At 43.5% G+C, this 272,500-nt stretch overlaps 1 protein-coding gene across 1 annotated transcript; it reads left to right on the top strand.

Annotated features, from left to right (window-relative positions):
* The first annotated feature begins 111,889 nt into the window (after nt 1–111,889).
* LOC113875335 (aurora kinase-like) lies at nt 111,890–235,957 on the top strand. The gene is given in 9 exon segments (XM_027513662.1): nt 111,890–111,968; nt 113,991–114,034; nt 114,672–114,716; nt 117,017–117,115; nt 117,283–117,445; nt 121,714–121,810; nt 234,604–235,225; nt 235,227–235,575; nt 235,578–235,957. Coding segments are annotated over 9 exon segments (1,878 nt in total).
* The last annotated feature ends 36,543 nt before the right edge of the window (nt 235,958–272,500 follow it).

The following is a 272,500-nucleotide window of genomic DNA, read 5'->3' as shown; positions in this document are numbered from 1 at the left end:
TTCAAATAAAGACCATTTTTTTTTCCTAAAAACTCTATGATGGTCAATAATGTGTGGCCCAGCGAAGCATAATTAGGCAAGATCTGAAGGTAGCCCTTAGGTCTCCAGTTTGGGGTTCCTGGGGCGGTAACATGAAGGAGGTGATGGGTGGGTGGTATCATTGGAGAAGGACAATCAGGATGGTCAAGAACTCTGGAATGAGAAACTCATGGTGTCTTTGTTCTTTCGTCTCATGACTGCCTGGGAATAACATGGGATAGATTTCAGTGGGCCCCCAATAGCACCTCAGAGACCTTTAAAAGGTCAAGAGCTTCCTTAAGAACTTAACTTACTACCTGAGAGTAACTTGGGTGCTACGAAAAATCAAGATTAATGTTCATTGGAAATTAAATCCTGCCTTTTTACCCTTAGGAAAATTCTAAATGTTAGCAGAAGCATGGATCAGCTGAGAAAGCTACAGGTTTTCTGTTCCAAAAATGCTTTTGTTGCTAATTAAAATTAGTCTAATTTTGAAATGATCACACCGTTAAAGAGTATTTCAACTGATATTGATTTGATGATACCTACAAACATCTTAGAATAAAGAGGCTGGTGTTTCAGTATTATAAGGTGCTCTGATTAAACATAGATCTATGAAACTGATGACACGAGCTCCTGATACTTTTTCATTCATTTTTTTTTCTCCCAGCATGAAATAATTATGAATACCTCACTCTATGCAATTCACGTTTATTTTATTTTTTTATGGGGATGGAGGATGGCTGGATAAAGTGCTAGTTCTTTGCTTGTCTATGATATTGCTCTGGCAATATCTTAATTAAGTTTAGAGTCAAGATGAAATATGTGTCCAAAGTATGTTTCTAATCCTTTCAAACTTGAAGTTTTGATGTGTGAGCCTGGGCCAAGTCTTTAGAATGGTGTCTATTACGTCAATAAATCTTCTGAGACGTGTCAGCCAGAACGTTGACACCTTTGGTGGGAAGGAGGGCTGGCTTTCAGAGAGGCTGGAGGCTGGGGGTGGGGAACGATTTCAGAGAGTTTTCTCTTTATTCCCTAGAGCAGGCCCCTTGCCACACTGTCTACTCTTCATAAATATACTGTTCATTCATGGCCACTTCCTTCTATTTGTTTGGCAAGTCAACCCTACACCCTCAGTCAATCCAAACTCTAACCACCTGCAAATATCTACACTGATAGCTATCCCCTGCAGAATTCAAGTAAACATAGATCTTTCTCTTCTTTACCATTTGCGGAAGTTACAATGATGCCAACCGTCTTGAAAGTCATGCAAATTCCCTCAGCAGATTTTACCTTAGTCCATGTATTCAACAAATATTTATAGAGCCCATTCTCTGTGAGAGGTACGATTTGTGTTAAAAAGACATGCTAATCTTTCCCAGAAACAGCTTCACAAACATACCTGTAAATAACATTTTACCAGGTATGTGGGCATCCCTTAGCCCAGTTAAGTCGATGTGCAGAATTAACCATCAAGGCTACTTGAGACTGAGGGCTAGGGCAAGTCCCTCTGAGAAGTTCATTTCCAGGATGCCCATCGAGGCCTGGTATCTGTGGGGCCCACTGTGCCACTTCCACCCCTGGCCTCCAGCCCAGTGGCTGCTGTTCACCAAAGGCTGCCCTTTTGGGGAAGGCCCATCCAAACTAAATAATATGGAGCCAAATGGCCTTGAACCCATCACTGCAGCCTCGATTTTGGGGTATTCTCTCCCCTATTCTCTCTGTCATAGCAGAATTCTAAAATCTGGACTTAATTGTTACAAGACGTGGGACACAGAACGGATGAATTAGGGGAGAATAAGGACTCTGGCAGAGTCGGACATGACCAAGTGACTGAACAACAATAACAACAAGGACAATAAGTATCAACAATTTCTGTATGTTGAGGTCTCTCAGAACCTTTAAAATATGTTATCTCACTGAATCCTCCTAATAACTCTTTAGGGCAAATATTTAATCCCTCATTTTAGAGAAGGAAACTGAGGTTCAGAAGGGCTGAGTGACTTCTCTAAGGAGTCAGAGTTAACAGAGCCAAGACTTAGATTCCAGTCTGCACAGCTCCAACCCCATGTGTGCCTACTGCACCCTGCTTTGTGCACACAGCCCCAACCACAGAATGTTGGGGGTTTCTTTGCTATCATCCTCATGGCCATGCTGGGTCAGCCCTTGTTATGCTTTGCTTCTCCAGGAAGACTTTGAGGATGACCAGTGTCAGGGCTGGAGTCTGAGGTCTATAACTCCTGGCGTATTTCTGGGGGAGCCTGGCAGGAAGGCAGCAGCACCACCAGAAAGTGCTGGTCACAGCCGGTCATCTGGGTGCACAGAAAACACACCTCAGGGAAGGATCGGAGCTGGCTGTCCTGTGGTGGTCCCTCCTCAGCAGCCGGGCTTGAGCATCCTCCAGTGGGTCTCCATAGTGATGATAACAACTATGAAGATTACCTCTCATTGGTCATTTTTTGGTGGACCTATAAGGCTCAGAATTTCCTGTGTAACATCTTAGCTAATTTCCCCTACCACCTGCTGCTCCATGGTTAAGTCTGTTGTAATACATTTGTTTTCCAAGGAGGGGCACATTGATATGGATAAAAGCTCCCTCAAGAATCAACAGTCTTTCAGATGATCCAGAGGGCTGGGTCTTGGCCTGGCAGTGGAGAGCTTTCTAGAATTATTTTAAGCATCTTCTCTGTAATAGCTTGGGAAGTGTTCAACAAAGCTTGTTCCCTTTCCATTCATCTGAGCCTGGCTTCTGTCAGTTGCTGTGCTTTTCAAAATTGCTGTCAATCTCCCACTTCTTGAATCAGTTAATTATCCAGTTGACTGTTGGTTTGAACAGATGAAAACCCAAATTGTGTTAGATCTCACCCATTTCTCTGCAAGTCATTTCTGTCAACATGCACCACAGCCCTGCAGCCTTGCCCAATGCAGGAGGGGTGGGACAGGGAAGAGGAAGCTGGGGGCTCTCCCGAAGAGGAGGAAGGCCTGTGCCTTCTCTTGGGGATAGAATAGGGAGTAGCAGCTCTGCCCTCAGCTCTGTTACTCACACAGTCCTGTAACAGCAGGGGCAGGGCACAACTTTAGAAAGAATGACATAGCCCAAGGTCACAGCTTAAACCAATTAGAATTAAATGGGACTGTGATGGCAGACAAGACTAGAACTTGATCCTCCATTGGGAAGTGAAATGAGACACCCAGAGGTGCAAGTTCCAAGGCACTGTTAAAAGACCAAGGTGTGGGCGGTGGCCCAGATCCTGGATATCTCTTCCCCTTCCCCAAAAATGGTTGGAATAATCTTCCTACTCATTAGCATATGAAATTACCCAGCCTATAAAAACTAACCACCCAAATTTCAGGGCCACACTTGTCCTCTAGGATGGCCCACATTCTGTCTGAGGAGTGTGCTTCTCTCTGTATCTGGAATAAATCCACTTCTTACCTATCACTTTGTCTCTCACTGATTTCTTTCTGCGATGAGACATCAAGAACTCTAGCTTCATTAGATCCTGAAACCAGGTACGGTGGGTGTTGTCTAGGTTCAAGTCCCAGTCATGTGGATTCAAGTCCCAGCATGTGGGTTCAAGTCCCAATCTGAGGTAAGCAGTTTCAGTCCTAGGATGCAGCAAGGGGCTGCTGGAGGCACAAAGGAGAACAGAGCCATGCTGTGCAGACAGGGGCTCTGGCTGCAAAAAGCTGGGGGACCCAGCATGTGGCCTAAGTCCTCTTGGAGGAGGTCACCATTAGCCTCACCATAGAGCCACCGAGCAGACAAGTCACAAACTGGAGAGCAATTATGCCAAAGAAGTTCTCACACTGTTATGAATGTTCTAGAGCCCACAAAAGATATCCCAACCTGGGGATTGGGCAAAGGGACTGAGAAGCCCCAGGAAATTGGACTTTGAAGGGCAGTGGATTTGATTACAGGACTTCCAGAGGACTGAGGAAATAGACTCTTGAAGGGCACAAACAAAGCCTCGTGCTCACCAGGACCCAGGAGAAAGGAGCAGTGACCCCACAGGAGACTGAGCCAGTCTTGCCTGTGAGTGTCCAGGAGTATCCAATGGAGGCATGGGTTGACAGTGGCCTGCCGCAGGGTCAGGGGCACTGAATGCAACAGTTCTGGGAGCCACAGCATGCTGCCATAAGTCCTTTTGAAGGAAGTCGCCATTGCCATTACCCCTACCATAGTTTGGCCTCAAGCCAAACTACAACCAGGGAACACAGCCCCACACATCAACAGGAAATTGGATTAAAGATGCATGGCCCCGCCCATCAGATCAAGACCCAGTTTAGATTCCCCCACAGCCACTCCCTCTCATCAGAAAGCTTCCACAAGCCTCTTATCCTTATCCATCAGAGGGTAGAGAGAAAGAAAACCACAATCATAGAAAACTAACCAAACTGATCACATGGATCACAGAATTGTCTAACTCAATGAAACTATGAGCCATGCCATGTAGGGCCACCCAAGATGGATGCATCATGGCAGAGTATTCTGACAAAACGTGGTCCACTGGAGAAGGGAATGGCAAACCACTTCCAGATTCTTTTCTTGAGAACCTCATGAACAGTATGAAAAGGCAAAAAGATATGATACTGAAAGATGAACTCCCTAGGTCAGTAGATGCCCAATATGCTACTGGAGAAGAATGAAGAAATAAGTCCAGAAAGAATGAAGAGACAGAGCCAAAGCAAAAACAACACTCAGTTGTGGTTGGACTGGTGAAGGAAGTAAAGTCCAATGCTATAAAGAACAATACTGCCTAAGAACCTGGAATGTTAGCTGTATGAATCAAGGTAGATTGGAAGTGGTCAAGCAGGAGATGGCAAGAGTGAAAATCAACATTTTAGGAATCAGTGAACTAAAATGGACTGGAATGGGTGAATTTAATTCAGATGACCATTATATCTACTACTGTGGGCAAGAATTCCCTAGAAGAAATGGAGTAGCCCTCATAGTCAACAAAAGAGTCTGAAATGCAGTACTTGGGTGCAGTCTCAACAGAATGATCTCTCTTTGTTTCCAAGAAAACCATTCAGTATCACATTAATCCAGATCTATGCCCCAACCAGCTATGCTGAAGAAGCTGAACGGTTCTATGATGACCTACAAGACCTTCTAAAACTAACAACAACAACAAAAAAAGATGTCCTTTTCATCATAGGTGACTTGAATGCAAAAGTAGAAGTTGAGAGATACCTAGAGTAATAGGCAAGTTTGGCCTTGGAGAAAAAAATGAAGCAAGGCAAAGACTAACAGAGTTTTGCCAAGAGAATACACTGGTCATAGCAAACACCTTCTTCCAACAGCACAAGAGATCACTCTACACATGGACATCACCAGATGGTCAGTACTGAAACCAGATTGATTATATTCTTTGCAGCCAAAGATGGAGAAGCTCTATACAGTCAGCAAAAACAAGACCAGGAGCTGACTGTGGCTCAGATCATGAACTCCTTATTGCCAATTCAGACTTAAATTGCAGAAAGTAGGGAAAACCACTAGACCATTCAGGTATGACCTAAATCAAATCCCTTATGATTGTATAGTGGAAGTGACAGATTCAAGGGATTAAGTCTGATAGACAGAGTGCCTGAAGAACTACGGATGGAGGTTGTGGCATTGTACAGAAGGTGGTGATCAAAACCATTCCCAAGAAAAAGAAATGCAAAAAGACAAAATGGCTGTCTGGGGAGGCCTTACAAATAGCTGAGAAAAAAAGAAGCAGAAGGCAAAGGAGAAAAGGAAAGATACATCCATTTGAATGCAGGGTTCCAAAGAATAGAATTTGGACAGAAAAGAAAGCCTTCCTAAGTGATCCCTGCAAAGAAATAGAGGAAAATAATAGAATGGGAAGGACTAGAGATCTTTTCAAGAAAATTAGAGATACCAAGAGAACAAACGTATCATGAAAAGATGGGCACAATAAAGGACAGAAACAGTATGGACCTAACAGTGGCAGAAAATATTAAGAGGGGGTGGCCAGAATACACAGAAGACCTATACAAAAAGTTCTTAATGACCCAGGTAATAACGATGGTGTGATCACTCATCTAGAGCCAGACATCCTGGAGTATGAAGTCAAGTGGGCCTTAGGAAGCATCACTACAAACAAAGCTAGAGGATGTGATGAAATTCCAGTTAAGCTACTTCAAATCTTCAAAGATGATGCTGTGAAAGTGCTGCATTCAATATGGCAGCATATTTGGAAAACTCAGCAGTGGCCACAGGACTGGAAAACATCAGTTTTCATTCTGATCCCAAAGAAAGGCAATGCCAAAGAATGCTCAAACTACTGCACAATTGCACTCATCTCACACACTATCAAAGTAATGCTCAAAATTCTCCAAGCGAGACTTCAATAGTACATGAACTGAGAAATTCCAGAAGTTAAAGATGGATATAGAAAAGGCAGAGGAACCAGAGATCAAATTGTCGATATCCATTGGATCATAGAAAAAGAAAGACAATTACAGAAAAACATCTACTTCTGTTTCATTGACTATGCCAAAGTCTTTGACTGTGTGGATCATAACCAACTGTGGAAAATTCTTCAAGAGGTGGGAATACCAGACCACCTTACCTGCCTCCTGAAAAATCTGTATACAGGTCAAGAAGCAACAATTAGAGCCAGACATGGAACAATAGAATGGTTCAAAATTTGGAAAGCATTATGTCAAGGCTATATATTGTCACCATGCTTATTTAACTTATATGCAGAGGACATCATGCAAAATGCTAGCCTGGATGAAGCACAAGCTGGAATCAAGATTGCTGGGAGAAATGTCAATAATCTCAGACATGCAGATGATGCCACCCTTATGGCAGAAAGTGAAGAAGAACTAAAAAGCCTCTTGATGAAAATGAAAGAGAAGAGTGAAAAGTTGGCTAAAACTAAACATTCTAAAAATGAAGATCATGGCATCCGGTCCCATCACTTCCTGGCAAATACATGGGGAAACAATGAAAACAGTGACAGACTTTATTTTCTTGGGCTCCCAAATCACTGCAGATGGTGACTTATAGCCATGAAATTAAAAGATGCTTCCTCCTTGGAAAAAAAGCTGTGACCAACCTAGACAGCATATTAAAAAGCAGAGACATTTCTTTGCTGACAAAGTTCTGTCTAGTCAATTTCCAGTGGTCATGTATGGATGTGAGAGTTGGACTATAAAGAAAGCTAAACACCGAAGAATTGATGCTTTTGAACTGTGGTGTTGGAGAAGACTCTTAAGAGTCCCCTGGACTGCAAGGAGATCCAACCAGTCAATCCTAAAGGAAATCAGTGCTGAATAATCCTTGGAAGGACTAATGCTGAAGCTGAACTCCAAGACTTTGGCCACCTGATGCGAAGAACTGACTCATTGGAAAAGACCTTAATGCTGGGAAAGATTGAAGGCAGGAGGAGAAAGGGACAACAGAGGATGAGCTGGCTGGAATGTGTCACCAACTCGATGGACATGAGTTTGAGCAGGCTCTGAGAATTGGTGATGGACAGAGAAGCCTTGTGTGCTGCAGTCCATGGGGTCACAAAGAGTCGGACACGACTGAGCAACTGAACTGAACTGAACTGAATCTATATGGAAAAACAATCTGAAAAAGGATGAATATATATGCATATATATATATATATACACACACACACACGTATGTATGTATGTATGTGTGTATAACTGAATCATTTTGCTGTATGCCTGAAGCTAACATGACAGTGTAAATCAACTATACTCCAGTGTTAAATGAAAATTGAAAGAAAACAAAAAATACAAAGAAAGGAAATTGCGACACATACTACAACATGAATGAGCCTTGAAGACATGATGCTAACTGAAATAAATTAGTTACAAAGGGAGAAATCTGTATGATTCCATTTTTTTTTTCTTTTTTTTTTTTCTAATTTTATTTTATTTTTAAACTTTACATAATTGTATGATTCCATTTACCTGAAGAACTTGATTGACAGAGCTAGGAAGAATGGTGTTTTCCTGGGGCTGGGGGGAGGGGAAATGGGAGATGTTTAGTAGGTTTCAGTTTCAGTTTGAAATGATGATAAAGTTCCGGAGATGGCTGGTGGTGGAGGTTGCACAAAAATGTATATGTACGTAATGCCACTGAAGTGGCCTTAAACTTTTCATTATGTAAAGTTTTTCAAAATAGACAAAAAAAAAGAAAAATAGAAAGTGGGGCAGGCTGCTTGATTCCTGTCACCAGAGACATTCACGCAGAGGCTACCTAACTCTGGACCTGGGGTCCTGGAGTGGGACGCAGACATCAGATAAGGCTTGATCCACTGGAGAGTCAAGGTGACATAGAGGAAAGGGTACTTTCAGGTTAGATACACATAGATCAAGATCCCAACTCTGTACCTAATTAGCTGTGTGCCTCATACAAGTTGCCTAAACTCTCTAAACCTGCCTTTCCTTATCTGTAAAATGGATGTTCCGAAGACTACAGTGTAAGGGAATTGTGACGACTGAATGAGATAATGTTCCCAAAACCAAATCCCCTGAGGAGCCTAGTAGAAAGCAGGTCAGAACAACAGATACAGACTGATCATGGGGAGATAAAGAATTCACAGATGACTCTGAAACATGAAGACACTCAAATTCACTCATAACAAGGTACATGCAAGTGAGGGCTACACTGAGACACCAGTTTTCATCTATCCAGTTGGAAAATCCAACAGCTGGAGAACACATGCTGCTGGAGAGGTTCTGGGGAGGCAGCCATCAGTATCACTGGTTCAGGGCAAAATAATGCCCCATTGTGGAGGCAATTGAGCAATATTTCTCAAAATGAAAAATAAACATTCCTAGTAATCCAGCGATCTCACTACTGGGAATTTATCCACAGATATACCTGCACATGTACAAAATGGTATATTTACAAGGAAAACTTGTAATAACAAAAAGCTTAAAATAGTAAGAGACTGTTCTAAATAAATTCTGTGGTATCCACACAAGTGGAACAGTATACAGCTTGGAAAGGGAATGAAGAGGCTGAGCTAATATTACTAAATGACAAAAAGCAAAGTTAAATAACACACACAGAAAGCTGCTTTTATTGTAGTTGCTTCTTTTTGCTCAGAGTACTGTGAGTATAAACAAGAAACTAATAAAAATAATTTCTTGTAGGTGAAGGGGCTGAGATGGGCGTGAGTCTTCCCGGATATATCTTTCTACATAAATTTTAATTTTAGATCATGTTGATGCATTAATTGTCTAAAACGTAATTTCAAAAATAAAACAATGAAAACTAAACTTAAAGACCTATGAAATTATGCTGGAGACATAAAAGAAGCTTTAATGAATGAATTGATATATTATGTTCCTAAAGGGAAAGCCTCTGAAGATGTCAATTCTTCCTAAATTAATTAGTTAATTCAATTCATTTGTACTCAACATATAGAATCTGACAATGTTATTCTAATATTCATACAGAAAAAATGTTCTAGAATTGGCAAAAGAATTTTGGAAAAAAATAACAAGGCTTCTATATTATCAAGAAATACCATTAAAAAAGTAACCAAAGCACATTTTAAATACAACCACTATAGTGTTACATAAGAGAACACAAATGTATCAGTGAAAAAAGATACTGAGACTGGAAACTAACACATGTGTATGTGAAAACTTAGAATACTATAAAAAGGAAACTAGACCCATTTTTCATTAATAAAACTAAATGCAAGTGGGTTAGAAATTTACACATTTAAAAGCAAAACTCTACAAGTATAAAAATAAAATGTAGAATTTTTTTATAGGCTTGTGTAAGGAAGGCTTTCCAAAGCAAGAGAGGAAACCCAGGAACATCAACAAAAAGAATAATCAGATTTTACCATGTAGAAATTAAAAAATCACCACAAATGCAGCTGTTTATATTTTCCAGTCAGTTACCAAGAATAAACAGAAATTGAAAATGAAAAAAATTATTTGCAATAGCATTAAGTTTCCACATCTCGAGAATAAACCCAAACAGGCTTCACACAGGAAAATATAAAATATTGCTAATAATACAAAGGATTTAAATAAGTCGATCGATATACTGTGTTCAAAGGTTCAAAGATCTATATACTATGCTCAAATAGCTCAATATTTTAGCTATGTCAATTCTCTCTAAATGATCTATACGTGTAAGCAACCCAACAAAAGTACCAGGATTTTTTTTTTAAAGAAATCGACAAGTTGATTGAAATTTTACTGAAAACATAAAGGGTGAAGAATAATCAAGAAACTCCTTAAAAGAAGGTGGGAGGACTGGTTCTATTTGTTAATCAGGATTATTATAAAGCTATAGCAATTAGGACTGTGGTGTTGGTTCAAGGCTGGGCAAGTGGGGCCAATGCAATGGAAGACAGGCCAGAGAGAAAGTCAGGTATATCTGGACACTTGACTGAAGAAAAAAGACATGATGCAGTGTGGGAATGTTGTGCTTTTCAAGAAATACTCCTGGGTCAACTGGATATCAATATGGGGGGAAATATGTAACTTGACTCCCTCCCTACCTCACATCAGTCATACAAAACTCAATTCCAGGCAGATTGTAGATCTAGACATGAAAACAATAAGCTTCTAAGGAAAATATTGGAGAAATTCTTATAGCCTAGGGTAGATAAGACTTCTTCAATAAGATATCCAAAGTCCTACCATAAAAAGACTGATAAATTGAACTACATCAAAAGCTTTTGTTCTTTAAATGACATTATGCTGCTGCTAAGTATCGCTTCAGTCGTGTCTGACTCTGTGCGAGCCCATAGATGGCAGCCCACCAGGCTCCACCGTCCCTGGGATTCTCCCGGCAAAAACACTGGAGTGGGTTGCCATTTCCTTCTCCAATGCATAAAAGTGAAAAGTGAAAGTGAAGTCGCTCAGTTGCGTTCGACTCTTCACGACCCCATGGACTACAGCCTACCAGGCTCCTCTGCCCATGGGATTATCCAGGCAAGAGTACTGGAGTGGGGTGCCATTGCCTTCTCCAAAATGACATCATAAAGAGTCTAAAAGATAAATAACAGAGTGGGAGAATATATTTGTAACACAAATAGCCAATAAAGAACTTGTTGCCAGAATATATAAAGAAGTTCTACAAATCAGTAAAAAATGACACACACCCGTGCCAATGATCAGTTTATTGCCTCTTGATTCCAAATTCACTTTCTTCTCCCCTACCTTGTAATCCTGGAGCTGGGCTCTGCAAACTGCATTTCTGCTTTGCCAGCGGGCTCTGTGTCAGGCTCTTCCTGTAAGGGTCTTGGAAGAATACTGCAAGGATGAAGGAGAGACTAGGGTGTTTTACCTTTTCCTATATTTGCCCCCATCGGTGATGAACTCAATGGAGAGGACTATGATTTCACTGCATTCCCAGGCTCTCTTGGTTCTAAAGTGGTCCCAGCAAACTTCATGTGGCACGTTTCAGCAGCAGCCACATCATCTCAGGATCTGAATAGAACTGCCATGTAAACCAGAAACTCCACTCCTGGATAGAAAAAAGCAAAAACACCAATTTTAAAAGATACATGTACAATGTTCATAGCAGTATTATTTACTATTGCCAAGGTATGGAAGCAACCCAAGTGTCCATCAACAGATGAATGGATAAAAAATATGTGGACACAAAAAAGAGTTGGACACAACCGAATGACTGGGCACGTGTGCACACACCCACATTTTATACAATGGAATATTGGTTGTTGCTGGTTAGTCACTATATTGTGTCTGACTCTGTTGCCGACCTCAGCCTGTCAGGTTTCTCTGCCCCAGGCAAGAATACTGGAGTGGGTTGCCATTTCCTTCTCCAGGGGATCTTCTCTTCCCAACCCAGGGATCAAACCTGTGTCTCCTGCTTCGCAGACAGATTCTTTATCAGGGAATCACCTGGAAAGCCCAATGGAATACTGATCAGCCATAAAAAGTGAAATTCTACCACTTTTCAATAACATGAATGAATTTGGAAAATATTATGCTTAGTGAAATAAGTTAGACAGAAAAGGACAAATAATATATGATAATCACTTAAGTGGAACCGAAAAAAGAAAAGAAAGAAACAGGCTCAGAGATATAGGAAAAAACTAGTGGTTACCACTGGGGAGACGGAACGGGAGAAGGGCAATAATGAGGAAGAGAAAGTGAAAGTGAAGTCGCTCAGTCGTGTCCGACTCTTTGCAACCCCTTGGGCTGTAGCCTACCAGGTCCTCTGTCCATGGAATTTTCCAGGCAAGAGTACTGGAGTGGGTTGCCATTTCCTTCTCCAGGGGATCTTCCCAACCCAGGGATCGAACCTGAGTCTCCCGCATTGCAGGCAGATGCTTTACCATCTGAGCCACCAGGGAAGCCCTAAAATAAGTAAGCTACCAGGAAATATCATATAGCATAAGGAATATTTGTTGTTGTTCATTTGCTCAGTAGTGTCTGACTCTTTGCAACCCCGTGGACTGCAGCAAGCCAGGCTTCCCTGTCCTTCACCATCTCCTGGAGCTTGCTCAAACTCATGTCCATTGAGTCAGTGATACCATCCAACCATCTCATCCTCTGTCATCTCCTTCTCCTCCTGCCTTCAGTCTTTCCCAGCATCAGGGTCTTTTCCAATGAGTTGGTTCTTAGCATCAGGTGGCCAAAGTATTGGAGCTTCAGATTCAGTATCAGCCCTTCTAATGAATATTGAAGATTGATTTCCTTTAGGACTGACTGGTTGGATCTCCTTGAAGTCCAGGGGACCCTCAACAGTCTTCTCCAACACTATAGTTCAAAAGCATCAATTATTCAGGATTCAGCCTTCTTTATGGTCCAAGGTCCAAGGAATATAGCCAATATTTTATAACTATTAATGGAGTATAACCTTTAAAAATTGTGCATCATTATCTTATATACCAACAACATATAATATCGTACATCAACTCTAAATATTAATAGAAAAATAGTAGAGTGGGTGAACACAATATGGCATAGTTCTTAAATGCAATGCTATACAACAACAAAAGTCTACATTTGTATGCAAAATGTGGACGAATTTCACAAGCATGGTACTGACCAACAGCAACAAGGAGTCAGACACGAAAAAACAGAGGGTGTGTAATTCCTTCATAGAAATGTTATAAAGGCAAAATTCATCTTTTGATAGTTACTGTTGCTTTGAGTGGAGGAACCAGATGGTGATGGAGAGGGTGAAAGAAGGGCTTCTTGGATGTGTAAATGTTCTATTTCTTGGCCTAGGTGGTGGTTGCATAGATGTGTTTACTTTATAATAATTGATTGAGCCCAACACTTCTACTTATGTACTTTTTTGCATGTGTATTATTTTCCAATTAAAAAGTAAATAAGAAGAGAAAAAGAAAAGTGACAGGTTGAGATAAAATACTATATTTATATCAGCAAAAGTTTAATACCCAAAATATATAAAAGGCTTCTAAATAGAAAAGACAAACCATCTAAAAGAAAAATGAGTGGAGTGTAATAAATAATTCACATACTACATACAATCGGCCAATGTACACTGGCAGAATCCCTCAGTTTTACTAGAAACGTGGGATATATGTCCTCAAATACCAATGACCATCCATTTGAATGGCAAAAGACTGATAAAATGCTGGTGGGGATGTGGATAAATAGACACTTTATTATCAGAGTGAAAGTGAAAATTTTACTAACGTTGGCCCAACATTTCCATTTTAGAAATTCTAAAGTAAGGACCACACATTCAAAAGATGTAAGTGTAAGAGTGTTCACTGTTTATATTATGAAAGAAAGCATTGTTTATAATATGAAAGAAAATAGAAAATTAAATGTTCATTAGTTGAAAAAAATCAAATATAGCTATACAATGGAAGACTATGTGGCTGGTAAAAATAATAATGGGACTTCATTTGGCTTGATATGACAAAATCTGCTGTAAAGCTAACTCAGAAAAGCCACTCTCAGATCAGTGCACTGAGAATTATGACATTAATGTAAAAGAATTAAAGACATAAGGTATGTTTGTAAAGGATACCTTTCTATAGGTTTATGTACTACTTCAGTATGTTATCACAATTTCTTAATGATCCAAGTAAAGCATTATTAAAAAATGACCATATGAATTGAATGGTGATGGTTTAGTCATTAACTTGTGTCCAAGTCTTGTGACCGCATGGACTGTAGTCTGCCAGGCTCCTCTGTCCATGGCAAGAATTCTGGAGAGGGTTGCCATTTCTTTCTCCAGGGATCTTCCCGACCCAGGAATCAACTCCAGTTCTCCTGCATTGCAGGCAGATTCTTTGCCGACTGAGCTATGAGGGAAGGCACCATAAGGAAGGTAGCAGGACTCCTCTTGGTGGCAGTTCTGTTTTTTCCTGATACCCAAGGCAGACTCCATGCTAGAAATAACCAACCTCCGTGGGGCTTCCTTGGTGGTTCAGATGATAAAGAATCTGCCTGCAACACAGGACACCCAGGTTTGATTCCTGGATTGGGAAGATCTGTTGGGGAAGGGAATTGCAGCCCACTCCAGGATTGTTGCCTGGAGAATTCCATGGACAGAGGAGTCTGGAGGTCTACAGTCCATGGAGTCACAAATGGTCAGACCCAACTGAGCCACTAACACTTTCACTTTCACATACCCATAATCATTTGAACCAACAGGATTTGGGAGGCAGGAAGAGACCCTCGGACAGCAAGGAGATCAAACAAGTCAATCCTAAAGGAAATCAACCGTGACTATTCATTGGAAGGACTGATGCTGAGGCTGAGGTTTCAATACTTTGGCCACCTGATATGAAGAGCTGACTCACTGGAAAAGACCCTGATGCTGGGAAAGATTGAGGGCAGGAGGAGAAGGGGGCGACAGGATGAGATGGTTGGATGGCATCACTGACTCAATGGACATGAGTTTAGGCAAACTCTGGGAGGTAACGACGGAGAAGGCAATGGCACCCCACTCCACTACTGCAGTCCATGGGGTCGCAGAGTCAGACATGACTGAGCGACTGAAACAACAAAGGAGGGAGCAGGAATTCCACCTAAGGAAGACATTTCTTACCCTGAGCTGATTTATTCTCGGTCTACTTCATGGTCTGGTATGTCTACTGGTACCATCCTCCATCTGCTTAGGGATGGTGGAAGGTTTTCCTCCCTAGACAAATTCTGATGCTGTCCAGCAGAAGTATAATGTGAGCTTGTATGAAATTTTAGAAATTCCAGTAGCCACATTAACAAAGAAAAAGGTGAAATTATTTTTAATAATATGTTTATTTAACCCAAGATAGCGAAACTATTATCATCTCAACCTGTTATAAAAGTATTAGTGAGATACTTTATGTTCTGCTTTTTTGTAAAGTCTTCAAAATCTGGTGTGTGCTTTATACTTTCAGTACATCTAAATTTGAATGTTCAAGTGTTCTTGATCTGTATTTTGATTTCACAAAATTTACAGTTGTAAAAGTAGATTCAAATACCTAAGCTATTCCAAACATATTTAAACATACCTACAAATACTCAATAGCTGAATCAAGTATCAGGCATTTTGTTTGATTTTAAACAAAGCAAGTTGTCTCAGTTGCCCTAGCCATATTTCAAGTGCTCAGTGCCCACATGTGGTCAGTGGCATGGTATCAAATAGCCCGGGTCTAGGCTAGCCCCTCCCTGTGGTCCTGGAGGTGGCTCCCTGGGCCATGTGCTGGGACTGCAGCTCTTCTCTGCATCCTGAACGCGTGGCTTTCCAGACACTGGGAGAACCTGGTGAACACTGGAGAACAGCCAACCTCCAGGGTGGGCAGATGGTCTCAGGCACCTGGGTGCGTGATATTTACCCAGCAGCACTGGAACTGCTGTGAAGAGCTGATGAAGATGAGCAAGGGGCCTTGTGGGCTGTGAAAGACCTCTGCACAGGGACTGCATTCCTGGGGAATGAGCCTGACCTTGGGATGAACCCAACAGGATGACCTAAGCTGAGATTTCACAATGCGGCGGCAGCGGGGAACAGGTGGTGGTAGCAGCTGGGAGCTCTCTGTGGTTTGTGGGCTGGAGGGGACCTCAGCCTCTCTGAGTAAATTAGCTCCTCCTGAGGGCAAGTCTAGGCCCACAGGGGAAACTGAGGAAACCCTCAGCCCTGCCCTGCACCAAAGTCTCTCAGCTTTTTAGCCACGACAAGTTGCAAGGACGTGAGCATCATCACACGTCTGGTGCACTCACATCTGAGGCAGAACTGAAAGGCAGATTTTCCACATCTTGAAAAGCTCCTTTTGTCTTCCTTCCTTCCTTCCTTTCTTTCCTTCTCTCTTGGATATCCTTCTTTCTTTCTCTCTCTTTCTTGTCAATACTGAAGCTTCTGTTCAAATGCCATTCTTCAGAACCCTGCCGAAGCCTCTCTCTGAGCTCTTGCCTGGGAAGACACACACTTCCATCAATATTCTGGGTTCCCATTTTGGTGAAATTGACATTTTATGAATTACTTCGTCTCTATGATGTGCCAAATGTGTGCCACGGATGCAGCCAAACACAAAACATGGCCCTTCTCTTTTAGCAACTCACAGTTCAGTGAGTGGCCAAAGGAGCTTTCTTTTTGTTGAAAACTGTGATATCCCACCTTGGCTGCACAGCACTAATGCCTGGGACACACCTCAAAGGTTCTAATTTTAATTGGTTTCAGGTACGGACATGGCACTGGGGTTTTAAAAGCTTCCTAGATGATTCTCCGGAGAAGGCACTGGCGACCCACTCCAGTCCTCTTGGGATCTATGGGATCCCTAAGATCTGTGGGATCGCTAAGAGTCAGACACTACTGAGCCACTTCACTTTCACTTTTCACTTTCATGCATTGGAGAAAGAAATGGCAACCCACTCCAGTGTTCTTGCCTGGAGAATCCCAGGGACAGAGGAGCCTGGTGGGCTGCCGTCTATGGGGTCGCACAGAGTTGGACATGACTGAAGTGACTTAGCAGCAGCAGCAGATGATTCTCACGTGCAGTCTGGGTGAGCACCACACATTGGAGTCAATTCAGTGACCTTAAGGGCCATCAACTGCATTCAAGGAATTCTGATTGCATCCCAGGAATTCTGTGTTCAATGCAGCCAAAGTGAACCTTTAAGTATGGAGTAGGTCACAGCCTTCCCCTCTTCAAAACCCTACCATGGCTCCCCATTTCCCATTAGGTAACAACCAGAGCCCTGTATCTCAATAGACACACGAGGGCCTGTACGATGGGCTCCACATTGCCAGTCTTCCCCCTTACTACTCTCTTCTCTGACTGTACTGGATTCCTTGCTGGGCCTTGAGCATTAACCTTGGCTCTTTCCAGTGGCTGAGACAACCATCCCTCAGGAAACCACGTGGCCAACTTTCTCAGCTCCTTCACACTTGTGATGGTTAATTTTACCATTGTCAACTTGACTGGGTTAAGGGGTGCCCAGATAGCTGGTAAAGCATTACTTCTGGATGTGTCTGTGAGGGTTTCTTCAGAAGAGATTAGCATTTGAGTAAGAAGCATAAGTAAAGATCACTGTCAGCAGTATGGGTGGGTATCATCCAAGCTTTTGAGGTCCTGAATAGAGCAAAAAGGCAGAGAAAGAAGGAATTTACTCTCTCTGCTAGAGCTGCTGTATCTACCTCCTCCTGCCCTTAAACATAAGCATTCTTGGTTCCCAGGCCTTTGGACTCAGAAGTGGACTTAATAATGCCATTGGCTCTCCTGTTCTCAGTTCCTTGGGTTTGGACTGGAATCTACTACCAGCTTTTGTGGGCCGCCAGCTTGCAGTCAACAGATCGTAGCACTTCTCTACCTCCAGAATTGTGTGAACCAGTCCCTTTTAGTCAATCACTTCCTATATGTCTATATATCTCCTATGGGTTCTGTTTTCCTGGGGAACCCTGACTAATGTGCCACCAATGCTCAATATTTTCTTCTCAGTGAGGCTATTCCTGATCCCTCTGTTCTTTCACCCTGCTCTCTCTTTTTCTATGGCACAAGTCAACCTCTAACATACTATGTAATTTTCTTATCAGCAAAATCTATTAATTTTTACCTATTTCCTCTGCTAGGGATGTTTGTCTGCCTTGTTCGCTAATATATCCCTAGTGCCGAGGGTGTAAATATTTATTAAATACATAAGAATCTGCAGAGTTCTAATTAAGATAGATTTCTGAGTAAATAAAGGTCATCTTACATGTTTAATGTTCCCCACCCGAATACTGACCAAAATTATAAAAGGACTAAAGAGTGGTAAACTAGCACTTCACTGGAAAACAGGGAAGGTGTGCCCTATGAACAGGCCAGAAACTTCAAGAAGTTATTGATGAAAATAGCGCAGATCAAAAATGAAGAAAACGACTCCTCAACCTAACTGAGAGAGCAGTTAGGTATCGTGTGAATAGAGGAGATCATGGGAGAATCTACCCAAATGTCTGCATTTTAAATGGTGAGAACAGAAGTGTGGGCAGGTCAGATGATGAGATGGATGTGAGCTCCATGTCTTTGCACGATTGTAGACTGACACCCTGGGAAGAAGCTGCTCCAGGAGGTATTAATACAGGGTAAGTACAAAAGAGCAAATGTAAAAACCCCAGATATAAGAGACTCTCTGAGTAAAACACAATTCTAAAAGACACATGTACCCCAATGTTCATTGCAGCACTATTTACAATAGTCAAGACATGGAAGCAACCTAGATGTCCATCGACAGATAAACGGATAAAGAAGTTGTGGTACGTATACATTGTTGAGTATTACTCAGAAATAAGACGGAATGAATTTGAGTCAGTTCTAGTGAGGTGAATGAACCTAGAACCTGTTACGTAGAATGAAGTCAGAAAGGGAAAAACAAATATTGTGTATTAGCACATATATATGGAATCTAAGAAAGCGGTACTGCTGAGCCCATTTGCAGGACATCAGTGGAGATACAGACATAGAGAACAGACGGTGGACACAGTCGGGGAAGGAGAGGGTGGGACGAATTGAGAGTGCAGCATTGAAACATATAAATATCATATGTAAAATAGTGCAAATTTGCTGTACGATGCAGGGAGCTCAACTTGGCACTCTGTGACAATCTAGAGGGCTGGGATGGGGTGGGAAATGGGAGGGAGGCTCAAGAGGGAGGGGACATGTGTATACCTATGACTGATTCATGTTGCTGTATGGCAGAAACCAACACAACACTGTAAAGCAATTATCCGCCGTTTAAAAGTAAATATTTGTTTGTAAAGACTCTCTGTGACAGCCATGACCCTTCCCAAGGTAGTGAACTGTGGGGTCAGGAAATAGGCCACATGAAATGACATCCCATGCTGGAAGTAGACACAAATCTAAAGGGAAGCCATTACATGAAAAGCTAATCTGTGGTGGATGGTTTTAGTGGATATAAAGAGGGAACCATAGAAAATTGCAATTTCCCTGCTATGACTGTCTCCTAGCATCCTCCCTACTCTTCTCTAGCTGCATTATGACTAAGCAGGTTTGCAAACTATGTCAGCTCCTCTTCCAGTTTCAGATCTGTAAGTGTCCAGGTGGTGAGGGGGGGATCAGAGGAGAATTTGCTCACACTGTTTGGGGCATATATCTAGTTTGGGTAGACATCTTCTTGTTTTAGCTTGAATAATATGACCAAAAATGGCACCTTTGAAAAGACTCTGCATCACTTAAACAGAAGAATATGGCAATTATAACGTACTTAAAATACACTGTATTGTTTACCATGTGCTTTCAGTTAAATTCAGAAAAAAATGAACTCTGTAAAATGAGGTGAAAGATAAAATAGTGAGCCAAAATATTGAAATGTATTAGAAGTCAGTAAAAAAAAGCAAATAAAATCAAAATGCAGGCAACAATGACATTAGAAGCATTAAATTGCAGGAATGACACAAAGAAAACCAGTCATACAGAGAACAAACATAATAAGCTTTAAGAGGGCAGAATTTTCTTTTTTGATTAAGAAGATAGACGTTCTAAGGGTCAAGAAGATAATAGGGAGAAGATAAAACAAATATACAAGTATTCTTTCAAATATTCAGTAATCCATATATGCACCTTTCACAATCCCAGGAAAAAAATATTTGAGATACAGGAAGAAACAGTGAAGAAAAAAAAATGCACAAAAAGCAAAAAAATAAAAAACAAACAAAACCACTGCTATTCCTAAAGAAGAGATCAGAAAAATATAACTGAATCAATTATTAAGGATATAGTAGAATAAATCTCTTGGATGAATAGAAACATAAATCTAAAAATTCACATGGCTAAATGTTTACAAGGTTAATAAAAAGTGATTAATTCCTGTACATAACTCTGGTGAAATATTTTTATTTCAAAGGGAAAGAACAACTGGAGAAAAGGAGAGAAAATGTCAGTTATAATAGGATAAAAATTATGCTATTTTCTGACTTATGCTCTGCAGTATACACGTAAAAGAACAATGGAACTAAATTCACTCTTTGCTAACAACATGGTGGACTTAATGTTGGAAAAAAAAACACATTTGCTACGGAAGATTTAAAAATGTGTCATAGAATATTTAAAAGCCACCTAAGCAGGGTAGGGAGACAAAATCTGTGCATGTTCAAGGTGGGTGGTCAGATCAGAGGCAGCTATATATAGCCAGCAACTCTCTAAAACTAGGGAAAAAACAACCCCACAGAGAAAATGAAATACCCTTCTGTCTTTGGCTCTAGATGGAGGGAATAAAAAGAAGAAAAATTCTTCCAAGAATTTTTAATATAAATCATTGCATGAGTTTGGGACTTGAATTCACACTACCAGTGTGGCCTGAAATTCCCCAAGAAACTTTAGTTTAAAGTAGTTTCAGGTTGGCAATATTCATATGTGTCTAGCAGAGCTAAATGAAATATTCTTTGGAAGAACCACTTTAAACTTAGGTCTCAAAAATCTCCAATAGATAAAATTCCAGAAAACATGCACTTGTAATCAAAAATTACAGATCACATGAGGAAATGAGCCTCCATAGCAAGAATTAGCAGAATACAAACTACAGAATGATCAGACATGCAAAACCCATAGTTACTGCATTGATAAAATTCAGAATATTTAAAATTCTGTTTATTAGGATTAAATAAATAAAGGAGAGTTTCAAAAGTGTAAGTATGAAAGTAACAATTATAAAAAATTACTAGGAATGTCTGAAAAAAATCAGTAGAATTTCTAGGAATTAAGACCTTTACACACAGATTAAGCAGACATAGAGAATAGGGTGTGAAAATCTAACATATGCCTCTTCAGAGTTCCAGAATAAATATATTAAGAGAATTGGAGGAGAGACAATATTCAAAGATATAATGTCTGCAAATCTTTGGAAATGATAAAAAATTCTAATCATCAGATTGAGGAAGCTCAACTACTCCCAAAGAGAATGAATATGAATAAAGCTACATCTGTAAAACCCTTCAGACAAAGAGTAAAATCTTAAAAGTGACCAGAAACAAAGAAAAACACTAAGTAGAAATGATAACTACAGTGACATTTGACTTACCAGCAGCAATGCTAGAAGCCAGGAAATGGAAAAGTCTTAAAATTCTGAGAAAAATTATTGTTAAATTAGTATTTCTGAGTATGAAATTATATCTTACAAGAAGTAATATGAAATAAATATACATTATAATAAAGAATGGCTTGTAGAATTTTGAGCTTCCCTGGTGGCTCAGATGGTAAAGAATCTGCCTACAATGTAGGAGACCCCGATTCCATTCCTGGCTTGGGAAGATCCTCTGGAGAAGGGCATGGCAACCTATCCCATAATCTTGCCTGGAGAATCCCCAACGCAGAGGAGCCTGGCGGGCTACAGTCTATAGGGTCACAAGGAACTGGACACTTCTGAGTGACTAACACTTTTGCTTTTTTTTTTTTTTTGCAGGGTTTTAAAAGAATAAACTGTTTAAAAAGGAATGTCTAAAGGCCATTATTCATCATCCAGAAAAAGGTTTGAGATGTAGGACTGAATCGTGAGCAAGACAATGATATATATGTGGGTATATCTAAATAAACAATGACCATTTAAAACAATATTATTATTTATAAACTGTTCAGTACAAATTGAGTAAAAATAAAATGCTGGGGGAAATAGTAGACATTAGTGATAGGTGCTAAATATTCTAAGATGCTTGTATTATTTTGGAAGAGGATAAAGACTGGTTAACCAGAAGAGTAAGAAACAGGATAAAATCAATCATCTAAATTAAATATATGTAAGAGGATGAAAATAACAAAGAAAAGAGGAAAAAGTAAAAAAATTGATTATAGAGCTAAAGCCAATTATATCAATTTTCACAACAAATGTAAATGGACTAAACTTTCTAGGTAAAGGACAAGGATTTTTTGGTTGCATTTAAATGAAAAAAAAAAGGAGAAATATTTAAAACATTCAGACTTGGAAAGATCAGAAGTAAAAAGATGAAGAAGGATATACTAGGTAAGCATTAAGCAGTGAAAATGGAGTTGATGAAGCAATATGAACCTTAGAAAAGCTAGAAAAATCTTAATGAATATAAAATGTATAACCCCATATTGAGTTCTAAGCATCTCTGAATTTAATGCCATAGCTTTACAGTACAGAAATAAGAGTGATAATAACTAAAGGGAGAATCTAACCAATCTATCATCAAACCAGCAGATTTGAATCAGATCAGATCAGATCAGATCAGTCGCTCAGTCGTGTCCGACTCTTTGCGACCCCATGAATCGCAGCACGCCAGGCCTCCCTGTCCATCACCAAATCCCGGAGTTCACTCAGACTCACATCCATTGAGTCAGTGATGCCATCCAGCCATCTCATCCTCTGTCGTCCCCTTTTCCTCCTGCCCCCAATCCCTCCCAGCATCAGAGTCTTTCCAATGAGTCAACTCTTCGCATGAGGTGGACAAAGTACTGGAGTTTCAGCTTTAGCATCATTCCTTCCAAAGGAATCCCAGGGTTGATCTCCTTCAGAATGGACTGGTTGTATCTCCTTGCAGTCCAAGGGACTCTCAAGAGTCTTCTCCAACACCACAGTTCAAAAGCATCAGTTCTTCGGCTCTCAGCCTTCTTCACAGTCAAACTCTCACATCCATACATGACCACTGGAAAAACCATAGCCTTGACTAGACGAACCTTTGTTGGCAATGTCTCTGCTTTTGAATATGCTATCTAGGTTGGTCATAACATTTCTTCCAACGAGTAAGCGTCTTTTAATTTCATGGCTGCAGTCACCATCTGCAGTGATTTTGGAGCCCCCCAAAATAAAGTCTGACACTGTTTACACTGTTTCCCCATCTATTTCCCATGAAGTGATGGGACCAGATGCCATGATCTTCGTTTTCTGAATGTTGAGCTTTAAGCCAACTTTTTCACTCTCCACTTTCACTCTCCACTTTCACTTTCATCAAGAGGCTTTTGAGTTCCTCTTCACTTTCTGCCATAAGGGTAGTGTCATCTGCATATCTGAGGTTATTGATATTTCTCCTGGCAATCTTGATTCCAGTTTGTGTTTCTTCCAGTCCAGCATTTCTCATGATATACTCTGCATAGAAGTTAAATAAACAGGGTGACAATATACAACCTTGATGAACTCCTTTTCCTATTTGGAACCAGTCTGTTGTTCCATGTCCAGTTCTCACTGTTGCTTCCTGACCTGCATACAAATTTCTCAAGAGGCAGATCAGGTGGTCTGGTATTCCCATCTCTTTCAGAATTTTCCACAGTTTATTGTGATCCACACAGTCAAAGGCTTTGGCATAGTCAATAAAGCAGAAATAGATGTTTTTCTGGAACTCTCTTGCTTTTTTGATGATCCAGCGGATGTTGGCAATTTGATCTCTGGTTCCTCTGCCTTTTCTAAAACCAGCTTGAACATCTGGAAGTTCACGGTTCACATATTGCTGAAGTCTGGCTTGGAGAATTTTGAGCATTACTTTACTAGCGTGTGAGATGAGTGCAATTGTGCAGTAGTTTGAGCATTCTTTGGCATTGCCTTTCTTTAGGATTGGAATGAAAACTGACCTTTTCCAGTCTTGTGGCCACTGCTGAGTTTTCCAAATTTGCTGGCATATTGAGTGCAGCACTTTCACAGCATCATCTTTCAGGATTTGGAATAACTCAACTGGAATTCCATCACCTCCACTAGCTTTGTTCGTAGTGATGCTTTCTAAGGCCCACTTGACTTCACATTCCAGGATGTCTGGCTCTAGGTCAGTGATCACACCATTGTGATTATCTGGGTCATGAAGATCTTTTATGTACCATTCTTCTGTGTATTCTTGCCATCTCTTCTTAATATCTTCTGCTTCTTTTAGGTCCATACCATTTCTGTCCTTTATCGAGCTCATTTTTGCATGAAATGTTCCTTTGGTATCTCTGATTTTCTTGAAGAGATCCCTAGTCTTTCCCATTCTGTTGTTTTCCTCTATTTCTTTGCATTGATCGCTGAAGAAGGCTTTCTTATCTCTTCTTGCTATTCTTTGGAACTCTGCATTCAGATGTTTATATCTTTCCTTTTCTCCTTTGCTTTTTGCTTCTCTTCTTTTCACAGCTATTTGTAAGGCCTCTCCAGACAGCCATTTTGCTTTTTTACATTTCTTTTCCATGGGAATGGTCTTGATCCCTGTCTCCTGTACAATGTCACGAACCTCATTCCATAGTTCATCAGGCACTCTATCTATCAGATTTGAATACATTCTTTTTATTGAATAATAGGTTAGGTACAAAAATAAATCAGTGAAGATGTAGGAAATCTGAACTAAACTAACAAATCTGTATAAATATAAAATAACTCTCTTTAAAAGATAAATTTTCTTTTCAGAAATAAATGAAATATTTATAAAAGTAAAACACAATTAGTAACATGCAGAATTTTAAATAATTAGATAGTATGTTAGATATAAACATTTCACATATAGCATATGTAATAGGTATATAACTATTGAATATACTAACCATAGTTATGTATAGTTATATAATCTCATAACCTATGTAAAGGCAAGAAACTTGCATGTATAGAGAAATTTATATCATTTGCGTTACAAATGAGTTAAATATTAAAAGTAGAATAGAAATTCATACAATAAAGCCAGAGTTATACTAGAGAGGTTTAAAAGAAGCTAATAATTTTTCATTTTAAAATGGAGTCTAGAAAAAATGGTACTAAGGAACCCATTTGCAGGGCAAGAATAGAGACTCAGATGTAGAGAACGGACCCGTGGACACGGTGGAGGAAGGAGAGGGCGGGGCAAGTTGAGAGCAGTATTGGCGTATATACACTGCCATGTGTAAAGTAGGCAGCTGATGAAAAGCTGCTGTATAAAGCAGGGAATCTGACCTAGTGCTCTGTGATGAGGTGGGATGGGGGAGAGAAGCTCAAGAGGGAAGGGATATATGTATACCTGCAGCTGATTCACATCGTTATACAGCAGAAGCCAACACAGCATTGTAAAGAAACTATCCTCCAATTAAAAATAAATTTATGAAAAATAAAAGGCTAATAAAAATAGACCTATCTAGTAAGACGAATGATTAAAAAAACAGAGATAGATGGCACAAATAAAATAATGTTAGGGATGAAAAAGGAAAGAAAAACAACAGATCAAACAGAAATTAAAAGAAAAAAGTTTACTTTTTTCAACTTTATGGCAACATTTTGGAAATTTAAGTGAAATGGACAAATTTCTTAATAAATCAACCAATCTGATCAAAGAAGAAATATTAAATTTTAGTAGTCCTATACCCATTAAATAAATTGAATCAACAGTTAAAAATCCCCCATAAGGGGAACATTAGACACAGGTGATTTTAAAGGTAATTTTTACCAAATAGAGAAGCAATAAATACTACAAAAGCTTTATAAACACCTTCAAAAAACAAAAACAGAGTGCAGTTCTCAAGTTAGTTCATGTGCCAAGCACAATAAGTGTATCAAAACAAGACAAGAACAACATAGAAAAGTAAAGTTATAGGCCAATCCTACTTATGAATATGGAGTCTACCCTCTCCACCAAAAAACAATATGTAAAAAAAGAGAATGTAAAATGACCAAACTAGTTTCAAGAAGCAGAAATGAGTATAAAATTATAAAATTTATAAAAGCTATTCACCACATTAAATTAAAAGTATCCTAGAGTACTTCTCTCTGATTACTGTTTTTTCCTATTTCTAACTCAAATTTATTACTGTTTGCTTCTTACATTTTGAAGTTTGTTTTTTGTGTACATTTACTTTAGAAATGTGATACTGTCCCTTGGATTCATCTCTTTATCTTTAAGAAATGTCTTTATTTTTAGTAGTGCTTCTTGTTTCTAAGTCTAGTCTGTCTGGTGTTAGTATAGCAACATCACCTTACTTCTCATCCTTATAACACTTTTATGGTCTTACACTTAAAACCGTGAGTCTTTAAAGCAGAATATAGTTACATTTTTGTCTTTATATCCAGTGTGACTATCTTTGTTAACTGGAATATTTATTCATTTATATTTAATGTGATCACTTATTTATTTCCTTCATGTTACTACTTGTTTTCTTGTAATTCACTTGTTTCATGTTTCTTTGCCTCTCTTTTCTTGATTTCCTTTGCATTAATTAAAGACTTCTCATTATTCATTTTCTCTTCTTTATTAGCTTACTTATTTATAATTTTATTCTTCTTGTAGTTGCTCTAGAGATTACAACACCTTTCCTTGATATATTACCATTTGATGCAAACTGTTACTTTTCCATTTCCCTCATAGTGCTCAAAGTGTGGATTTCTTGCATTTTGAAATTTTTTTGTCATATATTTTAATTCTGCATGTTTAAAACCCTGCAAGATATTATTATTGTTCTATACAGTCATTATTGGTCAATGTGCAGTCATATTCATCTATATGTTTACCCTTTGATTTCGTGTTTAATTTCTTCTTACATTTCTGTGATTCCCTGCAAGATATTTTCTTTTTCTTTTTTTCAGTCCAAAGATCTTTCATTAGCATTAATTCTTGGGGTTTACAGAACTTGAATCTGTCTTTCAACAGTTTTGTAAATTCACCAGAGAAGATGAGAAATGTGTTGAGTCTATGCAGAATTCCTGTACCTCACCAGTAGGAGAAAATTTGGGGGAGAATACCAACAAAGAAATAATAATGAGAATTTTCAGATTGGTTGGGTTCAAATAAAGTTAACCATAAAATGATCAGGATTCATTTTTATCTATCATCTATCTATCTACATTATTTTGGGGGGCTCCAAAATCACTGCAGATGGTGATTGCAGCCATGAAATTAAAAGATGCTTACTCCTTGGAAGGAAAGTTATGACCAACCTAGATAGCATATTAAAATGCAGAGACGTTACTTTGTCAACAAAGGTCTGTCTAGTCAAGGCTATGGTTTTTCTAGTAGTCATGTATGGATGAGAGTTGGACTATAAAGAAAGCTGAGCAGTGAAGAATTGACACTTTTGAACTGTGGTGTTGGGGAAGACTCTTGAGAGTCCCTTGGACTGCAAGGAGATCCAACCGGTCCATCCTAAAGGAGATCAGTCCTGGGTGTTCATTAGAAGGACTGATGTTGACGCTGAAAACTCCAATACTTTGGCCATCTGATGCGAAGAGCTGACTCATTTGAAAAGACCCTGATGCTGGGAAAGATTGAGGGCAGGAGGAGAAGGGGACGACAGAGGATGAGATGGTTGGATGGCATCACTGACTCAATGGACATGAGTTTGGGTGAACTCCGGGAGTTGGTGATGGACAGGGAAGCCTGGCGTGCTGCAGTTTATGGGGTCACAAAGAGTTGGACACAACTGAGCAACTGAACTGAACTGAACTGATATATATACATATACACATATATATGGGCTTCCCTGATGTCTCAGATGAAAAAACAGCCTGGAATGCAGATCTGGGTTTGATCCCTGGGTCAGGAAGATGCCCTATAGAAAGGAATCTCTACCCACTATAGTATTCTTGCCTGGAGAATCCCATGGGCAGAGGAGCCTGATGGACTACAGTCCATTGGATTGCAAAGACACAACTGAGCAACTTTCACACACATATACCTGTGTGTGTATATATATAAATATCAAGTGAAGTCGCTCAGTCGTGTCCGACTCTTTGCGACCCCATGGACTGTAGCCTTCCAAGCTCCTCTGTCCATGGGATTTCCAGGCAAGAATACTGGAATGGGTTGCCATTTCCTTCTCCAAGGATATATATACATATATATATATATATATAACTATTTAAAACATTTTATATATTTACCAAAATAGTAAATGTGTAGTTATAATAGTGTCAAAGGGCTCTTTAGTTTCTCTTAGTTTCTACTTAGACACCGCTGACCTGGCCTATAGTAGTAGTGCTCAGTCATGTACGACTCTTTGTGACCCAGTGGACTATAGCTTGCCAGGTTCTGTCCATGGGATTATCCCAGCCAGAATACTGGAGTGGGTTGCCATTTCCTTCTCCAGATTATCTTCAGTGATGCCATTCAACCATCTCATCCTCTGCCATCACCTTGATTTCTTGTTTTATTAGTTAGATTTTTTTTGTTTTCCCATACCCACATCCCATTTTACCTTATCTTGATTAAATACCTCCTCTTGATTCTATGGATTAGCTAATCAATTTATCTACATCACAATTTGTAGTTAAATCAGTAATTAATGTTTATATTAATTAATGTTTATATTAATCAACCCTGAATATTCACTGGAAGAACTGATGCTGAAGCTCCAATTCTTTTGCCAGCTGATCTGAAGAGCTGATTCATTGGAAAAGACCCTGATGCTGAAAAAGATTGAAGGCAGGAGAAGAAGGGGATGACAGAGGATGAGATGTTGGATGGCATCACTGATTCAATGGGCATAAGTTTGAGCAAACCCTGGGAGAGTGTGAAGCACAGGGAAGCCTGGCATGCTCCAGTCCATGGGGTTGCAAAGAGTCGGACGCGACTAAGCGACTGAACAAAACAACAAATGTTTATATTAATATGACCATATTGCTTTCTGCCTAGCCATGCAGTATAGAATAATTTTTCTGTACAACTCTTTGTTTTTTCTGGGACATTGACAATTGCTTTATTTTCTAATTACTTAGTGGTCTATACATCAAGACCCATCTTTTGTTAAATGCTCCAGAAGACCTGTCAAATATATGTCAGTTTTATTGCAAGTCTTCAGGCACATTTCTGAGCACTTCACATGTTCCTACCCCAGAGAAATTTCTCCTACGATCTTTTGTGAACTTGTTCACCTGGCTTATGGTGTTACAGTGGAGAAGACTTTTAATCCCGTTTCCTATTTTTTTATATGTATATAGCCTTTTTGTTTTATTTATCTATTTTTTACTTTATTCCCTCTCTGAAATTCTTAGGATCTTCTCTTAATCCTTAGTTTTCTGAAGTTGTGTGATGATGTGCTTGGCATAGGTGTTCTTTTGTTGTCTTTTCTGCTCAGTGTTTCACAGATTCAACCAAACTAACAATTTATCATTATTTCTTTCTGATGTTCTCCCTCGAATTTTCTCCGACTGGCCAGGTACAGGAATTCCTGGATAGTCTCAACACGTTTTTCATCTTTCCTCTCCTATTGTTCTTCTTTTCATCTCTTTGTTCTACTATTTATTTTCTTCCATCTATTGTCTACTCCTCTAAGTCCTTTTTAGATTTATTATTTGTTTTTATTTTCGTATCCCTATTTGTCTTAGTCTGAGTCCTTCATGTTGAGTTTTCTCACATGTTTTGTGACTTTGGGCTCTTCATTCATATTTAAGAGCAAGGCTTTAAACTCATTGGTAGCTCCATGTGTCCTCATCAGATCTCCACTGTGGTGCAGTCAGGCTGTCAGCCTTTTCGTCTTTCTGTTGTAAAGCTCCCTAATGACAGACATTGTAAAGATTTTTATTTGTATCCACTTGGTTTCTCCAGAAAATAATCCTTTTCATATACTCTCTAGAGGTGTTATACCAGTTGCTGACACCCTGGAAAGAGGGCAAGGTAAGAGACGTGAAGTGTGACCATCCTGGACTTGGATTTACTTGTTCCTTTTGTTTTCAATTTAGGACCTTCTCTCCCAGCTACATCTGGTTTCCCCACATCTGGAGCCTCTCAATTCTAAACATAATAAAACTCCCATTTCCTGTAGAGATGGGGATGGGATATATCCTTGGCTACACATGGAAGACAAAAAGATTGGAAAAGGCATTGGGGGGTGACATCTAACTGCTCAGTACAGATGTGCAACCTTGGTGGCTGGTGCCGCTGAATCCCAAACCTTCCCGGAGTCCTGGGGGGAAATGAATTTGTTTTCGCTGCTCTCCCCTCTGTCAGCACAAAGATTTCATTTTCCTTGGCTCCTCTGTGTTATTTACCTCTGCTCTGTTTCCTATCTTTGAAACATTTAATTTCTATCTGTGAACACTGCTGATTCCTCTTCTATCTCTTTATCTTTATGGGTTATTATCATTTCAGTTATTTTGCAATTGCATCAATAGAGATTTGAAAGAATAAAGAAATAAATGCATAAGAAATTTAATGTATACCTATGATTTTTTAGATATTTATAATATGTATCTAAATCTTGTTTTAGATTTAGACACATAGACAAAATTATACACCAAATTAAGCAGAGAATACTTATTTTGAAAAAAAAAATCCTGTTCTTTCATAAGTACTTATACAAAGAAAGTCTACAAATTATAAAATGTAAAAGTACAGGTGTATATTCTATGACTAAATGCAATAATAACCAAATCATAACAACCCTACTCGATTGTCAGCAATAGAAATTATTACTAACTCCTCAACTATTATTATTATTAATTTTATTATTACTGCTAGTAAATAACTCCTGAAATAAAAAGTAAATTCAAATAAAAGTTCAAATGAAAAAGAGACACAAACTCCTTAAAAATGAATGCCAGTGAAGACACTGCATGTAAAGATGTATGAGTACTCACGTGAATCTGGATAGTCTTAAATGCAACATGGCAGAAAATAAAGAAGATTGAAAAGTAAAAGAAGCAAACCTAAAACTCAAAAGCTAGATAATAAATGAAAATTAAGCTAACATTCTATGAGCATATTTAATAAAGATAATGGGAACATTCACTAAAGCAGAAATTTTTAAAATGAATGCAACCCCAAAAGCTTGCTTAATTGGGCTAATAAAAAAATAAAACTTTTCACAAGACTAATGAAGAAGAAAGAAGGGACAAAAAATAAACATTAGAAAAAATGGATAGATGCACAGCTACTGACAATATTATGAAAATTTATGAGTAATCTATACACAGCTTTGTGCCAATAAATATAAATATTTCAATCAAATTTTTAAACATAATGTAAATGGTGAATATCATCTCAGGATGAGATGAGCCAGCATAATATACAAATAATCATAGAATAAAATGAAAGGGAGTCACATTATCTTTAAAAATGTATCAAGTTCAGGCACCTTTATGGGTAAGTTCTATCAATCTTTACTGAATAAAGATATATCTTATGAACTGTTTCAGATCATAAAAACAAAAATGTAAAGCTCTTCAACTGATTCTGTGATCCTAGCTTAACCTCACACCCAAAATCAGATGTTGTTGTTGTTCAGTCACTCAGGTGTGTCTGACTCTGCGACCCCATGGACTGCAGCATGCCAGGCTTCCTTGTCCTTTACTATCTCCTGAAGTTTGCTCAAACTCATGTCCATGTAGTCGATGATGCCATCCAACCAACTCATTCTCTGTCACCCCCTTCTCCTCCTGCTCTCAATCTTTCCCAGCATCTGGGTCTTTTCCAATGAGTCAGCTCTTTGCATCAGGTGGTTTAAGTATTGGAGATTCAGCTTCAGCACCAGTCCTTTCACTGAATAGTCAGGGTTGATTTCCTTTAAGATTGACTGATTTGATCTTCTTGCTCTCCAAGGGACTCAAGAGTCTTCTCCAGCACCACAATTTGAAAGCATCAATTCTTCGGTGCTCAGCCTTCTTTATGATCCAACTCTTACATCTATACATGGCTACTGGATAAACCATAGCATTGAATACATAGATCTTTGTTGACAAAGTGATGTCTCTGCTTTTTAATTTATATATGCATGCATGCATGTGCTGTGTTGTGCTTCATCACTCACTTGTGTCCAACTTTGCAACCCTATGGACTATAGCCTGCCAGGCTCCTCTGTCCATGGGGATTCTCCAGGCAAGAACACTGGAGTGGGTTGCCATGCCCTCCTCCAGGGGATCTTCCTGACCCATGGATTGAACACAAGTCTCGCACATTGCAGGCAGATTCTTTACCATCTGAGCCACCAGGGAACCCTGTATGCATGCATATTTCTCTTCTATTCTTCCCTCCATCATCCTATCAAAATGGGCACTGCCACGAGGGGGTGGATAGTGAGTCAGAAGGGAAGCACTCTGCAGTACAGTTGGTCTCCCGACTCTCCCGAGAGCTCACTAATAAGATGATGCCAAACATTATTGATGGGCACCAGAGAGGAGATGAAGAGGAAGATGGGCCCTCTTCTTTCCCAAAGGGGAATTCAGAGCTGAAAGAGAACAAGGGTGCCTGATGGAACACCTAGCAACTCCCAGGGTCTTGGGAGGATGACTCTTGGCATACCTCTGCAGGTTGGGTCCAAGTTACTAGGTTTTCAGCATCAACAAAGGCTTGGATGGGAGCTAGGGTGCCCTAAACTCAAGGGTCATTCAATGCTCAGGAATAAGCAGGGTTGGGGGAATTTGATGGCCTTAAGAATCAGAGGTCCTTTTTCTCTTCTAGACACAAGGGAGGCAGGATAGCCGCTCTGAATCATAAGTCAGCCAGGCCTTGGTTCAGTTCAGATCTGAGAGTAGCTTAACACAGAGGAGAAGCTCATGCCCTTGGGATGGCTTGAAGCTTCCATAACACCAGCTCTGAACCAATATAGGAGTGGAATAAGTTTCCATTTTCCGGTCCAACCTCAACTGATGCTCTCTGTGACGGTCAGTTTCCTTATCTGTATACTGTAGATGATTCTCATAGCCTGTCTGTGAAAACTGAAAAGCTAAAGTATTCAATGTCCTCAGCAGTTTTTAGCGTATCACTAAATCGTATTCATACATGGCTCAGATGTTAAAGAATCTGCCTGCAATGCAGGAGACTTGGGTTCAATCCCTGGGTCGGAAAGACTTCCTGGAGGAGGGAATGACTACCCAGTATTCTTACCTAGAGAATTTCATGGACTGAGGAACCTGGTGGCTACAGCCTGTGGGGTTACAGAATCAGACATGACTGGGCGACTAACATTTTCTTTCACTTTTAAGCTGTAGATGATTCTCGTAGCCTGTCTGGGAAAACTGAAAAGCTAAGGCATTCAATGTGCTTAGCAGTCTTTTAGCATATCACTAAATGGGAAAGACTAGAGATCTCTTCAAGAAAATTAGATATACCGAGGGAACATTTCATGCAAAAATGAGCTCGATAAAGGACAGAAATCGTATGGACCTAACAGAAGCAGAAGATATTAAGAAAAAAAAAAAGAAGGAAAAAAAAAAAGAAGATATTAAGAAGAGGGGCAAGAATACACAGAAGAACTGTACAAAAAAGATCTTCACGACCCAGATAATCACAATGGTGTGATCACTGACCTAGAGCCAGACATCCTGGAATGTGAAGTCAAGTGGGCCTTAGAAAGCATCACTACGAACAAAGCTAGTGGAGGTGATGGAATTCCAGTTGAGCTCTTTCAAATGCTGAAAGATGATGCTGTGAAAGTGCTGCACTCAATATGCCAGCAAATTTGGAAAACTCAGCAGTGGCCACAGGACTGGAAAAGGTCAGTTTTCATTCCAATCCCAAAGAAAGGCAATGCCAAAGAATGCTCAAACTACTGCACAATTGCACTCATCTCACACGCTAGTAAAGTAATGCTCAAAATTCTCCAAGCCAGACTTCAGCAATATGTGAACCGTGAACTTCCAGATGTTCAAGCTGGATTTAGAAAAGGCAGAGGAGCCAGAGATCAAATTGCCAACATCCGCTGGATCATCGAAAAAGCAAGAGAGTTCCAGAAAAACATCTATTTCTGCTTTATTGACTATGCCAAAGCCTTTGACTGTGTGGATCACAATAAACTGTGGAAAATTCTGAAAGAGATGGGAATACCAGACCACCTGATCTGCCTCTTGAGAAATTTGTATGCAGGTCAGGAAGCAACAGTGAGAACTGGACATGGAACAACAGACTGGTTCCAAATAGGAAAAGGAGTACATCGAGGCTGTATATTGTCACCCTGTTTATTTAACTTATATGCAGAGTACATCATGAGAAATCCTGGGCTGGAAGAAGCTCAAGCTGGAATCAAGATTGCCGGGAGAAATATCAATAACCTCAGATATGCAGATGACACTACCCTTATGGCAGAAAGTGAAGAGGAACTAAAACGCCTCTTGATGAAGGTGAAAGAGGAGAGTGAAAAAGTTGGCTTGAAACTCAACGTTCAGAAAACGAAGATCATTGCACCTGGTCCCATCACTTCATGGGAAATAGATGGGGAAACAGTGGAAACAGTGTCAGACTTTATTTTGGGGGGCTCCAAAATCACTGCAGATGGTGACTGCAGCCACGAAATTAAAAGATGCTTACTCCTTGGAAGGAAAGTTATGACCAACCTAGATACCATATTGAAAAGCAGAGACATTACTTTGCCAACAAAGGTCCATCTAGTCAAGTCTATGGTTTTTCCAGTGGTCATGTATGGATGTGAGAGTTGGACTGTGAAGAAAGCTGAGTGCTGAAGAATTGATGCTTTTGAACTGTGGTGTTGGAGAAGACTCTTGAGAGTCCCTTGGACTGCAAGGAGATCCAACCAGTCCATTCTGAAGGAGAACAGCCCTGGGTGTTCTTTGGAAGGAGTGATGCTAAAGCTGAAACTCCAGTATTTTGGCCACCTCATGCAAAGAGTTGACTCATTGGAAAAGACTCTGATGCTGGGAGGGATTGGGGGCAGGAGGAGGGGACGACAGAGAATGAGATGGCTGGATGGCATCGCTGACTCGATGGACGTGAGTCTGAGTGAACTCCGGGAGTTGGTGATGGACAGGGAGGCCTGGCGTGCTGTGATTCATGGGGTCGCAAAGAGTCGGACACAACTGAGTGACTGAACTGAACTGAACTGAAATTGTGTTCATGCATGTTAAGGATTATTATTATTGTTATTGTGAATAGCATTAAATCAAAGGATATACTCCAAAGCTATTAGAAACAGAGAAATAAACATAAAGAAACAACATTAGTGCTAGAGTAGAGCTGTATTTTTCTAATTTGAGACCATATTTTATTTGTTCACTTCATGTATCAATGTCACAGAAGTTTATTGATAATATTGATTTAATGTATTAAACGCTACAGAGATAATGCTTGTTTTTTTTTTGCTAGTGCCCATTAAATATTTACAATAATAATTACTTGATAGATCTTTAAGATATCTGAATAAACTCTGTGAATAGGTTAAAATGGTTGCATTCGCTGATTGCAATGCAAACAAACTATAGGTATGCAATATAATTTTAAATAAGAAATTACTTGAAATCTAATAAACATATTTCCATGTAACCCAGTAAAAGATAAACTACAGCTACAAATATAGACTTTGAAAAATAATGAGATAACCACATAGGAAAACTTATGGGCTGCAGCCAAAGCTGTACTTATTATTACAGTAATAATCTTAGATGTTTTTCTTATTAAACAGGACAAAAATAAAAACATATACTCTGACTATTAAACTTAGTATGTCAGCAGAAAACAAAAAAGCATAAGGAAAGTAGGAGGAAGGAATTAACAGAAATAACAAGCATAAATATGCAGTCAGCAGAATTGCTAAATAAATGAGATTGGGTTCTCTGAAACGACGAATAAAATATTCAAAACCAAGAAATCTAATCAAGGAAAAGTGAGACCAAAATAGGATTGAGAATAAAGACATAATCACAAATATGAAGAGGATTCATAGACTTTAAAGAAATTTCTATGAACAACTCTGCTAAATATGGAAACTGCATAAAATTCATAATGTTCAGGGGAAACACATTTAGATTGGCTTAAGAAAATCTAAAAAATACAAATAAATCAGAGACTCTAAAACAAAATAGAAAAGTTTTGTCAAAGAACTAGCTCTATAAAGATGTTAGAATCAGATCAGAGGATTTTACAGGCAGAGTTTATCAATTCTGTAACAGATAGATAATTTCACTGTAATTTAACTGTTCTAGACAATGGGGAAAAAAGAATTTTTCTCTCTCTGTTCCTCTCACTTTGTCTCTCTTTCTCTCTCTGTCTCCCTCACACACACAGACAAGCATGCTGAAAATTTTAAAACAGGATACATTTCAGAAAAGAGGAAATATGATTTTTTCAATATATATTTGCTTGTGATATGATTAGTTACCTGGAGAAAACAACAGAATCAACTGATAAGTCAACTGGAATTGATGGGAACTGAGTAAGGTAGCATAATATTACATAATAGAAAAATAATCATTATTTGACCAGAAATAACCAGTTGATAAATGCAATAGAAAATGATCCCCATTTATTATAACATCCCCAAACATAAACTGTCTTGAAATAAACCAAATAAGAAATGTATAATACCTATGCTAAGTCGCTTCAGTCGTGTCCGACTCTGTGCGACCCCACAGATGGCAGCCCACCAGGCTCCCCCATCCCTGGGATTCTCTAGGCAAGAACACTGGAGTGGGTTGCCATTTCCTTCTCCAGTGCATGAAAGAGAAAAATGAAAGTGAAGTCACTTAGTCGTGTCCGACTCTTAGCAACCCCATGGACTGCAGCCTACCAGGCTCCTCTGTCCATGGATTTTCCAGGCAAGAGTACTGGAGTGGGGTGCCATCGCCTTCTCCGGTATAATACCTATAGGATGGGGCAAAAAGTCCTATAGACCTTTACTAAAAAGCAAACCTGAATAGGTAAACTCCTGGTGGGAGAAAGTAGGTGAGTTTTAATCTCGAGGGGAGAGAGGCTGTTGCCAGAACATCAAATGATCTTGAGGAGATAAGCCTTGAAAATGTCTTTTTGAAGTTTCCAAGAAGCATTTTATAAAGACCCTTAATGAGAAATTCCCCTCACCCACAGAAGCCTGAAAACATGTAAATGAAGGGAAGTTGGGCCAGGGCCCGTCCACACAAGGAAGAAGACTTGGCCTCTGGCAGAGACTAGCTGATAGGCTCACTGGTTGAGATCAGGTAACCTCAAGAAGACTTGAGCAAGTAGGCCACCAGGCTCTTTACTTGGGGGGAGGTAACAGATGTCACTGAGATGCTGGTAAAGGCTGGAGAAGAACTGAGTTCTCTTTGTAAAGGCAACGTGTACATGCATACATTTTTCACCCATCTCAGTGTGTTGCAGACCCTCTGAGGACACTGTTATGGATCTTCTGCATCTGGAGCTTACCTTGACCTCCAGAGGCAGGGGTATACATAGATCACCATCCTAGGTCTCAGACTCCAGAGTCACCCTACAGGTCTGAGAACTTGATGCGTGTTCTCTTCCTGGGAGGGGGATGGTGTTCTGAGCATCCCTTCCACTGCCCGTAGCCTGTCCTTCAGGCTTAAAGTTAAGAGGAGGAGGATGACTTTTCCATGTGTCAAAAATCTCAGAAGACAGTCAACTGTCTTTCCAGGCTTTCCAGACTAACTGATTTGCTGCGTAATTTCTCAGTCTTCACCATAGTTTTTATGGAGCAGATTTTAGCAGTTATACCAAGATGAACTTGGGAAGTTATACCCAGTCTTCATTTTTAACAATCCCCTGCTCGATTTCACAAGCCACCCTAAATAACAATGCCAAGTAAAACCTCTGCACTTGGACTTGAAGGACAGCTTCCAGAGAAATGCCCAGTCCCCACTTGTGGCCAGATTACTAAATGTCTACAGAGAAATTCTGGCCACGCTTGTTTCCATGCAAACAGAGGTTGCACCTCACCCCCACCTTTGCCATCTGCTGGATCCTGCTTACCTCTCTTGGTAGAGTTTTCCTTCTACACTCTACATGCAAATACTCCTTGGATCCAAGGATGCTCAATTCTAATCCAACCCGAAGCTGGGGGTGGGTGTGGAAAAGGCACATTCAGATTTTTTTCTAGGTCTTGTCAGTTTACCTGTGAAGCAAGTTATTTAATTTTATATACTAGCTCAAAGTCACAGTCAGTATCTCAAGGACCTGAGGGGTTTCTCGGAGCCTTCCTAATTTTGTGCAACCAGCCCCTGGCTTCCATCTCCACAAGGTGAGCATCAAGATAAATGAGTGAATAGAGACATGACATCGGAAAGCCCTGAATAGACCCAGTGGTCAGGAGACATTAATCCTGAGGTGTGCCATCTCCTTTCTCCGAGGAGCTAACGCCGTCACCCTTCCTGACCACCGCACTTCATTTGTCTGGTTAATCTCCCAGAACTTGGGCCTTACGATTCACCCCAGAAGTGAGTTCTGCTCTGGTGGGCCTTTGCTTCTCTGAGTTTTCAGGATGGCACAGATCACTGATATCTCTTCTCCTTCCTAGACATCAGGCTTCTCTGGAACTGTATGATCCTTCATGTCATCTGGGGTCATCTCTCCCCTATGTTATTTGACCTTAAACAGCCCAGTAGCTGAGGTCAATGCCATGTACAAAGGGCCTAATTTAGTAAGCATTCTCTGACACCTACTGCATGCCGAGTTCTAAGCAACATGATGTAGGGATTACAGAGGTGATGAAAACGTGGCGTCTGCCCTTTTGAAGTTTATGCTTGGTTAAGGGAGACACTAGCTCTTTCACCTGGCAGAACATGTTCTGCAGTTGAGGTTGACACTGGGCAAGCACAGCAGACGGGGGCTTGCTGCAGCAGATGGGATGGCGGTGGGGCACTGAGCAATAGCTGGGACAGGTGATAGACTCGTATCAGGTGAGAGGAATAAGGATGCTCAAAAGTGACAGGAGCAAGGATGCTCGAAACAGCATGTTGGGGAACAGGAGTCTGATGTGAATAAAGCTTCAGATATACGAGGGAAAGAGAATACAGAAAGGTTGTTTCAGCATGTTAAGGATGGGGCTTCCTCTCTTAGAACCGGATAAAGCATCAGGACAGTAGGTGCTGCATTTGCCATCTTGCAAAAGTCTTAAAGTGTCTGATAATTGGTTGCTTATATAAATGTTGAACCCCTCAACCATCTTGAGAATATATGAAGGCTTAAGAGATAGGTGATAAGGTGAGATCTATTAGTGGATTTCTTTGGAAAGCTTGATGATGCTTGCAATATCCTCCTCTCCCAGCTTCACCAGGAGATGGGAGAGAAATCCTTCAATGGAGTCACTTAAGAAGCTTGGCATGTGGCCTACCACCTGGACACAGGTTTCTGTGTCAACCTGGGAGATTAAGAGGGCAGAGATGAGGGTTGGCTGACTTGGGCAGACTTGGGGTAACCCAGCTCCCCAGAGTCTTCAGGAGTACCTCCCTTGGGCCACACAGGGAAAATGGCAGACTGCAAGATGCAGGCTCCCCTCCCTGGAGACGGACCACCAGAAACTCAGAGAGGCTGAGACAGAGTGTGGCCAGCCAGGGGGCATGCATCATCTACTTGATGGAAAAGTTCTTCAGTGAAGAACTGGCAAAAGCAGCCCTCAAGAGCCAGCGTCACCTTGAACTCTCTGCCAGCCAGGTGAGAGCTTGCTGAGTGCTCAGCTCTCCTCCTCACTCCCCACTGCCCAGGACAGAGAAATGTGGACTTGAAAGTGAGAAGGAAGGTAAGCATGAATGTAGGTTTCTCTGAGAGCCCAATTGCAAAAGGTCTGGGGACAAGTGGGGGTTTGGGACTGGGAGAAGTCAGACTGGTGGTAAAAGTTGGAAATGGATTATCACATGGAGCTGACTTCTTCAGTTACTGAATTCAGATTGTCTTGTAAATTAAAGCTATTGCAAGTTTTTTTTTTTTTTTCTTCTGTTCTCAAGGGTGATTTCCCAAGCTTTGTGTAGGGATAAGAAAGGAATAGCCCAGGAAGCAGACATAAAGAGACAGAAGGAAGCAGAATACCAAGGCTTCTACTTGTTCCTGTGTGCTGGATACAGAACTTAGGCCTTGGCTGAAAGTGACGTGAAAGTGTTAATTGATCAGCTGTGTCTGACTCCCCGCGATCCCATGACTGTAGCCTGCCAGGCTCTTCTGTCCGTGGAATTCTTCAGGCAAGAATACTGGACTGGGTTGCCATTTCTTTCTTCAGGAAATCTTCCCAACCCACGGATTGAACCTGGGTCTCCCACATTGCAGGCAGATTTTTACTGTCTGAGCCACCTGTTTCGAATTTGAGAGGGTCTCAAATGCCAAGGGGGGCTATGCAATCTTTTCAGGAGGATCTAAATTTAATGTTTACAAAACCATGAGCACTCAGATGTGCTAAAGACACGTTTCAGCCCATTTGTGGAAAACAGAATAAACTTCTAAATCTCCTTCTGCATTTTAGTAAGAACCTTACAGTAATGGAGAAGTCATTTTTCAATGCAGTTAGGCAGTTTTCTAAATTCTAATCACTGCATAATAGTCTACTTAACCAATTCCTGTTGGATGGACATTAGGTTATTTCCAATTTTTCACCATTATAAACAATGCTATGATGAATATGCTTATGCATAAATCTTTGTGGTTACCTCTGATTACATCCTATCGTGAAAAGAACAGAAGTGGGGTTACTGAATGAATGAAAACATTTAAGGCTTTTGGTACACAATGCCAGTTCTCCCCAGATCTTGTACGAGTTTACAACCCCATGTGTCAGAAGCGGTATATTTTACCTTATCTTCACACTGCCAAACAATGGACATGAAATATCTTAAGATCTTTTCTAATATGATTAAAGATTAATGGTATGTCAAGGTCAATTTATATTCCTTTGAAATCTAGTGAGAATAAATAATATTCTATGTTGACCAAATGTATTTCCTCTTTGATAACTGTTCATGTGTTACTTGTTTTATATTTTGGGGTTCTTTGTCTTATTTTTATCAGTTCATGTGAATACGTGGCATAATAAAAAAATTAATTCTTTGTCTCGTTTGATGCAAATGTCATCTACAGTTAATTTTTTACCTTTCAGTAGTAATTTTATACTTGCATGGTTTACAGCTCATGTAGTTAAGTATATACATTTTTTCCTATATGATTCATTCTCCCAAGGCTTTATAGGTATAGAGGAAAAAATTCCTGTATTATGATTTCAGATAAAAATTATACCTACAGTATTATTAGAACTATTTAACACACACACACACACACACACAGAGCAAGGTAAAAATCGAAGTCCTGATATCAAAACCTAGAACTTTATCAGAATTTTAACAGTAGCTGGAGTTAAGAATTGGATATGTAGATTTTTTCTTTCCTGTTTTTCTATATATCTACTATTTTGTGTAATGGGAGACTTGAATATTATATGTAAACCTTATTCCATAAATTCAGATGTATAAGAAATGTCATATTACTTTCATTAAATCAAAATAAACCTGACTTGAGTTTTCATCCTGCAGGGCTGTTGGGAGATTTTATCTTAACTATTTTGTCTCCACCCCTCTGGACACACTAAAATCCTGAAGGTTCACCTAACAGCCATAAAACAAGGGCTTCTAGTCTTCAGCGGACCCTTGTTCTAAGCCCAGCAGATCCGTACCCAAGCTCTCCAATCCCTACAGAAGGACATCTTCAAATCCTGACCTGGGCACAGGGTCTTTCCCAAGACAGAGAGCGCTGGACAGAGGTTCAGGCTGTGTGCGTGTGCTGGCACACTGCTCTGTGGTGCGCATGCCTGAGGCCCTGCTTCCGTGATCCAGAACCCCAAACCACCACCCTCTTCCAACTCTCCACCATTTGTTTCCTGCCCCTAGCCCTCCCCGCCCTCCTTTCCAAACCATTTGCATCTCTCCTCTTTCCCATTCCCAAGGAGCACAGGCCTTTGGAAAACACAAGTCAGGAAGGGAGTTTGCCTTTAAAGAAAGTCCAGAATGACTCAAGAAGGAACTTAAGCACCAATGGTCAGGATCTGGATCACTTAATGCCCACTCTCTCTGCCTCTGTCCTTTCTGTAACTGATGCTGCAGCCCTGCTTCCCACCTATCTTCAGCCCTAATGTGCTCTCTTACCCCTGGGCACTCAGAAATACTGCCCCCACCCAGAATATTTTTTTTCCACTGACGTCTCGTTGCCTGACTGCCTTATACCCCCATTTAAGTCTCAGTTCAAAAGAGCCATCTCCCCTGGGAAGCTTCCCCTTCCCTTCAGACCTGGGAAAGCTTCTGCTCTATTTTCTCTCTGTACCCTGCCCTTGGCCATCCAGAAGATCCATCACAGGGTGTAAATAAGCAGACATATTCCTTTATGTCTCTCTCTAGACTGGAAGTCCCATGAGGCAGCAGTCCTGTCTGGAGTGCAAAAGGTGCTCAGTACGTGAACAAATGAATAAAGCCACTGTCCCCACCACTTCCCATCCACCAGCAAGCTCACCACTGGGTAAGGTTGGAAGTATGGAAGTTTTCCTTTGTACATCTTTATCACCCCTGAAGCTTAATGCCATGGAATGTTGCTACCCGTCCGAGCACCTGACTCTCCCTGCAGGTCTGTGGGCTGCTTGAAGGATGTGGCTATGTCTCATTTGTCCTTAACTCCCTAGTGCGCATCCCTGGACATGCCTGCTACACACACACACACACACACACACACATACACACAGTGTTCTTTTTGCTTTATTTTTAGTTATTAAATCTTTTTTTTTAAGTTCTCCATTCTTCACAGAAAAACTGAAGTTTAATTGCATTGTCAATGTGTATGTGATACAGACATAGATAAGGATAAATATGGGCTTCCCTGGTGGCTCAGCAGTCAAGAATTCACCTGCCAATGCAAGAGATGCGGTTTCAATCCCTGGGTTGGGAAGATCTTGGGAAGGAAATGCCAACCCACTTCAGTATTCTTGCCGGGGAAATCTCATGGACAGAGAAGCCTGGCGCACTTGAGCCCATGAGATCATAAACGGTCAGACGTGACTTGGCAACTAAACAGCAACAAAGCAGATAAATACAGATATAGACTAGTAAAATTCTTATTACGCTCATTTGAAGAAGCAAGTATGAACAGCTATATACCTTTAGGAAAGAGTTAGGAGTAAGGATTTGCAGTACGGATATTAAAATGCATTATAGAGCCACAGTACTTAAAACAATGTGGTCCTGACAAAAGAAATGAACAGATCAATGGATGAGAACTGATGGCCTAGAAACCTTCCCTCATGTATGCAAGCATTTAATTTATGATAGAACAAGCAACTCACCAAAAGGAAAAGATGGATTATTCAATAAGTGACTTTGGAAATTACTGGCTAATTAGGAAAAAACTTTCAAGTCATACCCATACATCTCATTCTATAACAAAACCTATTTTAGATTAATTAACTCATTGCATTTCAAAAATTAGTTGAAAATATAAGAGCAATTAAGTTGAAAGAAATTTCAAAACATAAAGTTAGTCTAAGCAATGAAAAGAGGAAAGATTGATAAAACTTTGCAAACATTACTGGCATTTTATGTGAAAATGTATTACCACCATAAACAAACAAACAAAAAAATAGACAAGGATTTTTAAAAGCACCATAGGTAAGGAATTAATTTCCTTCACGTTTTAAAAATTACTTAAAAATCAATAAAAGAGAAAAAAACTAGTTAAGTACCAGGAAACAAAATCAATTAGTGATTCTTCTGGGCTGTGGGAATCTTTACTTTTTATGCTTTTCTTTATTTTATATACCTTGAAATAAGTATGTATTACTTGTATAAGCAGATTACAGATCAACAATATTTTAAAGCACATATTTACTCCAAGAGGGTGGGGTGAAGAGAGAGATGCAAAGGACATAAGCATTTACAGAATATTAATGCAAATGGATAATAAACATATAAAATGATCACAATCAGTAATTAAAAAACAATGCAATAACAATTTTTAAATGACAGAGTTTTATAAAAGTGTATATGATTTTATGTGGTGACGGTAATGAGAAATAGTATTTTTTTGTATATGCTGGTTATCATGTGAATTAAAAAAAAAATCCCTCTGGAAGGCAATTTGTCAATATATATACAAAATATTATTATAAGAGCATATTCCTTGATCTAGTCTCACATCTAGGACTTAACCCTTAAGAGTGAATTAGGCAGGTTCACAGTGACTTCAGTACAAGACAGGATAATACAGAGTCCAGACTGGGATGTTGATGCCCTTCAATCAGTTAACAACTGCTCCTCCATCTGAAACCAGATGATTTCTTTACCTTCCATGACAACCCACCTGGATCTTGGCACCAGGAATGTCTTTATTTTTTAGCCTAAACTTGATAAGTTGTTGTTGTTTAGTTGCTAAGTCTTGTCAGACTCTCTGCGATCCCATGGGCTGTAGCCCACCAGGTTCTCTGTCCACGGTATTTCCTAGGCAAGAATACTGGAGTGGGTTGCCATATCCTTCTCCACTGGATCTTCCTGATTTAGGGATTGAACCCGCATCTCCTGCATTGGCAGGTGGATTTTTTTTAACTGCTGAGCCTTCAAGGAAGCCATACCTTGGACAAATCTCTGGGCCCAGCCACATCTCTTGAGCCTCATTGCACTTGGCCCTGGCATGTTTTGTACCAGCAGCTCCCTCTATAAATGGGTTAGTCTGTTGCCATGGGGCAGGGATTTGGGAAGCTGTCTTGTAGACCTGGAGGAAATTCTAGACTGTGATCTACACTATGTGATCTTGAGCATGTTACTCCTAAAGAAGCACGTATCTTCTATGTGCCAGGCCACGTCAAGATCTGTGCTGATGAGGAAGCCACCTGGGATGGACTTTGTACATTGATCGCTTTAACTCTAAACAGGGATACCATGGTTACTCACCTCCCCACTGCTATCTACCATGAGCTGCATCAAAAGTCGATGTCAATTCTGCTACACATCCTATGAAGTTCCGTAAACCTGTAAACTATTTTCTTTAGGGTCTCCCAAGTTACGCTGTGAGAACTGCAGATATGAGAACCACGTGGTTTTTGTTTGTTTTACTTTCACCTTTTTCCCTGGCAAACAGCAGCTAAACATCTTGGAAAGTCCTAGTGATCACAGACCCAGCTTGGCCCTACCACGGTCACACTGCTGCAAATTGGCAAAGGCTTTCCTGGAATAGCTCTGACCAGTCATAAAGACAGAAACCCAAGAACCATTCTGGGAATTTCTATTTTGATCAAACCATCCCCATTACCATATGTGGTCATGTCCTTGTTGATCACCATCACCATGTCCTTGTTCATACCTACTTTCCTCTGAATTTCAGAATACTGGGTGCAATTCTTGGGAGTCTTTCCCTAGCTTTTAAGATAGAGACTGACTTTTCATAAAGGCAGGAATGTGCAGACTCCTGACTGCCTGCACCAATGCCCTGCAGCCTCCAGCCTGACATCAGCATACCACATACTCCCACCCCAGGATTTTTGCACAGCATGCTTCTCTCACTCAACCCTCCTTGCCTCATTCCCTTTTCTTAAGTACTAGTGTTTGTTTTCTACTAATCTTATACGTGGCCTCAGAACATTTGTTCCTTAGAGAGGTCATCCTTGACCCCGAGGTTAGACAAGCTTCTCTTAACTTGGTCCCTGTAGAGTTCACACAACTTTTCTATCACAAGCTTCATATGTTCCAACTAGTATGATTTCCTGATTCTGTGCTTATGTTATGAGATGTTTGATTTTAGGCTTCTATAATGTTAATGTCTTATTCAGGAGGTAAGCTCCACGAGGCCAGGTTCCTATCGAATGAATGGATAAGAGAATAGAAAGAGGTTTGACCAGGACCAGTTCTGGAGCCTGGAAGAGCCAAGTGAGGGCCAAACTGAAATGAGGATGAAGGGCCAGGGTTTGCCCATGGGCTGGTGGAGAGTGCCTCGTATGTGATCTGGACATGTTCCCCTGAATACATGAGGATAGAACAGAGAAAACCATGTGTGCTTCTGGAAAGAGATTTTCCAGAAGAAGTAGAAAATAAAAAATTCTCAGTCCCTGTTCCCACAGCATGTGAACGGTCTCTCTCTCCATCATAAAACATTGATCTATTTTGTGCTCTTTTCTGTGCTTTGCCTTCTCTAGTGAGCACTCTGTATTCTAAATGTTAAAGTTAACCCAATGGCCTTGACTGCTCTCATCTTTAACCAGAAACATAATTGCCTCATTAACCTTTGGGGGGAGGTTTGACTTTGCCCCCCAAAGGTTGGAGGCCCAAGTTTCTGGCCGTGCCCATGGCCTTATCTCAGTTGGTTGGCCAGAATTAATGGGAGATCAGCATGATGGGGCAGAACTCTCATTGGCTGGCTGGGGGAGAAGGCATTATTGATTTCCATGGCAAAATGCTCTAGCTCCTTTGCATTTGGGGGTGTTATTTAAACATTTATGTACTTGTCCTTCTGACCAGTGAGGAAGCCCATGGGCCCAGGAAATTCAGCCTTCTGGTTTGTGAAGAGGAAGAGTGATTCCTTGTGATATTCCTTCTGGTTAAGCTCATCGTATGAAGACAGAAAATAAAGGGAAAAAATGAGGTGGGTGGCTCCATTGGCTAACACTTTGGTAAAAAGAAGTGGGAGCTATTTTTGTAGCATCCACAGCAAACAAAGCTGGACTTCTACCCCCAATTTCTGAGCAGAGGATCAGCTGGACAAATCCTCCTGAGGGAGTAAGTTGGTCTGATATTAGCAAAATATTCTGGATGATGTGAGATTCCTCAGCCCTTGGAAGGAAGTGGGACAAACCCAGCTGGAACCATGGGGTGTCTGGCTCTCTGTGGAATAATTTACAGAGATTATCTCACTTAATCCTCACACAGAGCTTTCAAGACAGACATGATGAGTCCACTGAGACTAAAAGATAAAACAATCTTCGTTGGTAAGCAAGATACCAGAGACACAAACAATCCTACTTATTCCATTCAAGGTCTGTGCTTGACTCTTGCTAAGACCACTTGATGTAGCTCTGCCATTGGCATCCTTGTGAAACTCATGGAAGCCACGGACATGCTACTGCTGAGCTTCCCCAGTTATAAAGTGGACATCAGTTCAGTTCAGTCGCTTAGTCGTGTCCTACTCTTTGAGACCCAATGGATTGCAGCATGCCAGGCTTCCCTGTCCATCACCAACTCCCAGAGCTTGCTCAAACTCATGTCCATCATGAAATCCCAATTATAAAATGGACATAAAACCCAACTATGAAGTGGACATAAAAGCATCTCCAAGAAGACGGAGTTTTCTGGAGTTTCTTCTACCATCTAGTTGGTAGTCCTTAAAAAATACCAAGTATAATTAAAAAGCATTTTTAATAGGCAAAGGTCAAATGTGGAAATTTAGATCACATTGTAAAACTTGACAAATCCTCCTGACTTCTATTCCAAGCCCTTCTTCCCAATGCTCAGGCCAAGAGAATCCCATCTTGGCTATGCTGCTGCCACACCATTGGTGAAAACAGCCAGGCATTCGTTCATTCATCCTTCAGGCATTTCCTCAGTGCTTCCTATCAAGGCGCAGGGGCGTCCATCACCGGTTCTGCCTCTTATTGATCCTTGGGTGTGGTGTACCTGTCCAAAGACATGCAAGTGGCCACATGCTGTATGGACCAGGTGCTCTGGAGCCCAGAGAAGGGCCCTGGCCTTGTTCAGCAAAACTTGCAGCCTTTCTCACAAGACTCCAGGTGTATGGGTGCATAGACTCCCTCACACCTGCTCCCTGGGTTCCAGTCTCCCCTCTGTGAGACGCTATTCCCTCACATCACTGCAGGGTTTCCCTCTGGCTCCTAGGGTGCCATGGAGAGCCGGAGGCATGCCCTTGAGGGATGGGAATATTTTAGGTTGAATAGAACTCATACTGATGGTCTGTGCAGCTGGTTCTCACTCTTGGCATGGTCCTGGTGGTCCCCATCTCCCACCGGAAGACTCATGCTTGCCACTGTCAAATATCTGATAGTTTAGCTCAAAACACTTAATATTTTAGGTTTTTCTTTTTTTTTTCCTGTTTAGAGACAGAGAGTTGCATTAATCATAGTCCTCAGCTCAGGGCACTTCATCATGGTCTTCAGGGTTAGGTCTTCTCTCATTTTTATTTTTGTTTTTCCCACAGTGTTTATATAGGAAACTTGAAAGACATTTACAGCCAACACCTGTACACCTTCCACCTAGATTCTGCCTCAGTACATTACTACAGTTTTGTTAATCTCTGTCAATCCAAACGTATCCATCATTGAATATACTTTTGGGGTGCATTTAAAAGTAAATTACAGACTTCAGTACACTTTCCTATAACTACTTCAGTATTTACTTAAATATTTGCTTTCAGTTCTTTTGCTCTTTTATTGTAAAAATCTATATACAATGAAATGCATGAGCAATAAATGGATTCATTGTGGGTAAATACATGCACCAGTATATCCCCCTTATCAAGATATAGAACATTATCGTCATTCTAGAAATATCCTTAATTCCCTTTCAATTCATCTTCTACGGCATTCCTTAAAGAAAGCCACTGTTCTGACTTTTTCCCACCATTAATTAGTTTTCCCTGCTCTGGATCTTCAAGCTTCATCTGTGATGTTTTACACGTCAATACTGTGTTCCTTTTTATTTCAGAGTAGAATTCCAGGATATGTATAGTTCATGGAATTCTCCAGGCCAGAATACTGGAGTAGGTAGCCATTCCCTTCACTAGGGGATCTTGCCAACCCAGGGATTGAACCCAGGTCTCCCGCATTGCAGGTGGATTCTGTACTAGCGGAACTACTAGGGAAGCTTATATGAATATACCCCAGTTTATTTATCCATCTTTTTAGGACACGGCCCCCTTTTAAATCAAGCTTATATGAAGAAGTCTTGGTGTAAACATATGTTTCATTTCTCCTTAATACACACCTAGGAGGGGAACTATCAGGTCACAACCTACGTGTATGCTTAGTTTTATAAGAAAATACCAGAAACTTTTTCCAGAATGTATGTACCATTTTACCTTCCTATCAAAAATTCATGAGAGTTCTGGTTGCTCCATATCCTTGCCAATATTTGGTGGTGTTAGATTTAATTTTGTGTATTCTGACAAGTAATCAGTGATATCTCATGGTAGTTTTAATATGCATTTCTCTAAAAAAGAATGATGTTAGTATTATTTCATACATTTATTGGCCATCATTTGTGAATTATCTGTTTAAAAACTTTGTCCATTTTTAACTGGATTATTTATCCTTTTATTATTGAATTGTGAGAATTCCTCACATTTATCTTTTGTGAAAAATATTATATATTTTTTTTCCAGTCTGTGTCCTCCCTTTATTAGTGGTTTATTCTGATGGGCAGATATTTATCATTTTGATGACTGTAAATCGTCATGGCTTCTTTTTTATTGGTTATTGTTCATGGTGTTCTATCAAAGAAATTTTTGCCTATTCTCAGTTCACAAAAATATTCTGTTTCCCTTTAAAAGCTTCGTAGTTTTTGTTGGAATGTGTTAAGTCTATAATTGAATTACTTTTGTGTGTGATGTGACGCAGGAATTGGGTCTCACTTTTTCCATATGAATATCCAGATACTCAAGTGCCATTTGTTGAGAGGACTTCCCTTTCCCCATCAAATTGTTTTGGCACCTGTGTCAAAAATCAAACAATCGTAGAAGTGTGAATCCATTTCTGGGTTTATCCTCTATCAAAAAAAAAATATTTTCTTTTATTCCTATTCTCCACCTCCATTTCCTTCCTCCAAAATGAGATTCCATTGCAACGTGTTCACAGCATGCGTTTCATTTGTAAACGTTCTTGTAAAATATGTATTTTTACTTTGTGCATAGGTATTTTTAATTATGCATATAATACCTAGCTCTATGTTTTAATTATATTTACGGTTTACCTTTTAAAAATAAAAAATATATATATAACATATATATTTTAATGAATTTTTATTAGAGTATAATTGCTTTACAATGCTGTGTTAGTTTCTACTGTACAGTAAAATGCCAGCTGTATATACACATATATCCTCTCCATTTGGACTTCCTTCCCTTTCGGGTCGCCATAGCACATTAAGTAGACTTCCCTGTGCTGTATATATATATATATATGATCTCATTATTTACCTGTTTTATACATAATGTCAATAGTGTATACATGTCAATTCCACTGTTCCAGTTGCTCCCACCCCTCTTTCTCCCTTCATATCATGTATTTGTTCTGTATGTCTGTGTCTCTATTTCTACTTTGCAAAAAGGATCATGTATACCATTTTCATAAATTCCACATATATATTAATACATTAATTGTTGTTCAGTCACTTAGTCATGTCAGACTCTGTGACCCCATGGACTGCAGCATGCCAGGCTTCCCTGTCCTTCATCATCTCCTGGAGCTTGCTCAAACTTGTGTCCACTGAGTTGGTGATGCCTTCCAACCATACATTAATATATGATATTTGCTTTTTTCTTTCTGACTTCCTCTGTATGACACTCTCTAGGTCCATCTATGTATCTACAAATAACTCAGTTTTGCTCCTTGTTATAGCTGAGCAATATCGTATTGTATGTATACATCACATCTTCTTTATCTCCTCCTCTATTGATGGGCATTTAGGTTGATTCCATGTCCTGGCTATTGTAAATAGTGTTGCTATGAATGATGGGGTGCATGTATCCTTTTGAATTATGATTTTCTCTGGGTATAGGCCCAGAAGGGGGATTGCTGGGTAATACAGTAGCTCTATTTTTAGTTTTCTAAGGAACCTGCATGCTGTTCTCCATAGTAGTTGTATCAGCTTACACTCCTACTAACAGTGTGCAAAGGTTCCCTTTTCTCCACATCCTTTCCGTCATTTATTGTTTGTATGTTTTTTGATATGGCCATTCTGACTGGTGTGAGGTTATACCTCATTATAGTTTTGATTTGCATATCTCTAATAATCAGTGATGTTGAGCATCTTTTCATGTGCTTGTTGGACATCTGTTACATATATATTTTTAATGAACCACTGACATTATTGTGAGTGCATCTTACCCATCCAGTTTCAGCAAAACACTCTATTTTGTGTGCTGTGGTATTTTACTTCTCTACTCTCTCAGTGATGGATATCTGCTCATCTTCTATTTTCTACCACCTAATCTGTACTTCAATGGCATTCCCATGCAGTTCCTGGAAATCTGAATGAGAATTTCTTTGTGGTCAAGAAGATTGCATTTTCTAAAAATGGCCACCACAACACATCCCATCTACCCGCTCTTCTATGATGTGATGTTGACCCCTTGGCCACCCTCTTCATTGAGAGCTGGAGTCTGTGTCTTCTTCTCTTGATCCTGGAAGTACCTTTGTAACTTCCTTGAGCACTAGCATAGACTGGAAATGAAGCCATGTAGCATCTGAGGCCAGGCTAGAAAAGTGCCATGCATGTCTTCCCTGACCATTGGCTCTTTGGAACCAGCTACCATGCTGAGCGAGAGCCAAGAAACATGGAGAGATCACATGTCAGAATTCTGCCCAGCAGTCTTGACCAGGACACTAGCTGATGGCCAGGAACAAGTGCCAGGCAAGAGAGTAGGTGTCTGATGGTTCTAGCCCCAAGCTATCAAGTATCCCTCCCATTTACTCCAGCCTTTGAGTCACCTTAGCCAGTGCCACAAAAATTAAAGATGGTTTTCTCAACCAAGACCTGCCGAAATTGAAGATTGGTGAGCAAAATGATGATTTTTTTTTAAAGCCACAAAGTCATGCAATGGCTTGTTATGCAGTAAAAAATAGCTGGAGTGTATGGACTCAGTTTATGAATCTTGATTAAATCTTACAGATCATGCCCACAGAAGGCCAGGGTCCTACTCTCCCATTGTCAGTACAAAATGTCCCTCTGTCCTCACATTCCTGCTCCTACTTGGTATTGCCTCTTACTAATGTTTGCCTAACAGTTGCCAAGTAATAGCTCATTAATTTAATTTGTATTTATCTGATTACTAATGACTTTGATCGTTCATTCATATGCTGATTATCTTTTGGTTTCCCCCTTCTATAAATTGCCTGCTCATATGCTTCATTCCTTTTTCTAGTAGGTTGTTATCTTTCTATTTGTTTTGTAGTCTTGATACAAGTCTCTTATCCATGGTAGACACTGCAAATATCTTCTTGTTTCCAGTCATCTGTCTATTAGCTTTGATAGTTATCTCCTATATTTAGCAGACAGAGGATAGTATCAACAAGAGAGATTCCATGAAGAAGGAACCCTATCTGTGCCTTAATTGCCCTAAATACCTCAAAGGAGTTCTCAATAATATTTTCACATTTTCTTGCATTTCTATATAATTTTCCAATTTAAAAAATAGGTGCATATATATGTGTTTGTTTAATCATCAAGATAACCCTGAAAGATAGTTATCATCACTCTCCTTGTCCATTTTACAACCCGATAAATGAAGAGCTAGCTATTTGAAGTGACTTGTCCAAGGTCACACAGCTCTTAAATGTCATTTCAAAAGAACAGGCTGCATTCTCCAGGGGTCCAGTGGAATAGGATGAGTGCAGAGAAAGGACTTTCGCAGAGCTGGGTGATGACCCAGTGCCTTAGGAGAGGAAGTGGCTGCTGAGTGCATCAGAGTGACTCAACCTGAGGGTCAGGTCTCTGGGGACAAGCCCTACCTCAGTGACCAGCTCCATGTCTTGTGAAAGTAACATCTCCCCTTTATGCCTTGATTTCCGCACCTTGAACTCAACAGTGATAATGAAGCTTACTTCTCAAATGAACCATGAAGATTAAAAGAGGTAATAGATGTAAACTGGAAAGTATTTTTATCCTGAAACTATATGGAATCAGTTTACTTGGAGAAAGACTTTAGGTATGTCAGAATTTCAAGCTCAGCTCAAGTCCTAAAAGGCTGTGTGACCTCAGAGAAGCCCCTTTCCCCCTCTGGGACTCGGGTTGCTCCCTAAGACCCTTCCAGCTTAAGGATCATCTTGAACTTGAGATAGAGCCAGAATTTGCCCCCAGGAAAAAGGCAGTTATGTGCCTGTATGTGTGTGTGTGTGTGTGTAAGTGTGTGTGTGTGTGTGTGTGTGTGCACGCGCGCATGCGCTGTGTGTACATGTCTGTGCACATGTACTTGTGCATGTGAGCATGGATGGATTTTTTAGTATGTATAAGTGTGAGCACGTGTTTTTGAACATGTAAATGTGTATAAATGTGAAGAGGGTATTATGTATGGAGTAAAATGCCATTTCTGAGAATCAATATACTTATCCCTTTCCCCTGAATTTCCTTGATTACACTCCCTGGACATTTACAAATCCCTCTTTCACTGTTTTGGGAGTTGGAGGAGGGTACAGAAGGCAGGTAATAAGGGCCGGTGAAATGGAAATGACCAGGGCGGAATGGAAAGGTCAGGCTACATTCTCGCATTCTTTTGTTTTCAATCTTTCAAGATCATATATAAAAAAGAGAATCTGAGGTTGGGCCTAGAGAAGGAGGAGAGAGAGCCAGAAGGACAGGAGCAAACAGAGCCCAGGGCAGAAGTGCCTAAGCTTGAAGGGGTGCACTGCGTGGTCCTTTGTACCCAGCAGTGAGCACTGCCCCTGCTCGCCAAATGCCCCTGAACATCCAGCCTCAGAAGCTACCTAGAGGGGTATTTGGGCTGTGTGTGTAGGGGTATGTGTGTGTGTGTGTGTGGCTTGGTACATGGGGCTGAGCACAGCTGTCTCTGCTGTGAGGAAAGAGTAAGGATGAGGGCTGTCGCCCTAGCCCCGGGTCTCGCCGGTCCAGGCTCTGATGGATATGAGACCATCACTCCCCTCTCCTTCAGCCCCCTGGGGCTCTGCCACTGGCCTGTTCCTGCTGCCACACAACTTCCAGAGCCACCTGGGCCTGGCAGTTTGTCACCACTAAAAGCCTCATATCCTGCCTCCCCCTGCACTATTAATCTTGGAAAAACGCATTGTCAAGACTAATGAAAAAGGGGAAGCCACCAAGGAGAAGGTGTCCACACCTCAGGCTGACAGTTGTCAGGCGATCTGCGGCGGTATCCTGCTGGGGACAGAGCTGGAGGGACAGAAGCAGTGGGGAGCGCCTGGGGCGGTGGGTGGGCAGTGGGAGCTCGGAACCTGGGCACCGATGAGCCTGCACCTGACGAGAGCAGGTGGCCCGCCGTGTGGCAGAAAGGAGGGCAGAGGACAGGAGTCGTGGGGCCTGGAAAGGACATGGAGCAGCAGGACACTCCCAAGGAGAAGGGCCTCCTGACGAGGCCTTCTCACTGTGACTGAAACATTCTGGAAAAGAAGCCTCTGACAGCTGGCACTGAGCTCCCAAGCCTGCCCGTCTCTGGTCCCTCTGAGGTCACTGGGAGGGGTTAAGATTGAAATCTGATCAGGGGCCATAGGCTGGCAGGCTTCAGGCTTAACCTAGTCCAAAGCTTTCACTTGGTGTATGGAATGTTTAAAAGTCTTTGAATCAGTTATAAAGTTTGAACCTGGGATATTCCATGTAAAGAATCAGATTTGCAATTTCTCTTGAAAAATTTAAGAAGCCTAGCCATTTGGCATAAAAAAGAATGAAATAATGCCATTTGCAGCAACATGGATGGACGTGGAGATTATCATACTAAGTGAAGAAAGTCAGGCAGAGAAAGACAAATACCATATGATACCACTTATATATGGAATCTAAGACGACAATACAAATGAACTTGTTTACAAAACAGAAACAGGCTCACAGACTTAGAAAACAAACTTACCGTTACCAAAGGGGAAAGGTGGGGGGGGGGTAAATTAGGAGTTTTGGATTGACATATACACACTGCTGCTGCTGCTGCTGCTGCTAAGTCGCTTCAGTCGTGTCCAACTCTGTACGACCCCATGGACGGCAGCCCACCGAGCTCCCCCGTCCCTGGGATTCTCCAGGCAAGAACACTGGAGTGGGTTCATATACACACTACTATATGTAAAATAGATCATCAACAAAGACCCAGTGTATAATATAAAGAAATCTACTGAATACTTGGTAATAATCTATTTGGGAAAAGAATCTGAAAAATAAGTGTGTTAGTCACTCAGTCGTGTCTGACTCTTTGAGACCCCGTGGACTATAGCCTGTCTGGCTCCTCTGTCCATGGGATTCTCCAGGCAAAAATACTGGAGTGGATTTCCATTTCCTTCTTCAGGGGATCTTTCTGACCCAGAGATCGAACCTGGGTCTCCCACTTTTGCACGCAGACTCTTTACTGCCTGACCCACCAGGGAAGAGGCAAAAAAGAATGGATGCATGTATATGTGTACCTGAACCACTTTACTATATATCTGAAACTAACACAACACTGTACATCAACTATACCCCAATATAAAATAAATTAAATTAAAGAAAGGAAATATGGCCATTTGGGATAGATTCTACCATATGGCGGCCATCAGTCACAGCTGCAAGGTCCTGACAGGTAGGCCGAGCTCCCCAGTGACCCTGGACCCAGCAGTCCTTACCACTTCCCTGGTGTCAGCCTCAGCCAGCCTTCTCTCTCTGTTCTTTTTCTGCCTTGTGCTGGTGCCTTGAGAGTAGCTGGAGTTTTGTTACTGTGAAAATCTAGTGGACTATCTTTCAACCTCGCCTTACAACTCTTCTGTCCCATTTCACCCCAGGGCTAGGACTCTCTTCAGCCAGTGATGCTATTCAGAGGCCTCCACTGAAGGTTCAAATGAGCCCAAAGATCAAAAGTTTCATCTCCTACCCCAGCATCCCCCTTGTAATTTGCCCAGGAAGGAGACCAAGGGCATGGAGCACATCCAAGAGTCAGACCGCTGATCCTTTGGCAAGTGAGTCCTGAATATCCCCCATACCCAGATGTATGCTAAGATGTGGCCCCAAGGCGAAAAGGAGAACCCAAGGCCATGAACAAGGTACACCCAAGGCTGTGAGAGAGTGATCAAGCCCAGAGAGGTACAGAGGAAACCGGGGTCAATCAGGAAGGCTTCCTGTAAGAGGAAGATGCAGTGGTTAAGAACATAGGTGTTGAGGATTTGATCTTTCATGACCTTGGGCATGTCATTTAGCCTCTCTAGAACTCAGCTTCCTGTCTGGAAATGAGGCTGATGAAGGTGCCTACACTCTGGCCCATATCTAGACCCACCTGCTACAACTCTGAACTTCTCTGTCTTTCCTCCCTTTAGAGACATGACTTGCTGGAATGAAGTCTTCCCAAGCCTTCTTAGGGCTGGTCCTCTCTGCTCTGTGTGCAGTTTTCAGCTTTAAGGATTCAATATAAGCCATATTGGAGGGGACCAAAAAATACTTTTTGTTTGGCTGAAAGTGGGGGAGCCACTGTGAAAATTACTGTGGAAGTCAAGGCTATTTCTAGGTAGAGGGGATGAAGGAATTAATCAGCAAGATGTTACTTGCAGGTTGAAAAGCAAAATATTCAGCCAAAGTAGTTTTATAATATTTCTTCTACTTCTCTATGCCTGAAAGACCATCCCCTACATTTGGGGTGGAGGTCTGTAGTGCTTGGAGACAAGAACTAGAGAAAGTTTTATTAACCTTGGGCTTCACTGTGGCTCAGATGGTAAAGCATCTGTCTGTAATGTGGGAGACCTGGGTTTGATTCCTGGGTCAGGAAGAGCCCCTGGAGAAGGGAATGGCAACCCACTCTAGTATTCTTGCCTGGAGACTTCCATGGATAGAGGAGCCTGGCAGGCTATATAGTCCATGGGGTTGCAAAGAGTCAGACACGACTGAGTAACTAACACACACTTTACTAACCTTGAACAAGCAAAACCATACCCTAGACCAGGGAAAACTGGGCAGCAGAAAATGAGCTAAGGGTCAGAGTGATCTGAACAAGAATTACTAAAGCTTCACTATAATTTTAAAAACATCTATATCATGTAAAAGTGCATCTTAGCTTCTTTGTGAGTCTCACACCCCATTGGCATCTGGGGAGAATTGTATCCTTCCTGCCCACTCCTATGCCCTCCCCATCACCCAGGAGAAGTAGCTACAATGATGAGCAGAGAGAAGGACAGCCCCTAGCCCATGGGGCCTTGGGTGGGGTTTCTGTCTTTAGAGCCTCTTTAGGTCCTCTGTATGGCTGGAAGGGTCCCATTTTCCTCATAGGAGTAAGGAGGAAAGTATCATTTAGTCCCTGGCTGGCTTCTGATATTGGATCAATCAGACAGCATCCTCTGAAAGTCTGAGCAGTCCTCAGACACAGGCACGTGTATTTTAACATCCGGAGGCAAACCCACTGGTGTCGTTTCCCCAGCTTCTCTGCGTCTGCCCTTTGCACGAGCACAGAGGAATCTTCCATTTCAGTGACCTTCTCCACCCATATTTCATGACTTGGTGACAGTCTTCTCCTTTGAGTTTTGAGCTGTGGCCACATCTCCACCCTCAGTATCCATTGTACCTCTACTGCAAGCTCTTTGCAACTTTCTGGTGAGTTGGGGGCTGGTCAGACAGAAGAGGCTGTGACAAAATCAATCACTTTTTTTCCCTATTACCTACTGAGATCCTGGCTCTGTGAGGTTTCTTCTGCTTGGTGGATTTTCCCCAAAAGCCAGGAGCATTGACACTTCATTTCCTCCTCTTAAGGAATTTTTTGCCAAAAGCCGAGTGGTCTCATTGTTTGGTGCTGTCCATGCTTGCAGTCAGGCTATCTCCTACCCATATGCACATGCCCAGAGTGCTGGGACAGGGTGGGCACAGAAAAGGAGTTCAGTGGCTGCTTGCAAAAAGGATGCAAGAGTTGCAGAGACACCCCTAGACCTGCGCTACATGTGTGTATGGAGACTGGGCCATTTGCACAGAGGTCACAGTTGGGAGAAGGTGAGAGTATGACCCGCACAGAATGCACTTTGGCACCCTTGAATCCCCCCACCAGACTCATCTGTGCTATAATTTAGCTGCTTCAGTGTTTTAGTCACTCTACCAGGGCTGTGAAACACAAGAAAGAAAAGAAGGAAGGGAGGAAAGGAGAAAGAAAAAAAGATTTCTTTCAAATTAATTAATTACTTTTTTTTTTTCTTATTGCAATAGAGTGGGAATACAATATTATGTCAGTTTCAGGTGCCAAGACTTCTTTTGAATAATATAGAGAGACCCGAGTGGTGTGTGAAATCCAAATATGTATTTTTAAAAACACAGAAAGGAAGACCATCACAGGTTTGTTGGCAAATTTGCTGTTCCATTCAAGCCCCGTCCCTGGTGTCCATCACCCTGAAGTCAGGATGCCTCACCTGGGAGCAGCCAGGGGAAATCTCTACCACGGTTATTGTGAGAGCCTTGGGATAGGCATTAGCAGAAGCCATCCTTTTGTGCCCTGTTTTCTGTAGAGGAACATGGACCCCTCTGGGTAACCCGGGGTTGTGACTCGTACGACCCAGCTCTTAAATTCTCTCACTCTTCCTTCCCTTTGTTGCCTCCCAGAGTTAAAAATCCCTCTGCACAGTTCTACCCAGGTGGGCTGTGTCCGTCTGTCGTTCTTACAGGTTTCACACTCTGTTGTCTTCAGCTGTTCGGGGGGGCCCCTTGCCGCATGAGGCGGACTCCGGAGAGCTGCGTGTGGCGAGGGTAGACAAAGGTGCGTGGTGGTTTCCTTAGTAACCTGAGCTCAGGGAGAGAGTCTAGGAGCGCAGGGCTCTCATGGGTGGGTTGGGACTGGCCTCTTTATCTGGGTTCTGGGATGGATGCTGGCCTGACCACGCCCAGGAAAATCTCACAGAGCGGTAGTTTGAGTGACGTCAACACCATCTCTGTGGAGAGACAGGAGCTCTACTCTGTGTCTGCAACTACGAGGACTGTTGGCCTCAGTCAAATCAGAGGAAAAAAACACCCTGTCAGTCTGGCCATCGACCATCATTTAAGCATCTCAAACACCTCCTCCCCTCAATGTGCACCTCACATCGGCTCCATCCAAGGACAAAGGCCCCCAGAGCCTCTTTAGAGCCTGGTGTTTAATGACTGTGGCTCTCAACCTGGAGGAGCATGCACCAACATTCCCTGGAGGGCTGACACCACACCCAGGGCTCCAGATTCAAGAGGTCAAGGGGGGTTGAGAATTTGCATTTCTAAGTAGGACCCGAGTGATGTTGACACCGATCACCTGGTGCGGGTGCCACAGTCGCCATGGTCTGAGATAACTGGTCTTGCTGAAAGTCATACATTCTGGGCCAGGCCAGACATTCCATGCTCTTCCTTCTCCGCCTGTTTTCCCCTCTCTGCAGAGTCAGGTCACCTGCACAGAGTCTTTTTGGAGGGAAGGTACTACACATGCTTTCCTTGTTCTCCATCGGCTCCTCTCTCTTCCCTGATCATACGTCTTGCTCTTTGGCTATTTGGTCCTCTGAACAAGTGTACTCATTCAGGAGATGGTGTGTACATTCCACAAGCATCTTCTGCTGACTCCTCTGTCTAAAGAGCTCTCAAGGGAGGTGATTGGAAAAGGTTTGAAAGTGTCAGTTGCTCAGTCGTGTCCTGCTCTTTGCCACCCCATGGACTGTAGCCCACCAGGCTCCTCTGTCCATGGGGATTCTCCAGGCAAGAATACTGGAATGGATTGCCATTCCCTTCTCCAGGGGATCTTCCCAACCCAGGGATTGAACCTGGGTCTTCAGCATCGCAGGCAGGTCTTTATCATCTGAGCCACAAGGGAAGCCCTGGAAAAGATTTGGATGATTCAAAATAAGGTGTCTGGGTGAATTGCCCTGGTCACTTGGACCAGGACAATGGGCTAAGGCCTAGAACAGGGACCCTGAGATGCAGGATGAGCTGCAGGAGCACACCAGGGCTGGGGGGGTGGGGGATAGGGCACAGACGCAGGAGCTAGAGCAAGAGACACAAGCAAGGGAGTTAGAGTTCAAGGTCAACTGTGAAGGGAAACTCAGCACAGTCAGTATTGCCACTCAACCATCTCTTAGGATCAGCCACTTTAAGATCTGAGGACCCTTTACAATCGCATCCCCCGTTACAGGCATACGCCCATCTCCTGAACAGTGCAGCATCAGCCACTCTGCTGAATTCTAAGTTTTTGCTTTTCATTTCTTAAAAATATTTTTTTTTTCTGTAAGTCATGTGGATAACTGAATTCTCATAGTTTCTTCCTGCATAGGATACAGTGCAACTAAATTCACCTTTGGGGAGATGATCATACAGATAATAAATTGTGCAAGCCTGGAAATTTTGAGCATGAAAGGGAGCACATTTGTAACTATGGGACAACAGGAAAATCTGATTCTGTGCCAGGTTAGCCAAGACTCCTGGTTATTCCTCTCTAGGAGCTGATGGTGACCAGAGAGATGCTGTGGTACACATTGTCCAAGTCCTCCAAGAGAATGAGGGAGAGGAAGAGGGGTGGGGTAGAGAGGCCCACCACCACTGACAGGGCCGGTCACATGATGCAAAGCAAGACCCAAGATCCCCAACCACACAGACCAGGAGAGACCAGGGCTGTAGTTCATAGACTGATAGCATGACTAAGCTGGAGAACGCTTCTGGAAAGGTGGGGTGCTCCTGGTGTTTTTGCCGTCTCTGCAAGGAACTGTTCTACGACTTTGGGAACTCTCTTCACCTCTCTGGGGTGAGTCTCCTCACCCATAAATGGGAGTGCTGGTTCTCTGATAGCTTGAGGGTGTTAGAGCATTGTGCTCATATGCTGTACTTCAATAGCACAGCACTGGTTTGATTTAGAAAGGAGTTGGCCAACTGTCCTGTGGTCAGTATGACCCACCACTTGCTTTTGTCAGTAAAGTTTTATTGAAACATGGCCATGCTCTTTACGTATTGGGTATGACTGCTTTCATGCTAGTAATGGTTAAGTTGAGTCATTGTGACACAGACCTTATGCCACATAAAGATAAAATATTTACTATCTGGCTCTTTGCACAAAAGCTTTGCCAGTTTTTGCTTTAAAAGAAAGACAGACAATGATAAATCAGACTGTAAAGAATTTAAGACTCAAGAGGATTCATGTTGAAATGGGAAGCTGACTCAGTCCTGATGACCCTCTGGCATTTCCTGATGATAAAAAAGACATTTTGGGGAAATTTTTCAAAACTTTTCTTTTGTTAACTTTTATTAGGAAAAAGAAAAGTGTCTGTGATTTTGCCCACCAGAGACTTCCACTGTCAACAAATTTCTTATTTTACAAAATTGCAATTTATTTTATAAAATTGAAATCACAAAATTTTGTATCTTGCTTTTCACATGTTATATAACATGAATGTCTTCCTTTTGATCAAAATGTCTTCTTTATTGGCAAGATTGATGCCTATATAATATTCTGTTTGGGGGTTTATCCTGATACTAACAGCTGACTCATTGGAAAACACTCTGACGCTGGGAAAGATTGAAGGCAGAGGAGAAGATGATGGCAGAAGATAAGGCATCACTGACTCAATGGACATGAACTTGGGCACACTCTGGGAGATGGCAAGGGACAGGGAAGCCTGGCACGCTGCAGTCCATGGGGTCACGAAGAGAAGGACATGACTTGGCGACTGAACAACATGGCTCACTTACTCATTCGCGTGTTGTTCAACATTAAGTCTTTTACTTTTCTACTTGTTGCTGTGTTTGTGAATGGAGAACATCACTGTGCTCAATGCAAGCTGTTTCCTTAGGAGAAATTTCTGAAAAAGACATCACTCGGTCAATGAAACAACTATCTTTTAACCCCATTGCTCAATTTATTGAAGAGGAAAAATCACAAAGTGGGCTTGAGGCTGGCTTCTGCCGTCTTGTCACTCTGGGAACCTCCAGCGAAGATCACAGCAAGCACCAGGGAAGGTGGGGGCCCTGCTTTCTGTACACCATGGTGTTTTTCCTGCATGCTGGACAGAAAATGCTCAGGCCTCCAGAACAAAATCAGAAGACCAGCCAGAAACGAACAACATGTATGGGTTCACACACCAAGGCAAACCTTTAACCCCTGTGGTGGGAGGTCAGAAACCTGGAAACCCAGGGGCCCCAACATTGACTTGGTGGCCCATCGTGGAGGCTGTGGGTCTTCCGCCTGCTTCCTGAACATCTCCCCAGAGTCAGAAGGCACACATCCTTAAGCCTAATGGGGTAAATGCTTATTACACTCTGAGCTCATTTGTAGCAGAAGGCACCTACTACAATCCCACTCCTCATGCAAAATTGCCAATTTATGGCAATATTCCTTGTTTGGAAAACAAGAGTATCCAAACACTATAATTACAACGCGCGCCAGCAGCCGAGAGTTCCTGCATTAATGCAAAGGCTCCAGATACATTCGTCAAATAGAGTTTTTTTTCTCTTTGCCTTCTTCTCTGGGTACTTTTAAGTTCAGGGACAGAGAACATGTCTTCATTAGAAACATTAACATTCACAGGCTGTAGTAAATTTTGACAGTGAAAAGGTCTCTGTAACCTTTAGTTGTGCAGAAATTTACTTCCCAAGAAAATTACATCTGGCACTGTCTTAATTAATGCTAGCTTTCTTTTCTGAAAATTGTGGGCTTGTCAGTAAAAAAGGCAGAAAAACCTGAATTTAAAAGGCTGGACACAAAAGACGCCGAGAAATAAAGCTCTGTGAGATTTCATAATATTGCTCTGTTTTTGTTCTACAGTAAGGAGATGAAAAGATCTCATTTGATTTTGCCAAATGCAGCAACATACATGTAATGTAGAATTGATTTGCATTTTCTCTCTTTTGTCTCTGAGTTTTATCATGTAAAGCGTGCTTGGGAAGGTATTCTATTTTAAAAGCAATAGGTCAAATAAAATCTATACCTACGAGGAAGAAAAATAATGTATGACTTCATTTTTTTAGCCTTTCTCTAACTGCTCATATTAATCGTAGCTAACAGGAAGAACCATAGCTGTGTTTTCTCATGTGAATTTTGGTGATCTGACATTACCTTTTCCTGGTTTGAAGTGAGTTCTAAATATGATGGAAGAGTGTGGCTTCACATTGGGATATTTCTATTTTACGTGGCTCAGACTTCTATTTTGACAGCAAGATGCTCATGCTTTCCTTGGGGCCTAGGGATTCATTTTTAGGTTCCTGTTTTCCCCCTTATTTGGCTTTGCATTTTGATGATCCAACATTTCCTTTCTACAGTTCAAGGAAGATGTCTCACACACTCAGTCCCAGGGACACATGCTTTGCATCACAGGGACATGAAAAATACTTTTAAAACTGTCTTAGTTTTGCTGCATGCGGAGGAGGTAAGTGCAGGACTGAAAGAAGGCAGAGAGCCTTAAAGAAGCTCTATCACGGTCAAGACTCTGATTTGTCATCAGAGAGAGAAGGTGACTTATCCCAAATTGCAAGCAGAGCCGGGCTCACATCCCAGCCTCTGGGGCTGTGTCCTCTCGGACAAGATTCCTGGAAAACTCTCACCTGCTCACCTGTGGGACAAAGTCTCAGGGAATAGTGATGTGATCAGTGTGCTTGATTTTGATCCATTGCCTCTAAAACAGTGGTACAGGATTACTGTGGGGACCTGAGCGGTTTTGGTGGTACTCAGCCTATGCTGTATCACAGCAAGTTGCCTGGAAAGCAAGGGGTCCCCTCTGTGGGTCCCTCAGTCCATCCAGGGTCAGGGAGGAAGGCTCCCTTTGGCTCCAGCACATCTTGAATGCCTCCATGACACGAGATAATATTCCCTTTTAACAGAGAGAGTAGGCCTCAGGCTTCGTCAAACCTTCATATTGAGCTGGAATTTAATTACATGGTTTTGTTTCCATTATACTTTTTTTTAATGGTTATTTCATATTTATGGTAAGTGCTATTAGTTTTCTATTCATGGTAATGATATAAAGCTTCCTTTAAAAATTAAATCTGTTTAAGTTAAGACAAAGAAAAAAAAAAGAATGGCTATAAATTAAATAAAAATATGACGTAAAATAGATTACCAGTGGTTCTAGGGTGTGGCCAGAAATGGTGGTAAATGAGAGTTTGAAGTTCAAGTTTGGCATAAGTTGCTTTAGGAGAGAGAGTGCAGCGGGAGAGGCTGGTTCGGAGACGTTCTGTTTGGGGCCCCAGGATTTTCCTGAGCTGTCCAGGACTCTTTCCACGAAGGTACCCATTACACATAATCTACTTGTGTTTATCAAATGATTAGTTGGCGCCTCTCCCTCCTTTAATAATTCACCATAAAGCGTGTTGGAGAGATGCCCCCCTCTCTACACTTAACAGATTCTCCTGCTGCTCCCTGACAGCCTGATAGGAGGCAATATTTTAAGATAAAAGGATTATTAAAATAGTACATGTACTGGAGTAACACTCCAATGTGTTTCTTTATCGGAGTTGCTGTCGAGTATCTTATAATTTAATAAATTATAACATATTTACAAATAACACCTCGGGTTAATGTCCTCACACATTTTTCACAACTTTGCATCATGTACTGAGCGAGTGGAAAAGTTGGAGAAAAGAGGTCTGAAAAGCAACAAGAAAAGGCCGGGAGCTCAGAGGAGCTGGATGGGAGTGAGTTTCCCCTGGGAAAGACGGCAGCTTGTCCAGGTTGCTCATGGGCGGTGGTGGGGGTGGAGGTGGGAACCTAAGGGGACCAGGAGGGTACAGGGGCCACAGAGGAACCATGGGCTTGAGGGCAGATCCATGGGGGATCCATGGGGTCATTGGGATCCATGGTGGTCAATGGGGTCCATGTGGAGCCACAGGGTCGTGGGTCTGTGGGAAGCAGTAGCAGATTGTTAGGTACTATAGGTGTGCATGGGGGCAGAGGGGGAGTCTGTGTAGGGATCTGGGGTCACGGGTAGCCATGGCTGTGGGGAAGGGGAGACTCTGCCGGGGTCCAGCTGATCACACCTGTAGCTAACCTGCTCAGGGGGTCCAGACGCCTCATGTGCCCTCCAGGCCTCCAGCACCCCCGGCTGCCAGCTCGCTGTCTGTCTCATTATGCCCTACCTGCCTGGCTGGGAACTGCTTAGAAAATTAAATACTGTCAATTTGAAAAATTAGAGATAAAACCAGAAGAGAGAAAAATCTGAAGATCTGAGACGAGCCAATTACTAATGTGAGACTTGGCTGTGAACGTTCTGGAAGAGAGGAACTTCTGGCCAGCGTATCTCAAACTTGAGTGTGCAGAGCAGGGTTCGGTGGGGCTGCAGGGTTCGGTGGGGCTGCAGGGTCCCTGAGATTCTGCACTTTCTATGTGAGAGACAACTGAGGCATGTCAGTGCTCCGAGCTTGCCCAAGGGTGCCGGCCAACCCACAGTGGGAGATGAGCTTAGTCCTGGAAGCAAAGAGCCTGAAGCTCAGGCTGTGGACCCCAGCCAGAGGGAACCAAAGCTCTGATGTCACAAAAGGTTGGAGCCCAAGGGGTGCTAGGCCAAAGGGAAAGATGCTGCAAGCTCTCACCCCCATCCCTCCCACCCCAAAGCCTTAGTTTCCCCAGTAAGCAAGAAACTTATGGGGCTAACCTGGTTTCCTATATAGACAGAACGGCTTCAATATGCTTAGACGTATCAGGCTTGGTGTGGACTGAGGGAGCTCCTGCCCCCAAATCCCTTCTCTATTTCCTGGCAAGTCCCCCTTCCTGGAATGCCACCATTAGTATGGCATTACTTTGGGGACAAAGGGGCTCACTTACAAAGTGTACCCCTGCAGAGAGAGGCCTAAGGATCTCCCTTCAGATCGTGCTGTCTCAGAGCAGGGCAGGTGGAGGGAGACTGCTGGGAGAACAGTCAGAGCACATGCCGCCCTCTCCCCCAGGCCACCCCGTGAGCCCTGCCCTGCAAACATGAAGGCCTGCTCTTCCCAGTGAGGAAACCCTGCATGCAGCCTCAACCTCAGTCCACTGTGCTTGTCCGAGAGATGCGAAGGCTTGAGGGATGCTCAGAGCTGGCACCTCTGGGAGTCGCAGGGCCTGAGAGTGTGTGTTTTCCAAGCAGTGTCCTCTGGTCCCTTTGCAGAGACTGTCATTTCTCTGTGATGATGCAAAGTGTACCATCCTTTGGTTCTCTGCAGTTTCCTCTCAGTCCAGTCTCCAGGAGCAAAGATGGTCCTGGGAGTTGCCAACACCAACATGGACTCATGGGGGTCATGACTACCCGCTGGGACCAGGCGTGCTCCCTCCTTCTGTGTATCCCCTGAAGGCTCTCTGGAACCCCTGCCTGGCAGTGCATCCAGCAGAGGGCCCCATGGATGCTCTTGGCTGCTAGGGACCCCTGGAATCTGGGACCTGGAAAGTCCCCTTTAGATCAAATGAATGAAAGGCTTTTAACTGGAGATCCGTGGACTTCCAGGCACAGGTGGATGAATTTTGAGAGGCACTGTGGGTCCACCACACTGACGTGAATTATTGTGGGCACTCGTGCGTGTCCATTTTTATAACATTCTCTAAAGGGCTTTTGATGCTCAAACAAATAACACAAAACCAAACCCCTTTACTTGCAGATTCTTAAGCTGAAGGCTGCAGAGGGAGTCTGGGTTCCTAGGGCAGGACTCCTTGGAACCTTCCTCCTCCACGCCAACCTCACCCTCAAGCCTCTTTTCAGAGGCATGCCGATTGTCTGGAAAGAAAGAAGTAAGTCTGCTTCCTCCTTGGGGCTCCCTAGTGAGACAGGAATCCCAGCCCAGGGACCAGACCTGCCACTCAAGCAAGGGCTCTCCAAATTCAGCCTGGCCTTGGGTTGCCTTCCACCCCCCCACCTCCCTGCCCCACACTGCCATCAATGTTCCATCCATCCCAGACTCGACTGCTTTCAGGGAGGCCAGTCCTGGAGGGCTCCCCGGCCCCCACATCCCACACCAGTGCGTTCAGCCTCACACACAGGGAGCACATCATTTCTGCCCTGCGCCAAGCTGCTCGGAGGGCCGGAGGGGAACAATATATTACTGCTCTCTTTGCCTAACAATTGGTAACACATGACACTTGTATTTGCCCCAAGATAATGTACAAATATGTTTTACAGGGTTTCCTAATGATAATCATGATATTTCATTCTTCTTGCCCTTCTAATAACGATAACAGTCTAGCATTATTATTTTTTTTTAACTGTTCGCAGTGAGTGTGACATTCAGTTCAGAGAATCGAATGTCAGCAAGAAATCCATATGCACTCCCTGAAGCTGGGAGAAGCCCCTTCCATTTATTTTTAGGTTGCCAGAGAATGAAGCGCTCTCACCTTATTATTATTATTTTTTTCCTCCTGAGAAAGGTGTTTGGCATTCAGCGCCTCTCTGATGTTTATGTAATCGGGCCTGAGGTTTAGTCAATCAAGACCTTTTTGTAAGCCATCCTAATCAGAGGGTGGTGGCTTGATAGAGAAAGGGCTGAGGGCATCTCTGGGTGCGGGCCGTGGTGGGGGCAGAATTCCCACCTCAGAAGAAAGGCTCCCTTAATGGCCTGAGCTCTCAGCAAAAGAATCAACTAATTAGTAGGTAAAGCAAACATTTTAAAGTTCCACATTGACAGAGATGCTAGGTAGAAATTGTCCCCTCCCCTTCCTGGGGGGAACCGCCCCCGCCCCTCGCCCATGACAGTATGTTTGTTCTGCCATATCCTCCACTTTTATGGAAGCTTATTTTCAGGGATAAACACCCAAGGAACAGTGTATACATTCTACTATTAGTAAACAGCCATTCCAGGTGTGTTAAATTCTGCTTTTTGTTCACCAGAAGCTACACATGAGAAATAAGGATTGATCAAAAACCAGGAAAGAAAAATAGAAACACACCACGGTAAAACTGAATTTTTTAAGTGGTGGAGCTGGGATTTGTCGTTGCTGTTATTTTTTGGATATTTGTTTATTTGATTGCATTGAGTCTTAGTTGGGGCATGCAGGATCTTTGATCTTCCTTGCATCATGTGAGATCTTTAGTTGCAGCTTAGGGAGAACACTTAGCCACTGCATGAGGGATTTAGTTCCCCAATCAGGGATTGAACCTGGGCCTCCTGCATTGGAAATGCAGAATCTTAGCCACTGGGCCACCAGGGAAGTCCCAATAAAATTGATTATGATAGAAGCTAAAGTTAGAAGAATACTCCTCATCTCCATCATCAAATTGCTTAGTCTTAAAGCATAATTATTCAGATTAAACTATTTTGAGATAATGACTTTTTTTTCTTTTCTTTTTTTGAAGTGGCCAAACTTTGAGTTAAGTGTTCTTTTGGTCAACAGGTGGTAAGGTTCTAGCACACACTGAAGCCCTCCATGGCCGCCCAAGTGGTGGCAGCTGCTGGCAGCTCTCCTGGTCTGCACAAAAGCCTTGGATCCGATTATTTAGGGAGCCGAGTATTTTTGTTGATGAGCAAAATGAAATCCTCTGAAAGCAAAATCAATCCCTTGCAGAGACCCCAGAGCATTGATCCTGGTGCCCATTGACAGGCTTGGGCTGTTGAGCTATTTGGAATGACCGCACAAAATGAGCAAGTTGTTACAGTTTTAGAGTTTTGGTATCTATTGGCAACCCCTGCACTCATATGATTAATCACACATTCAAAATGTGCGCGCTGTGGAAATTGACTGCAACGCAGCAGAAACAAAGTTTTCAGTTATCCTCGTATAATAAATTGAAGCTATATCCCTAAGCAGAATTGTCTTCAGGATTCCAATTTGCCTTGTTAAAAGTGTTGTTTATACAGTAGTTAGCAAAAACGCAAGTAATTACATACAGAATTCATTCTAAGCAATTCTTTATTTTCCCCCATCCTTTATTGGTTTTCCATCTTCATTACCCAATATTTTTTAGTCGATCTCAGCAGAAACTGGACGGGTGAGATGTGGCCAGGCCATGAGGCTTGGTGACTTTCCTGATTCAGAGAGAGCATCTGGTCAAGGGGACAAGGCCGGTGAGACTCACACAGCGGCTGGAGGCCTTCTGCCAGCTACAGGGCTGCGCTGACAAGGAGGAGGCAGAAGCAGCGTGCGTGTGGTATTGCATTTCATAAAACAACATTTACCTCTGGAGAAGGTTTCTACGGATTTATTTATTTATTTTTGAGCAGGAGCACAGTTTTGTATACACGGAGTGGTGTGGCTGGCCACATCTGTTTCGGTTGCTGTAACCGGTGGGACTTTATTTCATAAATATCATCTGAGCCGGGAATACAGCTTTTGGAATGCAAATTATGTTTAAGTGAGTAAACATTTCGGTGGCTGGGGGCCCGGAGCGTAGGAAGGGAGAGGGGCAGAGGGGGAGAGTTGCGGCTCATGAACTGGGTCCAGGTGGAAGGCGGGCCGGGGTTGGAAGGTTCCAGCTGGGGAGGGAAGGGGACAGGAGCAGCCCCGAGGGGAAGCCCTCCCAGAAAACCCCCAGCTTCCCAGAGGCTCCTGCTCACTCTCCCCAGAACAGAGACCTCATCCATATCTATCAGGAGAGGCCTAATTATAGAGCTCGGAGATTTTAATGGCACAGGGAAATTTAAATGCAGTGGAAAATATGAATATTCCTAAGCCAGCAGTCAAAATACAAAATGATTGGCTTCAGAATCAATGAATTATAATTTCAGAGCGCGTCCTCAAAGGTGGAGCCTGTAGTTCCCAGGAAGAGTTCTGTGCACGCGGGTGTGTTTTAATGAACTTCACTTCTGGCTTTTGCTCTGGCAGGGTCCTGTTTCCTCAGTGCTGCCGCCTCTGCCAGCACCCAGCTGCTCCAGGCAGATAGCCGGGGACAACATCGTGGGGTCCTGGCGGGTGAGCGGGCAGCCAGCACCTGGCAGGTACCCTTGGATCCTGGCTCCTCTTCTGCGGAGCCTGTGCAGCAGGGTACCAAATGCTGGAATGCTGGGGGAGTAGGTTATTTGTCTGCATCCTCCCCTCAAAAAGCTGTATCCTTTTCCTGCAACTGATTCCCACATCTTCAGTTCTTTTAACTGGAGCTTTTCCCCTAGGCATGGCCAGTGGGTCCTTTGGGGAACTCGTTCTTCCCAGCCCCAGGCACCCTGTCCACCAGGTTTCTTTTGCTCCCGAGAGCATCCCTATATCTTTACCTGTGGAGGAGGTAAGGATGTGGCCCAGCTGCTGTCCATGCAGCCCTCAAACTGGAGAGTCATCCCATAAATCCTGTTTTATTTTATGGACAAATAAATGCTGAGGTAAAATATTCCAGGACCGTAGCTTGAATACTTGCCATAGCAGCGGTGCTGTAATAACCACGGTGACATTAATTTACTGCATTGTGCCGTGGGAAGAAGGAAGAAGGAGGGAGAGGGGCATTAAAAGAGAAAAATGACTTGCCTTCGAATTTATTGGGATTGGCCTCCCTCATTTTCAGCCATCATTAGTTGATTAGGCCCTGATGACAGTGTGGACAATTGTCCTGGAAGAGTTGGCGACGAGACGCCCTAAAGGTACGCTGTTAATTGAGATGATGTTCATCCTGTAGTTACTGAACAGAGCTGCAGATGGTGAGATTGGCGGTGAGTGTGATGGCACAGAGCTGTGGATGCTCAGTGTCCGGGGAGTATAGGCCGGGGGCGGGAGGGCCTGGATCCATCCCAGCCCTTGAGACCACGCCCCTAGCATCCTGGTCACTTCCTCTCTTTTGTAAACCTTGCAGATAGACCTGTCAAGAGGGGAAAAAGTGAGCTTGCCTTTCATCCCAGGAGCAGCTACAACCACTGAAGGTCCCTCCTATCCCTGGGCTTTGAAGACTGAGGTTCCTCCTGCCACCTCTTTCTCCCTGCCCGCCCCCCACTGCCAGGCATAGATGAAGTCTGGCAAGTGTAATCCCAGAAGGTTCTTGAACCTGAGCTGAGAGCAGGACCTGTTAGCTTCCCAGGCAGCCAGATTCCACTACCGTCGGTGCTGTCGTTTTCTTACTGGAACAGAGAGTGGGTTCCATCAGCATATCTGTTCACACAGAGGGTCCAGTCTGGGCAGTGAAAGCCTTGAAGCCCCGTGGTGGAGGCTGAATTGTTCACAAGCTCCACTGGCAGCAGCCTTGGCCACGCCTAGCCAGCAGGAAGGATGGCTCCAGCTACATGACCTCTGTGGAATGTTTTTAGAGGCCCACACTCACTGTCCCCAGGGCTGGAGAATTGCCTGCCTAAGGAGAGTGGATGAAGCCTAATGTTTTTTGAGTGATTTGCTAAGGGTAGCATTGGTTCAAAGGCACTTGACATCCATTACCACATTTAACCGGCGGACATGTCAAGTCACTTCAGTCATGTACAACTCTGTGTGACGCTATGGACTACAACCTGCCAGGCTCCTCTGTCCATGGGATTCTTCAGGCAAGAACACTGGAGTGGGTTGCCATGCCCTCCTCCACGGGATCTTCCTGACCCAGAGATGGATCCCTCCTCTCTTATGTCTCCTGCATTGGCAGGAGGGCTCTTTACCACTAGCACCCACCTGGGAAGCCCTAGCTCCATTTAGGGTAAAGGAAACTGAAGCTTAAAAAAAAAAGAACGCCTTGTGCCCTGTAGTATGTAGGAGACCGTGGAGGTAGGAGCTTCTGGGTCAGAGTGCGTGGCCTGGAATCCAGCTGCGCCTCTTACTGCCCCATGCTGTGGGTGGTACTTTGCGTCTCTTAGCCTTGGTTCACTACCAAAGACAGAAAACAATACATGCTATGAGCTCCGTATTTGTTAGTAATTCTTATTGCTGTAGTGGTCCTGATTGTTAAGAGCTGTCAGCTATTCATCCTCAAGTTCAGGTCCCAAAGAGCAGGAGGGGACATAAGGCCGCTTCAGCTCTCTATCGCACGAAGAGGAAGCGCTTTCTTGCTCCCCCCTACCCTCCATGCCTGTCATGTCCAGACAACCAGACAGATGCTCAGGACTGCAAGGTGACAAATCCACTCACAAGATACAGCTTGCTAAGTGGCAGTGGCCTTTTATTCCCTGACATCTCTCCAGACCGTTGAAGGGATTAGAACTGGATTAGTCTGAGATGAGCCTGGCTCTGCCGTTATCACCTGTTTATAGGATAATGACATTATCTAGTTTGGCCCATAAGGGCCTCCTTCCATCGGAGCTTTGTTCTCTTTGATCTTGAGTGTTGCAGGCAGCGTATCTTTAAATCTAAACAAACCCACTGAAGCCTCAAGATAAGTGGTCAAAACATCTAGTGGGAGGAAAACAGATTCCCCCTTTCCGGGCTGCTCAAGGCCAACAGTAATTTTAAAACTGTGCAGACTTTCTTTGAACCTAAAGCTTACCTTCCCATTTTCAACACTGGCCTCCCATGTCCCCTTTCACACATGCAGCACTTTAAAGTTTGCAGACCTATTTTACCTTTGCTTATTAACTCAGTTGATGGGCAGGGTGGGTTCTATGCCTATGGTGCAGAGGAGGACAAAAAACCCAGGTTTGTGAAAGCCCAGGTGTTTGCCAGCACTCAGGTCATTTCCAAGACCAGTACTGAGACTAAACCCAGCTTATCTGGAAAAATTCAGCATTTATTTTATCCAGTGCCTGTAGCCATCTAAGACCTGCCTCTCTGCCCAAACAGCTTTCCTGAAGGCTGATCTCTGCATAGAAACATCTGTTTAGACAGAGGTTCCAGGAGGACCTTGGCTGAAGTTCCCTTCCAAAGCTCTCCTAACATCCGCTCTACAGTACTTTATTTTAAATCATCTTTATTGAAGTATAATTCAATGCAGTGAGACCTGTTTTAAGTGTGCTGACCATTTGTTGCATTTGGGGAAATGCATAGAGTTGTGTAACCACCTCCACGACCAGAATTTAGGTTTCCATCACTCCCCAAAGGCCTTCATGTTCCCTGCATTCAAACTGCATATCCCGTCTGCAGCCTCTGACAACCCCTGGTCTTTCTGCCACTATAGTTATGCCTTTTCTAGGGTCTTATGTAAAAGGGATCACCTGGTGATTTGATTTTACATCTGGCTTCTTTGACTTAGCAGCAAGTTTTGAGATTGTCATTTTGTTATGTGGTTGATTTGTTTGTTTTTTCTGTTGCAGAGTGATGTTCCACTATGCGGTTATATCACAGTTCTTCAATTTCCCAGTTGTAGACATCGGAGTCATTGCTAGTTTGAGGCCATTATGAATAAAGCAGCTATAAATATGGAGTGGATAGCCTGTCCCTTCTCCAGGGGTTCTTCCTGACCCAGGAATTGAACCGGGGTCTCCTGCATTGCAGGCGGATTCTTTACCAGCTGAGCTACCAGGGAAGCCCATATATATTTAGGTCCAAGTCTTTGTGTTGTCTTTTCAAGTAACTTGTGTCGATATCTAGCAGTGGGATTATTGGGTCAAAAGACAAATGTGTATAAACTCCATAAGAAACTGCCTGTTTTCCAAAATGACTATATTCCCACCAGAAATGAAGAAGACATTCCAGTTGCTCCACATCCTCACCAACATTTGGTATTGCCAGCCTTTCTAAGTTTCCCTTTCTTGTGTGTGGATAGTAGGTTTAGGGTTAGGGTTAGGGTTAGGTCATTGTGGTTGCATCTGCATCCCTCTAAGACTAATGATGTTGCTAATGCGTTAAATTTTGAACACCTTTAGAACTTCTTTGGTGAAGCATCTATTAGAATCTTTTATCCTATCTTCTAGTATTCGACTGATAGTAATTTCTTTATATCTTCTGGAAACAAGTCCATTTCCACACATACTTAGCAAATATTTTCTCCCTGTTTGTGGCTTGTCTTTTCATTTTCTTAACTGTGTCTTTCAAGGAGTAAAAGTTTTTTAATTTTAAGTTGGGCTTACCAGTTTTTTCTTTTATGATTTGTGCTTTTTTGTGTTTTATTTAATTAATTTTTATCCCAAGGTTGCAGAGCTTTTCTTCTCTCATTTCTTCCAGGAGTGTTCACTTCATTTTAGGTAGAATGTGAAGTAAGAGATGAGGTTTATATTTTCCATGTTATTTATATATTCATATTTCCATATAGTTATTTCGGCAAGATTTATTGTAAAGATTCTTTTCCGCATTGAGTAACCCTGGTACCTTTGTGAAGACTCAGTTGACTATATATATATGGTTCCATTCTGAATTTTCTATTCTATTCCATTGATTTTTATGCTAAAACTATACTCTTTTGATTACTGTGGCATTATATTATTCTTAAGATGTAAAAATCGAAGCTTTCCGTCTTTTTCAGAGCTATTTTTATTTTATAGTGATTTTGCATTTCCATATACATTTTAGACTCAGCTTGTTAATTTTTAAACTAAATTAAACTTACAGAAATTGACTGGAATTCTATTGAATCTATAGGTCAATTTGACAAGGAATGGGATATTAACTATATTGAGCTTTTCAGTCTTAAGCATGGTGTATCCCTTGATTTATCTATGCCTTCTGTACTTTATCTAAGCAGTATTTGTAGTTTTAAGCATATGTCTTGCACATTGTTCACTTTATCTCTAATGAATACTCAATACTATTATAAATGATATTTTTAAAGTTTTACTTTTATGAATATTTGTTTTACATTTTCACGTATGAACTGTATTTCCTGTTCATTGCTAATCTCATTTATTAAGTGTATCCTATGTCTATATTGGATTTTCTTCATAGATTATCAAATTACCTATATGCCTTTTATTTATGTTTTGTAATTTATTGTACTGGATGGGGGACCTCTAGAAAAAGTTTGAATAAAATGGTGAAAGGAGACATCCTTGTCTTCTTCCTAATCTTGAGGAGAGTATTTGATCTTTTATCATTAAGTTTTATGGTAGCTCTAGATTTTTCACTGATGGCCTTAATCTAATTGAGGAAGTCAGGCTTGGGTGCTGAATTGGCTCAATTTTTTTTTTTTGCATCTGTTGAGATGATTGCAATCAACTCTGCTTTGACACAATGCTTGTGTCTCTAAAAAACACCATGCTGTTCAAAATCTTGCAAAGAAAACTACAGTCCCTAGGAGAAAATTGAGGGGTGTCACACCCCAAACTTTATCAGAGATATATACAGAAAGATGAGAACTTAATGAAAATAGTAACACCATTTTATGTGTGGTACATAGTTGAAAAATACATAAATACTACAATAAATATAGCACTTTACCTTGAAAAAGATCTAAAGTTTGTTTGTGGACGTGGGTCTCATATAAGTTAATGGGAAATGACCAAAGGTGGGTGACCTGCCCTTGTTCTGGGGAGGATGGGTGACTCCTAACACAGGAGGTAAACTACAGCTGTTGGTAGATGCATGAGGTGTGTGCCTGGTGCTTTTTGTGTATTCCTCCATGGCTCACTTCAGCTGGATGTAGTTTTATGCATTCACTTAGTGTTTCTCATGAACAAAATTACACGTCAACAAACACAAAATTCACATTATGCTCAAATTGTTCCCTGATGTATCAGTTGTGTTGAAACAAATTGAAATTTCAAGACAAATGTTATAGCAGATCTGGCTGTATATGGCTTTTTCTTTTTTTTTGAAGTTTGCTAAAAAGGTGAATGGCATTCGTTACTTTTTGAATTTTAAACTAGTCTATCATTCCTTGGATAAATCCTATTCAATCATGATGCATTATTATCTTTGTATTTTGCTAGATTTAATTTGCTAAAATTTTGTTCAGGATTTCTGCATGCATATTTATGAGGTATATTAATGTATAGTTCTTTTTCATGGTAATGCTTTTGTCTGACTTTGATATCAGATTAATGCTGACCACATAAAGCAAGTTGGAACATTGTTCCTCCTCTATTTTCTGTTTGTGTTTGTGTGTGCGTGTGCAGAACTGACATACACACCAATTTTCATTCTACCATACGTTCATGGTAGAATTCATCATTGAAGTCACCTTTGGGCCTGAGGTTTTCTTTGTCAGAAGTGTTTAAATTATGAATCCAAGTATCTTAATGGATATATGGCTCTTCAGCTTATCTATTTCTTCTCCAATGTGCTTTGGTAGTTTGTATCTTTCAAAGAATTTGTCAATTTCACACAGGTTGTTGGATTTACTGACACAAAATTATTCATATCTCCTTATACTTCCTTTAATGACTGTAGGATATGTAGTAATGTCTCTTCTTTAACTCCTGATATTGGAAATTTATGTACATCTTTTTCTTTGATTCATTGATCAGTCTAAGAGCTTTGTAAATTTCAGTGATCTTTTAAAAAAAAACAGTTTTTGTCTTCATAAAATTCCTCAAGTGTTGTGTCTATTTCTAGTCTGTTACTGTCTAATCTTTATTATTTCCTTTATTTTTGCTTACTTTTGGTCTCAATTGCTGTTCTTTTTCTAATTTATTTGAATAAAGGTTAAATCATTAATTTCTTCTTTTCAAATACATAACCTACCTATTTTGGTACATTTTCATTCAAATAATTAATTCATAATATTTTCAAGTCATAGTATTTTCTTATTGATCTTGTGATATCATCTTTTACCCATGGGCTATTTAGAAGCATGTTGTTTAATTTCCAAATGCTTTTGGATTTTCCAGATAGCTGTGTGTTACTGATTTCTAGTTTAATTCCACTATAATCAGAAAATATATTCCTTTCTACTTTATTTCTTTTACTTTTACTGAAAATTGCTTTATGACCCAGTATATGGACTATCTTGGAGAAGGCGATGGCACCCCACTCCAGTACTCTTGCCTGGAGAATCCCATGGGCAGAGGAGCCTGGTAGGCTGCAGTCCATGGGATCGCGAAAAGTCAGACATGACTGAGCGACTTTACTTTCACTTTTCACTTTCATGCACTGGAGAAGGAAACGGCAACCCACTCCAGTGTTTTTGCCTGGAGAATCCCAGGGACAGCGGAGCCCAGTGGGCTGCTGTCTATGGGGTCACACAGAGTCCGACACGATTGAAGCGACTTAGCAGCAGCAGCAGCATATGGACTATCTTGGGGGACTATCTCAAAAGCACTTGAAAAAATGTTCTTTCTACTACATGGAACAACAGACTGGTTTCAAATAGGAAAAGGAGTACATCAAGGTTGTATATTGTCACCCTGCTTATTTAACTTATATGCAAAATGCTGGGCTGGAAGAAGCACAAGCTGGAATCAAGATTGCTGGGAGAAATATCAATAACCTCAGATATGCAGATGACATCACCCTTATGGCAGAAAGTGAAGAGGAACTAAAAAGGCTCTTGATGAAGGTGAAAAAGGAGAGTGAAAAAGTTGGCTTAAGACTCAACATTCAGAAAACAAAGATCATGGCATCTGGTCCCATCACTTCATGGGAAATAGATGGCGAAACAGTGGAAACAGTCTCAGACTTTATTTTTGGGGGCTCCAAAATCACTGCAGATGGTGACTGCAGCCATGAATTAAAAGACGCTTACTCCTTGGAAGAAAAGTTATGACCAACCTAGATAGCATATTGAAAAGCAGAGACATTACTTTGCCAACAAAGGTCCGTCTAGTCAAGGCTATGGTTTTTCCAGTGGTCATGTATGGATGTGAGAGTTGGACTGTGAAGAAGGATGCTTTTGAACTGTGGTGTTGGAGAAGACTCTTGAGAGTCCCTTGGACTGCAAGGAGATCCAACCAGTCCATTCTGAAGAAGATCAGCCCTGGGATTTCTTTGGAAGGAATGATGCTAAAGCTGAAACTCCAGTACTTTAGCCACCTCATGCAAAGAGTTGACTCATTGGAAAAGACTCTGAAGCTGGGAGGGATTGGGGGCAGGAGGAAAAGGGGATGACAGAGGATGAGATGGCTGGATGGCATCACTGACTCTATGGACGTGAGTCTGAGTGAACTCCGGGAGTTGGTGATGGACAGGGAGGCCTGGCATGCTGTGATTCATGGGGTCGCAAAGAGTCAGACATGACTGAGCGACTGAACTGAACTGAACTGAATACTTTAACTGTCTCTAAATTTTATTTAGTTTTGATTGATTGACGGTGGGAAATGTTTAACTGGATCCCTGGAGGAAAAAGTCCTTGGTTTGCTGCACTTGATGACATTTGTGGAAATATCCTCCCATTCGCCAATGGCTCAGTGGTAAGCAGGAGATGTAGGTTTGATCCCTGGGTTGGGAGGATCCTCTTGAAGAAGGAAATGGCAAGCCACTTGAGTATTCTTGCCTGGGAAATTTCGTGAACAAAGGAGCCTGGTGGGCTACAGTCTATGGGGTTGCAAAAGAGTCAGACATGACTTCGGGGCTCAACAACAATTGCAGCTCTTGATGACTTCTGTAGAAATATCCTCCCATTGTGTCCAAACTTAAGCTACCGATGTGATGTCTTTGAACATGAAATTGGGAGAAAATGCACAGATCACTTTCACTAATCAGGGCAAGTTGACTAAAGTACCTTGATAACATTGTTCAAATCTATATTTTACTGATTTTGCTTTTGGTCTGATTTTCTTTCAATTATTGGTGGATGGGTGTTGAAATCTCTAAAAAAAATTGTCAGTTTTTTCATTCCTCTCTAGTGTTCTCTCAGGTTTTATCTTAATGTATTCTAAAATTTTATTAAGTACACACACATTATACCTCTTTAGCCCTGGTGACATTTCTTATTTTGAAATCTAGTTTGTCTGATATGAAATGTAACTACCCCAGCTCATCTTTTGATTAGTGGTTAAGTATATCATTTTTCATCCTTTAACCTAAAAAAATGCATTTATTTTGAAATAATTTTAGATTTGCAAAAGACTTGAAAAGATAGTACTAAAGTTCCTTGTATACCCTTCACCCATCTCTTCCATACCTATGGTTTTTTTCAAAATTAAGAAATGAGCATTGATATATTATTATTAACTAATATATAGACTTATTTTTGAATTTTTCCAGATTTTTTATTAATCTACTTTTCTCTTCCAGGACCCAATCCAAGAGTTCACATTTGCCTCCTTCATTTCTTTTATTCTGTGATATTCTCTGTCTTTTTCTGTTTATACTTTTGAAGAATACTGATCAAGTATTTTGTAGACTGCACCTCAGTTTGGATTTGTCTGATACATTCTCATGATTATACCGGGATTATGGAAGATGGATTGCTTTTCTCATCACATCATGCTGGGGGTAAATGATATTAAGTTGGCACAAACATAATTGAAATTTTGGACTGTGAATTTTAAATCATTATAACTAGACTCAACACATCCTTATTAATCAAAATAGGAACTATCATAATCAACACATTTTTGCCAATGAAAAATAAGTTTGTTTATTTCTGTACTGTAAAAATCCATGCTTTGGGAGTTGACAAACTCTTGGAAAGAGTTTTGTGCCTCATGCTGGTTGGGGAAGCGTTTTCCCTGCAAAAAGTTGTTGAGATGCTTGAAGAAGTGATAGTTGGTTAGCGCGAGGTCCGGTGAATCATGACAGATGAGGCAAAACTTCATAGTCCAATTCATTCAACCTTTGAAGCATTGGCTGTGTGACTGTGCCGTCAGGCGTTGTCCTGGAGAAAAACTGGGCCATTTCTGTTGACCAGTGCTGGCTGCAGGCATTGCAGTTTTCAGTGCATCTCATTGATTTTCTGACCATATTTTCCAGATGTAACGGTTTCACCAGGATTCAGAAAGCTGTGTGGATCAGAGGGGCAGCAGACCACCAAACAGTGACCATGACCATTTTATGGTGCAAGTTTGGCTTTGGGAAGTGCTTTGGAGTTTCTTCTCCGTCCAGCCATGGAGCTGGTCATTGCTGGTCGTCATATAAAATCCACTTTTTGTTGCACATCACAATCCGATCGAGAAATGGTTCATTGTTGTTGTGTAGAATAAGAGAAAATGACACTTCAAAATGATGATTTCTTTGACTTGCAGTCAGCTCATGAAGCACCCACTTATCTAGCTTTTTCACCTTTCCAGTTTGCTTCAAATGCTGAGCAACCATAGAATGGTCAACGTTGAGTTCTTCAGCAACTTCTTATGTGGTTGTAATTTCAGCTTCAATGATCCTCTCACCTGGTTATTATCAACTTCTGATGGTCAGCCACTGCACTCCTCCGTTCACAAAGGCGCAAAATGTCTTGAATCCCTTGTTAGCAGTTCCTGGGCCAACTGTATTGTTGATGTTGTGAGCTATCTCCACTGCTTAATGAGCCATTTTTAACTCAAAAAAGAAAATTTGCTTTTTGTCTAGTCTAAAATAAATATAAAGTAAATAGAAAATAATGTCATTATCAAAAAATAAAGCAAGAATTATGCATTAAAATGATGTATAACATAACCACGTTTATTTAAGAATGTGTTCCAGTATCAAATGGCAAAGTTCAACAATGCAAAACTGCAATTACTTTTGCAACAACATAATATCATGTGATTCCTGGTAATGTTGACATGGATCCCTTGGTTAAGATGACATCTACCAGATTTCACCACTGTAATCTGTCTTTTCCATAGTTTATTCATTGGGAGTGAGTCACTCAGTCCTTCCTTTCCAGAGGAGACATACAAAATCTAAAGCTTAATGTGTGTTTATATGCACATATAAGTATATATTGGGCTTCTCAAGTGGCTCAATGGTAAAGAATCTGCTTGCCAATGCCAGAGACACAGGAGACACAGGTTTGATCCCTGGGTCAGGAAGATCCCCAGGAGGAGGAAATGTTAACCCACTCCAGTATTCTTACCTGAAGAATCCCATGGACAGAGGAGACTGGCAGGCTACAGGCCATAGGTCACAGAGTTGGACATGACTGAGCATGTCTATGTATATATGTTAATACACAATTATTGGGCTTCCTTTAGTGACTCAGATAGTAAAGAATCTGCCTGCAATGCAGGAACACCAGTTCAATTCCTGAGTCAGGAAGATCCTCTGGAGAAAGGAATGGCTACCCACTCCAGTATCCTTTCCTGGAGAATTCCATGGACATAGGAGCCTGGTAGGCTACAGTCCATAGAGTCACAAAGAGTTGGACGTGACTAAATGTCTAGAAAGAGAGATATATAAAATTTATATACACATATATATAGCCACAATTTTCTGTATATATATAAACTATATATTGTTGTTGTTTGCATACAATTGTATACATATATATATATATGCAAAGAACTGACTGATTTGAAAAGACCCTGATGCTGGGAAAGATTGAGGGCAGGAGGAGAAGGGGATGACAGAGGATGAGATAGTTGGATGGTGTCACCGACTCAATGAACATGGGTTTGGGTAGACTCTGGGAGTTGGTGATGGACAGGGAGGCCTGGCGTGCTGTGGTTCATGCGGTTGCAAAGAGTCGGACATGACTGAGGGACTGAACTGGACTGAACTGATATACACACACACACACACACACATATATATAGACACACTGTATGTATATATACATATATATACTGTACATATGGATGTGAGAGTTGGGCTGTGAAGAAGGCTGAGCACCGAAGAATTGATGCTTTTGAACTGTGGTGTTGGAGGAGACTCTTGAGAGTCCCTTGGACTGCAAGGAGATCCAACCAGTCCATTCTGAAGGAGATCAGCCCTGGGATTTCTCTGGAAGGAATGATGCTAAAGCTGAAACTCCAGTACTTTGGCCACCTCATGCGAAGGCTTGACTCATTGGAAAAGACTCTGATGCTGGGAGGGATTGGGGGCAGGAGGAGAAGGGGACGACAGAGGATGAGATGGCTGGATGGCATCACTGACTCGATGGACGTGAGTCTGAGTGAACTCCGGGAGTTGGTGATGGACAGGGAGGCCTGGTGTGCTGCAATTCATGGGGTCTCGAAGAGTCGGACACGACTGAGCAACTGATCTGATCTGATCTGATATATATATGTGTATGTATGTATATACAGTTCAGTTCAGTTCAGTCATTCAGTCGTGTCCGACTCTTTGCAGCCCCATGGACTGCAGCTCGCCAGGCTTTCCTGTCCATCACCAACTCCAGAAGCTTGCTCAAACTCATGTCCATTGAGTTGGTGATGCTATCCAACCATCTCATCCTCTGCTGTCCCCTTCTCCTCCTGCCTTCAATCTTTCCCAGCATCAGGGTCTTTTCCAATGAGTCAGTTCTTCGCATCAGGTGGCCAAAGTATTGGAGCTTCAGCTTGAGCATCAGTCCTTCCAATGAATATTCAGGACTGATTTCCTTTAGGATTGACTGGTTGGATCTCCTTGCAGTCCAGGGGACTCTCAAGAGTCTTCTCCAACACCACAGTTCAAAAGCATCAATTCTTTGGCGTTCAGCTTTCTTAGTAGTCTAACTCTCACATCCATACATGACTACTGGAAAACCATAGCTTTGACTAGACAGACCTTTGTTCGCAAAGTAATGTCTCTGATTTTTAGTATTCTGTCTAGGTTGCTCATAGCTTTTCTTCCAAGGAGCAAGGGTCTTTTAATTTCATGGCTGCAATCACCATGTGCAGTGATTTTGGAGCCCAAGAAAATAAAGTCTGTCACTGTTTCCATTGTTTCCCTATCTATTTGCCATGAAGTGATGAGACCAGATGCCATGATGTTCATCTTTTGATTGTAGAGTTTTAAGCCAGCTTTTTCACTTTCATCAAGAGGCTCTTTAGTTCCTCTTCACTTTCTGCCATAAGGGTGGTGTCTTCTGCATTTATGAGGTTATGGATATATTGATATAATATGTTGATATATATATGTATATATATAATTTTAAAATTCAAGATCCAGAACATTTGTCCCTTCTTCCCACCCTCCTGCTCATTTGTAACTTCTTTCTCTGACAGTGAGAAACCTAGCTTCCATTATCTGCTACAACACAAAATACAATAACTCTAAAAATTCCTGTGTATCCTTTGTAGTCAATCTCTCCCCATTCTCCAACCCCTGACACCCACTGATCTGTCTTCTGCACTCAAAGTTCTGTCTTTTCTATAATTTTTATGAGAATAAATTATGGAATATAAAACCTTTGGACCTGGCTTCTTTTATTTAGCAAAGTGCATTTAAGATGTATCTGTGTTGCATAAATCAACAGTTTATTCCTTCTTCTTGCTTAATAGAGCCATTCCATTGTATAGCCATACCACAGTGTTTTCAATCCAATCATCTTTTGAAGGACAGTTTGGCATCCTTTGACTTTTGCCCTTTCTGTGCCCTATATTTAGTATATTTTTTAAGACAGTATACATTTTTATATCCAAAATTTTTCATTTAGTTCAATTTAAATTCATTTAATTACACTGCTTAGGCCATTTACATTTATTGTACTTATCAATATGCTTAAGTTAAAGTTTGTCATCTTGCTATTTGCTTTTTATTTGTCTCATTTATCTTTATTACATTTTTCCTCCTTCCCTATCTTCTTCTGGGCTTATTTTATTTTTCTATCCCCATTTTTATCTCTAAGACTGCTTTGTCTTATTTTTTGTGATTAGTCTGTGACTTACAACATACATCCTTAACTTAACATTTGTAAGTAATTTCCTGCGCCTTCATAGATTTTATAAGAATCCTACAACAGAACACTTACATATCTTCCTTTTCTTTTAAACTATTATTATAATATATTTTAGGCTCCTATTGCTTTCATTATTAACTTTATGTGTGAAGGTTCAGGGTTAAAAAAATGCCTCTAATCACACAGCCAATGGTTAAATCCTGGCTCTATTATTTACTCACTATGGGACCTTAGATAAATCATTTTACTTATCTGTTCCTCAGTAGCATTGTCTACCTATCATGAGATGTTCAGGTGTGATGTGAGGAATACATGAAACAAGGCATGCTGTGCAAGGCCCACCATAACTGGCCCAAGTGGAGCTGGAGGACATAGCCTCCCTTGGGGCCAAACACAAAAAGGCTCTCAGAGCCGCAAGTAAACAGTTTCCTAGGGCTGAGCACACCCTGCTGCTTGGTCTTCATGATCTGACTCTCTGTGACACCAGGAGACACCAGCAGATGCCAACATGAATCTTAGAGCCAAACAGAGGGAGCCCAGAGGCATGACTGATTATTTTTTTCCCCCAAGAAAAAAATTAAATTAAAATTCAATTCTACTTAATGTGAACTTCCTGAACTACTAGGACCAAGTTACTTGGAAGCGTGCTTCTGCAAACCCCAGATGTTGAACTTAGGGCCTTCTGTCTGTAGACACCAAGAAGGATGCCTGCTGGAGAACAGAGGCTACGAGCTTACCTGACTTACCCACCACCTGGCGCTGCCGGCTGCCCCTTTCTCCGAGCTGTTAGATTTCATCTGGAAGAATGGGCTGGTGCACTGTGAGACAGGAAGTTCTAAAGTCACACAGACCCGGTTGTGAATCATGGCTTCTTATTCACTAACCGTGACCCTGGGGAAGTTACTTAGCCCCACTAACCCTCAGTTTCCTGATCTGAAAAATGGGCGCAAAAAGGAAACTCGTTTTCAGCAATTAAACAAGAATATATTTTAGCTGGGGAGAATAGTGGGATAACATTCTGAACTGTTACCTAATATCTTCCCTTCTCTCCTTCTCTTTGATTTTTTTATCCCTCAGCTCATCTTTCTCTTGTCAGTCAGGTCCAGGGCAGAAATAAAGCAGTAGAAAGCAGGTAAAGGAGTCTTTTTCTGACTTAGAGTCCCAGAAACCTAGGCCTGGGGGCGGGGCAACTCAAAAATGCCATTGGAGAGAGAATGGGGGAATGAGGAGCAAGGCATGCTGCCAGAGCAGTGAGGGGCTTGGGAAGGGGCACCACAGCATGGGAGCCCCTAGGAGCCCTGAGAAATGGGCCTTGTTTCCAGCCACCCAGTGGTTTTTTGGGATCCAGCAATAGCAGGAACAGGGAGAAGGAGACTGAGCCCCACGGCTTGGGCAAGGACTTGAGGAATCCTGGACAGGCCTTGGGCTGACTCAGGATGTCCAGGAGGGGCAGGACCACTAGAATGGTCCTGCACACCTGGAAATTCAGAGTGCCAAGCCGGAAGGAGCTTGTGGACAGAAAGGGAGTCAGCCCGAGTGGACAAACCTCCAGGGACCAGACCGGGGGTATAGCATATTAGCAGGGGGTGCCAGCAGCAGATGGAGGGTGGGATGTGAATGTTTCTCTCTGCCTTCTTCCCTCTGCATCGCCATTTGTTGAATGTGTGGAAGTTAGATGAACATATAATTCCTCAATGTGAGTTGACTGCCATATAGCACAATCATGGCCCATACCCGAGGCCCCAGGTTTGCACAGTGATTTAAACCAGCCAGAGCTCCTGCTTCATGGCTGCACTTAACCTCCCAACAGTTCACGGGCACCCTGGCCCCAGCTATCAAGGACAAGCTCCTGCAAATCAGTCCTTTTCTGCACTCAGGATCCCCCTAAGACCTACAGAAAGGAGTCATCATCTTTTAAAAACAGTGATGCTGGACTTCCCTGGTGAAGTAATGGATAAGAATTCACCTGTCAATGCAGGGGACAGGAGTTGGATGCCTGGTCCAGAAAGATTCCGCAGGCCACAGAGCAACCAAGCCTGTGCCCCACAACTGAAGCCCACGCTCCCCAGAACCCACGTTCCACAAGAGAAGCCACCGCACTGAGAAGACCTCGCACTGCAAAGAAGCTTCTGCTCGCTGCAACTAGAGAAAGCCCGAGCAAAGCAACAGAGACCCAGGGCAACCAGAAAATAAATACATAAAATTATGCTTAAAAAATAAAACAGTGATACTCATGCCCCAAGCACATATGGAGCCCCTGCTGTGTATCGGGACCTGGGGAAGTGGACAGGCAGAGAGAGACCCTACCCACAGGGCTAACAGTCCAGAGTCAGCAGATAAACATTACTGCTACTTTAATAATCAGCTAAAGGCAGGAGTAACTATACCATCACTGGTTTCCAGTGAGTGAGCAGGACTGAATGAGGAACATAAAGGAAATTGTTTCCTCTGTGGGAACTTGGTGCCATCTGCGAGTTCAGGGCTTACTCAAGAGGTCTGCTTCTCCCCATGCCTCTTGTGATTGTTTAATAATCAATTAACCAATCAGTCAATAAGTCCATTCATAGCTGTTCAGTGTGCATGTTCTGGGTGCCCAGGGGCCCTCTGGCCAAAGAGATCCCTTAGGGAGATGCAGACAGGAGGCCTGCTCCAAACACCGTTAGGAGGTGCGAGCAAAACCAGCTGACAAATGCTAATGGGCTGCGATCAGACACAATCGTTTCTATCATTGTGATTGTTGCTGCTGTGGCTGTTGTTAGCATCATTAAGTAATCAAAGTCACTTCTGCTCTGGGGGAGGCTGCCTTCTGACTATAGAGCAGGAACCCCAGGCATGCAGGGATCGGGGATTAGGTGAGTCCCCCAGCTTGGGCACCTGATCGGGACTAGTGAGCCCAAGGCCTGCCTTCTAGGATTTCTGGGTGTCCTCACGACATTCGCCACATCCCTGGCCACTCTTCCACTGATCACTAATATGTTGATTATATCCACTTACCTCTTTTACATAAGCGAGAACTTTTTGAAAGAAATTTTCTACAATTATCATAAATGGGAAATGTGTATCATTTGACATAAATAGGAGATAGTAGTGAAAAAAGTACAATGACATAAAGCAGTATTTTGGCTTCCCTGGTGGCTCGGTGGTAAAGAATCCACCTGCCAATGCAGGAGACATGGGTTCGATCCCTGGGTCTGGAAGATCCCCTGGAGAAGGAAATGGCAACCCACTCCAGGATTCTTGTCTGGGAAATCCCATGGACAGAGGAGCCTGGTGGGCTACAGTCCATGGGGTCGCAAAGAGTCAGACACGACTGAAGCGACTGGACAGCAACAAAGCAGTAAGTGTATATCATGGTGAGGGCCCCTTCCCTGCCCCAGCTCCAGCCCAAGGCAGGCCTTAGGTGACAGGGAGTCCCAGGACTGAATGAAGAACATGAAGGAAATTGTGTTTCCTTCGTGGAAACTTGGTGCCATCTGCTAGTTCAGGTCTTAGCCTTACCCCTCTGGCCTGCCCTCACTCCAACTGTGAGCAGGTTGATCTCATGTCCCCATCTTGGCCACACCGCCTATCTGGCAGGCCTGGGGGCACCTCAACACACCTCCCAGTTGGGTTTGTTTCACTCCTTCATTGTTTACACCCCCTGGTCCCCTACGCCTGCTCCCTGGGATCACTTCCTAGGTAAACCACCTGCATACAAGCCCTGTTTCCAGGTTCTGACTTCAGGAAAGCCCAAGATAAAACATGGTATCTTTGTGGCACCTAACATCACCTTGTGCACCTGCAAAAGCATGAATCCTGCAACTCTGGCTCCATCGCCTGTTAGCTGTGAAATCCTGAGCCGACCAATGGGCATTTCCAAGGATGCTTCTGTGCCTACTTTATAGGATTGGTAGGAGGACTAAATGATACAATGGTACACAGTCACTAGCTGAAGGAAAAAGCACTGGTAGCTATTGCTTTGGATACAAGGAGTCGCCCAGGTACTCGGAGACTGGCCTTTCTTTGTCCCAAAGGCAGTGATGGGGTGTGCAAGGGTGAGAGTCTTTGAGCCCTGAGCAGGCGCTCACTTGGTGTGTTAAGGGTGCCAGTCAGCTGTCTGTACTGCTGGAGATGTAGGACTGGCCTGTCTCGGTGTGGAAGGTCCAGCCCCAGGACATCTTTATCCAGCTGCCTTGTCTGATGAATGCTCCGTGGGGACCCCTGCCTGGCTGCCCCTAAAACCACTAGAGATGATGGCTCCTAACCTTTCCCGCACAGGGTTCAGCTGCTCTGGCGTGAGCACTCCCACGTCTTTCTCTGCTTATCAGCCCATCCTGACCTCTTCTCCTACCTGCAGCCCCTCCGTGTACCTCCAGCTCATGGTCCAGCCTTCTGTCTTTAAACGCAGCTGCCATCCTCCGCTCCTCCTAGCAAACTCTTCCTCTTCCTGGTGAGTCAACTTAAACCTCATGTCCACAAAGCTTCCCCTGATGCCCTGTGGCAGGTATATCTTCTGAAAGACCTTACCCCTGTGCATTGCACTGCAGGCCTGGGCAGGTGGCTATGTGTATGGATACCTCTCTAGTTCCCTGGCTTGCTGCCCTTCTCTGTCCTGAGTGGAGAGGGGATTGGAGGAACCTGGAGTTTTCCTTCAGAAGGATGAGGCTCATCTCTAGATGCACTGGACTGATCATTGTTCCCCAATTGTACTAGGCTCATTCCTTCCCCAAGACCTTTGCACTTGCTATTTATCCTCCTGGGAATGCCCTCCATCAGGTCCTCATGCTTCTCTTGTCATCCAAGTCTCAGCTCATAGTCCCGTCTTTAGAGCACTTCCCTGACCACCTACTCTAATAATGCTATTCTCTGTCCATCTGAAATTATTTGATGCATTTTATTCTTAACACTCTGTCCCCTGCCCCTACTCCAGAATAAAAGCTTCATAAGAACAGGGACCTTGCCCATTCCAGACTCCTTGGCTCCTAGGAGATGCCTGTATGTAGCTGTTGAATCAATTAATAAATCAATCAATGAGAAAACGAACCAGTGGGCTCACTCACCAACCAACAGCCTCAGGAGATAGTAGGGCAGGGGAGGGCAGGTTCCTGTAATAGATGCGGCACTAGAATCAAAGACGGGCAACCCGGAGCCAGTGATACTGGTATCCACACCCTGGGCTACTTCCCTCATACTCCATTCCCACCCTCACCCACCAGAGTGAGCCCCACAGGAAGACGTGTCTCCTCCCCTTCGCTGCCATCACTCCCATCGGGATGCTGCTGGCTTTCCTCTTGAGCCATAATTCCGCCCTTTGCTCCTCCAATCACTCACCATATCACAGAGCACAGGGCTTGGCATAATTTCATGGTCTAGATTTCTGCACGTATAGCCAAACCCTGAGAGGGCTAGAACTTTTCAGGAAGAAAATGGGTCAGTTTACTGTTTCTTAATTTTTTTTTTTTTTCTATCTGCTTTCTCCAAGACCTGGGGCTAGGATGCTTCTGGGAAAACAATAAGGTATTATAGGTGGACCTCATGACAAAATCAACTTGGCAGGAAAATACTAAGTGACCTAAGATGACATTTTCAGACCGATTATTTTAAACAGTAATTCATTCAAGGATTGATAAAAAAAAACTCTAGTGTGCCTTTGAGAGATAAAAAAAAAATACATGGTGAATAAATAACTGTTTCTTCCTTATTCTAAACCCAAAGCTTCTAATTTGGAGGTTATTGGCCTTGGAATGGAAACTGACCTCCTGTCCATGCTGAAATACACCAAAGGTCCGCTCCTTTTACTGCTGCTCAGGGATACTGTTGTTCGGTTGCTAAGTTGTATCCAAATCTTTGCAACTCCATGGACTGTAGCCCAGCAGGTCCTCTGGCCATGGGATTTCCTAGGCAAGAATACTGGCTGCCTGCTGCTGCTGCTGCTAAGTCGCTTCAGTCGTGTCTGACTCTGTGCGACCCCATAGACGGCAGAATGCTGGAGTGGGTGCCATTCCCTTCTCCAGAAGATCTTCCCAACCCAGGGATCGAACCCATGTCTCCTGCACTGAAGCATTGGCAGGCGGATGCTTTACCACTGAGACACGAGGGTTTACCAGGATACTGTAGTACTTTCTAAAGTTCTCCACAGTTTGAAACAAGCTCTTTTCCAAGTCAGGAGGACTAGGTTGAGGGGGAGCATGTAATTCAGTGCACGTGGTGGGCAGTTACATCACAGGCCACAGCCAGGGCCTGGCTCTGGCATTCTGCTTGGGCCAGGTTCTTTCCATTATTCTGACATTTAACAATATAGAATTCTCCACCCCCCGCCCCCGCCAATTTTTTTTTACAACAGAATCCTATGCCTATGTTAAAAAGTTAGCATGCTGTGCTTAGTCGCCCAGTCGTGTCCAAGTCTTTGCGCCCCCATGGACTGTAGCCCACCAGGCTCCTCTGTTCATGGAATTCTCCAAGCAAGAATACTGAAGTGGATAACCATTCCCTTCTCCAGGGGATCTTCCTAACCCAGGGATCAAACCTGGGTCTCCCACATTGCAGGCAGATTCTTTACCATCTGAGCCACCAGGGGAGCCAACACCAAGATAAAACCACAATTCAAAAAGATATATGTACTCTAATGTACATTGCAGCACTATTTACAATAGCCAAAAAGAGGGAATATATGTATATTTATGGCTTATTTACTTTGCTGTACAGCAGAAAATAACACATTGTAAAGCAACTATAATAATTTTTTTTTTAAGTTAGGAGCTGGGGTCACACTGGACCTGTTGTTCTCCCAAGGTAGCTGAGCAGTGCTGTTCCCCAGACCTGGGATCCCAGGTACCCCCTCCTTCAACCCCCGCCTGGCCTGCTTAACCAAGAGTTGTCTGAGTCCGTGACTGTGGTTCACACCAACCACGCTTCCTCAACTTTCTCCCAGAAACACTCACTTCCCCTTCACCATCTAGCAACTTTGGGCCACGGTCAACTTTCTTGCATCAGCACATCTATTCAAAGGCTTATATTTTATCTTTTAAAAAATCGTGCATTTTCCATCTTACTCTCTGTGTTTTAAGTAAACTTTTGCTTTTCTTCTTGAAACATGGGCTCAATCAGTCCCTCCAGGAAGATACGCAGAACTGTCCTGAGGCTCTGTGTGGCCTGAAAATTTTCACAGGTGGGCTCTCTAGCTTGAGAAATGCAGGAATTACTCAATCTCATTGCTCTTCAAATCTTTTGCTTCTTGTCCAAACCTTCCAAGTTATTAACTCAAGACCACTTTTCATAATCAGAAATTAAATGCTCTCCTTTGAAATACTGTTAATTTTGGTGTGTTGATTTGGCCCTGGCGGGGCACAAGACCCTTTGAGCTTGCCCACAGCACTTCTGCAGGAAGGGGCCATGCCCCCTGGCTGGCCCATGACAGGAGCTCCAGGCACCCCCACACTCAGGTTGTACAGCACTGCCCTCGGAAACTTTCGCGGGTTATGGCTTATGAAGGGTTCCGGAGAGTTCAGGAGCAATCGATACCGTGCATTATAGGAGCGCGTGAGCTAACAAAGGTACCAGCGGGTCACGTATCTTAAAACCGATTCTTGGGGACTTTAATTGTCGGGATGTTCGGGAGAAGAATATGACCTTACGGGGGCATTTTCCAGAAGAGAATAGTCCATATATTAAAAGGCAGCAAATGATTCATAACTGGTTGGCGGCTGGGCCTATGGGCCCGTGTTTCCCATGTGGATTTTTTTCTCTGCATTGCAAACTCTTACATTAAATTGTGATAAATGAAGAGTGGGGGCTACTCATACAAATCAATGATTCTAGTGTGTGTGTCATTAGCCTGAGAGATGCAGGCAGCGGTCAGTCCCATAAATCATGTGATGATCTGCTGTCTGCAACACGATGCGAGCAAGCAGGCGCATTAGGGAGGTTAAGGAATGAAATTAATCTGTGCATTTTCCTCTCCCCCTTCCGCCTTCCCCATCACCTGGTCATACGGAAAGAATTAAAATCACATGATCCGAACTAAACCAGCTCCAGAACAGTAAATTGGTTAAGTTTGACTTCACCTTTCAACTTCGAGTTAATTATGTATTAGGGGATTAATTTATTCACAGATACTGGGAAGGCAAATGGAGACCAAGGGGAGCCCACCAGGGCCTCTCCTCCAGGTGCTAAGGTTATTAACTGCTCTGGCTGTGCCAGGGGCCCTACCTGGGCAGACGATGGGGTGGGGCTGTAGGACTGGCCTTGCCCGCATTTGTGTCCCCCGCAGCCCGTGGGGGACACTGATGCTTGTCTGGGTTTCAGAGGAGGCCCCAGCTTTTGATACACAGGGCTGCCTGGGCTGCCTGGTTGTTGGAGCATCCTAGATGCCTGGTCTGGGAGAAGCCTTTACACAAGGCATGGAATAAGATCCTACCCCAATGGAAACACGTGCTTCTCTGAGAGCCACTGGCCTTGGCAAGAACACCTCCCATGAGCAGAAGCCCCCCACCTGCAAAGCTGCCCATTTCACATTGCAAAACCCTGATGTGGACCACTCCAAGGGGTGTCCCCCAACCTTACCGCATGCTCTTCAGACAGCTGAGGACAGCGGCTGTTTTCTCCCCAGAGGTCCTACATGCGTCTCTCCCGTAGCATCATTTCCAGGTGCCTCACTCTTGCAGTTTCCTTCTGCTGTGCAGTGTCAGCCAGGATGGAGCAGCTGTGGACAGAGCAGCTGTAGGTGGAGCAGGGCGGCTGGAAATGAGGCCTGGGATGGAGAGCAGGGTGGCCAGCTCCTTTCCCAAGTGCAGCTGCCTGGTGACAGCCCTGGAGCAGGACAGGAGGTATGGCTTCTGTCGGCATGAGGGTCAGGTCTGATCACACACACAGACAGCCTCTCCAAAGAGTCCCGCATTGAGCCACGTGAGAGGAATTCTTACGAACATTTATCTGTTTGGAGTTAAAAGATGAGGATGCTGAATGGATTTGACAATGACCTTTTGCTTATAAATACTCACAAATCCTGACGTGGAAGGTAGCAGTATGTCCTGTGTGTGCATAGTACTTCGCAGCTTCATGAATGCTTTCCCATGCTTGTGGGATGTTGTTTAGTCTTCTCAACTGCCTAGGAGTGGGGGCTAGGGACACTCATTCAACTCCTAAGGAAACTGAGACTCAACTTGGAGAAGTCTGAAGACTTGACCGAGCTCCAGTGGCTGGGAAATGGCTCAGCTGCCAGACCAGCTGGTTGCTCAAGACAAGAAGGATGGGGCTGTCTAGGGGTTCTCTTGGGGCTTGTCATGCTCAAAACCACAGATGAAAGGTTGTCTGAATTCAAGTCTCCTTGCCCATCTCCAGAGGCCCAATGCAACCCCCAGACCTATGCACTGTATTCCAAACACAATTAACAAAAATAAGTTGAGCAAATATCTGAAAATTAAGAATTTTCATATATAGGAAGGATTGCAATTTCCTCTTGAAACCTGGGAGGTGGTGGTGGTGGTGGTGGTTTAGTTCTTATGTGGTGTCCAAATCTTTTGTGACCCCATGGACTGTAGCTCACCAAGTTCCTTGTCCATGAGATTTCCCAGGCAGGAAAACTGGAGTGAGTTGCCATTTCCTACTCCAGGGGATCTTCCCAACCCAGGAATCAAACTCTCATCTCCTTCATTGCAGGTGGATTCTTTATTGATGAGCCGATCTGGGAGAAACCTCTTGAAATCTGGTCAGAGGGTGCCATCCCATCATGGTGTTGTTGGATAGAGACAGGCAGTGGCTTTGGCTCAGAGGGGCAGGAGCTCTCATAGGCCAGTAGGCTCCATGGAGACAGTGACCCAAGTGATATCTCATCCTGCTGCCCAATGATCTGATGACCTTCCACTGACCTTCCCAGGTTGGCCACTGACCATGCTGGTCTCTTCCCAGGGCCCAGTCCTGCTGATCCCTGTTCCTTCCAGGGATACACCCATCACTGTCACACACGCCCACCATCCTCTTCCCTGCCTAACACCTTGGCCTTTAAGCCCAGCTCAAGCTGGTTCACTAGCCCCTTGGTCAGCCTGCTTTGGCCTCCTCTTTCCTAAGCTCAGCAGGACTTGTCAGTTGATTGACACAGGGAATATGTCAGAGCCAGAGGGGCCCAGGGGGATATTTGAATGCACCCTTCCTATTGACATGAAATGCAGTCAAGGCCAACCAGGGCCCTGGCCTGGCCATGTCACCAATTCACACCTTCCCCTGATCCATGAGGCCTCTTGATTACACAGTTGCCTGAGTTCACTCCTTGATTGCCCTTCACTTTTTATTCTTTTTGGGAAACATAAAAAGGTACAGAGAATAGCTAAAGGCCTAATTCCACAGAATCCAGATTCAACAAATATTAACATTTGCCATATTTGTTGCAGATACTAAAAAATAACAACAATCCTGAGCCCAGTCCTGGGGGGAGGCCTGCGTGGTACATTTCAGGTCCCCATACCACCCCTGATCTCATTCCATTCTCTTTCTCTCTCTCCTAAGGTAGTGTCTTTGCTTTACATCCTTCTGATCTATGTATATTTGCACATACACATGCTCACACACCCAACACAGAGCACACTTGTGCACACCCATGTACATACATGTGCACACATATGCATGTGCATACATTCTTACCTTTTATTTACTGTGTGATTATGTGCAAGTATATAAGTCTACATAAATCTTCTTTGCTTTTTTTCCCATCATCGTGGCATTTTTGAGGTCCGAGCGCCCACGCTTGGGAATCCACTTAGCCACTGTGTGAGGGGTTCCATGAGGGACGTACCATCTTGTCTTCCTGCTCCTCTTTGGATTGACATGTACATTGCTGCTGATTTCTCACCAAGGGTGAAGCTCTGGCAACCATGTGTATCTCTTCTGGGGCTCATTAATGAGGCTTGTTCTAGAGTTTCATCTGTTCTCTGACACGTCCTGAGTCTCCCTCCCTAGGGTGACTGAGGCCTTTGGGGGCCTGCAAGGCCAATGTGAGAAAGTGCCCAGCTCAGCCCCCAGCCATATTTCCTTCAGTTCCCCATTGAGGCTGGCACAGGCTGGGCACGCCGTGTGCCCCTAGCAGGTAAGGTCTGCACACACAAGCCACAGGGAGCCCCAGCCCTCGGCCTGCTCCTCCCGGGCCCATTAAACCTCTCACTTTGTATTTTCTAATTCCTTTAAGAAATCCCAAACCTGTCTCCTTGGATAGAAATAAAATAAATGTAATATCTATTGCTATCGCTTAAACACAAATTATAGCATTTTTTATTAAATACTCTGTTGTCAAATGCTTGACATTCTTCATAATAGATAAAAAAGCAACTAAAACTAGTTATTTTCTGTTACCTTAGAGGCTTGCAACATAGTGTGTAGTGTATTTACTTGTTATGTTCTGCTTGTCGCATTTCATTATAAGTACGTGAATTATTTTCCCTATTAAATTAAAATGCCGTCTCCCCTCCCCCAGCTACCTTTGGGCTTTTATCAAAGGTGAAGGTCTGGCGATGGGGAGCTGGGGAAGGCCGCCTGGAGATCAGGGTAGAGCTGGCGTTTGAGAAGGTCGTTCCCATCCCCTGTGCTTGGAGCTGGGAGCCAGGAACACTGCCCGCAACCCCAGTGAGCCCTGGTTGTGGGCAAAGGCCATTGGTGTCAGCATTCTGGCCTGACGTTCACCGAAGCCCATTTCTGCACACTGTCTCTTCATAGCAGCCATGTAAGTCAGGCAGGCTGGGGCCACTGTACCCATTTCACAGAGAAGAAAATGGTCCTGAGAGAAGGGGTTTTCAAGGTGAGGTCAAGTTCAGGCCGGAGCCCTGCCTCCCGCCCCCGTCCCGCCACTGCCACTCTCTCACATGGACTGAGGACTGCTGTGCGCCTGGAACTTGGCTAAGGGTTCCACAGGCAATGCATTGTTCGATCCCAAACCTGTTCTTTGAGGTGGTAGTGTTATGATCCCTCTTGCAGCTTTTTATGACCCTGTGGTTCACAGAGGACAGAGAACTCGTCCATGGTCATGTAGCCTGTAAGTGCAAGGCCAGGGTTCCAGCCAGGTCTGTCTAACCTCAGAGCAGGATTCAGGAGCAGTGTGGGGAGACAGCTATTAATAACTCTCAGGTCTCACATTTCCCCTTTAGAATTTGATGAAATCTATGGAGTGTGCATTTCTTATACAAACGACATTTTATATATGATTTTATGGATTTCCCAGATTCTCTGCTGGCCATCTCTGTAGGGCCCACACAGGGCTCTGTGAATCAGGTCAGAAAGAGCTCTCCTGAGAGGTTGGGAGTGTTCCCGATTGTCATTCACCCAGCCCCGGTTGAAATAAACAGAAATGCATGCTGCCAGACATGGCACCTGCCCACTCTGTTCCTGCCCTCCTTCCTGAATTCCTCCTGAACTCCAGCCGAGTATCACCAGAATTTGAAATGGGCCCAAGTGGAGCTCGAGAGAGTGGAGCACTGTCTCACAGTGCTGGGACAGGACCTGGTCTTCCCTGCATCTGAGAGGGCTGGGAGAGTGATGGATGGCTGGAACACCCACTTAGATAGTCCCGTTCTGTCAGTGTCTCCCCACCTGCCCGCCTAGGGTACACTTCTTGAGAAGAAGAGTTAAAGCCTTCAGGTCACCTGCAAGCCTCTGACAACATCCCTCCAGGAACCTAGACGGGTGCAGAGCCTAGCTGAAATCCAGGGAAGCTCAGTTTACTCATCTCTAAACTGAGAAGATCCTCCCCAGGGTCCGAAGGTACAGCTCTCTGACTCTGTCATCACTGAGGACATCACGCATGTCTATTTCTCCTCTCCCTGCATGTTTGCTTGTGGGTCCCTGGTTTGACCTGTTCTTGCTGTTTAATCTTACAGAGAACATTCTCAGGATTCCTGCTATCTCGATGTGTCTTTCAGCACCGGCCACTCCATCATCTGAAAGCTTTGTGGCAACACAGCACCTTTCATTTGAAGCTGCTTCCCAGAGCTGTGCTGATAACACTCGGCTTGGCGGTGAAGGGAGAAAGGAAGCTGATAAGGCCAAGAGAACATCAGAAAGTTATGCCTCCTAAATGCAACCGCCAAATGAAAGTGCTTGAAAACATTTACAGGTACCCATGGAGGGGAGATAAAAGAAAAAGTACCTGCGAAGTTTTTCAATGCAAAAGAGGAAGTCAGATGAGAAGAATGCAGGCTTCATGCATGGGAGACACTGGGGTCCCCACATTGCCACCAAGGCCATCGTGATGGAAGCATCTTCTCATTGGCCGGTGGTCAGGAGTAGGTGTGAATGGAAAAGATGAGGCCAAAGAAAAGGGCCAGGCTTTGGGGTAAGCAGACTATAAATCTGACATCTGCCTTGCCCCTTTGGATACACTTTAGCTTAGGTTTTATTTGTCTGTTTCCTTACCGCCATTCCTCAAATACCCTACAGCCTTTGTTGTTGTTTTTTAGTCACTAAGTCACATCTGACTCTTTGCAATCCCATGGACTGTAGCCCATCAGATGCCTCTGCCCATGGGATTTCCCAGGCAAGAACACTGGAGTGGGTTGCTGTTTCCTTCTCCAGGGGGTGTTCCCTACCCAAGGGTCAAACCTGTGTCTCCTGCATCGGCAGGCAGATTCCTTACCACTGAGCCACCTACAGTCTTTGAGTGCTAATTAAAAATCCACCAGAAATGAAATTATCAGGACCGGTCACGGCACAAGAGAGATGAAGTAGTAAGGAAGGAAGGAGAAGGATTGATAAAGGCAGGTGGAAGAACACTTGTAGAAGCAGATATGGGGATGGAGGATGGAGGATGGGAGGAAGGCAGGGGTCCAGGAAACAGAAGGTATCCTTCAAAGCCCCAGAGCACATGGGGAGAATTTTGGAAGCACAACAGACAGGCAGTGTGTCCCACAACGGATAGCAGGATGGAGCCCTGAGCAAATTTCTGAATTATTCAAGGGCCAGATCACAAACCCTGGAATCTCATATCATATCCTCTTCCTCATTCTTTTCAATTCTAGTGCCAGATTTTCAGCCTGATAAGGCATTATGGTTTTTCTCAAAGCCAGCATTTCCACAGTATTTTTTGGTCAAGCGTCTTTGCCATCCTCCTAGGCGTCTCCTGACTTTTCTGTTTCAACCCCGGGCCTGTTTCCCCTGTATCAGCCCTCAGTTGGAGTTATCTTGAGGCCCACTCCGACTACAGCTGGTTGGCTGCTCCTTGCAGCATCCTCGGGGAGCTCAGCCAAGTTCATGGTCTCCTTCTCATACAATAGATCCTGTTCTGCTGGCCAGGTCTCCCGCACAGGAGATGAGACCTATCACCCTGGAGCTTCTTCTCCCTCTTCTCCCTGAGCTTGGTCCTCACCTGGGGTGTGACACTTTCTTGGAGAACATCTTGATGTAGATGAAGGATGCTCCGTGAATCAATAAATCATAAGTCTGTTGGACAGCACTCAGGTAGGTAAATGCATGTGTGTGTTCTTCACTCAGTGAGCCCTCCTAAAAAAGATAATACACTCAGTATCTCACCCTGCTGACATATTTCAACTCAATTGATAATGGACCAGGATTGAGCACAGCTTAGAGAGTGAATTACCTTTTAGCTATCCCTTCAAGTTTAGGGTTGCAGTCACCAACAAAATCAATGTCGAAGGATTCTTGTTGTCTCAGGCAATACCTACAGTGACTCCTAATGAAATAAACCATTGAAGCCTTTTAATCAGAGCACCTGCCTGAAAGGAGGAAGCCATCGGGAGGAGGCTGGGGCTCTAGGGACCTGTTTTCCCCTCACCGGTCAACGCATGAGTGATTCTTTAATTGTAGTAATGATGCGCTTACCCTGGACCCAGACGCTTGGGCAGCAGGAGGCAGCAATTCTCTGGGGTGCAGAGCTGGCGTGACCTCAGCTGGGGCTACACAGGTCCCTGAGCAGAGCTGTATCACCAGGGTCCATGGCTGCCCCTCCCGGATAGGGGCCCATTTTACTCTCAGACTTGTGATAAATCTCAATGGAAAGAAAGCCCTGCCATAAAGGAGGCCCCAGTCTGTATATCAGGATTCCAGAGTCAGTGTTGAGAAAATAAGAGTCACTGCTAATGGGTTCCTGCCCCCACCCCTGCTCTGCCATGGCCCCTGCCTGCTTCCCTCTAGAAAGTCAGCTAACATCACCTTAAATAAATTCAAATATTAGGAAGCTCAAGGAAATTCAGAAACGATCAATGTTGATCGAGAAGATTTCTGAGAAGGCTTGCTTCTGTGGCCACTTGTCCAGTCCGGGGCATGTTTGTGGCTTGTCTCTATGGCATCCATTCCTCATTTTCTAGGGCTTGTTCCCTGACTTTCTTTGGAAATCTATCTTCTCTTACTCCTGTGTAAGAGGATAAATGTATCTTCTCTTACTTCCTGACCCAGGGATTGAACCCAGGTCTCCTCCATTGCGGGCAGATTCTTTACCATCTGAGCCACCAGGGAAGCCCCCTCCACTGAGTACCCAAACCTACATTTTACTGAATCTTTAAGCAAGCCCCAGGAATGATTGGGCTTCCCCAGGCTTCCCTGGCACTAGTGGTAAAGAACCCACCTGCCAATGCAGGAGACAAGAGATGCGGATTCAGTCCCTGGGTCAGGAAGATGCCATGGAAGAGGGCATGGCAAACCACTCCAGTATTCTTGCCTGGAGAATCCTATGGACAGAGGATCCTGGTAGGTTCGGTCCATAGGGTCACAAAGAGTCAGACACCACTGAAGCGACCTAGCATGCACGCATATGCACCAGGAATGAGTGAGGGGCACAGAGGCGAAAGGAATTGCTTTTCTTGGAAGGCAATATAAAAAGAGAGTCACCGTGTACCTGGTCATACTCAGAGATCCATGGTCCTCTGAAGTCCCATTTTTCCTTTTCTTTCTTTTTAGATTTCATTAAAAATTTTTTTTATTGGGGTATAGCTGATTAACAATATTGTGATAGTTTCAGTTGAACAGCACTGGGACTCAGTCATACATATACATGTATCCATTCTCCCCCTAACCCTGTTCCCATCCAGGCTGGAATATAACATTGAGCAGCGTTCCATTTTTCTCATGGATCATAATGGTGGAGCCAAAGAGTTTCTATTATGGGTAGCTTTGCTGAAGCCCTGGCCCTAGAATGGCCAAGGATAAGTCCCCCACCAGCCTGTAAGCCCTAGCTCTTCCTGTGAGAGACTCTTCAGGTTCCTAGAGAACATCTTGTCTTCTGGATAGCCAGACCAACAGAGATGCCAAATGAGATAGCCAGACCAGACAGTAGGAGCCAGAGTCAAGCCAATAATATCTGAATTCTCCCTTCCCTGGTTCTGTGTGGAGGTCACCTTGATGTCTAAGCATCCAGACCCCACAACCCCCCACCCCCGGGGCCTCTCTTCTGGGGCCAATGCCAACGGGAACATTTAGTGTAACGGAGGCACAGCCAGAGACCACATGCCTCCTGCACGATTCCCGAGTAGAGATGCTGGTAGAGCGCCCACCGCCCTTTGTCTACCATGGTGATGAATGGTTGTTGACACGACTAAACAAAGGTATTATTAGTAGATTACATCTGAGAGGCTGGACTCGTGCAGAAAGAGGCCAACAAGAGCCCTGGGCCTCACTCGACTCCCAATTACTCCACAAAAGCCTAAAGCACCAGGTCAGGGATAAAAGTGAATAAATGTTTCTAAATTCTTATCTTAAACACACTTAAGCTTAAAGCTATTTAACTGGGGCTTTAAAAGCATGTGAGCCTTGTGGAGCCCAGCTACCTGCCTCATTCTCTCACTCTTATTTTTGCTTTTATCCTTTTAGTCTTGAAGAAGCCTAATTAGAAGCCTGAACAGGGCTCTCTCTCCCTGCCCTTAAATCAGTAATTGGCTTCAGTGCAGAGACTGTCAGGAAATTAACACATCACAACGTGACAGCTGTTAATTTTTTCTCCTTATTTGTCATATGAATCACTGCTGATTTGCCGGAGTGCATAACAAATTAGTGGGCTGTAATCAGCGGTCTCTCTTCTGTGAGCTGCACCTTCTCTCTTTTTTTTTCCTTTTTTCCCCCTCTCTCTCTTCTTCCCTCTCCCCCTGAAGTCCATTACTTCAGTGCCTCAGCTGAGACGCCGGTTCCTAGGTGTGTCATTGTCAATAAATCAGAATAAGCAAATGCTAAAAGCGCAAGAAGCTCTTTAAACTTTGATGAGGGCTTTTAGTTACATTTTTAAACTTACACTCATAACTGGAATCTTTTTTTTTTATATATATATTATCACTCCCTGGTACTGATAGACTGTCAGGTTTCCAGTCATTTCCTCATCCAACGTGCCAGGGAAGGTGGAATTCCAAGTGGCATCACTGCAAGTTCTGGCTGACGGAGAAGGAGGGAGGCGAGGTGTCAGGGAGGGTGGGGGCTGAAGGTATCAGAGATCCCCACAGGGTCAGACCAGAGGTGTTTCCTCTCTGAGTCAAGGATTAGAGGGGGAGAGAGGCAAACTGGAGGAATGGGAGGTGAACAGATAGGGCAGGAGGAAGAGACAGAGATTCTGGGACTTCTTCACCCCCTGGCCTTCTAACTTGACTCATGGTCCACTATGCATCAGCCACCTGAGGAGGCATTTAAGTCTCCGTTAAATGTCTTTGTGGCGGTCACTGGGACCACCAAGCAGAGTTGTGGGCTCTGGGACTTTATTCTACATTCAGCACCTTTGGTGGTATTACATCTAATATTTATGACTTTTCTCTTAAAGGTCATAAGGGGGGACAGAAAAGGTAAGACCTGCAAGGTGGCTATAATATGTGATTCTGCTCTAGACACCGAAATCTGGCAAACAAATCTGTGTTCTTTGCACCCACACTGTAGATGTGGAAGGTAGAGGAGCTTCTTTCTTCTCGCGTGCTCAGTCACTCAGTCGTATCAACTCTCTGCAACCCCATGTACTGTAGCCCGCTAGGCTCCTCTGTCCATGGAATTTCCCAGACAAGAATACTAGAGTGGGTTGCCATTTTCCTACTCTAGGGGATCTTCCCAATCCAGGGATCAAACCCATGTCTCCTGCATTGGCCAGTGTGTTCTTTATCACCGAGCCACCTTTCTTTTTGGTCTGAAACTTTCTAGACTGAGGAGTTCTGGTCTTTCCAACCTGAGTCCATCAGGGAGTTGGTTGGAGCTTCATGGGGTTGGGGGTGGGGGGACTCAACCTCTCAGGGCTCTCCCAGCATGTTACCTCGGATATTATAGACTGACGCTGAGCCTGAGGTAAGAGGATTTCAGAGATGAATTTCTTCTTTTCTTCCTTCTCTCATCCATCCATCCACCGACTGTCCTCTGCAGGGAGCAACAGGCATGAGCCCAGCATGTGACCAAGTGGAACAGAGGGAGGGACAGAAGATGGGTTTATCTCAAGACAGAAGAACCCAGGGAGGATAAATCACAGATTTAAACAAATAAAGACACTAGACCCAGACCCCCTTCTGCTATCCCAGGATGCTTTCTTGGGTGGAATGTAACAGAGTGGAAGGGCCCTGCTCCTCCAGCCATCACCATCAGCACGTGGGTTATTCTGTCTGCCATGTTAGTCTTGACTACTTTTCCCCCCCAGGAATTAGTCTAATGACTTTCTTGTGGTGAGTTCCAATTTGACCACTTGAAAACTGGCTTTAGTTAAGTTTATCATACACTTTTCCAGGACTATCAGTACTAGACTCTACTTTAAGAACCAGGAATTCAATAAATTGGGGCCTACGATCTTAGATTATTTGTACTTTCTTGCAAAACAGCAGTAATTTTAAAAACATGTTCTTAAAGAAATCTCAACACTTGGGTCTTAGAATACACATCCCACCCGCTGTTCATTCCCTCATGAGACCTGAGATGCTCTATTTTAAGAGACTCAAACCTGCAACACCAGCATCATCCTTCGGAGCTGATAAGGTCACAAGGTCTCATTGTGTGAACATCATTGAAGTATTTTAGAAATAAAACAATAAAACAATTGTCCTTCCTCCTCCCCATTTTACTGATGCTAATGTATGCTCATTCAATGTGTTTAAATACAGTTTAGTAATGATACATCTTACAAAAATCTCTGTTGAGAAAGTTTCCCTCTACTGTCAATTTATAAGCTCAAAGAAAGGGTTTTAAAGTAAAATACCAATTTAACAATTACTCTGTCAAATCCCAATTTAATAATTAAAAAAAAAGTCATTTCTCCCTTATCTGATGTGGAACGAGCTTCCTGGTAGAGACCTGGATTGGTAGTAGGGAAGCAGCAGCTCCCCTAAAGTGGCAACCATGAGAGTCTGGTGATCCCTGGACAAACCGGGCCACCATGGGGGCAGAGCTCCTGGTTGGTCTAGGGAAGACCCCACAGGAAGAGGACCCAGGGGGCACTGGGCGCCACAAGCTGAATGCCTCTGGAAATGATGGAGCCTGAGCCCGTGTTTCCAACATTCATTTTGAATTTATTGAAGCAATAAATTCTACTGTTACTGACTGGCTGTCAAGCACTGTCTTCCCAGTTCATGGGTGCTCGGGCACAAGCTGATGCCACTACTCCTATGAACCTTCTACCTCTGACCTCTAGAGACCCAGCCTCCAAGTTCTCCCATCCCTATGCCGTGTGTTCCTCTCCCTTCCAAACTGCTGGATGGAAGTCCTGTCTCTTGATAAACAAACCTCCTTACATCTCCTGTCTATATCCAATGTTCTCATTCTGCTCTAATTGGTGCTGTGGTCTTGGTGATGCTCTTTAGGGACAAGCTTCCCCTGCAGTCCTCTGTAGTGGCAACTGTTCCTTCTTCCAGGCTCCGTGTACATCAGTGTCAGCTGGGAATCATTTTTCCTTCTATCCCTGAAGACAAGCACCATCTGCCTGTACTACCCTTCACCTCTGGTAATTCCTGGCATTCACCAATCTCCTGGATACAGATATTCTTCTGTCATTCTCGTTTATCAGACACCATGACAACTGGATCCACGTTTTCTCTTACCCCTAACCCATTGTCATCATTTAAGGTGACCTCAGCCTTAATACATGGGCTTCCCAGAGAGTTCAGTGGGTAAAGAATCCACCTGTAATACAGGAGACACAGGAGAGGCAGGTTTGATCCCTGGGTCAGGAAGATCCCCTGGAGGAGGAAATGGCAACCCACTCCAGCATTCTTACCTGGAAAATCACATTGACAGAGGAGCCTTGTGGGCTATAGTCCATGGAGTCGAAGAGTTGGACATGACTGGGTGACTAAGCATGCACATCACACAGCCTTAACATGCATGACCCATCACCCATCACTGATGCCTCACAAATGTCTGATCCACCTGCTAATTTCCAGTGACCCGCATCCATCCTATGTTAGCCATCTGGTCAACCCCAGATGGTCTATACCTTCCCCTAGAAACTATGAGTCCCAAGTCTTAAATGCTAGAAGCAACACATTCTCAGGCACAGGGCTGTCTTTGTCTTGAAGATTTTCTCTTTATATACATTTTCTTCTATTTTACTGGGATTTCTGGTAGAATGTATCTCAATTCTCTCATCCTTCCTAGCAATGCTTTCTGCCTTAGATTCTTCATCTGTGCTCTGTGTTCTTTCGTTTCAACCACTTAGGTGTGAGGATCCTCCATGTCACCATTCTTTGCATTGTCCCTGCTCTACCCTGGCAAAACCCCCATCCTGAATCAACCCATTTCCCTTTTCCTGTATTCCCACTCTGAATGAACAAGCAACGCTGGAGAAAAGCCACAGTCTTCTGCAAATTGGAACTCTACAAACACAAAGTCTCTGGGCCTAGCTGAGCCTTCCACACTCTGTACCACCTCCCTTGAGTTTTCACACCTGGCTTTCTCTACATCTCCTACCCTCCATCTTTGTCTCCCATCTCAGTATAAAAATCTTCTCTCCTTGCATGGAAAGTTGACCACCCCACTTTGTTTCTGCTCCACTTTTCTTCCAAGTCTGCTCTCTGAGTGCTATGGCTTAGTGGATTCACTTCTCTTTCTCCTATATTTTCAACATCTCCCACTGTCTTCTCTTTCTATTCCTTCCTTTTAACAACAAAACATGCTTAAATCCCTCCCAACTTAATAAAAATAATCCTTATAGCCCTAAGCAGCTTCTTGTCCTCACACCCAGCCAAGTTTCTGAAAGAGTGGTCTACACTTGCTATCTCCACTCTCCCTGAAATTGTTAGTGAACCAAATATGAGTGTACTCACCCATGTGCAGTAAAGACAGTGTATTGACATTAGATTATGGTAAAGGAATGGACAGCACTTATTGAAGGGCACCCAGCAAGTTGAACGGGCAGCTTATGTTCAGAAGACCCAAACTCCCCAATGGCTTTCAAGGAAGGGTATTTAAAGGCAGTGTGAGGGAGCAGGGGTGCAGAGTGTGTAATCAGCTTACGCACAATTGGTTGGCATCAAGGTAAGATTTCAAGCACCATCTGCCTTCTGGTTTCAACTGGTCTAGGGTCTAGTGCTTGTGGTCAGCAGTTTTCACCTGGTGGGGGTCTGCTTCCTGTAAAAACAACTCAGATATAGCCTATATCTGAAACTTCCAAGGAACTGGGAGCTCGGGGATTCCCAAACCCTGCCACTATGTGGCAGATTTATAGTCCAAACTGTTAGCCATTTCCTGGCCCAAAGCTATTTTTTTGTTTGTTTGTTTCTACACCTTCACATTTCCTAATCATTAAATTGTGAGCCAGTCTTTGGAGTCTCAGAGAATGCTTGGGAGACTGAAGCAAAAGCTTTTTCCTTCAGAGGACAGGGACATGGGGGCTTGTATGTGATTTCACAATTAACTCATCACCCAATTTGGCAGTTGCTCTTCCCATCTCATGGAAACTTGTGTCACCAAGAATGCTATTATGCATGGAGACAAGGATGCTTTTCAGTTCCTAGTTAACCTGATTTCTCTGCAAGGATGAGAGCAGTTAACTACTTCAAAAATGTTTGACTTTCAGACTTGGATTGTTGCTCCTTTTTGGCCATTCCTTTCTGGTCTCTTACATGAGAAGTAAGTAGACTTACTTCTCATGATCTTTCCATTATAAGTAATTTCCTTGGGATTTTCCTTTTTCTCTCTTTTCACTTTACTCTGTGGACAAACTTTATCTCTCCTTTGGCATCAAATATGACTTCAGATATAAATTTTCTGAACAACAGTCTTGGATATCTCGTAAGTGCATGCAAGGTTAACCTACCACCTCTCTTCCTGTCCTCACCTGCCTTGAATTCTTTGTCTAGAGATCAATGACCAGAGACCATCCTAGATTATTTCCTCCCCAGTATAGCCATTGTCTGTCCCATCACTGAATTGTGTCCATTCCCATGATTGTTCTTTCTCATCATTACTACTCCATGACCAGGTCCCACCACCACTTCCTTTCACTTGATCAATTCAACAGCTGCCATATTGCCAGCCTCTAATACATCCAATGGGCTTCCCAGGTGGCACTAGTGGTAAAGCATTCACCTGCCAATGCAGGAGATGCAAGAGATGCACGTTTGATCCCTGAGGTCAGGGAAGATCCCCTGGAGTAGGCAATGGCAACTCACTCCAATATTCTTGCCTGGAGAATCCCTTGGACAGAGAGGATCCTGGCGGGCTACAGTCCATGGGGTTACAAAGAATCAGACATGACTGAGAGACTAAGCACAAACTAAAAAGTACAAATATATTCAATGTATTTTCCATACTGCAACCAATCATCTTTCTTAATGCAAACTTGACCTTGCAGCGTGCATGTTTATTCTCTGTTGCAGAATCCCTCCATCTTTTTAAAAATATGTATATGTGTATTTATTTGGCTGTGCCAGGTCTGAGTTGCGGCATGTGATATCCTCAGTCTCTGCTGTGGCATACAGGATCTGTTTTTATTTCCGGCATGGAGTTGTGCCAGGCAAGATCTAGTTCCCTGATCAAGGATCAAACCCGGCCTCCTGTACTGGGAGCACAGAGTCTTAACCACTGGACTTCCAGGGAAATACCCATGTTAAATACCATCTTTAACATGTTTTCAAAGACCTTCATGATGGGACTCACCTGCTTCCCTCGGGTGGGTCCTGCTTTGCCACTCAGACCGCCTATCACAGTCTGGAAACACTGAACTCAATCAGTTTCCTCAAAGTGCAAAGATGTATCTTGTTCCCCAATCTCACACCCAGAAGACTAGGGCCTGCATTCCTTTCCCTGGCTAGTCCAGCAGCCTGAAGTGGCAGCTCACATCACATGGCCTGGTTGGGGTGTCTGTTACCACACCAGGCCCCACCTCCAGGCACACAGTGCAGTGTGTCGGGGCAGAAACCACGTGCTCATTGCTGGAGCTGGCCCCAAGCATAGTGGCTCACCCAGGGAGGGTCTCTGCATAGTTTTGTCAAATGCCTTAGTGTTCAAAGTCTACAGTGATGGGCCTGGGTGGACTTTTCCATTTCCTGAAAGTCAGTGTATATCTTGGGCTCCGTAATTTGGAATTAAATTTATTACCTGAACATCTTTCAGTTTTGATCAAATTTTCTAACACAGCTGGGTTGATGGAGGCTTCTCTATATCCACAAATAACAACTTATAAGTACCTAGGGTTATTTCTCTCTGCATGAAGCTAACCAGCTGGTGATTCCCATCTCTGAGCAGATGTTTGGCCCTGCGTAGACCCCACGAGGCCGTGCTCAGGGCTACACCCCTCACACCGTTCTGAACCCACTTTGTGGTTCTAGGGAAGGCCTCTCAGTAAGGATTTTTTACAGTTCAGCTGCTCCTGAAACCTTAGAGTCCACAGAGGGGAAAAACTGAGAAATGATTTCCAAACTGAAGCAAAGTGAGCTGAGTCTAGGAGGAAGGAGAAAGAAAGTCAGTTTGGGGCAGGATTAAAAGTCAGTCTGTGCTGTTAAGGCAAAAATAAACAGAGGCACACAAAAACCAAACAACACAAAAATGCTCATCAGCTGGGCCAACCCGGCTCAGACCACCCACTTTGCTGAATTTACCAGATCCACCAGGGCCCCACCCTTTCCTGCACTACAGAGGGACAGGCAGGACAATGGTGTGGAGGAGGAGGGACCAGCCCAGAGCAGAACGACCCTTCCTAAGCTGCTTAGACAGGGGCTTCAGCAGAAAATCCCGTTGGAAGTCGGGAGTGGGTGAGTCTCCTGCCTGCTGCCTCAGTTTTCCTTTTGAGAGAATAGCACGCTTTGGTCTTTTTGCCCTAATGAGTCTCCAGTTGGGGTTGGGGTAGACCAGTAACTAGGGGGAAGGGCCACATTCTTTGAAAAGACGTATTCAGAGTATAATATCCATCATAATGAAAAACTATTGCCTTTGTATTAAACTTTAGAGAGAGTTAAATCCAATTAAAGCATCTGGCCTCCTGGGGGAACACGGACATGGAGTCCTCGTTAGCCCCTTCAGTGACTCTGAGGCAGGTGGTGGAGGGACAGGGCAATTTCCCTTTGTTCACTCGCTTTTCTGTCTCCCACACCAGAATGGAAGGGTAGAGACATCCGCAGGGTGTTCACCACTGTGTCCCCAACACTTGGACCTGGCCAGGCACAGAGAGGGCATTTGTTGAATAAGTTGATGAATGAGAGAAAGAAGGAATGAACGAATGAACGAACATCAACCCCAAGGGACGGGGGTGGTGATGTGAGACCTTGCCTGACACAGGGTAGATGAACACTGAATATTCATTGTGCGCTGTGTATCAAAACAGAGCTTAAGTGAACAGAAAACCAGAACTTTTACAGAAAGTTTTTCTAGAGGGAGGTTCGTATTTCCCAATCAAGATACCTAGGCCCAGGGAGGGATGGGGGTTTGCCTGCAATTTCTGAGCTTGTCAGACTCCAGGTGTTGGCCATCCTGGGGCTTCTGAGCCCTAAAGGCCTCGCCCAGGACCTCTCACTGCTGGGGGCGTTAGAAGGCATCCACCAGGGAAGCTTGTCAGGAGTTTGAGTCCCAGGACTGGACCTTCACGTCCTCCCACCAGGAGAGCAGAGGCCTTTCCTCCTGAGCACCCTCTGCCCTGTTGCTCCCTCTGGTCTCAGCAGCCACCCAACATCCACTCTCCTCTCTGGCTCCCAAAGCTCAGGTGCTCACATGTGGACAAAATGAAGGCTGGCCAGGTGTCACATGTGCAGAACAACCAAGGCACGAACACAGGACGTGCTCCTGCCTGGCCTGGAGGGGTCCCACGGCTGCCTCGCTTTTCAGCCCTCGGAGGGGCCAAGGAGGACTGTGGCAACTCAGAAAAGTGGTGAAGTCCCAGAAAGTCAACTCTCCCTTCAAGGCTCAGCTCAAATGTCGCCTCTTGCAGGAAGCCCTCGCTGCTTCCCAGCCTTGGTGACATGTGCTGATCCTCTAGGTCTCTGCAGAGTTTCTGATGCCAGCGGTCCCCAACCATTTTTCATGGAAGATGATTTTTCCATGGACCAGAGGGGTGGGGGGATGATTTCACATAATTCAAGCGCATTATACATTACATTTATTGTGTAGTTTATTTCTATTATAGTTACATCAGCTTCACCTAAGATCACCAGGCATTAGATCCTGGAGGCTGGGAACCCCTGCTTCATGCCATTCTTCCACAGCTCAACTGTGTTCCTCTGTGTGAGACTGTGCCCTTCACTTCAAGGAGGACGTCGTTCTTTCCTTTGAACTTCCCGTCCACACGGTGCCTGGCTCTGAGGGCATGCATCCTTGGGAAATACTCATGACAAGTGGACAAGCCCTCTCAGCATCCTTAGGGCCAAGGAAGCAGAAGGAGACCAAAGAGATGCTCTCACCGTCCACAGGGTGAAAGACTGGGAAGGCAAAGATGAGGTCTCTGGGCAGACTGAAGAGCAAGGCCTTCCCTTTCCTGGGCCTCCAGACCCTGCAGCCCCTGCTAGGTCCCCCTCAGGTCACACCTCATCCCACCTTAGATAAAAAGGAGCTGAAGAGCAAATGTGAACAAGGAGAGTAAAATGAACGGGAACCACAGTGGAATATTACTCAGCCATTAAAAAGAATACATTTGAACCAGTTCTAATGAAGTGGATGAAACTGGAGCCTATTATACACAGTGAAGTAAGTCAGAACGAAAAACACCAATACAGTATACTAATGCATATATATGGAATTTATAAAATGGTAACGATGACCCTATATGTGAGACAGCAAAAGAGACACAGATGTATAGAACAGTCTTTTGGACTCTGTGGGAGAAGGCGAGGGTGGGATGATTTGCGAGAACAACATTGAAACATGTATATTATCATATGTGAAACAGATCACCAGCCCAGGTTCGATGCATGAGACAGGTGCTCAGGGCTGGTGCACTGGGATGACCTTGAGGGATGGGATGGGGAGGGAGGTGGGAGGGGGGTTCAGAATGGGGAACACATGTATACCCATGGCTGATTCATGTCAACGTATGGAAAAACCACTACAATATTGTAAAGTAATTAGCCTCCAATTAAAATAAATAAATTAAAAAAACACTCACCCCGATGAATGGAAAGGCTATGTAATCAACTCCTTGTTTGACCAGAGTGTGGAACTTGCTCGTTTGGACCCAAGCATGTAGACATGGCTGAAAAGCAGAAGTCATGTCTAGCAGGATGGCCCAGGTCAGGTACCAGGAAGCTGAGAGAGGGGCCGGGAGATAGGACGAGGCTGCCGTATCTGCCGCAGGTGTCTCTCCACGGCTCTTCCTCCCCTTCCCAGGCCTCTCTCCTCCTCACAGGCTGCTTGTGGCAGGCGCAGGTGGGGTTTCCTGGGAGGCGGGCTCCAGACTGGGAGTTTGTTAATAAGCACTCTTGGGATCCCCATGGAAGACAAGGAAGGGGAGGAAAGAAGCAGGACTGGGCAGGGGAGGGTGCTGAGCAGTGAGACCTCAGCCAACAGGGTGGAGGATTCCGGATTCTGAGGTCTTTACACCCCCTACCTGGATCAATCAAACCTGGAAAAAGGCTAACCCATGGGCAGGGCTGGGTCTTCAGGCAGGCGCTCCTGAAAGGGCTGCCAGCTGAGGGCTGAATGTTGGAGCCTTTCCAAACAGCTGGGGGAATATGTCCCCTCCTCTGGAAGGGGCTCTGGGCAGCCCATCTCAGCACCCCCACATATGGGCATCAGCTGGGGTAGCGGGAGGGATGTCAGGCTTGGCAGGGAAGAGTTGCAGGGAGTACAAATGTCACGTGCATGCGTGCTCAGCTCTGTCCAACTCTGCGACCCCATGGACTGTAGCCCATCAGGCTCCTCTGTCCATGGAATTTTCCAGGCAAGAATACTGGAGTACATTGCCATTTCCTCCTCCAGGGGATCTTCCCAACCTAGAGATCGAACCCACATCTCTTGTGTCTCCTGCATTGGCAGTCAAATTCTTTACCACTAGCGCCACCTGGGAACTTAATTCTCCTGTTCATCCCCTCTTATCCTCCCCACCCACCCATCACACCTGGCTTAGAGGGGAGGGCAGTCAGGTGTCAAATTTAAGAGTATTGTACTTGAAAGACCCACATCTGACAAACACAGACTTCCAACCTGGAAGCCCTTCCTCCTCGTTGTTCAGAAGGGAATTGAGGCCTGGAGAAGGGAAGTGGCTCAGGAGGACACGTAAGTCAGGGGAGGTCCAGGAGGTGAGCTCAGGGATTCTGCTTTCCCTACCAGGGTTAAGACCATCTTCTGCCCTAAGCCTTGTAGAGGATGATGTTTCTTCCCATCCAACTTTCAGGTTTTTGCACTTTCACAAAACAATGCAAACCAGTGAGGCTTCAAGGAGTTCATACTGAATGCTCTGAACTGCCTCAGGCCACAGGAGGCAAGAGAAAGATGACTCAAGATTGTTGCCTACAGTTCCAGGCACAAGAGGTATGGCCAGCTAGCAATGCATGTAGCAGGATGAAAGACTAAAAGAATATGCCCATGGGAATTTATTCACAATGCAGGGTCAAGTCCAAGAAATTCAGGGTGGGCCCGAAGGGAGGCTATAGATGAGACTCGGGAACAAGGTTTTTGGCCCAACAGGAGAATAAGAGCCTCAGGAAAGATGAACAGGACAGAGGTCTCAGCCAGGGCTGGCGGTCCAGGCAACTTGGCCCCTCACCTCTCAGCTGAGCTGGAGTTGGGCAGGGAAGTCATAGTGAGGGAAGACAGAATTCAGTCAGATGGTCACTGGGGAAAGCCCCTGCCCTGCTTGGGGAGAGGGGAAAGGCCGCTCTATGTGAAGTCCAAGCAGTGAGTGGTCAGACAGGAGGGCAGAGATTCCTGCCGCTCCTCTGGCACCTAAAGGCCTGCAGGGGCCCTCAGAGGTGGACCGTGTGATGCATGAGGAAGCCACTCAACTGGGAAAACCAAGGCTGAAGAAAGAGATGCCAGCAAAATGGAGCCCCAGCTGCAGGGATGTCCACACCATAGATATCACAGTGGCCACAGTCCTGGGACCCCTAGAGGATCTTAGAGTCCATGGAAGAAAAGGAGAATGGGGGGACTCTCCAGGGATGTCTGATCTTCCCCATCGTCGGGGTCACCCAATCCAGGCAAATACCTTCTTCAGGCTGCTGTGGAAGTGGGCAGCAGGTGGGTGCTCACAAGCAGGGAGCAAGCCAGCAACAGCCCAGGGTCATATTCAAGCCCAGATCTTGCACTAAGTAAGATTCCCCCTTAGCTGCTTTCTCAGAGCTCTATCCCAATGTTTTGCAAAAATTTAAATCAATAACTCCAGTCTTTACTACTACATTAGAGATTAAACTAAATAGCTGGATTAGCCTTATTTAGAGGGAAAATGATTCAAACAAGGTGAACACTGCACCATGGAGCCCATGATTGCAGGGACACCGGAGACTGTTGCTGGGTCCCTGGACTCTCCTCCACCAGCAGGGGCCCTGGATGGTAGTCATTCAGGCTAGCAACCCATCCTTCTGAGGACAGGCAACAATGTGTGACCTAGTTTGTTAATGGAAAGTGATGAAAGTTGCCTATGTCCGTCCCTGAATGTATACCTTTAAGACGGTGGGTGATGTGCCACTGGCCTTCTCCAAGACATGGGAACCAGTAACATTTAAAACTGGATTGTCTGTCAAGCTAAGACCACTAACACACTTAGTGAGAAGCACATCCCCTCCATTGACTTAAGATGTACTTATGGTCTGAGGAAGAAATTATTTTAAGTTTTTGGAATTTCAGAATTATCAGTTACTGCAGCACAACCTCTCCTGTCCTGACTAATACACCTTATAGCTAAAAACTCTTCAATGCTTTTCTTCACAACTCTAATATGATAAACCCCAAAGCCTCAGCATGACCTGTAAGCTTCTGCATTATCTGGGTTCTACCTTCCTTCCAACCTCATCTTCCACCAGTCACACCTTGCTTGACTCTTTCAGCCATGATGACCTTCTGTCTGTTCCCCAAACATGCCATGCTCATTCCTCCAAGAAAAACTTGGCACTTGCTGTTATCTCCCCCTGGAATAATCTTCTCCCAGGCCCTCAGCCCTGAGTGGATTCAGATCTTCTCAGATACCACCTCCCTAAATCTGGGAGGAAACAGTCATTGCTCCAAATTGGATCTGAGTCTCCCTGCCAGGAACTGAGTAGGGCTAGCTCTGCTGGATTTCTGGGCTGAGTTGTTACCTGTTATAGAAGAATCATCTCCAACAACTGTCTTAAAGAAGCCTAATCACTCTTTTCTCTTATTTTTTAATTGGAAGATAATTGTTTTTACAATATTATGTCCGTTTCCACCATAAAACAACGTGAATCCACCATAACTATATGTATATCCCATGCTCCTTGAACATCCCTCCCACCCCAACCCCCATCATACCCCTCTAAGTTATCACAGAGTGCCAGGCTGGACTCCCTGTATCATATAGCAGCTTCCCAGCTGCTAGCTATTCTACACACAGCAGTGAACACATGTCAATGCTGCTTTCTCAACTTGTCCCTCCCTCCCCTTTCCCCATTGTGTCCACAAGTCTGCTTTCTATGTCTGTATCTCTATTCCTGCCCTGTAAATAGGCTCATCAGCATCATTTTTCTAGATTTCATATACATGTGTTAATATACGGTACTTGTTTTTCTGACTGACTTCACTCTGTATTACAGGCTCTAAGCCCATCACCCTGGTCTAACTGATTCACATTTATTCCTTTTTATTGCTGAGTAATAGTCCATATGTAACACAACTTATTTATCTGTTCATCTGTTGATGGACATCTAGGTTGCTTCAACAACGAGGAGGAAGGGCTTCTAGGTTGGAAGTCTGTGTTTGTCAAATGTGGGTCTTTCAAGTACAATAGTCTTAAATTTGACACCTGACTGCCCTCCCCTCTAAGCCAAATGTGATGGGTGGGTGGGGAGGATAAGAGGGGATGAACAGAATTAAATTCCCAGGTGGTGCTAGTGGTAAATAGTACTGTTGTAAATAGTGCTGCAATGAACATTAGGGTACATGTGTCTTTTTGAATTGTGGTTTTCGCAGGGTATATGCCCAGTAGTGGGATTGCTGGGACATATGGTAGTTACATTCCTAGTTTTTTAGGGCTTATCCATACTGTTCTCCATAGTGGCTGTTCAATTTACATTCCTACCAACAGGGCAAGAGGGTTCCCTTTTCTCCACATCCTCTCCAGCATTTATAGTTTGTAGATTTGTTGATGATTCTGATTAGTGTGAGGTGATATCTCCTTGTAGCTTTGATTTGCCTTTCTCTAGTAATGAGCAATGTTGAGCATCTTTTCATGTGTTTATTGGCCATCTGTATGTCTTCCTTGGAGAAAAGTCTGTTGAGGTCTTTTGCTCATTTTTTGGTTATGTTGTTTGTTATAATATTAATCTCTTTGCTTTTTCTTCTGATCATTTATTACTTTCTGAAATTACCTCGTTGCTGTTTTATGTCTGTCTCCTCTAGAGTATGAGACAAGGATGTTACTTGATTATGGTAACAAGTACAAGGTTTGGTATACAGTAAGAGTTCAGTAAACATTTAACAAATGAATGAATATGCAAACCAGTGAAATTCATTGCCTGATGGATAAGATCCAGAAGAGGAGTTAAATGAATAGCACGCATTTTTACAAACAGATAACAACTCAGCCCAGAAATCCAGCAGAGCTAGCCCTACTCGGTTCCTGGCAGGGAGACTCAGATCCGATTTGGAGCGATGACCGTTTCCTCCCAGATTTAGGCACTGGATTCACCATGATAAATGGCCCGAGCTCCTCATTGCATTTAATGGCAAACCTTGATCCAAGTGGAACAGCAGCCAGGTGGCTCGTGGGAGCCCTGGAATACAACTTCCAAATAGACCACAAAACCTGGAGAAGCCAACAAGCCAACAACGTTATGAGATGCATTAACTCATAATCCCCAGGAAGCACACACTTCTGGTGAGGGGAGGGGGGGCTCCCCCTCCACAAGTACTAACAACCATGGTTAATCCTCATCCCAGTGAAAGACTCTTGCCTGGGTGTCCAGAGAATCTTCATCAATGTCAGCCTAGAGGCCCAATGCAGAGAGAGACGGTTGCCCAGAAAGCAGCCGTCTAAGTTTATGGATTGTGTGGGACTGTCCTCCTGTATCTGGGGACCAGTGTAACCCCTACGGCTACCCATCTGAGTTCACCTACTTGTTCTTGGTATCCAGAGGAAGGTGGCTGTCCCTGCATCTCAAACTCCAGCCTTTGTTCTCATAGGGACACAGAAGGCTCTGTCTCTGCCCCTAAAATGAATCGGATGGGGCTCCAGACAACTCAAGATGCCCATTGAGCCACAGGACTGTTTTCATCCTGCCAAGCACATCCTCCCTTGAGGGCTGGTTCACCCACCCCATCACCCGCACTGCTCCTTCTGTCTCCTCGCTCTTTCTTCCCCAAGCCTTTGGCAGAGAACATCCTCTGGGTCTTAGAATAGAGCAGCTATTTTTTGTGCCTCTCTGTCTTAGTGGTGCTGGGGATTCCTCAAGCTCACAAATCTCCCGTCTTGTGACTGCTTCTAAAACCCAGCCCAAGTCTTTTCTTCTCAGCTACTTCTGGAGGGTCAGAGTAGTGGCTCGCAAACAGTAATCCATGGACCCATGTGCAAGGAATAACGTTTTTTATTAAGCCAAATTTTATTTCCTTTAAAGGACTATCATGAGATACATTCTAATTTGAGAAGATCTTTTCTTCAACAAAATTGAGACAGTTGCTATGGATATTTATTTATTTTTCAGGTGCTCACCTGGCCAAATAAAAAGTCAGTGACCTCAAGCTGAAGACCAAATTGACCTCACAACTTTTATAATGTATACTTTGCTCAGAAACAAAGAAGCCCCCAAACATACAGGACACAAGGCAACCCTCCCTATCTGTCCTCTTTCTGCCGGGAGTACCTGATGCAGAAACCCTCACAGTCACCTTTCCCAGTCCCAGATCCCATAAGTGGCTTCTCTCAGCAATTCTGTCCTCAGCAGAGGTACTACTGCTCTCCTGACCCTGGGCTCTCCAGTTAGAACCTTTGTAGGTAGGTTCAGATGCTTCTGAACTATGGTGTTGGAGAAGACTCTTGAGAGTCCCTTGGACTGCAACAAGATCCAACCAGTCCATCCTAAAGGACATCAGTCCTGAATATTCATTGGAAGAACTGATGCTGAAGCTGAAACTCCAATACTTTGGCCACCTGATGTGAAGAACTGACTCACTGGAGAAGACCCTGATGCTGGGAAAGATTGAAGGCGGGAGGAGAAGGGGATGACAGAGGATGAGATGGTTGGATGGTATCTCCGACTCAGTGGACATGAGTTTGAGTAAACACTGGGAATTGGTGATGGTGGGCTGCCGTCTATGGGGTCACACAGAGTCGGACACAACTGAAGTGACTTAGCAGCAGCAGCAGCAGCAGCAGCAGCAGGGAAGCCTGACATGCTGCAGTCCATGGGGTTGCAAAGAGTTGGACACGACTGAGCCACTGAACTGAACTGAGGTTCTCCCTTCATTTAATGGGCCACATTCTCCTCTACCTCTTTGGGCTTCATCTCTTTCTTTGCATGTCACTGCCATGCCCCAGGGACCCAGCATCTCACACTACAGTTGGAGCAGAGCCTCCACCTGTTTCGGGCCAGTGTGCTTCTCAATCTACCCTAACGTGCCATCCACAAGCTAGCTCGCTAGTCTTAGTGTGCAAACGCTACCTTAGTCTAAAAGTCATGGACTAGAGGCTGTGCTCAACAGGACACATATTCGTTGTAAAAGAGAGGATCTTCTAGTTTTTTGGGGGAGTGGGTGTCAACATTTGTAGATGCATGTATCAGAAGACTTGATGATGCTGGATTTGTCGTCTTGCGTGCCAATACTTATCTGGAGCAAGGGAAGGTACCCCCTTCTAGTTTGTCCAGGCCAGGCCACTCCCCGCTGGGTACACCCGACCCACCCCATTCGTGAATGTCACCCGCCATCTGTCTGAAGGCACTCTTATTGCAGCCCCTACATGAGTCCCTTCATCCTTGTTTTCAAGGAATTGAAACTCATACATTCTGCATAAAACTGAAGGACAACTATTAAGAGAAAAGAGGGCAGTTAAGCTCCTTCAGTGCTTTAGTAAACCAGGAACAGCCCTCCGCCTCCGTTTCCCTGTCTGCGGAATGGGGCTCTGACCCTTTTCTCTGGAGTCAGATGAGACACAATGAAGAAATGCATTTTTGTTTTAATGCTTTGAGTTCCTTGGAGAGCAGGTAACATCAAAATTCAAGGTGTTATTATTAGAGAGTAAGAAATTTTGTTCTATGCTAATTAAACTCACACCTTACCACTTTACACACAGGGAAGAGGCAGCGTGACAGTATGACACGCTACTGAGCAGGAAGAGTTCTGCCTGTGAGCACAAGACAGGCTGACTCCGCCGCATGCCCGCCGTGATATGCGTGTAAATCTGCCTCCCGCTCTCCCCACTTCGCATCCAGCCCGGACTCCCGACATTTGCGGGAGAGGCTGATGGAGCGCTCCGCTCCGCACGGAGCATTGACTGTTCTCTGCGCCTGTTAAGAAGTTGTCAAGCTGAGGTCAGGCAGGTGAAGATTTAGGAAGGCAGCCCACAAAGTTTCCCCGCCACTGGGTTGCCACCACTTACAGAAACGCCTGCAGGACGCAAGCAAGAAAACAGATCTTTCTTTCGTGATGGCTTTAGCACTCCTCTGGGGATTCAGACGTGGTGTTCCTCCACCACCAGGAGGCTGCGACAGGACGGAGTGCGAGGATGCAGAGGGCCCACGGAGGGAGCCTGGGCGCCGGCGCTATTGATCCGGTGGCCCTGGCGGTAAGGGCCAATTGCGGGAGAAACACCATTTTCCCCCTGCTTTTTGCAGGGCCGAAGAAGAGACTATCCATGGAAGGTAATGGAGCTGTCACTGAGGAGAGAGAAGTGGAAATTCACGGTTCTCTTGTGAGGCAAAGACATCTGTGTTATTGCACCCTAAGCCAATAGTTTTTAAAACAAAGTCATAAAACAAGCTACTGTATATAAGAGAGGTAGAAGCTACGCAGGGCTCCCCTCACACTGTGTGGGCTTCTGAAAAGAAACAAACTTTAAAAAGGGGGGGCAAGATGGTGGGTGTACAGGACACAACCCTGGGGTGGAGGTTGGAGCTGAGCAGCTGGGTCCTTCAGGGCTGTTGCTCCCAGCCAGAAGGAGCGGCCCGTTTGCATGGCCAGGGAGCAAGACTCAGCCGTGACGGAGTGAAGGTAGGAGGTGGCAGGGACAGTGAGCAAACAGGAAAGATGCAAGGCCCTGTGTCACCACCACCACCACAAGCCCAGGAGAGGCTAATTCCAGACAGGAATGTCCCTGAAGATGTGACTACTGCGTGCACCTGTGCTGAGCACCAGCATCCACCTCTGGCTTTCACAAACATCTACCTGGTCAATTTCCAAACTGGTGTCCTCATTTTCAAGTGAAGAAATGACAGCTTGGAGGGATCCCTTGATCGGCCAATGTCATAATGTGGGTCTTCTGACCTCAAATTGAGTGTCTTTTTTTTCTTTCTTTCTTTTGAATAGTACCTTCTTTTTCCATCTTCTCTATCAAGAGAGATCTGTCTGTTTATCACTGAAGCCCATCGCCCTCCAGGGCACCAGATGTACTGATCCCATGGATAACCATGTGAGACACTGATGCATGCTGTCTGTGGGCACAGCCTGCTGAGATCTTGTCTACAGCCTGGTGGCTTGACTAGGAAGATATCAGCAAATGGGTCAGCCATCCAGATGGTGAGTTGTCCTTGTGGTTTTTTTCTAAGGGGTATGGTTTGGGGCTTACGATCACAGAATTCAGAGTTGGAAAGAGCTTCAGTTCACAATCTGCCCCTGATGCCCTAAGAGGTGACAATCCAGACCTGGTGCACTAAAGAGGTCTGCCCTCACAGACCCTGTGAAGGGCACTGGCCACCCTTTTGTACCAGGTAATCCCACCCAGTGACCTGGGTCTGGATGAAGATCAGAAGTCCAACAATCCGTCAACTGGCCTGTGACCTCTGACCCAGCATCAAAAGATAAGCTGAGCCAATATACTCTGAGGAATGGGAGAGTAAGAAAAATGTTGTTGGGTTGGGGCAGGGACTGCCCATTAGCAGGCTGGTTTTAGGGAGTTAGGTCTGGTTAAAGCCAGAGCCATAGTGACAAGCTGAAAACTCTTGCAAGCTGAAGTTCTGAAAAGCAGAAACTTTGAGAGGGAAAAGAAGACAGTGGGAGGCAGAGTAGAGTACAATAGACCAGTGAAAAGTGGCTGACTCAGGTTAGAGGGGAATCCCCATGGTCTCTAGGGTGGACTGACTCCAGCTCAGGTCAGTATGAGTGGGCCCGGGGTAGCTTGATACAGTTGCACAGGTTGTGCACTTCATAGACAATATCATGGGCTCTTCCACTGGTGATGGCACCAGGGATCCCTGCCTGATTTCCAGTACCCTGAGTTACACACTGGAGGGCTGTGTTGAGCCCCACCTCTGCCTCAAAATGGGTGACTTTTGGTCTGGCCTCTCTTAGGACTTGGTGTTCCCCATCTGTGAAATGGAATAGCAACACCGATTCTACCTACTTCAGTGTGGTTGTGAAGAAAAGAGGAGACTGCAGATGAGAAAAGGCTTGCAAAACAAAATTTTTTAAACATGCAAATATAAGAGCATCCTTTCTCTTAAGTCATCTGTGATGATGGTTCAGACAGGAAATGAATGGAATGAGTCTCCTGGGACCAGGGTGGACACAGCTCATGGGCGACAAGCTTTTTTCCCGGCATAAGGACAAGTGGTAGAGTAGACACTGGGCCCACCCGTTCCCCAGGGTACCGGCTCTCAGTTGCTCCTTCTCTGGAGAACTGCTCTTTGCCATGGGAGCTACCCCTCAAGAAGCTATGCCCTGATTCTTATCACCATGGCAACCACAATCAATGATTGACTGATATAAAAGGCATTGGCTTCCAGTTGTGGTTTATGCTCCAGAACACTCTCCCCATGAATTCAAGACTAGAACGTCCCTGAGACCCCGTCTTGCTGGAATCTTCCTCTTGCCCTATTCTGTTCGTTCCATCTCCTATAAACCTCAACTCAGGATGCTCTCGCAGGAACCATTTTCTCAGGAGACCTTTCTGGCTCAGGTCTGTGTCTGGAGAGCCTAGCTCAGAGCCACAGTGGGCTAGGAACTGAGTGTCTGGATCAAATCCTCACACAGTGAACTTGCAGCTCAGCCACCATACAGGGCTCTGGGGTAGAGGAGCAGGAAATAGACTCTGGGCCATAGATTTTTAGGCGGGAGGCTTATTCAATACTGTGCTTGGCATCAACCAGTGCTTCAGGGAGGAAAGCAGGACTGAGTAGAGGGAGAAGTTGAACTGGAAAGCAGTTATGCCCAAGCCTTGGCCAACCCCACAGGGAGCTCAGGAACTGGGGTGGACCTTCGGAATTGCCTACCTTTGTATACCCACCTGACTTGTCACTGGACATGGGCATCCCCCAGGGCTGCCATATGACCTCAAGGAGGCAACTGTCCTCAGAGGAGAGTAATTTTTGTAGAGGAATTCAGCAGAGAGTTGTCTACTACCAACATTCCCAGCAACCGAGGGGAAGGTCCTTTGATCCCGAAGGATCTTTGTGCATACCCACCGAGTCCTCCCACCCTGGGGTGAGCACGGCCCTCCCCCAGAGTCAGAAGCCGCCAAGTATAAGGGATTCAGAGGCTTTTAAAGAGTACTTTTACTGCATAGCTCGGTACCTGCTGCCACGCAGGTGAATCAGGCATGGAGTCTTCACAGGGAGAGGCTGCCACACAGGATGGGGGCTGGCAGCGTGGGGCAGTACCTTGGCCACACTGGTTGTAAGTCTGCAGAATGTCCAGGTCATTCTGTGCAGCCCCCACTTCAGCTCTGTGAACCCACCTGCCTGCAGAGTTTCTGAAGGGATGTCAAGGAGTGAGTGATGGCTCTTCCTCAGCTCCACTGAAGAAGACTTTTTTCCCCAGTATTTTCCTCAGTATTCATGTGCAGCATCTTTTCCTCTACACTCTCGCAAAGGGTATTCTGAAGAAGTGTGAGGAAAAAAAAAATGAAAAGAATCTTTGTAATGTATATTAGTAACATTTAATTAGCCTTTGATTGCTTATTAAGTGATGATTATTCCTATTATGTCTGTCACAGATGAACGACTACATACTGTCTATGGTTTATGGACCTAAAGTTCTCCGCCGAGTGTCACAAATTCCCATTATGTCCCCAGCACTGGACTTTGCATTTGGAGTTTGGGCAGAGGTGAATGGCCCCCTCCACAGAGGTAGATATTTCCCCATTGACCTGGCCATGGAGTAGAGTTGGACCAGCCTTACTTCTGGTAAGAACAGAGGACGCATTAAGTGACACATTCGTGATGGTGTGTCCTGACTGGTGGGAGGGACTGAAGCCACGGAAACTAACAACACCTCCGGGGCATCATCCTTCAGGGCATCATCTTCTGAAGTGAGTGCCATCAATCCGGCTCTTGTGGATGTCCCACTAGAAGGCCCTTAGAGATCGCAGTCTTCAATTTTTTTTTTTTTTTTGCTGCTAGGAAAACAGACTTCAGAGAGGAAGTGAATGTGGCCACAGACCAGGACTACAACCCTGAAACTTCCCTGTGTGCAGGAAGCATGCTCTACATTTGAAGCCAGGGAAGATCCTTCTACCCAAAAATACCCCTGATTGTTGTCAATCTCATCTCTGCCATGGCATTCTTCTTGCCATCAGCTCCTCACCTTACCTGATGATGTGACATGTCCACAGACGAAATGTTTGGTGGATGGCAGAGACTGAAGAGTGAAGAGATCTCAAACAGAGCCGCCAGCCAGCAGCTCTCCAGAGAAGATGGAGCAGAAAGGATGGCCACCAGCATTTGACTCTGCGCTTAGCTGCTTCTCATTAGCGAGCTCTCTAGTGGAAGTCTTTGCAGCAACTCTCTGGCTCCCAGTCTTTGTCATCCCACCCACGGCAACCTCTGTTAGTCAATAATAACAGCTTATTTAAAAATAGCAGCATCAACTTGTTTGCACTGTTATTATTGGTACCTGGCTTCTGTCCCCGGAAGACTCGGGAGAGGTGAGAGACGTGCTTCCTCCCAGAGCCTCTCTTCTCTGAACCTGCTTCCAGATCTGGGGAAAGACAGGCACGTCTTTAGCAAACACTCACAGTGTAATTGCCAGGCAGTTATGGTCGACGACAGTAAAATACAGCAGTTGGCGGCACGGTGGGTTCATTAGTCAATAAAGCATTGCCACGCGTTTTATTGAATTGTAACCCTATTTTGACCTGATGAGGACCTTCTGGAGCTCCCACCTCCATATAAATCTGAGTGATTCATTTAGCATTCAAAGTCGGGTAAAAGGAGGATTTGGTCCAATTCAATGTAACCTTGCTCCATTAGCTATCTCTATTATGGTCTGCCTTTGCCCCCCTCTTGTCAGTGGGGACGTTCTGATAAGAGCTCACATCAGAAATAAATCAGGGAGTGAATGGCAGGATGTGCATGAAACAGCTTTCCTATTGGCCACCCAAATATTTATATGTAAGCTGATTTTGCTCCCTGGATGCCCCCCAAAGGGCCCAAACCTGGTGAGGAAGTCAAGTGAGCAATCTCCCAGCTGCCCTATATCCAACTGGCAAATTTATAGAAGTGTTTCACTTTTCTAACATTTGATTCAAAATAAATTTGATACGACCTAATTCATGTTAGAACACTGTGAAAAGCATTTTATTGTTGAGGCTGTGTATTTAGGGACTGAAATTTAGCCCTATCACTAATATTTCCACCCCAAAGTCAGCTAAATATAAAACATAAAAATAGCAGTAGGGTGTAAGTCAATTTTATCCATTCCAAATGTTTGAAATATCATAAATAATTTGCTATGTTGAAAAATCATATCCTGTTTGTAAGCAGCATTCTCATTTGTGTTGGGTCTGTGATAATCTAAACAAGAAGGTGAATCTAAAAATTGTAAGAATGATAAATAGAAAAAATACTGATCAAATATTATGAAAATATAGATACTGACAAAAAACATCCCTTTTGCTTTTAGGAAATGCTATTTTTGAAGTGTAGGAAATATGAAACTTATTATCAAGATCCTGGGTCCATGATTTACTAATTTAAAAGACAACTATTAGAAAATAAAAAGAAAATACAAAAATTTATGGTCTACCCAAGAGAGAATAAGACAGGAAGAATGAGGAATTTTAAAAACCCAGCATCAAGTCCACCCTTTGACCTGACAGTAGGCCGAGTAGGATGAAGCTGAGCCTTTCTTTTTACCCATTCCTGGTTGGAGAGCCCCAGAGCACCTGGTTATTTCCAGGACTTTGACACAGAGCCCCAACAACCGCCTTCTGGGATGTGGTTTGGCTTTTTAACTAATCACGGTCTGCCTCCTCCGAGTGGCCCTCCAGGCCAGTGCTCCTGTTCAGAAACAGCCACAGCAGCATCCCTGGGAAGCACCAGCTAAGGGCAGCCTTGATGCACTGTTCGTTTCAGATGGTCCTCCTGTTCTCCAGGCAGCTGACACTTCCGCAAAGTGAGTTAGGAGCACACGTGGGCAAGGAACAGAAGAGATTTTTTTTCTAGCCAGTAACTGCCGTGAGAAAGTCCATTTCAGTAGCAGCAGAGAGGAGCAGGTTCTCAAGGTGAAGCCTGGCAGGGTAAAGCTATGGGTCTTACGAGGTCCAAACAAAGTTGGCATGGCCATGCAGACCAGAGCCACCTGGATACAAGAAGTGCGAACTTGACTGCAGTTTCCAGTGTCAGTTTCCAGAAAGGGGTGTCTGTTGCCCAGCCAGTCAGACCCCAAGAAGCAAACCCTGTGTGCAGGCAGCCAGGCAAGAGCAGTTATCTTTCTCAGCCTCTTTCTCTTTCCTTCTGCCACATGCAGCCCTGATGCCCATAACTAAAAAAAGCAAGTTCATAATTTAATTTGAGGGGATCGGTTGGCAAATGCTCGTTAAACAATTGGGTCTCTGCAAACGCTATCTTTAGATTTTTTTTAATTGACCTATTATTTTGCTTGCTCTGGCTGCCAGAACCCCCACCGCACACAAAGAGATGCTCGCTACCTGGACTTCCTTTGATGAATAGTTTTAATTAAAAAATTCTGTACCATAAGTATTTTAATGTTACAAACATACCAAAGGTATGCAGTCATAAATTTAAAAACACATTTAAATTAATCTATAAATATGCTTAAAAATTGACAGGGCATATTTAAACAGGGGGATGTGGCATAGATAGCTAATGATGACAATTAAGAATCGTGTAAAATAAATGAAAATCAATACTCAGAACAGTTCGGGGAAAAAGGGAAAAAGAGAGGAAGTAAAATAACATGTAGTTTGTCTATTAGAGGAAAAATTAGTAGTGGCTTGTATTCTGAAATGCCTGCTGCAGTAAAGGAAGGGTAGCTGATAACATTCTTTTTTCATTGTCATGGATCATAAAAACTCCCACATCCCTGCTGGGGTGACTAGAGGGACCTGCTTGGACTAGCTGACCTGGAAGGAAGATGGCTCTGTTTTAATTTTCTAAACAACATCCAAACCTTGCCAGTTATACATCTGGAAGGAAACTATCAAAGGTTCCTAGATGCTGACACGTGGACATATTTTTTGCACAATTATTGATTTATTTTGTGCATTTTAAGCTCCATGACAAGTCTTGGGGGTGTTTATATCCCAGGAGGCAAGAGGCTTCTGGGGCCAAGATGACCAGCTATGACCAGCTTCTGCTGTGGGCACCTCAGTGGGCAAAGCTGGCTCAGGGCCTCTGTGAGCATCCCTCTACAGAGCATCATCTGCGAAGAGCTGTGTGTGCTGCTCCTGCTAATTCACCGAGCGCTCGGCTCAGCCCAACCAGGAGCTATGCACTAACCTTCATTACTACATTCATATTAAAAGACAACGCTGCGTCTTTCAATCATGTACTTCCCTCTAATTAAGGCATATTCACTTTTTTCCCCTAATTAGGTATTCTTTGTTGCATAATGTTTGCTCTAATCTTTTGGAATCTTTCTCAATATCCAGTCATTACAGGCTCCCCTCGAATTCAACCAAAGCATGTTATTTTTTCTGCTAATTATATCCTCATTTACAGATTGGCGCCTCTTCTGATTGGCTCGGTACACCAGTTGCTATGACTTCATTAGTTGCGTCTCCTGACCCTGTTATTTCTTGTGACAGGACTTGCTCCTTGTGTCCTGTGGCTCCAGATCCCAGGGTCACTTCTCGCCAGGGCTGAAATAGTGTCAAACACACAGAGGTTTAGAGGGTGGACACCACTGCTGCAGTTGCTAATTACTACACACAGCCACCGTACAAATTACCAATGCTGCTGGGCCATCCCTTCCTCTTTTTTTTTTTTTCTTTTTTAAAATGAATGTTTTAAAGGTGTCATTAACAGGTTAGTTTCATTTTTAAAAACCTGCCTGATTTTTAAAAAAGCTAAGCACGTCTGTCTCCCTGCGATGGTTCCCAAAGAAAGTATCTTCCAAGCACCAAACCTCACAACCTTCAGTTTTGTATGGGGCTGCCACTGTGCCACTGTGTGAGCAGGGAATTCAGGTTTCAACTCGATTATTTTCAATCTCAAAAAATTTTGAATTTTAAAATCTCAAAAGCGATGATAGTAGAATTCTCTCAGTCCAGGAAGACACAAGTAATCAAAAAAGAAAAATAACCAAATTAAAACAAAATTATATAAAACCACAACATACTAACATAAATTGCTGTTGTTACAAAAAATAGCAAGATGAAGCCCTCTGGGCAGCCAAATTTTTTTTTTAAAAAGAGTTTAATGGATTAGATAAGATATATATATATATATATAAAGAGATAATTAAAATGAATGAATTACATTTGCATACCAATGGTATCATTTTAATAAGCAGAGTAGAGAAATGGGATGTGAAAATTGGGGGGTTCCCAGGGCAGACAATATGTTGTGATCCCCACTTTTAAATTCTAGGCCATCGGAATAACCCAGTTTCCTGGAATCAGAGACCCAGGAAGAATCAAGCCTGCAGAGTTTAAATGCAAGTTAGTTAATATGAAAAATGCTGTATCTAGTTGTTTGCAAAATTACTTTTGTTGATTAAAAGGCTCTTCAGAACTTCCGGCTGGTGAAAGGGTTTTAAATTGTCTAATGCTGATTGTGATTGCTATGCAGAAAAAAGGCAGTGCAAAGCAAACCATTATATCACTGAATCTTTGTTAAGCAGGCCTTGAAAGTGTCTGACAGCATAATTAATCTTGTGATATGAACAAAGAAACCAACTCAATAGTATTGAAGATGCTTATTAAAAATACTAAATACCTTTTTCCACTTAAAAACCTTTTGAAACAGTGTGGGAAGTGGCATTACCTTTTTGTTTTTGCAGCATTTTCAAGTAAAATTGATACTCAGGTCTACAGCGCAGCAGCAAAACTGTGAAGTGGACAACAATAAGAATTAGTTAAAAAAAAATCATGGTTCCCGACCAAGGATGCTGGCTGGCTCACCAACCTAGCAGCTGCAGGTTCAGACAACGCCCCCTGGCAGCAACACCACTAGCCAAAGAAGTTGAAGCAGAATGAATGGTTGACAAAATTCTCCTTTGATAACAAAAACCTACCAAGCCTGCTGCCTTCCCTGAAATTGCTCTCTTTTCTCTTGGGGATCTCAACTGAGGGCTCTGCATACAACTATTTGTGATTCCAAAGAGCTTTAGAGGCACAAGACATATTTGGATTATTTGGTGGTCTTTTTTGTTAGGGCAGAGGTTGTGGTCCAGTTATCCAGGTTTCCTGGGTCTCCTAGGGAACTCAATCATGTCTACATCCTGGGGAAATGACTGAAGAAGACCCCAAGGGGCCACCAGCAATATTTCTAATCTGTGTGGGTGAGACAATGGTCCGTTCACTGCATGTGGGTGGGCAACTGTTGGGGAGGGGCAGGGGCTGTGGTGAGCAGGGAGGTGGTGTGAGAGCTTCCTTTTATTGGCTGGAATTTTTACCTGGGATGGTAACTATAGAGACCACTGATACGCAACACTTTGCTGTCAACAATTTCAGTGTAACTAAATTTCACGTAATTTCAGTGCATGTAGCAATAAGCATTTATTGAGCTCACACATCTGTGGAATGACCAGCGGGGAGTGTTGGCTGATCTTGACTGGGCAGCTCCATTAACTTTGGCTGGAATGGCTCTGCATTCCTGCATCTGCAAGTAAGATGGACTCAACTGACCTGGATGGACCTAACTGAGGCAACTCGGTTCCATGAGACCTCATCCTTATTGGTCCAGGCATTTTCTTCTTTTAGGGTAATGGCAGAAAGACACAGCAGCAAGCATGGGAGGGCTTCTAGGCCTAGGTTTGTAGCTGGGAGCTAATGCCATGAAGTGCTCAGAAAGAGTCACAGAAACAAAATGCTTTGCAAAAGGGCTTAGGGAAGGGACTGAAAGAGACACACTAATGCGTTCATATTTAGTATACTTACATTCTGCACTTTTAGGATAAAGAAAGTGTTAGCATCTAGTTATAGCTTAAACTCTTTTGCAAACTAAGAATGAAAAGCAATTGTTTTTTTAGTATTAAGGAATATAAATTGGAATGAACTATTAGTGTTCCATGATGCTGGCAATGGGAAGAGAGATCAGTGAGAAGAAAACTATAGATTGAAAGGGGACGGTTTAAACCATCATCATTTGCGCTTGATATGTTCATCTACCAAACAAAACACATAAAAAGAAAAATCCATAATCAACAGAATTAATAAGAAAGTTCAGCAAGATAGCTGGATAGACCACCAAACTACAAAAATCAATAGTATTTCATTTTGCCAGCTATAAGCATCCAGGAAAAATGATTTAAAAAGTAAAATATCACTCACAATATCCACAACACATAAAGTTTACAGAAATAACACTTTAAAAGCTCTGATGATAAATTTATATTATAAACATGGTCATATTCTAAGCAGGCCAATTCTCTTGTACTTAAATTTAATTCAATCTAAATATAAATTCCAGTGGGAATTTTGAGAAAATTTACATATTTGTTCTAAAATTTAAATTTGTTTTAAAATTACTCTAAAATTCAGTGAAAGATATAAAAAAGCTAATTCAATAATCAAATGGAGACTATTTAAGAATTGTTATACCAAAAGTAGAGTCATATTACAAAGTCATACCAGTATACACAGTGTGGTATTGGCAAAGAGTAAATAGACCGGTGAGCAGATAGTATCAGAGATCTACAGAGAGAGGCTGAATTCATTAGTAGGTATTCTTGAGAAAACTAGATCAATCCATAGAGAAATATAAAAGAAGATTTCTACTTAACATCACATTCAAGTGGACTCTAAGTGGATTGAAAAATGAAAAGTTAAGATGTAGATATGAATGGTAAAAAATAAACAATTATTAGAAGAAAACATTGCTGTGACATAGGGAGAAGGTATTTTCTAAACAGAATTTTAAAAACTGAAAAGATAGGCAACAATATTTGCCAGATTTACTCACTTCAAAATTGAAGGCTTTTGGAGGACACATCAGATAAGTTAATAAACCAAGGATAGAATGGGAGATTTTACAATATTTTAAATTGAAAAGGGATGAATACCTAGACAGTAACCCCAAGAGAAAATGGTCAAATTCTATGTTAAGGAAATTTACAGAAGAGGAATCTCTAAAAGCTGATAAGTATAAATGGAGAAGCTGAACATCATTAGTAATCAGAGATATGCAGAAAAAAAAATTTTTAAGATACCGTTTTATACCTTTACAAAAATTGGACTGCTATAAAACCCCCAGTGTTTGTAGGGACGAAGGATTATAAGACACTTACGCTCTGCTGGAGCATCCATGACTACTTAGCACTATTAAACACACACACTGCCCACAGTTTCCTGGCAAATAGATGTTGAATGAGCAGTGCATGCTGGGAATTTCCTGGAGAGCACGCTCAGGATCAATGTCCCAAGGAGTGAAATTGATAAGAGAAATTGAATTGAAATATAGTCACCACAAGATCTCACCTGTCACATTATTTTACAGGGAGGTCCAGAGCTAGAGGGCCCTGGATCTTGGGTAAAGCAGCTCTGTAAGTCCCCTGGGAGGGACTCAGAGAAGAGGGCAGCCAACCCTCCCAGTAGTTGGGGTTTTGTTGGTCCTGAATAGGCAATCTGGGTGACCTACTCTAGCAAACACTGTACCTATGATCCAGGAATCCTAGCAAATAACAATTTTGCAAATAACACATGGATATTAGTCACAGCATTAACTGTAGAAGCAGGAATTGGGAGCCTGTATGCCTAGTCCTGAGAAGATCGGTAAAATGTAGAGATGTGAAGTAATTCTGAACAATGGATTATTATGCACACAAAGCAATATGGATCTTAACATCTGTATAAATTAAAATACATGCGCACTGGTAACAGTATGCACTTGCCAAGAATGGAGACTAAAGAACAGATAACAGCGGTTGTCTATGGGGATGGGGTTAAAAGAGAATAAATAAATAGACAAATCAAAAGATGGGTTTTGCATAGATGGATGGTGGAAATATGTTGCAAATTGAGGATTACAATGATCCCAACCCTCTGCTCCACAGTCCCAGGAGAAAAAATGTCAGTGTAGGGACAGAAATTTCTTATCATTATTTAGGTCAACCTCTAGACCATTCCATGTGCTTTCTTTCACATCTAGTCCACATAAGGCCTTTATGGACTTGTGGTCCAGCTGGTATATCTATTTTCCAGGGAAACAGGACTAGAGATTGTTTTCCAGATGTTTTGAACTTAGGTTTTCATATTTGAGTCTAACTAAAGGTTTATGGAGTGCATGAAGAAAGAAGTTTAAGTTCTTCACACTTTTGGAGTTCATTTGAAGAGAATAAATTCAAGCATGGGCTTGGGAAAGATGTTTTAATGGAAAGTCGGCATGGAGAGAATCGGGAGTTGGAAGAGGCAGTGGCTCCAGCAGGGAAGGAAGGCATTCCTGGAGCTAACGCAGTGAAAAGTGCAGTCTTACAATGAGGAGGAGAAACAACATTCAAGAGATGCTCAAGTATTTTTAAACTGTGAAACTGCCAAAGAGAATTTGAGGCAGAATGTATACAGTCCACATGGAGAAAGATTTTTTTATAGAAAAATCCAGTTTCTAGGATATTCTTATCACAGGGTTGGGAAGCAGGAAATAAATTCAGAACAATGGCTCTGTGGAACTCTTAATGCCAAGAGAGTCTAGCCTCCCATCTCAAAGTCTGGACTCTTGAAAGTAAGAAAGTAAATACAAGGAGATGCGTGAGTAAGTAGTCTGGGCTCTAGTACTGATGGGCACTGCCGTGTTCTTTTTTTTTTTTTTTCTGATGAGTCCTGTCCCTGTTTACATGTCAGCTTGCCCATCTGTAAAGGAAAAGTTCAACTTTTTTTTTTTTTTTTCTGGACTTGATATAAGAGAGTGATGTAAGAAAATGTTGACAAAATCTCTGCTCCTGCTGTCAGGAAGATGGAGCAAAACAGCCAAGCCCTATCATATGAGCAACTAATGGGGTTCTTTGCTGAAGAGGAGGAGGAAGGGGAAGAGGGGTTAAGGGGAGGAAGAGGAAGAAGAAAGGAATGGAACTGGGAGGAACTGGGAAGTAATGCAGGAGGATAAAAAGAAGGAAAAGAAAAATAATAATTTAAGTAGAGTGTCTGGTAGTGTTTGTCATGCCCTTAGTTTGATGTTGGAGAAGGAAATGGCAATCCACTCCAGGACTATTGCCTGGAAAATCCCATGGACAGAGAGGCCTGGTAGGCTACAGTCCATGGGGTTGCAGAGTCGGACACGACTGAGTGACTTCACTTTTCACTTTCACTTTCAGTTTGATGTAGTGTGAACATTCACTACTGTAGTGTAGGTCTAGTGTTTTAAAATAAAGAAAAACTTATGTATTTAAAAACATTGGAACTTTTCTGATGGTCCAGTGGTTAAGAATCTGCCTTGTAATGCAGGGGACCAGGTTTCCATCCCTGGTCAGGGAACTAAGATCCCACGTGCTGTGGGACAACCAAGCTGCTCACCGCAATTACAGAGTCCCCAACAATCGCTCATTTGTGTCCGACTCTTTGCGACCCTATGGACTGTAGCCTGCCAGGTTTCTCCATCCATGGGGTTATCCAGGCAAGAATACTGGAGTGAGTTGCCATTTCCTTCTCCAGGGGATCTTCCCGACCCAGGGATTGAACCCCAGTCTCCCGCACTGCAGGCAGACTTTACTGTCTGAGTCACTAGGGAAGCCCCAACAAAGACCTAGTGAAGCCCCCCCGCCACCAAAAAAAAAAATCTTCTGTGATCTCCGTGCAATCCAGTTATGTCATTTGCTGCTCTACTAACATAGTAACGATTTATTCCAATACTAGTGAAAACAAATGACCCTCTTGGACTTACTGAAAGTTGACATATTTGTACGTGGACATACACCTAAAAGATTTAAGGGATTTTTTTTATTTTTGGGGGGGATGTTCTGGATTACACATTTTTCTTTTTACTTACATGCGTTATTGAGCACATGGTATTATAAGTGCCCCAGCATCTGATGTTCCTTCCTATATATGAGCTCTTTCTCACGTTTATAAGACAGAGCCTGCCTGCCTCCATAGAGGTTGAAATGACAACATATTTTTCTAATTTGTTTTGCAAATAGGACAAAAGGACATGTTAACCCTTAATGAAACATTGAAGTGGGGACTGTGAGTAATCATTCTACAGAGATGGTGGCAGTGTGTCCACATCTTATTTCTTATGTCCACCCATAGCATAGCGACCACATGAGAGATGAATGTGTAAGCTCTGTGGTTTTGGCGATTTTGGCCAGAAGGTTTGGGCTCAGCAGTACTGACCACATGGCTTCTGTGGAGTGATCAGGCATCTTTTCCAGTCCCATGATCCCTGTCTACAGGCCTGCTGGATATAAAGATTTCTCAAAATCCTTCTAGTAATTTTTCTTGGTCTTGAATTAGTTTGATTTTACTTCTAACTCTTGGAGCTAAGAATCTTGATGGGGGACATTAGAACTTAGCTCCCATGTAAGATGCAATTCTGCTTCTTTAAATGCCTGACTTAATTCACCAATGAAGCCATCTGGACTTGTAGTTTTCATTGTGAGAAGTTACTTAATTTCATTTGTGGTGGTGGTGGTGGTGGTGGTTCATACATGACTCCAGGAGGTTCATGTATGACTCCAGGATATATTCCTAATATGATAGGATACAATATATAAACACATTCACATTTTAAAAATCACTTAGCATATTATCTATCTTGGTAAATGTTCTAGATCAAATTTATAAAATTGTATTTTGCTGTTATTGGGTAAAATATTCAATAAATGGGAATGAACTCTTATTGATTGATATAGTCACTAAATATTTCTGTATCTTTACAGACTTTAAACTTGTTCTACCAATTACTAGAGAGGAGTGTTGAAATCTTCAACTGTATTTTGTATTTGTCTCTTTTCCTTTTAATTCAATAATGATTTGCTTTATGCACTTCAAAGATACATTTTTCGGTACATACATGTTTGTTTGTTGTGTTTTTTGAAGATTCTAAGTATTGTGTCTTAAGAAATATCTCTGTCTCTAATATTCTAATATTCCTTGCACTGAAGTCTACTTTGTCAATTAGTTTAGTCCTATGTGACTCTACTTACGTAATTAATTTTGTATCATATACCTTTTTCTATCTCTTTCTTGTAAGCTATGTGTGCCTTATTTTTAAAATAGGTTTCTTGTAGGTAGATATTAATCTTTGATATTAAGCAACAAAAAATAAAATTCCAAGGAATTCTTGGGAATTTCTTAAATCGAGTTATCCCATATTTTTCATTTCACTGTTTTGTTTTGCTGAAGTACATATTTACACATAAATTTTTCAGTGACATGTAAAATAATCTCCATCTGAAAGGGAAATATTAACACAAAATAAATGCCATATAAAGTTTATAAATTTGAAAAAGAAAATAGTACCATGAAATTTAAAAGCTATCACTCTTTAAAAATTTTTCATTCAGATATGTTTAAAGAATTGACAGAATATTATTTAAGTTTATAGTATTGATGAGGGTAAAAGAGGAGAGTAAAAAAAGCTGGCTTGAAACTCAACTTAAAAAAACTAAGATCATGGCATGCGGTCCTATCACTTCATGGCAAATAGAAAGGGAAAGAGTGGAAGCACTGACAGATTTTACTTTCTTGGGCTCCAAACTCACTGTGGACTGTGACTGCAGCCATGGAATTAAAAGGCGCTTGTTCCTTGGAAAGAAAGCTATGATAAACCTAGTTTATCATATAACATGCCTGTTAGGTTGCTTTAGTCATGTCCGACTTTTTGTGACCCCATGGACTGTAGCCTGTCAGACTTTTCTGTCCATGAGATTCTCCGGGCAAGAATACTGGAATGGATTGCCATGCCCTCCTCCAGGAGATCTTCCCAACCCAGGGATCAAACCCGTGTCTCTAACATCTCCTACATGGGCAGGTGGGTTCTTTACCACTGGTGCCAATGACAAACCCAGGCAGCATATTAAAAAGCAGAGCCATCACTTTGCTGACATAGGTCCATATAGTCAAATCTATGGTTTCTCCAGTAGTCATGTACAAATGTGAGTGTTAGTCCATAAAGAAGACTGAGCACCAAAGAATTGATGTTTTTGAATTGTGTTGTTGGAGAATACTCTTGAGAGTCCTTTGGACTGCAAGGATATCAAAGCAGTCAATCCTAAAGAAAATCAACCCTGAATATTCATTGGAAGAATTGTTGCTGAAGCTGAAGCTCCAATCCTTTGGCCACCTGACGTGAAGAGCCGATTCATTTGAAAAAACACTGACGCTGGGAAAAATTGAAGGCAAAAGGAGAATGGGGTGGCAGAGGATAAGATTGTGAGATAACAAATCATTCATTCAATGGACATGAATTTGAGCAAACTCCTGGAGATAGTGGAGGACAGAGGAGCCTGGCCTGCTGCAGTCCATGGGTCGCAGAGTCAGACATGACTTAGAGACTGAATAACAACAAATTTAATTTTATATTTACCAATTAAGGTACATGGGGAAAATGTTAAAGGATTTATAAATCCAGTTCTTACTATTTCAACTATTGAAAAATAATTATTTAATATCATATTTACAAAGTGTCTTCCTTTGCATTTCTGCTTCCATCAAAAAGATATGATTAAACCAGTAATAATAAAGTTTATAACTGTGTTCAATAAAAACGGTGTCATTCTTTAAAAAAAAGTTAAGCACACAAAGCATTAATTTTCCTGTGCAGTCAGATTTACCTGTTTCATGATAAATGTTACAAATGTAGAAAATTTTCTTTCCTTTTTTCATTGAAGTTGGTTGAATTCAGGGTGCATTTAAAGTCTCCACAGATTGGGCTTTAGCAGACCTGTTCCTTCAGATAAAATTATTTCCTTTTTAACAATAAAAATATTTTGTCAGCTCGTCTTGATTTTGGTTTTGGCGTCGTAACTGTCGATCTTCAGATTTAACATCCAAAGATGTTAAACATAGAAACTGTTGATGATTAACATAGAAATTGATTTAACATCAATTTCTAATAGTATTTTAGAGTATTATACAGTATTCACATAGTCCACTATTTGTATTTCTCCTATTAAAAGTACTTACAAAGCATTACAGCCTATTATGATTATTACACCATTGGAATATGCTAGTGAACATTATGGGATGGTATTCATGTAGTGTAACATTTGAATCACCTGTCAAACAACACATATACCATGGCACAGGCTCATGTGCTAAAAATACCAATTTAGGGACTTATTTTGAATTCAAAGCTTGTAGTTCTGGAAACAGCACTCAGGATTTACATAAAATATGCTTTATAAACTTATTAATAGTTATTATATTTGCAGGAATGATTTACTGTTAGTAGATGATAGGGCCATATTCACAAGTTTATAATACAACAGCAGCTCCTTCTTTCACCTGCTCCTTTCCTAGCTGCTATAAATGGTTATTAGTTTTGGACTCTGCCTAACAATGCATCCTTCTCTTGCTCTTGGGTTGATATCAGTGGATTTCTTAGAACCAATAATGTGTCTATATTTATTGTGAAGCTTTAATTTACACTCAAGATTTATAACTCTCCTGTTTTCCCAATTTCTAGGCTGATATTTATCAGACTCGTTATTTGGAGAAATATATAAATTTCCCTAAGATGCACAGAAGCAATCCCATATGGAAATATTAATCATATATTGTCTTGATTTTTCATCATCTAATAATCTCTGGCTTTTAATTGGTATGTTAGGCTATTTACATTTAATGTAATTATTAATATGCTAGAATTTACATCTACCATCTTGCTATTTGTTTTATATGTGATCTCTTTTTTTCTTCTTTTTTTTCTCTTTCCTACTTTCTTTTCAATCTATTAAGCACTTTTTAGTATTCCATTTTATTTCTACCTTGGACATATTAAGTATACCTTTTTGTTCCATTTGTTTTAATTGCTCATGGTTTTCCAAGTGTATTTTTACCTTGTTTTAGGCCACTTTCAAATTATGTCACGGCACTTTATGTATAATGTAAGAACTTCAAATATTACAAGTCTACTTTTCCCTTCCCATCTCGCCATCCTTTGTGCTACTTTGACCTTGCATTTTAATTCTACAGATATTATTAACTACACTGTTATCTATATCTATGTTTGTTTGTGTTGTGTTTGTATATCTATATCTCCATCCTTCAAAGGTTATTTTTTAAAAAATATTGCATAGTATAGTATAGATTTTTTCATCTACTTACCATTTTTGGTGCTCCTCATCCTTTCTTACAGATCTGAGTTTATGTTTAGAGTTATTTTCCTTCTACCTAAAAACCTGGGTTCTTTCAGCTCAATCTCACATTTCCCGAAAACTGTTTCAGAGCCAGTGCCTATACTAGGCAGTGAGAATACAGAAGGAAGAGGAAGCCAGAGCCCTCTCAGCAGTTCAAGGGCCTATAGTCCAGAGTATGATGGATCCACTCAAAATCACAAGGCTGAGTGATGCCACAGAGGCATGAACCATGGATGGAGCTGGTGCTCCTGTGGAGGAGACGGATGGCATTATTGCTGGAGACGTCCAGAGGAGGTGACAAGCAAGCTGGGTATTGACAAAAATAAAACGGAAATTACTCCTTGGAAGGAAAGTTATGACCAACCTAGACAGCATATTAAAAAGCAGAGACATTATTTTGTCAACAAAGGTCTGTCTAGTCAAGGCTGTGGTTTTTCCAGTGGTCATGTATGGATCAGTGGTCATGTATGGATGTGCGAGTTGGACTGTAAAGAAAGCTGAGTGCCAAAGAATTGATGCTTTTGAACTGTGGTGTTGGAGAAGACTCTTGAGAGTCCCTTGGACTGCAAGGAGATCCAACCAGCCCATCCTAAAGGAGATCAGTCCTGGGTGTTCATTGGAAGGACTGATGTTGAAGCGGTAACTCCAATACTTTGGCCACCTGATGCGAAGAGCTGACTCATTTGAAAAGACCGTGATGCTGGGAAAGATTGAGGGCAGGAGGAGAACGGGACAACAGAGGATGAGATGATTGGATGGCATCACTGACTCAATGGACATGGGTTTGGTTGGGTCCAGGAGTTGGTGAGGGACAGGGAGGCCTGGCATGCTCTGGTTCATGGGGTCGCAAAGAGTCGGACAAAACTGAGCCACTGAACTGAACTGAAATGATCTGTGTGTGAGTACATATTTAAAGTGGAATAGTTTGAGAGCTTGAAAAAAACAAAAAAACCTCTTTGATCCCATGTTCATGCTCACTGGCCAGAAGCCTGAGGGCCCTCCTTGCTGTTAAAGCTCCTTTAGCCACTCTAGACAGCATCTCATGCTCTACTTAAACACAAGTGCTTGAACCAGAGGAGTTTCTGCAACTTCAGGACTTGTCTTCACTAACAGATGACACAAAAAGCCCCTGAGAGAAAAACTCTCTTCCCTGCTGGTGGGAGGAGCTTGCCTGGCTCCTACAGAGGATAAGTTCAGAGCCAGCATAGCAAACTCCCTCTGACAACATCTGATTTCCAAGAGCTGAACCACTTCTGAGGCTCTGTGCTTTTAGCACACACACTGTCAACGTGACACACTCAAGGTTTTCATGGTGGGTACCAGAGGTCCTCCTGCCAGAAGCTCTTGATACAATCAAGATAAGACTGTCAAGGACTTAACACAACTCTGGGATCTTGGAAAAGAAACCTCCCCCAGCTCCACTTGGGGACTGGCCCTTTCTCAGTATAATAGCCTGCCATCTGACTTTGAAGCCAGATTCTTGGGTCAGCTCACGTCTCTGCATGTCTCAAAAACTCCCCCAGGCTTTTCTCTCCTCCACCCATTTCTACAGGCATGTACTCTAATGCTCTGAACTTATCCCTCATCCAGTAAACAAAGCCTCAGTAACATATAAACATGATTTATGAAAACAAATCTTCCCCCAAATCTGCTTCAAAAAGCAGTGTCACATAGCTGTAAGCAAAGATGAAAAGCCATGATTAACAAGGACCTACATCTGCAACAAGCGGAGATGTAGCTTGGGTCTCTCCCAGCCGAGTGTGTGCACTAGACTGGTTGGTGAAACTCCTAACCAACCTGTGCTGTTTCCCGTGTGCCAGTGTACCGTGCTAAGTGCCTCCCATTGGCGAGACCTCACTATATTCAAGCCATCCGCAGGGATGGAGCCTATTTTCATATCATGTTGTAGATGAGCTTCAGAAAGAGTATGTAGTTTGCACGAAATCACAGAGCTAGTGCATAGAAGAGCTGGGACAAGGTGAGCAGTAGTAAAGAGAGGACTATTTACTAGCAGAGCTGCTTAATTAAGCCTGGTCTAGAGCAGCCAGACCCCAGCTAACCCACATACATTGTCTGTAATACATAACTGTAAAGTCCCTGAATTTTGGAGTTGTCTGTTATGCGGCAATAGTTAACTGATATACTTACCTTCTCAGTTCATTCTCAATCCCTAGGGCCTAGCAAAGCCCCCAGAGTGGTGTAGATGTTCAATAACTGTTGTTTGAAATAATTTTCTTAAAAATCACCTTTAAAAAAACAATTCATCATAAGGCCTTTTAGCTGGCGTATGTACACTGTGATATTCCTCCATGTGGTTTCAGAGGAATCAAGAGACAGGTGAAGATAGAGCACTCTCCTGATGTGGGTCACTAAGGGTCTGAGCTCCTAGGAGTCAGGGCCTGGGACCACCCAGCTACCTTTAGCATCTCCTGGAGGCAGCTGATGCTTCCCACACTGGCTCTGATGAAGCCAGCCTCCTTTATCTCCCACTGGACTGCAATGGTATGAAGTGAACCAACCAGGCAAGGCATTTATTGGGATTCCATGCTGATTCTGAAGGTGTGGCCACTCTACCCCAGGGTGTGTGAGTCTCGCGAGAGGTTGCCAGTGTGAAGTCAGATCCACTTTTTGTCTGATTCTTTTTCAAAGGCAATTTTCCAACATGTCTGAGGAAGCACAGTGCCTGCTCAGGCTGGCTGAATGCTGTTTCCCAGGAGCAGCATTCTGGGAGGTGGACAGCAGGTAGAAGAAGTGTTCTTCAGAGAGCCGCATCCCCATGGGAATGGTGACAGCTTGAGCCTGCTGGGGAGTCGTGTTGTATTCTGAGGTGTGAAGGGAAGGCATGAACCCTGCATATGCTACACCACGCAGTTTTGCCTGCTGCTGCTGGGAGCTTCATTGTAGCTGTGAATGCTCTATTCCTCTCCTTTTCACCCTTGAAGATTCGCGAACATTCAGGATTAGGCTGTGTGAGGCAGCGCCTTCCCCGAACGGTAGGCAATGGAGAATGTGGTTCTGATGGTTCTACCCACTGGGGCCGATGGGCATGTGTTAGGGAACCATTTAAAGCTTGTGGCTAAACAGCCTGCCCTTCCTGAAGCAGCCTTCCCACCACTGCAGGGTGGAGGATTTTGGTCTCGTTGAGGGTTTTTCTTGGTACAGATTTAAAAAGCAAAACACCTTCTAAAAGAGCAGACATGAAGGGTATCTAATCAGAGGCTGCAGGAATGGAGAGACCATCCATTGCACTAAAGGAAACGCAGATTGATGCCCATGTACATCTGACACAATTTTGAGGCTGCCCTTAGGTAGGCTTAAAGTCTATCGTCTGCAAACCACGAATGTGCTTCTGTCGTTGCCAGATAGAACAGGGAGACTTAGAGACTGTCTTAGGATGTGAGAGAAGGAAAGAAAACAGGAGGACAGAGAGGGGAGGAGAAGAGGAGAAAAGAGGAGGGGCGAGGGAAGAGAAGGAGAAATTCTTGTCAAAATCTTTTTAGTGCACAAAACTAATTCTGTTCATCTTGGATTTGGTGAGCTGGGTAATATTCTGTGCACAGCTCCTAAATGAATTATTAAATGTCAATTCAAGACGGCTTAACTAAAATACCCAATTTAATAACCAAAAGTATCTAAGGTAACAATAACACTTTTACAGGTGAATGTAGAGAGTTGTCAAGTCAAACCATTATAGACAAGCTTTGGGGTTTTCAAATAATCTTCCTCCACATCTCATCTTCTGTCACTAAATATCCACTCTGGAGAGTGTGCTCCTTTTCAATAAAGATCATCCCTCCAGTGCAGGCTTTGCTAGTCAGACCCAGCCAGCAAACCTCTTTTTTTTTTTTTTTTCCTTTCTAAAATATAAAGCTAAACAAGATCTCAGTCACAACCACCAAATCTTTATTAATGCATTCCTTGTGCTACTTCTGAATATTAATAAAAATTAATAATTAATTTTGCCTTTGGCATTGCAAGATATACTAGTTTTAATTAGTGTACTGTACTCCTATACAATTAAAAAATAATTGATGTCCACGCTTATTGGCGGTGTCTGTGATCTTCTTTTCTGTTGTTGTCAACAAATGCCTTAAAAAACAAGTTCAAGAATGTTGTGCTGTCTGCTTGATTTACACACCCAAAGTAACAGGCAAATCTTTTATGATGAAACAGAACAGTTTTCTGTTTAAATTATACACAAGTATATTAACTAGAAAGAGAAAATTAAAAGCTGATGGCTACAAGGAATAATGGAAAGTCCATAAAAATGTTTTATCTATCAACAAATTTGCCTGGAAAATATCAATGGTTGGCACCATCTCTCCGCTGAAACGTGGAGAGGCCATCTTGGATCTGTTATGTCAATTCCATCAAGCATTTAATTCCAATGTCCTCCTTAATCAGCTTTAGTTATTTAAATTCAGCATATCATGTTACTGTTCTAGTACATCATTTTAATTGTGCCATGAACTACTTTATTATGGGATGCTAACGTATCTCCTTGTGTCTCTCGCTTCCTCTTTCTTTCCTAACAATGCAGACTGTAGAACTCAAGACAGAACTCCTACCGATAAAGAGAAAAGAGCTTCCTTTGAAAACACTCATATCAGGAATTTTGAACAGAGAGAGTGGTTGCTGTTCTAGAGGATACAATTCACATCCCACAGCACATGTGTTTCTTGGCTTTATTTCTTAGAGTCAAGAGTCTTATTTTTAGGAAATCTTTACTAAACAACTACAAATATACATGGGGTGCCAAGAAATGATATACCAAGAGGACATAGACTCAGTAAAGCAGAGGGCAAAGAAGAAAGGGGCAGCATGAGGTATGAGCCTCACCCTTTACCCAGACCCACTGGTGAGAGAGTGTTTTTTAAACAGAAAACCAGAAATTGATGCAAATGTTTCTTTTATCAAGCTAATGATCTTAATAGCAATTTTAAGCAAAAAACGATGCCAAATTATCTGTCCTAAAAATGTAATCTTTGGCTTATTTTCCATAGCAGTTTTGCCTTCATACAACGTATCATGATCTAAGTTGTCTCGGTCATGCATCTGATTACTTGCTCACAGTCTGTGCCTCCAACTAGAATCTTCCTGCCATGAGGGCAGGTGATACTGTCATTCCTTCTCTCCACAGCTGCACTCACCATGCCCAGCACAACGTCCAGCAGACATTTAGCAAACATCTGTGGCTGTTATTAATTCTGACCTAAAATACAATTTTTTGTTACTTGAATGCTTTGAATTTTGAATTTTTTTTTTCCTCACATTTCAAAAGTTGAATGGATAAACAAACTGTGGTAAAACCATATAATGGTCTATCACTCAGCAACAACAAAAAACTAAGCTACTAATACACACAATATCATGAAGGAATCTCAAACAATAGGCTGAGCAATGCATGCCAGTTACAAAAGAATGCACACTGCATGATTTAGTGTGTTTGGAGTCCTGGAGCAGAGAAAGCTAGGCTGTGGTGAGAGAAATCAGGACAGAACTTGGGTCACTTCTGGAGGGGAGTCACTGGACAGGGGCTTCAGGGAACATTCTGGGGTCATGGGAATGTACATCTTGTTTAGTCTGGTGGTTACACTGATGTGTACACCTGCCCAAACTCATCAAACTGTCCCCTTAAGATCTGTGCACTTACAGTATGAAATTTCTTCTTCTTTTTTTTTTTTCTTAATCTTAGCAATACACATTATTTTTCTTATCCACTGGTAAATGTAGGAGGCAACTCACAAAATGTATAGAGTTGGGGGGTTCTGGAATTCCTCTCCCCACATCACTGCCTTCCTTCACAGGTCCCTGGACAGGACAACCAGGGGGAAGAGGTGACAGTCCCTCCTGTAGCCTCACCTGCCCCTCTAGGCTGGTGGGTTTTCCCAGCTGGCTTCTCCCTGACCTGAGGGCTGTGCCCTGTCTCTCTGGCCTGATGCACAGGCATGAAAGGCAGGGGTTTCTCCATTATAAGCACGCAGTTTTGGACGCAGAGACGTGCCTGGCTCCTCCACCAGAAGCTGTGAATAACACTCTTAACAGCCCATGCAAATGCTGTGGTCTATGTCTGCATGCCCAGCTGGTCTGCTGATCAATTTTTACTTCTCAAATTGGGTCAGTGAAAAAGGCTGGAGCTTTCTGTTCCTGTGATCTAAATTCTCCCTGCAATCTAAATTCTATTAACACTGGGAAACCTGGAAATACCAAGGCAGGCCTTTGGCTTCGCTGGGGACCACCTTTCAGAAAGGTCCATTGACCTATTTTCTTTGTAGACTTTCTTTTAATTAAAAGGCCAAAATTTCCTGGGTGTTAATGGAGGATTAGCTTGAGAATTACAAGGTCATGTATCAAGCAGAGAACAAGCAAGGGATGAGGTGAATGGTGCCTCTCTCTAGTCAGGGCTTAACCATATCTGGAGGTTCTTCTTGTTCAAGAAATCACTATGTGACCTCCTCATGTCTGGAGGAAGCACCAAGGCAGGCGAAAGGGCATCTGAATAGTGCACCCTGGTGAGGGGATGGGCTGTGGACTTGGGGGGCCCTCTGGGGAGACTGTCAGTTTCTTCTAAAAATTGCATCTTGGCTTATTCTACCTGGGGCTTCCCTAGTGGCTCAGCAGTAAAGAATCTGCCTCCAGTGCAGGGGACTCAAGAGATGCAAGTTTGATCCCTGGGTCGGGAAGATCCCCTAGAGAAGGAAATGGCTACCCACTCTAGTATTCTTGCCTGGAGAATCCCATGAACAGAAGAGCCTGATAGGCTACAGTCCATGGGGTCACAGAGAGCTGGACACGACTGAGCGATTAAACCACCACCATCTTCTTCTACCTGAGAGGCTCTGATGGTGCCATCCTGACCTCGATTTCCTGTTTTCCTTTAGTCATGGGCAATGAAAGCTTGTTTGCAGCTGGGAGTCAGAACCTGCTTTGTGTTTCCAATTCTACTCTTGTTGGTTAACCTTCTTGGGGGGTTCCCAAGAACTTGTGGGTGTCTGACCTGCACCCAGTGGTCTGGGTTCCCCAAAGTGAATTCTGCACCTGCCCTGAAGCTCTGGCTTATCCAGAATTGTCTCTTGGACAAATTTCTGTTTGGTGTTCTCCATGTCCTCAACCTAAACCGTGTCTAAAGGATGTTGAAGGGTGCACAGCAGCATAGCTCCGGCAGCACAAGCACCAGAGAGTGACTCGTATACATGTGGCATGTGGGGGGTAGTATCTGAGAAGGAAGAAAGATGCTATGTTGGGTCCTAGAACGAAGGTAGGCCAGAGAGCTGGGACCATCAGAGAGCATCTCGAAGCAGAGAAACTCGGGCTTCATCTTCAGGGAGGAACAAGTCCAGGTGAGAGAGAAGGTTCCAGGCTCAACAGGCAAAAAGATGTGTTGCCTGGTGAAAGAATGACCACTGTTTAGACCAGGAGCAGTTTTTATTTCCTTTGCAATTCATATTCCCGTCCTAGGGTTCACAAGTGTTGCCATATCACATAGCGTGTGACCACATATGGCCACCCAAAAGGGACAGAGGGACAAAGCAAGTGCCATGGGTACGGTAACTGCCTCACAGATCAGGGAAAGGCATCAGGCAGCTATGGTTTGAATCCCGAGTCTATCAAAAGCATCTCCTCTACATCCCGCCTGTAAAACTGGGTTTGTGGCATCAAAACCGTCAAGAATATTAATGAAGCACTTTGTATGTAGTCCTTCAGTACAGGATAGCTATTATTGTTTTTCTAGGTTGGGATCAAAAACACATTTACCCTAAATAAGGACCCATAAAAGGGGGATTTTAAAGCATAAAAACAACCAAAAGTCACAGAATAATGCAACATGGCCTCTCCAGTCTTCACCCACCTTTTCACCAATCAGCCGTGGCTCCCAGGTGAGCCCTTATCCTCACCCCTGAGCTCCACCTACCATTCCTCAATGTTCAGTGGCATCATCTGAGCCTATTTTGGCAACATTTACCTTTAAAAAGTTTATGTTTCCAAATGGATGCTTAGAACAGAAGTTCCAGCTGCAACAGCACTCAGCTCAATGCTTCTTCAGAACCCAAAGGGCCCAGAGAGGATGGAGGGGTGGCATTTTCAGCTTCATATCCCAGGATCTCTGGGCCACTCTGAGGTCTCAGCCTGTCTCTGTTCCTCACGTTCCTGAGTCACCACGGGTGTGGTGGGCCGGCTGGTGTTTGTAGATCCACCTGTGAGCAAGACTGGGGGAGGGGAAGGGGGAGCCCAAAGGAGTTCAGGGGAACTTCCAGACGGTAGGTGGCGCACTGGTAAAGAATCCACCTGCCAATGCAAGAAACACAAGAGATGCTGGTTCAATCTCTGGGTCAGGAAGAGCCCCTGGAGTAGGAAATGGCAATCCACTCCAGTATTCTTGCCCAGAAATTTCCATGGACAGAGGAAACTGGTGGGACACAGTCCATAGAGTCACAAAGAGTTGGACAACGGCTGAGCGACTGAGCTCATTAAGGAGCTCAGACAGCAGGGACCTTTCAGACACTTATCACATGGAGCCCTCATCACTACCCTTCAGGGTGGAGAGTGGGCACGGTTATTTGTGTAACAGTTTGCTTCTACCCCCTCTCCCTATTAGACTATAAGCTCTGGGATGCCAGGGGCTGGATGAGCCTGGAGCTTTGCTGTGCCCCTGGCCCTGGTACAGTGCCTGGCATACAGCTAGTCCTCAATAAGTCAGGAAAATGAAATAGTCCCATTCAATGGTATTCATGTCAAGTCTTCTCTTGAGTCCAAAACCAAGTACAACCTTCATGCCCCAAGGCGTTAAGCTGTCTAGACTCTTGCCCCCACCTCCACCCTCCAATTGCCCAGCAGAGCAGAGATTCCTCCCTGCTTCTGGATCCTTACATCCTCTTGTAGGATGTAGGATCCTCCTTACATCCTCAAGGCTCAGCTGCCGCACCTCCCCCATGGACTGCTCTTGTTCATATAGGGTCTTTCCTGCCCACTAAATCAAGGTGTGCTGGAGGGCCAGTGGGTGGCACTAGCAGCTATCAACCCTGGCATTTTCCAGCCCCACTTCCTGACAGAGTTGACTAAAAGTGAACTTGAACCCTGATTTACTGCCACGATCACAAAGGACCTGAACTGTGTTTACCAAGCTGTGCCCTAATGGTGCCCTTTGAGAAAGCAGGCAGGCGCCCATCATTCTGAAGGACTTCCTTCTGTCAACCCTGCAGGGAACACTCTCCAGTGTGGGGGACTGAGGCCTCCCCAGATGCTCTGCTCTCTGATGGGGCTCCCACCCAGCCCAGCACATGCACACCATTCTGTGGCCAACACAGCCGGCCAGAGGAGGGCTGGCAGCCTGGCCTGCAGAGGCTTGAATATTGCGTGTACTTGACTTTTATGTAACTGGCCAACGTGGCATGTCTAACTATACAAATGGAAGTTTTATGATGATAAGATCAGTTGTTACTGGAATATTTATGTGACAAGCTGACAGATATAAAACTACAAAGCTTGCTTTTATGCCTCCCATCCTTTCAGAGAGGAAAAAAAATAAATACTGAGATGATGGGTCACTTTGAAGAGAATTTATGATCCAAATTACCTAATACCTGGTAAACTTCTAATATGCAAGATGAAGTCTCTGTATGCTATTAAAAAGAAAAATTTCATTTCCTAAGACTGCAGCACATGAATTCTTCCTGGAGAGGAATCTGAGGCTCTTGCCTTCTCCTGCCCCAGATAAACATCCCGACTCTGCCACGAGGAAGAGTCTTCACGTGACTGCATTGCCCAAGGATCAACCCCGCCTGTTGCAAAACATCGGTCCATCCTTAGAGGAAAACCTAAACCCTGAAATGAATATTTGTTGAAAGCCTGGGTGATAAAGCCCGGCCTTCCCTTGCCATTGCAGAGTTCGTGGCATCAAACTGGAAAAGATGAGAGGGAGTCTGCAGGAGTCCTGGGTGATGGGAGAGTGACCGCTGCCAACATCTTTCCAAAGATGCACTGAGAACCCAGCATCTTACCTGGTACCCACTGGGACCACTTTTCCCAATCAGATGGGTGTGGAAGTTGATACCAGGCTGATGCTGGGCTGTCTGCAATTAAACATTAGCAACCTGACAACTTAACCTTGCCTGTTGGCTCGGGTGACCCTTGTTACCAACTTCCGGGGAGCACAGCCAATTCCCGGAGCACTTCTCTTATGCCAAGCAGTGGATGTGGCATCCCACGGATCCCGCCTCCTTTCATGCTCACATCTTCTCCATAGATAGACATATAGCTGTACCCACCTGTGGAGGAAAAGTCAGAGGCCCAGGGGGGAGGAAGTAAACCCACCCCGGTGCCCCATCATGGTTGGGAAAGCTCGACAAGACCACAGACGTGGAGTCTTTGCCAGAAGTCTCCAGACAAATGTCTCCTGCCCACCAACCTTGCTCAGGTGGCACACTCTTGGTGGGGCGGGTGTTGGAAACCTCACTTCCCTGTGTCAAAGGTCCTCAGATGCTGGTTGTCTGGATTATAGGAACCAGGGATGGACAAGGCAGAAAAAGTATAATTCTCCTTTTGTGGTGGTTCCTTTAGGATGATGTTCCTTTTGGGGAGCCCCACAGGGTCAGAGTTGAGTGGGCTCATCTTTAAATAGAGAGATGGAATTCCAGAGAGAAGAGGTCCTTCTCCATGGCCACACAGCCAACCAGTCATGGAGGGAACTGCAGCCCAGGGTCCCTCAAGCCCAGGCCAACCCCTTTTCTGTGCTTTTTGCCTTCTTGCTCTTTCTCAAGCATCCTGCCTGCCTCCAGCACATCCTCAGAGTGTAATTACCTTAGGGGTATTTGGGCAGGCTGCTGACCTTTCTTCACAATATGTTGTCTCTCAGGAAAGCATGGAGGTGAGTGTCAATGTGTGTGTATGCGAGCGTGCATGCACGCGTGCTGGGTATCAAACCCAAATTAAACTCTTTTACTGTATTTTATCAGATCGATCTTCTGTGCACGCCTAAGCGTTGTCTCATTTAAATAAAACTTCCATTTGTAACAATCCTATAAATAGAAAGCCGTATTGATCAGGGCCCCACCAGCAGCTGCACTTTGGTTATCACTGAAGCCTGACCAGTTAACGTGAGGGCTACAATTTATTATGTGGCGAGATACAATGCAAGGCCATGCCATTTGGGCTCTAAACACAAGTGTTCGTCACTCAGGCAAGCAAGTTCAGTGGAGTTATCCTTGGGATCACAGTTGGCCCTTGATTTGCCATTTCACAGCGCCAGATGCTCAAGAAGCAAGGCTTTAATAGACACTCCCTGGCCCAGGCCATGTCCGGCAAGCCAGTCTCCCCACAGCAGTGAAGATATAGTCTGAGAACCACACAAAAGCTGAGTTGTTTTACACTTGGAAGAAAAGCTGTAGAGACGTGACTGGGCTGTCATTTGTGTCCTGTCTGCCAGGGATATTGACTTCCCCATGAAGCATCAGCCCCACCAGTATTCACTAAATGCTTACTGTGAGTAGGGCATGGTTGTGAGTGAAATTTATTTCATAAGGAGCTTCAGACTTTGAACATGCATCCATTGCTTTGTTGATTAAGCCGCTAACCATCATTTTTATCTGTCTGCTGGGCATGACTGATAGCTGCTTAGTATCAAATGGTTTTTCCCCAATTCACTGAAACCAGGTGTCAGTGGGATGTTTGTCTTCAAATAGAAAGATCACGTACATACTTATGCTCAGAGAACTGTAGCTCAGAACTCCTGTCTGCCTCACTGGCAAAACCCCACTCACTTTCTGGGGCTCTGAAACTCCCTACCAGGGCTTTCCCAGTACCTCATACAGAGGTACTTCTGGACCCTGGACACCTTACAACCAAGAACTTACAGCCAGATATTCGAGACATTCATTGCCACTGCAATGTGACAAGGACCCATCCACCCAGGAGTTAGTGAAGCTGGCCTCTCACTTCTGAGTCCAGTGCCTCCAGGACAGCTGAACTCCCCTCTGAAGCCTTTCTACCAGTACTGGACATGGAGCCACCCTTCAAGTTCACGTGGCACAGCAGGGTCCAGGTTGCGACTTTCCCCAGCTTTCGTCCTTGTCCTTGGCTACCAATTTGCCAGCAGAGGATGGAGGGGTGAATGATTGTAAGGAGCCAGTCCAGGCCTACTCAGCCACTGGGCACTGATGTTTCCTGCTAGGCCTCTCCCCTGAAGAGGAAGATGGATGGACATCTCCAAACATATTGGATCCAGCTTGTCCACCTACTGGATTACTCTGGGGCCTGGAACCCTGACTGCCATAGTGCAAAGGGAAGACACCAGCTTCCTAGTATCACATGACAGCCCAGGTTCTGCCTGAGGAGTTTAGACAGAGTTCTCAGATGGTTCTCCTGGGATCAGTGTGGAAGAGGGGCATGGGGAGGGGAAGGGCTTCATTTCAGCTGGCTCTGGGTTTGCACCAAGCAGACCTGCTCGCAGATCCTCGGAGCCCTTCCCCTGCACATTTCAAGCTGCATCTTCTTCGGTTCCCTTTCACCATCCACTGCTCCTTCTGTCTCCAGCTCCCAGTAGCCAGCAGGCATCCTTACCTTCCTGGATTTCTCCTGCTTTTGTGCTTCTCTGCTGAACTCCTTCCTCAAGGAGTGGAGTGTTCATACAGGAACTTGGGAGGCAGCAGAAGTGAAGGTCAGCTCTGTGCTCTCTTGCATCAGAATTTCTAGGATCCAACTTTGAAACAGCCTGGACTTACTTACTGCATGAGAAAAGGAAATAAAAGGTGATCACACTCGGCAGAGAGTCACACCTGTGCCGAATCCCACACTGTTTGCACAGCCGCACCCCCTGGCAAACTTGAGTGGGTACTTGTTCTACATCTGTTTAGTTCACAGATTCTTACTGGGAGGTGGTTCTCCCAGGAAAAACACACTACATACCAAAGTGAAGTAAAGTGAAAGTTGCTCAGTCATGTCCGACTCTTTGAGACAGTCCATGGAACTCTTCAAGCCGGAATACTGGAATGGGTAGCTGTTCCCTTCTCCAGGGGATCCTCCCAACCCAGGGATAGAACCCAGGTCTCCCGCATTGCAGGCGAATTCTTTATCAGCTGAGCCACTATACACCAAAGGAGCAATTATTTCTCCTTTAGAACTGTTTTAAGGCTGAAATCATGGTTTTCCAGTTTCCACTGGTTCATGAAAGTTGAAAACCTCATGGGCACAAGTTTGGGCCAGGGTAGTGGGCACTGAAGGGGCTATGTCCATGTGGCCTCCTGGCTATCACTGACACACTGAAGTTCGCTCTCCAGTTAAGAGTGGTGCTGAACTTGCTTATCTGTTGTGCTATAATACAGGTCTTCATAAAGTCTTTTTTACTGGTAAATTTTAATAACTTGGGTTATAGGTAGGATAGAAACAATATCTAAGTGGCATTTAAAAGCAAATCTATTAAATTTTAGGGTACCTGCATTGCATGGTTAGAAACATTATCATTCAGATCCTGCAGAGGGAAATGGGCACCATATGAGAGAAGGAAAATTGTGTACTTTGGAAAACACAATCCAAGTCTAATATTATCTGCAAGAAGAAAATTCTCTGCTCATTACCAGGAAGATTGTTTTTTATCCTTCCCATAACTAAAGTTATTAAAGTTTGAGAACTGTAAAATGCTTAATGAGAAACTGTAGAATAAATGATAACGGCTAAGGTCTGGACTGGTATTTGCTGATGATAAACGTTAAATCTCAATTGTGAGATAGAGCCACAGCCTACATGGGTACCCTTCTTGTGAGTGTGAAATGACTAAATGGTAAAATGGTAAGCAGGTAACCATGGTAACCGTGATGCTATCCAACAGAGGGAGGCATTTCTAGTTGGATTCAAGCCAAAAGTCCAAGCAGTTTGGCCCACCTTCCCCCACTTGCCTCAGTACCATCCTCTGTCTGTGTTCCCCATACAGTGGGGACCAGGACACTTAGGAGAGAAAGGGCAACAGCACCTTGCCCAGGAGAGAAGACAGAGGATGCATAAGCAAAGAACAGTTGCCACACGACTGGTAAGGGTTCGATTGGATCTCTTGGCATCTGCAAACTGAGACCAAAGCACCAACATGATCAGCCAAGGATCAGTTGGCTCCCTGATTCTTTAGCGGAGGGATGATGGGATTGTTCATTGAGCCCACTGCCCTGGGCCAGGGATGTTTCTTCAGGTTGCAGCTTGGTGGGACTGTGAATCAAGTGGTCATTGTGCTATTACATGGATGGTTCACTCTCTCCTAAGCCATTCATTACCCTCTTGGAGTCCTGCTTTAAAGAACCACCTGGACATTGCTATGGATTAGTGGGTAGACTCTTTCTAGGGCTCTTTAAAAATACTAACAGCCAAGAACCACCCTTGGAGTTCTTGTCTTATTAGTTTGGAGTGATGCTGGAGAATGTGTGTGTTTTAAAGGCTCCTGAGGCTATGCTGAGGACCCCAGTAGAGATTCATGAACTTGCAGCAGTGCTTCTCAATCTTGGCTGCACACAGGGCTGCTTTGAGCCTACTGATACCCTATCCCATCACCAGGATTTGATTTGATTGTTCTGGAGTGTGCACTGGTACCTGGAATCTTTCAGGCTCTTAGATGAGCCTAAGGTACAGTCAGGGCTGAGACCCAGTCCTGCCTTGAAGGATGCTCCTGGATGAGTCTCAGGAGATGGGGGAAGCACAGGTGGCTCAGCATGTCTCTTGTTGAAGTCCAGGATGATTGTTGGAACTGAAGAGATGGAATGGCAGCTGGACATGAGAAAGTCACTCGCTGTGCCTACAGTCCCTGGCATGGCTTAGAGAGAGGGAGGATGGTTTCCATGCACACAGGAAGAGTATGAACATGCTGGGTGGTCATATAGCTCCCTACTCATTTCCTAAAGTCTTAGAGTGAAGACATGGAGCACCCAAGGGCTTTCTGTGCTCCTAGTGGGCACAGGAGCTGAGAGAGGGCTCATGTCCTGGTGGGGCTCAGAGAGGGAGGGTGTTATGATTGGAAAGATGTGTTGGGACCATGTATGAAGGGTCCTGAATGCCCTTAATGCTGAGTGGAAAGATCTGTCCATCAACCACAAACAATGGGCTTCTCTGAAGGGTTTAGGACACAGCTGGGGAGTGTGTGGGAGCTGATTTATGATCCCTTTGCAGGGTGTGATTTGAAGAGACAGTAGACTGAAGAGAGGCTGGTTAGGACTGGTTGTAACAGTTCAGAAAAGAGGTGAAGTTTGTCATCTTTCTTCTTACGAAGACCCAAAATTGGAAGATCCACCCAAAAATTGTTTCAGGGTCTATGATCTCTCAGAGGTCTCACTCAGTATGCAGAATACAAATGTGCTCAGATGAAGGGATTGCCAACTCCAAGGAACAAACGGGTAACACAAGTGTGTCCATCAAGCTGCAGAGAAGCCATTGGTGAATGGTGGGTTCCTGGGAAAATTGGAGAAGACCTATGGCAGGAAATATTTCAATGTGAAATTATTGAATACTGTGTCAGCCAGATCTACATTTCCCAGGGTGTTTTCTGAGCTTTGACTTAGAGGGTGGGCACTGGATAGAGTGGCCCAATTCTCTGGCAGCTCCTTCTTCTTCTTGACAGGAGGCACCATCTGCCCACTCTTTGATCACTTCCTTCTTATTTTCGCTGCCCCCTCCCCCGCCACTGCCTTGTATTGTAGGAGAATAGCGTAGGAGAATACTTGCATGAGGAGATGGTGCATGGATGAGGGAGAGGTGCCTGGAGGGGCTCCTGATCGCCTAGATGGTTAACAGTCATGATGGCTATGGATGGGCTTCACACAATCCAGGTCAGGACCAGCCTGCTGAGATCTCCCTGTATCCCCTGCCTAGCAGAAAGCACAGGCTCTCATCACCCACAGTCAAAAACCCCTTTCATCTTGCTTTTTGCTCTGTTATAAGCACATAATTACCCACAGCTCCAAGTCTGAGAGGGGCTGGGGAAGGGAAATAGCTCTATTCGTAAGGTACTGAAGATTGGTGAGCATCAGTTTCCTTTAACTATGAAAGAATGTTGCACAAATCATTAGGTAAAACTTTGATGTAACTCTCCTTTGAATTAAACACAATGATGGAGGCAAAGTCTGTATTAGTGTGCAAATTCCCCAGAGAACATCCTCTCTGCAGAGTGGAATGTCTATTAGCTTTCCGCCAAAATAAAGGTCACCAGACAGAAGCCTTCCTCATGCAACTCTTACTTCCTTGAACAGGCAGTGTAATCAGGCAAGATGTCACACTCAGGAAACCAATGGTGCAATTATACTGAAAATGCCCAGTGCATGGCAAAGTGGTCCCTTATTCTCCTAAGGTCCTCAGAATGTCATGGAATCTGGGGCCTGGCTCAGGGGAGGGAAGGACAGTTGTCTGCTTCAGAGTGCTCCTGCTCACAGATGTTATCCTTCTTATTGTCCTGATTTAAAGAAGAAGCAAATAATCCCAGTGCATCATCTGAAGCACCGTGAGCATCTGAAACTTTCTGTAGATGACGTAATCTGCCAAGAACACACAGAGAATGTGAATCTTGACCCACTAACTTCTGTGCACGAGAATGACAATTTCTTCATTTTTCTATAATTTAATGTCTCATGTGAATCTTCATTATCTTGTGCGTCATGTTAATCTCAGATAATTTGAGGTTCTTGCCTGGGATTGGTTTAAATCCCAGGAGATTATGCAGGGCTAAGTGGCTAGGGAGAGAAAGAAGGGGCTAGTCCTTCGTCCTCAGTCCATACCCCCATCTGCAAAAAAAAAAAAAAAAAAAAAAAAACATGGTCCTGACTGATCCTTGGTTACCCATCTAGGCTGGTCAAAGTTAATAGCATCTAGCTCATCTGAACATTTCATGCAAAGATGGGCACAATAAAGGACAAAAACAGCAAGAACCTAACAGAAGCAGGAAAAATTAAGAACAGGTGGCAAGAATACACAGTAGAACTATACAAAGAAGCTCTTAATGACCCAGATGACCACGATGGTGTGGTCACTCACCTAGAGCCAGGCATCCTGGAGTGTGAAGTTAAGTGGGTCTTAGGAAGAATCACTATGAACAAAGCTAGTGGAGGTGATGGAATTCCAGCTGAGCTATTTTAAATTCCAAAAGGTGATGCTGTTAAAGCACTGCACTCATTATCCCAGCAAATTTGGAAAGCTCAGCAGTAGCCACAGTACCGAAAAAGGTCACTTTTCATTCCAATCCCAAAGAAAAGAAGTGCCAAAGAATGCCCAAATTACAGTACAATTGCACTCATTTCACATGCTAGCATGATCATACTAAAAGTCCTTCAATTTAGGCTTCAGCAGTATATGAACTGAGAACTTTCAGATGTACAAGCTGAATTTAGAAAAGGTAGAGGAACCAGAGATCAAATTGCCAATACATGCTGGATCATAGAAAAAGTAAAGGAATTAAAAAAAAAAAAAACTACTTCTGCTTCATTGACTATGCTAAAGCCTTTGACTGTGTGGATCACAACAAACTGTGGCATATTCTTAATGAGATTGGAATACCAGCACATTACCTGCCTCCTGAGAAACATGTGTGCAGGTCAAGAAGCAACAGTTAAAATTGGACATGAAACAATGGACTGGTTCAAAATTGGGAAAGGAGTACATCAAGGTTGTATATTATCACCCTGCTTATTTAATTTATATGAGAAATACATCATGCAGAATACTGGGCTGGGTGAACCAGAATCTGGAATCAAGATTGCTGGTTCAATATTGCTGATATCAACAACCTCAGATATGCAGATGATATCACTTTAATGGGAGAAAGTGTAGAGGAGCTAAAGAGGCTCTTGATGAAGGTGAAAGAGGAGAGTGAAAAAGCTGGCTTAAAACTCAACATTCAAATAATGAAGATCATGGCATCCAGTCCTATCACTTCATGGCAAACAGATGGGGAAAATGTGAAAACAGTGTCAGATTTCATTTTCTTGAGCCCCAAAATCAATGTGGATGGTGACTGCAGCCACAAAATTAAAAGACACATGTATCATGTAAGAATAGCTATGACAAACCTAGATAGCAAATTAAAAAGCAGAGATATCACTTTGCCAACATAGGTCCATATAGTTAAAGCTATGGCTTTTCCAGTAGTCATGTATGGTTGTGAGAGTTGGAGAGGATGAGAAGGTTGGACGGCATCACTGACTCAGTGGACATTAGTTTGAGCAAACTCAGGGAGATAGTGAAGGACAGGGAAGCTTGGCATGCTGCAGTTCATCGTATCACAAATAATTGGACACGATTTAGTGACTGAACAGCAACAAGCTCATCTGAACAGGAAATGGGATCTGGGACATGCAGAGAGAAGAGTGTCTCTAAATGTAAGCTTATGAGCACAAATTAACTTTTAACTTTGCCAGCCCAGCATCTGCTGTCCCTACCTCTAGTAAAACCATATTGATTTTCTTTGGGGGAGCCATCTCTTCTGAAACCAAGCAAAACCCTGTGTGGCCTTCCCAGTGACAGACCCTTCTGAGTCCCTGAGTTCTGAAGATCAGACTCAAGCAGTTAATGACTAGAACAGTAGAGTCACAGGACTCCTAGTTCCTCTTGGAGGGATATGGATAATATTTTGACATATACCTTTGAGCTGTTCTGTAGAAACTAAGACCTCCATCTATTAAAGGATGATGACCACATCCTGAGCATAAGCACGTAGACCCCAGACTGGTTGAAACCAGAAGGCGAAATTACTTGAAACATCACCCTGTTATTTCACTATCAACCAACCAGATAAAGGTCCATGAGTTGATTAAATTCCCTGCTACTCTCACCCCTAATTTTGCCTCTTAAAAACCCTTGCCTGAAAGCCATCAAGGAGTTTGGGTCTTTTAAGCATGAGCTTCCCACTCTTGCTTGAAGCCCTGCAATAAACACTATACTTTCCTTCACCACAACCCAATGTCGATAGATTGACTTTGCTCTGTATTGGGAAGGAGAATGGAGTTTGACTCGGTAACAAATCCAGATGATAGAGACAGAGCTGAATCTACATCCCAGCTCTAGAGGGGAGATGTGACAGCAAAGCAGCCCATTTCATCACCCTAGCTAGACAGGTTGGTTCAGCCATGAGCATATAGGATAACCCCCTGAGGATCTTACCTGAGTATCTGGCTGGAATTACAGGGGAAGAAGCACTGTGTCCTGGGGGGCTTACTTAACTTGGAAGCTGAGGCTAGAACTTGCTGGGGGTAGTCTGGCCCTATCTTGAGAGACCTTTCCTGAGAAAGAAGACAATAGGCATGATCAAAGAGCTGAAGAATGGGAAGAGCTAGGACTCTAATTGCATTGTTGAGATCCTGGTCCATCTGTACCTGAAATCACCTATACCCTATACTTCTCAATTACATGAATTGATATCTAGAGAAAACCATACTTCAAAAAGATATATGCACCCCAAAGTTCATTGCAACACTATTTATAATAGCCAAGACATGGAAGCAACCTCAGTGTCCATCAACAGAGGTGTAGAAAAAGAAGATGCAGTACATATATACAATGGAATACTACTAAGCCATAAAAATGAGATTAAAGCCATTTGTAGCAACATGGATGGATGTAGAGATGATCATACTAAGTGTATTAAGTCAATCAGAGAAAGACAAATATCATATAATAGCACTTATATGTAGAATCTAAAAAAAAATGATGCAGGTAAACTTGTCTACAGAACAGAAATGGACTCAAATTTAACAGACGGGCTGTCGTTGTCAAGGGGGAAGAGTGAGGGGGAGAGGTGAATTGGGAGGTTGGGACTGACATATGCACAGTACTATTTGTGAAATAAATAATTAATAAAGAGCTACTGTATAGCACAGGAAAATCTACTCAATATTCTACTAACATATGTGGGGAAAGTATCTGAAACAGAATAAATACACTAATAAAGATGTGTGTGGGCAAGTGTGCTCAGTCACTTGGCTGTGTCTGACTCTTTGCAACCTCATGGACACCTGTAGCCCATCAGACTCTTCTGAACATGGGATTTTCCAGGCAAGAAACTGAAGTGGGTTGTCGTTCCTTTCTCTAGGGGATCTTCTCAACCCAGAGATGGAACCTACATCTCCTGTGTCTCCTGCATTGGCAGGTGGATTCTTTTCCACTGAGTCTCCCGAGATTAAATATATGAATGCATGCATGCTAAGTCGTTTTGGGCATGTCCAACTCTTTGTGATCCTATGGGCTGTAGCTTGCCGGGCTGTTCTGCCCATGGGGATTTTCCAGGGAAGAATACTGGGGTGGATTGCCATGCCCTCTTCCAGGGGATCTTCACAAACCAGGGATCAAACCTACATCTCTTTTGTCTCCTGCATTGGCAGGCAATTTTTTTACCCCTAGTGCCACCTGGGAAGCCCAAATATATGAATATGTGTAACTAAACACTTTTCTGAACGCCTGAAACTAGCACAGCATTGTGAATCAACTATTCTCCCATTAAAAATAAAACATTTTTTTAAATCAACAAAAACAGTTTCATGAATTGGTAATTTCTGTTCAAGCTCATTTAAGTGGGTCCAGAAAAATCTGAATAGAACATTAAGAATCTAAAAGTGAAAATCATTTAGGCTCAAGAAACCTAAGGCCAAGACAGATCCAGCTATTCTACTACTACTACTAAGTCGCTTCAGTCGTGTCTGACTCCGTGCGACCCCACAGACGGCAGCTCACCAGGCTCCCCCGTCCCTGGGATTCTCCAGGCAAGAACACTGGAGTGGGTTGCCATTTCCTTCTCCAATGCATGAAAGTGAAAAGTGAAAGTGAAGTCACTCAGTCGTGTCCGACTCCTAGCGACCCCATGGACTGCAGCCTACCAGGCTCCTCCGTCCATGGGATTTTCCAGGCAAGAGTACTGGAGTGTGGTGCCATTGCCTTCTCCAATCCAGCTATAGTGGGGTCCCAAGCTTGTGAAATTTTATCCTTTGGACTCTGTGGGAGAGGGAGAGGGTGGGATGATTTGAGAGAATGGCATTGAAACATATATAATATCATATATGAAACGAGTCGCCAGTCCAGGTTCGATGCACGATACTGGATGCTTGGGGCTTGTGCACTGGTATGACCCAGAGGGATAGTATGGGGAGGGGGGAGGGAGGAGGGTTCAGGATGGGGAACACATATATACCTGTGGCGGATTCATTTTGATATATGGCAAAACCAATACAATATTGTAAAGTTAAAAAATAAAAAAATAAAAAAAAAAAAGAAAAAATTTTTAAAAAAAAGAAAGAAAGAAAAAGGATATCACATTATTACACAAAAGTAGGCACAGGGCCTTGGAAGAGACTCATACAAATAGCAGACTTGAAACTTAAGCTTCTTCAGTTCCACTGTAATTGAGAGGCCTAGGCACTGGTCTCCATTTCCCCAAAAAAGCCATTGGTAAAATCACTTCATCTCTTTAGGTCTCAGTTATCAAAGGCAAGATGATCAACCTAAGTTAAATCTCAAGCAGCTTAAAAACACCATGCCTACACAATCTTGATGGAAGAAATGACACTATTTAACATGTATTTGTTCATTATTTTCTTGAATGAAAATCTCTTTGTCCTGGACTTGCCCAGGTATTCTGATGGGCCTGGATATCAGTCTCACTGCTCTTCTCAGGCCACCCCGTTAATACTGGCCCAGGAGATGGGCCGTAAGATTCAGCACAGCCATTCACTTCCACCATCTTGGTAGGCAGGGAGCCTGCCAGGAAAGGGAGGAGGCTGATCTCGGGAGAATAATGCCAAGCTATTGTACTCTCTTAGGAAGTGTTTCTTCCTCAGCTGTCTCGCAGAGAAGCTTTCTTAAAGAATGTTTTCATACAAAATTTCTAAAATGCTGAAAATACAATAAGATTAACGGCCCCTGGAGGCTATGGCTTAAATATTTTATCTTCTTAGATATCAGTTACACTGCACTTTCCTCCAAGGATCTAAAGTCTTTTAAATATAGCATCTAATTAATCCTCCTGTCATCTGTGGATGGAGCAGCATCATTACCCTGATTTCACAGGTGAGGACACAGAAACTGTTGGGGGGGTGGGGGGGTTGTCCACGAGCAGAAGCAGACTGATTCCAATCAGTGGAGACCGCGGCCACACCCCTGGTGGCCAACTCAATGGGGGCATCATCTGTAAAAACCCATTTGAGAGGTGCCACTGGCAGCCTGCACACTATAGGGTATTCAGACTACAGCTAACAGCCCCCAGAAAGATACCTGGGAAGGGTGAGGACGTCTCTGCCTACAATACACAGATAACGAGGCCTCAGGGAGCAAGTGACTCATGGCCATAGGAGGTAACTGATTCAGGATCCAGGTGGCCACGTCTCTAACAGATGTTCTGATTTTTGCATCTTCACAGACAGGTTATTTTGAAAACGATCCCTCATCAATACTGTTATTAGACTAAAATGGTGTTTTCCCCCAGTAACCAGATAATGATGCTGATGATCATTCGCTTCCATCTACTGCGCACCTCCCGCAAAAAGAATCTTCCTGCAGTGCGGGAGACCCGGGTTTGATCCCTGGGTCAGGGAAGACCCCCGGGAGGAGGGAATGGCAACCCACTCCAGTATTCTTGCCTGGAGAATCCTCTTGAACAGAGGAGTCTGACGGGCTACAATCCATGGGGTTGCAAAGAGTCAGACAGGACTGAGCAACTAACACTTTCACTTTCTTTCTTTCCCGTGTCCCAGGCCACATGCCAGACAACAATCACACACGATCTCTGACCCCTACCCTGGTATGTAGCCATCAATAATCTCACTTTTTAGAGGCAGAGATGGTATCTCAATGAACTTAACTCAGTGGCCCCAGGTAGATTGCTGGTGGGTGGCAAGCCAGAATTCTTCCCAGGACAGCTTCCCTGCTGCTCCCTGCTTTCATCTTTCAAACCATTTGATTGTTTAGATCCAGCACCCATCACTTCTGTCTCATCACTTCTGGTGACTTCTGCTGGATAAACACAGGAGCTAGAAGCTCAGGAAAGAGCCGTTTCCACTGATGATAAGGGTTTTGCTGTAGTCATCACTGTTGCCACTACCAGTGGAAGAGCTGGAGCCTGGGGTTTGAGGAAGGAGCAACTTAAACGCAGAAATCACCCAAAAGCTGTCTCGAAGAAAGGCAGCACTCTCATTGGCAAAACTCAAAATTGCTCAGCGTTAACAACCCTGTTCCTGCCTCCTCCCTGATCCAGAGCACCACCCTCACAGTGAAAGCTCGAAGGATGACCAAAGACATCAAAGCCAAGAGTCTCACTTTCGGCATATATAGCAGTGCTTCCTGGGAGACAGAGACGGTGGAGATGAAGGGGAGGAAAGAAATGAAAGAGTAAAGGAGAGAAACGTGACGAGGAGAGAGGTGGTGGATAAGCATATGTCACAGAAAGCACAGAAGCGACAGAGAAAGAAACAAAAGGGCATCCAGCAGTGGAAGGAGAAACAGAGAGAAGGGTGGAGAAGGGTGAAGAGGGAAACAAAAAGGAAAAGAGGAGATGGGAAGAGAAAACCCAGCACCATGATGGGAGCCTCTGACCCGAGTTGCAAAATGACAAGGATTGAGCGAGCAGTTTTTAATACAGATAATATTGTCCGTGTAGTCTATAAATATAAAATTAAATGCTGACCTCTCTGGTCCATGTCAAAAGTCCAAGCCAGTGTCAGCACATATTGTTTTTATTTGTTTCAAGAGAAAATAGATCAACAACATTAACCTCCCAATGAACAGAGAATTGAATGAATTAAAAAGCAGAGCCATAAATCGCGCCGGTTTTATTGGCACGGTGATAAACACGCCTGGGGCCTCACGAGGAGTGGGGTCTGGGATAGTCTGTGTACCCCACAGCCTCCTGCCACCAAGAAAGGAAAAGCGATGTTAAGACAGGGCACCCGTTCGCCCACTCGCACCACCTCTATCCATCACCATATGACAGAGGCTGCACCACACGTTCCGAGACATATCGAGAAGGAGGAGAAACCAGGGACAAGGCAATTTGGAGAGGCCCTCGGGGAGCCAGAGGTGCCCCAGTGGCCCACTCGCCAGCTACATTGGATGAGGGGAGTTGTAAGGGGCAAGGAGGAAGCTAGGCCTGGGATTTTCAGAACACAGCTGGGTCTCCCAGGCCGGAGCATCCTGGGGGCTCCTGGCCAGGGCCCCCTTCCCACCCTCCCAGTTCTAGCTCTCCTCCGGCCAGTTGGTTATTCACAAGAGGAGCTGCTTGCCAGCAGAGGAAATGCATTTTATTTCCAGCTCAGGAATTCACACCATCACTTGGGCAGTTGCTAAATAAAGCTTCATTCCTCTCACAAAGCTAGTTTCACATGGACCTTACGGCACTGCCTTCATGATGAATCTGAAAAATTCTTAATTACAGAGATGGGGCTGAGGACCAGCATTTACAAATAGGAGGCAAAGCATCCACAAGAGTCATGCTCCCAGCCTGCTCACTCTGGCCCCCAGAGACTTTGAGCTTTCCTTCCATCCACATCTCACTTCCTTCATTAACAGGGCTGTGATTCTAGAGGTGGAGAGGCAGGCAAGAGTGGCAAGAATAAACTCTTAAACTCTCCACTGGACTATCCCATAATCCCTCAGCGGTCACCACCCACTGAAAAGAGGAGGACCCAGTGGTTTGGGGAGAAGACTCATAGGTGAAAGAAGTACACACAAGGCAACATAAATCAGACTGAAAATAACTTCCATTTATAAACAAAAGAAATGTTATATATTTAGAAACCGATGGTAAACAAATTGACTGGATCATTAAAGCTCCGAAGTAATTACTCTTTGGAATGATTCTACAAAGCAATAAAGATTCTTTAGCTAGCCAAATATTTTCAGATAAGTGATTATTTTACAAAGCTATTATTTGCTATACAGTTTCTACCGATTTAGTTACAACTATTTTCAGTCTCCCACCGATGGTGACAAAACTCGGTCAGGATGAACACAGAGTTAGCTGGGCTCATGGACAGGATTTTTTAACCAGCTAGTTTTACATTAATTGAAGAGAGAGGCATACTCTCTGCCCATGTGAGGGAATGCTTTGGCGCATTTCCATGGCCCTTTCAAATTAGGATTTCATTCTTTATAACAATAATAATAATAATAGTGGCCGGCACACATAGTGCTCACAACGGGTTTTACCCATATAAATACCTTTTATTTCCCCTGCCAGACAAAGCATCAGTGTGACATCCAGGAAACTGAGGCACAAAGAATGTAGATAGTTGGCCCAGAGCCACCCAGTAAATGACAGAGGTAGGATCCAGCCCAGGCAGTCCAGCTTTGCACATGGCCACTACTCTTATTTCTTTCCTAGGCCCTGCCTGGTGGCCAAACAAGTCTCCACATCGTATTAATTAAAGGCCACCTTTCATCTCACCCCCTGTTCACTTCAGCTTTACTCACAATATTCAACACATGGAAAGAATCTAAATTTCTGTCCACAGAGGGATAAAGATGGCACTTGTATACAATGGAATAATATTCAGCCACGAAAAAGAAGGAAGTCTTGCCATTTGCAACGACTTGCATGAACCTGGGGAGTATTATGCTAAATGAAAAAGGTCAGATGGAGAAAGACAAATACTGCATGGAATCACGTATATGTGGAAACTGAAAAAAAAAAAAATAGTGAATTCCTGGAAACAGAGAGTAGAATGGTAGCTTCCAGGGGCTGGAGCTGGGAGAAATAGACAGATGGTCAAAGGATACAAGCTTTCAGTTGTTTATAAGAACCAAGTTTTTATAAAAACTTGTAATATCTGGAGCTTTAATGTGCAGTGGGTGATCATAGTTAATAACACTGAAATTTGCTAAGACAGTTGATCTTAAATGTTCTCAACACACACACACACAGAAGTGAGGTGATGGATATGTTAATTAACTTGATGGTGGTGACCATTTCACAATAGATACATGTATCAAATCATCACATCATACACTGTGAATCCACAAATTTAACTTGTCAATTATACTGCAATAAAGCTGGAAAACAGAAGACGACTTTTGTCCTTTACAGCTTATGTGCCGTGTAAATTTCCCTGCCCTAAACAAGGTGACAGCGTGGGTCATGAGATGAATGAGCAGAGCTTTTCAGACACTGGTCACCCAGGACTCCATTCCCCAGAGACCGCTCTCATGTCTCTGGGTGTCCTCCAGAGGCATCTCACGGGAGCCCATGAATAAATGTTAATGACCTGATTTTTCTCTTTGAACTAGTCCAGTTAACTGAGACCTGCCAGACAGCCTGGCTCTGGTCAGCTGGCCAGGATCTATCACCAGCCATGGCCTGGGGCTTCTAAGCTAGCTGCTAATTCTTACGCTACACCCATCTCTTGCTGTGAGACATGCAAGAGGGGCATGGCTCAGCTTCTCTGAGCCTGTTTTCTCTTCTCTAAAATGGGAATTCATAAAGCACCACCCTCACAGGGTTTGTAAAGCCTATGTAAAGCACATAGCAGATGTTCCATAAAAGTTAGCTTTTGAATGGGGCTGCTTTTCTAAGTAACAAGAAAGGAGACATGATCTGGGGCTACAGCCCTGGTAGGCCTGGAACCCCTCACCAGGGGGCAGGGCAAACAAACCCACTGACAACTACCACCTTTGGGTGCTAGATGGACATAATCTATCCTTCAAGAAGCATCTCTGGACTTCTGTGGTGGCTCAGTGGTAAAGAATCTGCCAGTGTAGGAAACTTGAGTGCCATCCCTGACCCAGGAAGATCCCATATGCTGCGGAACAATTAAGCCCATGCATCTCTGGAGCCTGGGAGCCACAACTACTGAAGCCCACATGCCCTACAGCCCATACTCCACAATAGGAGAAGCCCAGGCACCGCAGCTAGAGAGTAGCTGCCACTGTCTACAACTGGAGAAAAGCCCAAACAGCAACAAGGACCCAGCAGAACCAAAAAATAAACATTTTTAATGTCTAAAAAGGAAGCATCTCTGAGAGCCAGCTCTGGCCCAGATGCTATGGCCCAGATGCTCTGGCCCAGATGCTCTGGGGGTTCCCTTTTTGAGAGTCACCTGGGGAATTCAGTTCTGGTTCCACCAGCTCCGGTAACTACATGATCTTCTAAGGACACGACTAGCTTAGAACAGAGCTCTACAGTGTACCATACCCCTTTCAAGCCTGAGCACAGATGGACAATCAGAGCTCCAAGCTGTGGACATTCACCCTTGTGCCACCTGGTGCTCAATCCCAGCCCCTCACCTCAAAGGAGGCCTTTTATTGAGGGCTTCAACATGTCCAAAATGAAGAAAGAGACTGATGACTTGGCAACTGAAGTGAGAACACGTGCCATGCTGGAGCCCAAGCAATATTCATTCCGTCCCAGCTAATAGATCCAGAAATAATTCCCGTTAATTTCTCTACCTCCTAGAAAGAGACATTACTAATTCAGATAAGGCATTGCTGAGCTAAATGCCAAAATAATAGACCGAGACCTTCAAGATCCAGATTTGTTTGTCAGGGAAATGCAAGTCATCTTCTTTGGTGGGTAAATGTTGAAAAGAATTTAGGAAGGAGGCTGGACACCTACTCAACTTTCAAGACCGTGACTGCCTCTGCATCAGCGTGTGTGGTAGATTTTCTATTTAGGAAGCAGAGGTCTTGTCTACAATGACTTGGATGGATTGGTGAGTCGACAATGATGAGGTTAATTAATTCAGGTGGTGTAGACACTCCAACTGGGTAATTCAAGATGAAAAGATAGAGTTCAGCACGTGTGAGAAATAAAAGTATTAATCTCCTTTATCACTCTGTTTTATATAGAACTTTTATTAACATGTGCTGGAGAAGGAGGGGCAGAGGATGAAACAGCCACTTGTCAGCCGTTTTCTAAGGGAGACTGGCAGGGCTCTGGCCCATAGATCTTCAGAGAATGATGTTGAGTTATTACCCACCATTAGGAGGGAGGATTCATTTCTCATTTGTCTGGGGTAGAAAAGCTCCTTCCATAATATTGAGAGCTAATAGCTCCACAAAGAGTAGAGTTTTGGTTCCTAAATTACCAGGATTGGCTCTGTACCAAGTCTAAACTCACCCAGCTCTCCATTCCCCACATTCCACTCGGGAATAGGCAGCAGCAAATCTGGATCAGACGTCCTTGGGGAGCAGCAAGAAAGCAGCCTAACATCCAAGCAGCTGATAAAGGATCACATAGCCCTCAAATGGATCCATTTTGCTGAATTCTAAGGTTTTATCGGGAGGATTGACATCATGTGAATTGAGCCTAATATTTTCATCCTTGTTTCAAAAATGGCTTTAGCTCATTTCCAATCTTAACAAAAGGCTGCATTCCCCCAAAATGAAGGGGCTCATTTTGAAACTGATGATTTCTCTCCTGCTTTAGGGGAGAGTTGAGGCAGGTGCATTTCATTTCCACCCTGCAGGCATCTGTCTTCTTCCTTTGCGGACAACTAGCCCCTGCCCCCCACCAGTGGAGACAAAGCTCCCAAAGGCAGGCAGGAGGTGACTGGTTCAGGTATTGATCAACTCTTACTCACATAAAACCTTTCACCTCCCTCTGAGCATGATGGCCAGCCAATGTCTGATATTCACGTGTGGAAATAAACTGGAATATAAAAAATCTGCATCCATGACAACATGGGCTATGATCTCATCTGATGCTCCACACCGAGCAGAGGGCAGCTCCGGGCAAGCTGGAGAAATTGCACACCGGGGACGCTGGAGCTGTACAGCCTGCTGGACAACCTGGGGGACAGAAGGCTCTGCCACCAATGCCCAAACCCACCAACCATCTTTAGTACATGGGGCTGCTGCAGAGCCTGGATGCAGTGAAGGTCAAGGCAGGAAGGAAGCTTGGCCCTAATAGTCATCACTATAATGAATTTCCTACATACAAATGAGTTCTGTTCCAGGAGTATGTTCGTGACTCTGATTTGTTTTGTGAGTCCAACAAAGTTAGCCTAGATACTCAGCTAATACAGTTATGTAGTACTGTACTGTAATAGGTTTGTAATACTTTTCACACAAATAAAACATAAAAATCTAATAAACAGAAAAAATAAAGCAAACATTTTTAATCTTACAGTAAAGGACCTTGAAAAGTACAGTAATACAGTCTAACAGCTGGCATACAGAGGCTGGCATTGAATGAATAAGCAAGAAGAGTTACTGACTGGAGGAGGGAAAAGGGTAGGAGATGGTAGAGCTGAAGGATCATCAGCATAAGGAGATAGAAGGCAGGCTGAAACTTCACTCACACCTGACTTTGATGGCATCGGTTCTGGTTCCTTGATGGATTCAAGCCTAACTATCCCAGGGCTTCCCTGGTGGCTCAGTGGTAAAGAGCTGCCTGCCTGTGCAGGAGACATGGGTTTGATCCCTGATCAGGGAAGATCCCACATGCCATGCAGCAACTAAGTCCGTGTGTCATAACTATTGATCCTGTGCTTTAGAACCTGAGAACCCCAACTACAGAGCCCACGTGCCCTAGCGTCTGTGCTCCACAGTAAGAGAAGCCACTGCAATGAAAAGCCTTCACACTGCAACTGGAGAAAATCTCGAGCAGCAACAAAGACCAAGTACAGCCAAAAATACATAAATAATAAAAATAAAATTAAAAAAAATGTATCTACATTCGTGCTTCCAGACATCCTAGGCTTCCAGAAATAAAGATACTCTACCACTGTACTCTATACACTACTGTTCACTGAAGCACACAAAAGCACAATTACTTGTAGAGGATGTACTCAGTTGACAACGGACGTCAGACCTGTGCACTGACTTACGTGATTGGACATGTGAACGCATGTTTGCGTCTTTGAAAGTTTGGAACTTGAAGTTTTGTACGTAAGGGGCTGACTATTATTTGCTACGCATGTACAAGCCCTGTGCTGTGGGCTGCGCTCTTACCTTCCCACTCAGGCTTCCGATCACACAGGTGATTCAGAGCCAGGGCTCCTGGAACCACTGGTTCAAGAGGAGCTTATGGTGGAAGCCAGCGTTCCATGGTGGAGTTGGGCACATCATAGCCTCAAAGCATCTTCCAGCTCCATGCAACAATTCCTCCAATCAGCAGCCCTGAGAAACCAGCAGGGAAGGATCAACTCCATTTCTGATGATATGGTAGAGGACCAGAGGGCATGTCACTCATTCAAGCCCTAACCAAAATGGTGGTGCTCCTCTGTCCATGGGATTTCCCAGGCAAAAACACGGGTATGGGTAGCCATTTCCTACTCCAGCAGATGTCCCCAACCCAGAGACCAAACCCATATCTCTGGCATCTCCTGCAAGGGCAGGTGGATTCTTTACAACTGAGCCACCTGGGAAGCCCCAACCAAGATACCCATACTGTTTGAGACTTTGCATATAGCTAGAAAGAAAAGAAATTGAAAGATACATCTAATAAATGATGTTATAATTTTAAATATTTACTTTTTACATGTTAACATCTTTAACATACCCACAAGTCGATGTACAATTATTATGATAATTATAGGATTTATAATAGCATTAATTCAGAATACATTGTAGATAGTGTGGGGTGGTGATGGGCCAAAGGCAATGTGAGGATTCCTTCAGCATCCAGCCAGGTGTAACATGGGCTCAATCGGAGGTCGAGCCAGAGCTCTTAGTATCAGGCTCAGGTTCACATTAGCATCGGGTCTGGCTCCCTTGACTCTCAGGTCTGTGAATTTTCTGCCATTCCAGGGCCACTTAGTGTCCAAGTAGGCAACTGTATGCTTGGGGTGGGGGCAGTTCTCCAGCCACAGATCGTCCTTTCCAGCAAAGCCATCCCTCATAGTGTAACAGCTACTACTTTCCCCCAAAATAGCTTGTCGGCTATATGACTAACAGTTTCTAAGACATCTTAGATGTATCAAGACCAAAGACACCTATAAACACAAGTTAATCCCATCAATTTCCACTGCTCCAAGTGCAGGAGGAAGGATGCATTACAAACAGGGTCATCACTCTTCACACTCTGGAAGGTGACCCACGGGACAACTGTACACAGAATGTTCAAAATATTTTCAGCCAGAGACCCCCAGGGAGCCCCAGAGAGTGTGAACAAGAGGTAGCCCAAGGACCCTTGCCTGGGCAGCTTTGAAGAGAACGTCTTCAAAGCTTACTGCATGAGAGGAGGGGGAGATGGTGGGACAACATGTGTTATGTGGCCTCTCCTGCACTAATTTCCACATTTCTTGGTCCCACGGTACATAGATGGTCCTTGGAAAAGCACATCTCCCCTTCTTGTGTCCTGTGGTTTGAATGAGCTGCTCCACTCAAGGCTTGAGTGGTGCCATTCAGAGCATAAAGGTGTGCCCCCAAGTCACGATTGCAGGGAGTATTTCCATCTCCAAGAGCTTTCCGTTAGTGCCCTATTCTCAATAAATAATCCTAGAAAAATGAGACACTTTAATTTGCACTAAAGTGTTAATGACTGAAGAGCAAAGACCAAGTTACATCCCACAGAGAGCACTTGAGTATTGGAGAGTCATGAACCTTGTTGCAGATTCTGTCACAGATCAGAGCCCCTTTTAGAGGCTGTATGACCTTGAGCAGAACAAATCTTTTGACCCCTTTTGGCCATAGTCAAAATGAGGTGGGTCTTTCTTCTGTCTTTCTGTGGTTTAGATGATATTTGTAAAAGCTCAGCACAGGCACCAAGTATCATCATTTCAGGATGAGCAGGGAGGTCTTCATACAGTCACAATAACTTCACTTACCAGGATCACCCAGGACCCTCACCAGGCTCAGAGCCCCAAGCTCTTTCTCTACCTGATGGCTGAATTTGTCTCTCTCCTTTGAAAGTCTCTTGAACTTCCTGATTCATGGAGAAGACTAGCACTGAGCACCTGGAGACCATGAAAGGCCTTGAAGGCAAGGTGGCAATGAAGAGACTCAGGGCAGTGGACAGAGGACTAGAGTGGGTGTCTTGAGTCTTGGTCAGCTGCTTGCCTCTGGCTCCAGTATCTTGGATGACCTTGGAGATATATATATATATGAAAGTCACTCAGTCATATCTGACTCCTTGTGACCCCATGGCCTCTATAGTCCATGGAATTCTCGAGGCCAGAATACTGGAGTGGGTAGAGTGGGTAGCCTTTCCCTTCTCCAGGGGATCTTCCCAACCCAGGGATCAAACCCAGGTCTCCTGCATTGCAGGAGGATTCTTTACCAGCTGAGCCACAAGGGAAGCCCAAGAACATTGGAGTGGATAGTCCACTATCTCTTCTCCAGCATATCTTCCCGACCCAGGAATCAAACCTTGGACATGGCCTTCCCTTTCTGGCTCATCTTCTCTGCACATGGCTATAGTGAGAATCCTGGGGTTGTTCCACCAATTTATCTCTTGCCACAGTTGGATTGGTGTGCTGCAGGCTCAGACCTTGGCTGCCACACAAGGAGACCTACTGTGGCCCTCCTTGGCTTCCCAGGATATTCTTGAGTGATTCATTCATGAGTACTTGGTGTTAATTCAGGAGTCTGCTGACATGTAGAGGTTAGGGAGAGATGAGTCACTCAGTTACACATGGTGAAAGTCTCAGGGCAATGGTAAACTGTTTCTATCTGACTGGGAGCCAGGTCACAGGTCCGAGGCAGACTGAGGAAGGAGGAGACCACCTCTGGGTTTCACAGAGAGACAGTTATTGTGTGTTATCAGATCACATATAAACAAGAATGTACACTTAACGTATGTATCCATAAGGACACATATATATTTTCACACTTGGACATCTAAAGATACAATCGCCTGAGTGTTCCCAATTATTCCTTGATTCTCTGTCCTTCCCAGGCTCTGGACATCTCACACTAAGCCTATTTTACCTTTCCAATGAGTCTATAGCTCCAGGCTGCTCTGAAATAGTGGATATGTATCAGTTAGCTTTTGCCGTATAACAAACTGCTCCAAAATATCATGGTCTCAACAACAGCCTAGCTCACCATTCTGAGTCAGCAATCTGTGCTGGGCTCAGCTGGATGGTTCTTCTGGACTTGGCTTACTGGCATGTCGGCAGTCAACTGCTACGTCACCAGGAGGTTGGATGGTCTAGGAGAACCTCAGATGGGATGGTGTGTCTTACTCCTTGTGGTCTCATCATCCATCAGATTGGCACAGGTTTGTTGTCATGGGGTTCCCAAGGTTCTAAAAGAAACAGCACAGAAGCATGCAAGGCTTCTTGAGGCCTTGGCTCAGAAATGCACATTGTTTTTGGCTTTTGTTGCGTTCTGCAGTCAAAGAAAGTCACACAAATAGTTCAGCCACATGAACTGTTGTGGAGGAGAAAAAGCCTTCATTTCCTGATGGAAGTGGACTTGACAAAGTTGTTTTGTGGGGACAGAGAGAAGGCTATAGTTATGGCCAGGTTTACAAATAGTTGATCAGAGGACCTATAGTAAAGGCCCCTAGAAAAGGCTGGGTCTGCAGAATTATCGAGAGTTCCAACCAAGCAGGGCAGGCCTTGCTCTCCCATGACTCCACCCCACGCCCTCCACTCCTTTGTTGCTGCAGTAACCCTGCTGTTTCCCCAAAACATGAGAAAATCATTTTGCTCTCTTACGTTTTTCACTGACAGTTGAGAATACTTTTTTACCCATTTATGGGTGCAAATTAATGAGATGACAACAGACTGAAACCAATGACAACTGCTAATCTGTAAGCAAAAACAAGGGATGAGGAGCCGAGAGCAGTACAGCTGTTTTATTTTAATTGAGGAATGATTTTATGTTAGAAACACTCAATATTCACAGCAAATTAAAAATAATGAAGTGAATTGATACCAAGGATTTTTTTTTTTTTTTGCTTACTATCCCTTTGTAAATCTATTTCTTCACACAAATTGACAGGCCTAATTGATACATACGCTATTATTCCTCATTAGTAGGCTGAATAAAATAATTCTTGATTAAATTTATTGCAATTTACCAATCTAGCATAATGTTTGCAAGCTATAAAAGTCAATCAGCAGGAAACCAGGGGGAAGCAATGACATTATTACATTTTATATAACATGTAAGTGGTCTCCCTGCCCCAGCAAAAAGAAGGCCAACAGAAGACTCCCAGGTGGGTAGCACACCATGAGGTGGGAGCCCCTACCCCAGATCAGTTTTCAAAGGCATCAGCGAGAGCTCCAAGGCCCTCTCTCCCTGTGTAGCTGGCCTGGGCTTGAGCCATCCCTGCCCTCCTGGCTGTGCCTGTCCTCAGGCAGGCCTTCAGTTGTTCATGACAATGAGTTGCAGGGACTTCCAGGGAGGGGCCTGAGGCTGGCAATGGAACCTGCCACTCACACTTGTCCCAACCCAACAGGATATCAGAAGGTGTGCTGCTTAGAGAAAAGATGAGAGAACAAAGCCACATGACCCCCAAGAGCTTGTTTTTCCCAGGTTGCCCATCTTAGAGCATTCACATCAGGGGCGGTCCTGAGTCCAACTGCTCTCCAGTGAAGTTAAGAGCTCCATGGACTTCCTGACCCCTAGGTATCACAGGCTGGCAGCATTAAATGTTATATCCAGCCCCACCATAATGTTTTATTTGGCTCTATGGGATTAAAATAATAAATGAAAATTAACTGCCAATTTTTAACACTTGGTGAAGTGAAGTCGCTCAATCGTGTCTGACTCTTTGTGACCCCGTGGACTGTAGCCCATCAGGCTCCTCTGTCCATGGGATTCTCCAGGCAAGAATACTGGAATTGGTTGCCATTTCCTTCTCCAGGGGGTCTTCCCAACCCAGGGATCAAACCCAGGTCTCCCACATTGCAGGCAGAGGCTTTAACCTCTGAGCCACCAGGGAAGCCTTGCACATACATACTTGGTATCCAGGGTTTCCTTGAAGAATAGGAATATCTGGCCACAGAGGACACCTTTCTGTATGGAACTTGGTCAAACCTGTCCCCTTAGAGTGGATGACGTTCTCTGCTCCTCTTTATCTCAAGTTCTATCCCTTCACTGTTGTCCATCACCTGCCTGCACCTATAGCATCTATGTCTGTGATGCTTTTGCAGTGCACTGTGTGACTTTTGCAGTGCATGATCTTTGAGTGCTCAAGGTTCTGTTCTTTGCAGTTCTGGATCATCTCAAAATGGTTGTGCACTATGAGCTAGATTTCGTTTATTAGGGGGCACTTGGCTCTTGATATGGCAAACCTGTAGCAACACCCAAGACAGGAACGTTTACCCAAAGCATTTCCCCACTGGCTCTTCACCATCCTGTGCCTGGTACAAACACCCTGACCTGGACTCAAGTCTCCCCCACCCACCACAGCCATTTCCATACCTACGCTGTTGAGCATTTAACCCTCCATAACCCCCTCCACCCTCTGCAAACACACTCGTACTGTGTCCCATTCCCCAGGGTTCTGCTCTCTAGACTATGAGCTGTGAATATCCACTCTTCCCCAAAGTCATGATGATGGAAGAGTGTCTTCTGGATTCCTGTATCGTGAAAGTCTCCACCTAGAGCAGAGCTCTGAGAAGGATAGGGGCAAAAATAGCTATCTTGACCAGACAGACCTTTGTTGAAAATTTCATCAGACTCAACAGCATAATGAAGATCTCCTGGAACATACTAATAAATGGTTTTAGACATGGCTCCTATGACTACTCTCCTGATCATTCCTGTTAGTTCTTTAGCAGCAATGAGATGTCATCCTGTAGGTTACAGAATGATTCAGACATGCTCTTCTCCTCTGGCTCTGGGATGTGCCAGGCATGGAAGGAGCAGAAAACATCTCAGTGGGGGAACTATGCATGGCAGAACCAGTAAGGAAGCATCTCTGAGGAGAGACAGGACTTCCCAGACACAAGACTTCATGTATACAACCAAAGGCAGCTAAGACAGAATGAAACAAGTTCTCAAATCAAGGAGGACTCCCCAGCTAGGGATCCCAGGATGAGCCTAGAGGCATGACAGCTTCTCTGCAAGGGCCTTGAATGCTGCTGGGTCTGTATAAACAAGCATGTTCCCAGTAGCCCCAGTGCAAGTCTCTCTTTATGCTCCAATATTGGGAATCTGACTTCTGATGGACACTTTCTCCTACAGATTCCCCAAGAACAGATACAAAGCGCAGTTCACCATTTCCCAATCCCAGAGCTCTCCTCCTACTTCTCCTCCTCATTCCCAGTCCCAAGGGAAGGCTCAACCATACGTACTCAAACTGCAACCCCCAAAGACACCTTCCACATTCATGTGCCCTTAGTCTGAGTTAGTCTTCTCTCATCCCATACCATCAATGTGGCCCAGACCACCACTCTTTCATTCATATGCACCATGCATGCAGTCCACGACATCTGTCTTATTCACTGTTGCCTCAGCACCTAACAAAAATCCCTAACACACAATAATAATAGCAATAATAACAATAGTGTGTTTTCTTATATTGGACACTTACGTGTTGGCACTTGTATAAATGTTTTGTATGCATAATCTCACATAACAATTCTCTGGTGCGAATATCATTATTATTATTACTTACACGTGAGAAAAAGGAAGCTCAGAGAAACTGTGCCCAAGATCCCAAAGCTAGTAAGTCCCAAAGCAAACTAGATCTGCTCCAACTGATCCCAGAGCCTGGTTTCTGCATCCATAAGCTAATTGTCTCTCTGGGCACGTAGTGATGTTCATTGATTAAATGGATGAATCACTGCACCCATCTCCATGCCCCCAGCTGTACTCCTTCCAAATTGTTCTCCACTTTGTAGCCACCATAAAGTGAAGTGAAGTTATTCAGTCGTGTCCAACTCTTTGCGACCCCATGAACTGTAGCCTACCATGCTCCTCTGTCCATGGGATTTTCCAGGCAAGAGTATTGGAGTCGGTTGCCATTTTCTTCTCTATGTAGCCACCATGGCTATAGCTTAACATCTTCAATGGTCCCCAACACCTGAGTCTGGCTTGAAATATCTAACCTCTTCTTTTCACTCCATCCTCGTATCTCCTCACTCTTTCATCAGCCAAACCATCTACCTTAATGTTCCTGGATTGGTGCCCCCACATTATTTCTTGTTTCTGTCCCTTGTACAGCCAGTCCTTCTGCCCACAATGCCTTCCTCCTCAGCTCCCCCAGACCTAAAGCTCTCAACCTAGACCCTGCTTCCTCCTACCTGATTCAGTCCACCTAGCAAAGATGGCACCTAGCTGGCCACACCCAGCCTAATGTCAACATTCACGTGTCCCATCCTCCGTGTCCTCTTGGTACCCTGCCCTGTCCCACAGGACAGTAATTGCCAGGTGTTGTTGTCTCTGCTCTATGAACCTGCCAGTTACTTCAGGTTCAGCGGGTGTGTGTTCAATCTGGGCTCTCCATTGGCAAACACAGTGGCAGACATGTAAATGTCCATGCTTGACATGCCTCTTTATAAGTTGATTCAATAAACTTATTGGTGATCAAAGACAGACAATATGCAACTTAAGTGGGGTTCAAGGATCAACAATCAGGACTTCCCTGGTGAGCCTGTGGTTAAGAATCTGCCTGCCAATGCAGGGGACGGGTTCGACCCCTGTTCCAGGAGGATTCCACATGCCTTGGAGCAACTGAGCCCATGAGTCACAAATACTGAACTCATGCTCTAGAACCTGTGCTCTGAAACAAGAGAAGCCACCACAAAGAGAAACCTGTGCGCCACGACTGGAGAGTGGTCCCCGCTCACCATAGCTAGAGAAAGCCCACACGCAATGAAGACCAGCACAGCCAAAAATAAAGAAATAAAGATGGAATTTCCCAAGCGGCACTAGTGGTAAAGAACCTGCCTACCAAAGTAGGAGACATAAGAGACATGGGCTCGATCCCTGGGTCAGGAAGATCCCCTGGAGAAGGCCATGACAACCCAATCCAGTGTTCTTGTCTGGAGAATCCCATGGACAGAGGAGCCTGGCAGGCTCCTGTCCTTAGGGTCGCAAAGAGTTGGACATGACTGAAGCAACTTAGCACACACACACAAATATAGATAAGATACTATAAAGATACTATAAAGATACTATAAGATACAAATAAAGATACTTCCTTAAAAAAAAAGAAGAGGAATCATCAGTAAAAACTAATGTACCTTGATGAGACAATGTGGCCAGCAATCTAGAGGAGTGATTTCCAGGCTTAGTGTGCGTCAGAATCACCTGGTTGGCTTACTAAAGCACAGATGGCTGGGTCCTACCTTCGCAGTCTCTGATTCAGTAGATCTGGGAGGAGATGGGTGGACTGAAAATGCCTAGCAGGTTTCCAGGTAATTGCTGTTGCTATGAAAGCCACTCTTCTAGAAGATTCTGGAAGTGCCCATCAGAAAACAGTAGTACCCAGTAAGACTAGAAGGAAATGCAAAAGAAGAAATGAAATGCAAGCTTCTTGTCTTGTGAGGTTTCTGTCTCCAGTTTGTGATGCACCAAGCTCTCATCTTAAGGCTGCAAAAAGGGCTTGGAGGACAGCCACACCCAGCCTAATGTCAACATTCGTGTGTATCCCAGCCTCTTGCTGCAGAAATTCTGGCCTCTCACCGACATTCTGGTACAGAATGGCCACCTTTGGCACCTGGCTCTGCATGCCAGGCATCCAGACCCAGAACACAGGCTTTGCTGAGATGCCCTGTGCATCCTGCTGGCCATCAAACAAGGCCTGACCGCTCCTTGTGGATGGCAGCGGCTCCAGGCAAACCAGTGGCCTCCTGCAGACATCTCGAGCAGGAGGAAACAAACAGATTAATCTCTGAAATTTGATACCCGTTCCAGACACAAGTAGCAACAAACTTAGCGACAAAGCTGTCAAAATATGTTCCACAGCCTCATTGGCAAGAGATCTGGACACACGAAAGAAATTCAGCAAAACCAAATCAGTTGCCAAACTGGGAGGTTTGACAGCGTGCTCGGGAATACATTTAGATCAAAACAGGAACACATCCAAAGGAGCGAGTGTCTCCATAAATTATTATGGAATGATTAGAAATAATTAGTCAGTGATTTCAAAATATTACATATATTTTTCAGTGGTATTGAGGGGACGTGTTATATAACGTGGGATTTTGTTTTTACATTGGGTTTTTCTATTTTTTTTTTCTTACTGCTCTCCAGCAGTTTTCAAAAGATAGGGGCCACAGATGTAATACTCCACCATGCAAATCACGGTGGCTTAAAAGAATACGTTTTTAGGCAACAGAATTGCTTCGCAAAGCTTCTAAAGGAAGAGAAATGGCAGAAAGAGAGATTCTTGTTCCCTTCTGGGCCTTTTTGTGGGGCATACTCCCTAGTTGCTTTTCCTGAGTTAGAGTTTGGTATCAAAGGGGTTTACATTTACAAAGATTTACATTTACAAAGGCCTCTAGCAGGTTGTTGGACAAGCCCCTGATCCTGCTGGGGCTCACCCAAGCTCACAGGGAATTCCGACCAGAGCCAGGCTGGAACCCTAGCCTCCTGACTTTCATGCTATTTCTTTGGACAGGACGGACCTGGGACCAAAAGTCACCTATGGACTTTCTGAAGAAACTTCATTCCAGAGACAGATCTTTGGCAACAAGTCTGTTCCTAGCATTCCTGCCACACATGAGAAGAATTCTTGTCCAGGCAAGAGAGGGACACCTCCTGGGCTCTGCTCCTTCAACTGGCCCCGGAGTATCCGACCAGACCTGAACCAGCCAACCCCAGATCTGGGCATCACCCGGGTTGGCAGTGTTCCCTCCCGCCTTACAGTCGTGGGAAGGCAGACCAGGAAAGACCTACCCTCTTTACATTTCAGAGGGACAGTGAGACCCAGCTCTGCCTCCATACACAGTGGAAAGAACATCCCACCACCCAAGCGTAAGGAGCTCCACAGGCCATGTGAAAGAGAGTGAAATGTTGTCCTCACATTACTGTCCCTGCCAGCCTCCCTGGCCCTACCTTTTTCCACTTTCTCGTCGAGAGTTAAGACTTAACATCTTGCCAAGGGGTATTAACTTTTAAGTTGCCATAAAACCAAATAATTATATTTATCAATTTGTTTTAATTACAGAGCACAGCTAAGCATATGTATGAGTTAGCCGAAAAAGCCAGCATGCGCACCTGCTGTGAGGAGCGCTTTCCAAAAGGAGACGTGAGGAAAATATTTGAATTCCATTTCCCTGTTCTAAAGTCCCATTTGGAAAAAAAAAAAAAAGAGGGAAGAAAAGGCAAGACTTCCAACACAGAAGCAGGCCTTTACAGTTACGGCCTTTTACAAGATGATCTGAGCTATGTTCCCTGTCTCTGAGGAAGGCACCAGCATATAAAATGGTAGTGAATTTGCATTACTTCCAATCCATCATTCTTGGGTGTGCAGGGAAAAACCAGGGGACCCGCTGCAACAAAGCTCAGCCTTCGTGTTGACAGATTCTTATTTAAGTGACTATGAATACAACAATTCCACAAATAATTTGTCAAGTGTGTGGCTGAACTGGCTCTGAACCCTGATAAATACCGCCTCTCCTCCCGCTGCAAAGCAGCATGCTTGGTGTGCGGACACCGCGGGGTAGGCACAAGGGTGGAACGATCAATGCTGCTGTATTTCTCTTCTTTGCGGTTTAGCGAAACAAAACAAACAAACCCCCAAATCACTCTGAAGGTGGCTTTTTTCCCTCAGTGTTAAGTATCCAGGATGGAGCTGCCCTTCGATTACACACCAGGCTCTGCAGACGGAGCCATAGGAGTCCCTTTGCAGACCACGCTGATGGCCCCCTGGCCACAGAAGGTTCCAGCTTTCCCCTTGGAGGCTCCAGTCAAGTCACTTGGTCAAGGTTCTCCTGGCTGTGGTCCTAATCGGTGCACCTGGCACCTGGAGCCCAGTGGCTGTGACCCCATGGGATGGCCAGCCGTGCACGGGCTGCACTGGCAGACTTGTAGTTCAAGATGTGCCTGGAAGATGGGGGTGACAAGTCTCCTTGAACAAAACGTAAATCTAATCATCTTTGAAGACTGCAATATACACCTAAATGTCTCTTGCAGATATAATTTAGTATGCATTATTAATTTATTTTTCATAAAGATCCCCAGCTCCTGAGAGGGTGAGTGAGAGCATAGAACTGCCCGGATGATAAGTCTCATTTGTCAGGGGAAGGCGGGCATGGGCATACAACTTCCCTTCCTAAAACCCCATCCAGGAGAATGCACAGACACTTCTTAGGGAAAGAAGCCTCCTGCAAACTAGATGTTTCCAGACGTTTTAATAAAGTGCTGACCTCTAATGGGACATGAACACTCCCGCACCGCTTGCAAAATGAGCAGTAACTTATGATGCTGGACCGCCAGGCAGAAGCGGGACTGTCTGCATGTCAATTACACTGAAACTTTTTGATGTTGGGATTGTAATGCCTATAGAAATAATTAAGAAATAATTAACTCATTCTAACACAAAATGCTAATTATTTATTGTTTATAAAGCAATTTTAAATAATGCAAAAGCTCATGCAGTTGGGGCCATCATGATTTTCCAGTCATTAACTTAACCAGAATTTGCATTTTGGGACTCTAGCCAGTGACTTACATGCAGTCCTTAAGTCATTTTTCAAACACCCTGTCCTATCTTAATCTATTCATCATTAATCACATTTGGTCACTTTACATAGAGAACACTATTCAGATGAAAGATAAAAGAAATACATTAATAAAATGAAAGCAAGTTGGAATACTTCAAAACATAAGGTAGGGGATGAATATGGTTATCACAGCAATTTATACATCGTGCACTTAGCATTAAAATAGGGCTGGTGGAGCTGTTGCTTATTATTTAAAAGGGATTGTACGGAGGAGCCAGCTCTTATCATATCAGACACCCTTTCCCACTGTTCTGAAATGAGAGCATGCATCTAGGCTGGTCCCAGCAGCAGCTCTGCCCTCCCACACCTGGGGCGGGTCAGCAGAGCATGGAGAAATCCAGAGCCTTCTCTAACCCAGATTCCCTCCCCCGGTCACTAGGCCAGCTGAGCAAAGATGCATTCTGGGGCCACTCCTAGGAACTGGTTCATCTTCACCTGATGCTGTCCCCTCAGTTTCCTTGGAGGTCACACAGAGGTCATGCTGGATCCCATTCAGTGGCACCAAGACTTCCTAGCCCAGTAACACCTAACTCTGGGCCTAAAGGTTTGGTCCTCTATGGGCTTTTAGACAATCTGTGCAATGTCCCCTTCCTGGGATATCAGCAGAGCAGAATTGTGAACTTGTTTCCCATATCAATGGAAGCAAAGTGAAAAGGGAGAAGAAAAGCAAGAGAAAGGGGAAGGAGGAGGCAAGGAGGGAAATTGCATCCGCCGTCACCATTTCTCCCACCCAGAAGGTCCACGGCCATCACAAACACATGATATTCTGAGCCCGCTGGGCCCTTCTTGAAGCCCACAGACTGCCCAAGCTCCCCTGGGTGGCTCCTTAATCAGGGCCACGGTACTAAGCATGTACTGGGGCTGAACCACTGGATTTCCATGAGAACTGGTTAGATAATGGTTGTGTCCTTCAAGGATTTCCACCAATTAGGTGGTAGTGGCGTGGGGGGATTGGACTGTGACCAGGCCGTGGGCTCTTTGATGAACCGAGGGACATCTTCAGAGGAGGATGATTAAATCCCTGCCCAACCACACAGTTGGCAGGAGAGACAATCCCCCCAGGCCGGGCAGTGCTAATGCTGGGGTCAGTTATGTGGATATGTGTAAGATTCAGTTTGGAGGCACCACAGGGCCTAAGGTAACCAACATATTCAGTATGTTGGTCTCTTCAGTGTATATTCAGCTGTTTGGGCCACTCTAGTAAGATATCTCAGACTAGGAGGCTTATAAATGACAGAAATTTATCTCTCAACAGTTCTGGAGACTGGGGAATTCACGATTAAGGTGCTGGCAGATTCAGTGTCTGATTAGGGCCCACTTTCTGGTTTGTAGACAGCTGTCTTTTCTCTGTATCTTCATTTGAAAGAATAAAGGAACCCTCTGGGGTCTCTTTAAAAGGCACTAATCCTATTCATGAGGGCTCCACCCCCATGACCTAAGCACTTACTTCCCAAAGCCCCCACTTTCTAATACCATCACAGTGGAGACATCATCACATCCAAACCTTGAGTCTATAGCAATTGGATACAGACTGATAAGACAGACGTCAAATACAGAGAACTCTGAAAATCTAACTAAATTACTTGAAATTTTCTTTGCATGGTGCACAAGCAAAGTGCTGTGCAGAGCCTGAATGTTCCAGGGTTCTAAATAAGTGCAGTAAAATGTGGTACCTGGGCTGTGATCCTCAGCAACCGCACCCCTGAAGTAGGGTGAGCTCTGTGAGGACTGGGGACCACGCTGCTTGAATTGCCTCTGTATTTCCAGCACCTACAACAGTGCTGGCCATGTGGTAGATCTCCTTTCTGATTGACCACTAACAAGATGTTCAGTTCAGTTCAGTTCAGTCGCCCAGTCGTGTCCAACTCTTTGTGGCCCCATGAATCGCAGCACGCCAGGCTTCCCGTCCATCACCAACTCCCGGAGTTCACATAGACTCACGTCCATCGAGTCCGTGATGCCATCCAGCCATCTCATCCTCTGTCATCCCCTTCTCCTCCTGCCCCCAATCCCTCCCAGCATCAGGGTCTTTTCCAATGAGTCAACTCTTCACATGAGGTGGCCAAAGTACTGGAGTGTCAGCTTTAGCATCATTCCTTCCAAAGAAATCCCAGGGCTGATCTCATTCAGAATGGACTGGTGTTAAATAAAGCTAAATACAATTGAGTGATTTTAATGATGTTAAGTATATTCAGCTGACCCACACTGAAGTGCCTGAATCCAGTCACTTCCAACCAGCAGAAGAATCTGGAGAAAAGAGCTTGATTGTAATCTAGCACCCTTTGGGCCATGTCTTTATTTTTAATATTTTACTCAAATCATGTTTTGGGGCTCTCCCATGTGCCAAGTGCTCTGTGAGATTAAACCATTGCCCAGGCTCTGCTTGGGGGGAGGGGCTGGCTGCCAGTCATGATGGAGGCTGGCCAAGAGATGTCCCTCCAGACGGTTCCAGAGTGGCTGAGGTAGACAGACTGGCTGAGTGGCTCAGACACAGAATGGGGTGAGGGAGGTCCCTGGCAGAGCAGTCAGGGAAGGTGAGGGTGAGGGCTTGAGCCACACTGCTGAGAGCACGGTGACTGCCTGCCGTCTGGAATACTGAGCTATTGAGCAGGTCAATGTTCTACAGCCAGACTCCCATCATTGTTGTGAGATGGGAGGAGGCGAGTACGGAGCAAGAGGAAGAGGTGGACAAGGTGAGGGAAAGATGAGGGGCCTAGGAAGAGTCCAATGCTGGGTGGGGCCAATGACAAGGCAGGACAGACAAGCCCTCTCTGGGGTCTGGCCTTTGGGACCAGTGTATGCTGGTCAGCGCAGCTCTTCTGCCCCTCAGGGGACCCTGAAGGCCAACACCCCAAGCTCCAGCCCTCCCAGACACCAGCAGAACCATGCTGGGGGCTAAACAGAAACGCAGGAACAAAGAGACAGAAGAATGAAAGATTTACTTCCAGGGCACGTCCCTTGCCATATGATCTACCATGCCACCAAAAGGGGATGTGAAAACAATATTGTCCTGTCCTCTATTGTGGAAATGGTGGTAACCGTGGTTATGAGACACCATTGCCACCAGGGGAGATGCTTTGCAGGTTGACCATTGTCTTGTACCAGTTTGGACTCAGGGCAAATAATTGAATATTTTTAATGGGTGTTTTTCCAGCATGTCCTTGTCTTTTTTTTTTTTTTTTTAAATTCCTGTAACAAAACTCTTGCCAAAAGAAAATGTTTTCTAAAGTCCCAGTCAAAAAGTAGTAATGTTCTATCCACACATTAATGATTCCAAAATTCTCCATTATGAACAATATTTATCAAAAACAGCCCACTATCAGATGAAAGATGTGCCTTATCTTTTCTTGTCAACTAAAACATTATTCACTGAAAGTTTCTTTCATATCTGTTTCAGGGGTTTCAGTGTCATTTTAAATTGCAAATCAATCATCTATCTCACAGCCCTCGTTCTGGAGGGGAGATTAACGCTCTGGCTAAAATTGTTTACAAAGCCATTTGTAAACCTTCTGCGGATGCAGATGAGGAAAGTTTACCAGTTTAACATTGTTGATCCCAGAGAAAGCCTTAAGCAATGACTTCAGAGGGCAAAAAAATTTGTTCATTTATCATTATTGTCATGGGCTTTCGCAAATGATAACAATTTGTCTTCATCCTATTTTTAGACAATGAGCCACAATAGAGTCCAGAAAGCCATTTTGCCAGATGGGAGAAGGTGCTTTCATTGCAAAATGTTGTCTTTTCTTTCCCTGCCCTATAAAATTGGCTTAAGTGAGAACCAAGGATATGTTTTAATGTCAGGATTCCCAGAAGACATAATGACATACAATAAAGGCATCGCCAGCCTCAGGAAGGATGTGGTTCAAATGCATTGAATACTATTTTCAATCTAAAACCATGACTTCTAGGATAGATAGAAGCATGGTGAAAGCCGGGAAGATAGTTATGGATTTTAGCACGCTTTCATTCCTTATTAATATTCCCTTTTTTAAAATGAAACACTGCAATAGGAAGGCCAATTACTTCTCATTAAGATGAATAAAAATGTTAGAATAAGCTGGACATAAAATAAACATTTAAAGTGATATATGGTGAATTCCACCGAGCTCTGAACTACTAATCAGAAACTGTCTATGGAAGAGAAGATAAGAAAATCCAGTTTTCATTAGAAACGTTCCAGATTCTGGGGGAATTTCATTAAGCTCTTTGCTGGTTCCCCTCCGCTGGTTTCTGGCAGCATCCTGGGGAGGCGGGCACTCTTGTTTTCCTGTCTCTGATATCCAGGGGTCCAGGAGCCCCACTTCTGCAAATAGCCCCAAACCAGTGTTCCCTTCTCTAGGCTGGCTCCCTCGTCCTCCGCTGCCTTTGTGAGCCTGTCATTGGTAATCATTGTATGCTTAGTCCATCTTTAACACAAAGGAATATTTCACCTGTGTTTTCCCTCCATTGAGGACAATAATCAGACAGGCTTTAGAGAGATTCTGTAGTCCAAAATCAGCACCAACAGCACGATAGGTGGTCCTTCTGGTTTGAGCCAGGTGCAGGGGGCACCGGAAACTTCATCTTCTAGAAGCCTTTATCATTGAGCTGACATTTTAGCAAACAGTACTATTGACTCATTGAACACACGGTGGAAACGTGAGAGCATTACTGAGCATTAATCAGCCTGAAAGCACGTCATATGTTCTAAGACAGCCGGGATACACACACACACACACACGCATGCACACACACACACATGTACTCACACAAACACTTTGGAGGTTCATGACAGAAAGGCTCTTGGGGAACCCAGGGAGGTTGATGCTACAGATTGGATTGTCATAGTGCACCCAGTAGGTTCGGAGGAAGTCTGTGGCTGGCCCCACTCAGTGTAGGACAGACAGCGGCATGAAGAGCTGACAGCCCCCCCAGGACTGTGGCCCGCTTTACTTTAGCCAACTGAGCCATGGCCAAGTTTCTGCTTCTCTTCATGCTGTCTTTTCTTTGGCAGAACTGTGGACCTTATCTGACAGAAATCTGTTTCTCCACTAGCCAGTTTCTTAGGAGTGAAGAGATTGCAAGTGTGAGCTCCACGGTGCTTCCACAATTTGAATCCTCATCACAGTCCCATTCCCTGGGCTGCAGCACACCCCTGCCCCTCCTCCTCACCCTGCCCTTCCTCATCTGCACCCCTTCCATTCCAGCTCAGCCCTGTGCCTGTGCCAAGGACTTGCCCAAAGAGCTCAGCCCTAGGGACCCCTTGTCCAAGTTGCCTTCCTGTGTTAGCCCAATCTGAACAGGGACAGTTGTATTTCCCAATTATGACTGTTTGGGGTTTTCTTTCTTTAGTTTTTGGTCAATAGGACTGTATTTATTGGCTGGGGAATTTATCACTCAGTAATTTAAAGAATAAGACATAATTGTCTAAGTAAATTACTTTTTTTTTGCTTTTTTATTTTATTTTTCATTGTGGTAAAATACACATAGTGTAAAACTTACCACCTTAATCATTGTAAAATGTGCTATCCAACAAATCTCCAGAACTCTTTTCAAATTACTAAACAGAAACCCTATAGACCCATTAAATGATTTCCTATCCCAACCTCCCTGCAGACCCTGGCCACCCAATTGACCATTTTTGAAGCTGTTTCCAATGTTTTTGTCCTCCTGTATTTTCTATTATCCCTTGGCCATCCCTCTCATTCAAGTCACCAGAGACTCATTGCATCAGGGAAAAAATGGATAGCAGAAAATAGACCAAGATAATTGTCTAACGAATATAAGCCTCAAAAGTCTAAGCAGGAGAAGAGAACAAAAATGGCCCCAAGGAATGAGCAATAGGTGAGGAAGGATGTGAGATGACTTAGCAGAATACATACATGTTTCAGAAGGAAGAGACGGAAAATGACAGAGAGCACTTAGGTGCTGATAGGTTCCCAAGAAGGAGCTGATTCTTGGCCATCCTGGTGTTGAGCCCCCACGAAATGATCAGAGCGTCCACAAGCGCCCTGCACTGGACTGAGCAACCGTGGCCCAGCACTGGATGGAGGCATGGCCACTGGGGTACCACAACTCCTCCACCCCAACCCTGTCTCTGTACAGGACTCCAGGGGACTCTGGAAAAGCCCCCAACTTGGATAAGATTGTTCTTGTTGCCTTGATAAAATAAGACCTTGCTTTCAAATTTTTAGTTGAATGGTGGGAAAATACATTTCATTTTTCCTGAATTTCAGGGATGATGTAGTCCACAGGTCTGCCCCTTATGCCAGCAATCAGTTCAGTTCAGTTCAGTCACTCAGTTGCGTCCGACTCTTTGCAACCCATGGACTGAAGCATGCCAGGCCTCCTTGTCCATCACCAACTCCTGGAATTTACTCAAACTCATGTCTATTGAGTCGGTGATGCCATCCAACCATCTCATCCTCTGTTGCCCCCTTCTCCTCCTGCCCTCAATCTTTCCCAGCATCAGGGCCTTTTCAAATGAGTCAGCTCTTTGCATCAGGTGGCCAAAGTATTGGAGTGTCAGCTTCAGCATCAGTCCTTCCAATGAACACCCAGGACTGATCTCCTTTAAGATGGACTGGTTGGATCTCCTTGCAGTCCAAGGGACTCTCAAGAGTCTTCTCCAACACCACAGTTCAAAAACATCAATTCTTTGGTGCTCAGCTTTCTTTATAGTCCAACTCTCACATCCATACATGACTATTGGAAAAACCACAGCTTTGACTAGATGGACCTTTGTTGGCAAAGTAATGTCTTTGCTTTTTAATATGCTGTCTAGGTTGGTCATAACTTTTCTTCCAAGGAGCAAGTGTCTTTTAATTTCATGGCTGCAGTCACCTTCTGCAATTACTCCTTATACTGTCTTAAATCTTCTACTTTCCTGCTCAGACTTTATGCCATGCTGTAAGGAAGCCTATGTGGAGAAGAACTGAGGCTTCCCTCCCACCAAAAGTCTGTCTGCCATGTGAAAGAGCCATCTTAGAAACATATCCTCCTGATCCAATCAAGCTTTCAGATGACTACAGAACCAACAGACATATTCAGTGCAAACACATAAGGGATTCTGAGTCAGAACTGCCTACCTAAACTCCTCTTGAATGCCTAACTCACAGCAACTATGAGACTTCTGACCTGGTGGGAACTAAAAAATATGGATTAACTGACTCTGTTTAACTTCAGCTGAAGAATCTTCATTCCAGCTACTCCTGCTTGTAACTGTGGCATTTTCATTAATGGAAGCAGATGCTGCTCTGATCTCCATGCAGAGAATTCATCCCCTAGCTTAAGGATGTAATAAATGGAGATTGGAAGTAATTTGCACTTGAATATGTAGAGTCTATAGGTAATAACCCTTAAATGTAACATCACCATAGATAGCCATTGTCATTTGCTTGTCCAAAGTCACCAAAGAGGAATAGTGAGGTGAGATGGTAATTCTAACTTTTCAGTGGGCATCTGTGTGCTTCAAACCAAAATGTGAAACAAGAAAACTGTGTCATGGTTATAGCACTTTGGTAGCTGAAAACATAGGTGTAACCTTTCCATTTCTTGCAATTCACAAATAGGGAATTTTTTTTTTTTTTAGAGAATTGAAAATGTGTGTGTGCACATTTATGTATGTGTGTGTTTATATGTAACGAAGTGGAAAGATCACAACAAGAAAACATGCATCTCACTCTAGTTGACAATGACCAGAATGATCTAGAAAGAATAAAGTAAACAGCAGGTTCCAACTGGCACGAAATCAAAGTGAAAATAAGTTACTGGATAAAATATATCTCCAAGAACCCTTGGCATTCTCCCTTCTCTGAATTAAACTGAGTCTGGTCAATAACAATCATTGCACAACATGTGTCATCTGTGGATATGGATTTACCGCATAGATAGACATGGTCGTGTGAAATCTACAGATCTATGGCCTAGGAGTGCCTAATAAAAATTATCTGTAAATTATATCTTTATTAGTGCTCTTATGCTCACTTCCTGCTTTTTTTTTTTTAATGAGATTGTCTATATTATTGGCTCTTTATCCAAGAAAAAACTTGAAATTCACTTCTGTGATAAATCACAGAAATTTATCACATTAAGTCCCACTGAATGTTTCATAGAAATATTTTTTGGAGGGACAGAGTTACTGCTTGGCTTTAGAGTAATCAGAACTTGATATGGATCTCATTTTCCTCTAAACTCCTGTGTAACCCTGAGCAACTTACTGTGTCTGTCCAAAATCAGAATTTTTATCTGCAATATTATTTTGTCTGTAATAATAAAAATAGCATGTACTTTTATAGGGCTTACTATATTTCAGACCCTACGGTCAGCATTTCCTGTTTCTTAACTCATAGAATCCCATCACCTAACATGATTCTCTTCTCCCAAAGCCTGACACATATTAGACACTGCAGTGGCCATATATCGTTTAATTTAGAGATAAAATATTGAGAAGCATAATTAATAGAAGATAAAATGATCTCTTTCTCACATATCTAGGTGACATGAATCTAAAATATTTTTACAGCTTTACTCTGTGACTAAGTACACAGACACACATGCATGTAGAAGAACAAGATTTCTAAAAATCAATGTATCATTGCCTTTCCTATAACATCCATTTCCAACCAGTCCACCTGGTATCACTGGGGACATCAGAGGGACACTGGGATTCAAAGACAAATGCCGTCTTAATTGGACAGGTCTCTTTTTAACATTTACCATTTCCTGTTGGGTCTGGCTCAAAGAAGTCAATATTCTTTTTTACAAACAGAGGAAGAAAAAAATGTCATCCAAAATCCACATTTCTAAGTTACTGGTGTGTGTTTGATGCAAGCGTGTTGATTCCAGTATCCATGTCAGTGCACTACCGCACACGTTAAGTTAGACATTTTAGGCACAGGGTTTAGGGCTGGACACATCAGGCCACCTGAATCAGGATCCAGGACAACTCCGTGCAGGCTATTAAGCCACAGACTCATGTCATCAACCACAGTGGTAGGGACCCAAAGCAGTGAGAGAAACTCCATTCTCAGATTCTGTCTGTGTCAGATCAGCTGAGACAGTGAGGGGTGTCTTACTCCTGCTGAGTCAGTTCACACTAAAATGCTGAGAAAATATGAAGGAATATACTGCCTTATCTTCACATTTAAGCCATGCACCAAAGGAATGTGGTGAACCCTCTACAGAGGCACCATAACTCCGGAGGAACCATGCTTGTGGATTTTGGTGTCAGAGAGACCTGGGTTCAAACATCAGCCCTGCCACCTGCTAGCAGTGTGACTTCACTTCTCTGAGTTTGTTTCCTCGTAATGGCTACATGAGGCAGTATTTATATACTCCCTGAAACATAGCAAGCGCTCAGTAAATGCCAGAAGAAGCAATAAAGTGATAATGATTTTTACCTCTCATTTCTACCTCTTTCCCTGAGCTCCAAATTTGTACAGAAGACTAACTACTCAATATCTCCACCTGGGTGTCCCACAGGCCCTCGGAACACAGCATGATAAATCAAACTCGCCGTCTATGTCTTAAACTTGCACAAACTAAAAACATGGGTCATCACTATCTCTTCCCTTCAGTCTCCATCCGCATGGATTCAATAACGCAGTCCACATGTTCACTGGACTTCAGGTTGGAACTTCACCTCACAAGTCAGAATTTTCTTCCTCCTCCTAAAAATATACAGAAGTAATATGGAGAACAAAAACAGAAAATGCTTATACGTTTTCAGGGAAATTCCAAGACAAATGTAATGCAAGCCCCCAAAACACATGTAAGGCTTTCAAAAGCAGTTGTGATTGGGCAGAAATCAGGAAGATAAAGCTGAAATAAATCTCAATGAGGTTCAGGATGGGGAACACATGTACACCCATGGCTGATTCATGTCAATGTATGGCAAAACCCACTACAATATTGTAAAGTAATTAGCCTCCAATTAAAATAAATTAATTAATTAAAAAAAAAAAACTCAATGAGTAACTGGAGGAGTTCAGTGATAGTAGATCTCAGGAAAGACCAAGTAGGAGACATTTACTAAAGGAAAAAGATTCAGCCTGAAGTGCAAAACTATCCTTGTTTTCAACAGTGGGTACTAAAATAGAGGAAGGGGGCTTCTGCTAGGAACCCCCTTAGCCTGGTGGGGACAGAGAGGCAGAGTGAGCCATCGTTGCAGGAAGCAGTATGTGTTCGAGGCTACGGAGAAGGGGAAACTTTTGTCTTGTGAAATCTGAAGGGTGACCCTGTCCTCTCCTGCCTCTTAACCCTCTTCGTGGCTGGATCCCATGCACTACTTTTTCACATGCCCTCCTTCAGAACTTCCATTTTGAGTGAGCGGCTCGATGCCATAGCAGCAAGAAAGGCTGAGAACTTGAATTTTGGCTTCTACCTTTGTGCTCAGTTGCTTCAGTTGTGTCCGACTCTTTGTGACCCTATGGACTGTAGCCCACCAGGCTCCTCAGTCCCTGAGATTCTCCAAGGAGGAATACTGGCATGGGTTGCCATTTCCTTCTCCAGGGCACCTTCCCGATCCAGGGATCGAAATGGTGTCTCTTACGTCTCCTGCACTGGCAGGCGGGTTCTTTACCAGTAGTGCCACCTGGAAAGCCCTCTTCATAACCATGTGTTACCCCTACCCTCGAACTCATCCTCTGGCTAATGGAGGAAAATCAAACACATCCAATGATAAGTACTACCAAGGAGCAGCCATGACTTTATAGAAAAATACTAAAGGGAAAATTGGAATGAGGTAGCAAAACTTAGAAGCTGAGAAAATATGAAGGAATATAGTGCTTTCATATTTTAAAAGGAAAAAAAATCTTCTCTAGTAGCCCTGTTTTCATAGGGCAGGTAAAAATTATGACCAAATATTTTGTCATAACTTTTTAAAAATGGGAAGCAAAAACATCTCTAAAGAAAGCTCACAAAGAAGGAACAATTGTCTTATACATGCTGGCTTGGAGTTAAAGTGTGTCATTCAAGCACAAAAAATCTAGTGATTAAAATCATGTGCATATGTATGAGCACTGAGGACTATGCTAACATGATGTGTGTGTGTTAAGTTGCCTCAGTCGCGTCTGACTCTTTGCGATGCTATGAACTGTAGCCTCATGATGTGCTCTGCATGTAAGTTAAATAAACAGGGTGACGATATACAGCCTTGACGTACTCCATTTCCTATTTGGAACCAGTCTGTTGTTCCATGTCCAGTTCTAACTGTTGCTTCCTGACCTGCATACAAATTTCTCAAGAGGCAGGTCAGGTGGTCTGGTATTCCCATCTCTTTCAGAATTTTCCACGGTTTATTATGATCCACACAGTCAAAGCCTTTGGCATAGTCAATAAAGCAAGAATAGATATTTTTCTGGAACTCTCTTGCTTTTTCCATGATCCAGCGGATGTTGGCAATTTGATCTCTGGTTCCTCTGCCTTTACTAAAACCAGCTTGAACATCAGGAAGTTCACGGTTCACATATTGCTGAAGCCTGGCTTGGAGAATTTTGAGCATTACTGTACTAGCGTGTGAGATGAGTGCAATTGTGCAGTAGTTTGAGCATTCTTTGGCATTGCCTTTCTTTGGGATTGGAATGAAAACTGACCTTTTCCAGTCCTGTGGCCACTGCTGAGTTTTCCAAATTCGCTGGCATATTGAGTGCAGCACTTTCACAGCATCATCTTTCAGGATTTGAAAGAGCTCAACTGGAATTCCATCACCTCCACTAGCTTTGTTCATAGTGATGCTTTCTAAGGCCCACTTGACTTCACATTCCAGGATATCTGGCTCTAGGTCAGTGATCACACCATCGTGATTATCTGGGTCGTGAAGATCTTTTTTGTACAGTTCTTCTGTGTATTCTTGCCACCTCTTCTTAATATCTTCTGCTTCTGTTAGGTCCCTACCATTTCTGCCCTTTATCAAGCCCACCTTTGCATGAAATGTTCCCTTGGTATCTCTAATTTCCTTGAAGAGATCTCTAGTCTTTCCAATTCTGTTGTTTTCCTCTATTTCTTTGCATTGATCACTGAGGAAGGCTTTCTTATCTCTCGTTGCTATTCTTTGGAACTCTGCATTCAGATGCTTATGTCTCTCCTTTTCTTCTTTGCTTTTCGCTTCTCTTCTTTTCACAGCTATTTGTAAGGCCTCCCCAGACAGCCATTTTGCTTTTTTGCATTTCTTTTCCATGGGGATGGTCTTGATCCCTGTCTCCTGTACAATGTCATGAACCTAAGTCCATAGTTCATCAGGCACTCTATCTATCAGATCTAGGCCCTTAAATCTATCAGTTTAAATATCAATAACCTCAGATATGCAGATGACACCACCCTTATGGCAGAAAGTGAAGAGGAACTCAAAAGCCTCTTGATGAAGGTGAAAGAGGAGAGTGAAAAAGTTGGCTTAAAGCTCAACATTCAGAAAACGAAGATCATGGCATCTGGTCCCATCACTTCATGGAAAATGGATGGGGAAACAGTGGAAACAGTGTCAGACTTTCTTTTGGGGGGCTCCAAAATCACTGCAGATGGTGACTGCAGCCATGAAACTAAAAGACGCTTACTCCTTGGAAGAAAAGTTATGACCAACCTAGATAGCATATTCAAAAGCAGAGACATTACTTTGCCAACAAAGGTCCGTCTAGTCAAGGCTATGGTTTTTCCAGTGGTCATGTATGGATGTGGGAGTTGGACTGTGAAGAAGGCTGAGTGCCGAAGAATTGATGCTTTTGAACTGTGGTGTTGGAGGAGACTCTTGAGAGTCCCTTGGACTGCAAGGAGATCCAACCAGTCCATTCTGAAGGAGATCAGCCCTGGGATTTCTTTGGAAGGAATGATGCTAAAGCTGAAGCTCCAGTACTTTGGCCACCTCATGCAAAGAGTTGACTCATTGGAAAAGCCTCTGATGCTGGGAGGGATTGGGGGCAGGAAGAGAAGGGGACGACAGAGGATGAGATGGCTGGATGGCATCACTGACTCAATGGATGTGAGTCTGAGTGAACTCCGGGAGTTTGTGATGGACAGGGAGGCCTGGCGTGCTGTGATTCATGGGGTCACAAAGAGTCAGACACGACTGAGCGACTGAACTGAACTGAACTGAACTGTAGCCTGCCAGGCTCTTCTGTCCAAGGGATTCTCCAGGCAAAAATACTGGAGTGGATTGCCCTGCCCTCTTCCAGGGGATCTTCCCAAGCAGGGACCAAACCCACATCACTTTACTTCTCCTGTGTTGGCAGGCAGGTTCTTTATCACCAGCACTACCTGGGAAGCCCCTATACAAACATAATAATAGAAACTAAAATTGGGTGGTACAAATGAAAGAAAGAGAAGGAAAAGAAAAGGAAATCTGCTAAATGTATTATTACTCATGTTAGAGAATGAAGAAAATAATGTCTGAAGAAATAAGAACTAAAGATGTCATAGAAAATTATAATTACAGGAGTTATGACTAGAGGAAAATACAGACCCTCAAACAGACCACATAGCAGAGGTCTACCCTCAAATATTGGGAGAGCCAAAATAGACCACATAGTAGAACCAAACCAAAATATATTGTAAAATGATGTGTCAGAACAAAGACCAAATATGTGTCATGTAAATGTAAATGGGCTCAGTTGATCTACCGGAAATACTTTCAGGTTGGTCCACAAGGCCAAGCCAACCCAGTTCACTTGTATGACAATCTCTAGGTTCATCCTCATCTCTGCAAATGGCACTACATGTTCCTTTCTGTGTCTGTGTAATATTCAATTTTATATATGCCCCACATCTTTATCCATACCTCTGTTGATGGAGACAGGTCTCCATGAAACAGGTAAGACCAAGTCACTACAATAGTTGGGCCATGGAAGCAACCTAAATGCCCATCAAAAGAGAAATGGATGAAGAAGACGTGGTATATAAATACAATGGAATATTACTCAACCATAAAAGAATAGTGCCACTTGCAGAGATGAGGATGAATCTAGAGGTTGTCCTACACAGAGAAGTCAGAAAGAGTAAAACAAATATATCATTTAGATGCAGAATCTAGGGAAAAGGTACAGATGAACTTATGTGCAAAGCAGAAATAGAGTTACGGATGTAAAGAACAAACTTATGGTTACCAAGTGGGGAAGGGAGCTTCAGACAAACTGGGAGATTGGGATTGACATATATACACTGCTATGCATAAAATAGACAACTAATGAGAATCTATAGCGAAAAAAAGCCATATAATATAGCTTATATGTCAAATATGTAAGTGGGCTTCCCTGGTGGCTACCTGCAAATGTAAAGGATCTACCTGCAATGCAGGTAGACCTGGGTTTGATCCCATAGTCAGGAAGATCCCCTCGAGAAGGAAATGTCAATGCACTCTGGTATTCTTTCCTGGACAATCCCATGCACAGAGGAACCTGGCGGGCTACAGTCCATGGGGTCACAAAGAGTTGGACATGACTGAGAGACTAACACACACACACACACACACACACACACACATGTGAAATGAAAAAGGCTACAAATGACCTTGTCTGAACAGGAATAAAGCTACAGATGTAGAAAATAAACTTATGGTTACTGGCGGGTATCAGGGAAGGGATAAATTGGGAGATTGGGATTGACACATGCACACTACTTTATATAAAATTAATAACTAATAAGGACCTACTGTATAGCACAGGGAACTCTACTCAATACTCTATAATGACCTACACAGAAAAGAATCTAAAAAAGAGTGGATACCTGTATATATATAACTGATTTACTTTGCTGTACACCTGAAACTAACATCTCCTAGAACTAACACCAAAAAACGATGCTTTATTTATCATTCGGGATTGGAAGGCAAGAGTAGGGAGTCAAGAGATACCTGGAGTAAAAGGTGAGTTTGGCCTTGGAGAACAAAATGAAGCATGACAAAGGCTAACTGAATTCTGCCAAGAGAATGCACTGGTCATAGCAAACACCCTTTTTCAACAACACAATAGACAACTTTACACATGGACATCACCAAAGGGGATATACTGAAATCAAACTGATTGCATTCTTTGTAGCCAAAGATGGAGAAGCTGTATACAGTCAGCAAAAACAAGATCTGGAGCTGACTGTGGCTCAGATCATCAGTTTCTCATAGCAAAATTCAGGTTTAAACTAAAGAAAGCAGGAAAACCACTAGGCCAGCCAGGTATGACTTAACTCAAATCCCCTATGAATATGCAGTAGAGGCAATGAATAGATTCAAGGGATTAGATCTAGCTAACAGTGTGCCTGAAGAACGATGGACGGAGGTCTGTAATATTGTACTGAAGACCATGAAAAAAACCATCCCAAAGGAAAGAAGGCAAAGTGGTTATCTGAGGAGGCTTTACAAATAGCTGAAGAAAGAAGAGAAGTGAAATGCAAGGGAGAAAAGGAAAGATACATCCAACTAAATGCAGAGTTCCAAAGAATAGCACAGAGGGACAAGAAGGCTTTCTTCAATGAATATTGCATAAAACTAGAAGAAAACAACAGAAAGGAAAAGACTAGAGATCTCCTCAGGAAGAACTGAAAACATCAAGGGAACATTTCACCCAAAGATGGCACAATAAAGGAAAGAAATGGTAGAGACCTACTTAATGCCAAAGAGATCAAGAGAGATAGAATACATAGAAGGACTGTACAAAAAAGATCTTAATGAACCAGATTACGACAAAGGTGTTATCAGTCACCCAAAGCCAGACATTCTGGAGTGCAAAGTCAAGTGGGCCTTAGGAAGTACTGCTGTTTATAAAGCTAGTGGGTGTGATGGAAGTCCTGTAGAATGATTCAAAACCCTAAAAGATGATGCCATCAAGGTGTTGCATTTAATATGTAAGAAAATGTGGAAGACCCAGCAGTGGCCACAGGACTAGAAAAGGCCAATCTTCATCCCAGTTCCCAAGAAGGGTAGTGCTAAAGAATATGCTAACCATCAGACAATTGCACTCATCTCCCATGCTAGCAATTTCAGTTCAGTCACTCAGTCATGTCCGACTCTCTGTGGCCCCATGCACTGCAGCACACCAGGCTTCCCTGTCCCTCACCAACTCCCAGAGCTTGCTCAAATTCATGTCCGTCAAGTTGGTGATGCCATCCAACCATCTCATCCTCTCTAGTCCCCTTATCTTCCTGCCTTCAGTCTTTCCCAGAATCAGAGTCTTTTCCAGTGAGTCAGTTCTTCACATCACATGGCCAAAGCATTGGAGCTTCAGCTTCAGCATCAGTCCTTCCAATGAATAATCAGGACTGATTTCTTTATGAAGGACTGGTTGGATCTCCTTGCTGTCCAAGGGACTCTCAAGAGTCTTCTTCAACACCACAGTATAAAAGCATCAGTTCTTCAGCGCTCAGCTATCTTTATGGTCTAACTCTCACATCCATACATGACTACTGGAGAAACCATAGTTTTGATTAGATGGACCTTTGTCAGCAAAGTAATGTCTCTGCTTTTTCAAATGCTGCCTAGGTTTGTCATAACTTTTTTTCCAAGGAGAAAGTGTCTTTTAATTTTGTGGCTGCAGTCACCATCTGTGGTGATTTTGGAGCCCAGGAAAATAAAGTCTGTCATGGTTTCCATTGATTCCCCCATCTATTTGCCATGAAATGATGGGACCAGATGCCATGATTTTAGTTTTTTGAATATTGAGTTTTAAATCAGGTTTTCCTCTCTCCTCTTTCACTTTCATCAAGAGGCCCTTTAGTTCTTCTTCGCTTTCTGCCATAAGGGTGGTGTCATCTGTGTATCTGAGGTTATTGATATTTCTCCCGCCAATTTTGATTCCAGCTTGTGTTACATACAGCCTAGTATTTTGCATGATGTACTCTGCATACAAGTTAAATAAGCAGAGTGACAATATACAGCCTTGACGTACTCCTTTTCCAATTTGGAACCAGTCTGTTGTTCCATGTCTGGTTCTAACTATTGCTTCTTGATCTGCATACAGATTTCTCAGGAGGCAGGTAAGGTGGTCCAATATACCCATCTCTTAAAGAAATTTCCACAGTTTGTTATGATCCACACAGTCAAAGGCCTTGGTATAGTCAATAAAGCAGAAGTAAATGTTTTTCTGGAACTCTCTTGCTGTTTTGATGATCCAGTGGACGTTGGCAATTTGATCTCTTGGTTCCTCTGCCTTTTCTAAATCCAGCTTGAATACTTGGAAGTTCTTGGCTCACGTACTGTTGAAGCCTCACTTAGAGAATTTTGAACATTACTTTGCTTGAGTGTGAGATGAGTGCAATTGTGTGGTAGTTTGAACATTCTTTGGCATTGCCTTTCTTTGGGGTTGGAATGAAAACTGAATTTCTCCAGTCCTGTGGCCACTGCTGAGTTTTCCAAAGTTGCTGGCATATTGAGTGCAGCACTTTCACAGCATCATGTTTTAGGATTTGAAATAGCTCAACTGGAATTCCATCACCTCCACTGGCTTTGTTCGTAGTGATGCTTCCTAAGGCCCACTTGACTTCACATTCCAGGATGTCTGGCTCTAGGTGAGTAATCACACCATTGTGGTTATCTGGGTCATTAAGATCTTTTTTGTATAGTTCTGTGTATTCTTGCCACCTTTTCTTAATATCTTCTGTCTCTGTTAGGTCCATACCATTTCTGTCCTTTATTGTGCCCATCTTTGCATACAATGTTCCCTTGGTATCTCTAGTTTTCTTGAAGAGATCTCTAGTCTTTCCCATCGTATCATTTTCCTCCACTCCTGTGCATTGTTTACTTAAGAAGACTTTCTTATCTCTCTTTGCTAGTCTTCGTAACTCTGCATTCAGATGGGTATAACTTTCCTTTTCTCCTTTGCCTTTAGCTTCTCTTCTTTTGTCAGCTATTTATAAGGCCTCCTTAGACAACCATTTTGCCTCTTTGCATTTCTTTTTCTTGGGGATGGTCTTGATCACTGCCTCCTCTACAATGTCATGAACCTCTGTCCATAGTTCTTCAGGCACTCTGTCTATCAGATCTAATCCCTTGAATCCATTTGTCATTTCCACTGTATAATTGCAAGGGGTTTGATTTAGGTCATACTTAAATGGTCTAGTGGTTTTCCCTACTTTCTGGTCTTGTTTTTTTCTGACTGTATAGAGCTTCTCCATCTTCACCTGCAAAGAATATAATCAAGCTGATTTCAGTATTGACCATCTGGTGATGTCCATGTGTATAGTCATCTCTTGTGTTGAAGAAGAGTATGTTTGCTATGACCAGTGTATTCTCTTGGCAAAACTGTTAGCCTTTGCCCTGCTTCATTTTTTACTCCAAGGCCAAACTTGCCTGTTAGTCCAGGTATCTCTTGACTTCCTATTTCTGCATTCCAGTGCCCTATGTTGAAAAGGACATCTTCTTTTGGTGTTAGTTCTAGAAGGTCTTGTAGGTCATCACAGACTGTTCAACTTTAGCTTTTTGGCATTACTGGTTGGGACATAGACTTGGATTACTGTGATACTGAGTGGTTTGCCTTGGAAACTAATAGAGATCATTCTGTCATTTCTGAGATTGCACCCAAGTATGGCATTAAATTCACCAATTCCAGTCTGTTTTAGTTTGCTGATTCCTAAAATGTCGATGTTCACTCTTGCCATTTCCTCTTTGACCACTTCCAATTTGCCCTGATTCATGGACTTAGCATTCCAGGTTCCTATACAATATTGTTCTTTACAGCATTGGACCTTGCTTCTATCACCAGTCACATCCACAAGTGGGTGTTGTTTTTGCTTTGGCTCCATCTCTTCATTCTTTCTGGGGTTATTTCTCCACTGATTTCCAGTAGCATATTGGGTACCTACTGACCTTGGGAATTCATCTTTCAGTGTCCTATCTTTTTTCCTTTTCATACTGTTCATGGGGTTCTCAAGGCAAGAATACTGAAATGGTTTGCCATTCCCTTCTCCAGTGAACCACAATTTATCAGAAATCTCCATTATGACCCGTCCATCTTGGGTGGCCCTACATGACATGGCTCATAGTTTCATTGAATTAGACAAGGCTGTGGTCCACGTGATCAGATTGGTTAGTTTTCTGTGACTGTGGTTTTCATTCTGTCTGCCTTCTGATGAATAAGGATAAGAGGCTTATGGAAGCTTCCTGATGGGAGAGCCTGACTGTGGAAGAAACTGGGTCTTGCTCTGATGGGCAGGGCCGTGTTCAGTAAATCTTTAATCCAGTTTTCTGTTGATGGGTCAGATTGTGTTACCTGCCTGTTGTTTGGCATGAAGCCAAACTGTCAATGCATGCCTCCACCAGAGATGCCTGGACACTCACAGGCAGGTCTGACTCAGTCTCTTGTGGGGACACTGCTCCTTTTTCCTGGCTCCTGGTGCACACAAGGTTTTGTTTGTGCCCTCCAAGAGTCTGTTTCCACGGTATTATGGAAATTCTGTTATCAAATTCCACTGGCCACCAATGTCAAATTCCCTGGGGGATCCCCAGGTTGAGAAATCTATTGTGGGTCCTAGAACTTTGTTAACAGTCAAGTATTTCTTTGGTGTAATTGTTCTGGAGCTTGTGGGCCATCTGCTCAGTGACTCTATGTTGGATAACACTGCTTGACCCAGGTCTGCTGCAGCCAGAGCCCCTGTTCCCGTGGCAGGCCACTGCTGACCTGTGCCTCTGCAAGAGACACTCAAACACTCAAAGGCAGACCTGGCTCAGTCCCTGTTGGGCCTCTGGGTCCTGGTGTGCACAAGATTTTGTTTGAGCCCTCTGAGCATCTCTGGTGTATATGCGGTTTGATTCTAAATGTGATTTTGCCCCTCCTTCCTACTTGTTGGGGCATCTCCTTTGCCCTTGAACATGGGGTATTTTTTTTTTTTTTTGGTGGGATACAACATTCTCCTGTTGATGGCTGTTCAGCAGCAAGTTGCAATTTTGGAGTTCTCCCAGGAGAAGATGAGCATACATCCTTCCACTCCACCATCTTGAAAAAACTATTTTTCAACGATGGTTTTCAGGTCCGCCTTGAAGCAACATGATTATGGAGGCTGAGAAAGTCCCATGAGCTGTAGTTGCCAACGTGGGGACCCAGGAGAGCCAATAGTGGTAGTTCTAATCTGGGTTGGAAGACTTGGGAACCAGTAGACTTGATGGTATAAATTCCAGTCCAAGTCCAAGTCAAATCCATAGGCAGGAGAAGACCAGTGTCCAAGATGAAGTTCAGTACCATGCCTTCACAAGCCTCCATCCACACTGCTAATTAGTTTTATCTGTGCCCATGGCATCTTTTCCCTCATAGGCTCCCAGCAACTTGAGGGCAGGACCTGTGTCTTAATCATCTCTGTTCATTCTTCAGCATGAGAACAGGAGTTCCAAAAAAGGACATGGCAAACAGGAAAGATTTGACAACTGCTTCAATAGTTCTTCATTGAGGTCATGGTTACTTTGATTGTGGATATGCTTGCAGTTCTGAGAGATTCTCCAGGGGATCATCCTGACCCAGGGATTGAACCCACATCTCCTGCATTGCAGGCAAATTCTTTTCCACTGAACCACCAGGGAAGCCAGCCCATGCTAGTAAGGTTATGCATAAAATCTTGCATGCTAGACTCCAGCATAATGTGAACCAAGAACTTTCAGATGTCCGAGCTGGGTTTAGAAAATGAAGAGGAATCAGAGATCAAATTGCCAACACTTGCTGGATCATAGAGAAAGCAAGGAAATTCCAGAAAAATGTCTACTTCTGTTTCATCGACTACACTAAAGCCTTTGACTGTGTGGATCATAATAAGCTGTAGAAAGCTCTTAAAGAGATGGGAATATCAGACCATTTTAACTGTCTCCTGGGAAACCTGTATGTGGGTCAAGAAGCAACAGTTAGAACCCTGTACGGAGCAACTGATTGGTTCAAGATTGAGAAAAGAGTATAACAGGGCTGTCTGCTGTCACTGTGTTTGTTTAACCTATATGCTGAGCACATCATGAGAAATGCTGAGGTGGATAAGTTACAAGCTGGAATTAAGATAGGCAGGAGAAACATCAACAACCTCAGATATGCAGATGATATCACTCTAATGACAGAAAGTGAAGAGAAACTAAAGAGCCTCTTGATGAGGGTGAAGGAGGAGAATGAAAGAGCTGGCTTAAAACTAGATATTAAAAAAACTAAGATCATGGTATCTGGCTCCATTACTTCATGGCAAATAGAAGGAAAAAGTGGAAGTAGTAACAGATTTCCTCTTCCTGGGCTCTAAGATCACATCAGATGGTGACTGGAGCCATGAAATCAGAAGACAATTGCTTTTTGGCAGGAAACCGATGACAAACCTAAACAGTATGTTGAAAAGCAGAGACTTTACTCTGCTGACAAAGGTTTGTAAAGCCATGGCGATAGTCTTCCCAGTGGTCACATACGGTTGTGAGAGTTGGACCATAAAGAAGGCAGAACATCAATGAATTGTTGCCTTCAAACTGTGGTGCTGGAGAAAACTCATGAAATTCCCTTGGACAGCAAGGAGATCAAACCGGTCAATTGTAAGGGAAATCAACCCTGAATTTTCATTGGAAGGACTGATGCTGAAGCTCCAGTATTTTGTTCATATGATGTGAATAGCTGACTCACTGGAAAAGTCCCTTAGGCTGGGAAAGATCGAGGGCAGAAGCAGAAGAGGGCTTCACAGGATGAGATGCATGGATGGCATCATTGATGCAATGGACATGAACTTGGGCGAACTTCAGGAGATGGTGAGGGACAGCAAGACCTGGTGTGCCGAAGTCCATGGAATTGCAAAGAGCCAGACACAACTGCGTGACCGAACAACAACAACAACAATACCTGAAACTGATACAACACTGTAAATGAATTGTACTCCAATAAATTTTTAAAAAGAAAAGAAAACAAGAGATATTCAAAGGCACACCAGACAGATGTAAACAAAAAGAAGCAGAAACCATGCTCTTACTATCTGAGAAGGTAGGATTCAGAATCAAAGCTTAAAATGAGACATTTATAATGCTAAAGGGAGAAATTCAAAACCATCATATAACAGTTCTGAATACCTGCTTCAGATGACATAGCAACAATTGCGTGACAGAAATTACAGGAGATGCGGGGAGGAACAAGCAGTAACACCAAGAATAGGACACAATTCAGCACTCTTTCCATGACAGACCAGTGGACAAAAATTTAGACTCTAGCAGCCCCAGATAACATAATTACTAAGACAGACTGGACTGAGTCACACAGATTACATACTTTGACAACAGATCATTTATTTTCTTTTCAAAGGCCCATGAAATATTAATACAAGAATCAATCACATTGTAGGCCACACAGGGACCCCAGTAAATTCCCCAAAACCAGAAACAGCAGAGACGATATTCTCTGATCACAATGTAATAAAAATAGAAGTAAATAACAAGATCAGAAAATAAAAATCCCTTGCCACCTGAAAACTAAAAATAAATTGAAATCACTCTGAGACATAGTCTAAGCTAAAGAGCAAACACAAGTCAGAAATGAATAATTTTCAAAAAATAGTAGTGAAGATACTATATATCAGAACCTATAAATACAGCTAAATAGGATTCAGGGGAAAAAGTCATAAACTCTAAAGCTTAGGTCAATAGAAAAGAATAAAAGCAGATGAATTAGGTATCTGACTAAAAAAGAGAGGAGTAAAACAAGCTAAAAAGTAAAGAGATAATAAAAGTAAAAGCAAAAATCAGTAAGTTAGAACACTAGAAACCCACAGCCCACAAGCTGTATCTTTAGGAGAGGGAGAAACACAGTAAGATAGCCCTGTAGTCAACCTACCCAAAACAAAAAAAGAAGAAGAAAATACAAAGAAAGAAATGAAAAATGAAAATAAACCAATGTCCATTGAAAAAATATATGAAAAGCTATCTAAAAGAGCTTTTGATAAAAAGCAGTTGTGGGCCTGGGGAAATTTTATTAAATCTTTTAGAAAATCAGGTGGTCCAGTAATGCCTAAATATTCTAGGGCATATAGCAAGAAAGAAAATTCCCAAGGTCTTTTATGGAAGTAAATATAAAATTATGCCTAAATCTGGTACAGACTAGGCAAAAACCAAAACAAACAAAAGTCACTGTCTAACTTTATTTGGCATATTAGTGCAAAAATCAGATATAAAATATTAGCAAACAGAGTCCATTAGACCATTAAAATAATACAGTATAAAAATGGGTTTTATTTCACAAATCTAAGAATGGTAAAATCATAGGAGAATCACTAAGGAAGTTATTCGACTACTAACTGTAAGGAGAAAAGTCATATGACCAATTCAGACACTAAGAGAAATTACATGTTAAATTCAACAACAATTTAAAAAAAGATCAACAGCACAATAAAATACGACTAACATATAAAAGCTTCTCAAAAATTCACAAGGAAAAGACAGCCACCAAGTTGAAAGTGGGGGCTGAAAATGTTCACAGAAAAGGAAATATAAATGATTAAACATAAGAAGAGAAGCTCAACTTTACTTTAGTAAGACCCCCAATTTAAAGTTATTTCAAGATGCTCTTTTTACCAATTCAACTGGCAAAAATCCCAAAGTTTGGTAGCATTCTGTTAGGGATGCTGTGGAGAAACAGGCATCACATATTGCTGGTGGGAATATGAATTGGTATAACCCCTGCAGAGGGCAAATCAGCACCATCTATCAAAATTACGTATGTATATACCCTTTGACCCATCAATTATACATTTGGGAATTTATCCTCCAGTTACATTTGCATGCACTTGAAATGATGTCTGTACACAGTTATTCATTAGCTTCTTGCAAGAGGAAAAAAAGGCAAAAAACCTAAATGTCCATCTGTTGCAAACTGGCTAAAAATTATGGTATATCCATACAATATAATACCAGGAAACTATAAAGACATAGTCACACTTTTTATATACGGATATAGAAAGATGGCCAGTGTATACCAAGTAAAACAAACTAACTAAAAAGCCCACAATGTGTCAAACAACGTGTATATTAAGTTGCCTTTTGTGTTAAAAGGGAAATATATATATATATATATATATATATATACACACACACACACACCCATATATACAAATATATGAAACGTGTGCATGTGTTAGGTAATAAGCAATTTCCTACAGTTTTAGGAAATAGTGTGGCAAATATTGGGCTACATCTACTTTTCCAGATTGCTCAACCACTTCTATTCCCTTCACACACAGCCTCCTCTAACCGCATATTCTACCCTTCAGTTGTACCAGCCACTTAACAGCCTCTGGTTATCTTTGTGCATATACTGTGCCCTCTGCCTAAAGCACCAAGATGCCCGCTGTTTGTCAGAAGGGCCACTCATCCTTCAAGAAGGTCCAGTTCCAAAAACTCACCTACACTTAGGAGAGAGAGAATGGCTTCCTTCTGTGGGCTCATATGCACACTCCTCTTTGTCAGATTGTACTGAATTTTTTTTTTTTTTAAGGAAAATTGTTTTACAGAATTTTGTTGTTTTCTGTCAAACTTCAACATGAATCAACCATAAGTATATGTATATCCCCTTCCTTTTGAAACTCCCTCCCATGTACTGAAATTATTGCTTAGTTATATAACATCCCAAGAACACCATGAGAAAGTCAAGGACAGAAGTAACGTGTTATATTTACTTTTGCATCCCCAGGACCTATCTGGCCCAGATTATGCACATAATAAATGTGCCTTTGAATGGGAGGGGTAAACAAGCCACATGTCCATCAACAGATAAACGGGTTAACAAAATACGATATTACATACAACAGAATAGTATTCAGCCTTAAAGGGAAAGGCAATTCTGACACAGCCTACTACATGGATGAACCCTGGAAACATATTAACTGAAATAATCCAGATCCCAAAGGATAAATGTTTGCTGTGCTTAGTCACTCCATCATATCCAACTCTTTGCGGCTCCATGGACTATAGCCCACCAAGCTTCTCTGTCCATAGGAATTCTCCAGGCAAGAATAATGGAGTGGGTTGTCATGCCCTCCTCCAGGGGATCTTTCCAAACCAGGGATCGAACCCAGGTCTCCCACATTGCCGGCAGATTCTTTATCATCTGATCCACCAGGGAAGCCCAAGAATACTGGAATGCATAGTCTAGCCCTTCTTCAGGTGATCTTCCCAACTCAGGAGTTGAACCAGGGTCTCCTGCACTGTGGGTGGATTCTTTACCAGCTGAGTTACATAAATATTTGGAATTCATATGACTTTTCTAGGATTAATAACAGAAACAAATATTAGAAACTTATATGAGTAGTCAAATTCATAAAGACAGAAATTGATGGTTGCCAGGGGGCCAAGGGAGGATGGAATGGATGCTTGAATGGGAACGGAGTTTCAGTTTGGAAAGATGAAATGTCCTGAAGATAGATGGTGGTGATGGTTCCACAACAATCTGACTGTAGTTAATGCCACTGAGTCACTATTCTCAAGAACACTTTTATACCCTATTCCCAGAGATGGTAAATACTGTACCTTGTGTCCCTGTTTTTCTGTCAAAATCAATTTTACCGTTAGAAAATTTTCTCTTGAGACTTAATAGAAAGCTGTCAATGAATGGTCACTAAGATCTTGGTACATATGCTGCACCGTTCATTTGTCAATAAATACTGATGGCCAGCTAGGTGGCAGACATAAGGTGCTGGGGACAGAGATGAGAAAGACAGACCTCTTTTCCTCACCCCAAGGAGCAGCCACACAACACTGAATCTGCAGACCTTGAGGAACTTTGAAGACCCTCTGCCTCTCGTTCTCCCAGTCCAGGGGCTCACCCTCTCTGCTGTGCTTCTCTCTACTCTGTAGTAGTTTTTGCTTGGTATACCAATAGTCTGTTAACACTCCACAGCAGAGAACCTTTTCCCTTAAAACAAAACACAAAATGCTTATGAAATACCTTGCCTGGGCAGAAATGCGCTGCTCATTTTCACGTTTTATTTTCAAGTTGGTTATTGCTGGGATAGAGAAGTACTATTGATTTTTGTATGTTGATCTTGAGTTTAGCTATCTCACTGAACTCTATTATTGGTTCTAATAGTGTGTGTGTGTTGATTCCTTCAGTTATTCTGGGGAGATGATCATATCATTTGCAGATAATGTCCATTTTATCTCTTCCCTTCAAATCTTTACAACTCCGATTTCTTTTTGTTCCCTCATAACACTGGCCATGACCTTTCAAACAAAACTCCCCCCCAAAACCCCATCAGTCAGTGAGTTCAGTCACTCAGTCGTGTCCAACTCTTTGCGACCTCATGAATCACAGCACGCCAGGCCTCCCTGTCCATCACCAACTCCCGGAGTTCACTCAGACTCACATCCATCGAGTCAGCAATGCAAACCAGCCATCTCATTCTCTGTTGTCCCCTTCTCCTCCTGCCCCCAATCCCTCCCAGCATCAGAGTCTTTTCCAATGAGTCAACTCTTCGCATGAGGTGGCCAAAGTACTGGAGTTTCAGCTTTAGCATCATTCCTTCCAAAGAAATCCCAGGGCTGATCTCCTTCAGAATGGACTGGTTGGATCTCCTTGCAGTCCAAGGGACTCTCAAGAGTCTTCTCCAACACCACAGTTCAAAAGCATCAATTCTTTGGCACTCAGCCTTCTTCACAGTCCAACTCTCACATCCATATATGACCACAGGAAAAACCATAGCCTTGACTAGACGAACCTTTGTTGGCAAAGTAATGTCTCTGCTTTTGAATATGCTATCTAGGTTGGTCATAACTTTCCTTCCAAGGAGTAAGGGTCTTTTAATTTCATGGCTGCAGTCACCATCTGCAGTGATTTTGGAGCCCAAAAAAATAAAGTCGGACACTGTTTCCACTGTTTCCCCATCTATTTCCTATGAAGTGATGGGACCAGATGCCATGATCTTCGTTTTCTGAATGTTGAGCTTGAAGCCAACTTTTTCACTCTCCTCTTTCACCTTCATCAAGAGGCTTTTGAGTTCCTCTTCACTTTCTGCCATAAGGCTGGTGTCATCTGCATATCTGAGGTTATTGATATTTCTCCCAGCAATCTTGATTCCAGCTTGTGCTTCTTCCAGTCCAGCGTTTCTCATGATGTACTCTGCATATACGTTAAATAAGCAGGGTGACAATATACAGCCTTGACGTACTCCTTTTCCTATTGGAACCAGTCTATTGTTCCATGTCCAGTTCCAACTGTTGCTTCCTGACCTGCATACAAATTTCTCAAGAGGCAGATCAGGTGGTCTGGTGTTTCCATCTCTTTCAGAATTTTCCAGTTTATTATGATCCACACAGTCAAAGCCTTTGGCATAGTCAATAAAGCAGAAATAGATGTTTTTTTGGAACTCTCTTGCTTTTTCCATGACCCAGCGGATGTTGGCAATTTGATGTCTGGTTCCTCTGCCTTTTCTAAAACTAGCTTGAACATCAGGAAGTTCAAGGTTCACATATTGCTGAAGCCTGGTTGGAGAATTTTGAGCATTACTTTACTAGCATGTGAGATGAGTGCAACTGTGCAGTAGTTTGAGCATTCTTTGGCATTGCCTTTCTTTGGGATTGGAATGAAAACTGACCTTTTCCAGTCCTGTGGCCACTGCTGAGTTTTCCAAATTTGCTGGCATATTGAGTGCAGCACTTTCACAGCATCATCTTTCAGGATTTGAAAGAGCTCAACTGGAATTCCATCACCTCCACTAGCTTTGTTCGTAGTGAAGGTACCAAAAAAGTGGATTAACTTTATGATATGGAAATAAAAGATTTTTATTCAAAGAAACCATGAACAAAGTTACTAAATGCTAGACTAGAAGATACATGCAATATCTAAAACAGCAAGGCATTATTGTTTCTAGATTATGTAAGGAATTTCTGCATATCAACAAGGAGAAAATGTCAACCCAATGGAAAAAGTGATCAGAGGATCTGAATAGTAATTTATAGTTGAGAAAATGCTAAGGCTAACCAGCACATCGAAGAGATGTTTAAAATCCTTAATAATCAGAGAAGTGTAAATTAAAACAATAATGAACTATTGCTTATACGTATTAGATTGGCTGAGTTAGAAAGCTGGTGCCAAACGTTGGAGGAAATGTGGGGATATGAGAATGTAATCCACCTCTTAAAGTAATGTGACCGGTGCAGCAATTCTGAATAGCAATTGGCTAGCTTTAAGTCAACTTCTAAAATCCATCTGCTCAAGGGTATCCCCAGTTCCCATACATGCTCCTAAGTGGACATGTGCTAGGAAGTCCATGGTAACCTTGTCTGCCACGTTGAGGAGTTGAAGGCATTTGGGTTGCCATCTTTGAATGAGTGTATAGATAAAATATGGTGAATGCAAACCATGGAGTCTCATGCATCACCTGGGAAAAACAGTCTAGATGTGTCCTGGGTCTTAAAGGTATAGTGCTAAGTGAAGGAAATATTTTAAAAGTCTATGATGTCTCAACCAATATCATTTATATGAAATTCAATTGCATGCATACAAATCAAGAGTACATATTTTGCAAGAACATATATGAATAAAAAAAGCAAACCCATGTTAAGTGCATCAAAATTAAAGCAATGCTGAGAGGCCAGAAGGTTCTGGAGAGAGAGATGACAGGAGCCAAGCTGATGTCTCAGAAGGGTCACGTGGGGCTTCTAGCTCAGCCAAAGCATCATCTCAGAGTTATCTCAAAGATGCCCACAAGAAGCGGCCCAATCACACTTCATGTCATGAGATGAGAGCCTGTGATCAGCAGTTACAAACTGGTATATTTAGAATGGATAAACAACAAGGTCACATTGTATAACACAGGGAACTATATTCAATATCCTGTGATCAACCAGAATGGAAAAGAATATATATACATGTATATATGCATCACTGAGTCACTTTGCTGTACAGCAGTGATTAACACAATATCATAATTCAACTATACTTCAATAAAAAATAAAATTAAAAATATCAAAAAATAAAAAATATTTTAAAAGAGTAAAGTGGGGAAAAAAAAGCATAGTAAGAATGGGAGAAGAGCCTTTTTGCCTACTCTCTACCTTGTAAAGAAAGGGAGGGGAAGCAAGCAAGTAAGAAAGGAGGAGGGCAGAGGCTTTCCCATCCTCCTCGCCACCCCCAGGCCTCTGCCTTCCCTGTGTCATCTTGTTCACAAAGCGCGAAGGACTCAGAAAGGCGGCCTTGTCTCTTGATCTGGCCAGGATCCAAAACCTCATGTGATAAGTTAGGCCAGGCCTGGAGTCCAGAGCCCAATGCTGTATTCATTGTACATGGAGGGGTACCTGGTTCTCAAAGATTTGATTCAGAGAAAATAAATAATTGGCCTCAGAAGCTCATTAGTCAGGCAGGGAACACACCCAGCCTTCTCTCTGTCACTTTTCTTAGCCACATCATTTGACAACATGGCAGGTTGGGGTTGCACCCCTCATGTCAACGGAGGCCCGCCAGAAACCTGGGGCTGCCAGAGCCGGGCCATGTTGGAGACGGCATTTTTATTAATGTCTGTCAAGGAGACTGGTGGCTTAACAGGCTGACTGTTAGAGATTATATATTGACCTGGCTTCCTGAATGTATTCTCGGCTGGTTAGGGATTGTTACATACAAGTTCACTGGAAAGTTAGCCAGCCTTCTGCTCTCAAAATACTCTTAGGGTTGAGGGGAGCAGAGAGGTGACTCCTGTCTCTGGGCAATTTGGAAAGCGGGAACCAGAAACAATAATAAATGTGGTGAAAATGTATCCACCCCAGGGAGTGGGTCTGGGATCAGGCACTGGACATGAATCCAGAGTAAAGCCTTCCTAAACACACTGGAAAGCATGGACAGACCCATGTCTTAATTTAGGGCAGTTCGCTTGCTCAGCGAGTTCCACGTAAGTCCCAGGGGAATCAAAGTGAGTTCAAGACGAACAAGTTTGGTGCCCACAGCTAAGTCATTAGACTTTATCCCAGGATAATGGCTCAGGCCCTGAAAGGCAGTGGCATCTCCCACCTGTGTGGCCATCTGCAAATGGGTAGGCAAGAGGTCGGGGAGTGTAGGTTGCACGCTACTGCTGGCAGAGTGGGAGTTCTGATTGCAGAATGGTACATGCCAGAAACAAGTGGAGGAATGTCACCAGTCTGGATGCAGACTGGAATACTTGGCTTACTCAAAATACATACTTTGGTAAGAATTTAGAAGGAAAGTTGTGCAGAAGCTTGGACAACAACCCAAATCCAAATCCACTCACAGGAGCGTCTTTTCTGGATGCCATAGGTCTCGAGCGGTCACCCTTCATTAGCAGCTACCAAGCTTTCAAAGAACATGAGAGTAATTAAACATGGTTGTCCTGGACCCTGGGGTGGGGAGATTTGGTCTAGCAGTGCCTCCTGATTCCCACTAGTCTCCAGAGAAGGATGCTTCATCTGTGACCCCTGGAATGCCACTGGGAAGCTACCACAGTTTCACACTGAAAGGAACCAAAGAGCTGGGCCACCATTCCATGGATGAATGAATAAAAATCAGTCCTGCAAATCTGCCCTAATGTTCATTTGCAACAGCTGCCTGCAGTTGGGAAACCAGATCTGCTTTGTGGCATCCTTGATCGAAGACAATCCGTCTGGGGCTCTGCGGCCTCTCCCACCATCGTCCTACCCCTGAGGCAGTCACGCAGTTCCTGTGGGCTGTGTACAGCCCAGAGTCCCTGAGTATCAAATACTCCAGCACTCAAGTGACAATCAGAAGACATGGTCTGAGTGGCACGGTAACACCCCCGAAATGCCAAGCTTGCACCCAAACCTTGGCTTTGACTCGCAAAGAATTAAAGTCAACATGTGTCTGGGCATCAAATCAGAGAGAACTGTCAACTCTTTCATCTTGTCAGTTCTGCGGCACTAAAATTTCCTTCTTAAAACAATATCCAATTTCAAGTGTAAAGGAAGAGAATGGATAATACAGATGTTTCATGGATTTTGAAGTATCGAGAGTCTAAAACTATCACTTTTACTTTATCAGCCACCTCAGAAAAGTTCAAAGCATTTTTCATGAACGTTTTCATGCAAAATTTCACAAAAGCAGACGGGAAAGATGAGATCCTCATTTTAAAGGCAAAAATGAAGGGACGGCTAGAGGTCGGCGGACCCTTAGCTTCTTTCTTCTACATGTCTTTCCCCAATCCCAACGGTCAGCGTTACATTTTTAAAGCACTGTCCCTAGACGGGCCAGGCTCTTCTGGACCTACCAGGACTGGAGACCTAAGCCAGGCACTGAGGGGACGGGTGGCTTTGTGCCCAGTAGAGGCAGTGACAAGCCAGAATGCTCTAAGTCTAAAAACAGCTGAACAGCTCTGGCCTATCCTGCCATGAAGAATGTGGACCTCAATGAAGCCAGATAATCTGATTTTTAAAGAGAAGATGTAAATTTAATAGTTTTTGGATAAAATTCAGTGATTTTTTAATTTTTGAAAAAAAATTCATTGCAAGCAAAAAAAAAAAAAAATCACATCTGTGAGCCAGATACTGCCCAAGGCAGCTGGTTTGCAACCTCAACCTGGCATGTACTGCCACTGATGGCAATTTCTATCTGTGCTTAGGAAAGAGAGTGAAAAAAGAGAACTCCTATTTTAAACCACAAATGACTGCAAACACATCTGCCTGCTAGGGGACCTACACCCTTTTTCTCCAGTTTGGAGTATTTTCTAAGAAAGATACTGTGATGGTTTGGGGCCATAAACCCCTGCTGTCACCATCTTCAGACATAGTCTGAAAGGGACAAGTAGATTTTTAAAATTTATTTTTATAGAAGTTTAGTTGAATTACTATGTTCTGTTAATTACTGCTGTACCTATATACAATGGAATACTACTCAGCCATAAAAAAGGATGAAAGAATGCCATTTGCAGCAACCTGGATGCAACTAGAGATTATCATATTCATCCTACTAAGTGAACTGTGTCAGAAAGAGAAAGGTGAGTAAATTTTTATCTGCTTAGAAAAGAGAGAATGTAGGGTTTGGAGGTCTGAGCTCTGCTGCAAATAAAGCTCCTTTCTTGTTCCTGTCCAGTCTTCCAAGAAAGTTTACTATCTTCGCCTGCTTTTGCTAAGATGAAGCAAGGGAGTGCCCCACACCTGTGTCGATGTGAAGAGGAAAGAGTCACTGGGCAAGTCTCCAAATGCCTGAATGAGAAAAAGAAGTGGGAGAAAGAAGGCACACAGAACTCCTCAGAGATACTGGAAAGGAGGTTTCTTGGCTTCCCTTTGCAGGTAGGACAGGATTTGAGGGTTTTGTTTTGCTTTTTTAAGGTCAGAATGACCCCTGCAGCCTGGAAGCTTGGGGACATGCTTACTCAGGCAGCCAATAAGCTTTGAGTCACCAAGATCAGGGCACAGGCCACAGACCATGAGCTGCTCTATGGTGGACAAACAAGGGCTCACGTTCTGCCAAGAGTCCCAGGGTTATCAGGCCCAGGGGAGTATGTGTGGGATACGCAGCCAGAGTTTGCATTCCAGAAGGTGTGGCCTCTCTGTACTCAGCAACCAAATGGCAAGGCTGGCGGGGGGCCCACCCTGGAGGTACCATGATGGGCATCATGTCACAACCACAGAATGAAGCCTAGGGCAGCTGCGGACAGGGCATTTACCCCTTCCCTGGGCCTTGGAGCGAGCTTCCCAAACACCCAGTTTGGGTGGCAGCAGAAGTGGTCCTGAGTAGATGGAAATGTCCTCAGGATCCATCTTGCAGTAGTCCCTGGGAGCTAAGAAAGCTAACATGTTTGTGAAACAGAAAAGCAGAGCAAGAGATCCCTATGGCTTCCCTTGGAAATAGTTCTTTCAGCTCAAGACACTTTCAGGCTTCCAACAACACACAGCCCCCTCATACCCACCCCTCTGTCCCCTGGGGAAGTAAGCCTTAACACGCAGAGATCTAGCCCGAGGTCTTGTAGTTTGAGCCCAAGGGACAAGACGTCTCCTAGCCTGGCCTGAGTACTCTGCAAGAGCTTCCTTTCTTCCTGTGACCTTCCAGGGGATTTTTGAACCACTGATCATGAGTCACAGCAGAAAGGTGAGTTTCCCTTACTTCTTCTTGGCTGTGATTAATGTATGAATTGTTGGCATTGTGGCTGTTTTTTTCATAAAAAAAAAAAAATTATAACAGCTGCAAAGGGAACATACTATGCCCACCCGCAGTCTGGCTACCGTCATCTCACATAACCAGATCAGTTTATTTGGTTAAAGCAATGTGAACTGTAACCCTGAATAATTTATTGAACTATTGAACCACTTGGAAAATAATTGAAGCTTGAGCCTAGTTTTACATAACAGATTTAAACTGGAGGGAAATGTATTAGCAAGATCTCAACCTCTAGAAAGAGAAAAGGCAGCCAGGGAGCTGACAGTCCTTATCATAACATACAGTTGTATAAAGCATTTCTAACCAGCCACTGTCTTTGGCGATGACTCAAGAGCATCCCCTATCCCACTCCAGCTGGGCCTGACCACAGAGGAAAGGGAGCTGAAATGTGAGAGGAAGAGGGGCACTGCCAAAATGAGAAGGGACCCCAGAATTTGAGGAGTTGGGGCACAGGGAATGTCTCTCATCCATAGCATTCCATCTGGACAATGACCTATAATCTAAGGGTCTCCTGAAGATGGCCTAGGGAATGTTAGTTGTGCACAAGTAAGATGGGCTCCTTTTACAGGGAAAGGAGGTGTCAGCTCCACCTGGTTCTGTGCCTTGACGAGACAACGTCTGGTATGCCATGTGTACATCTGGGCCCATGTATTAAAAGGGCATCAATAAACTAAGGAACCCAATAAATAGCATTCAGAGTGGAGGAGGAGTTCCAACTGCACGCAAGCACAATCAGTGGAGGAACACACTCTCTTCTCATTGCAAAACTTTCCTCATAGTACAAGTATTTTGATACATATACTATAGTTAAGAAAATATAGAAAATACAGATAAATCTGAAATCACAATCTCAAAGGCAGAGGTGTATATCCTTCAAGGTTTTACATACTGCATTATAAGTTGTTTGGAAAATGGAGGTCATGTGATTCCATAATCTGTTTTTAAAATTAGCAATACATATTGTTATTATATATAACAATGTATGTCTTGAATAGGCAAATATTTGTGTCTATAAAAGGTATGTACAAAATTATTTTGAATAGCCACATGGCATTCCTGTACTGTCATTTACAAACGAGTGCAGGTTGATTCTGATTTTCATATTTATATACCATGATGCTGGTATGATAAAAAGCAGAAAGACGTTTTACCAATGAAGCACCCTTTATGCTTTATCTCTTAATTCTCCAGCTCTGGAGGGGAGATACTACTAATTTCTCTATTTCATAGAGGAGAAAAATGAACTTATAGATTTTAAGTAACTAACTGGCTATGACATCCTGGGCTAGGATCAGAGCTGGAATTTAAACCCAGGCCTGTCTGATGCTGCAGCCAAGATTGTAATTACCACAATCCACTGCTGTCTACACACATCTATTGCAATTTTCCTGACTACTTCCTGAGGTTAAATGCCTGAATGTAAGACAGGCTGGGACCTGGGACCTGGGACCCTTTGCCACAAAGCTTGCAGCTGGGCAAATGTCTCTTAAGCAACACAATACAAAGAAACTATAAGGGGCTGAATAACTGCGTGCATATGCAATTGGGGCAAATTATGGACAAGAAGATACAAAAAGACAAAAAAGCCCAACTGCAGCTTCTGGAGAGCTGGGAGCCAAGGCAGGGTACTACTGCACATGGCACCTGCACACACCACCACCAAATGGGTGGGCAGAGCAGCTAAGCTAAGACCAGGCCCAAACCGGGACCCCTACCCTCACTCTGCATAAGGAGCCAGCTCACCCTTCCTCAAGAAGCAAGGAAACCTGTTGTTTGTTCTCACCCCCTCCTGAGCAGGGGCCCAAAAAGTCTTGCCTAAATTTATTTTGTGGCTTCTGATCAATTTCTATTGATTAAGGAGGCCAAGAACCCTGTATACTTACTGGGACAAAGAAAATTAGAACTTTTAAATCTAGGAAACAGAAAAAGGAGTCACTGCATTCAGAGATCAGTAGGCTCATGGGGTGGCTGCATGTTGATTTATTCTGGGCTCATCCACCAGCCCACGGGAACAGAGTCTTAAGGTGGATCACAAGCACTCTGAAATTGAAGGGTCTCCCTTGTGAGGCAGGGAACACCCTCTCCAAAAGCATTCCAGCACAGTTCACAGAGGTCTCTGATAGAGATGCCAGCCCTGGGCAGGAGACTGAAGACGAAGACCCAGCACGCTTTTCAATCCTCCCATTCTACGATACCACCACTCGTTGGCTAGCTTGTACTATAATTACAATATAACATTGAGGGAGTCTTTATTTATATGCCATAGTTACTAAAGCAGTGTTTCAAAACTATTTCTATAAAAGAAAAGTCATCTTTGATCTCTTAAAAATATGGGGGTAGGTGGTAAGGAGGAAGGGATGAACCCATATATGGAAATGTGTTCAATTGGAGCAAAATGCAAAACTGGCTTCTGTTTTCAGTTAGGAGCCTTTTTCCCTGGCAGTGGCCCGTCCTCCACCTTGCCTGCTGCCCTGCCTGCGTTACTCATGGAAGTCATGCATTATTATAACTTAATTTGCGTATTCACCTGGAGAAAACTGTAATGTGGGCACCAGAAGAGACACAGACTGCTTAGCCTAAGTTGGCCTTTTCTCCCTTCTATTCTAATAGATCTTTTTTTTTTCTTTTTGTCACTCAAAATGAGTGTCTGATGTACTAGCATAAATTGTTAAAAGCAGTTTTAGGTAAAGGAAGAGAGAGTAAAGTGGAGATTTTTTCACAAAAGCCAACCTCAATTTATGTCAAAGAGGGTTAAAAGACCTTGGGATTAAAGCAATAAACTTGCTGCTGTCAAAGCTAAAACCCGCTAACAATTTAGTGCCAAACGCATGTTGTTCAATATCATTTCATATTATATTATGTCACAAAGAGCTGACGGTTCTGCATCACCCTGACAAGGCTGATTTACTCTGAAGAATTCATCGACATTTTGCACAGTCAAAGCTGACTTCATTTTGTTTGGATGGACGGTGGGAAATGTCTCTGTACTTGAGTTTGAATATTAGTCTGAAAATCATTCTTGGATTAAAGATTCAGGAGACCATAGGTCCACAGCTTAGCAAAGCCAGGTCTTTGAAAGACAGGAACAGACTTTTTACTGCTCTCATTGACCAAGTATTTAGACCAAAACTTTAATAAAAATCAACAGAGGTTAAATTAGATTTTTGGGGGGCATCCCTTAAAGTATATGAATTGTTAACGAACTCTTCAGAAAAATAAAATCATATTAGAAGATCTTGCCTGATCCAGACATGAATAATTTATAAATTCCTTAAGAGATGCTAAATCACCTTATTTCCTTGATTATGTGTATTCATGATCCCCTTTGCCCAGTTTCTTTTACCAGTGAAAAAAAAAAGCATAGTTGCCGTGAGTGCAATTTCAGGGTGTCTCCTGGTTCAAAGATATGGGACAATGGAAAAAGTCAGTGAGACCAAAGATTCTTCTTGGGACAACACAGAGGGGAAAAACGCACCGACATTATATCATTGCTCCTTGAAGAGTATCAATCAGGCTAATTTTAAAGTCAAAGAAACAAATATACTTTATAAAGTGACTGGTATAAATGTCTACCGCATATGAAATATGTATCTCTATTTATAAGCTTAGTTATAAAAAAGTATGCAACAAAATATTAAGGTCGTTTATTTCTGAGTGGTGACATTAGGGGTAACAGGTGATTCTTTTCATCTTTATGGGTATTTTCCGCTTTTCTTAAAATGTACATGACTTAGCTTTGTTTAAAAAGGAAACCAGAAAAGTCATAAAACTTTATTAAAGGAATTCATTGTCCAAAGCTATGCCACAGTAAATGTCTTTGTAAAGTCTGGTCTTTAAACCAGAACAAGACATCCCTAATTTAACAGACTCAAAAATTGAAGTTTCAAATGTTGCTTTCCCTAATGTCTGGCCTGTATGGTGGTCGATTCGATAACCCACAGGAGGGTAATGCTGAAAATGCTTCCCAATTAGGTGTCTGGGATTCTGTACTGGGCGTCCCCAGGGCTGCTGTGTGTTCCAATTGTGTGACTGGCATGCTATAAGAAGGCTCAACTCCACCACCAAAGGATGCTGAAAGGCCTTGACAGGTGGTCAGAACAATTTCAGGTGACAGTCAGAACTGAAGGGTCCCAGAAAAGGGAGGTGTGCATGTGTGCAATCATGTGTGTGTTCTCTCTCCTACATTTAGGAAAAGAGACTCACCTCAGCCTTGCCCAGCTTCTCTCTCCGAGGCCTCAGACGCACCATCTCGTCCTTCCGTCCTCTGGCGGGATCTCAGCATCACCCACCTCTCACCTGAGCTTCACCACAGCCTCCCCCACAGCCCAAGGGGACACCCGGTCAAGGCCACTTTCTTAAGTATTTTTCCTCCCCAAATATTAAGTAAATAAAAGTGCTATGTCTGCAAAGCAACAGTGGACCCAGAAAACAGAGAGCGGCTTGGCCTGGCCCAGTTATCTGGACTCAGTTTCCCCCACTGTGTGAGGAGCATCTGCTTTGCAGGGTTGGCATGCAATCTGAAGGCATATGGTATGTACTGGGTACCTGCTGTGCCAAGTACGGGTAGCACCATGGGATGAGATGCTGCCCCTGAACCCTAGGGGTCTCCCCATCTAGGAATAAAGTACAACCAAAGTCCAGATGTGAACGTGGGTCGGGGTGCAGATGTGAAAGATGCCGTGGGGGTGCAGACCCACGACTTCCCTGGGGGAATGCCAAGGAGGGTTCATGGCAGTAGAAGTGTGCTGTGGAGGATGAGGAGGCAACTACCTGTGAAACACGTGGATGTGCAAGGCAGTTGTGATTAGGAGATGAACAGTGACAGTTACCCGTCAAGTGAGGCAGAATAATCTCCTGCCTCACAGTAATTCCACACGGCTGAGGAGATGGCAGTTAAACAGTCCCCAGCCCTCTCTCCCAGGAGAAGCAAGCCCTAAGGCTCAAGCTTGTCTCTCTTTCGCACATCCCGTCCTGTTTCTTTGACTGTGTTTCTGTTCTAGGACCCTTTGTTTCCCAAAAGACTAACCCTGCATCTGCCACCCATGGCTTCTCCACCCAACCTCCAGGAAGCGTCCTGCTCACACTCTGGCCAGTCCCACCTCTGCAGCACCTCAGGCTCTTGGCTGCCAGTGGGAGGAGACCAGGATGAGGCCAGTGCCACAGAGCGACAGGAGTTCAAAAGGATGTAGACCCAGGCATCCTCACTGACCACTGGTTCCCGCCTGACCCTCTGTGAGGAACACAGCTCCGGGACCAGAAACTGCCCTCCAAGCCTTCCCAGAGTGGGTTGGAAGCAGAAATTGGCAACAAATCTACAGCTCAGAGCATGACAGTGCTGGGATGCATAGAGAGGAGCCTCCAAGCCTGGGTCAGAGAAAGGTGCTTAGGTCAGGAGACATCTGACCCGGCTCTCCATAGTGGACCTGCAAAGCAATGCCAAGTCCAGAGTGGGATGCAGCCAGCGAATTATCAAGAATTTATGGAGTGGTTTTGTGGGGAAGGGATGGAAGCTAGACCTGGAAAGGCAGAGGTAGCGTCCATACAGTCTAATGTTTTAGGGAATCTGGACTTTATCCTCTCGGTACTCTGAATCACTGAGGGAGTCTGGGCAGAGTTAAGTGTATAATCAATTTATTGGGTTGGAAAGCACTGTAATTTGATTTGCATTTCCCTAGTGACTAATGGGGCTTCCCAGGTGGCACAGTGGTAAAGAATCTGCCTGCCAATGTAAGAGACATGGGTTTAATCCCTGACTCAGGAAGACCCCCTGAAGTAGGAAATGGCAACCCCTTCCAGTATTCATGCCTGGAAAATTCAACGGGCAGAGGAGCCTGGCGGGCTACAGTCCATGGGGTCACAAAGAGTTGGATAGAGTGAGCACAGAAGCCGTGCCAACCACACAGTGACTGAGGTTGCTGAGCATCTTTCTGTGTGCTTGTCAGTCACTTGTATTTTCTTTGAAGGAAAGTCTCTTTAGATCCTTTGCCTATTTTTAATTGAGTTAGCTTTTATTATTGAATTATAATGGCTTTTTATATATTTTTGATACAATTCTCTTTGAAACTAAGCAGGATTCTGCAGGACCTTCCTGGGGACAGCCCCCTTGGTCCATGGCTTCTTATTTATAGAAAAACTTTAGCCTCCTACACCTTCCCTTTCCTAAGAGAAAATTTAATCAGTTAATAGCTAGAGAAGTAAGAAAATACAGAAACAAAGGAAAGTAGTTAAGAAAGACAAAATAATAATAGTTTAACCATGAAACAAAGTCAAAGACACTTAGTTCCATCTCACAACCTATAGATAATATCCTGATGCATATACTTGAGTAGTTTTGCAGAAACTGAGACCACACCCCTTGTCACCAGGTGAAGGAAGCTGACACTTGCTGACCACCAGCACATAGACCTCAGGCCACTTGGAATCAGAAAACTGATGATTAAGATTCCCAAAATCTCACCATACTACCTCACCACCAGCCAATCAGAAGAATGTACAGGAGCTGATCACAGACCCCATGTCTCTCATCCCTACAGTTGTCTTGAAAACCCCTTCCTCAAAAGCCATCAGGAGTTCAGGTCTTCTGAGCTGTAGATGTCTTTTCTCCTTGATTGTCACCCTGCAATAAACGTTGTACTTTCCTTCACCACACCCCAGTGTCAGTGGATTGACTTTGCTGTGCATCAGACAAGCAGACCCAAGTTTCAGTTCAGTTTCAGTTCAGTTCAGTCGCTCAGTCGTGTCCGACTCTTTGTGACCCCATGAATCGCAGCACGCCAGGCCTCCCTGTCCATCACAAACTCCCGGAGTTCACTCAGACTCACGTCCATCGAGTCAGTGATGCCATCCAGCCATCTCATCCTCTGGCGTCCCCTTCTCCTCCTGCCCTCAATTCTTCCCAGCATCAGAGTCTTTTCCAGTGAGTGAGCTCTTCGTATGAGGTGGCCAAAGTACTGGAGTTTCAGCTTCAGCATCATTCCTCCAAAGAAATCCCAGGGCTGATCTCCTTCAGAATGGACTGGTTGGATCTCCTTGCAGTCTAAGGGACTCGCAAGAGTCTTCTCCAACACCACAGTTCAAAAGCATCAATTCTTCGGCGCTCAGCCTAGTGATACCTTATCAGATAAGTGATTTATACACACTCTTCCATTCATATTTCATCCCAACAATTGATGCAGCCTCTTGCTGGTCTCCTTCCTTTTTCTCTTGCTCCTCTACAACCGAGAAGCCAGCACAGTCTTTTAAAACATAAATCAGGTTGCATTTCTCCATGCAATATAATCTTTTTAAAATGCTATTCTGATCGAGTCACTCCCCTACACAAAAAATAGGTGTAAGAAAACAAACTTTTTCTCTGGCTTCCCATCACTATTGGGATAAGCTTCAGAGTCCTTTGCTTGGTTGGTAAGGGCCTCAACAATACTGCCTCTACCCAAGTCTCCACCTCCCTTCCCATCACTTTCTCTCTCTCTGCACACTCATCACACCCACCCACACTAACTTGGGTTCAGAATTCCCAAGCTCCTTCCCTTCCATTCCCTTTGTATTTCAGAAGGCTTCCTCTCTCCTCTTTCTCTGGTCAATCTCTTTCCATCCGTATCAGGTTAAATGGCACTTCCCTGGGGAGAACACCATGGATTCTCCAGTCTAACTTAGGTCCCTTTGACACAAGAAGGGCAGTGCCCATCAAACTCATCACACTCTTCTTAGAGGAATTATTGATTGATGGGTGTTAGACTAAAAGCTGCAGAAGCACAAGGCTCGTTTCCTTTGTTTCCAGTACCAAACAGTGTCTGCAGAAGAAACCGGCAGGATTCAGATCTTCTCTAGGCACCAAGGACCTGATGGAGGAGCTGAGGCCATAAGATCCCCTCTCAGAGTGCCATCTCCCCAGATGAAAGCAAACCAGAGAAATCTTATTTTAAAAGAGCATTTATTATTATTTCTGTTCTGTTCTATATTACTTGCACACCATTATTCTCAACAGATTTGGAAATCACAGACTTATAGTTTCACCCAAAGTCCTTGCTGACTTTTGGTGTTGAAAAAATTGCCATCACCATCACCCCACAATTCATTAGTAATCCATCAGCCTTTTGTTTCTCTTAAAGAACAAAGGACCATGTTTCCTACAGTTTGGGAGAGATCCATTGCCCTTTTTTTTTAAAGTTTTATTTTAAGAATGACTTTCTAAGAGGCCTTTGAAGTATAACATAGCCACCCTTGCTAAACATAGTGTTCTCATGAATTTTCACCTGGGATCTGAGAGGAGTCAGGGATAGAGCTGAAAGGGATTTCAGTGGTCATCTTGGATGGGAAATGGGTCCAGAAGGTCACCAAGGCTCACATGGACACTCTGTGATGGAGCTGGGACCACAGCCATGTCCCTGGGTGCCCACTTCATGTTCTTCCTCCTTTATATCCATTCACCCTTTGCTTGGAAATGTTACCCAATTTCCTAGTTTTACCTTTGAGAAACTCCCTTTACCAACACTCTTGGTACTTCTCCTGAAGTTGTCCCATACAAGCTCAGAGGTGAATCATGAGACCATGTTTCAGGCAACCAGTACTTTGCATTCACCTCTCCACAGTGATTGGTTTAGAATTAGACATGTGACCCAGTTAGAGCCAATGAGATGTAAGCAAGTTGTCTGTGGGAATGCTGGTCAGAGGCTTTCTCTCCTTCTACCCCAGGCTACACTGGAGAGTGGGCAGAGATGCTGGAGCAGTTGCAGCCATCCTGTTATCAGAGATGAGAAATGGACAGGGCTTGGTCTGAAAACCCTATCCCAGACCTGAGGCAGTTGGGCCTACAGGCAGCACTGCCGCTATCCTTTTAATTATAAATGTTAAGGAATTCCCTGTATTTCAGGTTCCAGCCACCTGCCCAAAAAGCATCCTGCTGAATGTAGTATGCTGATTCCCTTATTTCCATGCCTGTCTCCAGAAGTGGGATTCAGTTGCAGGTCATGCAGCCACAGGCATGTGGAAGGTTCTCCACCAAAATGGCCTGAGCATCTGCAGCCTGCTGTGGGCTCACTACCCCACCTCACCCCTGACAACTTTCAGCTTCCTTGGCCACTTGTCTCTCAGCTGGAGTGTTCTTACCTTTAGGGAGTTGAGTGGTCTCGTGTGACAATTTGTACACCAGTCTGCCTCCTCTGCCTCATTACTGCAACAGCCTTCCGTCTCCCACCCCGCACTCATCTGCTGGGATCACTGGAACTTGGAACCTGTACCCTCCATCTCACCTTAGCCCTCCAGCCCTGCCCTCATTCACAGGGGAGCAGGAGGCCTGCTGGCGCCCTCAGGCTCACTCCATCCCATGACGGCACCTCTGCGGTCTCACACCCCTGCCTCCACAGGTCAAAGGAGGACACAGACACTCGTCTGTGTTGTCAGAGCCCCCTCCCTGAGGCTGTGCACTGAGGCTTTTATTCTCCCGCAACACCCACTGACAGCACTGCCCAAGTGGCCGGTCCCCATCTCCTGCTGGAGGCTCTTCAACCACTTAACACGGTTTTTCAATTTCCACTGCTCATGCCCATACGTCTCCATCCCAGCGAATGGATTGCCATGGGAACTTTCTTCTCCAAAATTCTGATGAATGGCATTTTTATCCTGGAATGATCCCTAAGTTAAAGTGAGATTCACCAATATTCATTTTGTGATAATGGCATAGAGCACCAGATCAAAAATTCATGGCAAGCATACTCTGCAACATTCTCCCCCTTGAATGCAGGCAGAGCGAATGTCTGACTCTATGTATACGCATGTACACACACCTGCCACAGCATATCTGCATGTATGCAGTGCACGTGTGCACGCACATGTCTCCCACACGCAGCCCGTGGCACACCCTCTCCTTCAGACTCCGTTCAGTAGTATTTCAGGAATTAACCATTCCAGGGACTGGCTGGGTGATAGGCTTTCTCAATCAAGGAGAAGGCAGATATGAATTTGGAGGAAGAGAAGAGACAGTAGTGGGCATCTGGTGTCTCCCATCTATTGCTGGCTAGAAGGGAAATCATCAATTCCACTGCTCATCCAAAACATGGTGTAATGTTGGTGAGGGCCAAACAGCCTGGGATGCCTGCTCTCTCCCATGCAAGGAAGTAGAGAGGATGAACATAGGCTGGACTTAGGTATCAGGACTGTATCAGCAGGACCTCAAAGTCCACAGCCGATCCCGCACAAGGGGAAGTGCTTAGATCCAAGGAACTCTTCCAGGGTCTTAGGTGAGTGTCTTTAAGTTAAAAGCAATTGTTGAAATGAAGACTTCTCACAAATCATGATAAAGATCCTTGCCTCTCCCTCCCACGGCTGGCAAGAGACAGCCCTCTCTGTCTCAAAAACCCTAAAGCCCCTTCTCTGGCCATCAGTGAACCTTTCTTCTTTGTGTCATGCCCTGCATGACTGGCCCCACAAAGCCCAGGCCAGGAACATTCCCACTTATTTCCTCCTTTCCTAGACTTATGCCCCTAATCTCTTTTTATTCTGTCATTCCCATGACTTGGAACACCAATGCAATGTGAATAGGGAGTGGGGGGACTGTGGATGGTCCCCCTTTCTGACCATCTTCCAGCCATAATAATTCATCATCACCTACCAGCAAGCAGCCACCATGCTGCATGGCAAAAAGGCACAGCAAATTGTAGCAGTGGCATGAACACCCTGGCTTCTGTTATTTTACTATATATATATTTTTTTTTTTCTTTTCTTCCTCTTTTTGACAAGAAAGAGAACCCTAAATCCCCATACCCTGCCACGTTACGAATCTTCTGTCCCTAACTGTGCCTCTGGGTCACTCTCGGTCAGTCTTTCAAGGGAAATGCTACCTGGTCTTCCAAACTTTGGTTTATCACCTTGGTTGCTTTCTGCCAGGTTTGCTCTGTCATGAGAGCAGTTTCTTATTTATTATGAGGAAGTAGGGTGGTGATAATTAGAGCTGGGATTTTTTGCTTATATACATATTTATGTATAAATACAAGACACATACCTGGCCTCTTCAGCTTCCTAAAATATTCTTCAACTAAGATGTTAATCAACCCCACTGGTGGCCCAGGGCTGTGTGGGTGGGTGTTGTGCCCCACATTTTCTGAACACTGTTGACACAGGGTAGAGCCGAGGGGAATGTTTGTGAATGGTGAGTTATTCCTAGCTCCCCGTCTCCCTAAAAGAGGGAGAAGCCACACTCCCTGCCTTGAAGCCACACTCATCCCTTTCTCTCTTCTCTGAGTCCCAGCGTGAATATTCTAATCCCTTCAAGGATAAAAGGGGAGGCAAGGCTTTGCTATTTCCAATTTCCAAAAGTGTTGAGGATGAAGTTGACACATTCTTAAGGAAGAAGAAGAAGAAGAAGTGGAGGGGTGTCTCTGCCAGAGTAGAGAGACTAGATGAGGCATTGTGAGATGAGGATACCACCATGGGAACAGAAGCACTTGTAGGGAGGGGCTCTGTGTCGCGGAAGGGAGCCGTGGGCAGAGTAGTTAACAGAATCTTAGCCATTTCGGACTCTGTGGGAGAAGGCGAGGGTGGGATGATTTGAGAGAATAGCACGAAACATGTATATTACCATATGTGAAACAGATCGCCAGTCCAGGTTCGATGCATGAGACAGGGTGCTCAGGGCTGGTGCACTGGGATGACCCAGAGGGATGGGATGGGGAGGGAGGTGAGAGGGGGGTTCAGGATGGGGAACACATGTACACCCATGGCTGATTCATGTCAATGTATGGCAAAAACCACTATGATATTGTAAAGTAATTAGCCTCCAATTTAAATAAATTAAATAATAATAATAATTTTAAAAAATTACAGGGAGGAAAAAATGAAGAGTATGGTAGTAAGAGACATGAACTGCTGTACATAAAATAGATAAGCAACAAAGATTCACTGCATAGCACAGGGTATAGACAACATCATATAATAGGGTATAACCTATAATGGAATATAACCTGAAAAATTAAAACTGAATCACTTTGCTGTACACCTGAAACTAACACAATATAGTATATCAAGTATATTTCAATCAATAATAAAATACAATGTCTCTTTCTCACTCCCCAGCTCAGGGATGTTGAAACATAGGTATAGGAAACCCACTTTCCAATGGGTTCCACCTCCTCCCCCTACTTTAGCAAAGCATCCCCAAGTGCACTGAAAGCGTTCTGCAGGTGCAGAGAGGGAGAAAATAAAGTTGAAAATCCTCAAAGTCAGACTCAGCGTGAATTTGAGAGATCTTGGAAATAGCCCCCAACTACAATATTCATAGTCTCACCTTTAAAATGGAGGGGGTTGGATTTGAATTGCCAGGTAAACTAGGACACTCAGCTAAATTTGAATTTCAGATAAGCAATGAATAATTCTTTAGTATAAGTATGTCCCAAATATTTCATGGGACATGCATGTACTAAGAGTTTACTCACTATTTATCTGAAATTCAATTTTAATCGGCCATCTTTTTGTTGGCTGGTTTTTCCTTTTCTGAATCGAGATCAGGCAAAATTTCCAAGAGTTCTTTGAGTTCTGCCATTCTCCCCATTCTGTCTTCACCCCAAAGAGAGGCAGGAGAGAGTCATCGTCACCGTGCCATGGCTGAGGGAGATAAACACACAAGAGGAGAAGTGTGCTTGTATCCGTGCTGCCTTCTTTGAGGAAGGCAAACACAGAGGCAAAACAGGAATGGACTGGGAGTTCGGGATTTGCAGTTGCAAACTATTATATGTAGGATGGATAAGCAACAAGATCCTACTGTATATCACAGGAAACTAAATTCAATATCCTACAAGAAACCATAATGGAAAAGAATATGAAAAAGAAGGTATATATGTGTATATATATATCTGAATCAGTTCTCTGTACAATAGAAATTAACACAACATTTTAAATCAACTATACTTCAATAAAGTAAATAAATAAAACTAAGTGGGCCAGAATTTGTTAAAAACACGTAGGTTGTTGGCAGTAACTCTGATCCACTGGGTCTGGACACCCCAACCTGCAGAGTCTGGACCACCCAATGTCAGGGAGCAACTGGGAAATACTAATTCATAGGTAAAAGGATAAAATTCTGCGTAATCTGTCTTGGTAACCCAAGAAACTGACACTTACACCAGAGGGGGAAAAAAAAGGCTAATACTCTGTGTGACAAATTGTATTCATTTTTTTTAAACCACTAATTATTTTACCTGTATGCAATTCCTCTATTATTTTCACTGCTGGAAAATCACAGGGTGGTAAGTGCTGCTAGTACCTGTCACAGACAAGGCGTAAACAATGCAAGACAATAAAACCTCATGGAGCACGGCGTGCTCAATGGTGGCTTGTTGCGCTCACCAGTAAAACAAAACATCAAAGCAAAAAGCATTAACCAATGGTAGCCTGAAAAAAGGAACGTGGCAAGTGAGTCTGAAGACTGAATTCCTAATATTCCCAGACAACAGACTTTACGGATAAAAGACAGTCGGGGGGAAAGGTCCTGGAGAAGGCGGCTAACAAGGAGCTGTCAAGATGGGAACGAGCTGCTCACCAAATGGGTAGCACTGTCCTGCACATCTGGTTAGCACTTTACAGTTTACAAACTGTTCATCCATCTTCCTCCCAGCTGCATGAAATAAGACAAAACCCTCCAGGAACTGACTCATGGAGAAGTCTGATTTGACCAAGGGTACTAAGGTTTAAGGGAATGATGCTGAAGCTGAAACTCCAGTACTTTGGCCACCTCATGCGAAGAGTTGACTCATTGGAAAAGACTCTGATGCTGGGAGGAATTGGGGGCAGGAGGAGATGGGGATGACAGAGGATGAGATGGCTGGATGGCATCACTGACTCAATGGACATGAGTCTGAGTGAACTCCAGGAGTTGGTGATGGACAGAGAGGCCTGGCATGCTGCGATTCATGGGGTCGCAAAGAGTCGGACACAACTGAGCGACTGAACTGAACTAAACTGAATTAAGATTTAAGGCAGAGATGGTGAATATATATAAAGCAGAGACCAAAAAATCTTTAAAAATAGCTCATGGAGAACCCAGTCTAGTTGGAGGAATACCCGTATATCAAATCACCACACTGATGAATGTCAAATTGGAAAAGAAGTTAAAGATAGGACTTGAGTCCATGAAAGTAGTGTTGGGGGTAGAAGGAGAATCTGACTTAGCCACAGGGCATGAAGGATGGCTCCCTTTTGGGGGTGACATGGAGCTGACAGAGGTTAATAGGGTGGGATCCTGGACAAAGTCTGGTGGCTCATATAGCATTAAATAAGGAGGTGAAATGGCAAGGAAAAGATTAGGGCAAGACAGGGTGTGTCAGCAGGGGCTGGATCATTCTGGGCCCCAAAGGCCATGCTAAGAGTTTGAGAATTCTTGAAGTGGCGTTAAGCAAAAGAGTGAGAGCAGTTTCTTTTGTCAAGGCTTTTACTATGCTGTTATCTCCACTGTGTCACCATGATCCAGGCTCCAGAGCCTCACCTTCATTCATTGCAAGAGTTTAGGAGTTCTGTAGGTCTTCAAAGAGGGTTTGCTATCAACAGACGAGCCAGATACAACCTAGCAAAGCCCCAGTTGGAAGTGTGTCTCTCCCGTTGTTGGTCAACAGGCAATGCTGACCCAGTGGGACGGAAGCTTAGCGGATGCTGCTGCATCTACTGGGAAGAGATTTCTATAGCTCCTCTTCAGGGTGGGGCAGCTTTGTCCTGGCTTGGGTGGAGACCGGAGGGCTTCTTGGTCATCAGCCATGAGTGTGGATTGCGTAAGAAGAGGTTGAGTTCCTGCTGTTCCATATTCCTGGGCCCTGAAGGTCTGGTCCTTTTGTTTCAAGTCCCTTGTTATTCATCTCCACTCATATCCTCCACCTCAAGAATTATTTTCAGCTCAGGATATAGGAAATTTTTCTTTTATCTATAGGAATTCTTCCAAATCTATTGTCTACACACGTAACTCCTTTCCATCTCCCTGAGGCTGAACTTTGGATTCTCAACAACTAGAATTTTACCTTTGTATTCTGCTCTGAGTGCTATTTTTTTTCCCCTGAGCATTGAATATTAAATGCCTGACTGAATGGGTTAAAGTCAGGAGGAGAAGGAAATAGTGTTATTCTATCACCATGGTTTCCATTTGCGAAGATTACTCTGAATACATCACAGAAAATGGAGGAGTAAGGACAGGTTAGTTGATAGTTACTGCACAGTCAATAGAAGGAGGTGGTAACTTGAAGTTGGTTGATTGAACTGGACACGAAGAGTCCATATTCCATATAGATTAGGAGACAGGACATTGAGTCCTGGCAATAATTTGGATATGGATACCAGAGAAAGAGAATTCAGGAGAACCCAAATTCTCTTTTATAGCTGGTTGAGGGTAGGGGGAGAAGGCAACTGCACCCCACTCCAGGACTCTTTCCTGGAAAATCCCATGGACAGAGGAGTCCGGTAGGCTGCAGTCCATGGGGTCGCTAAGAATCGAACACGACTGAGCGACTTCACTTTCACTTTTCACTTTCATGCATTGGAGAAGGAAATGGCAACCCACTCCAGTGTTCTTGCCTGGAGAATCCCAGGGACGGGGGAGCCTGATGGGCTGCCGTCTATGGGGTGACACAGAGTCGGACAGGACTGAAGCGACTTAGCAGCAGCAGCAGCAGAGGGTAGGGGTGACTTCTGCAGAAATGAGAAACTAGAGATGAGGGTCGAGTTTTCTTTTGAACACACTGAGTTTAGAGCGCATTTGGACTATTTAATTTAAGATGGGAATTAGCCAGAAATATGAATCTAGTGCTTGGCAGAGGGGTAATCATTGCAGATAAGCGTACAGAAGCTCAACAATAAAAGAGATTGCCAAAGGAAAAATAAGGAGTAAGAAATGTCTTGGACAACTCTGGCATCTCACAGTTGAACAGAAAACAATGAGCCTTCTAAGAGACTGAAAAGGAAATTGTAGACCAACAGACAGAGAACCAAGTGGATATGCCATCAAAGAATCCAAAGGAAGAGGTGGTTTCAATGCTGTGGCTGTGGTTCCCAGTGCCCAGTGCTGTTAAGGATGAAGGGAAGACAGACATAGAGAACAGACTTATGGACATGGGGTGGGGGGAGGAAGGAGAGGGTGGGATGTATGGAGAGAATAGCAGGGAAACATACATTACCATATGTAAAATATATAGCCAATGGGAATTTTCTGTATGACTCAGGGAACTCAAACCAGGGCCCTGGAACAACCTAGAGGGATGGGATGGGGAGGGACGTGGGAGGGAGGGGACATATGGGTACCTGTGTTTGGCAGAAACCAACACAATTCTATAAAGTAATTATCTTCAATTAAAAATCAATCAATTTAAAATAAAAAAGAAGAATTCAAAGCAGCCATTGAATTCAGGGACATGGAAGTCACTGATAAACAATGATATTGTTGGTAGAGTGATGTGGCCAGAAACCAATACAGCGAACTTCATTGTGAATGGGGGTTGAGGGGGGTGAGGAAAGGAGAACAAAACAGTGTCAATGACATAGACGGTCTGTACTTCTTTGCAAAACCAGAGGCCATTCTTTCCTCCAGTTTGTCTGTGGCTGAGACACTAGCAATAGGTTAGGAGCTGATGGGAGATGTGGAATCCAGAGAGGTTCATTTTATTTGCTTGCTTGCTTGTCTTAATTTAGGAATTTTGAGTATGTTCACCCCAATAAGAAGGTCCCAGTGCGGGGAAAGAGTAGTTGCAGAGATAAGAAAGGGAAGGGATAGTTAATACATAGCATTGGTTCCTATAAATGTACTGATAGTTGGGATGGGGCCCAACGTCTCGGTGGTGAGGGGATAGAGAATCTACTTCAGACAGAAGGGAGAGCATTCTCCACCCCACAGTAGAGGTGGGAGGATGAAGGAGGGGGAGGATCTGTGCAGAGGTAGGTAACTAGGGACTTAGCCTCAGGATGCATTGCCCCAGTGTGATATTTTCTACCTTCTCAGGAGGAGGTGCCATCTGCTGAAGCGGGTAAATCAAACATTTGAAGGGAGCAGGCATGTTCCGAAATACATCTCTAAGAACGAGAAAGCAAGTTAATCTGAGAGATCTAGCAGAGGAGTCTAGCACTGGGAGACCTTCTAGGGTTGGCGATCACAGGTTTTAAATAGAAATAGAGAAGCTTCTGATCTAAGAACGGAATTTTTTTGCTACATCAGGCAGCTTGTGGGATCCTAGTTCCCTGACTAGGGATTGAACCTGGACCCTCAGCAGTGAAAGCACCAAGTCCTAACCACTGGACCACAGGGAAGTTTCAAGAATGGAATAGTTGAATTGGCCTCCATCTGTTCACCCAAAGAGCAGAGGCATATTCGTTCCTGATTCACATAAACTCTATTAGTTAAATAAAATGAGCATGTTGTAAATAGTCACACATAGCTAGCTCCATCTCCCCAATAATACAGGTGATCTTTTTGACCCTACATCATGAGAAACGCTGGACTGGAAGAAATAAACTGGAATCAAGATTGCCGGGAGAAATATCAATAACCTCAGATATGCAGATGACACCACCCTTATGGCAGAAAGTGAAGAGGAACTCAAAAGCCTCTTGATGAAAGTGAAAGCGGAGAGTGAAAAAGTTGGCTTAAAGCTCAACATTCAGAAAACGAAGATCATGGCATCCAGTCCCACCACTTCACGGGAAATAGATGGCAAAACAGTGGAAACAGTGTCAGACTTTATTTTTCTGGGCTCCAAAATCACTGCAGATGGTAATTGCAGCCATGAAATTAAAAGACGCTTACTCCTTGGAAGGAAAGTTATGACCAACCTAGATAGCATATTGAAAAGCAGAGACATTACTTTGCCAACAAAGGTCCATCTAGTCAAGGCTATGGTTTTTCCTGTGGTCATGTATGGATGTGAGAGTTGGACTGTGAAGAAGGCTGAGTGCCGAAGAATTGATGCTTTTGAACTGTGGTGTTGGAGAAGACTCTTGAGAGTCCCTTGGACTGCAAGGAGATCCAGCTGGTCCATTCTGAAGGAGATTAACCCTGGGATTTCTTTGGAAGGAATGATGCTAAAGCTGAAACTCCAGTACTTTGGCCGCCTCATGCGAAGAGTTGACTCATTGGAAAAGACTCTGATGCTGGGAGGGATTGGGGGCAGGAGGAGAAGGGGACGACAGAGAATGAGATGGCTGGATGGCATTGCTGACTCAATGGATATGAGTCTGAGTGAACTTCAGGAGTTGGTGATGGACAGGGAGGCCTGGCGTGCTGCGATTCATGGGGTCGCAAAGAGTCGGACACGACTGAGCGACTGATCTGATCTGATCCCTGTCATTTGTCCCATCATTTTTCTCCTTTCTCTCTACAGTTTTGGGCAGAGAGCATGTCAATGACATTCAAAGAAAAAGATGGGATACAGCTTGTGGAAGCATTGTGAAAAGTTAGCAGTGTGCAAGCCAACTGAGTATAGATATTATTACTGTGTCAGTAGTGACAAGCCTAATGTGGATGATATTAAAATGTGCTTTTCGAGTGTTCTGATATTTTTTCAAAGTGCATCCATACACAGCATCTTTTCTGCTTGCAAAATCACTAATGAGTTGGAAATTATTATTTTCAGTCCAGGAAGCAGGTTGGTTATTTGAAGGCCAGAAGCAAGGGAATATCACCCTGAAGGTGAAATCTAGGCCTTGGGACCCCAAGGAGGGAGCTTGTTCCATTAACACCCAAGGATGCCCAACCTTGAGAATATCTAATATAGATTAATCCATCTCAGAGTTGATACTGGAAGATGAATCCCCAGACTAGTTTTTTTGATTGCAGAGTTTAGTTTTCAGACTTTCAGGCACACACCTGACCACACCTGTTTACCATCTGCAAGGTACAGAAGTTTGGCCACAGACCACAAAGAACCACTTTCCACAGCTTCCCTACCTCCTACAGTGAGAAAACTTGCTGTGGATCATATTTGTCTAAAGTTCTTTTCTTCATCTAATCCTTTTGGGACAACTGTGATGAAACAAAAACCCTGCCTGGGGGAAAGGACATTTTCCTGCAAGTGCAGAGCCCAGAACCACATGGGCAATGCCTGGCCATATTCTATACATCTAAAACTAATCTCAGAGAGCCTGAGGCTGGTCAAAGGAACCCAGTAAATGCATTCTTTTTCCATGAGCTTTGAAAGAAACACATCGTCCATACAAACTTCCCCATGCACCTCCCTTGAGCATTCATGTTTTGCCAACATTAGCAAAGAAAGGAACATCCAATAACTTTGAAGACAGAAAAATGTGTCTTGCAGTTCCACGGATAAAAAATAGTAAAACCACTATCAGACAAACCGGAACAAAATGCCAAGGACTTGACAGGTCTATTTTTCAGAGATGAGTTAGGAGGAGGGTGTGCACTTGGAAATTGGGACACTGGTGTTCAATGGGAAACTCGGGTCTTGTTCGCCTCCACAGAGCTCTTATTTCTTTTGTCGGTGTGAATCCAGGAATCCGTATCATGGTTTGGAAGATGTTCTTGGGTTTCAGGGGGAAATTAGTTGCGTGCATTCGAAGCTAGGATATGGCTGAGTCTATTCCATTTCTTAAATGTCTAAGAAATATCAAGAGGATCTATGAAGCTTAAGGACCCGTGTTAATGCAACACTGGAGAACTTGATTAGAGCCCAGCACTCAGGAAAATCATTTTCAGCTTCACACATGCTACATTTCACATGTAATATGTTGTCTTTGATGTTATTTGCCATTTATTAAATGTATCTGCTAATATGAAGTGTTCCATTTCCTGACTATAGAGTGTTAAAAAGTTCAATCTCAGTTTACACTCACTCTGTGGAAACCTGATTTCCTGAGCCCTTCCTTGAGCCAAGGCTGAGGGTCAAAGGAGCCTTAAAATTCTATTTATTGCGTGCCTACACTATGAAATACGTCTGGGAGATCATAACTAAACCAGATTCCATCTCTGCCCTCCAGAGGCTTACAGTTTGGTGTGGAGAAAGACATACAGAACTAATTAATACACGATACCAAATGCAGTAATATTGCTGTATCAAATGCAAGAGAAAAGACAAGATTCATCCTGATGGGGAGGGAAGGTGGAAGAGACTTGTGGGGGTAGGCAGCATGCAAGCTGGGCATATGCAATAGTGATTCTGGCTTAAACAGAAGAAAAAAAAATGAGAAACAATCCTCAACTTTTTTTTAAAAAGCAACAGATTGTCAAAGTGAGGTTCTTATGGGTTAATGTCTCTTGAGATGCCAACTTGATATACACCCGAAGAAACTGCTGAGTCGGAGACCAACCCCCACCCTGCACGAAGGACATGCGATGGGCATAATGGAAAATGTGTATCTCAGTTCCTGATTTCATCATTGGGAGAGTAATATGAGAGAGTCTTGAGAGAAGAGAAAGAAAAGATTTATAGACTTTCTTCTCCAGTGGTTGTTATTCTAGAGTAAGTCCCCCCGACTCCCCTTCACCTGAGAGGACCCAGACGGCCTGGGGCTTCCTGTCATGATCGTCCAGGGGCAGAGAAAAAATACCCCTGGCTGAGTAAAGTTTAAAGAGATGATAGCTCACAGAAAATAAGCTGCCTTTTGATTATGTCACAGAGCACGCTTGTTTATTATACCAGTTACATAGGATAATATAAAAAACTTGTATTGACATTTACAATGTGGTATAACATTCCAGGTGATGGCTAACTTAACAGTTTTCCTAAGGTGTTCATTATTCATCTATTTACGTTTTTCCTATTTGCAAACAAGGTCTCAGGAAACATGGTTGGTTATATCTCCTTGTGCTAATTTCTAAAGCCTCCCTATGACAGATTCTGAAAGTTCAGTTACAGGAGTAAAATTTTCTCTTTGCCCTCCAAATTGGTTGACTATCTTTAAACTATTTAAATACTCTTTATTGTTTTCATTCTATTAGATTGCTTGAATTTTCTTATTGATTTATAAGCATTCTCATGCATTTTGGAGAATTATCTTCATCATATTTGATGCAAATATTTTCTCCCAGTGTCACATTTCACTTGAGACATTTTCTAAGTCTATACATTTTTAAACTTGTGTTAATTTCAAATTTACCCATCTTTTTCTATATTTTTATAGTTATTGAACTAAATTCTAGCATTCTTTTTTACATGCTAACAATGTTATTCATGTGTGTGCATATGTGTCTGGGATTTTAATATATCTTACATTCATTTTGTGAGTTTTATACGTTAGCTATTTAACATGTAGAACCAGGACTCCCAATTTCTTCACCACCTCTTTCTATCTCCACTGATTTCAAACATTAGTGCATCTTATAACTCTAAGATATACAAAGATCTGTTTCTAGATGTTTTAGTCTCTTCCATCTCTTAAGGAAAATCTGACTTCTTTAATGATTAGAGCTTCATAAATTTGACATCAGATGGTTAAAGTTCATTCTTTTGATCATCTTTTTCAAAATCGCATGGCTGTCCACAACCATTTATCTTCTATTTGAATTTTAGAATCTGCTTGCCGATTTCCATAATAATCTCATTGCAAATTTGATTACATTAAATTTTTAGATAATTTGGGGGAGAAGGAACATCTTTAAAATAGATCTTCCCAGCCATTAACATTAAGTCATCCTTCCCTTATATTCAAATCTAAATTTATTAAATGTTAGATTTTCCAAGAAATTTTGTCATTATTCTTAGACTTATATACTCCCAGCTGTTGTATTTTATAGATTGTTTTTGTTATTTTAAACAAAGTGCATTGTACTTGGTTATTGCTAGTGTAGAGAAAAGCTTTTGAATATTAATCTTGTATCTGACCAATCTGTTGAAATCTTATATCAATATTAATGTATTGTTAATTGATTACTTAATTGTTAATAGAGCCTCTTGAATTATTTAAAGTAGTTAATCATATCATTTTCAAGTAAAGGCACTTTTGTTTTTTCCAACTTTATTTCCTCCCTTTTCTCTCTTGCTAATTGGCTAAAACACATAGTTAAAAAAATAGTAAACATTTTTATATTTCCTAACTTTAAAGGTAGTGCTTATGTTTAACCAATACTTTGTATGTCTGCTGTAATTTTTTGATATTTACTTCTATCCCTAGCTTATTATTTCATCATGATATGATGATAGATTTTTTTATGCTTTTGATGGCTATTATGAGAAATAAATGGTTTTACTGTGTTAATGTATGAAATTACAGTAATAGATTTTATTATATAGAAACTCCCAAATTTACATCTCCAGTCCTGAATTTTTCCTTGACCTCTTAACTTGTTATAATTAACTGCTTCTTGAGAGCTCCACTGGAATGAACAATAGACTTTGCAAGCTTAAATACAAAACCAAACTTTCGATTTTAGCAAATGGCCCTTCCATCCATGTTCCATCCACCAGGTCCTCAGGAAAAAACACTGAAGTCATCCTCTGCTTCTTGCTTTCTCTAATATATCATATTCAATCCACTAGAGAATCTTAAAATTCACTTTCAAAACATGTCTGGAATTTCAGCCATCTCCACTTTTATCCCTCTAGCCCAAACCACCAACACTTCTCACCTGGATAATTTCACTTGTTTTCAGCTGATTTCCCACATTTCCATGTTTGTTCCCTTCAAACTGTTCTCAAACCAACCACCCCCAGGATCCTCATGGTGTCTACTGCTCAAAATGTTCATTCCCCGGATGCTTTGATTAAAATCCAAAATCATTCCTTGGCTTGCAAAACACAGTCTGATCCATGACACTTTTCAGTGTCTTCTACCCGCTTCTTCTTGGTCATTGGGTTTCAACATAAGTCACCTTGCTATCCTTTCACCCCACCCCCTAAGCTCCATGTTACCACACTCCCAACTCAGGGACTTTGCAGTTGCTGTTCCTCTGCATGGAAAGTTATTTCCACAGATACTCATATGGTTCCCTCCCTCATTTTATTCAGGTCTCTCCTGAAATATCACTCTGCGAGAAGAGCCTTCTTTGACTACCCAGTCTCAATTGGCCCATATTCATCATTTTCTATTTCTTTATCCTGCTTTGATTTTCATCACCACCTGACATTACATTATATATTTTAATCTTCTTCATTGCTTATGTCTCCAATTATAATGAGAATTCCATAAGGAAATTTTCTGTCTATTTTACTCACTGATATATTCCCACTGACTAGAGAAAATTAAAATGTATCCAGACCTTGCCACATGTCCCCTCTAGAGGTGGGAAAACCACCCCCATTTAAGAACCACTGTGTTAAAGGCTTACACTAGAATAAAGGTCTCAAATCAGTAATCTAAGCTTCCACCTGAAAAAATGAGTGACAGTAATGAAACACGCACACAGAAAAATACGATATAAAAAGTCAACAAAACCAGAAGCTGATTATTTGGGAAAAAAGATAAAATACAATTGATAAACCTCTAGTTAGACTAACCAAGGGAAAAAGAGAAGATATAAATGACCACCATTAGGAGAAAAAGAGGGAATACAACTAGAGACCCATAAATAAAGATAAATATCTATGTTATAATATTATTATTAGACAAAACAGACTTCAGGACAAGGAATGTGTTTCCCAAAGATACAGAAGAATAAGACAAGCAAATACAAATCCTAGATATGTATGTATGCAGTAACAGGCTTTCAAAATGCACAAAACGACATTGTGTGAATCTCTTTGCTGTCCATCTGAAACTATCATAACATTGTTCGTCTGCTATACTCCGATATAAAATACAAAGTTTAAAAGACAAAATTAAAGTTGGAGATTGTAACGTTCCTATTCAATACTTGATAGAACAAGTAGACAGAAAATCAAGACATAGAGGATATGAACATCTACCAACTTAATTTCATTGACATTTATAGACACTTTACCCAAATTAAGAGAATGTTTGTATCTTCAAATATTCAGAGAATAATCACCAAAATAGACAACATGTTGGACAATAAAAGAATTGCTAATAAATTTAAAAGGACTGAAATCAGAATTAAGTTAGCAATAAAAAAACAGATATTTGGAAAATCAAGTACTTGGAAAATTGGACAAGACTCCTATGCAACCTATATACAAAGCAGAAGTCCACAGGAAAAATTAGAAAATATATTTAACCTGAATGAAAATAAAATTATAATATATTAAAACCATGTGGAATATAGTCCTTAAAAGGAAATCTATAGTTTTAAATACTTGTATTTGAAAATACTTGTATTTGAAAAAAATCTAAGCTTTCACTTTAAAAATTTAGAAAAAGAAAAGCAAATTAAAATAAAAGAAAGAAGAAAATGGGAATTTTAAAAGATAAGAGCTATCAGAATTCGAGTAAACAAAAAAATAAGGCATAAAATAATAAAACGAAAAGTTTTCTTTTAAAAAAAATCAGTAAATTTGATGAAACTCTAGCTTTGATGATCAAGAAAAAAGATGAGAAGCAAGGATTAACAAGAATATGAATGAAAATGGAGGTACCACATTGTACCCTACAGGCTTAAAAGGATAATATGGGGATATTACCCACAACTTTATGAAAGATAAATTACTAAAACTGACTAAGGTAGAAATGGAAAATCTGAGTAGCTCTATGCCCCTATGAAAGATATTGAAATCATCAATTAAAAACCTTACCAGAAAGAAAACTCCAGGCCCAGAAGGCTTCTCTGGTCAATTCCATAAAACATTTTATAAATTCTATCAAACGGTGGCGGAGGAGGCCGGAGAGCACTTGGCCGCAGCGGCGGCGGCGGTGGCTGGACCGGCGGCAGCAGCAGCTACACACTCCCTGTGCGGCAGCGCTGCCACACAAGCCCCTCGGGCCGCCCACCGCCCCGGAGCTGCCTGACCCTGCGGGCGCCTCCTTCAGCCTCCAGCCCCGGCAGCGCCCCCAGCCGTCCTCCGACTGGCCCTCGACCTTCTGCGCCAGCCGCAGCCTCAGCTCCAGCCTTAGGCACAGCTCCTGGCACAACCCTAGCCCCCACTGCAGCTCCTCCAGACACAGTCTCTACGCCGACATCCTGGAAGCTGGGGTGCTCTTGTCCAAAATCAACTCGCTTGCCCACTTGCGCCCCGCGCCCCGCAACGACCTGCACTCCACCAAGCTGGCTCCGGGCAAGAAGAAGGAGCCCCTGGAGTCGCAGTACCAGGTGGGCCCGCTCCTGGGCAGCGGCGGCTTCGGCTCGGTGTACTCAGGCATCCGTGTCACTGACAACTTGCCGGTGGCCATCAAACACGTGGAGAAGGACTGGATTTCCCACTGGGGAGAGCTGCCTGATGGCACCCAAGTGCCCATGAAAGTGGTTCTGCTGAAGAAGGTGAGCTTGGGCTTCTCTGGCGCCCATTAGGCTCCTAGATTGGTTTGAGAGGCCCGACAGCTTCGTCTTGATCCTGGAGAGGCCGGAACCGTTGCAAGACCTCTTTGACTTTATCACGGAAAAGGGGGGCGGGGCGGGGGGGCTGCAGGAGGAGCTGGCCTGCAGCTTCTTCTGGCAGGTGCTGGAGGCGGTGGGGCCCAGCCACGACTGCAGGGTGCTTCACCGCGACATCAAGGGCGAGAACGTCCTTACCAACCTCAAACGCGGCGAGCTCAAGCTCATCGACTTCGGGTCGGGGGCGCTGCTCAAGGACACCCTCTACACGGACTTCGATGGGACCCGGCTGTATCCTCCATAGTGGATCTACCATGGCAGACAGCCATCTGGTCTCTGGGGATCCTGCTGTATGACGTGGTCTGTGGAGATATTCCCTTTGAGCAAGATGAGGAGAGCCTTAGGGGCCAAGTTTTCTTCAGGCAGCGGGTCTCTTCAGAGTGTCAACATCTCATTAGATGGTGCTTGGCCTTGAAGCCATCAGATCGGCTATCCTTCGAAGAAATCCAGAACCAGCCGTGGATACAAGAAGTCCTCCTGCCCCAGGAAACTGCTGAGATCAGCTTCAAAGCCTGTCGCAGGGGCCCAGCGAATAGCTTCTCCGACAGGTTCGTCTCTCCCTGTCAAATGCTCAAGGGAGGGGAAGTGTCTCCAGCTTCCCAAGTACCAGTGGCACTTATTCTCAAGCAGTACATTGCTTGATACAGAAACATTTACAACTCATTCCAGACCCTAGGCTCCTGGAGGCTGCTTCCCAAAAGGGAGGAAGAGATTCCACTCCACTCCACTCCAGGCGTCCTAGGCCTCCACTCCTCCCCTAGAAGCTTGCCTTCTCACCTATGTCCAGCATTGGTGGACGCTGCAAAATCCCAGGGGTGGGCGGCGGTGGAGAAGTGGGAGTAGGTAAGGATCCTACCATGCAGCTGTTCGCTTCATCAGGAGTTCTGCTGAATGCCGGGCAGGGGGGATGCGTGTTGGGGTGGGTTAGGACTAGCACCATTTTAAGTCCCTGTCACCTCTTCTGACTTTCTGAGGCCTTCTGTGGGGACTCTGGCTGTGCTGGGAGAAATACTTGAACTTGCCTCTTTTACCTGCTACTTCTCCAAAAATCTGCCTGGGTTTGGTTCCCTCTATTTATCCCTCCCTGCTTCCCCCCCCATCTTTCATATGAGAGGTGCCATGGAAGAGGCTACAAGGCCAAACACTGAGCCACCTGCCCCTTTTCCAGCTTTAGTAAAACTCCCAAGTGAATTGGTCTTCCTTTTTGGTTTTTACTTAGCTGTTTCTAAGTTAAGACCTCACTGCTACTGCTGCTAAGTCACTTCAGTCATGTCTGACTCTGTGCGATCCCATAGACGGCAGCTCACCAGGCTCCCCCGTCCCTGGGATTCTCCAGGCAAGAACACTGGAGCGGGTTGCCATTTCCTTCTCCAATGCGTGAAAGTGAAGTCGCTCAGTCGTGTCCGACTCTTAGCGACCCCATGGACTGCAGTCTACCAGGCTCCTCCATCCATGGGATTTTCCAGGCAAGAGTACTGGAGTGGGGTGCCATTGCCTCACACACACACACAAATGCACAAACAAAGCAAATCAACAGAAAAACTGTACATGTGTGTACAGTTGGCACGGCAGTGTGCAAAAGGATTGTAGTTGATCTAATTCTTTTTTAATGTTGCCTTTTAAGTTATTTTACCTGGTTTGTTTTTTTTCCCCCTTGGAAAGATGATGCACTTTCTAACCTGGAGCTCAATGTTATATATTTATTTATTTGTTTGGTTCCCTTCCTGCTCCAAGCTTCCATGGCTGCCGCCATAGTTTTCTTTTCTCGCCTTTCCTCCTCTGACTTGGGGATCTTTTGGGGAGGGCTGCGATGCTTGTTCTGTTGGTTTGTAGAGGGACGGGGACTCAGGTGGGACAGCTGCGGCAGCTCCCTGACTGCTGCAGGGGGACCCCTCGCTGGCTTACCCAAGTGGGCGTGGGGTCCATGGGTAATGGGGGAGGGGCGTTGCTGACTTGTGTATATAGACTAGATACATGAAAAGCAGTTCTGGATGGTGTGCCTCCCAGAGCCTCTCTGGGGCTGTGTTCTGAGCAGCATGTAGCCTGCTGGTTTTATCTGAATAAAATATGGTACAAGGGAATAAAAGAGATCTTATTTTTTTTATATACTTGGCATTTTTTGAAAAAAATGCTTTTTGTCTTAAAAAAAAAAAAAAAACTTCCCAGAAAGAAAACTCTAAGCCCAGAAGGCTTCTCTGGTAAATTCTATAAAACATTTAGGAAGGAATAATACCAATACCATACAAACTGTTACCAAAATTTGAAGAGGAGGAAATACTAAGCAATTCATTTTGCAAGGTCATCATTGCCCTTATACCAAATCCAAACAAAAATATTCCAATGGAAAAAAATAAAAAACTAGACACCAATATCCCTTGAGAACAAAAGTTTTAAAATTCTTAGCAAAATATTAGCAAATTTAATTCAGTCATAAGTCAAAATTATAATACACGATGACCAGTCAGGATTTACACTGCTGGGAAGAGAATTTGCAGAGACCCTACTCTCCCCAGTCTCTGGAACCTATACCTGTGCATGCCAGGCTGCTCTCTGGCCCTCCCCCCTAGGGTACCCCTAGATCCCACTCCCAGACTTTCACTCTGTCACCACTCATCAGTGAAATTTGATCAAGGGCTTCCCTGGTGGCTCAATGGTAGAGAATCTACCTGCCAATGCAGGAGACGTGGGTTTGATCCCTGGGTCAGAAGGGATCTCCTGGAGAAGAAAATGACAATCCACTCCAGAGTTCTTCCTTGGGAAATACCATGGACAGGGGAGCCTGGCAGGCTACAGTCCTTGGAGTTACAAAAGGTTCGGACGAGACTTCTCAACTAAAAAAAAAAAAAAAACAAAATTTGATCAATGCTTTCTAATCTGTGGACAAATGGTACTTAAAAGTTCAAGAACAATCTTGTTCAAAAAGCACCAGCCTTCTTTTTCTTCATCCCAACCATATGCCTGATCCAGCTCTACCAAAGCAGCTCTTAAATCTTTTTTTTTCCTTTAAAATCCCGAGTGATTTTCTTTTCTTTTTTTCTTATTGGAGTATAATTGCTTTACAATGTTGTGTTGCTGCTGCTGTTAGGTCGCTTCAGTTGTGTCCAACTCTTTGCGACCCCATGGACTGCAGCCTACCACGCTCCTCCGTCCCTGGGATTCTCCAGGCAAGAACACTGGAGTGGGGTGCCATCGCCTTCTCCTCAATGTTGTGTTAGCTTCTGCAATACAGCAAAGTGAATCAGCACCAAACTGAGAGGTTTCCAGGGCTGGGAGGAGAAAGAGAGGGATGACAGTCCTGGCTTAATGGTTAGAGTTTCTGTTGGGTGATGAGTAAGCTTTGCAAATAGTAGCGATGGTTGCACAGTACTGTGAATGCAATTCATGCCATAGAATTGTATATCTAAATATGACTGAAATGCCAAACATTATGTCAAATAAAATCTTTTTAAAAAGCAACAGCTTTCATCCCTTGGTGTATTCGACCAAGGTCTCCTCACTTCCTGTCCTGCACCAACACACTTTACCCCACTCTCCTTTTTTCAGCTTCACTGACATACAATTGACAAGCCACATGGCCAGATTTTTAAAGTGTGAAAAAATAAATAAATAAAGTGTGCACCCTGATGACTTAATCTACATATGCATTGTGAAAGGCTTCTCCTCCATCAAGGTAATTATAGGTCCATCACCTCACATATTTACCTTTTCTTGTGTGAGAACGTTCAAGTTCTACTCTTAGCGAGTTTCAGTTATATAATAGTGTTACCAGTTTTAGTCACCATGTTACCTGTGAGAGCCTCAGACCTTGTTTATCCTACAACTGAAACTGTGCTCCCTCTGTGCCAGCCTCTCCCCATTTCCCACCTCCCCACTCCTTGGCAACCACCTTTCTACTCTGTTTCGAATCAGTTTGAGGGGTTTTGTTGCTGTTTACTTTTTTCGATTCCACAGGTCAACTTGAAAAAATAGCCACAACCTACAAGTTGAGAGTTACGTTTTATTTGGTGTGAATTTTTAGGACTTCAAGGCTAGGAGATAGCATCTCAAGTAATCCTGAGCGAACTGCTCCAAGGAGGCAGGGAAGGAGCCAGGTTATATAAAAGTTTTGCAGCAAAGGACAGAGAGTCTGAAAATCAAAAGATGATTGTTAAAGAAAATCAGATATCCCAAGCTAAGGAATTTAGCACTCTCCGTGTATGGGAAGAGGAAAAGTCCACTCACTGCAATTATTCCTTTCATATGCATTTTAGCTATCCTGGGCAGTGTCCTGAGTTTTGTGTGTGTGTTTCACATCCTGAGCTGCCTCTGGGCTCACTGTAGGAGTGGCTACAGTCCTGAAGGCTGTTAGTTCCTGGATACTCTCCTACTTCCAGAGTGCCCTTAGGGCTCAGAAGCCCACAAGGGAAGGCTGAAATCACTGCTGACTGTGACATCCTTGTTTACTGATATGGCAGGGAATACTCCAATTCTCACATGTATAAGTACACAGGCTTTATCTTTAATTGTCTGGCTTATTGCACTTAAATAATTTCCTCCAGTTTCATTCCCATTGCTGAAAATGATAAAATTTCCCTTTCAAGGCTGAATAATATTCCATTATACTTATATAATAATATATGCAATAATACAAAAACTATATAAAATAATATATAAAATATACATTATATATACTTATATATATTATATATGTATTATATGTGTATAATATATATAAATGTATATATTATTTATATATACATTTTATATATTGTTTTATATAGTCTTTGTATTATTGCATATATTATTATATAAGTATAGTGGAATATTATTCAGCCTTGAAAGGGAAATTTTATCATTTTCAGCAATGGGAATGAAACTGGAGGAAATTATTAAGGCTGTATATTGTCACCCTGTTTATTTAACTTATATGCAGAGTACATCATGAGAAACGCTGGACTGGAAGAAACAAAAGCTGGAATCAAGATTGCTGGGAAAAATATCAATAACCTCAGATATGCAGATGACACCACCCTTATGGCAGAAAGTGAAGAGGAACTCAAAAGCCTCTTGATGAAAGTGAAAGCGGAGAGTGAAAAAGTTGGCTTAAAGCTCAACATTCAGAAAACGAAGATCATGGCATCTGGTCCCACCACTTCATGGGAAATAGATGGGGAAACAGTGGAAACAGTGTCAGACTTTATTTTTCTGGGCTCCAAAATCACTGCAGATGGTGACTGCAGCCATGAAATTAAAAGACGCTTACTCCTTGGAAGGAAAGTTATGACCAACCTAGATAGCATGTTCAAAAGCAGAGACATTACTTTGCCAACAAAGGTTCGTCTAGTCAAGGCTATGGTTTTTCCAGTGGTCATGTATGGATGTGAGAGTTGGACTGTGAAGAAGGCTCAGCACTGAAGAATTGATGCTTTTGAACTGTGGTGTTGGAGAAGACTCTTGAGAGTCCCTTGGACTGCAAGGAGATCCAACTAGTCCATTCTGAAGGAGATCAACCCTGGGATTTCTTTGGAAGGAATGACGCTAAAGCTGAAACTCCAGTACTTTGGCCGCCTCATGCGAAGAGTTGACTCATTGGAAAAGACTCTGATGCTGGGAGGGATTGGGGGCAGGAGGAGAAGGGGACAACAGAGAATGAGATGGCTGGATGGCATCACTGACTCGATGGACGTGAGTCTGAGTGAACTCCGGGAGTTGGTGATGGACAGGGAGGCCTGGCATGCTGCGATTCATGGGGTCGCAAAGAGTCGGACACGACTGAGCCAATGATCTGATCTGATCTGATATAAAATGTATATATACACATTGTTTTCTAGAGTCATTCATCTGTGGACAAAACATAGGTTCTTGCCTTACCTTGCTAATAGTGCTAATGCTAAGTCGCTTCAGTTGTGTCCGACTCTTTGAGACCTTAGGGACTGTAGCATTCCAGGATCCTCTGTCCATGGGATTCTCCAGGGAAGAAAACTGGAGTGAGTTCGCCATGCCCTCCTTCAAGAGATATTCCCCATCCAGGGATGGAACCCATATCTCTTAAGTCTCCTGCATTGGCAGAGAGATTCTTTACTACGAGAGCCACCTGCCTTAACCTCAGTTCAGTTCAGTTCAGTTCAGCCGCCCAGTCCTGTCTGACTCTTTGCGGCCCCATGAATCACAGCACCCCAGGCCTCCCTGTCCTTCACCAACTTCCAAAGTTCATTCAAACTCATGTCCATCGAGTCAGTGATGCCATCCAGCCATCTCATCCTCTGTCATCCCCTTCTCCTCCTGCCCCGAATCCATCCCAGCATCAGAGTCTTTTCCAATGAGTCAACTCTTCGCATGAGGTGGCCAAAGTACTGGAGTTTCAGCTTTAGCATCAGTCCTTCCAAAGAACACCCAGGACTGGTCTCCTTTAGGATGGACTGATTGGATCTCCTTGCAGTCCAAGGGACTCTCAAGAGTCTTCTCCAACACCACAGTTCAAAAGCATCAATTCTTTGGCACTCAGCCTTCTTCACAGTCCAACTCTCACATCCATACATGACCACAGGAAAAACCATAGCCTTGACTAGATGGACCTTTGTTGGCAAAGTAATGTCTCTGCTTTTCAATATGCTATCTAGGTTGGTCATAACTTTCTTTCCAAGGAGTAAGTGTCTTTTAATTTCATGGCTGCAATCACCATCTGCAGTGATTTTGGAGCCCCCCAAAAGAAAGTCTGACACTGTTTCCACTGTTTCCCCATCTGTTTGCCATGAAGTGATGGGACCAGATGCCATGATCTTCGTTTTCTGAATGTTGAGCTTTAAGCTAACTTTTTCACTCTCTGCTTTCATTTTCATCAAGAGGCTTTTGAGTTCCTCTTCACTTTCTGCCATAAGGGTGGTGTCATCTGCATATCTGAGGTTATTGATATTTCTCCTGGCAATCTTGATTCCAGCTTGTGCTTCTTCCAGCCCAACATTTCTCATGATGTACTCTGCATATAAGTTAAATAAGCAGGGTGACAATATACATCCTTGATGTACTCCTTTTCCTATTTGGAACCAGTCTGTTGTTCCATGTCCAGTTCTAATTGTTGCGTCCTGACCTGCATGCAGGTTTCTCAAGAGGCAGGTCAGGTGGTCTGGTATGCCCATCTCTTGAAGAATTTTCCACAGTTTGTTGTGATCCACACAGTCAAAGCCTTTGGCATAGTCAATAAAGCAGAAATAGATGTTTTTCTGGAACTCTCTTGCTTTTTCCATGATCCAGCGGATGTTGGCAATTTGGTCTCTGGTTCCTCTGCCTCTTCTAAAACCAGCTTGAACCTCTGAAAATTCACGGTTCAAGGATTGCTCAAGCCTGGCTTGGAGAATTTGAGCATTACTTTACTAGCGCATGAAATGAGTGCAATTGTGTGGTAGTTTGAGCATTCTTTGGCATTGCCTTTCTTTGGGATTGGAATGAAAACTGACTTTTTCCAGGCCTGTGATCACTGCTGAGTTTTCCAAATTTGCTGGCATATTGAATGCAGCACTTTCACAGCATCATCTTTCAGGATTTGAAAGAGCTCAACTGGAATTCCATCACCTCCACTAGCTTTGTTCGTAGTGATGCTTTCTAAGGCCCACTTGACTTCACATTCCAGGATGTCTGGCTCTAGGTCAGTGATCACACCATCATGATTATCTTGATCGTGAAGCTATTTTTTATACAGTTCTTCTGTGTATTCTTGCCACCTCTTCTAATATCTTCTGCTTCTGTTAGGTCCATACCACTTCTGTCCTTTATTGAGCCCATCTTTGCATGAAATGTTCCCTTGGTATCTCTAATTTTCTTGAAGAAATCTCTAGTCTTTCCCATTCTGTTGTTTTCCTCTATTTCTTTGCATTGATCACTGAGGAAGGCTTTCTTATCTCTCCTTGCTATTCTTTGGAACTTTGCATTCAGATGCTTATATCTTTCCTTTTCTCCTTTGCTTTTCACTTCTCTTCTTTTCACAGCTATTTGTAAGGCCTCCTCAGACAGCCATTTTGCTTTTTTGCATTTCTTTTCTATGGGTATGGTCTTGATCCCTGTATCCTGTACAATGTCACAAACCTCTGTCCATAGTTCTTCGGGCACTCTATCAGATCTAGTCCTTTAAATCTATTTCTCACTTGTACTGTATAATCATAAGGGATTTGATTTAGGTCATACTTGAATGGTCTAGTGGTTTTCCCTGCTTTCTTCAATTTAAGTCTGAATTTGGCAATAAGGAGTTCATGATCTGAGCCACAGTCAGCTCCTGGTCTTGTTTTTGCTGACTGTATAGAGCTTCTCCATCTTTGGCTGCAAAGAATATAATCAATCTGATTTCGGTGTTGACCATCTGGTGATGTCCATTTGTAGAGTCTTCTCTTGTGTTGTTGGAAGACGGTGTTTGCTATGACCAGTGCTTTCTCTTGGCAAAACTCTATTAGCCTTTGCCCTGCTTCATTCTGTATTCCAAGGCCAAATTTGCCTGTTACTCCAGGTGTTTCTTGACTTCCTACTTTTGCATTCCAGTCCCCTATAATGAAAAGGACATCTTTTTTGGGTGTTAGTTCTAAAAGGTCTTGTAGGTCTTCATAGAACCATTCAGCTTCTTCAGCGTTACTGGTTGGGGCATAGACTTGGATTACTGTGATATTGAATGGTTTGCCTTGGAAACAAACATAGATCATTCTGTCGTTTTTGAGATTGCATCCAAGTACTGCGTTTCAGACTCTTTTGTTGACCATGATGGCCACTCCATTTCTTCTAAGGGATTCCTGCTCACAGTAGTAGATATAATGGTCATCTGAGTTAAATTCACCTATTCCAGTCTGTTTTAGTTCACTGATTCCTAGAATTTCAATGTTCACTCTTGCCATCTCCTGTTTGACCACTTCCAATTTGCCTTGATTTGTGGACCTAACATTCCAGGTTCCTATGCAATATTGCTCTTTACAGCATCGGACCTTGCTTCTATCACCAGTCACATCCACAACTGGGTATTGTTTTTGCTTTGGCTCCATCCCTTCATTCTTTCTGGAGTTATTTCTCCACTGATCTCCAGTAGCATATTGGGTACCTACCAACCTGGGGAGTTCCTCTTTCAGTATCCTATCGTTTTGCCTTTTCATACTGTTCATGGCTTTCTCAAGGCAAGAATACTGAAGTGGTTTGCCATTCCCTTCTCCAGTGGACCACATTCTGTCAGACCTCTCCACCATGACCCGCCCACCTCAGATGGCCCCACACGGCATGGCTTAGTCGCACTGAGTTAGACACGGCTGTGGTCTGTGTGATCAGATTGACTAGTTTTCTGTGATTATGGTTTCAGTCCATCTGCCCTCTGATGCCCTCTCGCAACACCTACTGTCTTATTTGGGTTTCTCTTATCTTGGACATGGGGTATCTCTTCACGGCTGCTCCAGCAAAGCACAGCTGCTGCTCCTTACCTTGGACGAGGGGTATCTCCTCACTGCCACCCTTCCTGACCTTGAACGTGGAGTAGCTCCTCTAGGCTCTCCTGCACCCGCGCAGCCACCGCTCCTTGGATGTGGGATTGCTCCTCCTAACTTGGAACAACGATTTCCTTATTGTAAATAATGCTGCAATGAACATGTATCTCTATCCATTTTAACCTTTATTTTTCCTCCTAAAAACACACTAATTGCAGGAATTTTGGAAAATTGAACAGCACAAAGTAACCATCATGTTCCTATCAATCAGGGATTGATTGATGACTGGTCATATTTTATATATAAGCAAATTCATGCTATTTTCTGAGTATTATGCTTGGAAAGAAATTTCTAACCCCCAAATGATAAAGAACTAATTTGCTTTCCCTAATATTTAAGGCACTTCCCAAGAACCATTTATTTCATAAATAACACTACCTGTGTCATACAATAAATAACTTTATAGATTAGGTTCTATTATAATCTTATTATTCTCTTCCATAGACCTAATTTTCTATCACACAATATTGAGCAATGTGACTTCATAATATGTTCTAATATCTGATGGTGCAAGATTTCCTAAATATTTTTCTTTTACAACCTATCTTATTTCACATGTTTATTCTTCTAGATGAAATATAAAAATGTATATTTTCAGTTTATTCTTCTAGATTAAATATAAAAATATATTTTTTTCAGTTTGCCAAAATTTCATTCAGAAGACTTATTGAGATTGAATTACATCTATAGATTGACTCAATACTGTATTTCCATTCCCAGTTTAGATGGCCTGTTTTATTTTTCTCCCACTCTCTCTTTTGTGGTATGTAGTATAGTTTTAATATCAATATTTTGCTAGTTTTCTTAAACAAATGATAAAGCACTTAACATAGTGTTATCTTCCTTAATAAAATTTTGAAATTCCTGCCTTTGTTTGAACCTTGAAAAGACTTTAGAGGAAAATATTCATGAGCTTTATGTTTGTGCCTGCTATTGATTGATTGATTAAGAATGAGTGCACTTAAGGTTTGACTTCAAAGACTTACTGTGCTTTCATCTCATAAGTCCGAATTTGTAGTGATATCATCTTATTTTCTATTGTCAATAATTCAGCTTACTGGGGTTTTTTTGCATTTGCTATTTCTACTTCAAATTAGAGGGTATAGATGGAGTTTTTTACTGTGTATTCTAATACACACTATTTAATTTCCACATTAATGCATTAATTTCTTAGCAAGAGGTATCTACCATCAGACTATCTCTAACAGAAATTCCTCAAGATCTGTGCTGTGCACCTTTAAACTCTGATAACCTTCTGACCATTTTATTTAGTGCTGGGAGAGAAGGTCTGAAGCCTAGAAGCAAATCATCCTATTTTCCAAGACTGCTGTTTAGAGGCAACTTTGTGCCCAGTTTGACTTGACATCCCAACTAGCCTGCTCATTCTTCATGTTGCAACCCATCCCACCCCTCCTGGGGGAGACCTTCCCCATTGCTCCCTATGAGGCTCAGTTTCTGCCAACAGGCCCTTCTTGCATCCTGAATACCCTTTAGAATGACACTCCTTCCCCCTCAGAATGTAAGGTCCATGAGATCCAGTACTGCCTCAGCCTGGTTTGCCACCACCTCTCCAGGGTGTAGCCTGACACGTGATTATTAGTGGGCTCTGAGTGTTTGTTCTCTGACTCCTGGAGGGCACGGACCTTCCCATTGCTTGTCTCATTTCCCTCCATGCAGTTCTGGATGCAGAACAGATGCCCAATAAATACCACATTTCAGAAAATACATGGGATTGATTAGTTTTCCATTTCCCAGTTACACTAATCTGTTCCAGGGATCCTTGGAAACTGAATTTTTATTTCCTTTCCTTTTCTTTAGAATCTACAACTCAACAGCTGGAACTAACCCCTAAAGGTTATTTGACCTCAAACTCTGACAGTAACATGTTGGGGATATTTCAGGTATATAAATACATATATTTAATGCCAAGAAAATTGATTGTTCTTGTTTCCTTGAGTTCTCCTTAATTGTCACAAATATCTTTTTTTAAAGAGCTCTTCTTTATCTTCACTGTTCACCTGAAACTACCACAACATTGTTAATCAGCTATACACCAATACAAAATGAAAAGTTCCATTTTTGAAAAAAAAAAGGATTCTTCTTTATACCTAATCTTAATCCTGTTTGCCTCAACGCCACAAATTTGGTCTTTGACTTCCCCCTGGGTATTTTTATCTATCTCTGCTGTAATTGTTTCTTGGCTAGGGTTTTGTCTGTCTGACAGACAGGCAGACAGAAAGACAGACTGTAAGCTCACCCTTAAACTCAAGGAACTCCCTGTTTTCCCTTGAAAAGTTATAGGCAGATCTAGCAAACAGAATTCTTTGCAAAGGCCATGGGATCAAAGAAACTGCACCACAAAATTGTCTCTTGAAGCCATATCATCTTTCCCCTGCAACTTGCAAAGGCCAAGTAGACAATTGCCTACATGGCAGGAAGAATTTCTGACTTTCTTACTTCCAGTTCTCATTTCTGCACAGGTCAAATTCAAGCTCACTACTTTATCTAAGGCGCTGATTTACAGCTCTGAAGACTCCTGTCATATCATGGTCATGATAACTGTCATGACACTGCCAGCCACAGTCAGCCTCCAACATCTGAGCTTGGATTAGTGATGTTCTGAGTACATGATACTTAGGACTGATAAGTTTTGAAAGGGGAGAAGCTGCAGAAAATACCTGGAGCTTAAGATGCTCCACATTCAGGTAGGACAGGAAGAGACATACATCATCATGAAATATAAGGAAATCAAGTTTTGTGGAAATAAACTGGGGTTTCATGTAGAGCAAGAGGGACCAAAGTTGAGACAGAGGGGCCTGGAGAAGTCAGCATATATGAGTGAACAAGAAATGACTTATACTCCTAAGGACAAATCTCTTCCATCAGGATAGCCTTCCAGCTGTGTGTTAAGACATTTAATAAGGTGATGCCTTTCTAGTCCCTGGAGGCTTAGTGACCTCATGATGATTCTGTCTTGGAGAGCCCCAGTGACTTTGAAAGAGGACGATCCTCTCTGAAGCTCTCTGACCCAGTATTCTATTAATAGAATGGCTATTCAGGGTGGCCCAGACTACAGGATAAGGAACGTCCACTTCTCTATCACTCACTTAAACAGAGGCTTTTGACAGAATCTTTTAGACCAGGGGCCCCCCAATCTCCAGACCGTGGACTAACACCAGTCCATGGCTTGTTAGGAACTGGACCACCCTGTAGGGGGAAAGCCATGGGCATGTGAGCAAATCTTCATCCGTATTTACACCTGCTCCCCATTGCTCATTTTACTGCATTATCACAACATGTTAATAACAGAAGTAAAGTGCACAGTGAATGTAATGCACTTGATTCACCCCCAAACCATACTTTGCTTCCATCCGTGGAAAAATTGTCCATGAAACTGGTCCCTGGTACCAACAGTGTTGGGGACTGCTGTTTTAGAGTCTAGAGCAGCCATCCTCCAATCTCTCTCCTAGGATCCATGTTCCCCACCCGCGCCCCCCACCCCTTCCCAACAGCCCATAGTATCCACGGCTTTCCTTAAATTCTTCCATAATTCTCCTATGATTCCGGTGAAGCCAAGCCTTTCCCAGCTCCATGGGTGAAACATGTGACTCAGCTTGAGATCATCAGGATATTCCTTTGCCCAAACCAGCATAATAGTTTTAATGATTAGAACTGACCCTGGTCCCTCCCATCAAGTGATGTTAGATGCACACTGCCCTGGGGACAGCTGGCAGTCAAGTCACCTCATGAGATGAAGCCACATCTACAAAAGGCGGGGGCTAGAGCCTGGTGATGTGGTTGAGTCTCCAGATCAATCAAGCCTGTGTTGAGTCTGCAGAACCTCTGAACATTTGTTAGCCGATCAATTAGTTAACCAGCAGATTCCCTTCCTGTACAAGCCAGGTGGAGTTGGGTATGTCTCACTTGCAACTGCATGTACTCTATCTGATGAGCATTTCTCTGGGCCCAGGCTCCCAGACTGTCAGTAAATGATTCCTTGACATTTACTGCAGGGTTTGACCAGGATCCTCCCCTCTCCAGAGACCTGGGGTGTGAGCTCTCCCTGGCTGTGGCAGCGACCATTCCTTGCACCTAAGATTCCTCCTCTGGGTAGGAGGGGGGCCGGGAGATGCAGACCCAGCATCCCAGGAGCCAACATTGTGCCCCTCCCACCAACTCATCTAGCCACCAGCAACCCTGTCATTTCCCTGCCACTGGGCTGGCTCAGACAAAGCTCTAGTTGAAGAGATTACAGACAGATGCTCTGGCACGAATCAGAGACCCCATGGAAGGAAAGCAGTCAGGTTTTCTCTTAAGCGACAGCCATCATTTTCGGCAGGCAGGGTAATTACAGGTTTGCCCTTCCCAGTGCAAGCTATCTGAAGGTAAAACAATGGTGAGCAGCATGTGCCTGCTTCAAACAAGGAAGGGGAGAGACGGGAGCAGAAGGATTCCATCTCTTTTAATTTATTTTAATAAAGTGAGGGTTTTCCAAAAGGCCAAAGGATCTCATTTGCCACAATGTGGTTGAGATCTGCCAACAGCTTCCCCAAACCTCCTCTTTCCCTATAATTCAATCAGACCCACAGATGGAAGCACTCAGCCGGCATCTTCTTTCTCTTGGCCTTTTCCGAGTCCTTCCTCTCTCACTGCCTCAGCTGGAGAAGAAGGCTCTCACCCCTCTCAACCTCCTCAACCTCAGTTTTCTCCATTCCGCTGAGCTCCCAGGAGGCTCCCCTCTGTCTGGCCCTCTCTGACCAATCCCTGCCCCACAGCACCTTCTGGATGTTCACAAATAGTGTGGCTCTGTATTTTCCTTTATTTTTACTGCACTCACCTGGTCGTCCAGCTGAGCAGATAGTCCTTGAGGATGGTGCCCTGACCTCTTCTCCTGAGACCCAAGGGGCCATCCCAGCAGATGGTGGGCAGGTAAGAGGGAATGAGCAGCCTCTGAATTATTTCTGAGGAAGACACACTCTTAGAATGAGCAGAAAAAGAAGGCAGGACAATCTTGAACAGACCACCATTGCCATGCTTTCCAACCAGTAATCAAACCTGCCCTTCTGAGCTCTGAAACACACTCACCACCCTAGGAGCTGACTCCCAGACTGGCCCCATCCTCCCCTCCTTGGTCCCAGACATTGCTCCAGACGTCTGAAGCTTTCTTCCAGAGATTTCCTCTCCTCTTCTTTCACAAGTTGCCTCCAAATTTCAAAGCCCAGAAACACAAATACCACCTTATCAGCCTAGCCTAAAGAGCAGAAATAGCAAGAATTTAGTAAAAGTCTTATGCCTCTGGGAGGGGATTTTGGCTCATTTCTAGCAAATGGATGGGTTTGTTTTTTTACCTGGGGCTATGGAAAATGAGTTCCCAGTAAACCAACCCCTGCTGTCACCCGGAGGCAGAGTCCTCAGCCATGGTCCCTTCAACAGAGAAGAGGACAGCCCTACCCCTTCTTTCTCCTGTTGGCCCCATCCCTAAGGTTTCATTTTTTAAAAATAAGTTTAATATATTTTTATCAAGTTGGTTATTTATTTATTTATTTGGTCTTAGTCGCAGCACATGAGACACACGTTTCAGCATGTGGGATTTTTCACTGCAGTGCACAGACTCTCTAGTTGTGTCTCACAGGCTCAGTAGTTGTGGGACGCAAGCTTAGTTGCTCCATGACATGTGGCGTCTTAGGTCCCCAACCAGGGATCAAACCTCCATTTCCTTCATTTCAAGGTGGATTCTTAATCACTGACCACCAGGGGAGTCCTTTCACAAAGATTTCTTGCTCCCCCCATACAGTTACAGGGAGAACTAGAGTCCACAAGGATACTGTATGGCCCCCTCTGCTCTTTGATGCAGAGCTCACCCCCAGCTCTGGGGCTTCAAGTGCATATCCTGGGGATCCCCTTCGTAGGCTGGGCCTCCTGATTCCGGGGGCAGGCCAGAGTCCTTCTGCATCATCCAGGGGCCCTCTTGCCCACTCCCCCATAAGCACCTGCTTCTTGTGTGGGGCTGAGAATATTGACAATTGATTTCCTTAACAATGACCTCTCTTCTTCCCAGATGTTACTGTTGTTCAGTAGCTAAGTCATGTCTGACTCTTTGCACCCCCATGACCTGCAGCACGCAAGGTTTCTCTGTCCTTCACTATCTCCTTGAGTTTGCTTAAACTCATATCCATTGAGTCGGTAATGTCATCCAATCATCTCCTCCTCTGTTGACCTCTTCTCCTCCTACCTTCAATCTTTCCCAGTGTCAGGGTCTTTTCTAATGAGTTGGCTCTTCACATCAGGTGGCCAAAGTATTGGAGATTCAGCTTCAGTATCAGTCCTTCCAATGAATATTTGGGACTGATTTCCTTTAGGATTGCCTGGTTTTATCTCCTTGCAGTCCAAGGGACTCTCAAGAGTCTTCTCCAGGACCACAGTTTGAAAGCATCAATTCTTTGGTGCTCATGACCACTGGAAAAACCACACTTTTGACTATACGGACCTTTGTCGGCAAAGTGATGTCTCTGCTTTTTAATATGCTGTTTAGGTTTGTCATAGCTTTTCTTTCAAGGAGCACAATATTTTAGTTTTATAGCTGCAGTCACCATCTGCAGTGACTTTAGAACCCAAGAAAATAAAATTTGTCACTGTTTTCACTTTTTCCCCATCTGTTTGTCATGAAGTGATGAGACTGGATGTCATGATCTTCGTTTTTTGAATGTTGAGTTTTAAGTCAGATATTTCACTCTCCTCTTTCACTCTCATCAAGCAGTTCTTTATTCCTCTTCACTTTCCACCATCATAATGTTATCATCTGCATATCTGAGGTTGTTGGTATTTCTTCCTTCCAGTGCCTTCCTCCATAACATGCAGGGCTGTGTCCAGGAATCTGACAGTGGCTGCAGTCTTGATTGGATTTGAGGAAAGGAGCTTCCCTTCTCCAGGACTGCATCCACAGTTGCCCTCTCTAGTCTGCCACCCATCTCTTCCTTGTCCTGTTTCCCCTGATGTGAAGGACTTTTTTTCAGAAGGGGCTTGTGCCAGATGTACCCCTTGTGAGACTGCCATGCCTGCCTCTCTCCATTCAGGGACCCTGGCCCATCTCCCTGTGCCTTGGTTGAAATGTCTACCTCTGAGCATCGCAGACACCCAGCTTGATTCCCACTGTCTTCCATATGAGTAGGACGTGTTCCATGAGCCATCCAAACTGGATCCACTCTGAAGAATCAAAAGGGTCCAAGAAGGGCTCACTCTATAACCTAGTTTTGAGAAGCATCTTGCTTTGAATGGGTCAGTTCCTGGCATCATGCTGAATAGACCTTTATGAGGCAACCAAAAACCTAGAGTGGATCCCATGTAAAGGAAAAGGGCCATCACAGAGAGGCAAGTCTGGGTGCTAGAGATTTCAGACACTTCAAATCCATCTATCCCAGGCATTTCTTCCTCAATGTTTAAACACATTCATGCTACAGAGGAAATTGAGTCCATATGCCTGAATTCTTTTAAACCTCAAGCCACCACATGCTGTTTTCTGGACCCGTTTAATTGTCCATGAAACCCCAGAGTTGTCTGAAACATGGAGGGTACCCAGGAGAACCCCACCCCCATCGTTGCTGCAGACTGCACCCTGCCAGAGACAGCCGCCTCTCTGGGCACTGTGGGTGGGCAGACAGATGGGGCTGGGCCAGGACATACTGTTAGAATTGTCAGTCCACATATGTGTCATGCTGACAACTGGTCTAGAATGGGAAGAGCAATCACAGGCTGTTTTGACTTCTTCCAGACTTTGTTTCTGAAGGCAGTCAGTCAGTTCAGTTCAGTCACTCAGTCGTGTCTGACTCTTCATGACCCCATAGGCTGCAGCACACCAGGCCTCCCTGTCCATCACCTACTCCCAAAGCTTGCTCAAACTCACGTCCACCGAGTCGGTGATGCCATCCAACCATCTCATCCTCTGTCATCCCCTTCTCCGCCTGCCTTCAATCTTTCCCAGCATCAGGGTCTTTTCCAATGAGTCAGTTCTTCTCATTAATTGGCCAAAGTATAGGAGTTTCAGCTTCAGCATCAGTCCTTCCAATGAATATTCAGGACTGATTTCCCTTAGAATTGGCTGGTTTAATCTCCTTGAAGTCCAAGAAGGACTCTCAAGAGTCTCCTCCAATACCATAGTGCAAAAGCATCAATTCTTCAGCCCTCAGTTTTCTTTATGGTCATACTCTCACATCCATACATGACTACTGGAAATACCATAATTTGACTAGACAGACCTTTGTTGGCAAAGCAATGTCTCTGCTTTTTCATATGCTGTCTAGGTTGGTCATAGCTTTTCTTCCAAGGAGCAAGCGTCTTTTAATTTCATGGCTGCAGTCACCATCTGTAGTGATTTTGAAGCCCAAGAAAATAAAGTCTGTCACTGTTTCCATTGTTTCCCCATCTATTTGCCATGAAATGATGGGACCAGATGCCATGATCTTAGTTTTGTGAAGGAAAATTTACTGCAAATGCATGAACTAAGACTTTGAAGACTTGGTGTTGTCTCAGCTGTGAGAGCTCAGATAAACCACCCAACCTCCCTAATCTCAACTTCTTCCTCTCTCGGCGTGCTTCCTCCACTTCCACAGCATGTTGAGATGAGGACTTCCATCCACACCTGGGCCCTCCTTTCCTTCCCTTCAAGTCCTATAGTAGACTGAGCAGGACTTGGTTTTGTGTATCAGAAATGTTCATTCATTGCCCTACAACTTTTACACTGTGTTCATCTGGATTATTTTTTACAACACTCAAGGGAAGACAGGTGTTATTAGGACTCCCATTGAGGACAGCCCCAAGTTCCACGGAGACTCAACAATGTGTTCAGGACCTTGTAGCCCATAAAGTGTCAAGGCTGCACTCAAAGCCAGGCCCCTGGCCCTGGCCTTTCCACTCCACCACATGTTTCTCAGCCAGAAACACAGTCAGTACCTCCCAAGGCCATTCTTGGAGACAGTTAGTGCTCAGATGGTGCTGGGAAGGGCACCTCTGCCCCAGCAACTCAGTCGCTCACACTCTCTCACCATTGCAGACCGTGCTGTGGTCCAGAGGTACATCCCATCACTTCTGGAAAGGCATGTGCAGTCCACCTGAGGTTTGTCTTGAGATCAACTCAAATCTTGGTTAATGGAAGCTTGTGTCTGGTCCACTGATGGGGTCCCTTGGGTCAGCCCATTCCCAACCCATGATCAGCAGAATGATGTGAGCCAGGCCTTGATTGTGAGGGTCACATATGACACAAACACAGTGCACTAGTTACAGAAACACAGATTTAAGCAAAAATTCACAGACTCAACCAGACAAGTGATAGGGACATTAGGTCTGATTTGCTTTGGGACTGAAATAAAGCCACTAGTTCTAACTCTCTTATCAAGTCTCTCATTATCACAAGATGCCTGTAGTTGCTTCCACTCTGCATGCCATGATTCACATTGCAAAGAAAGAACATCTGCCCTGACACAGATCCTTCTGGTCCAGTTGACTCAAGTAACCATCTTGAACCAATCAGTCTCTCTTGGGGGAATCTGCTGAGGTTACTGGCTCCAGCTTAAGTCCTGTGGTGGGGCCAGTTTAAAGGAGGATGGAACCATTCAAACACAGGGGCTGAGAGGACAGAGGGAGAGTTCTCCAAGGGAAATTAAGATGTGATCACTAACAGACAAGCAAACATAGCCAGGCAGACAAAAGTCCAAATATCAACCTGAGGCACAAGAAAACTCTCATTCTTTCTCTAATGCAATAGTTGGCAAATATTTCCTGCAAATGGCCAGATACTAAATATTTTAGGTTTTGCCGGCCATAAAGTCTCTGTCGAAACTACTCAGCTCTGCCATGGTGGTGTGAAATCAGCTAGACAACACGTAGATGAATGAGCGTCACTGTGTTTCAACAAAACTTTATTTAGGGACAGTAAAATTTGAATGTCACATAATTTTCAGGTGTCACAAAATATTATTCTCCTTTTGAGTTTTTAAACCTTTTAAAAAATTTAAAAACTGTTCTTCACTCATAGGACTACATGAAAACAGACAGCAGGCTGAATTTTGCTGGAGGAAGGAGTGTTTGGCCGATCCTCACTCCTAAAGGAGGGTTGTCAGGAGGTGGGGAACAAGGGTGAGGACTTTTATGTGATCAAAGGGCATGAGGTCCAGAAAAAATCATGCATCTATGAAGCACGAATAAGAATGAGCTTGAAGAAATCATTGGAATGAAGTGAAATTCTCAGTCCACTTAGCGATTTACCTATATCTTTTCCCACACTAATTTACAGAGAGAAGTCTATTAATCATTCTGGGTGCAGAAAGGAAATCGCATTCTCAGCATAAACATAAATTATCAGCCTAAAACTCAAATTCCTTCCGAGGGATGGGGCACGCTAAAAGTTTTGAATAGCTCAAATAGAACAAATGGATGAGAGGAGATAATGCATCTTTTGAAATACAAACCTGAAAAGACGTTATGCTCAATTACACTGACAAAAGATTTGGGATCCAGCAATATCCTCTGTGGAATTCGGCAGCTAAACAGGAATGCTAAATCACAGACTCTAACTTAAGCAAGAGTAATCTAGCATAAGCCACATTACATGCGCATCCGCTGGGAGCCTGAATCTGCTCTGATGTTTACAAAATGCCTTTCTCCGTCTCTATTAGAAGGTGGGCTCACCTGCTAAGACCCCTGTGCCTCCAAGTTCCCAAACTGAGCAGTGGGGTGATTTGGAAAGAAAGCAGAGTTAAGGAGGGTGGTGAGGAGGACAGACATGCTAAGGGGGAGTCTGGACTCTTCAGAGGGAGAAGTTTCAGCTCCAAGAAGCAGTGCTGGGGAGAGAAGATGCCAGGAAAGGAAATGGACAGAATTCTATGACCAGGAAGAAAAAGAACTGGCGTGTGGTTGGAAGTCCATAGTATCACCCTGGGCACAAGCAGGGAAAACTGACACTCAGCTCCTGTGACCCCCATCCCACCCCTGATCTCCACTTCTGAAGTTAGAACAGGTCTCTACAGACCAGACTGCAGGTCCCAGATGGAGCACGGATGACCTCATGTGCTTCCCCACCGTCGGCAGCACAGTTGGTGCTCGGTAGGTATTTAACACCCAGGCAACAAGGTCTGGAGATGGGTGTGTGTTAAGTCATCAGAAGAATAGAAAAGAAAGGCTAGACCCTGGAAAACAAGGGCTGCCACACGTTTCCAGAAGGCAGGCTGAGATCCTACGTGATTTATTGGTTGCTGCTGTGACAAGTGTGAAAGGCCGACCCGTGGAGTTTGTACCTCAAGTATCCTGGGAGAGAGACAGATGAGCTAAAGAGGGAAAAAAAGGATTCTAAAGAAACAGAGAAACAGCTGTGCTCTGCGTCACAGCCAAGAGCAAAATGGGGACTTACAGATGAAAGATCCGGGGAGGCAGGTTTGAGAAGTAAGTTGGGTATTCTGGAATGAAAGGGGCTACATGTGGAGCATGGAGCTTCTTGCCATGGAAGCTGGCGGTACACCGGTAGAAGAGCTGTCTTCAAGAATGTTACCTCTTGTTGTTCAGTCGTTAAGTCATGTCTGATTCTCTGCAACCCCATGAACTGCAGCATGCCAGGTTTCCCTGTCCTTCACTGTCTCCCTGATTTTGCTCAGACTCAAGTCTGCTGAGTCAGGGATGCCATCCAGTCTTCCATCCTCTGTCACCCCATTCTCCTCTTGCCATTCAGTCTTTCCTAGCATCAAGGTCTTTTCCAGTGAGTCGGCTTTTCACATCAGGTGGCCAAAGTATTGGAGTTTCAGCTTCAGCACCAGTCCTGCCAGTGAATATTCAGGGTTGATTTCTTTTAGGATTGACTGGTTTGATCTCCGTGGAGTCCAAGGGACTCTCAAGAGTCTTCTTCAGCACCACAGTTTGAAAGTATCAGTTCTTCGGTGCTCAGCCTTCTTTTTGGGCCACCCCTCACATCCAAACATGACTACTAGAAAAAAACATAGCTTTGACTATATGGACCTATATGCTCAACAAGGACCAGCAATGGGACAACCAGGGAACCAGGCTTCTCATCCAGCTATGTGGAGCAGCTGAAAAGCATGTCCCTGCTAGTTCAGTTCAGTTCAGTTCAGCCACTCAGTAGTGTCCGATTCTTTGTGACCCTATGAATCATGGCACTCCAGGCCTCCCTGTCTATCACCAACTCCTGGAGTTCATTCAAACTCATGTCCATCGAGTCGGTGATGCCATCCAGCCATCTCATCCTCTGTCGTCCCCTTCTCCTCCTGCCCCCAATCCCTCCCAGCATCAGGGTCTTTTCCAATGAGTCAGCTCTTCACATGAGGTGGCCAGAGTATTGGAGTTTCAGCTTTAGCATCAGTCCTTCCAATGAACACCCAGGACTGATCTCCTTTAGGATGGACTGGTTGAATAAGGCCTGACAAAACATGGTCCACTGGAGAAGGTAACGGCAAACCACTTCAGTATTCTTGCCTTGAGAACCCCATGAACAGTACAAAAAGGCAAAAAGATGTGACACTGAAAAATGAGCTCCCCCAGGTCGATAGATGTCCAGTATACTACTGGGGAAGAGCAGAGAAATAGCTATAGAAACAATGAAGAGGCTGAGCCAAAGTGGAAAGTCTAAGTTACTTTCACCTTTAGCCATTTGCCATCTCCAGTTTTGAAGGAAGTGATAAACAGAGTCAGAAGGCAGAGAGAGAGAGAGATGCTTAGCCTTCACAGCTGCTTGAGCTGTATTGGAGAATAAGGCTTGAGCTTCAGCTGATGCTGGATTTCCTCACTCTTCTCCAGCTCCAAGCCCAGACTTACGGCCTGGGTGTGGCAGAGGGATATGCAGTAGGCGGCAATGATGGTAGTGACCTGCCTTACATGCCGTGGGACACAGAGTCCAGGAACCTCAGAGATGGGCTTCTTCCTGCCTCCAGAAGTCAGGCAGGTCATGCCTGGGCATGCTCTCCATAAGGTCACACAAGGAGAGGTATCTGGTTTTCAGAGAAGCCCCAGGGGAGGGCAGCTAGACAGGTCTGGGAAGGGCCCTGGGATCTTGGGGAAGGGAGGGGTGTTTGCCTTCCTCCCAACAGGAACTCTGAGGGCATCACAGGAAAGTGGACCCATGCCTTCAGGGAGGCCTGGTCCTTGGGGTTGCCAAGCAAGGCGCTAGCTTCTAGGTGATGGAACAGAAGACATACAACAAGCAGCTCTTTAGCCATCTGCTGAGGAAATACCAGGGTAAATTAAAATGAGAGTGGATTTGTGACTTCTGTCTTTTCCAAAAAGATAGTGTTGGCAGGTTTATGAGAAAACCATTCCCAAACACCTTGAATTTATATGGCACGCTTATTTCAAAAGCTCTTCCACATCTGTTAGCTCTTTGAAGCCCCTGGAGGCAGGTAGGGCAAGGGAGTGCTGGGTGGGGGAAGGAGCCCCAGAGAGCCTGAGCCATGGGGCCCCAGGGGAAAAGGATAGAGCGGCACTCAGTGCCCTGGCCCTCCACACAGGCCCAAAGGGCTTCTCCTCCTCCCAGAGCTCTGGCCAAGCGCCACATGTCATAAGGCTGGAAGCAAAGTGACCACTTAAGAGTTGGGTGGTCAGGGGCAAGTTGGCCCTGGGAGTGCTCCTTTCTCTCACACACTGCCCTGCACCCCTGTGCCCTGCAAATTACCCAAGACTTTTAGAGGCAAAGAAATAATGGCTCCTCCGACAGAAGCAAACAGAGGCTGATTGACAAGGCGGCCCCTCATAATCAGTGCTGCAGTAAACTATACTAATTATGGTGTCAATTGGTAACATTATAAAGGTTGAAGCTACATAATGAAAAAAGAGCATACACACAGGCAGAGCGAGTTCAGTAAATGTAATTACAGGGTGACATTATTGGCAAATAGTATTTTATGAGGGATTTAGAGAGATAAACACATTGCCAAACTTACAAGCTTCTCAGGAGTGGGAGGACCCGGAACTGGCCAGTGACTCGCCACTATGATTCAGCTAGCAGAGCTCTTTCGGGGAGCCCTGAGGTCTTCTAGGCATCCCCTGAAGAGGTGCTTTCAGGTAGGGATCACGGTTTTAATGCCTTGTAAGCTACATAGTATCCTTGTAGGAACAAGGCTACTGTAGGAACAAGGCCTGTCCAGGGCTCTTTATTCTTCAGATCCTAAGATCATGGCCTGCCCTAGCTGAAGGTACCATAGACACTTTATAGCTTTGGAATGGGAACCTGTCCATTCATTGTAACATTACCCATGTTCAACCGTATCCGTGGAGTGCAGACCAAGGTCTCTGTTGTCCTTGTGTTACTATTCTGAGGCTTCCCAGGTGGCTCACATGGTAAAGAATCTACCCGGGTTCTTATTCCTGGGTCAGGAAGATCCCCTGGAGAAGTACATGGCAACCTGCTGCTATTTTTGTCTGGAGAATTCCCTGGACAGAGGAGCCTGGCAGGCTGTAGTCCATGGGGTTGCAAAGAGTCAGACACGACTGAGAGACTAACAGTTTCACTTTGCCCTATGGAAGACCAAAGAAAACTGATCAAGCAAATCAGTGAGGCCATCCTGGATTCAGTGTTCTGATGAAAACTGGACACTGTGATGTGGTAGCAGGTGGATGGAAGAGGAGAGACAGGCTTCCTACTGTGTGGAAGGTCTATGAGGGCTTCTTGAGTACAGGACACATTAACTGAGTTCTAGCAGCCAAGACCACAGGAAGGGAGGAAAACTGCTCCTCCAAAGATGCCAGTTCCTTCCTGGCAGAAAAAGGGCTGAACACAGGTGCTCTCGCTCAGAGTCACGGTTCTTCTGTCACATCAGGCGCTCTCAGACAGGATGCGGGCCAGACTGGGAAGAGAAATGCTCATCTCTCAGGATCGATGGGGCCATTGTGTTTTGGAGGTTAAAGGAACATGAGAGATCACATACCTCAAAGTCCCTAAAACACTAGGGAATCAGGTATGTTGCATGTGTGTGTGATAAAGGAGCTTCTTCCCAGTTCTCATTGTCTATTGCTCTACAGCAAACCACACTGAACCAAACAGAGATATATCATTATCTCCCCTATTTCGTAACCAGACGGTTCCTGGTCCCAGTGTCTTCTGTGCTTACAGTCAGATGATAGGGCTAGAGTCATCCAATGGCTTCTTCACTCGTGTGACTGGTGCCTGGGCCAGAATGACTGGAGGCTGGCCAGCACTTCCTACGGCCTCCCAAACAGGAAGTTGGGCTTCCTCACAGCATGGCAGTCTCAGAATATGAGGGCTTCCTCCGTGTAGCCTGGCTTCCTCCAGGGTAAATATTATAAACAGACGAGGCAGGAGCTATAGTGCTCTAGGACCTAATGATGAAAGGCTAGAATATCCTTTCTGCCACAATATTTTGATGAAAAGGAAAGGTTATCTCACTAAGGCCATCCCAGACTCAGGAAAAGGAAATTAGACTCCAGCTTTCAATGGAGGAATAGCAAAGAATTTTTAGCCATCTTTAATCTACCATACAACCTGGGCATTGAAAATACACAGCCTTTATCAAAGGCCTGCTTAGCCTCTCGACAACTTAATAAATGTGTCATTCACACTCTGATTGATTCATTTCCCTCCGATTATTCAAAGAATTTGTCTATGTTTATTGAGAACCTTCCAAGTAAAAATGTGTCATGCTTGGTACTATCTGCCATACACAAGGTACAATGTACGTTTTTTTGCAGGAGCTTATATGGGGGCAAGAGGAGAAGGGGACAATAGAGGATGAGATGGCTGGATGGCATCACTGACTCGATGGACGTGAGTCTGGGTGAACTCCGGGAGTTGGTGATGGACAGGGAGGCCTGGTGTGCTGAGATTCATGGGGTCGCAAAGAGTCGGACACGACTGAGCGACTGATCTGATCTGATATATATATTGTGAGGAAAGAGGTCAACTTTATTCTTTTTTCCTTTTTTTGGCTGTGTGGCTTGGCATGTGGGATCTTAGTTCCCTGAACAGGAGTAGAACTTGCATCTCCTTTAGTGGAAGCACAGAGTCTTGACCACTGGCCCACCAGGGAAGTCTCCGACTTTATTCTTTTGCATGTGGTTATCCAGTTGTCCCAGGCGGCTCAGTGGTAAAGTACCACCTGCCAATGCAAGGAGACAGAAAAGATGGTTTGATCCCTAGGTCAGGAAGATCCCCTGGAGGAGGAAATGGCAACTCACTCCAGTACTCTTGCCTAGAGAATCTCATGGACAAGGGAGATTGGTGTGCTACAGTCCACGGGGTTGCAAAGTGTCAGACACTACTGCACGATTAAGCATGCACATTCTAGATAAGTGCCACATACTTCGATTTATAATCATTGAACTTATTTTTAAAGTGAAATTTGACGTAGAGGTCCAGTATGTCAAACAAGTCAAGGCGGGACTATTCTGGGTGAGGTGAGAGTCTCAGGGCACCTCTGCCAAAGCTGTGCTCAGAAAATCACAGTGTGTGATCTGTTGTTAGAGATGGAGAAAGGAAATTAGAGAGTGAAATGTCCCTTCTCCCTATAATATGCTTTTCCTGATGAAAAAATGTGCACTTAGTCTTATGGAAGGGCTAGTATATTCATTTAAAAGAAATTTTTAATTTAAAATCTCTGCCAAATTGACTTGAACAAAAAAGAACACAAAAACAAGTAAGTCCTAGGGGAAACTTGTTTCTGGTAGGGCTGGATCCGGGGGCTCATACAAGGTCATATACTACTTAACATGTAATATACTAACTAACACAGGGTTGGGTCTCACCAGGCGTTACCTGTGCTGGCTTCACTCTCAGGGGGCACTTTCTCTGTGCTTTTGGAGGACAAGGTGGCCACCAGCAGTTCCCCTTACTTCTACAATTGGGCACTTTCCTCAGGCTATTTCTATTAATTCCAGCTCTGCTTGGTCTCGCTTGGGTCCTGCGCTCAAACCCACACAATCTAAATGGTCAGTGGATGATGTCCTACTCTGACCATTGAGGTTTAAGGTGACATACGCACTCTTGAGTCACAGGAGAGCTGGGGAGGTCACTGGTGCTGAGAGTGAAGGAATGAGAATTAGATTCTTTCACCAGAAGAAGGCAGGACAGGCAAAACACAGGAAAGGAAGGACAGCAAAGAGCTAAGAGACAGGAGGGTAGAATGCCAGGGGAGAGCTGGGTATTCCCAGGTCTCTCCCCACAAAATGAGAGGGGTGGTCAGCTCTCTTGACACCAGTTCCTGGGAGGAGACTTAAGATCAGTAATCAGGACCCCACATTAGACCTTGGTACTGGCTCTGTCCTCAGCCCTCATGCACCAAGAAGTCCTTCAAGCTTAGGGAGCACCCAGAAATGTTCCAGAAAACCTTTCAGAGGGTGCTTTGGCCTGAAATGTAGCCAGGGACAGAGAAACACAACTGCCATGCAGTATCATGAAACATTGCCATTAAGTTTAATGCCTTCGTAACAAAGAATGCCACATTTATTATCACAAATAAATCCACGGATTTAACACCCATCAGGCTTTAGACTTTATTTTTCCATATAAAATAAATATGGCTAGAGTATAAGATTATGACTGCACCATTATTTTCTAAAACTATTTAATTTAAACGCAGTCTAACTGCCCCATGCTATGAGCCTGGGCACAGAAAGGGCCACCCCATCCCGGGGGAAATGCTCGCCCCACTGACTGCAGCAGAGACCAAGGTGGGCTTCCCTGCATGACGGCTGGGTTTCATCACTGTTTAACGAATTGTTGCACTCTTTATAGGATAAACAATAAATTGCACATGATTTATCATATTACCCAATAAATCATGTGACAAATCATTAGGCAGAGTGATAAAATCAAGTGTTTTAGAAATAAGTTAATCTATGATGCCAATGTGTAAACTAAACAGTTGCTTAAAAACCCTATTTACTAATCATTTTTACATAAAGAAAGATTAATGATTATGTAGATTAAATGTGGACTTATTCCTATAAACATCAGACAGTTGTGTGCCCTATTGGCCTTCTCTTTTTAGCAAAGCCCCCCGAAAGCCTCCCTCTGTAGTGTAATTCCGTCTGTCTCCCTCCTCCCCAGATGTGCCTTGATGGGGAAAGGAGGCTGGAGAAGCGAGGGCCAGAGAAAGAAGTGGTTAATGAAGAGCATGTCACCACGGGGCCTGGCAGAGAGGCTGTTTTCCCTGTAAATTCTGTAATACACTAATTAACACTTTCATTAGGGCTCAGAGACAGGTTCCAATGCTGCCTGCTTCTCCAGCCTGCCTTCGACCCAGCGCTCTTTCTTGCTTGTGACAACTATGTTTATAGCTTCTCTGCCCATCGAGCTGGCTGGCACATCGAATTACCCTCAACAGTACATGGGCATCACGTCACATTTGCGTGCCCGATATCATACGTGACGAGCTGTGCCACCGCCAGGGCCTTTAATGCACATCCCGTGGACGGCCGGCCCCCGGAATGCATAGGCAGATATTAAGCTAAATCTTTTTGGAGTCAAGCTTGTTTCACGTCAGTTACACAAACATATTGGTTCCTTTAAAAGAACAAATGCTTTGTGTGTAAGGAAAGGACTCCAGGACTCAAACCTGAGAAATCATTCCACGCAGCAACTCAGCCCTTCCTTCCGAAGGCTGTTTTCTTAGGGGGAGAAAGGGAGAGATTGTTTGGCTTCTAGAATATGAGTTTTGAGCCATAATCATTATAAACGATGGACATTACTGGGAGGGAAGAGGAGGGCCTTAGAGAGTGTAACTAGGAAGACAATGGGAATATCAGAGATGACTCGTTTCCCTCTCTTGCATGAAAATGCTGCTAATCTTCTGAAGGGTCCCTCTGACTCTGGATTTCCCCAACATTACAAATCAAACCCTGAAGCTGATCTAGCAATGCGGAGAGAACTGAAGCCATCTCAGATGTGTGTGAGAGCTCCCCTTTTATCTTACATGAAGTCTGTGTTAAACTACTTGAAGCAATGCAAATCTCTGAGGTTTGGGGATCATCATTCCTGGTGCCCATGGTGCCCTGTGAAGTGGCTGTTGAAAGACTGGGAAAAGCATGGGAGATAAGAGGCATCTCAAGAATGACTCTGTGTTACCATTCTCCCGGAGAAGGCAATGGCACCCCACTCCAGTACTCTTGCCTGGAAAATCCCATGGATGGAAGAGCCTGGTAGGCTGCAGTCCATGGGGTCGCTAAGAGTCAGACACGACTGAGCGACTTCACTTTCACTTTTCACTTTCATGCACTGGAGAAGGAAATGGCAACCCACTCCAGTGTTCTTGCCTGGAGAATCCCAGGGACGGGGGAGCCTGGTGGGCTGCCGTCTATGGGGTCGCACACGGCCGGCCACGACTGAAGTGACTTAGCATAGCATAGCATAGCATACCATTCTCCAGAAAAGCTCTAAAAAATGAAACGGATACATTTTACTGACAACTTCAATTTGCATGACCTACCAGGAAAATATTGCCTCCGAGGCAAGAAATGAGCTTTCACACGTGATCTTTAAGCCCTTCCCAAGTGGCAGGACGTTAAGCATTCAGAGAGGAATGTCATAGGAATTCTAAGACCCTGTATAACCTCAGATGCCTGGCTTCTCTCCTGCGCTGCCCCTGAGAAGCCTCTAGGACAGAGTGGAAACAGTTCTTAGAGGAAATGACCCAATTGCTAAGATAACAGTAATTTATGCCTCTAAATGCCCCGGAAAGAGATAGATTAAGTGACAACAAAATCTTCATCCTATTTTTTCTTCTTCTTATCCAACCCACCTCAAAATCTATCCCGATTCACATTTTTAAAATACTGCATGTATCAGTCAGGGTAAGTTGAGTTTTGTTTCAGTAACATAAGAGTTCTGAACCTCAGAAGAGTAAAATGAAATTTTATTTCTTTCTCTTGCAATGCCACCATAGGCCCAGGGAGCCCTTGGAGACAGGTAACCTCCTTATGGTAGTCCAAGACAGTCTGCTTCAATCTGATGTTACCTCCATAGAACTAAGTGCTTTCTTTTCTAGCAAGGGTTAGTTCTTAAATGCTTTCACCAGAATTAACACTTTTTTTTTTTGGTCAGAATGAACCACATGGTCCTTCTTAACTTCAAGGATGAGGAAGCATCATTCTCTACATGCCAGAGATAGGAAAGAAGCAGATATTGTGAACACTATAATATCGATCATAACAACCCACTTCCCAGAGCACCTTCTCTGCAGTAGCACTTTTTGCAGGGCTGCAAAAGCATAAAAGCAGAGAACCCTATTAGTAGGGCTTATTGCCCAGGATCTTGCTGCTACAGTCTGGATGTTTCCAGCCTTAGAACTGTGGTACATATGCTTTGTGAGGGATGGGAAGAGGCACATTTGTGTAGTGCTCAACTCTGCAGAGAGGCAATATAGTCTAATGATCAAGAGTACGGATTCTGGGGTCAGACAACTTGCATGTGAGTCCCAGCTCTGACACTTAGTACCAGTATGATCTTAGCAAAATTAACTAATTTCTATACACCTCAGTTTTGTAATCTGCAATGTGGAGCTAGTGATGGTGCCCGACTCATGGGTTTTTGTGAAGATGAATTACATCAATACCTGTGAAGCCTTGGCACTGAATAAGTGCTACAGATATGTTTTCTCTGATCGTGATGCTTTATAATCTGCACGGGGCCATTGGTCATTATAACTCATCTAAAGAACTAGCTCACTCTGTCTCTTGCGTCTTCCTCCATCCTAGAGAGAGCTCAGAAAGATGTTGTTTTGTTTAAAGCCTGAAGAAAGACATTAGAAACTAAATTTGGGGAAAATGAATTGCTCTGCATATGAAAATGAGAGGATTATGAAGAAATGTGGCAGAAACAGCGATATCAGCCCAATAATCCATACGTCCCCTTCATTTTCCAACCCCCTTGAAAGTGAAGTGGCTTTATAGTTAATTAACACCAATTAGGTGGGAGCAAAAGTAACAGCCATCTTTAGGATACAAGACTTGGTTGCTGTACCCTCCCTCTCCCATTACAAAAACTGGGGAGATCCCGTGCTGAGAAAGTGAAGCCTGGATTGCTGAGTCATCTTGAAGAGGAAGGTCATCTTGAGGAAGGTCATCTTGAAGGAAGGTCATCTTGAGGAAGGTCATCTTGAAGACCTATTAGTGGAATTGCATGTTGACTTAATCCCTGGTGTTTTAGAGTTATTTATTATTACAGCATATCTTAGCCTAACCTGACTAATACAAAGGGGTTTTGTTCCTGAAAGAAAAGAGCAAAGAACAGAGAAGATAGCCAAGTTGAATGGAGTGACTGGAAGTTTCTTAAGAAAAATAATATATAATACATTTAAGCTTTTTTGCATTGCTATGATGCAATATCCTGTATGATATTAATATCCTCTATTTCTCCTCTTTTGTTTTTATCTCATTGTGTTTTGTGTTTTCTTTTGTAAGTTTTGCATGAGGAAAACAATTAAAGAAACAGATAAGTCTACATCTAAATTAACCCCGGAAGACAGCAGCATGGAATCTTGAGGTAGAAACTTGGAGCCACCTGTGCTTATGATAACATAACAATACACTCTACAGACAGCTTAGAGGCACTCTAAGCTTTCCACTGTTGTTGTTGTTGTTGAGTTGCCCAGTTATGTCTGACTCTTTGCGACCCCATGGACTGCAGCACAACAGGCCTCTCTGTCCTTCATTATCTCCCAAAGTTTGCCCAAGTTCAAGTCCATTGCATTTGTGATGCCATCCAGCCTTCTCATCCTCTGATGCCCTCTTCTCCTTCTACCCTCAATCTTTCTCAGCATCAGGGACTTTTTCAATGAGTCAGTGGTTCGAATCAGGTGACCAAAATCCTGGAACTTCAGCTTAAGCATCAGTCCTTCCAATGAGTATTCAGAGTTGATTTCTTTAAAACTGACTGATTTGATCTCCAAAGGGCTCTCAGGAATCTTTTCCAGCACCACAGTTTGAATGAATCAATTCTTTGGCGCTCTGGCTTCTTTATGGTCCAACTTTCACAACCGTATAAATGACCACTGGGAAGACCATAGCCTTTACTATATGGACATTTGTTGGCAGAGTAAATTCTCTGCTTTGTTGGCTGAGTAATGTCCCCTTCGTGGATCACAGCCTTGTCATGGCAAAGGAGCTATAAGCCATGCCATTTAGGGCCACCCAAGACTGGTGGGTCGTAGTGAAGGGTTCTGACAAAGCGTGATCCACTGGAAGAGGAAACGGCAAACCACCCCACTATACTTGCCGTGAGAACCTCGTGAACTGTATAAAAAGAGACTTCCATAGATTATTCAAATCAGTACTAGTCATTCTGATTATATCTTAAGAGGTAGACTGACCCTAGATTAGAAATCTGAGATAGGGATAAACGGTATTTACTATCACCTCACATTTACAGATGAAAGGAAAAACAAACAAGGTCTAGACAGATCAAGTAGCTTTCCCAAAGTCACACAAAAAAGAGTAGCGTGAACCTGGATCCAAAGCTCAGATCTTTTGGACTAACACCCCCAAATGCTCTATTAGACAAATGTAAACCAATCTCAGTAGACTCGAAGTCACCAATAATCTCCATGTTGCTAGAAAAGTAAATCCTCAACACGTATCTGTCGTATTTGGTACAACTAACCCTAACCCTCTTCATTATAAAACTTCCTTCATTTGGCTTCCAAAACACAACACTTTGGTTTACTTCCTACATCATTGGTTGCAACTTTTCCACCACCTTTGTTGACTCCTTCTCATTTTTCAACCTCAGTGGAGAAGGTGCTTCAGAGTTCAGACCTTGGATGCCTTTTCTCATTTTTACATATTTACTCCACTCATAAGTACATCTAGTTCCGCAGTTTACATTTCATCTATATGCTGATAGTAACTCAACAAATTTATAACTCCGGCCACGACCTCTCCCTTGAACTTCCAAATCATATATCAACCACTCACCTGGGATTCCCCTCAGACATCTAAGGTGCATGCACACACGTAATGTGTCCCAGACTGATTCCTAAGTTTCCTTTCTCATCCAATGTACTTCTGCACAGATTTGCATACCACAGTCAACTGAAGCTTCAGTATTTACCCAGTCCCCAAATTTGGAACCACTCCAACTGTTCTTTTTCTCTATCACCAGCCTGTAAGCAAGACTTCTTGGTCTTTCAGCAGCTCCACAAACCTTGGTAGCAGCCACTGTGACCTAAACCATCGTTCTTACTCATCTGTATTCTTGTGTTAGCCTCTTAATTGGTGTCCCTAAGTCACCCAGTTTGAGTCTTCGCTCAAATGTCACCTTCAGTGTGAAGCTTTCCTATACCACCAAATTTCAATCAGCCCCCTTTCCACCAACACTCCATAGGTTCCTTGCTCCAGCACTTAGAATCATCTATCATGTTATTTATATTCCATCTCCTTCCTACTGAATCTGAGCTCTAGAAGGGGTTGTTTTTTTTTTGTTTTTTTTTAAACTATATCCTTAGGGTTCAGAAAAGATGCTCCACCCATTTTTTTAACTATATCCCTAGGGTTCAGAAAAGATGCTCCACCCACTCATTTTTTGTTGAATGAGTGAATAGACAGAACAAATGTTCCCCACCCTGACTCCACTACACCCTACTCTTAACTTTCAGTTACTAACTGGTTGAATTTCTGGTTGAATTTCTTCTTACCTAGGGTTTTTTTTTTTTCCCTCCCCCCAGGTGTTTCAACCTGGTGTCCTGGGAATCAAGTTGCCTGGCTTCTCTGTCTATTCTCTCCCTTGCTTCTCAAACAGCCTCCCTGACTCCTGTGGCAGCAAGAATATTTTTTTTCCCCCACTGACCAGGATCATTCTCTGCTCCTCTGAAATAGACTGGAAGCCTCATGGTGCAATTTCCTTTGCCATAGTATTTTTCCTAACTCTTCCAACCCATAGCAACCTCCCCCATTTCTGAGTGTTTTGGGTGCATGCTGGATAATAATAATAAACATTCACATGCTTAAATGTTTGTAACAATAATATTAGGGAGATAATACTCCTACCTATTTTACCAACAAGGAGGCTCAGAAAAGTTAGGCTACTTATCAAAGTTTCAAAGAGTAAAAATTCAAATGCAGGCAGGTCTAAACTCAAATCTTGTGTCCTGAGCTCTGTCACACTGTGAGACCCAAAGTTAAATTCTTGGTCATTTTTAATTAGTTCCTCAAGTTCCCGAGTAGTTTATGTATAAGAACTGCCATACTCCTGCTCCGTTAACCTGTGACCTCTATGGGGCCCAACACATGCGTGGCTTAATGGGAACTTTCTGCCAAATTCACCGTATTTGTTGGGCTTGGGGGGGGGGGCGGGGGGAAGAAACAGGACAGCTTTCAGAGGCATTACACAAGAAAGAGACATTCAGGTAGCAAAATGCCCCCTGAGGGAACCAGGCAATGGGCCTCTTCCTCTTTTCCCTTGCTGTTTCACCCCTGCATTTGACAGAAACCAGAACGGTAGAGACATGTTCACTTCTATAGGAAAAGAAAAGAGAGGTATGCCTCCAACCAAATGATTTTCTGCTCCTTAAGTGACCTTTTAAGGCACTATTGTTATGAGGGTCTCAGACACCTTTGGAAGCAGCCAATATAAATTCATCCATCCACCTACTGCCCACTGACCAATGTTTGTTTATTGACAGTACCTCTGTACCCAACCCCAGGAGAGACATGAAATTTCTTCTTTATAGGGATTACAAAGAAGTAGGTGCAAGTGACAAGTTAGAGAGCAAAATAAGTTACTATATCCACGCACTGTGCTTTATAGTTTACAAAGCATGTTCTCGTACATCTCATCTTAACTTCAACATCTCCTAGCTGCAGACACTGTGTCAATGAAGAGCTTGTTCCAAGATCATACAGTAAGCATACAGACGATTCAAAGTGCAAACCCAGTTCTCAGACTCCAAGTCCAGTGCTCTTTGCACCAATCCACACCAGCCAATTCCAACCTAACGCCTACTGAAGGGACAGAGTAGAACGCTGGGTAGGGTCTACTCTCATCCCCTTCATGAAAACCAACCCTCAACCACAAGTTGTGAATGCTGTTACTTACCACCCAGGGCTGCCACCTTGCCTAGGACACAGCTGTAGTCTCTGAAAGACACTGATAACTCCTTATATTTCATTTGTGCCCCCAAAGAATGTCCTGCCATGCTCTGGAAACACAGCAATATTCTCCTTTAGCCATGGAGTCTTCCCCAGCTGCTCTAATCCACACAAACCTGGCTCCTCTCCAAACCAAGTACACAATCTATTCTCAATAACAAAATGCTAGATGAGGGAATACAGAGCAAGTGTGATGGTGGGCAGCAGTGCTTCTTATGATCATGACCTCTTCCCATACTTCTCTCTTTTGTGATCTCATCCCTCTTCTTGACTGTGGGAGACAGGCTAGCCTTGAGAAGAGGAGGAGGTTCCTGCATATTTGTGTCCATGGGCATTGGATGCATTCTGATGGCCAAGAGAATCAACTGCAGACTCTTCAAACATAGCTTCCAAGTTTGCTTCTCTAATTTTCAACTTGTGGTAACGTGGGAAATCCTACACCCCCTTGCTGGCTAGGGAGCCAGCCCTTCCACCCCAAAACCATCTCTGGATCCTTGACATCAGCTGTCAACATCTCAGACTGGGCCTTGGGACTTTGCCGTGTGGGATGTCTTTTGTTAGTGATTCCACACACCATGGTTTGGGTGGATTTAGGGCAGTCTATAAGGGCTGAGGAAACTGTTGATGGAGATTAAAGAGCCTGCCCCCATTAGGCAACCAGTCCATGCCTAGCCAAGAAGAAAGCTAAAAGAGTCACCTCTCCTATTGCATGTTCTAACCACTAGACTGAGCTCCTGTTGCTTGACAAAAAGGATTTGCTTTTAATTAAAATAGGAGCATAAATTATTTTTATCCCTGTATTATTGGGCGGTAAGTAAATTCACAGTAACTCACTGGATTTTTAAAAATCTATTTTAAATATAAACACACTGCCATATTTTCTGTGGGTTTGAAAGCTTATGTTAAGTTTGCAAATAAGTCAACTCCATAAAGATAACATCTTTCCCTAAAAAATGTGTTGTAATCTAATGGCATGCTATGGAAAATTAACATCTTATTAACAACATACATGAACCGTCCCTCAGTTAAAAAGGTTCAGAGTCGACTTGAGTTCCTCACTCGGCCCTGAGGCCAGGATGACTGACACAGCAACCTCTAAACCATCTCCCCCCATGGGGGTGTGCTCTGCGGCCCTCACAGGACTGCTATTTTATTTTGAGTCATGCTGAACTTTATTTTTGAACCTACCTTGTTACATGTCTGACAGGTCCTGTATTCGCAGAGGGACCTGGATCACTTTGGTCTACCCTAAAAAGACACTATGTCAGACAGGACTGCATGGAGATATGTCCAGATGTCTGTCTGTGCACCAAGGATCCAGGTAAACTGCAGTAAGGACATTAACAGCCAGACCTCAGGCATTTATAGACCAGCCCTTGGTGATGGGGACAAAGCACTGGACTTCTTATCCATTCTACGGAAAATACAAGCCCGAGGCCACACAGGCCAGACAAAATTTTAGACAAAATGAAAGTTACCTTCTTCTTCTCTTTTTTATAGCAAATATTTTATTTTTTTCTTATTTTAACCCTTCTTCCATCCTCTTCTACTCCCTCTGTATCTACCTCACCTAAAGAGTGGTTTAATTCCCCGGCAGAGTACCCAAGGGCCACAGCTCCTCATCGTGTCTCCATGACCAATGTTTTCAGCATCTTTTCGGGGCCTGAGCCTTTAAGACGATTCAGCTGATGTCGCACGCAGACCCACCTTGACCTTACTTCTCTCCCCCACCTCCCTGGACCACTGGTCTTCAGAAATTTTAACAAAATATAAAGTCTATGTAAATAGGAAAAGGGAAAAGCTGTCAAAATCTGCATGAGTTGTTTAAATACCATGAATAAGAACCAGTAACAATAGGCACATCAATGAAGATGTGTTTCCTTCAGACTTGGCCATGTGCCACCCAACGCAAGTCCCCCAGAAAACGCCACTCGGCAAACGAGGGAGCCTGGCTCCCCCGCCCCTTCCTGACACCCCCTCCCTGGTAAAACATTTTTGACAAGCGACTCATCCAGAGCCATTTCCCACAGCTTTCCTTTCATTTGCATACTCATTAGAATAATGTGATTTCGCAAAGTGGGAATGTGTAAGTCCTCACCACGTGGAGAAAACTCTGAACCCCAGATTCCAGATGCTGGTCTGCCCGTTAGGGCGCAGGACAGCTTAGAGGAGCCCCAGCGTCAGCCGCCCTCCGTGAACACAAACAGCAACTTAAAAGATCGGGACCTTTTAGGAAAATCTTCAGAATTGACCTAAAGCAGAAAGGAGGTTTCGAAATGAAAGAAATGCCTTTTTTATTAATGAGCCCTGGCATCAGAAAAGGGAAAAATACTGTGATTTCGCAAAGAATGGGAGAGCGTGCATTTTGCTTTCTCTTACTCCTGATTGGTTTTCTTGCAAATGCTTGCCCCTGATTTAAAATGTCCACATGCCAACTTTTAAAAGTGCTATAATGGAATCATTTTCTCTACGTCATTCCAGGGCATGACCTTTCAAATAACACTCTTGGTGCACCCTCTGTTGTTGTCGTTGTGTTTTTTTTCCATTGTTGTTTTTGTTAATGTACATTTACTGAACGATATCTTAACAAATTTTTTTTTTTTTTGGTCACTTA

This window comes from Bos indicus x Bos taurus, chromosome 18 (assembly GCF_003369695.1).
Source record: "Bos indicus x Bos taurus breed Angus x Brahman F1 hybrid chromosome 18, Bos_hybrid_MaternalHap_v2.0, whole genome shotgun sequence".
Taxonomy (NCBI): domain Eukaryota; kingdom Metazoa; phylum Chordata; class Mammalia; order Artiodactyla; family Bovidae; genus Bos; species Bos indicus x Bos taurus.
Note: the sequence above shows the minus strand (reverse complement) of the source record. Positions and strands in the feature narration are given on the sequence as shown.